The sequence below is a fragment of the Pseudorasbora parva genome, chromosome 2 (assembly GCF_024679245.1).
Source record: "Pseudorasbora parva isolate DD20220531a chromosome 2, ASM2467924v1, whole genome shotgun sequence".
Lineage (NCBI taxonomy): Eukaryota > Metazoa > Chordata > Actinopteri > Cypriniformes > Gobionidae > Pseudorasbora > Pseudorasbora parva.
The window spans coordinates 20,419,104-20,668,560 of record NC_090173.1 but is presented as its reverse complement, the minus strand read 5'-3'; the positions used below and the strand labels follow the sequence as shown (position 1 = coordinate 20,668,560).

At 37.7% G+C, this 249,457-nt stretch overlaps 8 protein-coding genes and 1 non-coding gene across 28 annotated transcripts in view; 3 read left to right on the top strand and 6 right to left on the bottom strand.

Annotated features, from left to right (window-relative positions):
• Positions 1-5,183: 5,183 nt before the first annotated feature.
• Positions 5,184-19,339, top strand: c1qtnf6a (C1q and TNF related 6a). Of its 2 annotated transcripts, none has more exons than XM_067459318.1 (3): positions 5,184-5,316; positions 10,578-10,750; positions 17,147-19,339. In XM_067459318.1, the coding sequence occupies exons 1-3, from the start codon at positions 5,237-5,239 to the stop codon at positions 17,692-17,694; spliced, it is 801 nt and encodes a 266-aa protein (XP_067315419.1). In that variant the 5' UTR covers positions 5,184-5,236; the 3' UTR covers positions 17,695-19,339. The 2 variants fall into 2 exon arrangements, with proteins under 2 accessions (XP_067315419.1, XP_067315429.1); XM_067459328.1 differs by lacking the exon at positions 5,184-5,316 and adding an exon at positions 7,474-7,526.
• Positions 19,340-26,025: 6,686 nt separating this feature from the next.
• Positions 26,026-52,582, bottom strand: mgat3a (beta-1,4-mannosyl-glycoprotein 4-beta-N-acetylglucosaminyltransferase a). Of its 3 annotated transcripts, none has more exons than XM_067459285.1 (3): positions 52,257-52,582; positions 33,914-34,142; positions 26,026-28,093 (listed from the first exon to the last, which is right to left on the bottom strand). In XM_067459285.1, exons 1-3 carry the CDS (start codon positions 52,280-52,282, stop codon positions 26,837-26,839), a joined length of 1,512 nt encoding a protein of 503 aa, XP_067315386.1. In that variant the 5' UTR covers positions 52,283-52,582; the 3' UTR covers positions 26,026-26,836. The 3 variants fall into 3 exon arrangements, with proteins under 3 accessions (XP_067315386.1, XP_067315395.1, XP_067315406.1); XM_067459294.1 differs by having other exon boundaries at positions 26,026-28,090; XM_067459305.1 differs by having other exon boundaries at positions 33,914-34,036.
• Positions 52,583-55,997: 3,415 nt separating this feature from the next.
• Positions 55,998-61,048, bottom strand: ddx5 (DEAD (Asp-Glu-Ala-Asp) box helicase 5). 7 transcript variants are annotated; one of them, XM_067459232.1, is made up of 13 exons: positions 60,883-61,048; positions 59,785-59,956; positions 59,468-59,564; positions 59,252-59,385; positions 59,115-59,180; positions 58,896-59,037; positions 58,626-58,786; positions 58,367-58,539; positions 58,171-58,281; positions 58,023-58,084; positions 57,714-57,938; positions 56,798-57,019; positions 55,998-56,659 (listed from the first exon to the last, which is right to left on the bottom strand). In XM_067459232.1, the coding sequence occupies exons 1-13, from the start codon at positions 60,921-60,923 to the stop codon at positions 56,259-56,261; spliced, it is 2,007 nt and encodes a 668-aa protein (XP_067315333.1). In that variant the 5' UTR covers positions 60,924-61,048; the 3' UTR covers positions 55,998-56,258. The 7 variants fall into 7 exon arrangements, with proteins under 7 accessions (XP_067315333.1, XP_067315323.1, XP_067315352.1 ...); XM_067459222.1 differs by having other exon boundaries at positions 59,785-59,959; positions 60,883-61,047; XM_067459251.1 differs by having other exon boundaries at positions 57,879-57,938; positions 60,883-61,047.
• A 1,933-nt stretch (positions 61,049-62,981) lies between these two features.
• On the bottom strand, positions 62,982-127,514 carry smurf2 (SMAD specific E3 ubiquitin protein ligase 2). Of its 2 annotated transcripts, none has more exons than XM_067459197.1 (20): positions 127,084-127,514; positions 96,787-96,825; positions 94,701-94,809; positions 89,046-89,185; positions 87,205-87,270; positions 85,892-85,976; positions 85,620-85,703; positions 82,547-82,749; positions 81,405-81,489; positions 80,339-80,497; positions 79,465-79,509; positions 75,199-75,397; positions 72,060-72,163; positions 71,018-71,132; positions 70,757-70,935; positions 69,061-69,198; positions 68,863-68,983; positions 67,857-68,058; positions 66,740-66,815; positions 62,982-64,572 (listed from the first exon to the last, which is right to left on the bottom strand). In XM_067459197.1, the coding sequence occupies exons 1-20, from the start codon at positions 127,133-127,135 to the stop codon at positions 64,473-64,475; spliced, it is 2,301 nt and encodes a 766-aa protein (XP_067315298.1). In that variant the 5' UTR covers positions 127,136-127,514; the 3' UTR covers positions 62,982-64,472. The 2 variants fall into 2 exon arrangements, with proteins under 2 accessions (XP_067315298.1, XP_067315308.1); XM_067459207.1 differs by having other exon boundaries at positions 89,052-89,185.
• A 162-nt stretch (positions 127,515-127,676) lies between these two features.
• kpna2 (karyopherin alpha 2 (RAG cohort 1, importin alpha 1)) lies at positions 127,677-131,461 on the bottom strand. Its single transcript, XM_067428833.1, has 11 exons — positions 131,381-131,461; positions 131,124-131,225; positions 130,885-131,025; positions 130,712-130,797; positions 130,351-130,619; positions 130,149-130,243; positions 129,132-129,395; positions 128,820-129,053; positions 128,547-128,729; positions 128,125-128,274; positions 127,677-127,929 (listed from the first exon to the last, which is right to left on the bottom strand). The coding sequence occupies exons 2-11, from the start codon at positions 131,187-131,189 to the stop codon at positions 127,840-127,842; spliced, it is 1,578 nt and encodes a 525-aa protein (XP_067284934.1). The 5' UTR covers positions 131,190-131,225; positions 131,381-131,461; the 3' UTR covers positions 127,677-127,839.
• A 1,168-nt stretch (positions 131,462-132,629) lies between these two features.
• Positions 132,630-179,739, bottom strand: bptf (bromodomain PHD finger transcription factor). Of its 10 annotated transcripts, none has more exons than XM_067459172.1 (32): positions 179,648-179,739; positions 169,863-170,688; positions 163,128-163,348; positions 160,465-160,674; positions 158,209-158,388; positions 157,525-157,710; positions 157,264-157,412; positions 156,083-156,414; positions 155,842-155,973; positions 153,878-154,007; positions 153,635-153,770; positions 153,244-153,531; positions 151,276-153,100; positions 150,590-150,714; positions 150,372-150,500; positions 150,089-150,239; positions 149,711-149,831; positions 149,206-149,446; positions 148,774-148,944; positions 147,655-147,791; positions 147,455-147,569; positions 147,049-147,224; positions 146,134-146,413; positions 144,297-144,988; positions 141,893-141,975; positions 141,477-141,702; positions 140,512-140,804; positions 138,179-138,352; positions 137,894-138,086; positions 136,499-136,583; positions 136,118-136,304; positions 132,630-133,263 (listed from the first exon to the last, which is right to left on the bottom strand). In XM_067459172.1, exons 2-32 carry the CDS (start codon positions 170,450-170,452, stop codon positions 133,227-133,229), a joined length of 7,995 nt encoding a protein of 2,664 aa, XP_067315273.1. In that variant the 5' UTR covers positions 170,453-170,688; positions 179,648-179,739; the 3' UTR covers positions 132,630-133,226. The 10 variants fall into 10 exon arrangements, with proteins under 10 accessions (XP_067315273.1, XP_067315238.1, XP_067315199.1 ...); XM_067459137.1 differs by lacking the exon at positions 179,648-179,739 and adding an exon at positions 172,346-173,219 and having other exon boundaries at positions 132,630-134,152; XM_067459098.1 differs by lacking the exon at positions 179,648-179,739 and adding an exon at positions 172,346-173,219.
• Positions 175,694-175,775, top strand: trnas-aga (transfer RNA serine (anticodon AGA)). Its single transcript has one exon. It is a non-coding gene; the product is annotated as a tRNA-Ser (tRNA).
• Positions 179,740-186,519: 6,780 nt separating the features above from the next.
• grb2b (growth factor receptor-bound protein 2b) lies at positions 186,520-237,700 on the bottom strand. The gene is made up of 6 exons (XM_067459084.1): positions 237,543-237,700; positions 236,068-236,425; positions 200,246-200,343; positions 195,324-195,446; positions 192,896-193,064; positions 186,520-188,258 (listed from the first exon to the last, which is right to left on the bottom strand). The coding sequence occupies exons 2-6, from the start codon at positions 236,143-236,145 to the stop codon at positions 188,073-188,075; spliced, it is 654 nt and encodes a 217-aa protein (XP_067315185.1). The 5' UTR covers positions 236,146-236,425; positions 237,543-237,700; the 3' UTR covers positions 186,520-188,072.
• Positions 237,701-242,818: 5,118 nt separating this feature from the next.
• The window catches only part of mchr1b (melanin-concentrating hormone receptor 1b), an 11,960-nt gene continuing 5,321 nt past the window's right edge, over positions 242,819-249,457 (top strand). The window contains 4 exon segments of the mRNA XM_067428832.1: positions 242,819-242,846; positions 242,849-242,877; positions 243,704-243,773; positions 249,360-249,457. The exon segment at positions 249,360-249,457 is cut by the window's right edge and continues 5,321 nt beyond it. Of these exon segments, the coding sequence (XP_067284933.1) occupies positions 242,828-242,846; positions 242,849-242,877; positions 243,704-243,773; positions 249,360-249,457 (216 nt within the window). The 5' untranslated portion in view covers positions 242,819-242,827.

The following is a 249,457-nucleotide window of genomic DNA, read 5'->3' as shown; positions in this document are numbered from 1 at the left end:
AATGTATGAAAATAAAATGTTTTTTGAATGTATGAAATTGCATTTTTTATTTTAACAAAGAATGCACTTATTTGATTCTTGTTTTATGTTTCTAACATTTTTATTCACTTTATTAAAAGTTAGATATCTGATAGTCGTAGCTTTTACGTACATTATTGATGAGACTGAAATAAAATCCCCCAAAATATAATGGTGTCAGTGTCATTTTTTTTTTAAAGGTGTGTGTGTGTGTGTGTGTGTGTGTGTGTGTGTGTGTGTGTGTGTGTGTGTGTGTGTGAATGAGTGGAGTTGTTGCATGTAGTATGTGGTCTGACATTTATAAGTGCCAGCCCATTTCCGTTCACTGCTTTGGAGCATGGTTTGTGTAACCAGACAAAGTCAAGTTTATCTTCCATGTGTGGCCTAAAGAATGAACTCAGTGAACCATAACAAAGTAGTCTTCTGAGATGCTTTTAACTTATGTGATTAACCTTTTTGAGTGTGTTGTGTTTGGTGATTCCTGTCATAGCGCTTGGCATTTTGGTCCTCGTAGCCTATACTGTAGGTACTCCTGAACTGTCTTTGAGGAAATTAGGTTTAAGGGTGGATCTCTCCACTAGAAGGCAGTAGTGAGCTCATGACTGTGGCGTAAGGGAGGAGACAATAGAACGTAAAAAAGAAGGACTGCTTATAGGCAGAGGTGGTAAAAGTTATACTCGAGTGAAAGTATATATACCTAAATAAAAAATTACTCCAGTAAAAGTAGAAAGTCCTCCATTCAAACATCACTTGAGTAAAAGTACAAAAGTATCAGATTTAAAACGTACTCAAGTACCAAAAGTAAAAAGTACATATTCAAATTAACTGTAAATATCAATAATTAAGCAGATACATTCTTTTGGGACTGATATGCAATGCTTTAATTGAACAAATGATAAGATTAGATACTGCAATTAAGATTTTTTTTTGATTTGCAATTAATAAGAGACAATGAAGCACCTTAACAGAGTATAGGGGTTAAACTTAAAATAGTTCCGTGTTCCATAACATTAGCTCCATCAAACAGATGAGGAGCAAGATTCAAAATGAATTCAAAAACCATAACCACAATGACATATTACTTAACAATTAGTTAATAGTCATGTGCCTCAACAAGTAAAGTCATACTATAATTTGCAAATTGTTATGATTAATGATTAATTTAACAGACAACTGAGAGTCAGAATGCATGGCTTTGGATGCATGAATTTACACTATTAGTTAATGTAATATGTTATTAGGGAATTAATGATGCCATATTTAATTAATAGCAATTCATATATTACTTAATCTATTAATCATATAGAATATTCATTAGTTGCTGATGCAGTAATCATTAATAAATGGTTTAGTTCTTCATTAGTAAAACATTAACTCATGATTATCTGTGCATTAGTTAGGCATGAATTAATGCATATCAGTACACCTGTATTGTAAAGTGTTACCGATGTTTTCATAGTAAATAGTGTGCAACAAAATAAAAATGTTTGGGAAACACTGAGCTAACGTTAGTGTGGAAAACCCGAATGGATCATCCATGACCGACCAGACCGGTTTGGACAGCAAGTGTAATAAATACTTGGAGCGGATATATTGGAGTAAAAAGTAAACTTTGCCTTTAATATTGTAGTGGAGTAAGAGTAAAAGTAGATGCAAATAAAATATACTCAAGTAAAGTACAGATCCCTGAAAAAAATACTTAAGTATCAAAGTATTTTTTACTTGATTACTTACCACCCCTGCTTATAGGCAGATGATATGAATGATATATAACAGGATAAAAACATAGCAGTTGTCCTCCCTTTTTTAGCCGTTCAAAAGTTTGGGGTCAGTAAGATTTTTGGTTTGTTTTTTAAAGAAAGAATGTAATATTTGTATTCAGCAAGAATGCATTATTAGACCTTTTTTCCCCAATGCCCCAATAAGAGTTATTGAATAGGCCAACTTACAATATTACGTTAACATTAGCAATAAATTATATAAAATCCAGTGCTTTCAAAAGCCTATTACATGTTGTCTGCGCTTTTTTATAGTTTGTTTTGTTTTTAGTTTGTTCCAAAAGATTTACATATAATTTAGTCATTTACAAAATTTGAAGATTTTGTTTTTTCACTGGGCCCACTTCTTTTTATGAATATGGTATTTTCCTAATAAAATCAATAACTGTATATGTTGTTCTTTACATTCCAAATGTGTAATTCTGAGTATAAAAAAGCACATCAAGTACACATTTCTATCATGTACTTCAGTTTTCTATTGGGCGCTGGACATGCTGATTGGTTTAGCTCACACAGCAGTTTATTTCAACCGGTATTTTTAAAAGTCTTTTGCGAGGTTCGGTCTACGTTTAGTAAATATCAGTCTAGTCGTTGTTAATTACCTCTTTAGTAAACCTATACATAATCAGCAAAAGCAGCACAGCTTGAATCTCTTCCATGCTCGTTATAAAAATCTATTTTTTTTAAAAGTCTATTTTTCACCATGTAAACGACCTGACCGATATAAGTGTGCGTCCTTACATGACGTGACAGCGCGCGCCGCGCTCAAGTTTGCTCAGGTAAACTTTTTATTTCGTAAGTTAGGAAGATAATGTTGGAATAATGACACAGCGTATATTGCTTGTTATTACTTTATCTGCGCCTGACAGAAGAATAAAAACATTTCTGAGATGATTATTACACTTTACAACAGATAAATAGCTTATATCATACTGTATTAGTCCTGGTGGCCGTTAAGAGTTGCTATGGCTACAGTTAACACATAGCTGCTGGAGAAAACAGCGTTGACATTTCTGATGCGGCAGACAAACTGCATGTGACAAAATGATTGCGATTGAAAGTCATCACATGTACACAACAGATCGGTTTAGATAACGTCTCATGTAAACAGTCCACTAAATCTTTCAATCGGAATGACAAAAAAAGTGTGCTTGTAAACGTGGGTAGTGTCAAAACTGATTACTGTATGTCATTGACTTGGAGGAGCAGTCGCGCGCAGTCCTACATCACCGGACTAATCTGCCTAATCTTCACGGAACTTTAGATCGCGGTCGAAACGCAGACAGTTGCAGGTCTGGGGGGGAGAAAAGTTCCTGTAAAAAAAGTTCCTGGTACAAATTGTTCCGGGTAATTTTGGTGGAAACGGGGCTTAAGTTAGCTTCAGCTACTACTAATCAACAATGCTTTCATCATGGAAACTCTTACATGCAAAACACAGTATATGTTATGAATCTTACACGAAATTCATCTTCATCACAGTATAACTGATGTTATTGGAAAAACACGTATCAATGCTACCCGTTTTCTTTGGCTTATAAGCTCGTTACCGAATTAAACAAATATATTTTAAACTTTACCAGTACCGGTATTCTAGCTTGATAGTGAGTACTAAAAGACATCTTATTTGTTTATATTCATACTGATAAAGTTAGTGATTCTCAGTGCCGTTTCTAGGCATAGGCAAACTAGGCAGTCGCCTAGGGCGCCAACAGCTAGGGGGCGCCAGTGAGCCCCCGCCCCAACAAGATTTTTTAGTTATTTCATATATATTGTATTATTAATATTTCGTACTTTTGCTATTTCGAGGCATTATGATTAGTTGCGATTATTGGAGTGAAGTGTGAAGTGTGGAGTGAAGTATCGCCATGGTGATAGTGGCGCTGCTATAATGAGATCATGTAGAGGGCGGCAGGGAACGTCGTCATCCGTGCTTTAGTTTCATCATCATGAAAAGGTCAAAGCCATCAGGGGCTCAGTATCATAAAAAGAAAAAAGAGAAAATATAAAAGAGAAAGCGCAATATACATGTATGTTAGCCTACTTATTGGTTACTTGTTCTCTACTAAGCTGGTCACTCTATCATAACGTTGAGCAAAACATTACACTGAATATTAGTACTGGACAGACCACACGCCATGCTCATTTATTTCAGGTGAAGAACATTATAGCATAGTTAATTTGAATTAAAAAAACATCTTTACATCAGAGATAGCTGTTTAGTGTAAATTGATCAAGTAATACTTTCATAACCATGGCCCTTAGTTATGAACTTATGCCTCAGCCCCCCGCTTAAAAATTATGTGATTAACCTTTGAAACATATGAAACTGGTGCGAGGCTTCGGCTACGGCTTCGCCCTGTCTTTTAGTCTTTGTGTCACTGTGTTCTTCAATCCGCAGCGGCGCCGAGTGACATGGTTTTCAAGCTATTGTTATCTAATTTTTTGGCCTTCAGAACATCTTAAAATACACATATGTAGATCATAGAAATCAAAATATGAATCTTGCCTAGGGTGCCAGAAAGGCTAGAAACGGCCCTGGTGATTCTGACATGATGTCAGTACATGCACACTGCTGGTCTGAGGTAAATAATGCGTCTTCCAGCTGATTGGTTGGTGAGGCGCGTTCATGTGTTTTGGGGACGTGGCTTTGGAAAGAGCCCAGAAGTGAGAAGGTGGAGTGAATGGAAATAATGAGCTGTCTTTAAAACAGTCGTGAGAGGTCTACAGACACTCAATTGTTATACTTTCTTTTTCAGAGCTTACATTGTAATTATGTATTGATATATAAAGAAAGTTTAAAAAAAGATTTTGAAAAAAGTTTTTTTAGCCAATTCTTACCTACCCTACCTTTAATTGCCCTAGTGCAACACCCTGGTTTAACTGTAAGATCATAGTAGACACAGGTAAAACCTCATCATTACCATGGGTATATGGTTTCTAAAATAAATAAATATATATAAACTATATTATAATAAAAATGTTGTAAACGTGTAGGAAATACGAAAACAGTTCATGTTTTAGCCGACATGGTCGTGGCTGTTTTCATCTATTGCTATTCAACACAGAGCCTGTTATGTTCACATATCACACGGCTGTATAAAACAAAATTCAGAGTTAAATCTGAATGAATCAAGGGACTTGTGCTGTTTATCACTTGACAAAACAGCAAAAACACAGCGCACGTTCATCAGTGGAAGCCTTTAGCAGATTTTACGGTCCAATTAAAACCTTTTTTTTAATCCAGCACCTAAGGGGGAGGTCTCTCTCATTTTGGCTTGTCTGTTCAGAAGACAAACCAATGGGCCGCTGTCCCTGCATGGTGGGCCAGTCCGTGGCAAAAAAAAAAAAAAAAAACCTTGTACCCTCCCAAGTGCGTCAGCCCTCCCAGGAAAATGCCGGATTACCAGCCCTGGATCCAATGCTTTCATAACTAGCTTGCTATGCTAGCTTTTCAGAAATGGCCTACCCTACCTTTAAACAGTAGAAGTCTATGGAAGCCAAGGAACAAAATAATAAAAAGGTATGTTAGTGTATCTCTCAGACTTCCGGTTTTGCCATGCAGTGGAAAGACGCGTGGTGTCAGCGCTCCGACTTAAATGTTACAATTATTTTTACTAACAATATTTGGGGATTGTTCGATACTTTTCTTGTTACTTTTGGTCTCAGTGACGTTACTAGTCCCTAATGAGTAAAAGTACGCGAGTTGGCTGTAAAAAATAATCCTTGAACAAGTGTATTTCTCACAATTCAGACTTTTTCCCTTCCTAGTTTATTATATCGCAGTTCAAAGATTTTTCTTCTCAAATGAACTCAATATTCTGCCTTTTTTAAATGAATGAAATTAGTGGAAATGAATGAACTGATGTGCGTGCATGCTTTCCACACTGAAGAAAGAAATATTGTATTGAAATGTCATTGGAATTGGTGGTGACAGAATTGTCATTTTAGAGTGAACAATTCCTTTAATTTCTATTATATTCACACTCCAGAGAGTACTAAACTCAAAACGAAAAGCTTCACAATGTTTTTCACAGATCCCGATGTTAACAGAGAAAAATTATGCATGCAAAGCCACAGAGGAAAATGTTGGACAATAACATTGAAAGGAAAATGCAGCAGAATATGGAGAGGAATGCAGCATGAGTTGAGTAGAGGACAAAATCAGCCTGTTGTCAATCAGAGGTCAATGACAGACCTTAATTTTCTTTCCATATGGCGAGAATGAGATGATTGCTATTGCATAAGTAACAGGAATTCAACCAGTGACCCAGACGCACTAATGCTAAACAGATGAGTATGTGTATTCTAAGGGTGTGTTACATTTAATACTTACAGAACCTCAAAAGTCCTTCTTTTATAACATTATATTTTTATGAATGATCCAAATTTCTTTTAGGAGTATGGTCAGGGAAATCTAGTAGGCTAATTCTTTATATATAGGTTATATAGAATATCACCGTAGGTATATTAGGTTATATATATATTAGGTTATTAGGTAGGATTTTGTCTAAATTGTGGGATGGTTGATAGAAATGTACTGCTCTGGAAAAAAATTAAGAGACTACTTTTTTTTGAATGAATACAGTGTAGAAAATACACTGTAAATCTGAATAAGTTGGCATCAAAAAGCGATCAGTTACATCACATTTTTAAGTTGAGAAATGTAAAAGTTGAAATAGTCAGAACTTTGTAAATGTTCATTACATTTTAATTGCTCTAAACCAAATATGTGCGTAAGCTAATCATTTCATCATACATTTAGATGAAAGTTATCAACTTAAATATTTTATAATTGCTGAAAGAGTACGGCATAACATTTAACAGAAATCTGGTTTCAAGTTCACGCTTCACAAAAAAAAACGACGAAAATCTTTTACACTATCATAGCAAAACATTAAACACTGGCAAATCTCCACCTTAACATTAGTCTTACACAGTCTTGCACTTTCCCTTTTGAGTCATGGCAAAGCATACTGCAAAATAGAAATCTCAGCCCAGTTTCAGTTAGATTTACGTTTAAATTAAGTCTAAATTAACTCAAACCAATGAAACAATACAGATTATTGTTACTTAAAATGTGTCAGTTCTGTGAACTCAAAAAAAAAGTTCTAAATACTTAATTTGACTAAACTAATTTGTTTGAGTTGGCTCTACTCAGCATTAGCAATGGAAAGATCCCACCATGATAGAAAAACTAATGTGTGTTTCCATATATAATGCACAGTCAACTAAGTTATGCTGACATTTTGCCGGAAATTTTTCTGGGAGACAATCTTGGGTCTCCAAATGCCAAAATCTTCACTTGTGTTTTGTGTGTGCTTATAAATGTTCATGTTCACAAATGTTGTGAGTCTCCACGTGGTTTACTCGGTTCTAATAGAGAACAGCGAAACTTGTGAAAGAAACAGACAAAAACAGATCTTTCTGAAAACAGTTTGTTTGGACAGAAAGATTTTCCTCCCAGTGAAGCAGTTTTGATCATGACTTTATATTAGAGAAAGGAAGAAAACGAAGAAGAATAAAGTAAATAGGAAAGTCTGTCTCAGCTGTGAGGCTCATAGAGTTGATGGAAGACAGGCAATGAGGATGAATTAGAAAGCAAGAAAGGGAGGGAGAGAGAGAGAGCGAGAGGGAGGGAGAAATGAGCTGACCGAGGATTTTTTCCTTTGCTTTTTCTTTTTCCCTTCTCAGCACACTGACCCAACTGCAGCTGCAAACGCATCAAGTAATGTAAGTTTTGCTTAAACACACACACACATGCACATACAATCACACCAGAAAAAAACTGCATTATAGTTCATTTAGGCTTTTTATAAAGGAAAATTAGTTTAGTTCACCTTTATGTATGAGCAAACTGCTGCCTCATCAAGGTGATCTGTAAGTTACAGTTCTCAGAAAGTTTTTGCAAGCTAGTTAACATCTTTCCAGCAGATGGACAGCTGCCGAGACAGAGAACATGTGCAAAGCATTCATGCTCTGCCACGGCTTAAATCCGCCTGCTGTTTTGCAGTACAGTAATGCAGGAAGACAGGCTTCATGTGCTTATTTTGTTTTAGCATGTTTTCAATAAATTATTTAATTCTGTCGCTGCGGGTTTCTAAAAACATTGAATTATTGAATTGGCAGTTGTTCAAAATGTTAAATAACGAGTTAATGTGTCATCAAATCTTCTTCCAAATGTGTTTTTGTCTCACCCTGGTTCACATTGGTAAATGTATTAGAAGTGTTTATGTTTTAGACCAGGCGGGATGGTTTTTGCAGGAAATGCGTATATACTTCACTCGCCTGTGCATGTCTTACTCTTGTCATATAACATATATAGCTCGTCAGTGGCTCCGGGTATTTTGTATTTTGACACGTGTACGGTGTGGGAGTGACATAGGTTTGTAGTCACAACAATCGAAAAAAGGTTGACTTGGAGCAGATAAATCTCAAACCTACGGTCGGATTTTTAAAAAACGTTTTTCGGAGATTGCGTTTTTATTACTCAGCAGGTGCGTAAGGTATTTTATTGAATGGATAAATTGTCATATTGTTCTCCATTAAAATGGTTATATCTGTTAGTAGTCTGCTATATGAGAAGTAGGATAATATTCAACCGCACAGTCACGCAGAGCACAACCAAAACAATGTTCTTCCGTTCATGTATGCAGCTTTGTTTTTTTCCCCCGCTAGAGGGTCAAACGTTACATAGTGTACCTTTAATGTAATATTGTATTTTTGCTAATACATATTTAATATACAATAATTTCATGTGCATTTATTTGTACAAAATAAATAATCGTGGTTGAAAACCCTTGGATTAGAATGCGATTTTTTTGGTTTGTTTATCGTGTTTTTTTTATAAATTTGAGTCGTCATATTATTCAATAAAGTGAAAGTACATCTGCCACCCGCATCTTTCAATGGAAATTTGCATTACAACAAAAAGTTATCACTAACTCTTTTAATTTGGACTTAGCAAGTTGTTGAGACGTTTCATGGTTGCATTACCAAACGGTTAAATATTCTTATGGGTCTCAACATGTCGGACTAAGCAGCCTCTTATAGTCTGATGTAATCCAGAGCCCGTCTGAAGATCATAAAAATCCTCTCGCTCAAAGTGAGGCTCAGCACAAAGAGGAGCTTGGTACTGTAATACAGATCCTCTCAGCTGTGCTGCAGCTTTCCAAATTAAATTAACTGTTTTTAATCACGATCCAAAATAAAATTGTGTTTGCATAATGTGTGTGTGCACTCTGTAAATTATGTATATGTAAATACATACACATGCATGTATATATTTAACAAAAAAAGTTATATAAAATATAATTTACATAAATACATATACAATGATTTTTTTTTACATAAATACATATACAATATTATTTTTTTACATAAATACATATACAATATGAATTATTTATTAAATATATATAAGCATGTGTGTGCATTTATATATCCATAATAATTATACACAGTACATGTACATAGAAACACAACCTTTTTATTTTGGATGCGAATAATCGTTTGACAGCCCTTTTGAATATATTCAAAGCAGAATTTTCAGCATCATTACTCCAGTCTTCACACTGTAAAATTAAAAAATTAAAAAATAAGTAACGTGGTTGCCTTAAAACTTTGAGTTCATTGAAATTAAGAGTTTTTAAGAGTTCAAGAAATTTTGAGTTAATACAATGAAAATTTTTTAGAATTGACAACCTTTATTCAAATATTATTAAAAGATTTTGTAAGCATATTGGGTAATTGTGTGTGTTTTATTTGTGATGATGCAGTGAAAATTGTGCAATTTTCATGATGTGGTTCAGATACAATAATATTTAGAGTTTCTATTTTTCTAACACCAATTTCCTTCATTTTATCAACTCAGATTTTTTATTTCAGTAAACTAAAAATTAAGGCCGTCAGGTTACTTACTTTTTTAAAGTTAAACCAACAATATTTTTTTACAGTGCATTGTCACTGTAAAAAATCCATGAAATTCTAATATGCTGATTTGCTGCTCAAGACATTTATTATTATTATTATTATTAATGTTAAAAAAGTTTGTTCCTGTTGCAGTCCCTGCATCCTCAATAGCAGCATGGATACAATATTTCTACCTTTTGGGTTCAATCATTTTCCATTTTCCATTTTGCCTTCATCTTGATTCTATGATGTTTATATAATCCATTGATTTGAGCTATGATTTAAGGTCAACTTTTTCTGACTTGCTCACTTAGACAGGAAGAGATGTTTGGCCTACATGCAAAGCATCCAGCTTTGTGGCAGTTTATCTAAAGTAGATTGCCAATCATAGACCGCATGGTGAAGGTTCATTTAAATAATTGTGCAGGAGTCTCTATCTGATTGGCTCTATAGGATTCCATGGAAATGCAACACAGCCTCATTGTTTACACTCTTCGGGGCATTCAATCTATGATTAGTGTCAGTACAGAAAGTATTTTAACATCATACATTCTCAGGAAATATGAATTTGGAAGCATTTTATCTCATGAGAATTAGCAGATGAACTTTGGCAGATACGAGCTGGATTCTGTCAGACTGAACTTTGTTAGTTTAGCTGTTAGCAGATTGGACTCAGACCAACAGAAACATTCATCTGTCCTGAAGGGGCCTACATTTATCAGGCTGCATTCCACCCAGCAAAACCCAGAAGGCCCTCTATTTCTATTTTTCAGGATTTCACTAATCCAGTCTACCTTAATGATCCCACTAATAAATACACAGTCTCACATTAGCGAAAGATTAACAGTGTAAGTATTTATTCTTTTATCTCAGGACCATGTTTGGGTTTCTCCTGCTTGCCTGTCTCTCTCTTCATCTGGCAGTCTCTGTACCTCAACCGCCCTGCCGCCGATGCTGCGATCACCTCCCACGTCTAGATGACGCTGCGACCTTAAGAGAAAGCATGCCTGAAGTCCGCACATACATCAACATGACCATTCTCAAAGGTACCCGAAAGTCTTCAAAAAGTGCTTTAGCTCACGACAAAAAGAAGTTGTGCCGCTAATAAATCCTTGCATGCGTAGCCTACTCCTAGCCTTTCAGGAGAAAACCTTAATGCTGCTTATAATAAACCATAAAATCAGCCATACAAAAAGCATTTTAACCACCAAAAGCATCTTACAGGTTATGTTTCAAAGTCAAATAACATCAGCAGGGACAACTTTGAAAATCTCACAGCACACTTTTAGAAAAAAGGTTGGGGTTCTATGTGGAACCCTAAGTCCTTGACTCAATTTTAAAGAACTCTTTAATGCTAAAAAGACACTAACTATGAAATGCCTTAAAGGGTTAGTTCACCCAAAAATGAAATTGATGTCATTAATGACTTACCCTAATGTTCCACACCTGTAAGTCCTTTGTTCATCTTCAGAACACAGTTTAAGATATTTTATATTTTAGTCCCAGAGCATGCAGTCAATGCCCACTTCACTGTCCATGTACAGAAAGCTAATAAAAACATCATCAAAGTAGTCCATATGTGACATCAGTTGGTTGATTAGAGTCTCTTGAAGCATCGAAAATACATTTTGGTCCAAAAATATCAAAAACTACGATTTTATTCAGCATTGTCTTCTCCTCCATGTGCCTCCAAAAAGAATCAAACGGTTAATGAATCAGTGAATCGATCAATGATTCGGGTCGCCAATGTCACGTGATTTCAGCAGTTTGGCGCTGACATCAATTTCATTTTTGGGTGAACTAACCCTTTAAATATTGCATAATAGTTCATATTACAATATTTTTATTGTATACAATATTTAATTTTTTTTAACAATAAAGTGTATTTACAAGCCATTTTATTCATAAAATTAAGTGAAACAAATAGGCTACTGAATTCAACCAAACCCATAAAAGTATACCATGCTAAGAAAAAGAACCCCTGAAATGTTCCATAAATTAACTGGAATAATCATTTAGGGTTATATATAGAACATTTGCAGAGTGTATAGCTGAAGTTTGACCTCAAAAATCCTTGTTGGATTTCACTTTTCACAGTTTCCCAATATTTTGCTTGTCTGTTGTCTGGCAAAAGCTTTTTGGGATATTTGATCTGAACTTTTTTGAGCTGAATGATTTGAATATGTGTTTTCTTCCCCTTCTGTGAGCCTCAGCTAACCTCTCTTGGCTCAGAAATATCTGCTCCACTGGAGGCCGTCTTGGTGGACAGGAAGTGACAAACCTGGCAGGAAAGGTGCTGATGTGGCTGAAACCGTTGTGAGAGTTGTTTTATGTGTCTGTGCACGCACATGTTGTACGTGTTTGTTGCATGTACAGAAACCTGCAGCAAAAGTGGTTTGTGCTGCCAAAATTGAGCTGGCAAAATTATATGCTGAAAAAACTGGACAAAAGCTTTAAGTTCAGTTACTGCAACAACAAAAAAAAAAATCTTTTTATCATTTTAGTTATTTTAGAAGCTGTGATTTGAGGTTCTGGGGACTTATTTTAGTGCTTGTGCCTTTCCAGCTTTCAATGTTAAAGGAATATTTTATAGTTAGGTTCAATTCATTAACATTAGCCAATGCATTAAAAGGACAGTACATCCAAAAATGAAAATTGTTTCATTTACTCACCTTAAAGTTGTTCCACCTGTATCAGTTTCTTTCTTCTGCTTAACACAAAATATATTTTGAAGAATGCTGGTAACCAGACAGTTGATGACGGTCTATTTTCTTTTCCTACAATGGAAGTCAATGGGTGCCGTCAACGTCATTACCAACATTCTACAAAATATCTTCTTTTCAACAGAAGAAATTCATACAGGTGGAAGATGAGTTCAACAACTTGAAGATGAGTAAATGATGACAGAATTATTTTTTTTTCTGTGAACTATCCCTTTAAGTATCATCCAGCTGATCATGAGAACTTAATTGGTGATTTTGTATGAATTAGGAAAAATTGTCTTGATCTACAGTCAGCTTTCAGATTACTATTGTCATGACAGAGCAAAGGTTTGAAGAGGATCTTGCTGAGCAAGTTCCTTGAACCCCTTATCCTGGAGGATACAAACATCTGAGAGGCTGTGGGGAGAGGCAGCAAAAATTGTATAAGTCTCATTTCTTGGTTTCATGTTGAAAGGGTGTTCAGTGTGAATATTTTATTCTGTTGAACAATGAGCATAATGCCATTTATATACATATACAGGTGTCATATACATATATACACCTACTGGTATACACATATATACATATATAGTATATACACATACACATATATCAGTGCATAACTTCATGACCACTGACTGGTGAAGTGAATAACATTAATTATTTCTTCATCATGACACCTATTAGTGGGTGGTATATACAAACCTGATTCCAAAAAAAGTTGGGACACTGTACAAATTGTGAATAAAAACAGATTGCAATGATGTGGAAGTTTCAAATTTCAATATTTTATTCAGAATACATTTTATTTATAGATGACATACACTGTAAAAAATATTTGTTGGTTTTTGTTGGTTTAACTTTAAAAAGTAAGTAACCTGGTTGCCTTAAAATTTTTGAGTTTATTGCAATAAAAAATTGAGTTGATACAATGAAGGAAATTTGTTTAATAAACAGAAACTCAAAATATTATTGTATCTGAACCACATAAAAAATTTGATAAATCATGAAAATAGCACTATTTGGCATGTTTCACTGCGTCATCAGAAATAAAACACACACAATTAACCAATATGCTTATAAAATCTTTTAATAATATTTTAATAAAGGTTGTCCAATCTCTAAAAATGTTCAATGTATTAACTCAAAATTTTAATTTCAATGAACTCAGAATTTTAAGGCAACCAGGTAACTTTTTTTCTAAATAATTTTTTACAGTGTATCAAATGTTTAAACTGAGAAAATGTATCCTTTTAAGGCATCAAAAAGATACATTTTATGACATCAACACTTCTTAAAGTTGGGACAAGGCCATGTTTACCACTGTGTGGCATCCCCTCTTCTTTTTATAACACTCTGCAAACGTCTGGGGACTGAGGAGACAAGTTACTCAAGTTTAAGAATAGGAATGTTGTCCCATTCTTGTCTAATACAGGCTTTAGTTGCTCAACTGTTTTTTGGTCTTCTTTGTCGCATCTTCCTCTTTATATTGCACCAAATGTTTTCTATGGGTGAAAGATCTGGACTGCAGGCTGGCCATTTCAGTACCCGGATCCTTCTTCTACGCAGCCATGATGTTGTAACTGATGTAGTATGTGGTCCGGGATTGTTATGTTGGAAAATGCAAGGTCTCCCCTGAAAGAGACGACGTCTGGATGGGAGCATATGTTGTTCTAGAACTTGGATATACCTTTCAGCATTGATGGTGCCTTCCAGATGTGTAAGCGGCCCATGCCACACACTCATGCAACCCCATACCATCAGAGATGCTGCTTCTGAACTGAGCGCTGATAACAACTTGGGTTGTCTTTGTCCTCTTTAGTCCGGATGACATGGCGTCCCAGTTTTCCAAAAAGAATTTCAAATTTTGATTCGCCTGGCCACAGAACAGTTTTCCACTTTGCCACAGTCCATTATAAATGAGCCTTGGCCCAGAGAAAACACCTGCACTTCTGGATCATGTTTAGATGGCTTCTTTTTTGACCTATAGAGTTTTATCCGGCAATGGTGAATGTTTTCTGGAATTATTCCTGAGCTCATTTCCTGAGTAATTTCCATTACAATAGCATTCCTGTATGTGATGCAGTGCCATCTAAGGGCCCGAAGATCACGGGCATCCAGTGTGGTTTTCCGGCCTTGGACCCTTACACACAGAGATTGTTCCAGATTCTCTGAATTTTTGGATTTATTATGCACTGTAGATGGTGATAACTTTAAACTCTTTACAATAGAAAAGTGTCAGAATACACAGTGCATTGCAGTTTGTTGCGTATAGGGCCGCATAGCCGCAGACCAGTCAGGGTGCCAATGCTGACCCCTGTCCACTGCTCGGTCCTATTATCCATATGGATTTTACTGTGACACGCAGAACCTACCTAAGTGTAACCCTTGAAAACACTAGTGTGAAGTTCTAAATGAACAGATCAGGTTAAATGGGCACAGTATATGACATTAGGCAAGGCAATTTTATTTGTATAGCACATTTCATACACAATGGCAATTCAAATTCTGTCTATGCCTTACATAGAAATGAATTAAAATAATGATGGAGCAGGTTTGCAATGTCTCCTGGATCTTACAAGCCGGTCCAAGATGAGCTCCTTTAGGGGACTTTACCTTTGCCCTGCAGGGCCTTCCCTTTCCTGGGTCCACTTCTTTCCTGTCTGCTACCACGAGTAGAATAAAGCAAAGCACACTGCTCTCCTTTTCCAATCTTCTCCAGTCAGACAGATCTAAAATAAAAATCAACAGAAGAATAAGAAATAGAAATATACAGTTGTAAAGAGAATTAAAAAAATAAAATGATATATAGATACAATAACCAAAGATAAGAACAAAGGTTAAATCAGTCGGACGTACAGTGGCACAGAGCTCATTGAGTAAATGCGCAGCTAAACATGTTTGTTTATGTTTAGATGTAGATGTTTTGAGTCTAGATTTAAATGTGGCAATTGTTGGAGCACATCTGATCTGTTCAGGAAGCTGGTTCCAACTGCGGCTGGAATAATAGCTAAACACTCTTTGCTTTGAGTGAACATTTGCATAATATGTTATACTGAACATCTAAGTTCATAAAAGAGGATTTGAGACAGCAATTTCACTATAACTAGTGAAAGAGGAAAAATGTATTGTGTTGTTTATCAATACTGTCAATTAAAACGATAGTTGCAAACAGTAAGCATAAATAAGAGTAAATACAATCAGACCCTTCCTAATCTTACTACCCGGGTAGTTTTAAACTCGGTTTCACTCAAGTTGTAGGCCAATTATCTGTTAGTAAACATAAAGTGTGTGATGTGTTGTATTCTCCTATCTGTATTCAGGGAATGATGAATTTGCTCCAGAAAATGACGCGTCGATAGTTAGACACCACTGCTGGCTCGCCGTACATTCGTCCAAGGTCGACTCAAGAAGTATGCATAAACAGGAACACAAAAACAACCGGAAGTTCCTTCTAAAAAAAAGTATGAAAGATCCCTCGGATTTCACTGGAAAATAACTTAACTCTTTTTTTAAACTCTATTTACACTTTTAAAGTATTTGTGCTCTGAATCAACAGTTGTTTTCTCTCATTTGTAAAATGGCTGCTTCCTTCTTTGTGTATTATTGTTACACTGACCATGCAGAAAAAAAACTCATAAGAGTCCATTAACCAACCCAATTTTTTTTTTAAAGGGTTAGGCATTGTTGCAGACCATGTTCCCCCTTTCATGGAAACGGTATTCCCTGGCGGCTGTGGCCTCTTTCAGCAGGATAATGCTCCTGCCACAAGGCAAAAAATGGGTCAGGAATGGTTTGAGGAGCACAACAACGAGTTTGAGTTTTGACTTGGCCTCCAAATACCCCAGATCTCAATCCAATCAAAAACATATGCAACGTGCAATGTTATATACTGGATATATACGGTATATGTATGTGAATTCATTACAAATCAATAACTGAAAGATTCATAAATAAATTAAGATGATAAATAACTTTTTATATGACCAAAACTCTATCTATATACATTTAATGCAATGCAATACAATGATGATTGAGAAATGGACAAATAAACGTTCATTAAAAGCCTGATGAATCATATTTGAAACTCACATTTTAATATTTTTTTTTTTTTTAAATGGATGGATGGATAATTAAGTAAATATAAGTTGCTTCCATCGTAAGTGTTCATTTTGAAATATTACTATAACTCTTTTAAAAATTCATAGACGAAAGACGTGCCAACCTGAAGAGGGGGGGGGGGGGGGTTAGTATTATACTAAAAAAATGTGAAGTTGATGTGCATGATTTTTTTAATGTATTTTTGAGCAAAATGACAAAGTGGGAGACTTCATTGTGTTTGCACAATGTACGATGTACACAATTAAATAGTAATAATAATAACCTCAGAAATGAGTGTATAAAATACGATACAGCCATTAAAGACTGTAGAAATGTGTATAATGTCCACCTGAATTATAGCCTAAGGCAGTGCTTCTCAAACCTGTCCTGCGGGACCCCTCACCACTGCACATTTTGTATGTCTCCCTCATTAGACACACCTAATTCAAGTCTTGCAGTCTCTACTAATGAGCTGATGAGTTGAACCAGGTGTGTTAGATGAGGGAAACATACAAAACATGCACTGGTGGGGGGTCCACAGGACAGGCTTGGGAACATTGGCCATACGGTTTACTTTTTAAGCTTTTAGCTCTTTTTTTGTTCTGCATCATTCTGACATTTATGAAATCTTTTTTTAAGGTGACAAGGGTGACCGTGGAGAAAGGGGCACTCCTGGGAAGCCTGGGATTGAGGGTTCCCAGGGACCCAGAGGGTCTGAAGGCCTTAAAGGAGATAAGGGACAAGCCGGAGCCCCAGGGGACGCCTGCAAGTCTCAGCATTCTGCTTTCTCAGTCGGCCGACGGAAGTCCCTTCACAGCGTTGACAACTACCAGGCCTTGATCTTTGACACAATCTTCGTCAACACCCCCGAACACTTTGACATGTTTGCTGGGAAGTACCGTTGCCACATCCCGGGAATCTACTTCTTCAATGTGAACATCCACACGTGGAACTTCAAGGAGACGTACCTGCACATTATGCAGAACGACAGCGAGAAGGCCATAGTTTACGCTCAGCCCAGCGACCGCTCCATCATGCAGAGCCAGAGCGTCATGCTGTCTCTACAGGAGGGCAACGAGGTCTGGGTCCGTCTTTACAAACGTGAGCGCGAGAACGCCATCTACAGCGACGACGTGGACATTTACATCACCTTTAACGGATACCTCATCAAACCAGAGACCGATTGAGACCGGAAACCACTGAGTGAAAGGGATGATTATGGACAAGATGTTTGAAAAAAATGTGTCAGAATGCTTGAACGGTGAAGCAACTTGAACAAAACTGAAAAGCATCCAAACATTTCATTTTAGATTTCTGCAGTCCGAACAACATCCCCAGTGCAGTGCAGAGAAATCATACTTTTCATATTTCCACAGGAATCTTTTATGAAGAAAACCGTTAACCACGTCCAAAATGAAGTTCAGCGGTTCTTAACTGGTGGATCAAGACTCAAAAATAGGCCGCAGGTCAGTTCTGATGAAACATCAATTCTAAATACAATGTAGTATCTGCATCTAAGAAACAACTTTAAAAATGGAAGAGAAAACACTTCCTATATATTTTGCTGTTAACATCGAAATCTGTGCATCCAAACTATTCAGCATCTACACAAAATACAGTAATTTGGTGTCATTTTATGTGACATGGTAGACACTTGTCTCATTAGGCTGATGCCCTCATGGGCAGGTTATGTGACGTTATCTTCAAAAACAAATACCAAAAGAAAAGAAAAAACCCAGCAAGCAATTTTTTCATTTAAAAGACTTCTAATCCTTCTAATAAATCTAAGCCGTCCAAACACAGCCCTGATGTCTAGGCAAAATTTGAGCTGTCAGTGAAAATTTAGTAGACTACTAACCCAAAAAAAAAAGGAAACTCAACACCTTTTAATGACTGTTAACTTTGCTTACATGATGGAATAGCATACAGCTCGCAATGCAAAAAACGACATGTAACCAAATTCAAGGTTACTTTGGCCAGAAGTGGGTTCCTCATAGCCGGACTAGCTATTTCAGGTCTATAGTTAACCGAGACGGTGCAATGAAGCTTTGCTGGTATGGCTACAGACTACATCAGATAGGGTTTGGTGTCAACCACATGCTTTGAATGATTGAACGTTCAAAAGCATCGAACCATAGAAGTACTCAAATTCATGGTAATATGTTAGACTTTAGGGACAATTCTGTTCACTAGTGGATAATAAACAGTTCTGATCTCCGGATTAAAATCTGAAGCCAAACCCGTTGAGGACCACTGATGTAGCCCAGACATTTGGGTTTGTGCGTCTGGGAACCGGTATGGTTTATGTTGGTTGTGAAAGGATGTTTATATGGTGTGACTGACTATTTGAACCTGCTGCTGGTCCCTTCTGACCTTTAACAGACATTAGCAGGCAACTGGAGTCGTAACAAAACAAGTTCCTCAAATTGAACCACGAGGGATGTTCCGGGTAGTTTTTAGTGGATTGCTGTGTGGTTGCTAGGGTGTAGTAGATGGTTGCCAGGTCATTGCTTACTATCCCAAGTTAAAAGAGCCCATGTCTCTCATGATAATTTGATTTCTTGATGTAAGTATAAAAATCAGAAGTAGGCCATGATGGCTTAGATTCAGGCTTTGATGAATATAAAGTTCAAAAGAACAGCATTTACTTGAATCTTTTGTGACATTATAAATGTCTTTACTGTCACTTTTGATAAATGTAATGCATCCTTGCTGAATACAATTATTATTATCTCCCTGACCCCAATCTTTTTCAAGAAAATCTTTTTCAAGAAAGTCATTTGCTAGTTTTAAATGGGCAGAGAGACCTGAGTGTGTGTGAGTGTGTGTGTGAGTGTGTGTGTGTGTGTGGCTTCTTTATTGGAAGGAGGGGGGGGGGGGGGCTTTTTGTTGATGTTAAACAGGATGTATGTGGCTTTCCTTTTTCAGTAGCAAGAATCCACTTGAGAGAGAAGACTCAGATGATAGAAATAAAGAGAGGGAGATTGAGATTAAATGCTCTGAAACCACAGGGTACAGATCTCTGACCCAAAACATGACTTAAAAGAGTCTTCAGTATAAGCTGAAAGTTGGTTTAGCCTCTTAAACTCCAGGACCTTTTCAACATGTTGGTGTCATTTTACAGGAAACCATTTGAAGTTACATAAAACACTGCTAAAAGTCATAAAAATGTAAGTATATGTTGTCTAAGCTATTATAACCCCCCAATAAATTAGGCGCTCTTTGATTGTTTTTTTGTTATAAATTCATTTTTGAAAGTGTGTAACTCAGGCCCTGTGTGCTCTAGGACCCTGCAGACAGTTTGGGCTGCTTCCACTAAATAACAGAAAATAGTGGAAAAAAGAAGTTTGTCTGTGTCATGTTGTATGCAAGATTTACTCAAATGGGTCTGAAGGCATGACCCCCCCACCCCCCACCGGCGCCACCCCCCCAAACACACACACACTTTTCACACCTTTCCCCCCCACCATATACAGTTATATAAACGCAATATCCCAGTGTCATTAAATTAATTATACATGCTGGAAGCAGCCCAAAGTATCTGCAGGGTCCTAGAGCACACAGGGCCTGAGTTATACACTTTCAAAAATGAATTTATAAAAAAATAATAATCAAAAAGTGCCTAATTTCTGGGGGGAGTTATTACAGCTTAGACAACATATACTTACATGTTTATGACTTTTAGCAGTGTTTTGTGTAACTTTAAAGGGTTTCCTGTAAAACGACACCAACATTTTGAACCTAGACCACTGTATGTGTGTATGGGAGGCTTTTCAATTTGGGTAGGCCAAATCCATGCTGAAATGACATCAGAGTAATTTAGTGTAAATACATTACTTTGTCTAAAACAAATGCCAAAGTGATGCATATCTCCTGAAAGTGGTACCACATATGACATCATAGCTCCTCCACAGACATTTAAAATTGAAAGTATATACATGAAGATGTCATTGGACCCTGTACAGGTTTAGTATCTTAATCTGGTTTCATTCTCAACTGCAGGATCCAGATCTCAGGAATGTAGTGATTCTGAGTCTGAGATAACAAGTAAAGAAATGGTGCTAAGGAAAAACTGTTACAGAAGGAATCAGGTGCTAAAAATATAAATACACATTTTTAAACACATCAGATGCTGTAAATGTCATACTTGACTGTGATGTTAAAAAGGGTTTTGTTTGTATATTAACATCTCAGTGGTGCTTTATGTTATTGTACTGTATGGATGTCTAGCATTTTTTTATTGATGATTTTAAATGACACAATAAAGGGTTGATTTCACTGGCGTCGACTTGATAAGTGATGAATTGAATTTTTTTTTCCTTACGTTGCAGAAGCTGGAAAGTTTCAGCCTTGAGACAAAAATGCAAAAGGGTCAAAAAATTAAATACTTCAATATGTAGTGTTATTCCTTTAACCCAGGGTCAGTGTCAGCCTTCGAATAGAGGAAAAAATACTGCTGTTCTCACACCCTCTAGTGGTGAATGGGAATAACACATGCTATTATGATCCCAATAAAGGAGACTAAATAATCATACTTACAAAGATGATGTCTGATTTAATTTTTCTCAAATACATATTCCATACTAACACCCCACTTTCTACACAAATCATTTTTAAAGCATCTGTACATTTTTCTTCTGAATTTGACAATATTATTAGAGAGAGAAAATTATCCACATTCCTGTGCGCTAGATATATGAAAAAATAGTCTCATTTCATTAAATACAATCTGAAATATCAGCAATTGCACAGCAATCATTAAACAATGAATGAACAATCCCTGCAGTCGAGAAAACCCCAGTGTGTTAACATTTGACTCATGAAACTGCTGTACTTTGTGTTGGACAGACAAAAGAAAAAACATAATTGTTCTACTGTACAAATTATGCTTCTACTTTCTCTACAGGAAGTACAGTAGTTCAAAATGTTGGCACTGCAAGAACATTTCTAATGTAAACAACAATTACTTGATTTTCTCTGTGTGTCACTGTCAGTCGACTACAAATCAAATGATATAATGTTTAGCCACAAATGTGAAGATGACAAAATTTCCCAATATGTGATCACGAGACATTCAAAAAAACTGTGGGTTTGAAGCGTTACTTCTCGTTCCGCACTAGTTTGCATGTCTAGCTATTGTACAGATACAAGTATCTGTAACAAAATGAAACTTGTGTAATTTCTTCCTCTTAAGAGTGGTGTTATTTAGAGATTTAACAATGAGTGTACATATCGGAGAAACTGCACTGTTTTCTTTGTATATACTGGCAAAAGTCCCTGGTAACCAGCATTTGAGCGGGTTGATTGCATCTCTGCCATGCAGGAAGGGGAAAGGACAAAGCAGCTCAGATTTGATTTCGACTCTCTGCCCCTGTGAGGGTCTCGGTTAAACAAATGCACTGTTGCCCTCTGGTCCCATAGCGAGCAACCACCCACCTAATGAGTGACTAGAGCCAGTGTCAATTCAGCATTATTTCTAAACCTCATCAACTTGCCAAGATTTTTACCTGATATTAAAGCAAAAGCGAAGCAGTATAATGGTGTATTACTACAGCCAGGCCAATTTAGTGCGACATCAGGGCTACGGCCATGATTTTTTTTAAATACAAAAGTTCAATAACAAAAAGGTTAATGTGGACTATTTTCACTGTTATTACCATCGCACATCAAGTAAAGTTTTTCATATTTTCCTTTCCTTAAACATTTATATACGTTTACTCTGAGTTAAAAATAAAGTAAATTCCAAAATATAGCTGCAAGCAGTGATGATGGGGCCCAAGCCCCAGTACCACGGCCACCCCGGTGACTTTAGGGAAACGGTGCAAGGTGAGCAATATGCATTTAAGGCAGGTTTCAAGCAAAAATATAAAAGGACTTGTGTGTGAAAGGCGCATATACGGCACATTTACTGTAGCAGCTTAAAATGAGTGGGAAGTTATCATTTGCAGCTCGAAAGTTTACCTAATCATTAAAAGGTATAGTTCACCCAAAAATTTGAATTCTGTCATTAATTACTCGCCCTCATGTCGTTCCAAACCCGTAAGACCTTCGGGTCATCTTCAGAACACAAATGAAGAAATCTATTAAATCTGAGAGCTCCCTGACTTCTCCATATACAGCAATTTAAATAACTACCTTTCTGGGCTTTTTAAGTGTTAAGACATTGTTCAAATAGTCCTTGTGACTACAGTGGTTCAACATTAATGTTATGAAGCGACGAGAATTTTTGTGTGCAAAAAAAACAAACAAAAATAAAGACTTCATTCAACAATTTCTTCTCGTCTGTGTCAGACTCCTATGCTATTGACGTAGTAAATACAGTGCACCGCTTCTGTTTCGTCAGAGCTAGGCCAGCACACCATTGGCTGATGCTGCTCACGTGAGCAACATGATGCATGCGTGTGATGCTGACACAGGAGCTGGCCAACGTAAACTGTGTAGGAGACTGACACAGACATGAAGAAATTGTTGTGGTGCTTACATGAATCGTGCAAGAGAGTGACACGGAAGAGAAGAGATTGTTGACTAAGTTGCTTTTTTTTTGCACTCATCGTTTCATAACATTAAGGTTGAACTACTGTAGTCACATGGACTATTTGAACAATGTCTTAACTACCTTAATGGGCCTTGAAACAGATTTCTTAACCATTAATGTTAAAAAGTACATCCCAAAAAACGCTGTTGCGACTGTTTCTGAGGAGTGACGCCAAATTTCACATCTCTTCACATTCAGTCGGGTCTCTTCTGACGGCTGTAATCAATCTCTCAATATGTTCCCCTCTATTAGAAAGGTGAATGCTATAATTTATTTTTTCTTTTGCAATTGGAGAAAATGGAAATACATGAATTATATCTGCTGCTTGATCACAGCTATTGAAGTTTACCCAACAATGACAAGTTTCACATCTGAGAACCCTGGAGAAATGAAAGCTAGTTTTTTTAGTTCGTTTTTTTTCTATTAATCCACAGAATGATGTTAACAGCTGTTAAAATGACACATCCTCTCAGAATATTAAGGCACAGAGGAAACATCATGGATGAGTCCAGTATTAAAGTTAACACTTAAAAAAAGAAGAAGATGCGTTTAAATTAAGCAGTGAACTTTTAATGTTTGGTCTAATGCAATAGCAGTTTAACTGGCAAAGTGAAAGTTAACTTTGTGAAAGAATTCCTTCAGCTCAAAGCATGGTGCTAACAACATTAAGGTCATGGGTTTGATTTCTCACGAAATGCTTGAACTAATTATTAAACTCACATGCATGAACTATTGAATTCACTTTATTTTGAACCTCATGCCCTTTTTAAGGACATATACAGTACTTTCTAAAGCTTCCCATATTTGTCTTTGGCTACTAATCTCAAGAGTCACATCAGTGATACTGACGGCTAATGCCTAATGTATCTGTATCCAAGTCAACAGAGCATGACAGACCCCGTGAAAGCCTTGAAACTCAAGCCATCAGCAAGTTCTTACGGACTGGTGGGCCATAGTTCAGTGCACAACATGAAGGACCATTACAGCTGCAATATCATTGTTGTTTCAAATGCAAAAATCATCTGCCTATAAACAATACTAAACAATATTTTTAGTTCTAGCAATTTTACTTAGGATAATTATTTATCCCCAATATATCTTCTTAAATATGTTTCAAGCATATATCTCTCACATTTTAAAATAAGAAACTTGTCAAATGGGTAAAAAAAAATATATATATATATATATAGTCTGTCTTTTTTTCACATTTTGTTTGTATAAATAAATATTTAAAAAATATATATTTGTTAATAATACATTTTATTATGTATTATTGTTTTTTATGAAATGGTTCTGTCATGACAATTTTTGTTTGGCATGGATATGGATATGACAGTGTTGATATATTTGGTCTTGGCAGAATACAGTCTTGTTCAAAATAATAGCAGTACAATGTGACTAACCAGAATAATCAAGGTTTTTAGTATATTTTTTATTGCTATGTGGCAAACAAGTTACCAGTAGGTTCAGTAGATTGTCAGAAAACAAACAAGACCCAGCATTCATGATATGCACGCTCTTAAGGCTGTGCAATTGGGCAATTAGTTGAAAGGGGTGTGTTCAAAAAAATAGCAGTGTCTACCTTTGACTGTACAAACTCAAAACTATTTTGTACAAACATTTTTTTTTCTGGGATTTAGCAATCCTGTGAATCACTAAACTAATATTTAGTTGTATGACCACAGTTTTTTAAAACTGCTTGACATCTGTGTGGCATGGAGTCAACCAACTTGTGGCACCTCTCAGCTGTTATTCCACGCCATGATTCTTTAACAACATTCCACAATTCATTCACATTTCTTGGTTTTGCTTCAGAAACAGCATTTTTGATATCACCCCACAAGTTCTCAATTGGATTAAGGTCTGGAGATTGGGCTGGCCACTCCATAACATTAATTTTGTTGGTTTGGAACCAAGACTTTGCCCGTTTACTAGTGTGTTTTGGGTCATTGTCTTGTTGAAACAACCATTTCAAGGGCATGTCCTCTTCAGCATAGGGCAACATGACCTCTTCAAGTATTTTAACATATGCAAACTGATCCATGATCCCTGGTATGCGATAAATAGGTCCAACACTATAGTAGGAGAAACATGCCCATATCATGATGCTTGCACCTCCATGCTTCACTGTCTTCACTGTGTACTGTGGCTTGAATTCAGAGTTTGGGGGTCGTCTCACAAACTGCCTGTGGCCCTTGGACCCAAAAAGAACAATTTTACTCTCATCAGTCCACAAAATGTTCCTCCATTTCTCTTTAGGCCAGTTGATGTGTTCTTTGGCAAATTGTAACCTCTTCTGCACATGCCTTTTTTTTAACAGAGGGACTTTGCGGGGGATTCTTGAAAATAGATTAGCTTCACACAGACGTCTTCTAACTGTCACAGTACTTACAGGTAACTCCAGACTGTCTTTGATCATCCTGGAGGTGATCATTGGCTGAGCCTTTGCCATTCTGGTTATTCTTCTATCCATTTTGATGGTTGTCTTCTATTTTCTTCCACGTCTCTCTGGTTTTGCTCTCCATTTTAAGGCATTGGAGAGCATTTTAGCTGAACAGCCTATCATTTTTTGCACCTCTTTATAGGTTTTCCCCTCTCTAATCAACTCTTTAATCAAAGTACGCTGTTCTTCTGAACAATGTCTTGAACGACCCATTTTCCTCAGCTTTCAAATGCATGTTCAACAAGTGTTGGCTTCATCCTTAAATAGGGGCCACCTGATTCACACCTGTTTCTTCACAAAATTGATGACCTCAGTGATTGAATGCCACACTGCTATTTTTTTGAACACACCCCTTTCAACTAATTCAACTAATTGCCCAATAGCACAGCCTTAAGAGCGTGCATATCATGAATGCTGGGTCTCATTTGTTTTCTGAGAATCTACTGAACCTACTGGTAACTTGTTTGCCACGTAGCAATAAAAAAATATACGAAAAACCTTGATTATTCTGGTTAGTCACATTGTACTGCTATTATTTTGAACAAGACTGTATATCTAATACACTGCTGATACTAATGAGCAAGTACAGGAATTTTGCCCATACATACACAACACACTGCTGTGAGCATGTAAGACATGATGCTGCTGTAGCGTTCATGAATTTCCCGTAGAAGATTTACACAGGTGGAGCTGGGGAGGGTTATATTGCTAAGGCAAATGTTAACCAAGTATTTGAAGTTTGAGCATGCCAGCTCCTTTGCTACGGATTCAGCAGGAACCAATCAGATGTGCCCTATAGGTAATGATGTGATTGCAAACAGTTGAGTTAAGGCTCTATTAGCCTGGGCCATCTAGAGTTTCATAACAGATCTTCTCGAACAAGTAAAAATGTAGGGAGGGACTTGAATTTGTCCATGGTGAATTGATTGATTAGTTGTGGTTTGCTATTAGTCTATCCTATGTAAGTGACAGTGTGCCCCGCCCTCGCGCCAGTACACACATCAGAGAAGAGATGCTGCAAGAGAGGAAGCTATTTTGATTAAGAGTATGAGAGCATATGAAGTAGAAAAATATTTGACTAGTGGATAAGTACAGCAGTATTCCATAGATATTCCAAAATAAAATGTGTCCATTTTGACTTCATGCTGATTTTAAAAGATATGTTTACTGTAAAAATGGAGAAAATAGTGATGACTTATCTTGAGAATCAAAGTGGACTAAGGCATTTATACCGCAGTCCTGATATAACTGTAACACTCTGTGAATCACCATTCATAATTCAGAAACCATTAGGATACATAAACCGTTATGTTAACTTTGTATATGCCCATTTGAAACAGACCTTTTTCTCTTAACGTTTCTCTTTGGCATATGGGTTCTCCAGCAAGTAGCGATATTTATTATAGTTATCTAGGAGGTATTTGGGAGCGTACATATGCTCTTTGGGGTCTGTGGGTGGGTAGTTTGGCACGGACCCATCAAACCAACCCCCTGTCCGTATTAACTCTTTAATATAATTGAAATTCCTTTTCTCCTCGTAATCGCCCCAACGTGGGAAGTCTCCATTCTGGGCTGATACGAGCTTGTAATAAATCCCTTCTGGTTTGAAACACCAAGAGCAGTGCCATCCAGCATAGTGAACGGGGCTTCCGATGGCCCACGGTACCAGAATACGTCCCGTGGAGTTCTCATATTCCCGGAATCCCGACATGGAATAATAGGACCGGCGCCGAAGAAGAATCCCATCACCCTTGTAAACCTTAAAGAGCATAGCTGCCGTGCAAGCGGATAAGATGTTAAGCGTTCCGAACTGCCTCCAGTAAAATCCATAAAGGGATTTGCGCAAGTGTATCCCGACCGGTTCTGTCCAGCCGTCGTAGAGTTTGAGGAAAAGAATTCCATCTCGAGCAGGAATTTCATCAGCATCATTGATGATGAAAACATCGTCCATTTTGAGGCCCTGAATCCTCGACATTCCATTTTTGGTCAAATATGTGCGCAGGTAATCATCCATGATCCAGCCGTCCGCATGGCCGCCATCTGGAAAGTGATCGAGGAAGATGTACAGAATCTTGTGCTTAATGTAATCAAACGTTCCGTTTAGGATCAGCTGCAGGAAATAAAGAGGTCTCGATTCACCGTACGCTGTAAAGTTGGATTCGCAAACCAAAAACACGTCCACGACATCTGCGAGCTCGTGAAATCGAGCGTGTAATAGGTCAAACTCGTGGTTGATGTTGATGGCATTGATGACTCGACGTGGAACTTTTCTGGGTGTTACTTTCGACTTGGACGGGAGATTGGAGTGATAAACAATTGTAGGTATGCCACAGTGAGGGCCGTGCCAACCCTGCCGACAGGGACACTGAACCACCTTCTTGCCTGCATTGATTATGTTGCCTTTGGAGGTGTTTTTCTGCTTGTTATGTTGCAGTAACCTGTGGTGCGAAGCAGAGTCGGCCATATCCGTTCCCTCATGGAAGCACACAGCTTCAGATTTGGTTTGAATGAAAAAGGGTGTGAAATCATCATGGAGTACAAAGGTACTTTCGTGAAGAGTCACATCTGAGGGATCTGGCAGAATCACATTTGAATCAAGTTTAGCCTGCTTGGAGGAAAAGAAGATTATTATCATAAATCGCTTAAGAAATGTATGGTCAGACTTTGTTTGTTTGTATGTATGTACAGTGAGGAAGATAAGTATTTGAACACCCTGCTATTTTGCAAGTTCTCCCACTTAGAAATCATAGAGGGGTCTGAAATTGTCATCGTAGGTGCATGTCCACTGTAAGAGACATAATCTAAATTTAAAAAAATACAGAAATCACAATGTATGATTTTTTTTAACAATTTATTTGTATGATACAGCTGCAAATAAGTATTTGAACACCTGGTAAAATCAATGTTAATATTTGGTACAGTAGCCTTTGTTTGCAATTACAGAGGTCAAACGTTCCTGTCGTTTTTCACCAGGTTTGCACACACTGCAGGAGGGATTTTGGCCCACTCCTCCACACAGATCTTCTCTAGATCAGTCAGGTTTCTGGCCTGTCGCTGACAAACACAGAGTTTGAGCTCCCTCCAGAGATTCTCTATTGGGTTTAGGTCTGGAGACTGGCTAGGCCACGCCAGAACCTTGATATGTTTCTTACAGAGCCAATCCTTGGTTATCCTGGCTGTGTGCTTCGGGTCATTGTCCTGTTGGAAGACCCAGCCTCGACCCATCTTCAATGCTGTAACTGAGGGAAGGAGGTTGTTCCCCAAAATCTCGCAATACATGGCCCAGTTTTCCTCTCCTTAATACAGTGCAGTCCCCCTTTCCCATGTACAGAATAACAACCCCCAGAGTTCTTGGGATGGTACTCATCATTCTTCTTCCTCCAAACATTTTTTGTGGAATTATGACCAAAAAGTTATATTTTGGTCTCATCTGACCACATGACTTTCTTCCATGACTCCTCCTGGATCATCCAAATGTTCATTGGCAAACTTAAGACGGGCCTGGACATGTGCTGGATTAAGCAGGGGAACCTTTCGTGCCATGCATGATTTCAAACCACGTCTTAGTGTATTACCAACAGTAACCTTGCAAACGGTGGTCCTAGCTCTTTTCAGGTCATTGACCAGCTCCTCCCGTGTAGTTCTGGGCTGATTTCTCACCTTTCTTAGGATCATTGAGAGCCCACAAGGAGCTTGCACGGAGTCCCAGTCCGAGGGAGATTGACAGTCATGTTTAGCTTCTTCCATTTTCTAATGATTACATTTTTCACCAAGCTGCTTGGTAATTTCCCCGTAGCCCTTTCCAGCCTTGTGGAGGTGTACAATTTTGTAGTTGGATTCTTACTGATTGTATGGGGTCGACATGTCTTTATGCAGCTAACGACCTCAAACTAGTGCATCTAATTTAGGATAATAAATGGAGTGGAGGTGGATATTTTAAAGGCAGACTAACAGGTCTTTGAGGGTCATAATTCAAGCTGATAGACCGGTGTTCAAATACTTATTTGCAGCTGTATCATACAAATAAATGGTTAAAAAATCCTATATTGTGATTTCTGGATTTTCTTTTTTAGATTATGTCTCTCACAGTGGACATACACCTATGATGACAATTTCAGACCCCTCCATGATTTCTAAGTGGGAGAACTTGCAAAATAGCAGGGTGTTCAAATACTTATTTTCCTCACTGTATATATCAAACACACAGTGTTGTGAAAAAGAAAGTACACCCTTTTTGAAATGAATGGTTTTACATATAATCTGGTCTTTAGCAGATTTTAAAATTAGATTAATACAGCCTCAGAGGAACATCATTATGTATTTAACAAAGACTAGGGCAAAATGGAGACGCCATATGTAACAAAATAAGTACACCCTGATTTCATTTGTATACATTTGTAGAACCACCTAGCAGCAATAACTTGGATTAGTCGTTTTCTGTATGACTTTATGAGTCTCTAACATCATTCTGGGGGAGTTTTGGCCTGCTCTTCCTTTACAACGTTGCTTCAGTTCATTGAGGTTTGTGGGCATTTGTTTATGTGCAGCTCTTTTGCAATTTCAAACAGCATTTCGGTCAGGTTGAGGTCTGAACGTCAACTGGGCCAGTGCAATACCTTGTGTAGAGTTGCTGGGGTGCTTATGATCATTGTCCTGTTGCATGATCCAATGTTGGCCAAGCTTTCGCGTAGGAAAGAAAAATGCAAAGTGAGATCTCTTTAGTATCTCAAATGTTTCTCCTAGACAAAAATGAGGTTAGTTTAATATCAAATGGAGACTTTTGCTTGAGTCTCCTGTTTCTCACGCTTGTCTCCTGAGGCAAAAACTCTAACACTCTCACATTTGTCTCCTTTAAAGTTTTAGAAGATATTTGAAAAACATCACATGCTCGGCTGTGCTCAGATTTTTCTTCTTATGGGTCCTGCACACTGTGCGATTTTTCAAAATCCTTTGCGAATGTCCCTTGTCAGACTGTAGGAACATGATCCCCGATGTCAGCCATGTCACACTGTAAGATCTCAGTTGTCATTAATGTCAGACTGCACGATAGTGAAGGCGCGCTAAAAACGGACGCGTGCAAGACAACTCACCCGGAGCTTTATATCATCAGTGAATGACGCGTTGGGTGACAGTGAGCTGCATTACATGCGGGACTGAAATGCTGGCTACAAATACATTTCTAGCTCTCATTTTGGTCATAGTTGGTCTTGAAAAAACTAGATATTTGACTGTTGTCGTAGGAGAAGTCACACTGCCGGATTCTGTGCCAAATCTTCTGACACTGCCAGAATTTCGTCTGAGGTAAAATTTGTTCGCAGCGCTCATTAATCGGCTGCCGGTGAACATGTCAAACTAACGACCAAAGATGTCAGATTTTAGCCTAGGATCTGAGGAATCTTTTAAGATTTGCTCAATTTGTCTCAGATGGCCAAATTGTGGGCAAAAATCGCACAGTGTGCATCCGGCTTTAGCTACAGTAGAGACTGGATTGCTCATATTTGTCTCCTCTAAAGATTCAGAAGAGATCTCAACAGTATCACACACTGCACTCAGACTTTTCTCCTTAGCTAAAGACTTCGCAGCTTTCTTATTGTATCAACAATTAAGAGTAACGTGAACCTTATTTACTGAGGTCTCTTCTAAAACTATTGAGGAGATAAATGTGAGGGGTTCAGAGTCTCTAGCTGAGGAGAAAAGTCTGAGCACAGTGTGTGATGCGATTGAGATCTCTCACGTGATGCGACTGAGATCTCTCGCGATTGAGATCTCTTGCGTGGGATGCGATTGAGATCTCTTGCGTGGGGTGCGATTGAGATGAATCTTTAGAGGATACAAATGTGAGGATGCTAGATCTCAGGAGACAAGTGTGAGAAACAGGAGACTCATTATGTCTCGCAAAATCATTTGAATTTGTTCATTTATTTATTTTCTCTGGGTAGTTTATATGTAATTTATCCATGCCATTTAAATCAAGCACAATACATGCACTGTTCTGTTGCACAGTGATCAAAACAACCTATGTTTTACATGCATGTGTGCCGGGTCTCCTGTTACTATTGGTGTTGCCGACCAGTGGGTGTGGCCTAGGCTCATCCGGAGAACGATGTCCACCTGGGCAGGCTCTTTGAGCAAATTATGTGCACCTGTTTCTTCCTCTATTTAAGTTGAGCCTTTGAGAGTTGACGGAGGGGGCTTGAGGGACTTTGAAAGAGCGCCAGCTTGTGCAACACCATCATGAGACTGGCCTGAGTTGGTTGCGCCCTTTTTCAGTTTTGTTATGGTTTTGTTTATCTTCTTTTTGATATTACTTTGAATTTGGTTCTGTCTGACTTTCCCATCATTTGTTCAACAGAGATTTCTAGTTATTTTGGCCTTGATTCAAAATCGTGTATATTTTATTATTTATGTAAATAAACCTTATATGCTGCAAAACCTCACCAACCTACTATGTCCTCCACTTATTTGTCGTGGCTTTGAGCCGGTCGTGACACATGCAAAATGTGTGGTGCAAGATAAACTTTGCAATGTTAAACAAAGAACAAAAAGGTTAAGCAGCAACCATGAAGCACTGGTACACACTATAGTATTGCATTTGTTATTTAGAAATGATGTATCTAGACCAAACACTGTACATTTCTCTAATCCTTGTTTGTAATAAGCACTGCATATTAATTTTTGGACATTTTAGATACATTTTAATGAGTAACCCTTGATATTCTGAAACACGTAATGCTATTTGAATGATAGTTTCAGTATTCACAATATTAGTAAAACATTTTAATGTAACATGTTTCTCCTAAAATCTAATTTAAGACATCTGGGGTTGGTTGAAGAACTTCTTAAAAGTTAGTCATACATTTTAATTGGAAAAGTAAGACTGATTGCCCTTTGGTTAACTACTACTTAGCATAGTAATTCAATATCTACTTTGGCTAAGTTTATGCAACTGGCACCAGAAGGCAAATCTGAAAGACGTATAAGAGATAATGAGCCCTTAGTATCCTGAGCTTAGGGAAAGCTTTGTCAGAGCCATATGTTTGTGGACAGCACAGCAGCACCTCAGACAGCATGAGTTCAAGTCCCACCTAAAGGTATACTTTCCTGCTCCTGTTCCCTTCTCGATTACAGCAAGACGATAGAGATCTCCCTTGTTTCTCATTTTCCACTCCTTTCTCTCAGATAATTCTCATGTCTCAGTCATATACTTTTATTTCTCCTAAGGAATTTGAAGAGAAACATTTGTTGATTCTACAGTGAGAGATAAATGAGAATCACAACTAAGTCTCATGAGCATAGAAAGAGCTGCCTCTGAGCAATAAAATATTCATATAATGGAGTCTTGAAAGAGATTGCAGCAAGACGATACAGAGATGTACGTTTCTTCCACCACATTCTGTTTCAACTCCTTTTCTCTCAAATATTTCTCATGTCTCAGTTGTGTCTACTCTTATTTCTCCACAGGAATTTTAGAAGAAACATCTGAAACTGTTGATACTGAAATGAGAGATATATGAGAATCAAAACTCAAAAGTCTCATAAGCTTAGGAAACCACTGAGCAATTATTTTGTTCTTATGGGTTAGATGGCTTCACATTTTACCCTAGAATACTTTGGTATTAATACAGTCAGATCTTGGGGTGAATTTGAAGACTGGCAACTGTCTTGAATGCTTTCCACTTGTGAATAATCTTCATCTCTGTAGAAGGATGGACTGGAAATGGCCAATTGTTTGGAACGGCCTTGTAATCCCTCCCAGATTGAGGGCAGCAACAATTGCTTCCCTAAAATCATTGTTGGTGTCTTTCCTAATTGGCAATGGCATTGTGTTTTAATACACACCTGAATGCTCCAGACCAGCAAACTGCCAAAAGTTCTGCTTTTATAGAGGTGATCACACTTGCTGATGATCAATTAATCAAGGTAATTTGATTAGCAGTGCCTAACTGAAACTTACCCTCTTAATTCCTATGGAAGCAGTACCGGTGCAGTTAGTTTGTCACCCATGACTTACCCAATTTGGCCTGGTATTTGTTAAATATATAATGACAGTGTAATATGTCATGTGGTGGTGTTCATTTGAGGTTGTATTTACCTGATTTTAATAGCAGATGATTTTATTATGTCCTGATACATAAAACCATAAAATTCAAAAGGGTGTCCTTTCATTTTTCACATGACTATATATATATATATATATATATATATATATATATATATATATATATATATATATATATATATATATATATATATATATATATATATATATATATATATATATATATATATTATATGAAGCTGAAGTCTGAAGATGAGACCATGTGACTCAACCATAAACTTATTTTATGGCTTTTTTTATGTCAAAAAAATATATAAAGCTGAAGTCTGAAGATGAGACCATGTGACTCAACCATAAACTTCTTTTTACCTTCTTCAGGTAGCTGTGTTTGTAGATGTCTGGATGGGAGTTGGAGTCAATGGCCAGAGAACTCCAGAAGATCCCACTGAACATCTTCAAAGTCTTTAGATGGGTGGAGGGAGACGAGAGCTCCTGCAGAAGTGAAATATTGTGCAGGGCTTTGGAATAATGTAGGAAGGAAATGACACAAATCCCCAGTAAGCACAACAGGAAGACCTTATGCCTCCGTATTCTTATCCTATAACAGAAAAAACACATACAATTTCAAAAATTTTGCTGAAAATCCAGTTGGTGGTAATGTAAAATTTCCCAGCGTAAGTGTATTACTGTTAGAGGTAACCCCAGCCCGATCTGCTGGAGATTTGATTTCGCCCTGCAGCTGGGCTGGAAACCTGTGCATTTTTCTATCTCGCTTCCTTCACCAATCCGCGGGGACCAATCACAAACTGACTTATCCACCTGGTGTGCTACTGGCGGCTTTAACTAGACTGGGTAAATCCAGCCTGATCTGCTGGCGATTTAATTTCGCCCTGCAGTTGTATATCACCCGGATTCTTGGTCTGATTGGTTGAAGCAAGGACTATCCACTTGTGTACAGAGTCATTTGAACTATACCCACTGATCATACTTTTTGTGCAGTAAAACATACAGAGCAGACTCCTCAGATTAATGTTCAATCTTAAAAGATTGAGCTTGGTCTGGTGATATCCAGACAATATTACTGTGAACATAACAGAGAATTAAATAGCAGCAAATTAACGCAATGACATTAAGCAATCTCATTTTGTAGTGAATCACGGGTGTCACTGGTGTGATTTTGTCTCTGAGCCCATGAAAGATGAGTAGTGTCGTGCAACATTAGCAACCATGGGAAAGACTATAGCTAAATCTGACTGCCTTACCTTCTGTGTGAATGGCCCATTACATTGTTTGAGCAAGCTGAGCAAAATGCAGGATGTAGTAAAAGATAATTATTCAAAGATATGTTAGCTGATGGATTTAGCAGTTTGATTTGCATTGGAAACTTTACAAATGTCAATACAACAGTTGTATAATATTTAACAATAAAAAAGTATATATATATATATATATATATATATATATATATATATATATATATATATATATATATATATATATATATATATATATATATATATATATTTTATACTATACCGTATTAACTTAAAGGTGCACTATGTAGTATTTTTGCAGTTAAATATCCAAAAACCACTAGGCCAGTGTTATATATTTTGTTCAGTTGAGTACTATACAATATCCCAGATGTTTCCAACTATTTGTAAATTGTGAGAAAATTGCTATTTTAACTAAGGACCGGGACGTGTCAGCATAGCGTTTGAGCGAGTCGCCTGTCAATCGCGTCATATCTGCGTAACCCTCGGTTTTATTCTGCAGAAGCACTTTACTCTTAGCAGTGTGAACATGTCACAGCAGCGCAGAGCAAATGCACAGAGTAACGTCATAACATCATTTTTTTAACACACTTAAATGTATCTAATATGATAAACAGAGCTGCTTTACCTAATCATGACCGGAAAAAGCGGAAGTGCAGGCGCCTGGCGACTGTGTCCCGTCCCGTCATAATAAAAGTCCCGGTACTCCCGAGCCGTGTGTTTGTCGCTCCAGCAGCCGTGCTCAGCTCCACATCACTACGTCCTGCTCTGCTTCACACTACAGTAACGTTAATAGCCGCATCCATGAACATGATTTCTGCCCGAGTCCTATTTTCCACCGGCTGTGAAGTGAAGACCACATGTCCCAAGATGCTGCGCTCAAACTTGGAGTCATCAAACTACATCTTTGTTTTGAATAGGCGCCCTCCAGTGGACGGAAAGACGAGTTGATACATACCTCTCTCGTCTGAGTGCGTGCTCTTAATCTCTCTGACGCACGGTGACGATCTGATAGAATTTAGCTTAGCCCACTAAGCCCACCCCATTCATTAGTAAAATGATTTCAGCCGTAAAAAAATTTCAGCCTGGACTTTTTACTGCGCAGAGTCGAAGTACTCTCAGAAGTGCTATTTGTATACTATAGTGTTATTATAGTTCTCCTTTTTAACCCGCTTAGAAAAGCGGCACGTTTTATTTTATGTCACCATACTTTATTGTTCAACTATTTGTGTACCGTATTTTCCGGACTATAAGTCACTTTTTTTCATAGTTTGGCTGGTCCTGCGACTTAGTCAGGTGCGATTTATATATCAAATTTAATTCATACAGACTGACAAGGAAAAACATATAGCCGCGAGAGGGCGCTCTATGCTGCTCCGGTAGCCTACCACTGAAAAAAATAACTGAAAACAGAAAAAAACTCTTAACTGAAATATTAACTTAAAGGCAAAACTTAGAAAGACTGAACACAAACAAAATGCCCCCATAAAGAAAATCTTATTCTGCAAATTACAAACTGGATGTAGTAAAATATGCAGCGGAGAACGATTCACACGGCTACAGCGTAGTCTCGCGCGGATGAGCCTCTCCTTGCAGAGAGTTCAAGCGTCTGTGGACTCGTTCCTTCAGCTCTGACCATCTTGCTTACTGTCCGCGATTAGCTTTCTTTGTTTTCTTCATTATAGTTAAAGTAACCTCTGCTTTTCGCCAGTCCCTTACTAGTTTCTCACTTACTTCAAACTTTCTTTCTTCTGCTCGGTTATGCACAGTGAGCGGGCGTGAGCGAGTGCACGCGCGCGGCTCCCGCTCTGCTTCTGCCCTAATGCGACTTATAGTCCAGTGCATCTTATATATGTTTTTTTCCCTCTTCATGACGCATTTTTTGACTGATGCGACTTATACTCCGGAGCGACTTATAGTCTGGAAAAAACAGTAACTGTATTTAAATAGGGGAAACGTGGAGGTGTTTGGTCGCTTCTAACTTGATCTCTGTTTGGTACCATAGTTAATGAACTGGGCTTAGAGGGCTAAGCTAAATACTATCAGATCGACGAGAGAGGTGTGTATCAACTCGTCTTAGTTAACGGAATAACAGTTGAATAGGAAAAACTGTGGAGTATCCCTTTAAGTGTACAATCTCATTGAAAAGATTTGGTGGAATTGAAGAAAGCAGTGTTAACGTGAAAACCAAAGATTATTAGTGATCTGGAAGCTTTTTCAAGCGAGGAATGGGCTGAGACTGCAGTATAGAGAAGTGACAGAAACTTCACTTAAACGTTTAAGCAATTATTGGAGGTTATAAAGAATGAAAGATTCAGGAAGAAAAGAAAAATTCCACCATTCTGAAAAACATTTCTCAAAGGGACTATCCATTATTTCATCAGCTACGTGTACAAAAGCAAACATCTGTTACGATATGCTTCAGTAGAATTTGCATTCGTGTAAATGTACCACTGACGTGGAGGTATATATTGGGATTGTACAGAGATATAAACTGCCATCAAGATAACCTAGGAACTTTCCTGAGAAACAAGATAATATCAGGTCTCATTCTGCATGTGCTACAACAAGAGTTGTTTCATAGACACTCTACACCGTAAAAGGAATGTGCTTGACTGCCTGACTCTAGATCTGGCTCCTAATGAAAATGTATAGCCCACCATGAAAAAGAAACATCAGACAATGACGACCACAGTCTGTTGAGCAGATGTCTTATATCAGGCGAGATCGGGCAAAGATTCCACTTGCAAAACTACAACAATTAAAATCCTCAATATGATTAAAACATGATTAAAAAAAGAAAAGGTAAAGTGAAACAGTGATAAATAGTGGTAATATGTGTATGTGTGTGTGTGTGTGTGTGTGTGTGTGGGGGGTGATAGAAAATACGGTTTGTACAGTATAAAAACCATTACACCTATGGAACGTCCCCATATGTCACAAAAACAAATGTGTGTGTGTGTGTGTGTGTGTGTGTCTGTGTGACAAAGTGAAATTGATTTAGTTGAGTGTGGATACGTTTGCAGTGAGGACTTGTATCACAAGTGGTGAGAGGTTTCTTTCAACAGTCTGCTGATCGTAGGCTACACAATCCCTTGGCATTGCCAGCCACACACCATTAGGGAACCACTGGGTTAACCTTTCTATTTGTCAAGAGCGCGACTTAAGAAAAACAGACAGCTTACCTCACTTTAAAGCAGTCTTCAAATCAAAATCAATCTTGTTTTATGTGTCTTGAAAACACAAAGAGAGTGATTGTACTTGGTGGATTTGTGTTTTTGCATATTTCATAGCCTGCAGCATTATTGTGCTGGATTTAACAACGTAACAAAATTACATTCACAGGAAGACCCGCATATGGGCATGGTTTGTGCTTGCCTGAGCTTGTGATGACTCTGTTTAGCCTTGATAATGTGAAAAACAAGGCCTTGTCTTTTTTTTATTGGCCATTACTCATGAAATACTTGGTGAAGCTGCAAAATGGTGCTGGTTAATGTGTCAAGACATACATTTGGGCTGAAAAATATCCCTTAGCTATTGTTACAAAGCTTTTTCTTTTTTTTTAGCAGATGAAGTAATGGCAGATTAAATGCTTGTTCTTGCTTGTTCCACCGAACACAAAAGGATATATTCATGCAGCTTTTTTAATACAGTTTATGGCTGTATATTTGGCTGTATGACTTCATATTTGCAGAAAAAGACCATCTGGTAACCAACCCTTGTTCTTGTATGTACGTGAGTATGAACAAATCAGTCAAGGTCTTGCAAAAATATTGTGAGAACCGTGGTGTTGACAACAAAGATGTAAATCCTGCCATGGCGCTTCATTTTCCCCTATTTAAATCTGAATGGTAGGTTTGAATAAGATTTTACTTCCTAAAAAACAGCACCATACAGTTTTGCAACTATAAGGGTTGTGACAAAATGACTACATTTTCATTTTTGAGTGACATTTAGAAAGGGCATCCAGCAAGATCCCTCTTATCTTTAGTACAGAATAAACTATAATGTTGACCATCATCCTCTGTTCTCACTTCCTGTCTCACAATGTGTAAGTAAGTGTATGTGTGTGTGTGTTTCTTCAGAGGGCACCCATGCCAGGGGCACAATGACTCCTTTTTTTTCTGGCAGGCTCCCCCTCTTCTAATTCTCAAATGTTAACTTTTTTCTCAGCCTGTAAAAAAGCTCTCTTTTCTTGGTTTGGGCAAGCACGCACGCACGCACACACACACACACACATACACACACACACATGGTTTCAGGGACTCTCCATTTTTTATAAACTATATCTTCTATCTGCCTACACTAACCCTACCCGTCACAGAAAACTTTCCGATTTTTTTGCGTAAGTTTAGTATGTTTTTTGTTGTATTTTTTAAGCCATTTGGTTTATGAACTTGGTTTATGACACAAGAAGCGTTCTCATAAACCATGTTTGTTGTAATACCCATGTCATTATACACATTTGTGTCCTCATAAACCACATATATTACTGCACACACACACACACACAGGTTGGGTTTTCTATGTTTTATGGGGACATCCCATAGGCGTAATGGTTTTTAAACTGTACAAAAAATGGCCCTGCATGTCACTAGACATTAAGAAATCATGTTAATTTCAAATACTTTTATCACTGACAACAGTAGTTTGGCCAGGATATTGTCATTATAAAGTTATTGTTGCAGCCCTCAACTGATGTTGATGTTGACATGTTGTGTTTTGGCCTGAAGCTCCGCCCTCCACCTATCAACCAATCACAAAGTCAGTAGTGTTTCTTCATCTGGGTTGCCAGATCTGCTCTAGTTACCACAGCTGCAGATCTACAAACGTTCCTGCTGATCCTGTAGACTATCTGGCAACCTCGAGTCAGGGGGGAGGGGGAGAGGGGATAGCGATTGCAGTATCAGGTTTGGCCACAATCTTACACACACTTCCTTTAATGTTATTTGCACTGTGTGGTTGCTGAGATATTCTGTAATAGGTTGTTGCTGTCACGTCAGAACAAAGAAAAACTGGTGCGAGGACTCAAGTGCAGTAAGGAAGGTGATTTATTTACAAAAAAAAAAAACTCAAAACAAAACCCACGAGGGGGGGAAAAAACACATAAGAATAACAAAATACAAAACTGAAACAAACCAACAGAGATCACAGGGATCCGGGAGATGTAGACGATACACAAAGAGCTTATAAAAGGGAACAAATGAGGCAGGGACCGAGGGAACACAGGTGGGGAAAATGAAACAAATAATGAGATAACAAGGGGGGAGGGATCAAACAAAGACAGAAGCACAAGGTCACACTAACAAAACCCACATGTGCATACAAGACAGGGCAGGCATGTGACAGTTGTGTAATAGGAAGTACATATGCAAATGATAATCCATTCCAAGATAGCGGTGCTTTAAAAAATCATTTATGTACAATGTGGAGGTCTCTACGGACGTGGTGTGCATTCAAAATGTTTAATGCACAGTTAGCTGTGGGTTATACCGCTTATACTATGGTCAAATTGACCAGTGTACTTGCTGCTGACCTTCGATGATTCAGTTAAACCATAAGCAAATATTTAGACTTTTTTATTTAATTGAAAAAAAATATTGTAATGCATTACTTTTCGAATTAACTTCCCCCAACACTGTGCTTTATCAATCTCTAGGCCAGAATTAAGTTGTTATTAACAAAATAACACATCAAATCTCAATAAGCCACATGATTTCATATAAATCAAGTCGTTAGCACAAATTGTAAGAGAAAAGTTACACTGTGAAGCTTCATACTTGGAACTAATGGTATGAGCAACAGTAATAGTGATGCTCACTTTTAAAGGCTCTAAATCCTCTATTGCTCTAAATAAACATAAGAACAAATAAACATAAACAAATAGACAAATCCTAGCCTAGAAATCTAGATGCTGACGCACCCTAGCGGCAGCAAATCTAAACTGCCGCGAGTGTCGTCTAGCAACTCTCAGTTCACTTCTGAGCAGCGGCGTAGCACCAAATTTTGGGCCCTGGGTACAAATCATCTTGCTGGGCCCCCGTACCAAATACCATAGTGATACCAATGGGTGGGGTATTGCATTTTTATCATAAAAAACACTTAAAACTTAATAAGCCATACTCTGATTAATGTATATGTATGTATAGAAAACTGACTTCTAAGGGCCCCCCCTGCCTTGGGCCCTGGGCACTCGGTACCCTTTATCCCCCCAGTCTGACGCCCCTGCTTCTGAGCTGTAAAAACCAAATTCTGGTCGGGCCAATCACATCGGCCCTCATTTATCAAAAGTGCGTACACCAAATTTCCAGCGTACACCTTGCGTACACCCAAACCCACGGTGACTTTGAGATTTATCAATATGGACGTTGGCGTACGGCACGCTCAAATCCTACGCCAGCTCAGGAGGTGGTGTACGCACGTTTGAGTTAGTGGGAAAATGCGCAGAAAAACAATTCCTAACACCACAAAACGCACTGACAAGATATGCTATATTATGATCCACTGTTAAAAACCACCACAACAACAATCAGTGTTTATTTTTGTGCAACATGAACGTCAATGTTTAATTTTTGTGACTTTACCAAAGCGTTTGATTTGTAGGCTTATGCTTCCTCCAGTCGCGAGCCTGTGCGCTTTATCTGACGTTTCAGGCCCGTCTGGCCCGGCAGCTGCGCACGGACTGGGACTAAAATAATTCAGACTGACAAAATAATAAAAATGACCTTCTTCTTTTAAATAATAATAAAACCAATAAAAACGACATTCTTCTTCTAAATAACAAGCGTCATTAAGAATAATAATCATAATAATAAGAATAAGAATCTTACAAATTGTCATGTAATTATTAATCTGTGAATGAATCTTACTCCACATCACATCACTATTGTACACCCCAATACATGTGCCGTGATACGAAATTAAATGCTAATTTTTTCAAAACGTGCTGTAAAATAATGCATTGTGATGGTAATTTATCATCCAAACAGCTTTAAACTGCTGGAGTGCGCTTCTCAACCTCCACACTATTAACAGTACTCGTAATTTGGGTCCATATTTTGTTTTTGTTGGTGCCTTTAATTCCACTCTTTAAACTCCCAAATAAAACAATTTCGGGTTTTTTTTCCACTTCCCTGGTGATGGTCTCGATGGGCGCGTCTCAATCATCTCAATAGTTCAGTAGTCAGAGCACTGATCAGGGAGTCAGCCCATTGACTTATGTCCTAATCAGTGCCCTGACTAGTGGACTAGTGAGATGATTGAGGCGCGCCCGATCTCCACGTCGGAGAAGTTTCGTTTCTTTGCCGTCTTCTGTTTGTCCATGGCGTAAAATGAGGGCGTGGGGGAGGCGGAAACTTGAATATATAGGGGCGTGTTATTCTAATGACGATCGTTTTCAGCCGCCACATTTATCAAGGGCAAGTATTGCGTACACCTGGATTGCAGAGGTACGCACAGCTTCATAAATCAGGCGGTGAGAGGAGTGTAAGCATAATCTTACGCCAACATATACACCAGTTTCTACGCAAGATTGATAAATGAGGGCCATCGTGTATAGAGTCGGCGGGCGGGGCCATAATGACGGCCGAGTTGCGTTTGTGTGCTTCTAGTAAACACAGAAACTGGCGAACGCCGGTCTTTCAAATCAGCTTTGACCGCGACTCTGGAAGACTTGGAGTTAAGCTTTTCTCTGAGAAAAGAACGGCACTGAAGTCATTCTTAAAAAGGGAAGATGTGTTCGGAGTTTAGCCGACCGGATACGGTGAAAGTTTAATCTATCAACAAGCTCTGTTTCACCTTCGTTGCTCTGGTTGGTGTAGCTCTATCCTATCGCGTGCAAAGGGAGTTTGAAAGACAACCGTTTATCCCGCCCCCTCGGATTGAGTCCTGTCTATGGTGAGTTTCCAGACCAAACATCTTGATGTGGGTCTGGCTTGTCAGGCTAACTAAATCCTCTATTGCTCTAAATAAACATAAGAATAAATAAACATAGAGGCCACTTGCTGTTTAAGTCTGTATAACACACCACCTTCGACTAATTAGTGCAAATTAAACATGGTTTCCAAAATACTTCAGTTTAGTATTTTAATACTTTATTCAGACTGTCTTTATGCAATCTCATGGCTCAAAGGAAAGCCATAAACTCACCCCTTCCTGTGCATGTACAGCCAACGATGATAGATAACAAAAATGAGAAAGGCGACAAACATGACACAAATAAGCTTATAGCAGGGTGCCATATCTGAGCCTCTGATTTGTTATTAGTATGAATTATATCCACTTCACTGGCATTTCAACAAAAACACAGACAAACAAAGGAGTTTCACCATTTTGGAGAAATATAGCAGAAACCAAAAAGTTCTTTAAAAAAAATGCAGTCGTGGTCAGAGCTATTTGTTCCAAGCAGGTGTTTCCTGATCACTTTCAATTCAATGTCTAAATAACCAAATGTTCTAGAAACCACATTATTCCGCTTTTGTTGTTTTGCATATTCGGGTTCAAAGGCTTTAATTTAAGTAGAGCTTCAGTTTTCAAGTGTTAAGTGTGAACACCTGATGTCTTACTCGCTTAACTTGAAACTTAAAAATAGCAAAATAGTCTGAATTCAACTGCAATAGTATGTTCTAATACGACTCAATTGCACACAAGTTTTCATACTAGTTTAAAAGATACCATGTGTGAACACAACAGGCCTGCAGAGTGAATCTGCGGGCTATGCTCTACATTGTAAGCAAAACAAGGTTACAATACATTACAAACATTACATCTAACTAAAAATTTACATTAAAAAAACTGATTGCTTATTATTTTAAAGCAGATATTAATACGAATAAATTAAAAATGATAATAAACAATAACAAAACACTGAAAAAAATGTTATGAGGTATGGAGAACACATTTATTCTCTCGTCTGAACATAGTCATATTTGGCTACAGTAATGGCAATTGTACCTTTACAGTTACTGCTCTCATAAATATCATTACTTGTTTTGCAAGCTGAATTTTAAACATATACTTTATTTTTGTTCATTTTCTTTTTTAAACACACTGACACACGGTGTGGGTGGTCGGAGTACTAGCAACATGTGAAAAGGGTCAGTGTTGAGCTGAATTTCTACTGCCTGCCAAATTATTACCCCCCTTGTTGAAGTAGCTACCTGGTTGCCTGATTATAACCCCTCCCCCAAAACTAATCCTAAACCTACCAATACTAAGGGGATCAGAATTTGGCACAACACCAGTATGCAAGAAAAAGTGAGTGTACGCTACAGATTAAAATATCGAAGTACCAGTGTCAAATTCTGACCCCTGCCAGATTGTTAGCCCCCCAAGTCCAGGTCCCTTTGCGTTATTCAGCCTGAGGGTGGCGCTCTATTATTGATTGACCGACTTTAGGAAACAAGACAAACACATAGAATGCGATCATTGAATTGCATCAATGTAGCATTTGCATCCGACTGTTGTTTGTTAAATGTTGTTGTGCAGGAATTCCAGTGAGGAAACTTGAAATTTACACTGGAAATTTGTGGGGCTGCTCCACTTAGTATCAAGTATTCAGATCGCGTGTCAAACTGCTGAAATCACGTGACATTGGCGATCCGAATCATGAATCAATCCGCTGATTCATAACCGTTTGAATCTTTATTTGAAGATTGAAAACAAACCCGGAAGAGAAGACGATGCGGAATAAAGTCGTAGTTTTTGTTATTTTGGGACCAAAATGTATTTTCAATGCTTCAAGAGATTCTAATGAACTAACTGATGTCACATATGGACTACTTTGATGATGTTTTTATTCCCTTTCTGGACATGGACAGTATAGTGGGCATACACTTTAGATACGCTCTCGGACTAAATATGAAATATCTTAAACTGTGTCTGAAGATGAACGGAGGTCTTACGGGTGTGGAACGACATTAGGGTGAGTCATTAATGACATCAATTTCATTTTTAGGTGAACTAACCCTTTAAACAGCACACGCAAGACGCAGAAAATGCTTGTGCTTTTGTTTGAAGTGCTTATAAAGCATGTTTCAGACAACTTGGATCATGTTTTTGATTCACTACAGTTCACTCTGTGTCCTCGGCTGTTTACCATATGCATTTTGTCTCTAGAAATGGGTTATTTAGTACTGTGAAGTGATGGTTTCCGAGTTTAGCGCACAGACGCAACTAATCAATAACCAAATTAGTTGTTGACTATTTTCATTATCGAAAATAATCGATTTTATCGATTAGTTGTTGCAGCACTAGAACACAAAAAGCACTATTGAGGAAGAATTATTCACTAAAGTTAGAGATATCAAATATTTAAAACAGAGTTCTGTTTGGGGCAAAGTAAATCACAAATATAAAGGCTCTCATGTTGGTGTAATTTACATGGATGGAAAGAACTTCCGATCAAAAGAAGAACAGTTAACTAGTTAACTTGAAAGAGAAAACACTGAAAATGCAAAGTATACTTGCATTTTGAGCTGCTTTCTGACCCATTTTGTAACTTTGTGTAGGAGTGTCTACATCTGATTGCTCCAACACAATATAACAATAGCACATTGCAGAGTTTCACTTTCACACACACTCTACAAACTTGCAACACCCCCTCCATAATGCAATGGTTCAAACTGTTTCTAACTTCACAAATTGAGCTTGAGTCAGAACCATGTTTTAAAGGGTTAGTTCACCCAAAAACTATTCTCGTGTCTTCAAATGATTGTCGAGCCACTGTAGTGAGATGGGCTTTGTATCGACGTCTTTAGTGCCTTTATGGGTCTTGAGAGAGGAAATGACATTGTGTCGAACGACATTACCTTGTTATAATAGTGCTTTAGAATTAATATATAATATTGTATATAATATAACTGTGACTATATAACAAATGTAGTTATTTTAATATAGTATATATAATATATAATACTTATCTGAAAACCTCTTAAGCAAACTAACCCTGGAACATGAGCTGATCTGGAGTTGCTATGGCTACTTGCATACCCTAAAAGTTACGGGGGTTTTTTGGAGCAGAAAGTTGAGGTTTGAGCTAATTACTCTTAAATAAAGCCAGATTTGTCACATAACCTGCTTTGCAGAATACCCCCGAGGCTTTTTAAATTCACAAGTTTGTGTTCTCGTGTGTAATCATACATTCTTAGGAGTAGCATGAGGCACTCCTCAAGACAACTGAAGAATTTAATGCAACGATGCTCAATCAGTCCTTTGCAAAACACTCTGGATAAAGGCAAAGTAAACTGAACAATATCACTGCCAGGGCGGTATTCCAGTTTTGCCTTCTGGCAATAATTGGTTATTCAATATTCAATATTTTGTCTTTCCAGTTCGTACGGGTACCAGGGATGGAAATTAACTTTTTGTCCACCGGCCACTGTGGCTGGTGGATTTCAAAATCTACCAGCCACTCCATGTTTTTACCAGCCACTTTCTTGTTTTTAACCGACAATGTGTAACTGCATGTGAAAAATTAATACTACAAGCTCTACAATACTTAAGCAGTTTATTTAATCTCAAGTCTCAATGAAATACTGACATTTTCTCTATCTCTCTTATACACACACACCATGAACTGATATATATATATCATTAAATGAGTAGGGCTCTTTGCTCTGTGCGCTTTTTTTTTTTACCTGGATGTGGCATTTGGAAGATTCGTGATCTTTTATGGCTTCCAGTTTTAGGTTTTTAGTCCCAACAATGAAACTATTAGTTTTGGCATCTTCTGAAGCGTGTTGACGACACACCGAGCAGAACATTGTCAGTAGGGATGCACAGAAATAAAAATTCTTGGCCGAAACCGAAACACCAAAAGAAATTATGCTAACTATTAGTACCATTGCATTTATGGCTAATGCTGTGACTGTGTAACTTTACTAAAAATCAAGGCATTGCGATTGCATAAATTAATATTAAAGTTTCAAATATTAATCAGTTACAAATTATGCAAATATTTATTTAGCACATTGCAACAATCCACAGTATAAAATACAATTCAAACTAAAATGTTTAACTTGACCTCACTCATGTGTACATTTAATAATAGCTAATGTACAGGCCTAATGGCCTGCAGAAAGGTACAGAAATTCAATAAAGTAATCAAATGTAAAATAACTGCATATTTTAACTGTTTAAATTAAAGATTAATCCTTATTAAACTTAAAAAAGCTATTCAAGAGCAGATGTCCTTTTGTTTGACGTTAAACAGACAGCAGTAAAGGCTGCTGCCCCTTTAAGACCTAATGCAGGGATATGCTCTTCTTTCTCGACTGTATAACGTTCACTTGAGGCATATTCAGACTGTCTGCTTGGATACTAATCAAGATGGTGCGCGTTCTCGCATGATGCGCAGTGACGGATCTTCTTTCAGCGCGCGCGAGTTCGTATTCGCGTCTTCTGGTACTACATCTGGGTAATGACGGCGAAAACGACTGGTCATATTCGGACATACGGCCGCACTCGCATGCATTGAACAAAGTTTACAAAGAGGGGAAACAGTATGCTATTTTTCTTTACCCGCCACGGTGGCCGGTAGGTGAAGCGAGTTTACCCGCCACAACTCAAAATCACCCGCATTTGGCTGGTGGCGGGTGCTAATTTCCATCCCTGACGGGTACTTAGTGCTTATAAAACTCAGAATACATGATGCCTATAATATCAATTATCCAATATCCAATCTCCTCCCGAAAATCTCGAAAAAAAATCTGTTAGTGCCTCAGCCAACTTCACTCAGAGAAGCCGTCAATCTCAGCTGTCAATCATGAGGTCACACCTCCTGTTTTTATAGCATCAGATAACGATCTAAAACTAAACTTATTTCAAGAAATAACACTTGAAATCATTGTGATAAAAACTGCCAAAAATGACAGAAACCAACTTTGGGGTAAAAAACTGCATGAAGTGTAATTTGATTGTTTAGTTTGTTTCATGTCCATTTAGAATCCATGGAGGGGCGGCTATACTGGGACTGGCCATCTGGGGGCGATCGAGGCACGGAGGCTTTAGTTATTTACAGGAGTTCTGCAGGATTGTGTCTGCTGCAAGCGGCAACCTCCCCAAGGGGGTAATCTAGCGCTCGGAAAGCGTTCCACCCCTAGGGGCTGCCATTGCTAACCAAGCCATCACCTGCTGTTAGCATCCCATTGACTCCCATTCATTTTTGAGTCACTTTGACAGTGAATAACTTTACATCTGAGGCGTTTAAAGACTCAATTTGTCCATTGTTTATTTCTAAAGAAACACGACAATGCATAAAAGGCTCCATTACCTTGTATCTTACACTATCGCCCCGTAGAAGCTGTTTTTCTAAAAATAGGCTAACTATTGCGTCATAACCAACGCGACTCTGTCGCACAGTTGAGAAATTACCGTATAGACCTGAGGAGACGCTCACAGGCAATCTTTTACTGTCTATGAGACAGTCGGGGGGGACGTGGAGACATAAAGTCTGATAAAGTCAAGGGGGAAGAATGGGGAGAAGCCCGTAGTGAGCCAAAAGCAACGGGAGAAAATATTTAAACAACGTGATTCAGCTTTCACTTTCCACATCTACTAGAAGACTCACAGCTGTCAGACAGGAGGCTCACGTCACATCTACGTCGTCAAGCTCAGTCTGAGCCTGCGCAGTTCGCTCAGCCATCAGGAAGTGAGTGCTCCTATACTGACATCACTTAACGCCGTAGAAGGCAATGGGATCCCTCCGTCCATTTCTTTTACTGTCTATGAACCTCCCCCAGTTTCTCTTGAACCCAATACGGAAGTGACTTAAACAGCAATTCCTCAACTGGCCACTAGGGACAAACTTCAGAAAAGAGCAGAATCCAAACATAAAGTCTGATAAAGTCAAGGGAGAAGAAAGGGGAGAAGCCGATAGTGAGACAAAAGCAACGGGAGAAAATATTTAAACAACGTGATTCAGATTTCACTTTCCACAACTACTAGAAGACCTACAGCTGTCAGACAGAAGGCTCACGTCACATCTACGTCGTCAAGCTCAGTCTGAGCCTGCGCAGTTCACTCAGCCATCAGGAAGTGAGTGCCCCTAGGTTGACTTCATTATTTCGCCATTGACGTCAATGGGATCGCTCTGTCCATTTCTTTTACTGTCTATGATATTAGCCACAGCTAGGGTTGCCACCTATGTCTGATAAAAAACCTGGACATATCGATGACCTGACCGACCGCTTTGCTCACAAGTGAAAATGTCTATTAGACATTAGACCCATAAGACAAAATTGGCCTTTGTGCAGTAAGATAGAGCATAGTCATGACTCATGAATATTTTAAACATCTCAAGCATCCTCACTTATCTTACTTAACTTATAGCTTACCTGACTGCTTAGATACTGGTACTTGTGCTTGCTTTTGCTTCCTCTTTGCTAAAGAAATAAGTAGAGGGATGACCTGATTAGATTTGCATTTACCATACCTAAGGCACATCAATAGTCACTTTTATTTAGTATGTCTCAGTCAGACATTGAAATAACAAAATCATAAATAGGCCTTAGCTTACCTAGTCTGCCATCTATACTTGGCGTTTCCCTTTGCTGCAGCTATCAGTGGTTTCTGTTCTTCAATGAATTGAATTCAGTGCATGACAATTTGAAATTCAATCTTACCTGAAGCGCAGACTTCACCATTGCAACTGACAGTCTGTTTCTTTTATCGGACCAAACCTCTTCCATATGACTGAACACTCTTTCTGCATAGGCATTACTGACTGGTATGGAAAAAACAAAAGCAACTACTTTCAACAGCACGGTGGATTCAGTTGCCTTGCTAAAAAAATAGGCCCACTTTCTGTCTGGAGTAAGGTCTGTTGGAATGTGCAAGACCTCTTTCAGAATGACTACATCACCATACAGCTTGTCTTCTTTAACATCCAGGGCCAGTTTTTCCACTAAAACTTCCAACTCTGACCACTGGAGTGACTGTCCTTCATGAAGGCTGAGACAGCCAATGTGTGCAAGAACCTGGTCATTGAAGTCAAATTTATCCTCAAGATACAGCACTGTCTTCTAAAAAGAAATCTGTCCACTAGGCTCCTGAACTGTTCCTGTTGCTGGGGTAAAAGGCTCCTCAGTATTTGTTTTGCTTTGCTGCCATAGAATTTGTCTGTGCGCCTTGTGATCAGCTGACTGCGCAATCGGTTCATAAGAGTAAACGTCAATCACAGTAGCACTGTCACTCTCGAGCACCCTAATAGATGAATCAAATTCTTGCATCACATTGTGAATAAATGCAAGGATACATTCAGCTACAGTAAAGTCTACATTTTCTGCATCACTTGCACCACACACAATCCTCCTTTCCAACAAAATACAAAATAAGACTTTAAAGCTGGCCAACACTCTAAGATCCTCTGTATCGCTGGCAGAAAAGACAGCCAGCGTGTGGGAACATGCCTCAGAATCTCCCCATATTTTTTATTAGTAAATTCAAAGAAGTCCTTAAGCAATTCCACTTTTTTAGCAGAACAACTGAATTCACTATACACCTTCAGCACAAAGGACTCCACGGCACACCCTCCAGCACTAAAGACACGATTAGCTGCTTTGACTGTGTTGCTTATGATGTGACACTTGCAATTGCCATTCACAATTTGTGGGTTAGCTTCTTGGAGTTTCTGAAAAACTGAGTTGTGCCGACCATAATTAACTGATGCGTTATCTGCACCATAGGCACTGATCTGGCTGACAGAAAGTCCATTGTTTTCAGTAATAGACACTATGTTTGAATATGGCTTCACTAGATTCGTTTGAGTCGTCGTAAAAGTCTAACAATCCATACTTCACACCCTCGGCTGCACAGAAATACTGGACTGTGTAGGGAAACAATTTTTGTGTGCCCAGAATTCGATGCATCAGAACAAACTGCAAAATAGTGCGCTTTCTGCAACTCTGCTGCTAATCTTTGCTGACTAAATGGCGCCTACACATTTTACACTAAGGCATGGGCATCGGAAGCAAATAAAAAGTGGGTGGGTCAGTAGTGGCTAACGCAAAATATGATAGGTGCAGAAATTGTTTTGCGGGGGGGCCTTGGGGTTTTCCCCCAGAAAAAAAATGATTTCAATGATATATATATATATATATATATATATATATATATATATATATATATATATATATATATATATATATATATATATATATATATATAATGCGGGAGTGGCTACGCATTAGTTTATACCAGAGTGGTCCAATGCGACTCCATAATGCCGCCTCAAAATTCAAAGCACCTTCTCTTAAGTGTTGAGCATCCCCATAGCACCTGCAGCAGAAAATCTCTGGAGCCGCCACTATGATCGGTTATGATTGGCTTGTGTGATAAATCCCGCCTCTTGTTTTCCTGCATGTTCTAGAATCAGCCCGAAGGAAGAGAATGGTGGCATTAATGGGAAGACGAAGACTAGTTCAAAAGTGAAATAACCAGAAAACATGATGACTGTGGGGGGAAATTAAATTACATCTTCCTGTCTGTGTGTGACAGGACAGGTCACTGGAGTGTGTAAAAGCTTGATGGTTACAATTTCCTTGGATGTATGAGTGCAATGTGTGATGTCAAACCTTGGAGGCTACTCTTAGCCTAAAATCCTGTTTCTTTTGTTCAGTTTTATACACAATTGTAGTCTGTTAGCTAGACAAAAAAAAAACCAAAACAACAACAACAACAAAAACAGTACAGTAACCATTGTCAATGAAGGACTGGGCTAAGACTGAAAGGTGGACATGAGGGATTTTTCAATGGTTCTCTGCCATAGTAACAAAACATCTAATCATTTTGACTTGCAGTGCTTACACAATGGCAAAGGGACAGAGCATTTCAGGGGAACTCACTGACAGCTAAATGAGAAGGAAATTTAGTTTTGACGCATGAGTGAACTAGTTTGTGAGAGGATTTACAGGTGAACCATGGTATCCACGTTATTTGGGCAAAAGCAACAAGAGTGTTGAGAACACTTTTTTACTAATTGTTACTGCCGTTATCATAGGCTAAATGGGTACACACTACCTTGATTTAATTTATACTTGGTTTTTAGGCCTAAAACATGTGCAAAAAATAATGGAAAACATGCAAAAGCCCATTTGATCAGCAGGGTCTAATCTCTTTAGACAGCACACAAAGTGACATATGCATCCCCTCCACCACCCCTTCCCCGCATTTGGCTTTTTTTAGTTCCAAATTACTATACATACAGTGGGGTAGCCTACTCTGGGTTCGGGCCGAAGTCCGAGCTCGAAGCCCTCCCCCCGGACAGCACGCCAAATACGCATTTAAATGTACTCTCTATAAATTATATGTAAGTGTGAACTCGTGAAATGATTGAGATCTAACAACATCCTCAAGCCAGCAAAAAACGGAGCTAATCTCTCCAGCACAGATTGAGTTAGCATTTAAGTGTATAATTGTAAATAATTGCAACATAATCTTACCTGACAGACAGATTTGATCTCCCCATGCTGCTGCATGTGTCAGTCAATTCGTTTGTTCTCCAAGCGTGTAGCGTTTCTCTGTGTTTGCGCTCTTCGCTGTTGACTAGTGACACTCTCCAGGAAACTAACTGAACTCGCTCAAACTCGCTCGCGCGCGCACCGCTGAAGCGCGAGGACTGTGCAGGTAAATTATTATTTAAATTATATTTCAATCCACACCCACCCTCTCATTTTTATGTCTAAGTTTCAGTGTTTCGTTGAAGTGAAAAATAACTAGGCTGTTGGTCTGGGGCGGATTCAGGTTTTGTGCCGAATTCTGTGACCGACCGAAGTAGCCTATGTTTCGAGAACTGATGTTTCAAAAACTCCCAGTCCATACAGTATTTTCAATGACACTAGAATAAACAATGGAGAGGGATGCACACGATTTTCCGTAGTTCACACGATATTACATGTAGGCCCGCGCTTAAGATCCTTCTGTCCAATGGAAAGGATCCAAGGATAGCTAAAGGATAGATAGATAGATAGATAGATAGATAGATAGATAGATAGATAGATAGACAGACAGACAGACAGACAGACAGACAGACAGACAGACAGACAGACAGATAGATAGATAGATAGATAGATAGATAGATAGATAGATAGATAGATAGATAGATAAAAATATAGATATTTTTAGTCCCTAAGTTTATTTTTCTAGCCTTATAGACTTTAAATATGAAATTATGCAATATAATAAACTATTGTGTTTTTTTTATTGACATCTTATTCTTTTACCCCCCCCCTTAAAACCACATTATAATTGAATTATATTTATATTACATTTATATTAAACACATAATTATTTTATAATCTTGGATTTTTTCTTTCTTTCTGACCATAAAAAAAATATTTGAACGAAAAGTAGCATTAAAGTGCTTTGTGTCATTAGTTATGTCACTGGATATACAAATTATGTTTATGAAATTGATTTGAAGAAGAAGAAAACTGTATGACTAATTTGTAATGACCAATTTTTTTAAATGTAGTCGTTTTTCAAACTCTCCACTAACAATGTAAGAATAATGTTTTAGAGCTAATGTTTTTAGAAGATTTATCAATAGCATATAATATTGGCACAACGTTCTAATTATGTTACAGCAATAACTTTTTTGGATAACTTAAGAAGAACTTTCAGAGCATGTTAGCCAATGTTCTGCTGAGAACGTTCCCTGTTAGGGTAGATGATAGATATACAGACGGATTGACAGATAGATATTGTTAGGGGATAACAGTTTAGGACCCAAGACCAGTGAAGAATGAAGACCAAGAGTCAGGAGTGTAAATAATTAATCAAAAATATACTGAAGAATAGTTTGCAGTTGCCATCTTCAAGACTCACAAAGAGTTTGGAGGCCACGTCCCCCCCCCCCCCCCCATCTTTTTTTTTATACATACAATTTCTCAACAGTTTATATTCTTTTCAAGGTCTATCCACATCATTACTGTAGGTTAAATGATTCTGATTGGCTGAGATAAAACAGACAGTCATAGTAAATTTCCACACATTGTCAGTTAATCAGATGCACGTCTCCATAGATCACTTGTTGATGTTTTCACCCCAGAATAAGGCACATAGTGACCTTCCAGGTCTGGAGCAGGCGCCAGCTTGTCCAGAACATACTGTCACTGTCCTAGGATGCCCGTTGTACACCTTCAGGACTGATCTGTAACACAGAATACTGCGCACATACACAGAGACACAGTTTCTCCAAAGTTTGAGTCGGTGGAGCTCCAGTTCTGACTAGACATTTTCCCAAAACATACTGATAACATGTGCTTTCTCTCAGTGAGAGGTACAGCCGATATTCACCATAATTCTTTAGTGTTTCAGAAAATATAAAATGAACCACAAATCCATATTGCATCTCTGGAAGCCAGGCTAAGTGAGTAAGCACGGTTACTACACTCCTGGCATGGGCCAGACCCTCAGTCACTTCTCAAAGACCAAATACAATAAACCATCAGTGGTCCTATTGATCAAGTAACATCATAACTGGAAATAATTATTAAAAATCATTATAATAGGCTAATATAAGAGGTATAATTATTATTATTTATAATTATAATAAATATAATTATAATAATGCTTTGATTATAAATTGAATTAGTACATTATATATATATATATATATATATATATATATATATATATATATATATATATATATATATATATATATAAAAGTGGCAGGTAATTTCAGAATTTACACCCTTTAAAAGATATAATGCAGATGCATAGAATAAACACACACAAAATGAATCTGTATTTTCACAATCACAAATAAATACCAATTCAAAACCTTATTGAATGCAAACAGATTTAGCCACTTGCACAGTCACTCATGATTACAAGTCTGTACGAATAAGCATTAAGTCAATGTGGGATGTGTGTGGTCATTTAGAGCAAATAAACGACAGCAAATAGTTCAGCACATTTTTAACTAAACTTGCCGGGTGGCTGATACAATCTCTTAATCCGGTGTACCACTTCTGCCACAGTACACTAAAAATGTTACCATTGTGCTGCTAAATATTTTTCAAGGTTAAACACCACAAGGTCTCAAAAGTGTGAGAATTTTTCCACAACATGCAAATAATGTTTAACCCTTTATTTCATTGGTTTAATCTCAGGAAGAAATTAATAGTGATCCATAAACTGTTAACTATCAAATTGTGAGAATCACATGAATCACTTCATAACTGTATACGTTTGTTGTGAAAGCTTGTCAGTTACTCGTTTTTTTCCTTTTAATTAAGTTAAAATAATCTTAAAGTTTTAGTTGTCATATGCTCAGTAAGCCTGTTTAACGTTATCACACAATATGTTATGAGTATACGTCTCTTTATTTGGACATGGTTTTATAATGTTGATTGTGACATATGTTTTATTGTCAGGAATAATAGGCCATCATAATTGGCTGTTAAAATACTACATGCTAGATTGTCTCATGTACTGTACTCTATGAAGTGCTTTCAACATAGTTAAACAAGTTTAACTCAATGTACATTTCATTCACTTCTTTCTCTCTTGGAGTTGAAGACGTTGGCCAATTTCTTTCTGTGGTTCATATCATGAACAAATGTGTTTTCAAATTCAACTGTTGCATTATTTATACAATCTTAAATCTATCCCCAGTCATCCTAGTTTGAAAATGTGGACTGTAAATGCTATACCATTCCTTGTTCATTTTACTTTAGTTATTAAATTATGCAACTTGGACCCAATAATTAATCCTAGACACACGATTTAATTGCAATAAAGGCAAGCAGGTTTCACTCCCTCCAAAACTAGGGTCTTAAAATTCTTTCCTGGGATTGCTGTTCTTACTCACTAGGTGGCGCCATGACAAAAAAAAAGGGTCCTAGTAATGCAGTCCTCAAAGTGCAGCCTCTGGTTGTGCAGATGGATACGGTTGATTATATTAGACCATTTATGTTGATGTCAAATACATGACGATAATTAAGGAAACAAGCTAAATTGCCTTTTGCAAGTCATTTTGAATAACCCAATAATTGCCAAGTTGTGGCAATCACCTTCAAGTGAATTAAAGCTAGGCCTTGAAGTCAATTCTAGCACATTTATCACATTAAATGCATCAAAATAAAAACAGGAATTTGTCTTCTGTAATATACAGGCCAAAACAACATCCATTAAAACATGAGACCATTAAGTCACAAAAGCACAAACACAAGAAAGTCGTTTAATATTTTTATTCGAGGACCATGCAATAGCCATTAATGGCCCTTGACATTTTTACAAGTGTAGATCCTTCATTACCTCTACATAGTACAAAATAACTTTAAGTTACTAAAAAAAAGAAATACAACTAACAAAAAGGGGGAGGGCAGGGGGAAAAAATATCCTGCACAGCATGTACATTTTACAACCTGCTTTGAAGAAATAAAGTTACAAGAACGGAACAATTAAAGATTAAGATTAGCTAAATGAAACTGCATTTACTGAGGGAATGCAGGAGGGGCCATGGGGAACGGCATGGACTGTTGCATCTGTTGGGGGTTAAAGGGGAACGGTGGAGGGTGGCTCATGTTGTTCTGAACGCCCCCTTGATTGGGACCAAACTGTTGGTTCTGATAGCTTGGGTTTCCATAGCCACCAGACTGATTGCCAAAGTTACCCTGTCCGTTATTGCTGTAACCCCCATTAAAGCCACTACTACTGCTGCTGCTGTTGTAGCCACTAGATCCGTTTTGAGTCTTGTTTCCAAACACCTTCTTTTGCCCATAAGAGTCACCATTACGGTTGTCCTGGCTGTAGCTGTTGAAGTCCCGCCTGCTGCTGGTGTGGCGATCCCGGCGGTCATCCCTATACCCCCCACCTCGCCCTCCCCTTGAACGACCTGGAAGAGAAATTAGGAGTTAAACTAGGCTTTGCAAACGTATCAGAAGCCAAATCAGAGCCGTACCCTTTTAGAGATTATGAAGGACAAAACTGTGCAGGTAAACCACAGTTCTTGTATCTCACCAATTGGATTTACCTCCTCTGTCTTCGGCCATTTGGATGAGCTTGGGGTTTATGGCTTGGTTGGCCTCCCGGAGGACAGAGACGAGGTCGTGAGCCTGTTTCATGTTGTTGGGCGTAAAGAAAGTGTACGCCGTGCCAGTTTTCTGACTGCGAGCCGTACGGCCAATGCGGTGAATGTAGTCCTCGGAATTGTTGGGGTAGTCATAGTTTATGACAAATTTGACGTCCTCCACATCTGTTAAGAGAAAATGGACGTGCCATGGCAGGAATAGAGGAGTGCGGGTGCACACCGCCACAGCAGCGAGAATAATAGACGTTAGCAAGGGAAACAAATGAATGATAGGTCATCGACTTACCATGCTGAGGAAAGGATGGTTAAAAATCAGGACTTTAAGGATCCAAATGACAATTAACATTGTCCTCTATTAAAAAAGTGACAAGACAAACTGCTGCATCTTGCCAAGACTCAACTTGCTCAAAAACAAGACCGATTAAGGGCTTAAATTTAAGGCTGACGCAAGCTTTCCAACCAACCGGTGCTCACTTGAAAGAAAATATGATTCTCTTTGGCAGGACTCGACATGACTGAAGCCAGCAAAAGGAGGGCACGCATCGACCAGCCGGGTAATCGCATTCAGTGCGGAGGCATGTAGATTAAAGCAACTGCTCTCGATGGCAAAACACTAAAATTTTATACAAGACACTTCCTATTACGAAAACGCCCAGTCCTTAAAGTTAAAAGTTCAACAGTTCAAGCTGTTGCACGAGAGCAGATGCGAGCAGGACGCAAGTGCGACCACCCAACGGCGCCGCACTCCTCCATGGTATGCCGCCCCTTGGATTACGCCCCAATCACGGAGCTCCGACCACCTCTGAATGCAATTTGATTGGCTGGCAGACAGGCAGAACTCCACAGAGGAGCTCCTTACCCCCTCCTGGTGAACCTGGACGCGTCATGCCAAGGTCCTGCCTCCAAGACTCCACCTTCAGGTGAGAGGGGCTCAGAAAGGCACAGCAGTTAAAAGGAAACGGCAGAACTTCATAGAAAACACAATATGAAATGTTAAAGAACATATTGAGGAGTAGTAACAAACCTAGTCCTCTGGAGGCGACATCTGTGGCAATGAGGATGGGCGCTTTTCCATATTTGAATTCTGTTGGAAACAGAAAACAAGTCAAATCAAGTAAATCGACCAACAACGAGTCAATGATCCAAGACTTTTATGGCAAACACGTACCATTGAGCACCCAATCTCTTTCCTGCTGGCTTTTGTCTCCATGGATACCCATTGCTGGCCACCTGCAACATAAAAAGCCAATGAAGATACTCCATTTGAAATCTAAACGAAGCAAATCGTAACAGCGAAGCAAAGGTGGTAATCTTACCCATCCCTACGCATCCTCCTAGTAAGATCGTCACACCTCCTTTTGGTCTCAACAAAGATAATGGTCTTGTTCTCCTTCTCACTCATGATTTCCTCCAGCAGACGTATCAGTCTGGAAAGGAACGAATGTCGTCATGCATTTCCCCTCACACATCAAAACCGAACTTTAGGTCATGCCTAATGTTCCCAGCACTTACTTGTCCTCCTTCTCGCCATCATTGCAAACGTCGACAATCTGTAGGATGTTGTGGTTGGCACTGAGCTGCAGAGCACCAACATTGATCTGTACGTACTCCTTCAGGAAGTCCTCAGCCAGCTGCCTCACCTCTTTGGGCCACGTAGCGCTCCACATTAGAGTCTGTCGGTCTGGCTACAGGAGGAAACGATTTCAAAATTAACATTTTTCAAAGTAGTAACATTTATACACGGATTAAAATCCATCAAAGCAAGGCATACTCTAATTTGGTCCAAGATTTTCCGAATCTGAGGTTCAAAACCCATGTCAAGCATCCTGTCAGCTTCGTCCAGTACAAGATAAGTGCATCTGCGCAGATTTGTTTTTCCGACTTCAAGGAAATCAATAAGCCTTCCAGGTGTCGCAATGCAGATCTCAACTCCTGGAGAAGGAAGGAAATAAATAAAATAAAAAAAGTAGAAAGATTAGATACATGTAGCACAAATGAAAAAAAAAAAAAGTTATACATGTAAAAGATTCAAGCATCATACCCCGTTCCAGGTCCCTAATTTGTGGTCCTTTGGGAGCACCTCCATAGATACAGGTGGACTTGAGACGAGAGGCTTTGCCATACTCTGCTGCCACCTGCTGGACCTGCTGTGCCAACTCACGGGTGGGAGCCAACACCAAGCACTAAAAAGAAACACCTGATTAAAATGCGGATTTTTGACCCCAACTCAGATTTACACTTGACAGATTTTTGAACTTACAATGGGGCCATCTCCGTGCTCCAGGAATGGTTGGTGGTTTATGTGAACAATAGCAGGAAGCAAGTACTGTAGAAGAAAACTTATTAGAACCTGCTAAAATGACTCATAACTAGAAAACATGACAGGACGGTTCATACCGAGAGGGTTTTTCCTGAGCCGGTCTGTGCAATGCCGACCATATCTTTGCCACTAAGTGCAACGGGCCACCCCTGAGCTTGGATAGGGGTTGGATCAGTCCAGTTCTGTTTGGTGATCACATCCATCACATAGTCTGCATAAAACAGAACAAATGGTTAGCTTAACCTCAAATTCAATTCCAAACAGTCATAACAGAACACCAAGCATTAACTTACTTGGAAAGCTTGCTTCGTGGAATTTCATGATGGGTTTGGGACAGTCTCTACCCTTCACGGTGATCTCTTTGCTTCTCCTGTAGTGCTCAACGTCTTGCTGCAATAAAAGACAAGCCACATCTTTAATATCTCAAAACAATAGATTGTATGAAAAAAAGTGACCATCCATTTTTTTTTATTATATATATATATATAAAAAAAAATGGATGGTCTATATATATATATATATATATATATATATATATATATATATATATATATATATATATATATATATATACACATACACACACACACACACACGTGGATTTACTTACAGGTGGCCTCCGAGAAACTTCATGGTGCTCCTGGTAGAAGTTCTTCTCAAACTTGGGGAGCTCATCCAGGTTCCAGTGCTTTTTCCGGAGACGGTCGCCTGGATTCCCAAACTTCTTACCCGGAGGAGGCCCATTTCTGCTTCCTCCAAAACGTGGGGGGCCACTGCTGTAGCTACTAGTAAATAAAATAAAAGGGCGTTTTAGAACATTTTTGCTCAAATTAAAATCGGTTAATGCCAGTGTATGTATGAGATTTATAACGGAATTAGCCTTGTCATGAGCCCAACTCCCAATACACTACTACTTTTAATGTGATGCACATTTCAGTGTTTTGGGTGGTGACATCATAAAATAACCACCCAAACACACGGAAATTGTGTGTTCTAGACGTACAAAGCGAAGATATAGTAGTATCATTGTATAGTGATGTCAAACAGCCTTTCGGTGGCACTTTTGATAAATACGCCATACACAAGTCATGAGGCATATCACTGGTACACCATGTTAACGTTAAAAAAAACGTGCTACATGTACTTTTGTTACTTATTACCGGATAAAAACAATAAATGACCGACAAGCAAAACACAAAATGTCTGAATAAAGGATGACAAAAGCTTTGGTTTCGATTTACACCGTGAATTCTTGTCTGCGCCACGTTTTAACGCCGCTGCCATTTTATTTCCTACCGGCAGGAGACAAAGAGGGAAAAACCGGCCGGCATTTTATAACATCACAGCCACATGGCCCGTCGAGGCCTTTTAACGATATAAATATACAAATTCAGGTTAAATGTAACGTTAACGCGGCTCTTTTCGACGTTAACGACATATTTTACAAGTTAACAACATCAAAAACGATTTTCCCACGACATTTCCATCGTGAAATCGAATAACACGACGGACCTACGCATCGCCTAATACACGAACACCTATTCGGCAATGATTCAATCTCACAACAAAACAGACGGTGAACTGATTCGATCCATCGTGAAAATAACCGATAAACAGCCAAAAAAATAACATTTTTAACGAAATTCACAACGGATTAATATTTTAAGTGACATCATATCGTCCTACGAAAACCATAAAAACATCTTACCCTCTGTCACGACCGCGGTCTCTGTCGGAATATCCAGGCATATTGTAATCTGAGATTATAAATTAAAAAATAAATACTCGGACGTTCCCTTTCCCCAGTTATGCGCAGTGACGGTGCTTGTGAACGCCGATGAGATCGTGCACTCGCCGAGCTTTATAGGAAGAGGAAGTGGCTTCCGGTAAACTGCTGACGTCTTTCTGACGTTCGCGCGTCCTCGTCCTTGCGCATGCGCGTCTGAAGAGTAGACTTCAAGCTGCATGTGTTTTAGGACCAGATTGGTTAACCCCTAGAAAAACTATGATTAAAAACTTATTTTACTATGGTAACATTTCACTGGGTTTAAAAGATTTTCTAAAATCCATAGAGCCAGTTAATTTCCAAGTTTTGCATTGCTATTATTAACTAATCAAAAAGTGCCATCATACTGCCAGGTTTTTGGACATGTACCACGAAAAGAGTTAAATGTAAATACCATGAAGTGAAAGTCTCTCTACCCACAGACATTATCTGATGTATAAATGCAAAACTGTTATCATAAAAAAAGTGGAACGAAAGATTTCTTCTAGGGTTACGACAACAAACTAAACAACTCTTAGTTTCATAGACTGAATTAGCCATAGGCATTTTATGCTACAAAAATACAATATATATATATATATATATATATATATATATATATATATATATATATATATATATATATATATATATATATATATATATATGGTTGTTTTTGAGAATAAATAAAGTGGAGGAAAGTTCACAATATACTGAATATAGTTTTACATTATACATTCATAAATGTGTTTGTGTCATATCATAGCTTTGCTGATTTAACTATTATTATAAAATGTTGAAAAGTATGTGTGTACAAGTGTGTGATTGGTAATGTAAGCTTATGTATGTTAAGAAACAAGCACTCTATTGGCACTGCACTTCATTTTAGGTTACATTAACTTGTGTAAAATGTAAAAAGTCTTTAAACAAATCAAGCCTGACACCAAGAATGTTTACACCTTCCCCCACTTTTCAAGATGGAGAAGAGTTTCTTTCTTATTTTAATAGAGACATCAGGTCCCTTTATTCCACTTAATGGCCCACTTTGGTGTCACAAAAAGACTGCGAAGCACTCTGATACTCTTTTGCCACAATACCAAACCTGATACTTTAGCATTTTTAGTCATTCGTATTGCAGTTACAAGGATGTAACCCCTTACAACACAGAATCCCTTTTAACCCAGTTACTGAAATTATCGGTCGGTAACTCTATGAAGGAATTATATTTTTTTGTTGTTGCATTATTTAAACACAGTCATACAGAACCAGGCGGCCACAGTGATCCCATCAGGAAGGCAAGTTTAATCAGATCTAATTACACACAAAAATAAAACACTCTTACAAAAAATGATAATGTGTGTTACATTTAGCAAATTGCACTGGTCAGCTATGAAAGTTAAAAGTGTTGCTAGTAAATCATGCTATAAAGGAACGACCCTCTCAATCAAAGTCAACAGGGTGTCCAGTTCAAATGGAGGCCTATTTACTTATACAGTTAAAAAAAAAAGTTGAAAGAAGAGAAAACAAAAGAGAGCTTTTTGTGTGCACCAGATTTAAATGAAATATATACTCATTCAGTCCATAAAGAGTTTGGTAAATAGATTCTTTGCCTATTATATACAGCCATTATATAGTGTGTGTGCAAAAAAAAATATTTTTTTCTTTAAATCTAATTAAATTAAAGATAAATGACAGTCAGTGACCCACATATATGAACAATATTCTATAACTATACAAAGCACCATCTCAGAATATTTAACTGATCCATCCAGAGGCTTTATTTTTTTTTTCACCTTCTTTCACACTCAAATTTATAAAAAAAAAAAAAAAAAAGTAACAAAAGATGTGTAGCTCATTTTCAGCGTATGCAAACTCTTAACAACAGTCCATGGTCATAGAGGATTGCTATAGACAGGCAGCATCTCAGAAACATTCAACAATATATATATATATATATATATATATATATATATATATATATATATATATATATATATATATATATATATATATATAAACTGCATTTGTTTATTTATGCAGTTTCTTTTAATAATCCTGAAGAAACAGGTTTTCAAGCTGTGCATTTAGGAGGCTTACAAAGAGCACATTAAACATGCTTTTGCTGTTTTCTGCTAGATTTACACCTAAAGCTGATGTATTTCTATAAAAGATAGAATTGCTTCTTGTTCTCTTTAGTACAGCGATCCTCCTTGCAGTTCGTTTGTAATGCTCACTGAAGGCCAGTGACATTTTTGCATGGTAAAAAGTTCAATAAATTGGTACTACAATGGGTTAATAATAAATCACAAAAATAACAAGTTGATACAGACACTCATCTCCCTTGATTTCCATGAGGGGTAAACATTTACTTCTTTTATGAAAAACAAAACAAAAAAACAAAAACGTAAGAATATAATGAGAAGGTATGAAATGGAAGACATTTCACATCTCATTTACATGCTCATACATATTCATCATATTTAAATCTTTTAAAGGGTTCAGTTGACATCAGAGACTAATTAGAATTCCATTACCAAAAAAGTGGACACCAGTAATGCATATTAAAATGTTTTTCTTCGCAATTTTTAGTTTTCTTTAAAAAGGAAAAGAAAAAAAAAAGATGGAATTTGTCTGACATTCGAAGCAAGCCAATGCCAACGTCACTAAAGCCTTTTTCAATGGGCACATCCTTTTTTAAAACTTCATTTTTTTTTGCTCTGGAAACATCGGCAACGGTTCCTGCGACGTTGCCAATATATTATATCTGTATTATTTTATCCTTTTAACCTTGTCCTCACACACCGTATAAAAATAAAGCTAGACTACCTACCTACCTACCTAAGAATTCATGTATTCGTTCGTTCACTTTCAACAAGCTTATAAGTCAGACTGTGGATGCCACCGGCCTCCAGGAATGGAGCACAGGTAGTCAAGATGGTGTCCGGTGTAGGGCAGCCCAGAAGAGGCCAGCGGAGCCCAGTTCCCTGATCGAGAGGAAGGTCATCTCGCGGCTTGCTAAAGTCCAAGCGGGCCGAAGATCAGCACCCTGTGCAACAAGAAAAGTTACAAGTCCCAGATGACAAATTTCGCAGTATTTCCGTTGACATTGGCGTCTTCCTCTCGTCTCGTCTTCGGTAAGGACAGTAGTGCTTCTACGCTAGCTTATGCCGGAATGCTTTTGCTCTCCGTGCCCCGCTAAAGTTCAGCCTCTCCTAAAGTCAAGTCTGTGAAAATGCTACATGAAATACTGTTAATATGTTGTCTTAATGCTAAAAATCAAAGTATGGACTTTAAAAAAAAGGAAGAGGAGGTTCCAAAATAATGAGTAAAAGAGTTACTAGCAGCTGAAAAGATCCACTGTTTTCTTCTCTTCTTTTCAAATAATGTAGAAAGATCTGTATAGCAGCATCAGGCGTGGAGTGCTGCGGTATAATCCGTCTGAGCTTCCCCGTGAGGCCCATACATCTGTCGGCTGACTGACAGGACTGTCCCGCCTGGAGAAAGGTTCCTCTGCGTGCGCCAGCCGTGGACCATCATTCCACAGCGAAGCCGCAGGTCTCCTCGATGGCCGTCAGCAGCTTGTCGTAGAGTTTATCGTAGCTCTCGTATGGAGGAATGTCAATCCGGTTGAAGCTGAAGCGGAGGTGAAAAGAAGAAAATAGTGTCAGGTGGGTTTGCGTGCAGAAAATAACTGATTTATTTACTGTTTCGTATTTGAGATCATTGTATCAGGTGAAACCACGATAAGTGTTAGTGCTTTCTTACATCGGCTTCAAAATCTATGGACAGCTAGATCAATTTCTGTTTTACAATATTTTTTTTATATTCATACACTACCATTTCAAAAGTTTGCGGTCGGTAAGAGTTTTGGAAGAAAGCCTCTTATGCTCATTCATCAAATGATTTGATCAAAAATACAGTAAAATCAGTATTATACCTGAATTTTCAGCTTTTCAGTGACACGATCCTTCAGAAATTATTGTAATATGATGATTTGCTGCTCAAGATTTTTTTTTTATTATCAATGTTGAAAACAGTTGTGCTGCTTAATATTAAGGAAACTTTGATTCATTTAGTTGATGATTCTCTGATGAATAAAAAGTAAAGAAAACAACAACATTTATTTAAAATAGAAATTGTAACATTATAGATGTCTTGTCACTTTTAAAGGGTCATGAAACCCTGTTTCAGCAGCAGTCAATTCTCATCATAGACTGTAAAAAATATGGACGTAGTGTCTGAGACTTCACCCATAGGATTCTGCAGAGCAGTTTTGAAGCGTAAAGTAGAGACGAGCTGGCCGTTGCCATCTTGGCAGTGTGTCATTGCACAACACAGGAAATGGGCAAAGAGGCGGGACATGGGCGGAGCTGAGGTTACACAATGACTAAACGACAGAGGATAAATGGCTATCCGTCTGTCACTCACTCAAAGTGGCCACGCCCTTAATTATGCAGAACTTTATAAGGCTTTATATAATGTAAACGAATGAGTTATAAAAAAAATTCACCCCCCTCACAGTTGTCATGAAGGGCAAAATTAGCCGTATAGACAAAAACCACAATTTGTTCCAGGCTGGAAACATGTTTTTTTCTGCTGTATAGTTGGGCATTTTAACATAGAGCTCAATGAGATTCTGCTCCCTTCTGGAGCCTGTCCCTAGTGGCCAGTCGAGGGATTGCAGGTTTAAGTCACTTTTGTATTGGCTTCAAGAGAAACTGGAGGAAGTTGCCGCTTGGTTCTCACCACAGTTTTGAAACATGCTATAAAAGTGGGTGTGGTTTAGCGGTGGAGTGGAGGGGTCGAGGGGAGACCGACAGCACATCAACGGCTTATGATTCAGACCAGAAGATTCAGATTTTATTATGCTCTCATTAAAAGCACCAAAACTTCCCACAGATGCACATGCAACACAATATACACATGGTTTTGTCATGGCAGCAGTCAGAGGAAAACGCCTATCAACGTGTGCTCTCATGAATAATTAAGTGCACGCTGTCATGAATAAAGCAACGGGTCTTCTCATAGGATAAAAGACACGCAGTCTCATGAATTATACATCAGCGATGAGTCAGTGCCGTCAATACACTGCAAAAAAATACATTTCTTACTTAGTATTTTTGTCTTGTTTCTAGTCTAAATATCTAAAAATTCTTACATTAAGAAACATTTACTAGACAAGTAAAACATTGTCTTGGTTTGGGAAAAAATAACTCAAGATTAAGAGAGTTTTTGCTTAAAATAAGCAAAATAATCTTCCAGTGGGGTAAGAAAAATTAAGTTGTTTTATAAGATAATTTTTCTTACCCCACTGGAAGATTATTTTGCTTATTTTAAGCAAAAACTCTCTTAATCTTGAGTTATTTTTTCCCAAACCATTTTTTGCAGTGTATAGCATGAGAAAGCGTCACAGCCTATGCCGTTAAAATGAAGACGAATTTAAACCAGGAATTTGAAAACAGAGCAAAAAGGTTTAAAATTAACTAGTTTTCTCCCACATTCAAAACTAACAGACAGTAACTTTGTCTTCCATGATGTTCAGCACACATACTTCTGATAAAATCTCAGAAAATTTGGTTCAAGGTTTCTTTATCTGTCTTCACTGAATAAAAGCATGATTTTTCTGAATGCATGGTAGTGTATAATCCTTTAAACAGTTCTATAATTTAATGTAAAGAATTTTATTAAAAAAAATTTTTTTAATACAAATTTGTATATGTCGTGTTGTTCTTTTATATATTGCCATTGTCCTTTGAAAAACCCATATTGGTTGACCACTAGTCTATAGAAATGTGCTTACCAAGTGTGTGCTTTGGGCAGGTTGTTGGGACTGGCGTCAATCTGGTGGATGGTGAAGAGCCGTGGTCCAGCAGCACCTGAACACACAGCGTTTTAGTACAAATACATATGTGTGATTTCAAGTAACTAAGACTCTTTAAACTTGACCATGTTTTCAGGATAGACTCTAGTTTAAAACTATTTGGATAATAAACATATGATTTGAAACCCTAAGCCATATCTATCTATCTATCTATCTATCTATCTATCTATCTATCTATCTATCTATCTATCTATCTATCTATCTATCTATCTATCTATCTATCTATCTATCTATCTATCTATCTATCTATCCATCCATCCATCCATCCATCCATCCATCCATCCATCCATCCATCCATCCATCCATCCATCCATCCATCCATCCATCCATCCATCCATCCATCCATCCATCAAACTGAAGTAACTCTAATTAATATATTAAACTGATGTAACTGTACACAAGTCTGCGCTTCCTTTCCATCCATCCATCCATCCATCCATCCATCCATCCATCCATCCATCCATCCATCCATCCATCCATCCATCCATCCATCCATCCATCCATCCATCCATCCATCCATCCATCCATCCATACATCCATGCATCAAATTGAAGTAACTGTAATTAATATATTAAACTGATGTAACTGTACACAAGTCTGCGCTTCCTTTCCATTCATCCATCCATCCATCCATACATCCATCCATACATACATCCATCCATCCATCCATGCATCAAATTGAAGTAACTGTAATTAATATATTAAACTGATGTAACTGTACACAAGTCTGCGCTTCCTTTCCATTCATCCATCCATCCATCCATACATCCATCCATACATACATCCATCCATCCATCCATGCATCAAATTGAAGTAACTGTAATTAATATATTAAACTGATGTAACTGTACACAAGTCTGCGCTTCCTTTCCATTCATCCATCCATCCATCCATACATCCATCCATACATACATCCATCCATCCATCCATGCATCAAATTGAAGTAACTGTAATTAATATATTAAACTGATGTAACTGTACACAAGTCTGCGCTTCCTTTCCAGATCCTAAATGAGAAACGGGTGACCTCGGGTACCTTGCAGGGCTTTGAATCCTTGCAACGGGACTCTGGAGGAGCCGGTTACAAACTGCAGCAGTCTGGCTCTCCGCTCCTCGTCGTACGACTCCACGGCCCGCCAGAACCACTTCACGATGTTACTGTCAGGCGTGCAGTGCTTAAGACGGGTGTTGGACTTCCAGTCGTTGATGTCGATCTTCCCCAGTCCACACACAATAAGCTGAAAGTAAGAGAAACACTTTAAACTCTGCTCATCGTTAAAGGGTTAGTTCACCCAAAAATTAAATTGATGTCATTAATGACTCACCCTAATGTCTTTCCACACCAGTAAGACTCATCTTCAGACACAGTTTAAGATATTTTATATTTATTCCGAGAGCTTTTCTGTTCCTTCAGTGAAAGTGTATGCACACTATACTGTCCATGTCCAGAAAGGAAATAAAAACATCATCAAAGTAGTCCATATGGGACATCAGTTAGTTCATTAGAATCTCTTGAAGCATCGAAAATACATTTTGGTCCAAAAATAACAAAAACTACGACTTTATAGCGGATTGATTCATGATTTGGATCGCCAATGTCATGTGAATTCAGCAGTTTGACACGCAATCCGAATCATGAATCAATCCGCTGATTCACAACCGTTTGAATCTTTATTTGAAGATTAAAAACAAACCAGGAAGAGAAGACAATGCTGAATAAAGTCATAGTTTTTGTTATTTTTGGACCAAAATTTATTTTCGATGCTTCAAGAGATTCTAATGAACTAACTGATGTCCCATATGGACTACTTTGATGATGTTTTTATTCCCTTTCTGGACATGGACAGTATAGTGTGCATACACTTAGATACGCTCTCGGACTAAATATAAAATATCTTAAACTGTGTTCTGAAGATGAACGGCGGTCTTACGGGTGTGGAATGACATTAGGGTGAGTCGTTAATGACATCAATTTCATTTTTGGGTGAACTAAACCCTATAAGGTTGGCAATGGTCATTTTAAAGGACCGATTTGTTCATACCTCCAACTCTTTCTCATCAAACGCCTTGAGTAGATGCTGTGGGATGACCTCATTAAACCCTTTCTGCAGGGCCAGGAACTGAGCCTCGATGCCTCTCAGGAACCGCCAGTTCACATACAGCCTGTGCAAAAACAGCTTAATGACATCTGCAGAGCGGGAAGAGGACGGTGTTGAAGGACAGCTCAAGACCATGCTCACCTCACATACTCCTTCTTGGTGTCCTGGGTGACGGGGATGCTCTTGCCGTTGGGTTTCAGCTCATGCTGAATGATCTCTCCGTATGCATTGTGTTCTACGCAAAACGTGTGGTCCAACACCCCCGTGATGTCATTATCTCTAAATACACACATAGAAGAAAAAAAGAAACAAGAAAAAATTGTTTTTATAGACAAACCTGGCGATTCAAATGATCAGGTGTATTTTAAATAAAAAATAGACACGTTTCCTTATACATTAATATTAAGGAAGTTTTATATAAAAAAAATTGTCACCTATCTTTATACCTACAAACAAATATAAACGTTGTTACTTATATTAAAAATACATGCATGTAATTACATCTGTAATTAATTTTTGTAAATAGCATTCCACAAAACCTATAACCACATCTTAAAAGCAGAAAATGTGTTTTGCATTTCAAATATGAACACAATAAGTACCTAACAATTAATTTTTTAATGTAGGTACATGGTAGTTAAAGATACCTAATATACAGTGGGATCAACTCTCCATTAAAACAACAAAAAACAATATAAGCCAAGCATATAATACAATTATAACATGTAATTATAATTTACTATTATGTTTTATTATTATTATGCATAGTAATATTTCTGTCATGAATCATTCCAGTCCATCTTCTGCTGAAAATACAGTGAGTAATAATTGTATTAAGTGCATATTTTAATGGATAGGGGTTTTATGATACATCGTTATATCACAATATATAAATGTGACGCTATATATAGTTGATTTAGACTATATCATTTGTGATATAGAGTTAGTTTTATCAAAGGGTCAGCTCAACTGTATTTATAAAGTATAATTATAATTAAATAATCGTATAAGATTTTCGTTTAACTTCCAAACACAAATTAAGTTTATTTTTTATGAAACCTGAGCGGTTTCTGTCCCTCCCTTTAAAGTCCATTGCTCTAAAACATCAAAAGATCCAAAAAATGTCATAAAGGCATCATAAAAATAATCAACTGAGTGGTCTTATCAACATCCACGTTTTCTGAAGAGACACGATGGCTTTATATGACGAAATTTAGATGCTGTAGTAAACACGGACGTCCAACAGCTTGAGAACAACACGAGAGCGAGTAAATGCAGAATTGACATTCTTGGATGAGCTAATCATTCACAGATTAGGGAACAGTCATGTTGACAGGAGTTCTTGCTATTAGAACTGTGATTGATTGCACTGATCATCTGAAGAGCGCCCTCCTCAAAGTGAAAGTGCACTCATCATTTAAATCCCCAGATCACCTTTAGTTTCAGTAGTATGATTATTCAAAGTGTTTTAGATGGTTTATTCTTACATGTGTATAATGCATTAATAGTGGGAGAGGCAGGGCATTGCATTGTGTGAGTGGCTTGTCAGATGTCAGATTAAGTTAACGAGATTGAAATTTTAGTGACATTACTACATTAAACTCATATATACTATTTAATATAATGTATAATATTGCAACGGGGAAATATTTCTGTGTCCTGATAATAATATAATTACAATAATATTTTTAATAATAATAAAAAAGTAGTAAAAAAAAAACCCTCATTATTTAGGCTTAAAATATGTTGTTATTATTATTACTTTTATTTGAACAGGGAGAGTGCACAATAAAAAACAGTAACCCTGTTTATAGCAAGGAGAGATGCATAGACGTACAGGATCCAAACGAGGCTGTTGTGGAGGTCTGGATCCACCGACTCCATGTCATCCAGAGTGATGGGTTTCCCTAGCAACTGTTTGTAGAAAGGCAGAGTGAAGCCTCCGTCTATATAGTGGCCATGGAAAACAGCCATTCCCATAATCCTCCCCACAAAGTGGAAATAGGACAAATGCTCCTAAAAAATACATAAAAGATGAGTGCTTTTTTTGTAAAGTGCTTGCATTTATTAAAGGAATATCAGCTCCAGGTCCACTTACAGGATTAACGGCAGAGTCCGGGTTGATCTGTAGCGTGTAGATGTCGTCCCGTGAATACTGGAATAGTCCGTAGTATGGATTTAACATCTCGTGCGACAGCAAGTATAACCACTCCCTATGACACAAACACACACAGGTCTAACATGGCCCACTGTAACATTGTTATACTCCAATTCTACCACTAGATGGACACACAAGTTTTAAAAGTCAGCAGAAAACTGCATTCATAACCCATTTTACTGCCATACTGTGATGCAGGAATCACTGAACAGGATACCATACAAAAATGTGTGCTAGGAGTTGATTTGATCTATCTGGAATTGATTGGATTGTGGAACGTGATAAACAGGTGGTTAATCAATGGAAAAGGAAAGTCGTTTCAGACTTACAAATGTACATCTTTCATCAAATTTATAAAGACATTTTTCCTTTGAGTAATGTTTAGGGATGAATCATTTACAATAAGACCAGGGACATGTATTAGGAATGCAACATTTTTGAGTTCATGCTCAGCTTTAAAAAGCACACTATGTAGCTTTTTTGTTGTTCAAAATTAACAATTTAGTCAATACATCATCAATCCTTCTTCCAAAATGTGTTTTTGTCATTCCCAGATTTTAAAGTAAGTAAATTATTATAAGTGGTTATATTTTTTTGCTGGGTGGTTTTCATGGGGAATTGCGTACGCAAGTCATTCATCCGTGCGTGTCTCGTCATATCTGTGTATGGTAAAATAAGGCTCCGACTACATTGACGTGTGTACGGTGTAAGAGTGGCATAGGTTAGTTCACAAGAAAGGTTGAAACGGAGCAGCTAATTCTTGAACATCTGGCGAATCACCCATTTAATAAAAATACAGAACAGTGGAGAGTCTGCAGGCATAAAAATCATGACAGCTCTTATTGATACCAGAATCAACACTGTCGTGGCTTTTTGGTGAGATGAGGAAAACGGAGGGATTTGACATGTTGTAATTTCTAACCACTAGAGGGCAATAAGTTACAGGGTGCCTGAATGTTTTTGCTCAGTGTAAAACTCATACCTAGCGACTCCACCATAGTCGAGACCTTCCTCTCCTCTGAACTTGACCATCAACCTCTTCCACAGGTCCTTCGGCCTCATCTTCATCACCTGCCGATATGATTCCTGAAGAAATAGTAGAGAGACAGAGGTGATATTTATGAAAAGTTACAGAAAGGTCACAAATCTTTCACTACTGCATTATAAGGATGCACCAGTCATAATAGAGAAACTTCACACTTATAGGCTTAGTAAAAACTTTGTTGTCAAACTTCTTTTGCTTCACACAACTGTCAAGTATAATGCCTGTTTATTTTAGTATCACTGAGATACTATTAATATATATTTGAATTATTTTATTTTTATTTTGTTATAGTTTTTGTTGTTGTGTTTTTGTAATTTTGATTAGTTATTGTTGTCTATGTCTATACAGTTTTTATTCATTTTAATTGTTGTTATTTTAGTACCAGTACATCAAAATAAACTATATGAAAACGAGAAATGATTCCTTGGCAACTAGCTGAAATAGTACAAGTTTAATACTTTTACACTATTTATTTCATTTTAGTTCATGTTTATTTTATTTCAAGTTAAAAAAGAGTTTAATTTAAGTTAGTTTTAGTTAACTGTAATAACCCTTGTATATGCACAAGAGCAGAAAACACAATACATAAAAAAGGAAACAAAGAAGAGCGCAGCATGTTGGAATGCAGCATCCAGAAATGCCTGTGCGTATCCAGCTCAACACCCTTAAACACCCCAAAACAGATGACCAGACAGGCGCACAGACCAAAAATCACTTCAAGCTGAGCGAAGGGTGGGGGTGGGGGGTATAAATGTTTTTCCAACAGAACTGAGATGAGACTCAGAAGTGTGTGCAGTACATGACACGCAGCATTTACAGAACTCGGCATGGTGTTCGCTGTGTGCTAATGAAGTTTAACATCATGTCTGACGCATAATGGTTTTTCCACGCATAAACTGATTTGTGGGTAACATCCAGCAGAGTTCAAAGGCCTTATATGCTAAAGGCTTAACCAGACCTTTGGGCTTCATAACCGTTCTCACAGGCTGGTTCATACTGACAGGTGTTACTGGTGCGACTAACACCCTCAAACAACAACAGAGATCCCATCTGCCTCCTAGCTGACGGCACGTCTCAGAGCTGACAACTGAAGCGGTGTCTCATTTCGGAAGGCTGCGTCCTCCGGAGGTCTCATTTGAAGGCTGCTTACGTCATAAGGCCATCTCATTTTAAAAAAAGTGAGTAGGACACTCCAAACGCGACCTTTGAATGCGTCCTTCTTTCACAGGATTTCAGAGTGTGCATGAGGTGTATCCTTCTTTGCATTGCCGTGAACAACCATCATATTTTTTATTTATATTATATGAAAAAACTGCACCACCACCAGATATACATGCAAGCATTGATGTGGTGTTTAAATGTAAGTAGTTTAAGCTTGTTTTTGTTTTTTAAGCTCTATAACCTCCAACAGATAGTTATGGTAAAGAGGATTACAACTGTTTAGTGCTTTTTAAACGTTTAGAACAGTACATTGCTGTCAAGACAAGAAGCATTTCATAGTAATTTTCATTCATATAACTGACGTGAGAGCGCAACGAGGCTGAATGTGCTGGCATAGCAACGTGATACTTCCTGTCTGTGTGTCCTACGAAGGACGTCTCGTTTAATACTGATTGAGGACACTCCGGAGGACTCCCTGCATCCTACACAAGATGTGTCCTCCAGAAGACACAGCCTTCGAAATTAAATGAAATGAGACACAGCTTGAGTCACCGTGAAGGTGGATTCTGCTGCTTTGTGATTGGTTGAGAGGTTGCAGAGTACGCAAAAAGCCAACATACAATACAAATACTTCAAATAAATAAATGTGAGAGTTTTATTTGTTTTGGCCACTTGACTCTTTTGGATAGACATGCAGTAGAGAGAATAAAAATGTTGGTGAAAAGAAGCAGGAACATGAAAAAGATCATAAGGTGGATTTAGTCTGGATGAAACTTTAGCCTAATGGATGATAAATTGAGTATAAAACCATTTTATACCAGTATTTTAGCCTTGTTTTACAGTAAAAATCATCTAAACACTTTACATTTCGCAAAACGACAAGATAAATCTAATGACATTTAGGGAGATTTATGCATTTTCAAATTTTTCATTTGCCAATGGGATGAAAAAGAAACACTTATTTTTCATAGATTACTCTAAGAAAAATATTTCATGTGTTTTTTCTTCGTGAGTAAATGTATTTTGTTTTAATAATACTGAGATTTTTTAAATATACAAAAATACTGATTTAAAGTTTTTTTTTACATAAACACTTTTTTATTCTGAATGAAAGTCTCTTCACATCCTGATAGCAATCAATAATAGAAGTGATCTAAATATTAAAAGTAAAAGTTGTTCATGTATCTTCTGTGGCAGTCCGAAAAGGACCAAAAATGTTCGTCCAATCAATGCATTCAGTCCGAATGCAAAGATAGGATGTCCAACCTGCCGGATGTTTCAGTGAACTGATTAATTTGCATCACCACCAAAATGTTCACAGAAGTCTACATGATATTGTTCATATATTTAAATGTTTTGGTAGTGTATTAGTAGGCAAATATTGCTATTTTTACTATGTTTTGAAAGTAAAAATTATTCACTACTTCCAAAATGAAACATTTTGAATCTATGTGACTACAATGGCTGTTGGTTTGATATGATTGTTCCTCTGGTTTTAAATGTTTTTGAAAGAAGTCTCTCATGCTCACCAAGATTGCAGTTATTTGATAAAAAAAATAGTAAAAAACAGTAAAATTGTGGATTTTCTTGTCCAGTTTTTTTCAGGATTCTTTGATGAACAGTCTTTATTGATTTAGAAATATTTTTTAACATATACATTTTGATACATTTTAATGCACTCTTTCTGAATATTAAGTATAACTTTTTCGAAAAAAGATAAAATCTTACAGACCCCACATTTGTAAATGGCAGTTTATATATATTGGATATTGTCAAAAAGCTGAAATATAACCACATTCTAATTATAAGCAGTTTAATGTTTGCAAATATATTTCCAAACAGATTATTTGCTGCCATATCTTCCTTAAATATAAAGAATCCACTCATCAGTACGAGTTTGGATTGTCATTCTCACCTCAAAGATCTCCTCACGCGAGACCTCGATGCGACAGTGTCCCGCCTGAGGCTGCTGCTGGGACAGCTCCTGTCTCAGGATCTTCAGTTTCTGCACCAGATCTCGCTTGTACTTGGGCACCGTGAGACATTCAGGGTCCTCTGGGAGATTTCCGGGAGACACGACAGACTGAGCCTGCTCCTTCAGCTGTCCGGGGCGACTGCGAAGAAAAAGCGAAGGGGGAAAAGAGAAACGGGGAGAATAAAAAGAGACGAAACATTCTGTCAGCATGCTTGAACTAACACTGATGTCTGACCCCATCTTCACCCTTGATACCAGAGCAGCGCCACCAGTGCCATCTCACAGGTATGTCACGACAGAGTCGAACAAAATGAGCTTCTAAATACAGGAAATGAGGACACAAGTTCACATCACAAGCTACAACATGGTCCTGAATATAACTGATATAATGCTCAATACACAGTCGGCTCCAAAAATATTTAAACACTTTTGTACACTTAACTACACTTAAAATGTTTCAATGTCACTGCATTAGAATACCGAATGTCAAACAATGAGGCATCGGCAAACAAATACTGCTCGAGTGTAACAGACTCACAAACGTCAGCGCTTGACAAATAAAGATGGAGTGAGAGGGCAGAGGTGTGTTCATAGATGAAGTGAAGTGTGCATACATTCATCTATAAACAACACATTCCTTTATATGAAAACACACACTCACTTCACATATCACTCCATACACACTTCACAGCCACTCTCAGACTCATTTATCCAAGTGACACCATGATCCTTACGCTCGGTCTCCGTCTGCACGTGACCCACATTCCTCAAATATTCCCTTCCTCCCATTCTTGTTCCTTGACACGCAGAAACTCACTTCTTTTTGCCTGCAGTTTTACAGCTTCATGCTGCAGTTACAGCACTATACTGATTTGAAATCGGTGTGAATCTGAATCAACGTGTAAAGCCTTGATCAGCTCTTGCTGTTACGTTGTAAAAACAGCCTGATGTTCATTATAATATACAAGCAACAATAATTCATGGGTCAATGACAAATAAGGATGTCTGAAAAGATAAAAATCTAGTTTAAAACAAGTTCTTTGAATCCTCTGGCCCTATTTTAACGATCTGAGCTCATGGTCTGAAGCGCATGCCGCAGGTGCACTTAGGGTGTGTCCGAATCCACTTTTGCTAGTTTAACAATGGAAAACGCGGTCAGCGCGCCAGGCACATGGTCCAAAAGTGTTGAATCTAGTCTTTTAATCAGTCATGGGTGTGTTTTGGGTGTAACGTGTATTAAACCAATCAGAGTGTCATCTCCCATTCCCTTTAAAAGCCAGTTGCGCTTGCACCATGCGTATTCACTATTTACATGGAAGAATTTGAGCGGAAAGACAGACGCTTGAGTGAGAACAAAAGCATGAGTGAATTTGCTATTTAAACAAACTTCATTTGGCACTGGACATGAAAATGACAACTGCGCTGGGCTGAAACTCGCAAAAAACCTTTGCATTTTGCCTGCCATTGCATTGTGCCGGGTGTATAATAGGGCCCTTCATTTTAGAATATAAAGTTATTAATGTTGATGCCATTTTCATTAAACAAATAAGGTGGTGGAGTGACTATCCAGAAAACAAGTATTAAATATTTCCATACACCTTGAATTCAAATGTTAATCATTTAGTTAAAAAAAATATTAAGCATATATTTGAAGGCAAAATTTTTAACACACACACACACACACACACACACACACACACACACACACACACACACACACACACACACACACACACACACACACACACACACACACACACACACACACACACACACACACACACACACACACACACACACACACACACACACACACACATATATATAAACAATAACTTACAAACACATGGCTTCCTGCAAGTGACACTGACTTTGATTTTGATAATATTATTATCATTAATAATATTATTATCGTTAATATTTTTTAGATTCATATTTGAAAACTTTTATCTGTCAAATTGTCTTCACTGCTTGCTTTTTTTTTTTAAAAACAAACAACAATAATAAAAGATCATACCAAATGACTTGTGCCAAATATAATTTACAAGCCTAACAGCCTGTTTTGTCATTATAATCTCAGATAATAATTTTGTCATTTAATAAAAACTTTTTAATATTAAAGGGATAGTTCACCCAAAAATGAAAATTAGCCCATGATTTACTCACCCTCAAGCCATCGTAGTTGTATATGACATTCTTCTTTCAGACAAATGCAATTGGAGTTAAATTAAAAAAATGTCCTGGCTAATCCAAGGTTTATAATGGCAGCCCAAAATCTGAAGCCCAAAAAAGTGCATCCATCCAATATAAAAGTAATCCAAACGACTCCAGGGGGTTATTAAATAGATAAACTATAAACACTAAGGAAGGGAAGAGTGACCCCTGACCTAAGGTATTATAAAGATACAAATATGGATATTTTTCTTACAAAACCGCTTCGCTTCAGAAGGCGTTTATTAACCCCCCCTCACTCACATTATAAAGCTTGGAAGAGCCAGGATATTTAAAAAAAAAAAAAAAACTATGTTTGGCTGACAGAAGAATGTCATATACACCTAAGATGGCTTGAGGGTGAGTAAATCATGGGCTAATTTTCATTTTTGAGTGAACTATCCGTTTAAGGACAACAAAAATATTAAGAAGTTAAAACATCTACATTAAATAAGAGATTTACTCATTACTATCTGTAGGAATATTTAATGTATTCTTGAATAACTGAAAAGATTCAAGCAGAAAAACAGTTTTTTGTAAATGTAATCCATTAGTGACTGTTGAAATGCTGGATGTGGATAATGAGGGTGTATCCATCAAAAGACAACAGCAGCTCATGCATGCACACACGCACAGCCATGACAATCACCCACACGCCCGAAGCTCCCATCACGCACTTGATCGTGAGATCATGAAGCCATTGAGGCTGAGAGGAAAGCTCACAGCACAGAAGATTTCTGCCAGATGACAGAGAGGTGAGAATTTCTGCGCTGATATAAGGCAGATGTTTCGACAGATATCCACATAATCTATCTGATGCCTTTTCCAAAAGCGAGACAACTGCAGTGCCAGGAACGTTTACACTGACTCGCTTTGACAGTTGGTTTGTTTGAGGGATGATGTCTTCATGTAAATGATCTGTTTGGACGGATGTCTGGCATCTCTTTATGGCAAACATAGCGCTGCAATATTAAAACAATATGTAGGTAATTATATGATAATATTGTGGTTTTAATGTTTAATTATTCAAAGCTGTGATAAACTGCACAATTTTACTATTTGTTGCTCTATTATCTGCATTACACTCAAAGTAGATTTTTGGTAAAATGGAAATAATTTAGTGTGTGTGCTGACCTAAAGCTCAAGTGCATTTTGGACATATAAATAATCATGTGAAAAACAGCATGTATTTTTGAGTCATGTATATTTTGTAATTTTCGTAGGGTTACTTCATTTAAGCTTGTAAAAAGGTCAATATCTAATAATAATAATAATAATAAAAATAAAAAAAACTTACTAAAACACGGCTTTCTGTGTGACACTGACTTTGATTTGATGGATTTTAAAAAAAATATATTAACTTAACTAAACAAAATAAAATAATATATTTTAACTATTAACTAAATACAATTTTATTCACTGCTTACATTATTTAAAAATAAACGTTAATACAAAATGATGCTGAATTATTATGAGCAATAATAATATCACAACTTTGACTTTATATCTCACTATGTGACATTATTTCTTCTTTTAAAGTTTTACTTTGTTCATTTTTATTTTGTAGTCTTTTATTTTATACCACTGGGTGATAAACAGATGTTTAAATTTTGAAGTGAGAATTTTAGGCACATTTTGAATAAATGCTGCAAAATGTTGACAATGCAATCCAAGACAGGTGGACGCTTCACGTCGCCATGAAGATACTATGCAGGTGCAAAGATTAATTAGCCAGATCCTACGTGAACTGATATTCACCGACTTGTGTGATGCCATTCATGCACTGAATATTCTTGTTACTGCAAGAACAACATGAAGTGGGAAGACGGAATGTGGGACACGTCCTTTGATCTGTCAGGACAGGAAAAGGGAAACTCGATCCCTCTCCATTAAAGCATTCCTCTGGCTCACACGACACACACAAATACACATGCACGGTCACGCGCACGCAGATGAAAAATCGATAAACTGCAGAGAATCTGATTCATTTCTCACCTGCTCTGAGCCTCAACGGCACCACGGGAGCCATTCGGACTGGGACTGTTGGAGTAAACGTGAGACACAATGGGATGAGACTTCAGCAGCACGACTAAGTCTTGGACATTTCAGGTCTATTTTATGTCTCTAGTAGCTTCTAGGTTAAAGCGTTAGTTCACCCCAAAAAATAAAATTATGTCAATTGCTCACCCTCATGTTGTTCGACACCCATAAGACCACTGTTCATCTTCAGAACACAAATGAAGATATTTTTGTTGAAATCTGATGGCTCAGAAAGGCCTTCGTTGACACCAATGTCATTTCCTCTCTCAAGACCCATAAAGGCACTAAAGCCGCGATACAAAGCCCATCTCACTACAGTGGCTCTACAATAGTTTTATGAAGACACGAGAATAGTTTCTATGTGCAAAAAAACTAAATAAATTATATAGTGATGGGCCGATTTCAAAACAAAGATTAGAACGGTTATGAATCAGTGTAACGATTCATGATTCGGATCACGTGTCAAACTACTGAAATCACGTGACGCGATCCGAATCATGAATCAATACGCTCATTCATAACGTAATATAAGCCCATCACTAAATAAGTTATTATTTATTTATTTTTGCTCACAAAAACTAGTCTCGTCACTTCGTCTTTAGTGCCTTTATGGGTCTTGAGAGTGGAAATGACGTTGGTGTCAATGAAGGCCTTTCTGAGCCATCGGATTTTAACAAAAATATCTGCATTTGTGTTCTGAAGATGAACGGTGAGACACGGGTGTTGAACGATATTAGGGCGAGAAATTAATGACAGAATTTTACTTTTTGGGTGAACTAACCCTTTAAATGGTGTCTGGTTCTTTCTGACGAGGTTGAGAACGACTCACTTTAGGACGAGGTGCAGGTTAGCCGAGAGGCGCGGGTCTGTGAATTGTGTGGTTCGGTTGTTGTGGTCCACAAAGTACACCCGTCCTGTGGCAGTGTTCCTTATCTCCCAGCCAGGAGGCAGCGGACCCAACTCCTCACAGTTCACATTACTGAGATCCCTGCAAAAATAAAAAGACAGAGAACCGTTTATCAGCTTTAGCAGTAGTTTTGTCTCTGATGAGATAAGAAATTGTTTTGATATATGTAGATAACCAGTTCACAATTGGACATTACCATATAAATGCACATAGTGCAAGATAATATCTGGAGTATTTTTTTACTACTCAAGCAGGGGGGATTCCAGAAAATGGAAACTTTATATTTTTATCACAAATATTTTTAACATTTTAACTTGTCTAGTAAACTTTTTACCATTTATTTCAGAGACTTTTTGAAATATCTGTTTTTACACATTTTTATTGTTTTACCCTTACCCCAGACTTTTTTTTTAAATACATCTTAAAGTATAAAAAAACATTATCAAATGTTCATGCTCCTTAGAAAGAGCCGCCTGCGTGAAAGACAGACAAAACAAAGGTCCAAAAGAGTGAAAGTAAAAAAGAATGAGACAAAACAAACTTCAGAGATGTTGGCCAAACATCATCACACTAACAGAGCAAAAAATATGCAGCGCTGCAAAAATGCTCAATGTCAACCCATAGCCACATTAAATTTTTTCAATCATGTTCCACTCTCTGATAAATAACATGCAGCCTCAAATAAACGACTCAAGCATCTCCAAGTTCATGTCTTCCTAGTTTCTGCCCTAACCAGTTGCAACCGTCATTGAAGCATTGAGCTTCAAGGCATTTTGAAGAATAATTTACGCTCGTGGTAATGCTCAAAAACCAAACTCTACAACATAGCTTTATATTAAAATGTCATGTTCTGCTGAATGTTACGAAGAATGGCATTCGGTTAGAGGTGTATGTTTCCAAACAAATTCAGTATAAAATATTAGTTAAAATAAGTGAAATCATTTCAGTAATATTAAACATGTCAAAGACACTAAGGTAAAGGAGGTACCTGGGCACTCTGGGGTCATGCCATGTGCTGACGCCCGTCTGTGTGTGCAGGAAGTAGACCTGGCCCTGCTGCGTTGTCCTTTGCTCTGTGAACAAACACCAGGGGGCACCATTCGTCATTTACAATTTGAAAAATGATAAGAGGGTTAAATACTGTCATTGTTTTTGCGTTCATGTGTGTATAGTAGTGATACTTTCTTTCTTTCACTTTGTTTGATTTATCGTATGCTCATCTGGTCCATGACTGTAAACTATGTACCTCTTCACACAAACAAATCAACTTTAAGGGAAAATAATGGCTGAATATAAGCAAGCAGGTTCATTTTTCATTTAGGTTAACGTAATATAGCTCGAAAAAGCACAAAGATCGCATTAACGTTCTTAAATTAAACCCAGATCATGCTGCCATTAAAAGATGACATTATGAATCTCACTATACAGACCAAAACCACTTTTTGTACCAGGCTGTAAACACATTTCTTTCTGCTGTGAAGTTGGGCATACAGATTTGACTCCCTTTTGGATGCTGTCTCTAGCGGCCAGTTGATGAATAGCAGTCACATAAAAAGTCACTTCCGTGTTGGTTTCAAGAGAGACCGTGGGAAGTTGCCACTTGGGTCTTGTCAAGTTTAATTTATATTATATTAGCTCATTTTAGCAAAATATAGAACGTTTATCAGTAACATTGCAGATTTGTTTATTTTATATATCGATGTCGATTTATCACATAGTCTCATCTCAGTCTTTAAATGATTGTGTAAGTCCTTGTTCCACACATGTACTTGACCTGTATCCATGTCTACAGAGCCACATTTAACTGCTTGAGCAGAGAAGAGCACGCAGAGCTCTATTTAACCTGTGTCTATAACCTCTGCCCTCTGAATCTCTCCACGGACTTACACACACGCACACAGACGGAGGGATTTCCAGGTCACCCGTCTGACCCTGCAGCTGGTGCTGACGGCACGTCGGAGATATTTCAGACGAGTTCCTTTTCTACAGCTCAAGAGACATTTTAATTACTCCTGCTGCTGCACAAATTTCCATCGCAAATGCATGTGTGTGTGTGTGATGTATGTTTGACCTTTGCAAGCTGGCCAGTATTAACGGAAAGAACTGAAGTGAGCGTGTGTTTGAACGAACCGTATCCCTCTGGCAGGTCGGGCGGTGTGTGTAGGTGAGTTCTGCTCATGTAGTTTCTGTGTCTTTGAGAGCGAACCCTCCGCTCCTGCACCCGTGGGTCATCCGTGGGAACGCCCGCTGCCCCGTTGGGCGTCATGATGGGCGTGTTCTCATCCACTAGGCAGCTGAGTGGCCGGCCGGGACTCGAGTACTCGGACGCAGGCCTGTGAGTGTGAAAGAAGAAATGAGGAAGTATGAGACCAAAGACTACATTAAAAAGGTACAGTTCGGCACTAACAACTTTAAATATATTTTAAGTTTAAAATATTTTATATTTAGTCTGAGAGCGTATGCAAGTGTATGCACACTATACTGTCCATGTCCAGAAAGGGAATAAAAACATCATCAAAGTAGTCCATATGGGACATCAGTTAGTTCATTAGAATCTCTTGAAGCATCGGAAATATATTTTGGTCCAAAAATAACAAAAACTACGACTTTATTCAGCATTGTCTTCTCTTCCTTGTTTGTGTTCAATCCTAAAATAAAGATTCAAACGGTTTGTGAATCAGCGGATTGATTCATGATTCGGATCACGTGCCAAACTGCTGAAATCACGTGACATTGGAGATCCAAATCATGAATCAATACGTGAATTGAAAATGCCTTGATCTAAAATGTCTTGATCCTACAAGGCTTTGAATCTAACAAAGTTAGAAAAAACAACAAAAACATTTATTAAAAAAATTAAATCATCTGGTTTTAACTGGTCTCTCAGTCTGGCTAAGCTGGTATCCAAACATCCAAAATCCCTCTAAAACCAGCCAAAATATCAGATTAAGACCAGCTAGCCATATACAGTTTTATTTATTTTTTCAGAAGGATCATTAAAGACTTTGGTGGCTCGTCTGGGTTAAAATATTCCATAGTAAAACAGTACAAACAGGCCTTCGTTTTAGAACCCCAAGCACACAATAGTGTGCCCTTTGGTATGAGATTGAAATCTCTATGGTACAAAATACACAGTTGCTTTGGATACTAAATAAAAAATGTAACGGTGTCAGCGCCATCCAGTCTCCGTAGACAGACACTGGCAGGCAGAACGGCGTACTGCGATGAGCTGAGGGACTGAAGTCACAGACCTGCAACCTCTCCAAACAAGGAAGTGAAATTTCTGTCCTTCTCCATCTGCCCAGGTCGACTGTAAGTGCTGTTATTGTAAAGTGGGAACATCTAAGTGCAACAGCAGCTCAGCCGTGAAACGGCTGGCAACACAAGCTCACCAAACGAGGACAAAGTGCTGAATCATGTAGCGCATAAACACAGCATGTACTTGGTTTCAATATTCCCTCTGTTCCACTCGGTTTTAACACTTTAGAGGTTCAAAACTGCCTTTGGAAGAAACGTCAGTGTGAAAATGATGTTTTTAGGAGCTTCCATGGCTGTGAATTGTAATGCGTGCTTCACACTAGGACTTTTCGGCCAACGTCGACACATAACCTCACTAACGTGCTTGTGGCTGAATTTCATCAAATCCCTAAAGGCATAAAGTAACGTTTTGAGGAAAGACTAGAAAAATAAAGGCTGTAAAAGTGTTTTTTTTCCAACTATGTTTACTTATAGTTCTGTTTTTGATATAAACCTTCTATTATTTAAGGTGTATTTATTGTTGTTGTTGTACATTGTCCTTGCTGACCTGAGCTGCATTTCTTAAAAGAATGGCAAGCCTATGTAGATTGTAGAGACCCACACTTTTGGGAAATGCAGACCAGACCAGTGTTTTTCTAGATCTTCGTCTTGGAATGTTGCCTGGAATGTTTCTTGGTCTTTATGGTTGAGTGTTTCCTTAAAAATTCATGAAGAGGGGATGCTCCCTGACATGGCTTTATATCTTTCAGCTGTACTCTGGATAAATTTGGGTCAGTGTCTGAGATGGCAAAGGAGACAGATGTGGCCGACGCCCATTTTCCTTTTGTGCAGCACACGCGTACACACACACACACACAAAATGACCGTCCTCCTATCCAACCAAACCTCAAACCCAATGACATGGACGCTAATTTGGGTAAACCAAAATGCCTTAAACCTACAAGACTTTAGTTCAGTCTGCAAACCATTCACATTTCTAAAAAATAAAAATAAAAAATGTTTTATATATATTAAAATAAAAATATATTTATATATATATATTAGGGCCGGGACTTTAATGCGTTAATTAAGATAAATTAATTACGGGACTTTAACGCGTTAATTAATTACACAAAAAATAAATAATTTTAACCACACTTATTTTTGCACTGCGGAATGTTTTTTCAATGCATAAGTTTCGACGGACCGATTATACTCGAACACCAACAAGCGCTCACGAGTCACGACAACAACAAACCATAGTGAACATGAACGAAGAAGCTGATGAGACCGCTTTGCTTGGCCCCGTGGATGGGAAATTTTGTTTTAAAAAACGAAAGGATGGAAGCGTCGACAAGAGCATGGTAGTGTGCAAGCTATACAACAAGGAATTTGCTTATCACCGCAGCACATCGAGCCTCAAATATCACAAATATGCTTTTGCTACACTTAATGGCAAACATTGCACTGGTCTGCTGGACTGAAATAAATAAACAATATTTTGTTGATTAAGCTTATGTATTCAGTCATTATTCAATGGTATGCTAAAAATCCATGTGAAAAATTACTTCTCTTTGTTCTCAGGTCAAATATTTATATGCAATTAAAATGCGATTAATTTTGATTAATTAATTACAAAGCCTCTAATTAATTAGATTAATTTTTTTAATCGAGTCCCAGCCCCTATATACATATACATATACAGCTACATATTTAATATACATTCAAAATAAAAACAACAAATAACTAAAAAAATGAAAAATAGTTCAATTAAAATTTAATTAAGATTAAAGAAGAAGATTAAAGACAAACAAACAAAAACAATAAATTATACTTAAAAATAAAGTAAAACTAAAAACTAAATCCATAAAATTAGACTTAAAAATAAAGTACTTAAAAACATTTTTTTTTAAATAAATCTAAATAAAAGTAAACTGGGACTACATCAAAGTAAACCTGAGCCCACCTGGTAGGTCTCTCCCATTGGGTGCTGCGTGTGATATGATTGAGATACTGGATCCGGCCAGATGCAGTTCTCCTCTCCTCCCAGCTGCAGACAGAACACAAAGAGGACATTCATACAGATGAACAAACAGACAGACAGACACATGCACATGGCTCAGGAACAAACAACGGGGTTAGATAAGAACAGTGGCTGTTCAGTATCCTCTAAAGATAAAACAATGTTTTATACACAAGCGCTCATTAGGGAGTTTTTTTGGGAGTAATTTCACATACCCATCAGGCAGGTCATTGTCGAACAGACGGCTGCAGTCGACGACTGGCCCTCCTGTGCCTATCCTGTCCCTGGACTGAAGACTGACTGTTGACACAAACACAAAAAACACGCTGTTAGATGGGTCCCATCTGTGAAAGGTTTGTGCATCATGGATTGACTGAGACCATGTCAAGGTGAGTGTAAGACGTGTAGCATGGATATTTTGACATTTTGGGGGTGATGTGGCAGAACCGGAAAGTCAGAACTGGCAACCGTGAGGTTTTAGCTTCGATCCCCACAATAGAAAATCAGTATAGTAACCTTGAACTCGCAAGTTTCTTCGCATTAAAACATAATTTAAATGTAACATGGCGTGTGAGGAGATGTATATTTAGGGTTAGGGGTTTGTTCAAAAAGTTTAGTACTAAGGTTGCCTTAGGGTAACAGAGTTCATAACTATTTGCTTATATTCATTTACATTTACATTTAATCATTTAGCAGACGCTTTTATCCAAAGCGACTTACAAAAAAGGGGAGAGTAATAGAAGCAACGAAACAGACAAGGCCAAAAACCTGTAAGAGCTGTAAGAAATCTCAAATAATTAGCACAGTACACTTTTTTTTTTTTTTTTTTTTTAATAGACATCTACAACAAAAACTCACGTACGCAAAATGCCGAACACTGGATTTTGATAGCTATGATAACAACCCATTAGGACTAAGGCTGTTGCCCCAGCTGTTGTCGTTAATGCAGACTCAGTGGCCCAATGGGTTGGTTTTGTATGGCATTCTAGTATCATATTCATGATCAACCTGCAACTGTAACTCATCAAAACACATGTGACGCAAAACTTGATGTGACATGAAGACATGCAGGAATATGAGAGTGTTGTTTATGATTCTCAGGCATGGGAAAGCATTCATCTTCTGACGAATGGCTGCTTGTAAAACCTTTGGTGTGGCCATGGGACGAGCAAACCAGGGCACAAATACATCACCAGCCCACAAAACTCTTTACTGATGAAGGAACAATGCGGCTTTTCGAGTAGATGAACAAACCCCGGAAAAAAAACAAAAAACAGCAAAATATCAGAGAAACAGATAAATCGGGCAGAATGAAGCAATTTTTCCTCCTATGCTCCCAACCAAGGTGATGTTTTTAGGGTGTTGAAGTTAAATGTGTGGGTTTAACCATCATTAATGAAAAACTTTGAAGCTCTAGCACTGTTGTGACTCATCGGATAAAGGGCAGATGTGGCAAAGAAAGAAAATGGAGGAGCTCTACAAATTCCTGACAGGTCATTCTCCCGAACGAGCAAAGTTTGTGACTCACCTACTATCTGTCCCCTCACGGTATCGCTGTCATTGGGCCCCAATTTGTTTAGGTCCAAACGCTGATCTGTAAATGAAGGAAAGAGAAAAAAATTGTGTCAGGAAATAGGTGAATTTAATGTGAGAAACCAAAGAACCTGCATGGCATTTGTGTCGTAACCTCGGACCTCCTCATTTGGTGAGCCATCTGAGACTTAAAAAAATCCTAAAACACTCCATATTTCATGCGTGAGGTCACATACATGACAGCGCTCTATATCAGTGTGTGTGTGTGTGTGTAAACAGAGGCTGCTCTATTCCTCTCAGACTGTAGATGTGCCGATAGGAGTGAGGCACTTCCAGAAACACGCTGGGGCTCTCTGTCATTGCCGGAAAGACAGAGACAGGAATAACAAGTAGCCTGCAGACATTACAGAGGCCACTATCTGTTCTCACTCACACACACACACACACACACACACACACACACACACACACACACACACACACACACACACACACACACACACACACACACACACACACACACACACACACACACACACACACACACACACACACACACACACACACACACACACACACACACACACACACACACACACACAAACACACACAAGGATGCACAGCTAGACTAAACAGGGCTGGCTGGATGGTTGTTCACCCATCCCAAAACACTCAACTCACATTTAAACCCCTTCAAATGGTCAAGCACCTGCGGAAAATTAACTTATACTGAAGATTAGGGATGCACTGATATAGAAAAAAACAAACAAAAACTATTTATAAAAATGATTAGCTGACCAGACCAGTTAAAATAATTTTGAAAAGTAAGTTAAAATGTATTCAAATTTATTTTTGTATTTAAATATTTCATAATGCAGCTGTGGTCAATATATTATGCATCCCATACATTTATTGTAACACTGGCAGATACCAATAGGGTCATTTATATCATATCATAATTTAAAAATAATAAATATTGGCCAATTCGGATACAGTAAAGATAGTCACATACACATCATGTAGTACCACAAGTATGTGGTAAATGTATACTTAAAGTAAGAGGAAGAGCAAGATGAGTAAGATGATCAAAAAGACTGAGGATGAAGATGAAGTAGATGAAAATACCAGGAAGCCCAAAAGCAAAAATAAAAAATAATAAACATAAAATATGTTTGAAATATAAACATATTTTGTGTTTGAGAATTTATATATAAATAATAATAATTTATTGGCAGAGACCCAAAAAATCATATTAAAGATCTTAATAACTAGTGATAGACTGAACGGGAGAAAGAGAGAGAAAGAAAGAATGATGGCAGAGAGACAGGGGTGCAACAGGAAATGGTGAACTGAATCACTTCCAGCTGTGGGAGCGGCTGTGGGTTTCCTGTGCTTATCCAGGACAGTGGTCATGCTGGAGGGTTTCTAGGGAAAGCCTGCTTTTAAAATCGTCTTAAACACAACTGTGGAGCTGGAACGCAGCCAGACAGACTCTGACGGGGGCCCTCGTACCCTAAACATCCTAAATGAGTTCACAAGCAAAAAAACAACAAACAAAAAAACACCATCTTGTATAGCCGACAAGAATGTGATACACAAATAACAGGACGTCATTTACCTTAAATTGACAATGGTCTCCAGCCAATGTAAGATATATAATTATGTTTAAAATTGTTGCTGTTGCACGTTTTATTTAAAGGTTGCACACTTAATACACACAGCCATTGAAGCACATACTTAAAACCTCTCTGAGCCAATTAAAACACACACACAAGTACACTTGAAATCGGCCTGAGCCATATTTTCTGAGCTAATTATATAAACAAAAACACGCACACTTACAGCCTGTGTCCTTGAGTCGGTTAATGGAGTTGGAGAGGAGTCGTACACATCCCAGGAATCCTGCTCCCTGTTTCTTATGGATCTTCTTATGGTTCCACACGCTGATGGTGATGGAGTCCGACTTCCCGATATACCTGGAGAAAGAACAAGAGATCACTTCAAATCAGACTTCAAACAAACGCTCTATTGCAATGTTTGGTTTGCAAACCAAACTCAGACCACCTTAGTCTTGACAGGTAATGGTTTAGTTTGCTTAGAGCGTACATTTGATCACATGCAGTGGCTCAGAGGAGAAGATCAGCTGCTTATTTTAGTTTTATGTAGAGTTGCAATGCTTTCAGAAAATTTCCAGGATTTTTTGAAATTTCCAGTTTTTTTTTTTTCTTTAATTTTTGGAAACTTTTAGAAAATTTCTGGAAAGGTACCAAAATGTTTCAGCCCCTTTTCAAAGAAAGAAGATGGAATGGAAAGGAAGACGATACAAAAAGATTGGAGAAGACAGTGTAGATGAAAACAATAAAGAAGAGGTAAAAAAAAAAGTGCTGAAGAGAGAGACAAAGAAGAGCAAGATAATGACAAACAGGAAGAGTTAGTACAATTGACAAAGAAGGAGAAAGAGAAGAAATGGAAGATGATAAAGAAGGGAGAAAAGACAACGAAGAAGTGGAAGATGACTAAAGAAGAGTGAGATGATGGAAAAAGAAAAATGCAAAGTTGGTGAATAGGAGAAAAATGATAGAAAATTATAAGTAAGAGGAAGATAAAGGAGTGGAAGAAGAAAGTGGTGAAGGAGAAAAGAATATGACAAAGAGGAAGTCAAAGTAGATTAGCATGACAAAGGCAGAAGAGGTAGAAGAAATTGAGGTGGAAGACAATGAAGAAGTAAAAGAGGATGCTGACAAAGAAGTGCTAGATGACAAAGAGCAAGAGGAAGTGGAAGAAAATAAAGAAAAGGTAGAAGATAAAGATGATGTCAAGGATGAGGAGAAGAAAATACCATTAAGAAGATGATGAAGAAGAGCAAGATGACAGAGAAAGACAAAGTAGATGAAAACAAAGAAGATTAAGAAGAATAAGATTATAAAAAGAAAGGAAGGTGACAAATAGGAAGTAGATGAAAACAAAGAGGAAAAAACAAAAGAACTGGGTTCTTTTTCACTCTACTGACGTCTTGGTCCACTTAAAGGAGTCTCGTTTGGTCCCCTTAAAGAAGACTCAAATGGGAAAAACATCTCAATTCTTCAAAGAATTTCATCAAGATGAACCGAGAAGAAGTTCAAGAGCTTCAAGCAATCCAGTGCAGTGCTCTTGTTCTCTAACCACTGTCTGTATTTCATCAAGTCCTACATAAAAACTCATAAAAACTAGTTTGTCTGAATGTTTTGGCATGGCGTTAGACAAAACAAATGATTCCCTCAAAGTCGGGGAACAGAAACACCTTGAGAACTGCACATCAAAAGGAGCTGGCCTGTCAAAAAACATCCAAGCAAACTCTGAATGTTCTGTAAGCCTGCCAATGGGACAGAATCCCTGGGCAAAAGATATTGTTTGGACTGAAAACCAATCGAAGTGATAGAAGAGTAAAGAGAGAAAGGGCAGAAAAAGGGGTAGAGATGAAAGAAGCAAGACGACAAAACGCCAATGACTCTGTTCTGACCAGATTGAGCCCAACCAAACCCAAATAAGCAATGTCCTTCTCTCTGATCTGGAAAAACTTTATCAATCGTCCACAGAGCCAAACACCAGATCATAAGCTCATAACATATTTATTCACAATATGTATGAGAGTCTTAAATGCCAAATTTGACTTATACCAGAAAAGAGCTTGTAGTGACACAACCGGACCAAAGAACAAAGCAAAAGTCAAGACAATAAACCCGAAACCAATGCTGTCAGCACTTCACAACATAATTATACTTTTCTTTGATTGTTGAATAAAGTCATTATCTTTGTTTGGTTTTTTGCGCACAAAAAGCATTCTCATTGCTTTCTAACATTAAGCCTGAACCACTGGGGTCACATGGACTATTTTACACACTGTAGACTATTTTAATGATGTCTTCACTACTTTTCTGAACCTTGAAAGTGGCCATTGTGTTACAGTCTATGTGAGGTCAGAGAGCTCTCAGATTTCATCAAAAACATCTTCATTTGTGTTCTGAAGATGATCGAAGGTCTTGCGGGTTTGGACAACATGAGTTTGAGTAATTAATGACAGCATTTTTATTGAACTTACGTTTTAAGGCTAACTTTTTTCAAGAGTTTCCCTCCAAGTCCATGCATTGTTCTTTTTAAGACTTCATTTTTAAGTTCTAATTTCCAGAAGTACTGCATATTTCTATTGCATAACTTTGATCAGTTTCTACAGACAGGAATCTCTAAAAAGTGGTTCTGGCCTACTAAAAATATCTAGCGCATCTTCTCTTGCATTCAACAGTTTCCTTACATCTAGGTTAATGTTTTAAACTTTTTGCTTAGGTTGCTTGGGCATCTGCTAAATGCATAAATGTAAATCTATGTTCATATTGTTTTTGTCCAGCTTGACTGACTCTGTACTTTTGGTCATTATGCACATTAGTAGTTATCTGTCTGTTCAACATGCAGCCTTTGGAGGTTTTCAGCCCAGTCAATCTAAATGATTTTGACATTTTGCTTAACCTGACATTCAACAAGAATAACAAAACTACTAAATAGCTTGATATCCTTTCAACAATGGCTAGATTTCAACAGTTTTTCCCTGCCAACAAAGGGACAACTGAACCCTTTTGATGTGCATTATGGGAGTACAAATAACAGTATTACTGACATATAACTGGAGTTCAAAGGTACTTATTAAAACCCTGGTTTTGAACAGAAATCCCAGTGTACTTTGAGTATTTAGGATGTGGGATTTAAGCAACATCTCCATGGTTTTCTCTTCCCCACCCATTATTCTGGGTTGTGGGGAGGGCTGTGGAAAAGGCGGCCTATTTTCCGCTGACAGACGTGACATGTTTGGCTAACTCGACAGCCGTCCTGGGGGGTGAGGGTAAGTCTACCATTGCCCTGGCAACCAAACAAACGGAGACGTGTGCTTTCTCGAGCTGCCGGCTGTCAGCTCGACATGAGAAGGGGACAAGTATTGGAAATCAGCTTGTTTTTTCATTAACCTTCATTGTATCTCGCTCTCTTATGCTTTCCATCCTTACATTTAGCCCTTGGTCTGTGGGAAAAGTGGCAGGCCTGTGTGTGGGGAAAATTTCTATTTTTATTCCAGCTGATACTCGCAGTTGTTAAAAAAAACCTATTTAAAAAAATGTAAATAGAGCTAGAAGCGCACGGTATAACTAATGGATATGGGATTTTTCTCCTATGCCCAAACTCCCATGGAAATCCGCTTGGTGATCTCTACAGATAGAGCTGTCGACTCCAAAGGAGGTGACCTAAATCCTCAAAGCCTGAAGGATGCTGGAAGCTTTACTGATGGGCTACATTGATTAAGAGATTGAAAGAAATCTTACACCACTGGTTCAAGAAAAACTCCTGGGGTTACAAGTGCATGTCTATGTGTTAGTTCAACCCAAAATTAGTTCATGCAATTCCATAGCCTAATGATTTTCTCTCTGTTGTTAAACACAATATTTTGAATGGAGATGACCATTAAACAAATAGGTACATTTATTGTTGAGCTTAAACAAGGACAAAAAGCACCATAAATGTGGTCCACCCAAACAATGGGTCTCATTCACTAACTGTGCGTATGCACGAACTTGTGCATGAAATCAGCGTATGAACGTTTTCACAAACAAATCATGATGGCATGGACCATCATTTACCTTTTTATCTCAAATCTGATGACGGATCTTTAATATGGTTTGTTGAAGATAACGTGTAGAACAGACAGACCGAGTTAGGTTGTGTTTCTGTGGATGGATATGCACATTCTATACACAAGATTTGTTTTCAGAAGTTTTTTGTTTGTGTGTGTACTCTTCTGTAGCGCACACAGCTCGACACAGTTATCGCAAAAATATATAGTTACTTGTCGTTGTATTATGTGTTCTTATCTTGTTTATTTTTATTTGAAAAATGTCCTAATTACCCTGAATATAACACATACTGAAGCGTACCCAAACCTTGAGTAATTTGACCTGTTGCACCTCTAGTGCGCACTGAATTAGGCGAGAATTTTCCTGAGAATGTTTCCTCCTGTGCGGATGGAAATGATCCATAATGACATGAGTAATGCAGAGCGCTATAGGTTCCCAAGTGTCACATGACTGACTGCATATTATGCAGGAACTCAAAAGAGATTGTAGAGGCGAAGATTTCAGTGCATTATGAATTAAGTTTGGTTTGTTTCTCATAGAAATCATATAGCTTCAGAAGACTTGCAATTTATTTCAGTCGTGTGCCCATCTTTTATTGTGCAATGTGCATATCTTCCTTTCTGCTGTTAAGAAGAAATATTTAGCATCCACTTATATTGACAGTAACTTTCACCCAAATATCCCCTTTTTTGTTCACAGAAGAAGAAAGAAATCATAGAAATTTGGAACAACATGATGGTAATATATATATATATATATATATATATATATATATATATATATATATATATATTAGGGGTGTAACGATACGCGAATTCGTATTGAACCGTTCGGTACGAGGCTTTCGGTTCGGTACGCGGTACGCATTATGTACCGAACGGTTCTTGGACTAATTAATTAGATTTGGAAAATAAAAAAGTGTGTGAAATATAATAATATGCGTTCAACAAGGTAGCCCAATAACCAAAACGACATAACAGCCAATGCCCCTGACACCGCCGAAGTGAAAAAAAAAAAAAACACCAAATATGTTTCAGGCTGCTCAGTCAGGTGCTCGCTTACTCAGTAGGCTACGCGCTGAATGCTCGTCGCAAAATGGCTATTGCGTTTAACAAACCAGAAATATATATATAGAAGATGGGTAAAGTATAGCTCCATCATTGTTCAATGTAAAAAAAAAAAAAAAAAATCATACTTTGTTAGTTTAATAAAAAATAATAATAAAAAAGGTAATTTATCTGCCAATTTTTTCTTTTTGCTGTATTTAAAACATACCGAACCGTACCGAACCGAACCGTGACACCAGTGTATCATATCGAACTGAACCGTGAATTTTGTGAACCGTTACACCCCTAATATATATATATATATATATATATATATATATATATATATATATATATATATATATATATATATATATATATATATATATATAAAATAGAAGACTATTCTGCTTTTTTGTTTCCTTTTCAATCCAAATGTTTTTGACGCGTTGACCCATAATCTATAAGCACACTTAAACATGATGTCAAAAACAGGCTCAGCTTATATGTGGTGACTCGCACAGAAAAATTACTGAAATTAAACCACACAAGGTGTCCGACAGCACTAAAAAGCCTCAAACAACTGGATGGATGGCCATGTGCTTCAAAATCAGGCTGCTTCAGTGTCGTCTTCCCCTGGATTCTAGTCTCTAAACATTATCGCCTCAGGCATTATATTTTAAACTTTTATACTGAGATAGTATCAAATTTAAAGGAAATGTGTGTGTGCGTGTGTGTGTGCGCGTGTGACTGAGAAACCCATTGAATGCAATCATGCCAGGAAGAGCTCTTACAGGTCATAGTGTTGGTTCCATTTGGGGTCCAGAGTGTTCCTCACTGTGTCTGTCGAGTGGCACTGCCCTGAACCATCCACCACCACCTTAGCGAAGGGGTCTGGGAGCCCTGCAAAACACAGAAACAACAACATCTAAGCTGGAATTGAAGACGGCGTTGAATACAAGTCATAATGTAGTTTGAAATGGATTTGTGAAACCTGTAAACGTTACAGCAGAATCCAAAATAATAAAGCTCTAGAAATGGAGACTGTCAAATCATAGGATGGATTGTGTTATTCCCACACAAATTTATAGACAATTTACAGAGCATTCAGAAAGTATTTAGGTCACTACATTTTTTTTTCCTTCACATTTTGTTGTTACAGCTCAAATACTTTAGAAAATTATACATTTTAAAGTCATATTTAAGCTTTTTCTTTTTTATGAAGGGTTCTGAAGACACTCATTTCACTTTATATAACATTACTTTTATAACTAATTATGCAACGATACTGCAACATTTTCAGTTTTTTAAGGAGTTAGAATTTATTTTTGATTACAATATGAGCAATTAACTTAACATAATTAATGTGGGCTTCTTATGTAACGATAAATCAGGATTACTTTTCTCGTTATTTTCAAAAAGTACTTTTCCTGCATTACAGCCAACACTGGTGGTCATTTAATATTTGCATTCATAAAAATAATTGGACTGCAATACATATACAGCATACTGATGCTGTTTAAAGTAGATTTAGATATTGGTTATTTTAAAATAAGCAGTTATCTATATTTCATAATTTAAATTATAATATTGTAACACTTATAAATTAACCGATTTTAGCTTTAAGCAGTTATATATTGGTTATCAGCCATTACAGGAAAATAATTATTTATGAGTAGATTATAAGCCAGAATTTTAATATCAATATATCCCTATTCCTAACATATACTTTATCCCACAAATATATATATATATATTCCCCTTTATTTTTTATATTCTGTTATTCTGGCTACACCTAAATCAACAGAAATCAGACATGTGTGGCTTTGCTTTATGAAAATGAATTGCAGGGTGAGAAGGAGGGGAAAGATATGTGTGAAGGTTTACAAAGAGAAGAGAGTCTCTAGTCTTCATTCAACTTCATACAGTCTGCCAAACATCCTTCCTCTGCCAACATCACATTTCTGCGCATATATTTGCCTGTAACGTTCCCTGGTACCTATCTTCCCACCCCGCACCATCGTCTCTCTCGCTCTCTCTCTCTCTCTCTCTCTCTCTCTCTCTCTCTCTCTCTCTCTCTCTCTGATATCTGATGAGAGTTAAAGATGTAGGCTTTGGTTGTTTGTGTTTGTCGGGGTAGACAGAATCGAGCCAGAGAAGTCGTGGATAATGCATGCGTCAACCAGCAGTTGCTTTGTCTCCCCGAACTGACCCACATTTCTGCTGTCTCGTGGGGGAAGAGCACTTATCTCTCTCTGCACTTTTAACAGATGAACCCATACTAAAACACCACACTTAAGACACGGTGACAGGAATAGAGCACTCTCTCTCTCTCTCTCTCTCTCTCTCTCTCTCTCTCTCTCTCTCTCTCTCACACACACACACACACACACACACACACACACATGTCTGATTCACTATCTTTGTGGGTACTCTCCATAGACGTAGTGGTTTTTATACCGTACAAACCATATTTTCTATCCCCCTACAGTGCCCCTGCCCCTAAACCTACCCATCACAGGAAACATTCTGCATTTTTACATTTTTAAAAAACATCATCCTGTATGATTTATAAGCTTTTTGAAAAGTGGGGACCGCTGGCTGGTGCCCACAATGTAGGTGATCTCGGGTTTTACTTTCCTTATGGGGACATTTGGTCCTCATAATGTAATATAAACAAGGGCGCACGCGCGCGCGCGCGCACACACACACACACACACACACACACACACACACACACACACACACACACACACACACACACACACACACACACACACACACACACACACACACACACACACACACACACACACACACACACACACTCTCTCTCTCTCTCTCTCTCTCTCTCAGTATATATGAAGGCTGGATACTTACGGAAGAAGTCTTTCTTCACAAGGTTCTTTGCGCACAGAACTGCAGAGAGAAAAAAGGAAAAAAACATAATTACCTGGATGTTTCAAAATAGATGATATTTGCAAAACATCTAAAATCACAATTGTTGAAATACAGTTTTGAGTCAGATTGCAAAAATATGTTTTCCAGTAAAACAATTAAAACAAATCTTAAAACAAGATTTATTTAAATTACTCAGTAAAACGGTTTAAAACTGTGTTTATGCAAAGTTTCCTTTTTTTATTGAGGCTAATGACAATTTGTTAGTGGGATATGCACAATAAACCCAATTCAATATATATTCTCTGAAATATATATATAGTATGATATAATATAGTATGTGATATTTGCTTAACAAATAATGTATCTATTTTAGAAAATTATGAATCTTTTTTTTGGTGCAAAAGGGAGATTTAGGTCTCACAATGGCTGACAGGACAGTGCTGCAAAGATATGTTTTTAATTTCTAAGTCCTGTATTTTTAGGATCTCAGCGTGTGTTTAAACCACCGAGAAAATGTTTAAATCCAAAGCAGGGCTCTTACAGCGCCCAGCACTCCCAGATCAAGCTCACAATGTATTAGAGATGCAAAGCAAAAAAAGCCCTCTGATCCTCACCCCACTGCTGGCCTACATTCAGCTTAACTCAGCCTTCTGACTTCAATATGGCCTGGGCTGCATTTCCCAAGAGCATCACAGGCAAAGTTGATCCTAGTGAACATTTGTGGCAATGGTCTTTACAATCAATTTGCTCACAAAGCTTTTGGGAAATGCAGCACTGAGCTTTCAGCTATCTAAGAAAATTGAGTTAAATGCTTCCCGCATGATACCACAGGCAAACGCAGGGAGATCTTTATTGTTCCTTTTTACAACTGAGAGAATGTCAAAAGGTTGAGAAATACTTATAAATAATAACAAAGCTGAAGAGCACTGAAGATCAAAATGATCAACTCGAGAAATGTACCGTTTGTGACAGAACCTTTCAAAATACTGATTAACAGACACAATCCAAAATTGTGCATTTGGAGACAATTACGGTACACTGAAGAGAGTAAGAAATGAAATCTCTATGCTTTTTTGCGTGCCATTTAAATTATTCGCTATTTCAAAATATTACATACTGTAATCAATCACTTTGAATGCTAAAAGTGAATTTAGGCACTGCAGCTCCACATAAAATTCATGTGTCTCATTTAAAGTGATTTGTCCACATTATGCATGTTCAGAAATGTACATATGCAAAGCACATAGATTAGCTAACAATGTATTACAAATCAATATAATAATTAAATTAAGGCACAGAAATAAGTGAAATAAGAATACATGTTGGATATGTATTTAGAGATACTTAATTACATTTAATGGTGCAATTCAATTATTAGTGTTTTTCTAAAGATAAATGAGTGTCAGATGTCAAGAAAATGTAATCTAAATGTAAAAATAGGAAAATGAGTATGGGCAATTAAATATCTGAACACATGCAATATAGATAGAAAAAACCCTCTAAAAATATCAGACAATAAATACAGTCTACCACTAGTAAAAAATGAAAGCAAGACAGAGATAGATAGACTGTGTGTGATATATTCAGAAAAAATAAATAATGTAAATGAGGGCAGACAGATATTTGATGGTGAGACAAAAAGCTAAAAAAGGAGGACAGACTGCAGGAGAAACCGTGAAGACATGAATGAAGGGCGACTAGAAGGCAGAAGGACCACATTCGAGGTATTCAAACTTAAACTAAAAGCAGCTCACCCCACCAGATGTACGAAAGCTGAGACGGTAAGAAAAACTGGAATGTGTGGAGGAGGTTAAAGGGCAGAGAAAATGTTCATGTGCAGGTGAGTCGCAGACTTTACTTAGCAAATCCAAACAGACTTGGAAACACCCATACGGAGGCTGCTATTGATTCTGTCTGCGGCACGACCACGGCTATTCATCAGCTCGCACACACACCACGACAATTATACAAACTACATACGGACACACACACACACACATTATTTATATATATATATATATATATATATATATATATATATATATATATATATATATATATATATATATATATATATATACACACATGTAAAAAAACACATAATGTAAGCATGTGTATTTTTCCCTCCACAACCTAGGCATGTATGTATTTTTCTCAAACATTTCAGAATATTACTGTTTTTAAATGTATTCCTGTGATGGCAGAGCTGACTTTTCAGCAGTCATTTAAGTGTTTGGGTCATTTTGACCCAGAGAAAGGATTTTATTTTCCCTGAAAATGCTAGATAACGTTATCACACTGGACTAAAACTTTACTCACCTAGGGTATACTTCTCCCAAATTTTTTACAAATTGTTACACTGGTCAAAAATGACTGGCATACAGAAAATAGCTAATAAATATCTCGTCTAGCGATATTATCAACAAATATTGGATTCAATCCTTTTGTCAGCTTCTTTTTTTCCCCCAGGAATAAGGTTTTGTGTTTATTTTTTAAACTGACTGATTGTGGATATTGGTCAAAAATGACCATCCATTAAAAAAGATTGCGGGAAATCATTTATTACTCAGGAGCATGTTAATCATGTTCATGTTCACATACAGTCTTGTTCAAAATAATAGCAGTACAATGTGACTAACCAGAATAATCAAGGTTTTCCGTATATTTTTTATTGCTACGTGGCAAACAAGTTACCAGTAGGTTCAGTAGATTCTCAGAAAACAAACAAGACCCAGCATTCATGATATGCACGCTCTTAAGGCTGTGCAATTGGGCAATTAGTTGAATTAGTTGAAAGGGGTGTGTTCAAAAAAATAGCAGTGTGGCATTCAATCACTGAGGTCATCAATTTTGTGAAGAAACAGGTGTGAATCAGGTGGCCCCTATTTAAGGATGAAGCCAACACTTGTTGAACATGCATTTGAAAGCTGAGGAAAATGGGTCGTTCAAGACATTGTTCAGAAGAACAGCGTACTTTGATTAAAAAGTTGATTAGAGAGGGGAAAACCTATAAAGAGGTGCAAAAAATGATAGGCTGTTCAGCTAAAATGATCTCCAATGCCTTAAAATGGAGAGCAAAACCAGAGAGACGTGAAAGAAAACGGAAGACAACCATCAAAATGGATAGAAGAATAACCAGAATGGCAAAGAATCAGACAATGATCACCTCCAGGATGATCAAAGACAGTCTGGAGTTACCTGTAAGTACTGGGACAGTTAGAAGACGTCTGTGTGAAGCTAATCTATTTTCAAGAATCCCCCGCAAAGTCCCTCTGTTAAAAAAAAGGCATGTGCAGAAGAGGTTACAATTTGCCAAAGAACACATCAACTGGCCTAAAGAGAAATGGAGGAACATTTTGTGGACTGATGAGAGTAAAATTGTTCTTTTTGGGTCCAAGGGCCACAGAGACGACCCCCAAACTCTGAATTCAAGCCACAGTACACAGTGCAGACAGTGAAGCATGGAGGTGCAAGCATCATGATATGGGCATGTTTCTCCTACTATGGTGTTGGGCCTATTTATCGCATACCAGGGATCATGGATCAGTTTGCATATGTTAAAATACTTGAAGAGGTCATGTTGCCCTATGCTGAAGAGGACATGCCCTTGAAATGGTTGTTTCAACAAGACAATGACCCAAAACACTCTAGTAAACGGGCAAAGTCTTGGTTCCAAACCAACTAAATTAATGTTATGGAGTGGCCAGCCCAATCTCCAGACCTTAATCCAATTGAGAACTTGTGGGGTGATATCAAAAATGCTGTTTCTGAAGCAAAACCAAGAAATGTGAATGAATTGTGGAATGTTGTTAAAGAATCATGGAGTGGAATAACAGCTGAGAGGTGCCACAAGTTGGTTGACTCCATGCCACACAGATGTCAAGCAGTTTTAAAAAACTGTGGTCATACAACTAAATATTAGTTTAGTGATTCACAGGATTGCTAAATCCCAGAAAGAAAAAAAATGTTTGTACAAAATAGTTTTGAGTTTGTACAGTCAAAGGTAGACACTGCTATTTTTTTGAACACACCCCTTTTTAACTAATTGCCCAATTGCACAGCCTTAAGAGCGTGCATATCATGAATGCTGGGTCTTGTTTGTTTTCTGACAATCTACTGAACCTACTGGTAACTTGTTTGCCACGTAGCAATAAAAAATATACTAAAAACCTTGATTATTCTGGTTAGTCACATTGTACTGCTATTATTTTGAACAAGACTGTATTTACGTGTGCTCTGCTTGCAAAGATTAAGGCCTCGGACACACACTTACACACAAGTTCACGTACACAAAACATTTAGAGTATTACAGGCTTTCTTTTCCACAGAGATGAAGTTTATCCTCAGATCAATGAGGTTCCGATATAAAAAAAAATACAAATCCTGTACCAATTAAAAGAAAACAAGCTCACAAAAAGATTGAATCCAGTATTTGGTGATTTGGTTACCTGTTAGCTGGAGAAAAAAAACATAGAAGAATAAAAATGCTCAAGCCACTGTGTCAGGAAAAGTGAAGAGACTTGTGTGAAGGGTTTGAACAGTTGGAGCAGGTGATGATCGCGACGGTCTGAATCCAAGGAAAGGCGAGAGAAAGAGGAGAGGGAGGGATCGGATAAAAAGGAAACATGCTTGCTTCGCAGTCAAGGAAGAATTTCTCTCTGCAAACATCCCTGGAAATGTTTAACGTTCCAGTGAAACCCACCTCATCATTCCACCATCTGGAATGTATCTCTCTCACACACACACACACACACACACACACACACACACACACACACACACACACACACACACACACACACACACACACACACACACACACACACACACACACACACACACACACACACACACACACACACACACACACACACACACACACACACACACACACAGCCTTCAACACCTTGTCTGCACTCAACTCCATTAATTATCGACATGAAGCAACAGTGTCTGTATTAGAGACAAATTAGAAGAACTAGTGTCAGACCATTTAGGAATAAGTAGAAACTTCGAAAGAACGCAATTTTAAAAAGTCTTATAATATTCGGAACAGACACCATTCTTAATTTTAAAAGTTGAGACTGAGGAATGAAGTATATTACTTTCACTACCTTGTCTCATCTCAATAAGGACCAATGAGGTTCATTCTCGTGTTACGCAGCACGTTTGAGTTTCCTCAAGAACCAATGAGGTTCATTCTCGTGTTACGCAGCACGTTTGAGTTTCCTCAAGAACCAATGAGGTTCATTCTCGTGTTATGCAGCACGATTGAGCTTCCTCAAGAACCAATGAGGTTCATTCTCGTGTTATGCAGCACGATTGAGCTTCCTCAAGAACCAATGAGGTTCATTCTCGTGTTACGCAGCACGTTTGAGTTTCCTCAAGAACCAATGAGGTTCATTCTCGTGTTACGCAGCACGTTTGAGTTTCCTCAAGAACCAATGAGGTTCATTCTCGTGTTATGCAGCACGATTGAGTTTCCTCAAGAACCAATGAGGTTCATTCTCATGTTACGCAGCACGATTGAGCTTCCTCAAGAACCAATGAGGTTCATTCTCGTGTTACGCTGCACATTCGCCTTATTCACCTGGCGGCCATTTTGAAAACTCTAACGCCGTTGTGGGGTACACAAACCCGGAAGTTGGACTCCAATACAGTACTAATCAATAGCAGCATTCTGTGTCACTCACTTTCTGCCTGCTGTGTGTAACAAAATCATCTAATGCATCACTGATAATATGTTTTCACTGATAATATGTAATAAGTTTTCATTTGTTAATGTTTTTTAATTTTCCTCCTAATGTAATTTCTAATGTTCTGCCCTTTTCTGGTACGTTTTTCCATACTTACAATATACAAGCAGGCCATTTGTATTCCTCCATACCAATAAATGTACATAGTTACCATTTACAAACCTAGACCAGTATGCCTATCAATGTTTTTGAATGACTTATTTCTATCTGATGTTCTGACCAGTTGTAAAGTTATGAAAGACATCATCCATGTGTCATAAAATTGTACTTTATTCTTTAGATAAATGGACATTTTATTTTACATATATGAAGATCCAGTAGCTTATACATACACATATCTCCCACATGTAAATTAACTGTATCAACTATAAAACTGATCTGCCCACATTGACACTATATGATGGATTAAAATAAGTTGATAACATCACCGTTTTCTCCAGAATGACTGCAGCCGAATCAAATTTTGTTGCAATATTGTCCTGTTTAACACCGTGAAGCTGCTTTGGAACAATCGTCATTGTAAAAGCACTGAATAAAGCTGACTTTACATGTCCCAGTCTTGCTATTCCTTGAGTCTTTCGAACTTCGTCTGTAGTAAAATGCAGAAATTACGACCAGGATCCCTTCTGATATTTTTTAAAATCCACGCTCCATGTAATCCCTTATCCTCCGGAAAACGGTGAAAGGTTTGTCCTCTGTAGGATTTTTTCCTGAGTGACGAAGTGCAGTGAAACAGAATGCTGCTACTGATTAGTACTGTATCGGAGTCCAGCTTCCGGGTTTGTGTACCCCACAACAGCGTTAGAGTTTTCAAAATGGCCGCCAGGTGAATAAGAGCTTCATCAAGAACCAATGAGGTTCATTCTCGTGTTACGCTGCACATTTGAGCTTCATCAAGAACCAATGAGGTTCATTCTCATGTTACGCAGCACGTTTGAGCTTCCTCAAGAACCATTGAGGTTCATTCTCGTGTTACGCAGCACGTTTGAGCTTCCTCAAGAACCAATGAGGTTCATTCTCGTGTTACGCAGCACGTTTGAGCTTCCTCAAGAACCAATGAGGTTCATTCTCGTGTTACGCAGCACGTTTGAGCTTCCTCAAGAACCAATGAGGTTCATTCTCGTGTTACGCAGCACGTTTGAGCTTCCGCAAGAACCAATGAGGTTCATTCTCATGTTACGCAGCACGTTTGAGCTGCAGTGAGAACTAATGAGGTTTGTTCTTGTGTGTCAAGCAGGTACAATTGAGCTTTTGTTTATGTTTGCTGATCAATGTTTATATGTGAATAAATGCCTAAATTTAATCTGTTTATGATATAAAGTGATCGTGTCACTTCAGAACATTTGGACTAAACCTTGATTAATATGGATTAGTTTTACATCTCTTTATGAACTTTCTGAAGCTTAGCTGTCAATGGAGGAACAAAAAAAATCTCATATTTCACAAAAAATTCATTTGTTTTCCGAAGATGAACTAAAGTCTTACAGGTTTAGAACAACACGAGGGTCAGTAAGTGAAGACAGAATTTTCATTCTTGGGTGAACTATCCCCAATAAGATAAACTTTGTTAACAACTTACAATAATATTTGTTAACAATTGTTCATGCATTAATGAAACATTATGAATTTCTTTGGAATAACCAGGACCAAAGACTATATATTGATATAAATATAGCGTATTAGGTAAATAAGTCAACTTTAGTTGCATTTTAAATATGGAATCCCCTCTGACTAAAGTCATTTAATAATTAAGGAGGTTCCTAGATCCGAAACAATACCAAATTCCCTGAATGAAATGCACACAAGCTAACAAAACACACCCTCAATCTCACGCACAGAACTAGTTCATAAAGCACCATTCCTCATGGTCTGCACTGACAGATCAATATTTCTGTGAGACGTATAGTGAACTGGCAGCATGTAATGTAGCCAATCTTCATTCCTACAAATCAACTGGCTGTGACTCACTTGCAAAGTGAAATTCTGACACATCTGTCCTCCAGGCAACAGCATCTGCCCGACCACAGATGTTAATTTATGAATGGAGTGAATCACAGCCACCAACACACGCTTATCAATTCATCGTGAAACATCAATGCGAAGTTCATATAAATAGACAAGACAATGCTGTACTGGCAGCTAACCACAGATAAAAACCTGGCTTAGATTCTGTCAAAGTTTATCTCTTTCCTGTCTCAAAGCAAACTAAAAAAAGGTTTACTGGTTTCTGTGACGCTCCCGAAATGTGCAACACTAGTTTAGTACGTCAGATAACATCAGCTAGTCGAAACCAAGAACACCAAACACCTAAGAGCAGTACTTTACCTACTGAGAGTAAAGAAATGACATGCAGAACTGAACGGCGTAACACAAATACTGTAAAGTTTTAACACAGTGGCTGAACTAAAGATAAAAAAAACACTATTTTCATTGTTTAATAAATGGCAGAGAAAAAAACAGTTTGGCTTTGTAATTTTGCCAAATATACATTTTTAAACTACAACTGATTTAGCATTTCAAAACTTTGACTAAAATGTATTGTTTCTAAACTATTACATTTCGTGATATTTGCAAATTTTTGCACCCCTTTTTATAATTTGAGAGCTTTGCAACACTTCCTGGCTATTGAATTTACCTTATTTTTTTCGGTCACTTGCAAGGACTTTTAAAAATAATTTTAAGAAACAGCACTCACAAAGTGTAATTTATAGCCAAAAAAATACTTTTGAACTGACCATAAGAAATATTTAAAAGATTTTACAGTACGGTTCAATTTGTTAACATCCTTAGTTCAGTTGTCCATTTGTTTACATTAAGTATCAAAAAAAATATATAGAATTGATCGACGAGTTGATGTCGATTTCCAAATATAATACATTTTTAACATTTTAAAAAACCACAAAGTATAAGTATAATCCATGGAACAACAGTAATAGAGATGCTTGCCTTACTAAGCACCATTTATAAAGCAATAAATCTAGCAACAACAAACAAATCAAACAATTAATATATACATGGAAATGTACCTTAATACCTAGTGAATGAACAGAATTATAAAAATGAGTTACAGTCCCTGGTTTCTCACAGTTCTTGGATAGATGATTAGGCCACTCAATGTAACTGACTCACTGAGTTAGTCAAAAAAGCCATTTTCAGGTCCAACTGTGTGTGTGGCTTTGTGTGTGTGTGCGCGCGTTCAGCTCCAGAGGGCAAGATAGTAGTTAATTTAGGCAGTAGAAGAAAAGACAGCAGCAGTCTGAGGGTGACAGAGAGCAGTCTGATACGGGTAAAGGGTCAGTACCAGCAGCCTTTGCTCTGCCCTTATCAAGGTGCCTGGAAGAGCCGGACAAAGCGGCTGCAGTGTACATCTGTGTCCATCACAAACACCTTCTTTGCGTCAAGAATGACTGAAAGACAAAGATAGGACTGAGATGTGATCTACAGAGCTCAATGAAGAGACAGAAAATGAGAACAAAATCCAGAAAGCACTGATAAAACGAAGGCAGGGAAACAAACACGCAGATAGACAGCAAGAAGCTGAAGCACTCAAACACTGCTCTTCTGCAAAATCTCGAAGGACTTCTGGAAAAGTAAGGACTTTCTTAAGGGCTTCGTTCCCACAGACGATGAGCTTCCAGCTCTACAGGATGCATACATTATAATTCCCACGACACGTGGCCCTTTTCTTCCATTCTGCTTTTCTTTTTCTGTGTCACGTTCGTGCATTCTTGTTCTCTGAATCACATGTGGACTCTGTAAGTGGCGAAAGGACGGCTTTTATGACGTTTCATCATCTTTAAAGTAGTCTTGAAAGGAGACAAAACTAACATGAGAGTGAAACCTAATTTAACAAAGCCCAAACGTGACAGCAAAACCAAAATGAAGGTCTAGACTCTATCCATCACGCTGCGAAAACTCTTGAAAGAGAAACTCTGAGAAGGTTAACATCTAGACATGTCCATGTCCAAATAACTTCTGATCGAGACACATTTTTAAACACAACTAAAAACCAGAACCATACTCAACTCATTTTGACTTTAAAGGGGGGGTGAAATGCTGTTTCATGCATACTGAGCATTTTACACTGTTAAAGACTTGGATTCCCATCCTAAACATAGACAAAGTTTCAAAAACTAATGTTGGATGTTTGATGGAGTATTTCTGTGTTAAAAATACTCCTTCCGGTTTCTCACAAGTTTCGGAGAGTTTTTTTCGAGTATAAGTCAGCTTGACGTTACTAGAGCGGAAGGTCCTTGTATGGGCCATACGGGCTCTTCTCCCGGTTAGGTGCGCGCGCGCGTGACTAGAGCGTGAGAGAGTAAATGCAGACCGTAAACAGTCTCTCAGGTGCAGATCCAGTCGTCCGTGAACACTTATGTCGGTTATAGTCCACGCCGCGCTCCACTTCATTCCTCCACTTTGACATTAAGCGACTTCAACGCTTCAGCACCGCATTCCGGGAAGGCAGCGCTGCATTTGAACCGATTTGAACGCAGAAATGCTTCAGTCGCATCGCAAAGTGGATCTCCACACTCCAACAAGTGTGTTTTTGACGGAGCCGTCCCAGCGATAAAGGTTCGGTCCTGCTTTGGAAGCAGCTGGTGAGTAAAACTGCTTCAAATGTCTGTACTGTTGCTTATCGTCGCGTATGTAAACATCAGTAAACGACACGATCGCCTGCTTCGTCATTCAAATGCGCTAACGGACTTCATTGCTGTTCTATGTAAGTTATAACGTTACACTAGTCTGACGTGCAAAACCGTTTTGCTTGCTACTAAGGTTGGGTCGCATACAATAGTCCATAAACCGAATCATGTCCTCATAAACTGAGAGTAAATACAGTACATACCACAGAGACGGACGTCCTGCTGTTGCTGTTTCTATTTCAGCCTCCGAATTAGATTCTGGATCATATCTATTAGCTGAGATAGCCATGAGTTTCTCCACGCTTGAGGACGTCACCGCTTTGCGCATTCGTCATTCTTTAGCTCCGCCCACACGATACGCCTCTAGGCGCTCGGTTTTTTCCGGAAAGACTCGGTACAGCCCATATTTCTTTTACAAATATAATAAAACTAAAGACTTTTTTGGAGATATGAAGGATGCAATACTACTCTATAGGTACTCAAGATTGACATGAGATTGACTGAAACTGAGTGTTTCACCCCCCCCCTTTAACCCATATACCAAGTTGTCAGCTCTCTCTCTCTCTCTCTCTCTCTCTCTCTCTCTCTCTCTCTCTCTCTGTCGGAAGTTCAAAAAAACATTGAAGTTCAGATGTTGTCACTCTTAGTGTCTGGTGCAGTGGACGTCTTGTGAATGACTAGAACATTTTCTGAGAAGAAGATCACGACTTTCTTTGGAAAAAGACAATATAGGTGATCACACGTACAGGAGGGCACATCAATATTTCAGTGGTCTTGCTGGGAGTCCTTTGTCATGCTTTCTTGTGAATGCATGTATAAAAGAGGAGAGGAGAAGTGGTTATGATTGGACCCGTCGGCTGGGAAAAAAGACAAATATTAGCTGTCAAAAACACTTTTGTACACTGTCAAAACACACCAATCATGGCAAATATGGCACAATACTCACTTATCTCTGCTAATCCCAATTCTCTTCACAAATGTCTGGGAATTCGCCATACCACAATACACAAAATCCCATCTTTTCTTTGAGAAGGGTTCCCCAAAGGTTTACAAAGCTTTGACTACTAACAAGCTCAACTGGTTTAGTGCGATGCCAGTTTGTCCTAATGTCTATTTGACAAAAAACTGCACTTCCAACAGATAAAATGGAGTGCCTGATATATGAAGGTGTCAAATAATACCTAAATCACCAACCTCAAGTCTAATTCCCATCCACACAGCTCACAAACAATACTTAAAACACTGATGGTGACAACTGCAAAGTTGTCAATCACCAATGGACTGCAAAGGAGTCTTTTCTCATAAAGGTTTGATAAATGGGAAAGGCCATAAGGAATTGTGAGAAGATTTGGGGGTTGACAAAACGAGGTGGTTAGTGGTTAAATAATGTGAAAGCTGCGTAATGGAACGCAACTGTGGAAAGGAAGTGGGGGTGTGAGAGAGAAGGCACCTTAAAATGAATGTTGTTCAGATAATTAATACTTTGGTATACGGTCTGAGATGGAACTCTATCTTTAAGTTTTATATGAGAGTTTTCCTCCAAATATCATGACCCCACCCTTTCTAGCATAAAGGCAGCTATATATTTTCATGTATAAAGAGTCATTGATATTATTATACTTAAAAAAAAAATATTACAGGAAATAAAATGTATCCACAAGGGGTGTAACAATACACTTGTGTCACGATTCGATAAGTATCTCGATACTGAACTCATGATATGATATGTATCCCGATATTTTAGGGCAAAATAAGTGTTTTTGCATTTTGTACTTTTTTATTATTATTAATTATTATTTGTGTTTTATTATCAGGACTCACAAATGATAATGATTTGCATTATTATACATTATATTCAACATTATGTATAGTTGTTGAATGATTCTATGTTTTAAGATTATTAATGTAAAAGATGTAAGATTATCATCTGTAAGATTATCATCTGAGATGCTTTGAATAATCATACTACTAAAACTAAATGTGATCTGGTTATTTAAATGTTTGCACTTTCACTAAGGAGTGTCGCTTTAAATGGTGTTTGCGCATTGACTTTGAGGAGTGTCGCTTTAAATAATGTTTGCGCTTTCACTGAGGAGCGCCGTTCCGGCAGTGCGCGCACTTCAGATGATCAATGCAATCCATCACAGCTCTAATCCCAAGAAAACTCGTCAGAATTACCGCTCTCAAACTGTAAACGTTTAGCTCATCCAAGAATTTAAATTCTGCATTTACTCCCTCTCATGTTGTTTTCGCGCGTCACGCAATCATCTGAACATCCGTGTTTACTACAGTATGTGCGTTGTGATAAATATATTCATCACATAAAGCCATTGTGTCTCTTCAGAAGACTTGAAGACTAAAAAAGATTTAGATTAGACACTCGATTAGTTATTTTTACGATGCCTTTATGACATTCGTTGCATCTTTTAAGTTTGAGAGGAATGGACTTTAAAAATGGAGGGACATAAATCCCTCAGGTTTCATAAAAAATATCTTCATTTGTGTTTGGAAGTTAAATAAAAAATTTAAAAAACGACGATGATGGTGAGTACACGATGACAGAGTTTACATTTGTGGTAGCCTATATTTGTTCATTTGTGTTTGGGTGAATTATACTTTATAAATAGGGCCTACTACAGCAAGTATCGCGAATCATATCGTTTCCATCAACAATGCAATGGATGCATTGCATATCGTCATATTTTTATATCTTTACACCCCTATTATACACCAAAGTAGAAACATAAAAACTATCAAAACAATAAAATAATTTAGATTTTTCTTGTCATTTTTATTAAACACAATGGAGCAGTAATAATGTCAAATTAATAAAGTTTTAACCTTTTCAAATTATATTTAAAAAATATATATTTTAGCATATATAGTGCTGTCAATCGGTTTAAAAAATTAGCAGTGAATAATTTCACCAAACATTAAAGTTTTTAATATATTTTTATATTGTAATAATTTCAAATTAACTCTCCAAAACAGGTAGCAAACAGGTAAGAAATATACAGAAATTCAATTGAAAATTCAATTATATACAGAAATTGAAAGTTATCAAACACTTCACAGTCTTGACTGCATAAACGATTAATTAAATACAGATTAATCCTTATTAAAATGACAAAAGTTCATTCAAGAGCAGTGAGAGGAGATATATATATATATTATAATGAACACATTTCTAATTTTCATGGGGTCCTTTGCGTAACAAAATGGTTGACTTATTACAAGCTTGCCTTACTGAAATATCTGCCTGTGAGTTCATCCACGACTTTCTGAATGTATAATCCAGTCACTCCAAACAGGCTGAGGCATCTCACTGGAATGCAGGCCTTCTTCCTCCCCGTCTCTCTCTCTCTTACCCCGCTTCCCCTCGCACTGTCTGCGGACCGGCCCAGCCTTGCCTTGCCCTGCCCGTCTGAGCCATGTTTTGTCTCCAGCTCTAGGGCCACATGCTCTTATTCACAGCATTGTTCGTCTGTAAACAAAAGGCTTCCTTTCTCTCCGCCACTCCTTCTTACTTTGCTTCTTAAAACAGCACGGGAAAGACGGCGGAGGAAAGGAGAGTAGGGCGGAGAGGTCGACTCGTTGTTAGTGGAGAGCTAGGTGTAATCTCGAATTCGCTTCCTGCTACCGCACTCTCCGGTTTCCCCCCTTTCGAGATTTTTGTGAGTAAGGAAGGATTTAGTTTTGCTTTCTCACTCACTGGATTGGTATCTCATTCATTAGGCCGCGTCTTGGCATCCTGTTTGGCTGAGCTCACATCGGCGTCAAGACGTGCACTTATCAACGGTGAACTCAAATGACCATTTGAGATACTGATGCCATAAGTGCAAAGACATTATCGGATCGGATCGTAGTTCTGGAATCAATGTTCCACCACCAGTGTCTAGGTCAATCTCTTAGTCATATGTCTGAGAAATCTCTTAGTCACAAATTGTAGGCCACATTAGACTGAAAGAAGGCTTAAGGACCATCAGTGGCTATCCCAGAATTCTTCCGTGGTTGCCACCTCAGACACTGTGCATCATTTATTTTGAGTCACAAATCAAGGGATTGGCCTGCGCTGATACTGAAAGCTTGCGTGACGGAGAACATTTACAGCCTTAGCCTGACGGAAAGTGTCTGAATCATATACTGTTACCATTTAAAACTATAGTTTACTGTCAGAGGCACAAAATAGCAGAAGCAAAAACAAAAATCTAATTTACAAGCTTTGAATAGCCAGTGACAAAATAAATTAGACATTTTATTAGTTGTAGATGTACGTTTGCAGTTTAATTGAATTGGACAAGATAAATGCCAACATAATGCTAAATCATTTTATAATGTGTTGTCTTTGTGCTACAAAAAATGCTATCAGTGTAATCCAATTAACAATCTAATAGGGATGCACCACTACATCGGTGTATGTTCACTTTTTATGTTATTGTTATCGGCCTGATAAGACAATTTGGCCTATATAATAAAGCTGATAAATAATGCATTATTTCCTTCAGCGAAGACACTTCAGATACAGTGTTTTCCATGATGGATTTAAATGGCTTAAACTATGATTGGAATCACTTCGAAACAGTTGCAGTGCAAGTCATACAGGATACAAAAAATAATGAAAACATAATTGTGTAAATGGATTATGGCTTTTTATGGTGAGACTTTTGTTTTTAGAATCAGGCTTTAAAAAAATGATATAAAAATTTGGTTGGCTGTCAGCCTTCAAATATAAAGAACTATCGGTGCATCCCTATACTAATGACTCTCGTCATTACCTATACTAATGACGGTTCGTTTTACTAAATCTGAAGTTATAACATAAAACGATGCACAACCGACACGGTCCGATTCCTGAACAAACAACTCATATGAACTGGTTCCTTTTAATGAATCACTGACAAGCTTGACAAAGCAAGACGAATCTTTAACTGAATCAATTAATTTATTGAATTGCAAGTTATCATTACTTTCTACCTTTTCCATACTTTCTACATTTTTTAGGCATGGACAAAAAGTTCTGTAAACTTTTTTTTTACAAAAAACACGAACGCACACATTTTCTTAAAGGGCTTTCCTGTTGGTAACATTTATACTTAATGTGAAACAAAACCTCCAGGAACAAGATTTCACTGAACCAAAGCAATTTGGAAGGAGTGCACAATACATTTAGAAAAAAACTGATATTTGCCTGATTGTTCACACACTCAGGTTGAAGGAAAGTTTAAGTGCTGTTACCTTACGATAAACTCGATGACTTTAATTAATGAAGGTATGTGGATGTTTCATCTAATCACATCAAGAAGGATTTCGCCAAATTGAAAGCTAAATCCACCAAGCCCACGGCAATGCCCTTTGGCTGCCAATAACAAAAACAAACAGCTAATTCTCTCAAGTGCAAAAGGTTACACGCTTTGTTCGCACATTCATGTGAAAATGAGAAATGAGACGAGAAGACATATCGTACATATCACTCTCTCTTTCCTGAGATGTATGGCTGACAAATGTGGAGGGGAAACCCAAAGATCCAGGCCATATAACCCAGACCTTTAACACTTCGACAAAAAGGAAAAAGACGTTGCGCACCGATGGAGGAAGGTCTAGGGTACTGGGCTCAGACTAAACAACACAGACCTCAGGAAGCCTGGAAGTCTGCCTAGGTGCACTTGGAGCAGTGTCAGGTAAACATTAGGATCTGCTCCCAAACGAGACCACTGCTGTGTGTGGCTCTGCGGACGGACCCCGAATTTACCTGCGAGTGGAAAGTTCACATCTGAGCTGAGAAGTTTAAGAGAGCAGAAACATTTGATGAATATCACTGTTACACAAGCTATATTATGCAAATGAATAATGGAAAACATTAGCTAAAAAACCAGCACACAGCTTACATATTCCAAAGCAACTAGATAAGTAGGATTTTCCGGCCGGGAAGGTTTAATAAAATCTAATCTACTGTATGTCAAAAGAAGACGTGTATTTTAGTCTATTGCCATTTATCAATTTAATTCCCACTAGAGACAAACCCTGGCATGCTTTTCCAACAGTAAACCATTAAGCGCCTCTATCTGATCAACAGCAGTACTTTCCCATCTGAATCACCCATAAACAGCATGTAGTTTAGTGGAGTTCATTTTCCAAACAATCCATCAGTGTCGTCTACTATAAACAGCACTGTTCTTAAAGATCCTATGAATACAATGAGAGCACAGAAGAGCAACATGCTGACCACAAACGGCCAATATTTGGCCATTTTAAACTATCAGCATTGGCTAAAAATGGCACTATGGTTTCAAGATGGCTAACATCTCATCTAACAACTGATTAAACAAAAAAAATTGATTTTGCTTTCAAAGAATGTATTTATATGTTTTATACCCCATTTGGCAAATGCTTCATTTTCTTCTTTTCAGCACATATCTGACTAAATTCACTGAGAATTATTCTTAAAAGAGAAACTTGCGTAGTTAGTTTCTTGACATTTAGCTACTGACTAATACATGGTTAAAAAAACTCACAAAACCTCTCTAGATTTATGCGTCACCCCAAAATCAAATGAAAAAGGAACCACACTGTGCTTAAGAGGTTGCAATATGAAATTAGGTCAATATTTCCTAACAAATTAATTATGTGACCTCCAACACAGATGTAGGTCTAAATACAAGATGAGAACCAGACATTCGGTTGAGGTGAGCGTGTTAAGAGATCAGGCAGAGGTCACAACTCTGCTGTAAAACACAGACAATTAGATTAAGTGTGCTTATATTAGTTGGCATGATGTAATAGCTAAAAGCATGGGTGTTAAACTCGGGCGGGATTGGACAAAATGTCACCTTAAAATAACATGTTAAACCTGTGTGCAGTCATAACACCTGCTTGTCTGGAACTAGTAAACTCCAGAATGAATCACATTATGCTGCGTTTACACCTTGTACTATTCGCACAGGATTAGTATTATCTAAGGACCTCTTTGATTTAGAAATTACTCCCTCACATCTGAGTTTTGCGTGGCGCACTCGCACGGGATAAGCAAAGCCTGTGATGTTACTCGAATTTACTGGTTTCTTCCGGATATGATGTCAAGACTTGTAAATGTTTTTTCGTTATAGATATAGCTGTATGAAATCATAAACAGGCATCGATATCGTTTTGATTATTTTATAGTAATAAACATAATTTCCTTTAGTTAGAGAACAGACGCTACAATTAAAAACTGAACTGAGCTCAGACCGGCAGCAGGAGTCAGATTTCATTTATCACGAGTGAGAAGCTGACACACGGCGGATGATTCAGTTTCAAAGCTACATGTAAAAGCGAGCTTGTCATTGTACTGTACTGTTCTGTTTTTCATTAAGAACAGTATTGGTGTTAATATTAAACATACCATTCAATCAGATTACTCCCAAATTGATACTCATTCTAAAGTGAAAGTATAATCCGTGCGGCTGCACAGGAATTCATAACGGTGCGCATTACGGAGCCTTCATTCTTCGTGAGAGATAAATATTTTTTACTTTACAAATTACAGACATGGCCGATTCACACGAGATTAAGATCACAGACATTCTCTGCAATTATTACAAATCACCAGAGGTCCCTATAGACTGTAAAAATATGGACGTAGTGTCGTAACGTCGCCTATAGGGTTCTACAGAGCAGTTTTGAAGCGTAAAGTAGAGACGAGCAGAGAGTAGAAAATACATTTTGGTCCAAAAATAACAAAAACTACGACTTTATTCAGCATTGTCTTCTCTTACATTTTCCTCCAAAAAGATTCAAACGGTTCATGAATCAGTGAATAGATCAATGATTAGGGTCGCCAATGTTACATGATTTCAGCAGTTCGGAATGCGTCAAAATGCCAAACTGCTGAAATCATGTGACATTGGCGAATGCTGAATAAAGTCTTAGTTTTTGTTATTTTTGGGCCAAAATGTATTTTCGATGCTTCAAGAGATTCTAATGAACTAACTGATGTCCCATATGGACTACTGTGATGATGTTTTTATTCCCTTTCTGGACATGGACAGTATAGTGTGCATACACTTACGCTCTCGGACTAAATATAAAATATCTTAAACTATGTTCTGAAGATGAACGGAGGTCTTACAGGTGTGGAACGACATTAGGGTTAATTAATGACAACGAACCCTTTAATTATGCAGAACTTTAAGGCTTTATATAATGTAAACAAATGAGTTATAAAAAATTCACCCCCCTCACAGTTGTCATGAAGGGCAAGATTAGCCGTATAGACCAAAACCACAATTTGTACCAGGCTGTAAACATGTTTTTTTTTGCTGCTGTAAAGTTGGGCATTTTAATATGGAGCTCAATCAGATTCTGCTCCCTTCTGGAGCCTGTCCCTAGTGGCCAGTTGTCTGTCTTTTTCATACAATTAGAACTTCAATTTATACTATAAGGCAACTTTTTTTCCTGAATTTCACTTTGGCAAGCCGTTTTAAACGTTTTCCTGAAATGGACACTGAACAAACTTCGTTTTGCCCTGATTTTGTTCAAAAAGGCATCGCACCAGTTCGTTCATTCAATTTCTCTTGAAGTTTATCAAGGCCTAAATAATCACTCAGTGGAGACCTGTAAAAAAAAAAGTATTTAAACATTTAAATAAATTGAGGCCCAGCCTGAAACACAAAGAACGACCCCTCAAAAAATATTATCAGAGTCCCTATATACAAGTTAAACATCCAAATGTTTATAATTAAAAATCACCCCGCCTGACCACAAAACCATGTGAATTTTCTTGAAAGCTGTTCCTGAGCTACAAAATTAAAGAGTGCTAATGAGGAATGTCTAGCCAAATGTTTTCATTTTCAGCCAGACATGCGGTGGAAGTCATATGCAGACTTGTCTCAGCTGGCATCGGACCACAAGCCAGTTTCTGATCCTGGATCACATTTCCCCCAGTCCAATCTGGCCAATCAAGGTAAAAACAAAACAAAACAAAAAACAAAACAAAACAAAAGGAAAAAAGACAGCATTATTGCTCTGGGACATGAAAAACACACCTAAACGCTTCTTCACACCTGGTCTGAACTATTGCACAGAGCAGCAGTCAGTGCAGTTGGGTTTCTTATTTAAAACAGCCTGCGTCTGCGTTTCTGTCACAGCTGTCCTGTTTATCTGGCCGTTACAGTTCAGATGCAGTGGCTCGTAAGCACAACCGTCTCGGCCTTTGCCTTCCAGCAGAGCAGCTGAACCAACAGGAAATCCAGTCTCAGTCTATTAATTGGTGGAACAATTTCAATCATTTGAGGGCTTTTAGTCGAGGAAGAAAAACGCTTACAAATGGTGTGCAATTATTGCACTTTCTTTTCGCCTGCTTTCGATTTGTTTTGTTTTTTTCTTCCCATCCTGCCCTTTAAACTCTCTGCTAGAATGCAATTCGGAATTTTGGCAGCCGAGACAACAGCCATATGCAGATAAACATGGTGTTTTTACCAGCCGTTCCGTCTGGAGGCCCACATGGCATTCCATTAACTATTACATCACAATTAGACAAGAACAACCGTCTGATGCCAACACATAAAAACACTTCACTCGGAATTTTCTGTGATTAAGTCAATGTCTGAACCCCAGCTATGGATGAGAAATTTTGTGCTGGACTAATACTGCATTAGCCTGACAAGCCAGACCCACATCAAGATGTTTGGTCTGGAAACTCACCATAGACAGGACTCAATCCGAGGGGCGGGTTAAACGGTTGTCTTTCAAACTCCCTCTGCACGCGATAGGATAGAGCTACAACCAACCAGAGCAACAAAGGTGAAGCAGAGTTCGTTGAAAGATTAAACTTTCGCCGTATCCGGTCGATAAAACTCCGAACACATCTTCCCTTTTTAAGAATGACTTCAGTGCCGTTCTTTTCTCAGAGAAAAGCTTAACTCCAGGTCTTCCAGAGTCGCGGTCAAAGCTGATTCGAAAGACCGCCGTTCGCCAGTTTCTGTGTTTACTAGAAGCACACAAACGCAACTCGGCCGTCGTCATTATGGCCCCACCTACCGACTCTATACACGATGTGATTGGCCCGGCAAGAGTTAGGGGAAAACAGCTTGATTTGCTGCCGCTAGGGTGCGTCTAGATTTCTAGGCTAATACTGCATTGGATTTGCATTTCTGAGAGACACAGGAATGGATATTCAATGAGAAAAAAAAGAAGTGTTGGATTTGACTGGGGCCAACAAGGACAGTTTTTTAGAGGCAGAGCAGGTTATTACATTTTGATGTAAGAATATGAAGCCAAATGTTTATATAGCCACATTTATATAGCTGGTTTCTGATAAATCAAAGCACTATACCTATGGAAGGGGAGAATCTCTCCAACCACCACCAATGTGCAGCATCCACATGGTTGTCTTTGGAATGAAATGCACAACATGACAAGCAATGCGTATTAAGAAAGAAAATGTATAACCTTTTTATACAGTCTGAGAATAACAGTAGAAGGACCATATTTACGCTAAAGCACGTCCAGACAACTGTTATTTAGATATACGATTGAAAACGGGAATAAAGAAAAACAGAAAGGAAAAGAGCGAGGCGATGCCAAACCACACGGTGAGTCACACAGCAAGATGAGATGAGACAGTGAGATGAAGGGCATTTCCCTGACAGAAAAAAATGATGGCAAAGTTAGTCACATCGACTGCATGAGAGACGTGATGGATAACTCAAGGGAAATGCATACGCATAAGTCCTTTCATACTGCATCTTCTAGATCTGTTAGAAGGCAATAGACTTCAGACTTTTCACAATCAAAAGAAAAAAGAAAAAAAAGAAATTATATTTCACATAAAGTAAGTAAATAAGGCCTATTAATTGAAAACATTTCACGAAGCAAATTTATGTTTAATGACTATTAAACATGTTCTCCTCATTACTATAATTCATCCAGACTTCAATTCCGATTATCCTCAATGGTGTACGATAATTTCAATAATATATCAATGTAATTTTTTTATGAATTGCAGTAATGACAATTATTTGTATTACTTACTTTGCTTTCAATCCTATACCAACTACTAACAAGAACAATATACCAAATATCAATACTGATAAAGCTATTAAATTAAGGCAATTTCTGAGGACAAAGGTAATTATAGCAATTTAATATTATATTTGAAAGCTACTCTTTAGAAACCTAATAGGTCAAAATGACTAATACTTAGGACCAATCCATAATTATTTTACATTAGAGTAATGAGAGTTAATTGGTAACTAATGGTAATAACTGTAATAGCTCTAAAAATGCGCTTTATTTCCTTTTTCCTTCTCTCACTTGATTTTGGGATGAAATATTGACTTAAATTGGACAGGTTTTGGGACTTTCACCCATGATGTTAGCTAAATGTCAAACTACTACATTAATGCAAATGTTGCAAGTTTAATGACAAGCGCACGTAATTGAAGCGATCGTGAGATCCCAATCCTGACCCATCACCATGGTTAGTCCTAATGCCTGGTACGGTTTTGGGTTGTCCAAAAAGATGAGCAATCGTGGCCCCCAAACGGTGGTCCCTCATAGTACAGTGAGAGAGATTCAGAAATGGATGTTGTCACGGTCTTACGACCAAAGACAGCCTGCCATCATTTTCTGACAGTGGCAGAAATTTAGCATGATCGTCTCACAGTGTGTTTGCAGCTACGACCTACGTCTACAGACTAGCCAATAAAAATGCGATATGAAATGGCGTATTGATTGAAAACTACTTTCTCAAGCAACCTTTTTTAAAATCGGTACGCCTCTTTTCCCTACCCACAACTACATCCATATTCTCCTCTTTCACTTCCTCCTTTTTTTAAGCGCACAATTGCCAAAGTGCGATTCATCCTGCTCTGTTTACCACTAGCGCAGGCTGATGACATTTTATTCTTCTATACTATCTTTGTAGATTCAATAGGTGTCATCATCGTAAAGTCTACATACATGTCATACCCAAGTTTATCAGATCCATGTCGTACAGTGTGTTTTGTAATGATCTTATAGGATTGCCAAAATCGCACTGGAGCTGGGATTGGGCAGTAAAAACAGGCTAGGCTGATGAATCTGAATCGACACAAGAAATATTTGATTAATTTTCTTTGAGTCTGCAAAGAACTGACTGCTTTAGATCCTGCTAGAGTCTTCCTTGATAATGGTATACTTGATCCTTGCACATTTATTAATAACCAAGCAATGATATCAGCTTATTAACATCAGAAACCGACATTGAACAGTAGTCTCCGCAAACATAAGACTATAGCTCGAATCGTCCTCTCCTCTCTAGCTCCTTCCAACAGAGACAGTGTGATCTTAAATATTTAATTTGGCTGCTCAAAGAGTGGAAACGCAACAAGTGGAAAGACTTGGAATTTGCCGGAGTGCTGATCCTGGAGGCACATCAAACATGGCCGCTGTCATCTGCCTCAACGGCCACTCGTGTTTGTTTAACTGTTTGTATGTTTTGTAAACCACTCAAGCTAAATAACTGAGACCTAGAGGATCATATGTTGAGCAACAACAAGAACAAGATGGGATCAGAAAGCATGAGATCTTCATCACCATGCTGTTTCAGCAGTGTTTAATTAAAGATTCAGCTCACTCAGAAGTTCAAATTCAGTCATTAAATTCTCACTCATGCTGTGCCTTTTAAAAACTTTATGACTGCAGAACACAAATGGAGATATTTACAGGAAAATGTCCAATCTGCTCTCTTTTCCATTCAAAACGACTTATTTATGAGCATGACTGTAAAGTAAAACTTTCTGTAAATGATGACATACATTTCTATTGCTATTGTATGGCTTCACGTTTTAAGGTGCATTATGGGGATTTTCCTTTTTGCATTTATGCCTAAAATACATTTTTTTTCTAGTCCACTAGTTGTGGCTTATTTAAGCCATTACTCAACTAGCTGGACGGTTATGATATTAACTTATAATTTATGATATTCATTTAATTATATTTATACTTGGACTTGGGGAGTGGCATTAGAAAATTATTTGCGTTTCAGGAGGACTGAGAAAGAACATTGTTCTATATTGCAGGGAAATACTAAAGCAAAAAAATAAGCATTTAAAATAAAAATGAAGGACTCAAGCACATACATAAAGATTGCCACAGTGCACGAGCAAAAAGTAGTGATTATGAAGTCTACGCACAAAGACTTCTGTATTTAATATCACAAATGTATCTAGATTTATGTTAATTTTGAGCGAGCATCAGTGTAAAGTGGCTAACGTTTGCCTACTACTTACATATTTGCCATGTGTGAGGTCTATAAATGACGAACATTTGGATTTCCTGCCCAACATAATTACCACATGGATCAGCAATGAGTTTTTTTTTCCAGTACTGACTAATTAAAATTTGGTTGACTAAGCGTCTTTTTGTCGACTAACGTTTAGTCAACTATAGGGAAGCAACCTACTTTTTAATTAAGCATAATGACTAAATTGTACAAAGTCATTAAAGGGCATATTACATTTTTTCTTCCAAGATGAATATATAACCTGGTATGAAAATACCATTAAAAAGGTAATGCAAGATTTAAAATGCTTTAAAAAGGACATGACAAGGAAATTTAGATAAAGTGGGCGTTTCGTTGGCTGTTTATAAAAAAAATCCTTTTTTAACATCACGTCATATTACAGCACTAGAGGGAGTCATGTGCTGGGCTCTGCATTGCCTCATTAGGTTGGTATTCAGTACGAATCTGTATATTTTCGGCATTTTTCTATTTCAATTTATCATTGTCATCATGGTAAATTATTGTGTCCAGCCTGTCAAGACATGGAGTCCATGGTTCCTTTAAAAAAAACAAAAAAAAACACTAAACCACTAGTCTCCTCTAATCGTTGATATATATCGTGGCCTGTCCCTAATTGTGTCATAATCACACATCATTAATAAAAATGATTTTTCTCAGTTTCCAAACTGTCATTGCGATCCATTGTTTTCCTATCGTTGAAATTCACTGCACTCCCTCCCGTTAATGTCACTTCCGGTTTTGGCATTTTTAGATGCGGTAGTAAAATTCTCACAAAAACGTTTTTAATAAAAGTATATTTTAAAGAAAATCTAGTTCCTACATTATTTTTCTAGACATTGATTCACTAGGGTCTCTAACCTGCAATATGCACTTTAAAAGAAGTAAGATCACTAGGAATTGGCCCTCCTTATAAGTGGGCTCATGGATCACAATTTGAACAAATCATCATCATAGCAATAGCAATCCATTAAAACCATGAACCCGTTTCACATTTCTGGGGTTCTTGGAAGCAGAAGTTGTCATTGTTGGGTACATTTTAATAGCGATGAATGGAAACTATAATATCATTTTTGCATTTCTATTTGCCCCAATAGCAAAAGAAAAATCAAGAGAAAAAATAATGAGAGATTGATTACAATCGCAAGATGAGAGAAGTGTCAAATTTGCCATGACTCCCTCAGCCGTATTATAAACACTCACACAGCATTAACTAGATTTCTTTGTAAATGCAATTTAATTTTTTTTAAAAAACAGAACACTTTGCTAGATTTACGACTAATAACTGTGCAAATGTTCTCCGACATTCTATGAAAAGGGTTCATTAGCCAAGAGAAGGTTTGCTTTTACCTCAGAGATATTCTGAGGCACAATGTCAAGCAAACACATGGTCCCTGTAATGCAGAGTTTTTGATGCCATTGCCACTGAAATGGCTTACATTGAATGGGAAAACATTCTGTATGCATGTACAGCAGCCACTGCGAAGCAGTCTTCATAATAAAACACATCAGACAGACATTGAAACGCTTTCAACCAAAGAGGACGCCTTGATTCCTAAAAAAAAGTGAGTTGCACTGTGGTACAACTAGGTTAATCTCCTATATAGTGCAGCACTGGGAACCGGTAGGAAGCTGCGAGATGACAGCAGGTCAGCCATTGTAAAAATGTTATCCTCATTCCAACCCACAATGCAGTGAAAATAGCTCATTTAAGGGTGCAACAGCAACCAGGGAGGAAAATGAGCTCTTTCTATATGAGAGCCAGACATCTCCAGAGCCCCACAGACGAATCTTCCAGTCTCACAGACTGCTGCTTCCTCCCACAACCACACTGCTGGGTCATGATGAATACTACAACATCCTGCTGCATACTTGGAGGTTGATTTCACTGCACAGTATACTTCATTGTTGAATGCGTTCCCTGAGGTCACGAACAAAAAAACCTTTATTGAGAGTGAGATAGATTGATGATGACCAATATTTTTCACCGAAATTCACATTTTTGGTTCTTCAACATAGGGTCTCATCGCCCATTTGGTGGGCTTTTAAAGAACGCCACTCAACAACACAACCGTGAGTTCAACAGGAAACAGCAGTGCTCACAGGAAACACAACTTACTTATTGTTTACATAAATTACCCCTATTTTTATGTACCAGCCATTCATTCTGATGTGAGAAATATTGAAGATTTTGTAAAGATTTTACTAAACAATGACATCGGCCAAATAAACATACAGGGGCTCATTATTATAAAAATATTCATAATGCATTTTATGTCTTTATTGTTGTAATCAACTGATTAAGCTATTTATTAAATGTCAAAAATATAACTGAAACAATAATGAAGAAATGGACTTGTGAATAAATAGTTGATAAAATATGAAAAATAAAATAGAGATTTTTTGGCTGATACTGTAAACATTCATAGCTTTTGCAAATAATTTATTTCAAAAACAATTTCTTCAAGATTTAAGTTTAATTCAATTATCATATATTTTTTATTGTTGAACTTTGTTACAACACAACACCCATTTAGAGTACGAAAATAAAAGCATAAGTGTTATGGATATTTTAATAATAAAAATAAACTTTTTAAATTTTATTTTTGACAAATGTGGATAATGCTCTGAGCAGAGATTTGGAACAAAATGTTGCTATTTATCATAAATCTATTATATACATTATAGCGATTTCTGAGAAAAACTGTTGATATTCCTCTGAGCTAGGGCTGGGCGATATGGCCAAAATTTCATATCCTGATATAGCTCATTTGATATCCCGATAAAGATATAGCAACCTTTCTGTTAATTCAGTTTATGAATAGTCTATACAAAATTGCAATGTGGAAATGCAGTTTGAAATGATATACAAAACAAATAAAGGTAGTATGGACTACATTTTTATTTTATTTAGAACCTTTTTTTAAAGCAAGACTGTTAGTAAAGTTAACACCTGCCTAGGGATGTTTACCGATGAACGTTTGACCGATGGCTGACCGTATCAACGTTAACCGATCAAAGTTGTTGGTTAAAATAAATAAAAAAGTGATCTCTAAATTAGGCTATTATAGACAGTGGACTAAACGCTACTACAGTTGGCCGTCTCATTCCAAAATCTTTTTGTGTGATTGAACATATCCCTCGCACTCAATTTTTCATAACTCGCCTGTTTGTACTTAATAAACCAAAAAAAACATTTGGCGCGAGGTCACAGCGTTTGGGTTTGCGTGCTCACAAGGTTTGCAAAAAGTAAACACTCGAGGTTAGAGCCAGAGCAGACGACAGTATGAAGCGTGCATTTCGCTTAAGATGGGCTTACATTTGGAAATATATTACATCTTCATTTCAGTGGTAACACATAAGGTGTTGATCGTCTTTCTTTATTATTGTTAGCACTACCTCGAACTAAAGCGGCGTCTCTTCGGAGCTGTCATTTTCTTAAATGAGCCGCGGCAATGATTCAAATGAGCTTCTAAGGCTGGACAAACGCCTTTATTTTCAACGCGATCACCTTGTACCCAAACCATTTCGAAACTAAGGAGCCATTTGTCCTCTGATTACAAACAAACTCCTCTGCGGCGCGTTTGCGGGACTCGTGTTTCGCGCTGTGGGGGATTTTAAAAAAGTGACGTGAGTGGAAGGGAGGCTGCAGCGCGTGTGTGTGTGTGAGTGAGAGAGCGAGAGAGAGACAGAGGGAGCGCGTTTATGTATTGCATGGGCATGCCGTGGCGTGAGGTGCATCTTGACGTAAAATTCTGCCATAAACGCCTTATCGTGGCGTAAGCGATAGAGCCTTATATAAAACGATAGACATTTTCTATCGTCCAGACGATATATTTCGTCATATCGCCCAGCCCTACTCTGAGCCTTTCTCTTTTGTAATGTCTCTCAGCCATCTCTCATTCTACAGTCCTTTTTAGTCAAATCTCCTCCCTTGTCCCTCTCTTTTCTCCCCCATCATGAGAGGAAACACCCCCTGCTGCTGATTGGCTACAAGTGTGTTGTGCTGCTCCTCTGATCTACTTTCAAAAATGTTTTTTTAGAAAATAGCTTACTGCACATTTTACCCCCTACATTTGCGAAACAGTATTGTCCTCAACTACTGTCGTAAACTTGTCATCCTACATCAGTTGATGCGTGTCTTCATTTAGTGACATGACAACCATGATAGTCCTGAACACTGCCGGAGGAGTTCACATGCAGGTGTTCTGCTTGCATCGCGTGTGAAATGTCTTCTTCCATTTTCTCAATGGAGAATCATTGGTTCAAATGTCTCAGTGGCATGTTTCAGCATGTTATATGTCATTTCATGGGTTTTATTTTTTTTCAAACGCCAAAATGATCGCGATGCTCATGTTTACAAGCCAGCGTCATTATAGTAGTCTATTGGTTACAGTTTTACAGAATCTATATGATACTTCAGTTCAATGTTTGACTGGTAGGTAATCACCATATATCGTCAATATCATAATATCAAGCTACCATAGATGAATCTACAAATTTGAAAAAAAATCGATTTGCATTATAGCTTGAGGCAAGACAAATAAACAAATATCACAGACATGTTAGGTATCCTAAAATATATGATTTTGTACGTCTTATGTATTTACATGGGGGTGTTGGTAAAAGTGACGTATATGCCGTAAAGCAGTTGAATTTTGTAGTTCTTTTTGTTCTCTGGTTACTACCCAGACCCCGAATTTTAGAAGTATGATTAAAAACGATACAGACCCCGTCAGTCTATGGCAGACGTGTCATTCAACCTATTGTAAGTCGACGTATCATCACAAGAGTCTTGAAAATATATTATGAAGGTTGAAAAGTTACCTAGTGCTGCTTAAAGACACTGATGAAAAGTTTAAATATTGACATCAATAAAAAAATATCAGCAAAACCAATCAGCAAAATCCGACTATATTAAATTATTTTTATCAGTGCAGTCTATTGACTAGAAGTGGGGGGGAATACAACAGAGCAATGTATCATGATATTTAACGTGGGGATATTGTATCAATACACAGACGCCAAATATCGACCTTTTCAGTGCCTGAATTTCAGCTTGGGATTATTTTATCGTAAACACCATGTTTATAGTGGCTTTCATTTAAACCGCGATTTCACAAACAGTACATGTATAATCAGTGCAACAGATCTCTTCCACTTACAGTGAACTATGAGAAAAGGAAGCACATTCTTGCATATTTCTGATGTAAATTTGTTAACTTGAGTGTGGGGAAAGTTATGTTATAATGTTACTGTGCGTTCGCTCTGCGGCTATTATCAAGACAGTTGCTCACCCTTCAAACATCACACACAATATATTAAAACGTCTTTTGTGTTTCCGTGGTTTTTACAAAATCAAGGGCAAGGCGTGTATGATGTCATTGATAAGCGGTCTGTATCCTGGTTAAAATTGCTTATTTCTGATTTAAAAATTAATGGAAACAATGGCAATAGGCTACACACATCAACAAAATATATAACATTGTTCTATTGGTTTTTGAATATTTTAATCCAAAAATCTTACACATTGTACCTTTAAAACTATATTTAGTAAAAACAAATGCACTGAAATTAAGTTTGCATACATTGAAAAATGTAAACACTAAAATCTGTCATTTCTAATAAAAGATATGCTATATATACTATAACAGAAAAATGTTGAACAAGAAAGTGATAAAGGAGAATTACTTAACAGACTTATAACTTTATCGTATTTAATAACTATCGTACTGCATAAAAACTTTGTCCACATATTTATTTCGGGACATTTGCAATTGAAAAAAAAAGGGCATGAAGTTACATCGCAAAATATTTTATTACGATACTAATCATATTGTAAAATGTCGTGTCGTCGTTTAAGAGATGTGATAATATCGTATGGTGGCGTCCTTCTACTGAGTTTTGTTGTTGCTGTTTTTTTTTTTGTAAAATTGATACTACTGGTTCTGTCGCAGGGTTCATTTTTCACAAAAAAGCGAGCTGTTTGTTTAATCCCTGCTAATGGGAACTGCAGTGACCACGGTCAAATAGTTGGTCAGTGCCACATGGTGCAAACATTTAAAATACAACGAGATTAAACACTTGCAGACTAGGATTAATCTGATGAAAGCAACATGATTTAATAAACGCGCATCTTGGAAACTAGCTGCATAAAAATAAACGTTAGATTATTACACAGAAATTGTCAATGAGCCATATCGTTCGTGGAACCAATCGCCAAGTAACGTATTTATTAAAAAAACATGCATGTGTTGGCGTGTGTATTCGCTTTAAAAAGCACATTAGATACTCGCAACGCACCTTGGAGAAGGTAACGTTAACTTAAACAATGAACGCATAAGAAATATAATGTTAATTGTTGCGTTCGCGCTCCATTGAGACACCATTACGACTCTATCCATCCCGCAACGCTGCAAAACGCCAATTTAGCTCTAGCAATTTAATCTAGCCAAAAAGCAAAACAATCATTAATAAACTTACAATTAAAACACACTAGAGTGCCTTTAAATGCAAGTCTACATGTGAAGAGTGAACACCACAATGACTTACAGCAATAGCCGTTAGCCAGCTAGCCAGTTTCAGATGAAACTGTACGATGTCGCAAATCCCTTACCTGTTAAACGCAACTTGACGGGCCCATTTCTTCTAACTCCTTGATTAGACATGTCCTTGTCCCTTATCCAGGATGAAGATTACTGAAAACGAGTCGAATGTGCTGTAGAGTTGGGTTTTTGGTTCCTCACAACGCCAGTTTCAGTGAACAGAAAATAATGGAGTCACGGTACTATGGCCCGGATGTGCACAGCCCTGCTGCCATGTCTACATAATACATTCGCTCGCGAGGCGGCTTTAACGTGCTGCTCGTATTTCTACTCTCCGCGAAAGTAACTCCACGACGTCCCCTAAAAAGATCCGCTTACAGAGACCCCCTGAAGTTCTCCGCATTTTCCATAAACGACCCACACTCGGGCTCTGCTGCCATTCCAAGGAGACCTTGAGGAAAAAAAAAAAAGTTGTATCGCTACAGGCGACTGAATTGAGGAAATGTGGTTTGTTAGGTGTCTGGCATCTGCTGAGCCACTAAAACCGCCCAAACAGTGACATCAGACCCACTTGTTATTCATAGAGCTCTAATCCATATGTATATCTCATATGGCTTTTGCACTAATATTTACTTTAAGACTTGGGTGAAGAGTCAAAACAAACTTGTTCTTTTCAAAAATTTTATTTACAACAAATAAAATTGAAACATTCGTATGTACAACTCAGAGCACAAGGTCCTCACAACAGACGAACATAAAAAAAGACAAGTGGTGTGCAGAAATGATCAGAACAAGTCAAACACAAAACAAACATACAGAGCCGACATTTAGAAGTTGAAAGCGCTTTGGTTTTCACTGATCTGGAAAGCATAGCCATCAGTTGTAGCTTCAGGGGCGACGCATTCATCCTCTTCCTCCTGCAACACGGAAACAAATCAAGCATTTAGGAAAAGCAGGTTCTTTAGAACAGCCAGGCAACACTTGCAAAACACAGAGTTTGAGATGCTTATTTTTTTTGCGATTAACCGAGCAGATTATTAGTACACAAAATGTATCAAACCTATGCAACGGCAAATATGTCAGTAAAGATTTGAGCTAAACAGTCAACCGACCTCTCCAGAGAAGTACTTTTCAATAAGGTTGAGGGAGGCCTTATAGACCATTTCATTTTCATGCGACTGCAGAGCTTCGATTTTGTCCAGGCCACCACATTCCTCAATCATAAGGGACAGTTTATCCACCTCACCAATCTTCTCACCAGCCTTTAAAAAAAAGAAAAAAGCGAGGGGGGGTCAATTAACAGGCAGGTTTGACAGAACATTTCAATTAAATCCCAGATGTAACAAAAGTAGCAAACAATCTTTTTCCATATTATGAACAGTTGAGTGAATCATTGTGCGTGTGTGTATAGGAAGCAGATGAGCTTGAAATGTAAGAATTTTTGCAGATTAAAACACTATACTGTCCAAAAAAAACTGCATTTTAGAAAAAAGATAGTGTGATTTATTTAATGCTGACTTTAAAGGAATCATACCAAAAAGATATTGGCGATCGCATCCAAGATGACAAGAATAGTTTTGCTGTCTTTCGTGGAGAGCAGGTTCAACAAGGGCTCTAGTATATTGGCCTGAACCAGGTAAATCACTTGCTCTACGGTACCCCCGCTGGTGTAGTTTGTCACTGCCCATACGGCCTCCTTCTGGGTCTTGTAGTCAGCCTGCATAAAGTATGAGAAAAAATATTTACAATTAAAGAGACAGCTTTATGGACAAGTCTTATATTGTGTTCTTCTACTGTGCCAACATACCCGTCTGAGAACTTCCACCAGGTACGGTACAATGCCAGCATTGATGACCTCCTGAATCTGATAGTCCCTGCCAGCCGTGATATTGGACAAAGTCCAAGAAGCCTCCTTTTGAATGTTGTTCTTGTGGTGGCGCAATAGAGCAGGGAACATGGAAAGTGCACCAGAGTTGATCACTGCCTGGGTCTGTTCATCTGTGCCAGTGACGATGTTGCCGATGGATCGCAGTGAAGGAGTCTGTGGGAAGAAGAACATTATTTTTTTTCCCCCATACAAATACACACACCATACAGGCACTACTATACACCAACTTACCACAATGGAAAGCTCCCCTGATCCCAACAGCTGCACCAGTCGAGGGACCACGCCAGCCTGCACCACCACCTCAATTCTTTCATTGGGCCCATCTGTCAGGTATGAGATGGCCCAGCAGGTGTCTGCCAGAACCTCTTTATCATCATGATGCAGAAGGCGGATAAGTGTAGGCAGTATCTGTTTCACGGCCTCTAGAGGAGGTGCAGGGTTCTTATTGCGGCACAGGTTTGACAGGGTCCATGTGACGTTCCTCAGGTAACCAGACTGTAGAAGACAGACTGTATAGTCAGGCCAAAATATTATAGTTTTGATGCCACCTACTGGTAAGTTACAATCACTACATTTTAAATAGCAGTTTAAAAGAATGGAGAGAAAAAAACCCCCATGAAAATACACTGTACTGTGATAATTTGTTACAAGATATAGATTTAATGTCATGGCTCAACTTTAATGACCATCAGCTCATGGTGATTAGTGAATGGTTAAGTATGTGTATAGAGCCATAACCTTCCATCTGTGGTTCTCAAATCATTTCACATCATCCAAACTTCATTAATACATCAAATTTGAATTTAGTATTTATGGTGCTCATTTTAAAATTGTGACCACCTATTTAAGAGTCACTTCAAAAGCCTGTTTATTTAAAATTGGAGAAATAAAAACTAGCCGTGTCCGAAATCGCATACTACATTTAAATGTGAACTAACTTTGACCATTAAAAAGAAACAAAAACTATGTTCTATATAGTAGGATTGTAATCTGGACGCACTAAATTTGCCACGTTATCATTATCGTGTGAACTCCAGCACGAGTTGTAGTATCCCTTCATAACTCATCTCTTGTGGCCTAATGGGATAGTGAAGCATCCATCGGAGGCACACTTCAGAAACTTTAGGACATACTACTCTGTTGGCATACTCACACATTATATAGTAGGGAAGTATTTGATTTTGGACAGAGCTTGTCTGCATGCATGCCTCTACATTATAAAGGCTGAATTTTTTTTTTTAAACTTACAGGAAATACAGAGAAGTCAGGAACAGCCAGCAGAGCTAATAGAGGGGCAATCGCACCATGCTTAATGACTTTATCTCGGTACGCAGAGCCATCACCTAAAAAAAACAAAAAAAAAAACACAAAAAGGGCAAATTCAACGTCATAACCCAAGTTAGTAAAATCAATGCATCTAATTGAAAGTGAAAAGATAATGGACACTTACCAGCAATGTTTCCAAGTGCCCAGACGGCCTGCTCACTAATATGAGCATGCGGTGAAGAAATGAGGCCAATGAACGCTGGGATAGCCCCTCCCTGAACCACGGCGCTGGTCTGGTCAGAGGTTCCAGATGCAATGTTAGTCAGAGCCCAGGCTGCTTCAAACTGTATGGGAGGAGAGTCCACCAGGCTCAAGAAGCTCACAAACTTGGGAATCAGACCAGCACTGATGATACGGTCAATAGGTGGATGCCTCTCTCTTGACAGCAGCTTCCTGGATTTCAATAGCACAGATCATAATATGAACAACACTTGATATAAATGCATATTTCTGCACTTGTAAATGCAGTCTTTTAGGCGTTTTACCTAGCAGCTTGAGTGGCCTGGACTTGAGTCTCTAAGTTAGTACTGTTCACACCATTTACAATCTCTTCCACGGTCCAGTGCGGAGCCTGATTTAACAGAACAATTATCTTAGGATGTGCAAGAAGTTAACTAAACATTATTTATGAAGAATTATGCGAGAGAGATCTACATACCTGGCAGTTCTGGCTTTTCTCTTGAAGGGGAGAGGTGGCCTCATCCGGTAGTATGCTCACGTTTCTCCTTTTCAAAATCTGATCATCTTTCTTTGCTTTACGAAGTTCAACATTGACTTCGATTCTTCGACGTCTCAACTCCTACATAAAAGTACATTCACGTTACATTTATAATATGAAACATGATTGTGGCGCATTTGAAAGAAAACACAGATTGTGTCGGCATGTTTATTACTTACAGTTGCATCTTTTCCTTTGTTTTTGAACTGAGTGAGTCGTGCAGTGTTCTCGTTTGCAGCAGACATTTTAATGACGTTTGATTAATCACAGTAAATCGCAACCTGAAATAAAGTAACACGTTCGTGAAAAAAACTACATACGTTTGAGCCTAATCAATTCACACTTTCGAAGCAGATTTTTTTTATTTTACTAACTAATAGTAAAACTATAAAAACTACATTGTAAATCAACAAACAACAAAAGGGAAGGAACTTACCGCTTGTGACCAAAGGACTGTGAAGGTGGAAGTATGAAACAGACCTTTAAACACGCGCTATGGAGAATCTGATTGGTCCGTTCGAGCAAAAGCACTTTCCCATTGGACCGTTTTAAAAAATCACACCGATGGCGGGGGCACGTGGTTAATGTATTAACGCGAGATCTGGCGAGAATGCCAAAAAGATTACTGGGAACTAATCTGAATGTCATTTCAAAGAAATTACCATAGATATGTATACATATCTGTGGAAATGACATTCACATTTCCATGTGTAAGAATACCAAATATATAAAGATATACATATATCTGTCTGTGACATTTGACCGAATTAATGTTCTCAGTAAATATTTATATAACGTGTATTATTTTTATTTTATACACGACTTTATTGAAAAACGGTGTAAAAATGTGTAATTTTATTATTACTTAAATATATTGTTTCTGTTAAAATGCTTATAATCATAAACAAATCGGTAGAAAGTGCTTTGGTAGAAAGGAATGTGCATGTGAGAAAGGGGCGGGGCGAAACAGCCCTAAGTTCAATTCTGATTGGTCAGTGGCGACAATGCCGGGCTTTCAGAAATTTAAAATCCATGGTGGAAGAATAGACGGAAGAGACGCCATTACACCATGTGTTACAGTATACAGAATCTTATGCTGAAAAATACACATCGAAAAAACAGTCAGAAGATATATATTGTGCCTTAATTCAAAAAAGCAATTAGTGTATCTGTAAATAAAATGATCCGTCTTTCGAGAAAATTATTTGTTTGAGAATGAGAAACAACTGGTTTATGATGACACAACTTTCAAATAGTTAAAGATCATTTTAATTGATTGATTAAAGAAATTCATTACGACTACGATTTGAAGATCACAGTTTATAAGCGAAAGATTGTTGTCTTGAAAATAAATTCCAAGTATACAAACAAAGAAAAATAAAAAGACTTTATAGAAGTATTGTAATTCTAATAATATCAGAGACAAAACATGGTTACTGGCATAAAAATATAACACAATAGTTATAAGTATATCCTTAACTATAAACAGGAGAAAATGTGTGGTTTATTTTGTGCCTTTTGACAGTTATCTAGACAAAATATAATAATTGTGTTAGATTATTTATGTATCCACAAACACATTAAAATAAAAAAAAATCCAATGTCTAAATAGCCAGATTATTTAAAGGTCTACTGAGAATGACATTAATGTTATTTCAAATGAAGAGAATCTAGAGACATCTTAATCAATGTAGAAGAGAGAATCCTGTCCCCTCCATTTATTTGTTTCATATACATCAATATTTCTTCAGTTGTAATACAAAAAAAAAAAAAAAAGTTAAAGACAAGTTATACAAACAGAAAGCCTTCTCAACTAGTACTTCAATCAGTCCTCAACGCATTCTTAAACCAACACCTTCTTATTTTAGGTAATTTGTTCAACCCCAATTGCTTAAAAACCAATTGGCCAAATGCATCCACATTCCACTATTGAAGTAGTATGCTGAATCATATGAAGGAAAAAAAACAACAAGTGCACCCATGATAGACTCTCCTGCTGTCCTGGGGAATGCGAACGTGATTCCGGAGGGTTTTAAAAACTCACAAAAACATTTTTGTAGGCATTTAATCCACAAAGAAATCCTTTAGGAGAGCATCCCAGTCAAATCTCATTGCTTTAGCAATCAAAAATGTAAACCGTCCATTCTTGATCCAAACCCACAGCTTTTTATGTCCAATATTCCGCCAAACGCTGTGGCTATGTGCGATGCTGGCTGACTGGGACAGAGTTCCATCTTGAATGAAATGTTCAAAGTTTATTTAGAACAGCATGTGGTTGTATTCTATGAGGCTGATGACTGAAGTTTGTTGTTATGAGACCTAGAGAATACAGAGAGAATGAGGTTAAGAGCCCTTTGGTGTTATTGAATAGTCACAAATAAAACGTGACAGGTGGGAAATGAAATCTGCAGCAGGGAAACACAGAACAATCGCCTTTTTACATTTGAAAGGAATGGCAGCCATGTTGGTGTAATACACCGGGAATGCCTTTCAGTGGTTTAAATTGGTGCTGGTGTCAGATTAAAATTTAGAAGAGATGAAAAACAAAACAAAAAACATACCATTTTAACTTTATTTTGGAAAGCATGGTCCTTTATTTCAACATCCTAATAAAAGGATTTTAAAACTCTTTATTTTGCTTAATACTCAAGCAACTGAAACCGTGTAGATTCTGCGCAACATTTGCACATTTATAAAGTTGCATTCTGTATGCACTGCAAAAACTAGGCATTAATCAGCAAATTCATTATTCCTCTCAATGAAAACCTGGACAGATCAGCGAATCAGCTGAAACAAGCATGTTGTTAAGCACATTACAATAAAACTGAACAGAAGTATTAAAATGTCTTTAATCAGCCAATCCATGTGATAAATATGATCATGCATCCATAAACATCATAAATAACATCATGTGACCAGCAAACGTAATGGAGGGAAAAAAAACAAAAGAAAAAAAAACAGGTTCATGTATGCACAGACAGCATTTCCCTTAATTTTTGTGTGTTCACGGTGCTTCAACATGGCTGCCGCTCTCTGATTGTCAAAGGCTTCACTGGAGTTTTGGCTTTTTTGACATGTTTTTCGATCTCCAAACAGTTTGCACCTAAATGTACACCGGTTTCCGCTGTTAATAAAACAGCAAGTTCCATGATTCTCTAATAAAGAATGACTCCGCCCCTTCAGCCACTATGACTTATGACATCACAATCTGCAAGAAAGGACAATGGTTGTATGAATGACATGCATGAAGAAGCACAAACACAAAAAGTTATGTTATCAGCATACTGTAGTTGAAATAAGGACAGGAATAAGAGGATGAGATGCCAGCCAGAGAAATCAGAGGTTAGATGATGACTACTGCTTGTGAACTAAAAATCTATTCGAAGCAGAATCCTTCATAGTGTGAAAACAATGTGAATGGACACTAGATAAACAGGCACAAAACAAAACTGGATGTATGGAAGTCAATGCAATGAAAAAGACAAAGGAAAATGAGCGCAAACTACATACTACACTACAGTGGCAAATTTAGTAAAGAAAAACAAATAGTATGGCAAGAAAACACCTAAGAACATTCTTTTACCTGCGCTAAATCCACTGTAACACACAGCCTTTTTTGGCTTCAACCGATATCCATTTTAACCGATATTCACAAACTCTTCAGTTAACAGTTCTTCACGTCATTTGATTGGTCAATGTAACATATTTAATGCATTTTTTGGATAATTACTCAAAATATGTAGCCTAATTAAAAAGATCCTAATTAAAAGACTAAGGTTCTAAACTACACAGGGAACCCTCTCATTTTGTACATTACTGATATTAGAGGTTAAAGGGATAGTTCACCCAAAAATCATAATTCTGCCATTTATTCACCCTCAAATTGTTCCAAACCAGTATGAATGTATTTATTTTGCAGAACACAAATTAAGATATGTTGAAGAATGTGGGTAACCAACAGGGCTGTCAAAATTGCTCAAAAGTGATGTTCGAATATTCCCTCTAAAAAAACATGAATATTTGAACTATTCGAACATCTGGTTGCACATTTTGTCAATGACGCATTACGTCAATAAACGGACAAATTAATACAAAGAGACATAACTACTTGTATAGGTTGTCTACTTAAATTTATACGTATTTGACAACGAATTACTTCTACAAAAACAAATAAATTAACCAATGGCCAAAACCGCAGACCTCTCTCCCTCTCTCGCTCTCAATTTAAGGTCGCGAGACTCGCGACTCTTGTCACAAATAAAGCAGGCTTCATTCAGTGATTGAAACAAATATCGTTAATATTAATTGAAGTTTTACAGTATATTGAACGCTCTGAGCGAGCTCTGCTGTGCTAAACATGGAACTTCTCCATGACATGAAACGATAAATCATCACACCAATGAAAGCAGTGCATTTATCCTTTATTCATGCAATATCTCTTCAGTCAGTAGCCTATACATGTTAGATAAAATGAGGCATGGTGTGCTAACTGTATCTTACATAGCTTGCATACAACTATCTCGCGGCTCAACAATTTTACTTCCTACTGACCAAAATCCAACGTACTTCCAGACATGTTTTTTTTTAGATTTTGGAGTTAAAATCTCTTTCTCTGCTGCGGGCTCTGCACTTTCTGCCATATTCCCTGCAAGATGCGTCAACTTTTAGCAGTGACAGTGCGACTCCTGTGACCTGTCCTTGAACCCCCATGGCGTGCTCACTCGCAAAGCAGACAGCCACGCCTCTACTACTGCAGCGTTTTTATTATTTTTTATTCGAATATTAATTTTCACCTTCGAAATTCGTTTTTTAAAAACTATTCTAATATATATTTGAATTTAGAATATTCGTTGACAGCCCTAACCCCAATGACTTCCATAATATGGGGAGAATACTATGGACGTCAATGGGGCCCATTAGCTGTTTAGTTAGACATTCTTCGAAATATTGTATTCTGTGTTCAGCAGAAGAAATAAATTCATACAGGTTTGGAACAACTTGAGGGTGAATAAATCATTTTTCACTTTAACTCTGGTAAAGTGATGTCGGTTTGCAACATGAGGGTGAGTAAATGGAATAATTTTAATTTTAAACATCCTATGCTGCTCTATTGTGTGTGTGTGTGTGTGTGTGTGTGTGTGTGTGTGTGTGTGTGTGTGGGAGCAGATGTTACCTGCTTGCTTTGAAAGCTTTGAGTTTCTGTACAAAGAAGGACTCCAGGAACTCAGCGCACTGGTAAAAAGGCGAGTCGCTGGGATTGTAGTAGCGGCAGTTGTCAAAGATTTTGGTCATGTCCGCTACGAACTCTGTGAGTTTGCTATAAAAGCGTTTCTGTATCCTCTCCTCCATTGTAGAGAGATCTGCAGATAACAGGCACACAAAGTAAGGAAACTTACTTGATAAATTATGATTCAACATCAATGCAAAAGGATGTCATATAGTATAATAATTTAAGAACGACCTCATTAAAAAGTAAACAGAATTGTACATAGAGAATATTATACAAATCAAAAAATGATTCTGGTCACAAAAAAGCAGGAACCAAAACTCATACCCATCGGTTCCTTGATGATCCCATAATAATCTGGAGCATCATTCGGATCCACTGGTTCCAGGAATGGCCACGCCATCTTATGGGACTAACACACAGGAAAAATTTATAATGATTACAAAATACGCAGAAATTCGCAGTTTCACAGTTCATATTTTTCGACCATACAATGGAAATCTATGGAAACTGCAAACACAATAGCGTTATATGACTGATGTGTAGCTTTTATTTCATCTTTCCTTTATTTTTCAAAATATTCACAAACTGGTACTCAAATACATGTAAAGCCCAATTTCGGACAGGACTAGTTTTCTAAACAACAAATGAGTAACAATTCTTGACATCGGTGATTTCACGCACCAATTCGGACGGGACTAACATCTCTGTGTTTATTACAGAGGTGGGAGTGTGTTACAGAAGGTCATGTGCTGTGCTTACGAGCATCACGTAAGACGTATACCGTATTTTCTGGACTATAAGTCACACTTTTTTTCATAGTTTGGCTGGTCCTGTGACTTATAGTCAGGTGTGACATATATATCAAATTTAATTCATACTGACTGACAAGAATAAACATTTAGCTACTTCTATGCTGCTCCTGTAGCCTACCCCTGAAAAAATTAACTGAAAAGAACTGAAATTTTAACTTAAAGACAACAACTGAGAAAGACTGAACACAAACAAAATGTTTGTGTTCAACAAAATGTTGAAAAAACCCTATTTAAGTACACTTCATGGGTATATAGCAGTGGCTATTTATAATAAACTTGCATAAGTGAGCAGAGAACTCTAGACAAGTATCTTACTCTTACCCTGATATTAAAATGGGTCATAGCGATTTAGCTTAGTTTATTGATTGTTTGTTATTTTTTTGTTGAATACCATCCAATTGAATCTAAATGAAGGGGGGCCGTTGAATTTGCCTGAAAAACAGTAACAGGAGTTTTTACAGAGGTTGTGTGAGAAAAGCACTGACTTGGCAGATTGGGACAGGATTAAAATTGCAAAGTACATCTGGCTGTGAAACATGAATTTCTCTAATGTCCCCCTGGAAACTGAGTCCAAAATAGGGCTTAAGTGAATGTGTTTCTTGGTTTAAACTCCTTTTTTAATGATCATGTTAGTTTGCGGCACAATTCAGAGAATCGTGTCTGGATAAGCTCCGGACAACGCATGAAAGCACACTTGAATTTAGCAGTTGATCACGTGACTCACTAAATGGTGTGAATAGATTTAAAGGTAAAGCCGATTACAACAACAAAAATCACTTGCTTTTGTGATGATTATCTAACCTAACCACAATTAGAGTTAAAACTGTGGGGAACAAATACATTTTGATTGTGTTCCATTTCCAGCTCTAAAATTCAAACATGAAACTGTATTTGTTTTCATACAAACCTGTAAGGAGCGCAGGATTCGCTTCAGCCCCTCATAGTCTTTATCTGTGAGTGGCGTCAGGACCGTCATGGCATCCTCCGTAGACTGGCACTGCGGGCACACGTACTCGTCGATGTGCGTGGCTTCACTCTGTAGGATGCCCACGCAGCGTCCGTGGTACCAGTTCTGACAGCGATCACAGCCGATGTAAAACCTGAAGTAGAAGCGGGCACAGTCGTATCAGAAAGCACCCTTGCACATGTACCTTTCGAAATAAATCCATTGAAATAGCAGACGCGTGATTACTGTGATTCGTCGTATGGGGTTCTGCAGATGCAGTAGAGCTCCTCTGTGCTGCCCTCCTGAGCTCGTTTACATTCTGAACAGATGTAGTCGTCCATCTTCTTGGCCTCTTTCTCGGTGATGCCCACACACTCGCCATGATACCAGTTAGAGCAGAGGTCACAACCAATGTAGAACCTGCATCAAGAACATCGCAACATTAGATTGATATCACATCCATTTGATTTCCTCATAAATATGCCTTTTATCTTTCAAAACCATAGTTATATTTGTATGGCTTCAGTAGACAATTCTAACATTATTTACATTTCTGCAAAAGCTGTCCGAGCTACGGAAACTAATTAAACAGAAGTGTATGATAAAAAAAAAAAAACACCTTAAAAAAAGGGGATATTCCTGCCTTTTAAAATCTTATTGCATGTTAAAATTTAAAATACTCAAAATAGCCTAACTAAATAAAACAAATTAATTAAAACTAAAGAATAAATAATTAAAGCTGCACTATGTAATTTTTCCGTCCACTAGAGGGCGCCTATTCAAAACAAAGGCGTAGTTTGGTGACAGCAAGTTTGAGCTCAGAATCTTCGGACATGTGGTCTTCACCTCACAGCAGGTGGGGAAGAATCGGGATAGGACTCTGGCAGGAATGTTGATGGATGCGGTTATTAACGTTACTGTAGGGTGAAGCAGATCAGGACCGAATGTTGAGGAGCTGAGCAAGTCCACTGGAGCGATTGTTATACAAACACAGGGCTCGTGAGCAGAGGGACTTTTATTATGCCACAGTCGCCGGTACTATTTCTGGTCATGAGTATGAGGTAACGCAGCTCTGTTTATAACATTAGAAACATTTAGGTGTGTTTAAAATTATGTTATGACATTACTCTGTGCATTCACTCAGCGGCTGCTGTGACACTTGTCCACACTGCTAAGAGTAAAGCGTTTCTGCAGAATAAAACCGGAAACCGAGTGTAACGCAGATATGACGTAATATACAGAAGACTCCCTCAGATGTCCCGGCTCCTTGGTTAAAATAGCAATTTTCTCACAATTTACAATTAGTTGGAAACATTTGGGATATTGTAGGTACTCAACTGAACAAAATATATAACACAGGGTATATGCAGGAATCCTGAAGTTAATTTAAATACCCTTTTAAGACTTTTTAAAGACCTTCTCAAAATATTTAAAGACCTCATCACACTTCAAGTTCTAATCGGCAACAAACCTTTAATAAACAGTTGTAGTCGAATGTAGACTTAAAATCTCTATCATAGGCCAATTTTGTATTGTTTATATTGCATATCTGTTTCGCAACGTATGGAGGGCGACATTACCTAACTGCGCATTTTGCAAAATACATGACGTCACCCGTAGACAGCGCTCGCCAGGGATGGAAATTAACTTTCTTCAAAGTCTACCACTCAATGTTTTTACCAGCCACTTTTTTATTTTTAACTGACAATGTGTAACTGCATGTGAAAATTAATACTACAAGCTCTACAATACTTGGGCAGTTTATTTAATCTCAAGGCTCAATGAAATACTGAAATTTTCACAATGATTTGTGGTCTTTTATGGCTTCCAGTTTTATGGTTTTTAGTCCCAACAATGAAACTTTTCGTTCTGGCATCTTTGAAGCGTGTTGACAACACACCGAGCAGAACATTGTCAGTAGGGATGCACAGAAATCAGAATATTCAAGCGCATGACTTGAATATTTGCGCGCTGTGAGACGAGCGCGCGCACTCGGATGAAGCACAGCGTCAGATCTTCTCACATCTTCTCATGCGAGAGATGCTGGAGAAAACGACTGGTCATATCCGCACATACGGCAGCACTCGCATGCATTGAACAAAGTTTCCAAAGAGGTGAGACTGCTCAGTAGGTGAAGCGAGTTTACCCTTGCCACAACTCAAAATCAGCCGCATTTGGCTGGTGACTGTGCTAATTTCCATCCCTGGTGCGCGCGCTCCGAGCCGATCTCAGACTGAGCGCCCCGTTGTTTTTTAATACTTATGGGGATGAAAATAAATATATTCATAAATACTTTTTGGAGTCAAACTCTTTTGACAAAGCTTGAACAAAATACTTTCAAAATGTAAGACTTTATAAAGCCGTGATAAGACTTTTTAATACTTTATAAAGGTCTTAATTTTCCCTAAATTGATATATCACCTTTTAATACTTTTCAAGACTCCGCGGATACCCTGTAACACTGGCCTAGTGGTTTTTGGATATTTTACTGCAAAAATGTTAATATTTTAAGATAACAATGTGAACTTCAAGTAATAACTGATGACCACCTAAATTAGAGGACAGTAAAGGTCTCATACTTGGACTCATCATAGGGCGTCTTGCAGATGCAGTATAACTTGATGTCCCTCTTGTTGTCCTTTGAGGTAGTGGAGATCATCTTTTTGCGTTTGTACTTGGAGGTGTCCCTCTCCTCGTCCCGTTTGCGTTTGTGTGCGGATGAGGGTGAGGTGACCGTCGGGGCGTACGCGGGAAGACTGCTGTGCACGTGTGTGCTGGCGGCCGCGGCAGCAGCAGCCGCAGCTTGTGCCGCCGCAGCCTGGGCCTTCTCCTTCTCCCGCCGCAGTTTAATGAGATCGCGCTTCAACTCCTCCTGCAACAAATTAAATACATAAATGACTCAACATACGCCATGCAGCTTCAGCTTTATTTGGCAACACTGACGCGGTGCTAATAGAGTGTGTGTGAATAAAGCGGAGATGAAAGCACACATTTTCATTGCCAGATTCACACTGCCAACTGTTGTCATAAACACCACAAAACAGTTATTCATTTCAAACGTTTGTGGTCGGTAAGATTTTTCCGAAGAAGTCTTCTGCTCACCACGGCTGCATTTATTAGGTCAAAATTACAGTAAAAACAGTAATCTTGTGAAATATTATTACAATTGAAAACAAAGATTTACTTTTTAATATACTTTATCTGATGTCAAAGCTATATTTTCAGCATCATTATTACAGTCTTCAGTTGTCACATGACCTGAACATGCTGATTTAATGCTCAAGACACATTTCTTACTATTATCGATGTTGAAAACAGTTGTGCTACTTATATTACATATTTGTGGACATGGTAAAAGATTTTCTTAATTTAAAAGTCTTTACTCTCAGTTTTGATCAATTTATTCCATCACCCTTGCTCAAGAGTATTCATTTTTTTGGAAAAATACCCATCGAAACCCCTAAGCGCATCTTGAATGAACTCAAACTCTCATATCAGTGCAAATCAGTAAGAGTGAAGTTTGCGCACTTCCCGTTCCTCTCACCTGCACTTGCAGCTGTAGTTCTTTATCAAGCAGCGCTCTTTTCTTCAGGATGTCAGCCTTGAGCTGCTCTTTGTGTTTGAAGAGTAAAGCCGACAGCTTGCTGGCGTTCTGCTTGCTGCGCTTTTGCTCCACGGACTCCTCCCGTTTCCTCTTTTTGGCCGCCTGCCTCTCGTCCTTATCGATTTTATCCAGGATGAACTTCATCACTTGGTTACAAACAATCATTCTGCCCAGACAGACAAAGAACAATAGATTTGGTTCGATAAATAAGACCTCTAAAATACAGCTTCAGTGGCTTATGGTTTATCTGTGGTGCACATGTAACATATAATGAGACTATACTAGATTGTAATTTAACTAAAGTCAGTATATTTTAAAATACTAAATGGGAAAGAATGGAGATTGGGCGCGTTTACCTCTGGTTCTCCTCTCTTTCAGCAGGAGTCAAGGTTTTCTTCTGTTTTAACTGCTCTATGGCCACATTCTGCTTCTGTGCCACCTAAGCAAGAAAAAAAAAGGAAGAAAAAAATAAGTATTTATGAGTATGATTATGACGCTATGATTTATAGAACCAAGATACGGTGTGTTTGTATTGTAAGCTCTAGAAACCGGACTGCAATATTATGTATTATTCCTAGGTACTAGGGGTGTAACGATACGCGTATTCGTATTGAACCGTTCGGTACGAGGCTTTCGGTTCGGTACGCATTATGTACCGAACAGTTCTTGGTCTAATTAATTAGATTTGGAAAATAAAAAAGTATGTAAAATATAATATTATGCGTTCAACAAGGAAGCCAATAACCAAACCGACGTAACAGGCAATGCCCCTGACTAAGAGAAAAAAACAAAAAACAAATATTTTTTAGACTGCTCAGTCAGGTGCTCGCTTACTCAGTACACGCTGAATGCTCATTGCAAAATGGCTATTGCGTTTAACAGACCAGAAATAGAAGATCCTCCAATAACCAACAGGTCTGGTGTGTTGGTGAACTTTGGATTCTCTGTAAGCTATGATGGTGTTGGCAAGAGTGATGTCGCATTTGCTACATGATGGTACAGCAGCGGGAATAATTCATGTCATGTCAATCAACTCATTTACGCCGACAACAAGACGATAAAAAGAATAAACAGCCACAAACTATCCCACAAACTATCCCCGCAGCATTTAGACAGACATTTCCAACTGATTCAAATGGCAAAAGACATTTATAGCCGCTGATATGAGACCTTACGCCCGTTTCACACAAACTCCATCTGCAGTGCGTAGCCTATGCGGTGCATATTTTTTCTGTACCCATGTTAACGGTTGCGGACTGAAAACGCAACATATATGAAAGGACAACAGGGCGTGCGGCTCCTGCTCCTGCACCGCATACGCAGTGCAAAACGCACCGCATACGCACTGCAGACGGAGTTTTAAGAATGTGCTTAAAGTAATTGAGCCCCGTTACAATGTTCCTTCACGAGCCCATTTCCAAAACTACGTTGTCCCTTGGGGATCAGTAAAGATGTCTGAAATATCACAAACAATGACACGTTTTAAAGAAATTAAATTAAACTTTCATTGCTACTAAAAAGCATAAAAACTACAATAATAAAATTAGCTTAAAATAACATTAGTTTCAATCAACTAAGGCTCATTTACACATGCATAAGCAATGAGTCTGACTTCTCTCATGGGTGATGCCTCTAACCAGTGAGAATTAATGATAGCAAATATCCAACCAACCTCTCTCTCAAAATGTGGTTGCAAATTCAATAAACTTCAGATGAAAATTATTTTGAACAGAACCATATTTAACACTCCAATCATGCATAATACCCAATCTTTCTTAAAGGGTTAGTTTACCCAAAAAATTTAATTATGTCATTAATGACTCAATCTAATGTCGTTCCACACCCGCAAGACCTCCGTTCATCTTCAGAACACAGTTTAAGATATTTTATATTTAGTCCGAGAGCTTTCTGTCTCTCCATTGAAAACGTATGAACAGTATACTGTCCCTTTCCAGAAGGACCAGAGAGGTAATAAAAGCATCATCAAAGTAGTCCATATGAGACATCAGTCAGTTCATTAGAATCTCTTGAAGCATCGAAAATACATTTTGGTCCAAAAATAACAAAAACTACGACTTTATTCAGCATGGTCTTCTCTTTCAGGTCTGTTTTCAATCCGCAAATAAAGATTCAAACAGTTGTGAATCAGCGGATTGAGTCATGATTCAGATCGGTTGTCAAACTGCTGAAATCATTATTTGAGGATTGAAAACAAACACGGAAGAGAAGACAATGCTGAATAAAGTTGTAGTTTTTGTTATTTTTGGGCCAAAATGTATTTTCGATGCTTCAAGAGATTCTAATTAACTAACTGATGTCCCATATGGACTACTTTGATGATGTTTTTATTCCCTATCTGTACATGGACAGTATGTGCATACACTTTGACAGTATGTGCATACACTTTGATTGGAGGAACAGAAAAGCTCTCGTACTAACTATAAAATATGCAAAAAGTGTTCTGAAGATGAACGGAGATCTTACGGGTGTGGAACGACATTAAGGTGAGTCATTAATGACATAAATGTACATTTTTGGGTGAACTAACCCTTTAATGTCATTTGTGACTAAAGGAGCCGTGCAAGGGATAATTTAGTTTTTGACTTTGCTGACCATCCACTTCAGACACGTGTAGCCAAGTTATTTTGTGTCCGATTCCAACAAATCATACATCATTGTGTAGTTGTTGAAAAATATTGAAAACATCAATAACTAATTTTTGAAAATGTGCTCATTGAGGTGCAATATTTGGTTCCTGACCTGCTTTTGAATCAGGTCGCTCTGGCTGACGTGCTGTTGGGCCTGCTCTCTCTTAGCCTCCTGCTGTTTCTTCTTCTGCTGCTGCTGTTCACAGAGCTGCTGGATCCGCTGAAGCTGTTCCTGTACGCTGGCCGTCTGTATGGTCACCAGATTTTGGATCTGGTGCGCTTGGACTTGCCCTCCACCCTGCTGCTGGATCTGAATGGGCAGTTGCAGTTTGATCTGCTGGGGCATCCCAGACGTGGTCCCGACCTGCTGGACCTGAGCTTGAATCTGGGCCGCTACCTGACTCTGGATGTGGGAGATGACCTGCTGCTGGAGCCCGGGGACGCTGAGGAGCTGTGGGGGGAGCTGGATCTGGGGCTGGACTTTGGTGACGGTGGTCTGGGTGACGGGGAGGGTGGTGATCTGCTGTGGAGGTGCGGTGGCCGTCACCTGTGCTATCTGAGGGGCGGGAACAGGTGTGGGCGGCGGGACCGATGTTTGAGGAGGGACTTGGGGCTGAGGTCGGAGCTGAACGGGCGGGTGGGGTTGTAGAGGTGGAGTCGGTTGGGGAACGATCGTGGGTGGGACTGGGGTGGGTGTGTGCTGGGCTGGCTGTGGTGGAGGGAGAGATGATGCGGCAGGAAGTGGGGTTGGAGGTTGAGGTTGGGGCTGGGGCTGGGGCTGGGGCTGGGGAGCAAGACGAGTAGCTAGAAAACAAGAGAGAACGTACATTGGAAATCAAAACACTCAGGGCTGCGTTTCTCAAAAGCATTGTGAGCAAAGCTGATGATTGAGACCATTGGTGCTGATAGTTATACGATCTCCTTAGGCTTATGGTGCTTTTTTTTAAAATCACTTGCACATTTTTAATGCCTCAACTCAACTGGTCTCATTTTGTGCTTGAAGGGACACACAAAAGTTTTAAAAATGACCATCTTGGCGAGCATCCTCAGTTTCCAGAGTCTACGCGCTGATATGAGCAAATATCCAATCATATGCTCCGAAGTTAGGGGGTGTTTAGCCGTGTTTTAAACCTTGCCGGTTTAACATTTAATTTCCGTTTTATATGCGCTGGGCGCACGTGCCTAGTTTAAGTAGTCTTACTGCGCTAATACTGTCAAATACACACAAGGTTAACATATATAAACACAGTCGGTTATGTCTAAAGTGAAAGTAAAATCGTGTGTGTCTGTATGACAGCAGCGCAGCCTAATGATTACGAACACTTGTCCTTAAAGGGACAGCTCCCCTCTAAAATTATGTTAATAAAACAACTAAAATCAAAGAGAAAAATCACTCACTGCTCTTGAATAAAGTATATACAGAAGCTTTCAATCAATGTGTATTGAATATTGAAGACTATGTAATTTTAATTGTATCCTATATTTATTCTTTCAATTTCATAATTAAATGCTACTGTACATCTCTGAGCTGCCACTGTAAATATGTAAATTGTAAATTTAAATTTTGTTAATGTACTTATTATGAAATTCATTTTTTAAAGTGCAGTTGTATAAAAATAGTAATACATTTGATTCATTCTGAAACATGCAGCGCAACGGACTACATATTTAAGACACACCGAGGTGTGTTTGAAAGACTTAAGAAGACAGCGAGAAAGCACAGCTGGTAATGTTGTATTGATACTGCAGAAAATGAGGAATGAAACGGTTTCAAACATTCAGAATTTGACAAAACTAGTAGGTATCTATGCAGGATCTAAATTGTTAACTTTCAGAAAACTCTTTTGGAGGTGATTAAAACCAGCTGACTTGAGAAGTTGTTGCACTGCAAGATAAGTTCCATATTGATGCTGTGTGTGAAAATAGAGAAGTGTATAATGAAGTCTCACCTGGTTGAATGGGTGCTGGAGTTGTGCTGGTGGGGGCAGCTGGTGCAGCTGTGGCTGGGACGCCAGATGGGGTTGTTGTGGTAGTGGCAGCGGGGGCAGACACTGGTGCAGGGGCCATGGGTGTGAATAAGAAACGCTGCACTTGGCCATTGGGCATGGCTGCCTGCATGAGCTGCTGACCTGGCCCTGGAATGACCGTCACCCCCTGAGGAATGACCTGCAGCTGGCCTGTGGTCTGACCTTGCCCTTGGATCACTACCGTCAACCCCTGGTTCCCTCCCTGAAGAGCAAAAGCATACGTTTATTTTCATAGCAATATCAATCAATAACCGGTGCAGCCTAAGATTTAACTTGTCTTAGAGGCAATAGTTAATAAATATCTAAATGCGACTTCAAAAGTTAAAACATTACAAATAAAATATCTACTTACTAGTCTGCTATCACAGTCTCAATGTCTTTATAATCGCGTTCTTGCAAGCTATTCTAACCCAAACTTTCAGATAAAAAAAAAAAAAAAATATATAAAAAGACAGTAAAGAGTTGTCAGAAGCTTAGTTTTGGCGATGTTCAAGTCATTAGACAGTGTTGTAGAGCGTTCAGCCTACGTTTAGCTTCTTCTGTGGATTATATTTATGCTTCAAAATGTCTAAAAGTTGTGAAAAATATATTTTACGTAGAATATCAAACATTTGTTAGATCACACAGCTTATTTTTGGTAAATAATCCAAAATCCAATGGGAAAAACCTATTGTTTTTTTTCTGATGGAACCAGGATGATGCTAACTTCCAGGCTGGCCAACAAAAATACATCACTGCAGCGCTTTATAATGTGCACAGATAATCGATTAGGTATGCATTAAAAGAAGATAATAAAGGTCCATTTGGATTGCATGCTGATTTAAAACGGGTACAAACCTGAGCCCCTTGGGTGAGCTGTGTGAGCTGGGCCAGAGTGAGTTTGACCTGACCCTGCTGCGGTCGGGGAGAAGAGGGCGTCTGTGGGGTCTGGGGTTGGTTTGGTGTGGAGAGGCGAGGAGGAGTCCCCACCACCTGAGCGCCTGAACTTGTTTGCACAGGCTGTTGCACTTGACCTATGTTATATAAATCATATTCACACTCTAAATTGTCAACAACAACAAAAACCTTGGTGTATTTAACAGAATTGGTCGTAAGTTACTGTGGACATCACATGGTCACAATGTAGCAATTTGCTGTCAAATATTTTGGTTTATTGCCTACTAAATGACCCAATCAATTCCTGTCTGTTATCTACTATCCTACAGAAACCCAATAAAACAAATAATTTGAATATGTTAAATACCTTGTTGAACCATCAGGGGTGTGCGAATGATAGTCTTCCCCAGGGTGGTGGCCTGTTGCAGGGGAGAGCGTATCACAGTCATCCCTGGTCGTAGAGCGGTTCCAGTTGCAAGGACCTGGGCATAAACAATTAAATAAAACATATTGCAGGAACACAAAATGTTGAGTTGACCAGAGTGGATAATTTAAGCGAGTTTATACCTGCTGTGTAGAGGTGGCTGTGTTGGGTCTGATGTTAATGGTGGCCGTACGGGGCTGGAATGGAGGGAAGGACTGTGCGGTGCCCGCTGTGCTTGATGGAATGATGCCCACCACCTTCTGCTGTACCTGTACCAAACCTGTCGAGACCATGAGAAGATTTAGTTTGCTCCAAGCGCACTGTATTACATAGATACAAAACTGTTCAAAAGTTTGGGGTTAGTATGGTTTTAAAATGTGTTTGGAAAAATCTCTTATGCTCACCAAGGCTACAATTAATGATCCAGTATAAACAGCAACATCGTGAAACAACTTTTCTATTTTAGATATATTAAATGTAATTTATTCCTGTGACGCCAAGCTGAATTTTCAGCATTATTACTCCAGTCTTCAGTCACATGATCCTTCAGAAATCATTCTAATATGCTGTTTTAGTTGTTTCATTTATCTTCATCAATGTTAAAAACGGCTTAATATTTTAGTGAAAACCATTTTTTTTTCAGGATTCACAGATAAATAGTAAGGTTAAAGGTAATGTTCAATTTTAAACCAAAATCTTTAGTGATATTAAACATGTTTTACTGTCACTTTTGATTAATTCATGCATCCTTATTGAATAAAAATGTAAAACATTTTCAAAAGACAAAAAAATATCTTACTGACCCCAAACCTTTGAGCAGAAATATATTGATATCAGAATGAGAAATTTTGATTTGGAATATTAAGTTTAAGTGTAAGCCAAACAAAACAACGAACAAATTAGCAAAAAAATAAGTAAATAAATCCTTTGTATTTAACAACGACAACTGACTGAACTTAAATTAAAGTCGTAAAAAGGACATTAAGCTTTTCCCATATTTTATGGGATGTTCACAATGACAGCAATTAAAATGAATGTTTCCTTCAACTCTCAATGAAACGGAGTTCAGTTCTCCACTCTCACTAACAGGCTGCATTAAGTGACGCATGCACACTGTATGCTGTTCTTCATTAGAAACGGAAGCAAAATAAATCTCATTTAAGAATACGGTGTCTATATTATGCCTCTCTGTGAATCTGCGTGCAGGCAGGCCTAACTTAAAACAAAAATCACATGCCAATGATGTTGGAGGCCTGCAGTACCTCCTTGCGTGGTTGGCACGTTCACTGTGACTATCTTGCTGTTGGCTGGAACAGGTAGTTTAGCGGTGATGACACCGCCGGCCATCGACCCCGTAGCAGCAGCGATGTGGAACGTTTGCCCAGTCGTGGGGGCGCTACTCGCCGCCACAGTGACAACCGAACTGGTAGAGACTGCAAGACACAGGTCTGATCACCACCCTAACACATATCTCAATCAGGAAATACAGCAGCGGTTGCATCCAAGTACGCCACGGACAACGAACGTCAATGTCAAGCACTAAACACACCACCACAAATAAGCTTACAAAAAAAAGAGAAGCTCATTTCCAAACAAATACACCGACGCAAAAACACACCACAGCAACATCAAAAATAAAAAGTCACCAAGCACTGTAATTAACCATGCATCCGCGTAACATTGTAAAGACTGACCTGTATTGCCTTGTTGGCCCTGCTTGACCCAGGAAGCAAAGGACTGCTGGAAGTTCTTGTTTTGTTGGAATGTCACCGGAGAGCCCAGCTTGGTGGTCATAACCACTTTAGGCGCTGAAGTTACCTGACCACTAATTGAGCCCACCACTACCTTTTGAGTAGTGGTCCCAGGGGTTGTAGGGGTACTGGTCAGGGTGGATGGGGTGCTGGTGCTGTTAGGTTTTTGCTGTTCCAACCGTTTCTGCAAAATAATCATCCAAAAATTCAACAATATAAACAAAGACACTAAGCGAAATGATAAATGAACAAGACAAAATCAGCCAAAACAAGATTATTGAAAACAGGATTATCCATATGACGAACACACCCAGCCAAACTAAGAGTTAACTGATCATTAAAAGGAAACGACCTAATCAAAAGGCCCATTGGGAAGAACACATTTCTTTCAGCATTGTGCCCCTGGTTAATAGGGGCGCCCCAGGTGGGCACATGTCTACATTCCCACCTGCTGGGCTGCCAATCTCTGCTGCTTTAGCTGAGCTTCCAATTGGGCCTTGACCTCCTCTGCTTTCTTCTGCACACTAACCTTAGTTGGGTCAGCCGCTTGTGCCTTTTCCCTCTCAACCCTGTGAAGTCAGAAGGTTTAAAAATCTTTAAAAGGACTGGGACGAACTGACCATTGGGAAATTGGTAATTGTGAACACATCCAGAGGAAATAACATCTTACATTTTTTATCATTAAAATATGAGCTAACATGAAAATGCAACCATCCTTTGCTCAAAATCATTCACACTAGAGAGCATTTGACAGAAGAGTATGCAAGGAATCAGTATGAGGCTGTGCAAATTCACAAATACAACAGGAAAAATAGGGAATTCCCACCTTTCTGTAAAGGCTCGAATCTCCCAGAGTTCCAGGTCTTCTTCAGCCACCCAGGTTTCGATCACAACAGGACCTGTCTGCTTAGCCGGTTCTGGCTTCTTTGGTCTTAGAGCACTCGAACGAAGGCCTTTCCTCTGAGGTGTGGGAGTCTCTGCTCAAAAGAATTATGGAAAGACCAAATATCAACAGCGTTTCTGGTCAAACAAGCTTTGCATTATAGAAAACTATCCATGTCTGAAAACAAAGGACTAATCAGTCCTGGACTCTTTTGAGTCACTGTTACCTTTGGGAGTCTCAGGCACCCCAAGGGGACAAATGATCTTCCTGATGCAATACTCTGAGCGAATGCCGTAAGGACCAACATCTCTCCGCTTGATGATTTCAGTGGTGGTGATATCGGTGTCAGATGTCTCTGTTAAGTTACACAAAAATGCATGAGCACTGGCTCTTTAAAGTTTTTTTATGAATGCCAAAGTGAAATTAAAGCGGTTAAGCACCAACCTGTTCGCGTTGTCCCTCCAGTGGGAGAGGGTTTCACAGACATGTCATCCCATCTGAGGCAGGCCCAAAGAAGCCGTAGCATTAGGCTCACTCCAGCCAAAGACCTCACCGTCTGGAGTCGGTATCTGTGTGAAAGAACCAGCTCATTAGCATCACAGAAATGTAAAAATAAGATCATCTCATAGGCCTATTTGTTTTTTTGGTGACTAGTACTGTTCTTAAAAATGTTCATAGGACAGCTTGCATCGTCGCTCCTCTCGACACAAAATTAACCTTGAGGAACGATTTGAACACTACATGGGACCAAAAACATAGAAGTAGAGGAAAAGGCTACAAAAAAACCTTCAGGGAAGTAGTAGATTAACTAGATCCTAGTTCACATTCACTTAACAAAAGTGAGGGGTTAATGAAGCGAAACCTGACATCAAAACTACTAAGGGGTTGCCAGGGCACTGCAATAAGGTTGCCAAATTGTTTTAATTAGATTTGAATGCATTGCTACATGCCAAGATGTTACACTCAGTGGTTGTAGGACAATGGGCTTGGGCTTTATAGTTGGGCAGAAAGTGTCCCTCCTAGAGCTGTAATAAACACCCCTGCCCAACAGTGATGACTGCTTTATCACTTAATTCAAAGGCAACATCCGACTGGAATGACCAAAATCAGGGGGAAAAAAAGGTACAGACCTCCATGTGATCCCAAACGTTGGTCGTGGAGATGGGTAGGGCCAGATGTCCAGGGCTGGCTTGGCATTATAGTTAAAGATAGGAACTTCACGGATACCACCGCGCCTTGCGAGTTTCTTCAGCTCATCATTAGGAAGCACAAAGATGCTCTTCTTACTACTCTTGGTCACAAACTTGCGGTATGATGGCAAGGCTGTCCCAGACCGCGTTTTCTTGGTGCGAGAGAACTTTAACAGTCGTACCCTGTCCCTGGTGGAATATTCGTGACTCACTGTCATAGATTTTACAGTGGCTCCACTGGGACTCAACTTGGTATCAGTCAATGTTTTTGTGACAGTGGTCAAAGACTCTTTTGTTAGAGTGGCTTCCTCAGGTGAGTCTGTAAGCTTTGTAACAGTAGTGGTAGTTGTAGTGGAGCGTGTCGAAACCGAGCTAGCTGACTCCACCTCCACAGAATCTTTTGGTACAGGTGTACTGATCCCATTATTGGAAGCAAGACTGTCCCGTGAGGTCAACACCATGCGGGACTCTGTGGACACTGTGGTTGTAGTTGTGGTGACTTGAGTAATGATGGTGGTAGTCTCACTAACACTGCTGCTGTTTTCAGTGAGGTCACTACTTAAGCTAGACTCTTCTGCTGAAGGGACAGGAGAAGGAAGAGGAGGTTTTGCCTCCTCAACTTGCATCGGCTCTACCTTTGAGCTATGACTAGGCACCTCGGCTTTTGCATTCTGCTCAGAAGCTACAGAGGAAGGTTCAGGTACACCGGAAGAAACCGAGGAGTCTATAGACTCTTCAATGTTGTTTTCCAACTTGGCCACTTTCTGAGGTGGCGGATAATCAGGGTCATGCTTGGTAACCCCTTTATCCTCATCCAAAATCACCTGAGGAATCGTGCTATTAGTCCATTCCTTAAGACACTCTTGAGTAGCGTCACCATTCATTAGCGACTTCACTGGTTCCTTTGGTGATATTGCTTTAATCTCCTCTACAACGGTATCGGTTAACTCCTTTGTGTTAACATTATCAGTCAAATTCTTACATTCTGGGTCAACAGGGCCGTCCTTCCCATTTACTTGAACAGACAAAGTTCTCTTTACATCTAGGTCATTCTCATTGTTTTCAATTATGTCCTTTCTCTCAGAGTCTTCAGGAGGACACGCAACTTCTGTAACCGTTTTATCAGGTTTAGCGTTCAAGCTGAGGCTTTGATCCAGACTTTGAGAGTTTCCATTAAGCTCTGACATTGCTACCCTGCTGGCGGTCTTGGGTTCCGGTTCTGTCAACTTCTGCTGATGTTCTTTAGGGGCCAAGTCACCCTCATTTAATCTGACATCCAGGATGTTCTTCTGTCCTGAAGTGTTTGTTTTCGCCTGTTCATCCTCCTGGTTAAACTCAAGTTTTTTGACCACATTGTCTTTTTCTTGGATTACTAGACATGCTACCCCCTCAGTCTGTCTAGCCTTTGGAGTTTCAGAGATAATTCCTTCAATCTTAACCTTTTGGTCTTGAGCAGCAATCGTTGTCTCTTTATTATCCATGATCTTTTCTGTAGAGGGTTTAGAAACGGTCCCCTGCTTGAGTTTCTCATGCCTCTGCTTCTCTTCAATGGTGAACTGTTTGACCCGCCTTTCCAAAAGGCCGTCTAGCTTTGATGGCTTGATTTTCTTGTATGCTGTGCGTAGCAAGAAGCCTTCGCTGACGTTCACAACATCATGCCAGAAGGATTGCTGGGCTTGATTAGGAGCACCATCCTTCGCCACCTCACTATCCAAAGGCTCTCCTTTCAAAGGAGAGGCATCAGATGAGGCATTTGTGATGTTAGCTACAATAATAAAAAGAGACACATTACAAGGCAAATATTTTACACATTCAAATACTAGTCAATACATGCTATATCATTTATGATGTACGGCCCTTGGTACATAAAAAAGGACTTTGAAAATGTAAGTTAAACTTTGCAAATACCTTTTTCATCATTTACAGAGATAGGAGTGCTGGTATCCATTTCTTCCACCGATCCATTTTCCTCATCACACTTCTCTTTAACAGTTTCATTCTCTTTTTCTTCATCTTGTTTTTCATCTTTTACCACATGATCATTCTCCAAAGATGGCTTTTCTTCAGAAGAATCCAGTGATGTGTCCTGGACATTATCCTTTTCAGGCAAACTTTCAGATGAAATTTCATCTGTTTTAACCAAAGTTTTTGGTGTTCCTGAAAAAGATGCCTGGTTGTCCGTTCCAGTTTTAGCTGCTGAAAAAAAAAAGTTACATCAGAAGAATTCTGCCAAATGCTTTTTTGTGTCCCAGATTGTTAAATTACATTTTGTAGTATTCTGTACTAGTAAACCACATACCCTCAAGTGCTTTCCGGTAATTAACGTTGGTGTTTCCAGGTAGCTTTTGGACGAAGCGATGGACGTGCGTCTTACTCACCCAGCTCCAGCCTCCATACCCAGTTACCCTGTACTCCTCACCTTTCTGCTTCCACACCTGCAGAAGATGTTTGAACAGTTATTGATTGCCTTCAAGTCAAATGTTGAAGCTGATGTTATTTGCTCAAATGTTCAAATAAAACGCTCAGCTACGTTCAGACATACCTGGTGTTTGATGGGGAAAGTGTACTTCACCCATGTGGCCTGCTGCATAGTTTCTTCATCTTCTAGTTTTTTCTCTCTCTTTTTCACCTTCTCCTTCTCTTCCCGCTCAACAGAGGTCATGCGATGAAGCCTGCGGAAAGATGAAGCACAACAACAACAAAAAAAAGATCACCAAAACTGGGACATAAAGGTGACTCATTGTACACTTCACTTTTGGAAAGCCTCCAGCACAGAATTTGCTGAAGTACACACATGGATGCTTTTGTGTTCAGAAGCAACAATGTGCAGAAATATATTACTGGATTAAGGTATTGCTATTCACACATGCAAAAAATTGCACTGACAATAAACTGCACAATTGTGCTGGCTTAACAAAGCCAACATACTGCTATTGTAAAAACTTGGCTGTGTTATTTTATTATATACAAAATCCCTAAGCCCTTTCTGGCTGCAAAACCGTACAAAGCTTTCAAACTACATCCACCAAATACAGCCCAGACATGACTTGGGTTTATAATGATTTTCCTTACTGATCTGACATTTTTTCCTTAGCAGAATATCAAACAAGCCCAAAATCCTATAGACTTCCACATCCATCAAACTCAGCACAATTATTTAGCCTATTCTGATTGATTCATTTTATTATTATTTTTTTAATCAAACTGCATTTCTCTGAAAATCCCATACATGTAAATTGACAATGTTGACGGTGACTACAAACTCAAATTTACAAACACTTGACCTTCAAACTACAACTTAAGCTTTTTTATATTTATATAATAATTATACATGTATACTTTAAAGGATTAGGTCCTTCTAAAATAAAAATTTCTATTAAATTTACTCACCCCCATCTTATCCTAAAGTCGAAAAAGAAAATTAGTTTTTTAACTTTTCCTCCCCATTGTGCAGAGCCTCTGAAGCCCTGAAAAGCCCTTTGAAAATGCATTGATTTGGACCTTCAACCCGTTGGTTGCCAGTTTCAAAGGGCTTTGCAGGGCTTCAGAGGTTCTGCACAATCCCAGCTGAGGAATAGGGTCTTATCGCCAAATCATCGGTCATTTAATAAAAATAAAATAAAACAAGTATATACTTTTAACCACAAATGCTTGACTTCTTCACGGTGTATAATGTAATCACGTCAGAAAGGTCATGAATCCGTGATATAGGTAGAAGTACTGACTCAGTGTTAAAACAAACAGTCAAAGACTAAATCAAAGATCCTTTACAAAAAAAAAAAAAAAAGCAAAACATGGATGTTGGCCAATTTTAAAGTTAAATTTTAAAGATTTTTTTGCCACTGGGTCTGTACTTCCACCTACCTTTCCGACGTGATGGCGTCATATGCCGTGAAAAAGCACAACACTGTTGAGCAATTTGTGGTTAAAAAGTATATATTTATATAATATTATATATAATCTATTTTAATTTTATTTTTTTATGACCAATGGTTTGGCTAGATAAGACCCTATCCCTCATCTGGAATCGTGCAGAGCCTCTGAAGCCCTTTGAATCTGCATTGATTTGGACCTTCAACCCATTGGTTGTCACTGAAGTCCATTATGTGGAGAAAAATCCTAGAATGTTTTTTTTAAAACCTTAATTTCTCTTCGACTAAAGAAAGAAATACATGAACATCTTGGATGAGAGGGGTTGAGTAAATTATCAGGAAATATTCATTTTGAAGTGAACTAATCCTTTCGACAATTTTTTTACTTTTAGAGGATTTGTATAGCATCAGATGCCTTAACTAAAGTGACGCTGAAAATTAATAGCAATGAAATTTAAGGAGTAACTAAACTGTTAGTTGTTACGATATATTTTTTATATTTTCTACCTTGTTCCAGCTTCACTGTCTGCACTCGCATAGGTCACCATATTGAATTTGTAGTATAATTCAGTATACATTTAAATTCAAACCATCAGTGGTGGCTGTTTTAATATTTGTATTCATTTAAACTGACCTTGTATGACCCAGAGAATCCTTCCACATAGGGAGCATGACCACTGGTTTGATTGCACATTCCAGAATGGCCAGAGCTAAAGCGAACTCTCTCGCCTTGCTGCACATTTGGACAGCCTTTATCCAGTTTGACCTACAGCAATGGGAAAGGTCACATGATGACAAGGTTAAATACTTCATCTAGGAAACTTTAGACCATTTAAAATAAAAACAAGTCCCACTGGTACTTGTAAGTCTTTCACCTGTGTGACGCCCAGTTGGGATGCAAGAATGGAGCAGGGACATTGTTCTCCAGCTGGATGATGGTTAATCTTAGAGTGGACACAGTCAGGGCTTTGGAGCCGTAGAGAGAGCCGTTCCACTTGAACTCACCAGCAGGTGTCATGCAGAACTTGTGGGAAAGATGTCTGCGTTTGTCATGGTCCTCACGGTGTTGGTGTTTGTTCAGGGCAAGTGTGTTAGTGCTGTACTGGTTGTGGTAGACGCGAAATTTGCCCTCCTGGCCCAGTTTGAAAAAGCCACTGCTCTTATTTGAATCTCTCTTAAAGGAGCCAAACGATGACATTGGGGGAGTCTGAAATATCATTGACATGATTTACAGATTAGAATTTTACAGAGTAATGTGTATATTTTAAAGCAACTATATAATTTTTGGTTGAAGACCTATGGTAACTTTATAGTAATATTGATTTACGCCTTAGTAAACACCTTCAGTCATATTTACCAGCGTTGTAGTAAGTATAAACATGGTAAGACAGTGATATTAAAAGACCAAATTCAGTATACACCTTACTGATTATACATACTTTGTACAGGTAAGCAGAAGAACACAGAAATGCACCAAATGTTTCTCGTTAAGTGTTTTTTTTCCATATAAATCCATTTTAAAAAAGACGTTCATATTCTAGGCTCATCGCCTCGCCTGCAGAAATGAATTTGATGTTTTAATATCACTGTTTTAGTATATTAATGCAATAAGGGTGGGTTGCACTAATAAGGTTTCTTTAGCCTGGCGTTGAATCACCCGCCCCCCTATGCTTGACCAGCCCTTTAAATATTTAATCAACGTCCTTTCAACGTAGTTAATCTGTGTTTAAAATCGAGTGGTGCAACACAACTCAATTTAAAAAATAAAACCCAAAACAACAAATCCTTGATTGGCGTTTAACTTTGCTGAATTTAATCCTTATTGGTGCAACAAGTGTTTTTCTTTTTAGTGATTGAAATACTGCAGCAGGTGCTGTATATGGAACACAAGTGCCAAAATCTTGCATCTTGTTCATAATACTTTCGTTTTTTAAAGGGAAAAATGAAAAGGCTTGTGCTGCAGTAGTATGCCCGTTTGCCCTCCAGGCCTCGGCGAGTCACGTGACTGACAACTAAGAATACAAGATATCACCATTAATAAAGACAACAGTCTCACATCTTTAAGTGCTCTGCTACCATCCTGCGAGCTGCCATCCTTGTCCTGCATGACCTTGCGTTGGCTTAGCTTGCTATCAGGGTTCCGGAGTCGTGTAATCATGCGTGAAGATCCTGTCTTTGCGCCATCTCCATTAGCTTTACCCTCACCTAAGAAAAATATACGGTTATATACCGTATATGATCCCAAACCTTTGAACAGTTGTGTGTATAATTTTAAAAATATATTTTGTGTGTGTGAGTATGTATGTGCGTAAAAAACCTGTGTCATCTTGGCTGTTGAGAGAAGACTGTGAAGATCGGTCCACCAGGTCGGGCTCTTCTGGACCTCGCAGGCATTCAGAGATGGAGAAATGACTGCTGCAGCTGTTCTCATCCACTGTCTGCGCAGGTTCAGTCTCTAGTACAGAATCCCCGTCACCATGAGTTGCAGACTCTGAGCTCTTATCTGGAGGAGAAACGGTGGCAGAAGATATATGAGATACATTAGCAATGGACATGTTGAGAGTAGAATACTCCCATAATACAATAGGTAGCATTTTATACACAAAGTTATACAGAATGTAGTACACTAGCATTTCACTCTAACCAGACACACAATAATATTCTAGTAAAGCATTAACACTGCAGTACATATCATTAGACCGTTGTGAACTGTTAAATTCAATTCAAAACGATCTGGACAGGCTCTATACTCTCAGTAAACGTGAAATACCAATGACAATGGCAAAGATCCAGTGCTGCTCTGTAGACGGCACAGTTGAGCAAAGGTTGCTGGGCAAAGAAGGTCTCTTGTGCCAAGAGGGTAGGGTTTGTTTCAGAACAAGAAAATAGAATATCTGTTTCTAGCTTAGAAACCAACTGCAACTAACTAGTTGGACTGTCATAATGTAACTGCATGTGAGTTGAACATAAAAAAATAAAAGAAAAAAAGAACTTGCTGTACCTGCCAACTCTTTCACCCCATCAGTCCCATCTCCTGCCTCCTCACCACTGGAAGACGATGTCACAGCATTCCCTGTGGGATTCTGGGAGTCAGTTTTAGTCTGAATGGTTGAGCTGGATGTCGCTAGCTCTGGAACATTGGTGCTGCCCGTCTCACCAACTGGGACAGCTGAGGCTGAAGCTGAAATATGACAAAAGAGACCATGTTCAGTGTTTTGACTCTAAAAGTTGAGAGATGGGGAAAAAAGTGTTTTTTAAGAGCAGCCAAGATTACCACATACCACAGGTATTGAATTCCCTCCCTCTCTCATTTCTGTCAAAATGGGGGAGATGTGAGGGAGGATGTTTCAGCCGGGACTTTTTACTGCGCCGAGTCAAAGTACTCTAAGAAGTGCTATTCCACCATACATTATAGTTCTCCTTTTTAATTTGCTTAGAAAAGCTTCATGTTTTATTTTATGTCATCATACTTGATCGTTCAACTATTCGTGTAACTGTGTTTAAAAACGTGGCGGTGTTTGGTCGCTTCTAACTTGATCTCTGTTTGGTACCATAGTGACTGAACTGGGCTTCGTGGGCTAAGCTAAATGCTATCAGATCGTCAGAGAGATTAAGTGCACGCATTCAGACGAGAGAGGGATGTATCAGCTCAGCTTAGTTAAGGGAATAACATGGTTTAATATGAAAAGGCTGTGAAGTATCCCTTTAAGCTCCGAGGCTTCAGGAAGCAGTGTTTTGGCCCATCATTACATGTGTCGTTATTTGTTTTGTTTTTTGCGCACAAAAACTATTCTCATCGCTTTATCAAATGATTGTAGAGCCACTGTAGTGAGATGGGCTTTGTAACGACGTCTTTAGTGCCTTTTATGGGTCTTAAGAGAGGAAATGACACTGGTGTCAATGGAGGCCTTTCTGAGGTTTTATGGGTGTCGAACGGCACGAGGGTTAGTAATTAATGACAGAATTTTAATTTTGGGGTGAACTAACCCTTTAAATTTGCAGCATACCACATCTGCCAATGCAACCTCAATCCATTTTGACGCTGAAAGCTTTAGGCTACAACCTCTTTAAGAGTTGCCATCATGGCAAGTCATAGGGTGCTTTCACATCTCTAGTTCGGTTCATTTGGTTCGAACCAAGGGCAAACAATTATACATTGTTGCAATTTTCAGCTTTTTTGGTTCCTTTTCACACCACACTGATTGCTTTGGTCCGAACCAGTTGAAACGAACCAAAACGCATGCACGTGACAACATCCACATCACTCATTGGCCATGGCGTATTTCTTAAAATTGCTTTTCGATTGGTCAGAATTTACGTGTGGGAAAATTCCAACAGAAGAGGCAAAGCCAGCAAACTATAATAACACTATGGATGGAGAGACGACTGCACCTGCTAGTTTTGTCCCTGGCCATAATCTACTACACTGTGTGTATTTACCACAGTATGCAAACAAAACATTTCTATAATTAAGCGGATGCAACATGAAAACTGCACTGCAGACGGCGAGCGCGCATCTCTCGTCACTTCAAGAGGAGGCTTGCATTAATTATTAACTCTTGACATGCTCATCTTCCCGAAAATATTGCCAACGATCTATCAGGTAATAATATCATGCACACAATGTCAGCGCAGCTAACTACGGCAGCTGGTTCAGTCCAAAAATTATCAGTACTTTTGCAGTTGGTTCTGTTCGAGGTCGGATCACGCTCTCACCACAAACAAACCGCTCCAGAGTTCGTTTGAAAGCGTACCGAGACCACCTCTTCAAGGAGGTCTCGGTACGCTTGTTTGGTCCGCTTTTGGTGCGCACCGGAGTGCGATTGCTGCTTTCAGACCTGACCAAACGAACCGCACCAAAGAGGGGAAACGAGCTCTAGTACAATTCAACCGAACTAAATGAGGCAGGTGTGAAAGCACCCATAAAAAAGCAATCCAGTGCTGGAAATTAGAAAAGTAATCAAAAGTGATCAGTTATATTACCCAAGTAATTTAATACTTATACTACTTCTTACATTTTAAATAGGGTAATCTGTAACCTGTAAAAGGAAATTCATTATAACGTTTTTTTTTTTTGGCCTGAAAAAATATATTTAAAGATTTCCTGATATTTCCAGGTGTTTGATGACAGTGGTGAAGATGATGTTGTTTGTGTGATATGATGCATATCACAGAAAAAAAGACAAAATCATAAAAAAGTACAAAATGTAATTATTACTAGACAAATCACAAGTGTGCCCGAATTACTTCTACTAACCATCTGCAGAAGTTTGCTCATTCAGCGCATTCCCATTACTGGATTCTTGTTGTGGACACGAGCCGTTCGAGTTCATCTGATCGGTCACAGCAGGTTCATCAGACCCTGATTTCGATTCCTGTCTGGCCTTCTCAGCCTCCTCCGCTGCCCGTCGCTTTACCTCCTCAAGCTCCGCCTCCTGCTTGGTCTTCAGGCGGTCCAGGATCACATCTGGAGTAAATGCAAAGAAGAATATTCAAAGCAAAGAAAAGATCACTGCCACTTAACACTAAAACACTGCATCAGCTGTCCAATGGGTTTCTCTAAACATTTCCCTTTCTTATTCCTATTAACATCAAATGAGCTCATCAACATTTCATAAGCCTATAGATGTGTCACCTTGTTAAGTTAGTTAATCACTGACATACAATGGCCTAAACGTTTTTTTTGTAAATTTTTGTATTAAAAAAAAAAAAAAAAAACTTTTAACTTACCTGTCCCAACTAAGCATTCAAAGATTAGAACAAAGAAAAAAACAAAGTTTGCATGCAGGAAGTAAAGATATGCATGAAGCATCTGCAGCTTGTGAGATACTTGCACACAAAACCTTTTCAAAAACGAATCTCGCTCAAGTGCAGGTGGAGCCGTTTTTGCACTGCTAAAAATAGCCGAGCGGAAAGACACCTTACAGTCATTTAAATTACATTCATTAAGTATTTATTCAGACAGTCACTGTATGCGCTGGAAGGATTTTTGCAACTTAATATATATTATATATAAAACCTCTCTTAATATATTATATATATATATATATATATATATATATATATATATATATATATATATATATATATATATATATAAAATATATAATTTTCTTCTGCTCATCAAGCCTGCATTTATTTGATCAAATACACCAATTTTTTTTTATATTGTGATATATTATTACAATTTTAAATATTTGGTTTTATAATAAAATTATAAAAAGTACAATTTATTATACTTTAAATTATCATTTATTTCTGTGATGGTAAAGCTGAATTACCAGGATGGTTCCTCCAGTCTTCAGTGATCATGATCCTTCAGAAATCATTCTCATATTCTGATTTATTATGAGTGTTGGAAACCGTTCTGCTGCCTATTATATTTGATGAATAAAAGGTTCAAAAGAACTGCATTTATTCAATATAAAAACATTTTCAAATAATATAAATCTCCTTTACTATCAATTTTTATTATCAATTTAACACATCCTTGCTGAATACAATTATTGATTTATTTCAAAAAAAAGAAAGAAAAAAAATGACTGACCCCAAATTACTGACCAGTAATGCATATTGTTGTTACAAAAGATTTCTATTTTTAAAAAATGTGCTGCTTTTTTTATTATTCTTTTTTTTTTTTTTACTTTTTATTCATCAAAGTATTCCAACTTAGAAAATGAATCATCATCAGAATGATTTCTGAAGGATCGTGTGACACTGAAGACTGGAGTAACCATTCTGAAAATTCAGCTTTGCATCACAGAAATAAATGATCATTTAAAATATAATGAATTGAAAACCAATTATTTTAAATTCTAATAATATATCACAATATTACATTTTTTCAGTATTTTTGATCAAAGAAATGCAGGCTTGATGAGCAGAAGAAACTTCTTTCAAAAACATTACAAATAGTAATGTGTCCAAACTTTTGGCCTGTACTCTGTGTGTGTGTGTGTGTGTGTAATATATATATATATATATATATATATATATATATATATATATATATATATATATATATATATATATATATATATATATTAAAAAAAGCATCCATTCATGCTGTTTATCTCATTTAGCACTCTACTTTAAATATGTCTGCTACTTGTTGTATGCCAGGAAAAGGCATACAACAAGTATACAAAATATATATATATATATATTTAAAAAAAAATTAATCATAATAAAATGATGTAAACATTTGCAAAAAAATGTGTAATGGTATTATCCAGTAATGCGGTGCAGTAATATTTTTTAATACTAAGATAAAATAAGTTTTAAAAAAGCAATACAAAAAAATGTTTTTTTTTTTTTTAAATAAAATAAAAAACAGACTTTAAAAGTGTTTTACTAAATGGAATTAAATTTGTTTAACATCACTAAAAAAAGTCAATTGAAATAAATGATATTTGTTGAAAAGACTTAATTAAATTATGTACAAAAGTCATGCATTATTTCCATATTCATCATTTTTGAGTGAATTTATTAAATTTGGGTATTAGTACTGGAATCGTAAGCGGTCATACTATATACATACTTAAGGAAAATATCTGGAATTTCCATACAAGAAAGATGAAGGCTTAAAGAAATTAAATGACATCAGGAAAGATCAAGCATCTGCTTAAAACCTCAACTCAGAAATGAGACGATGAGGAACAATGAGGTTCAGTGCTTATGTAAGCCGTATTAAAACAACAACTAATATTTATGGTGACTCCCAAAGGAATGGAGCATATCATAAACACGAACAGAATATCAGCTAACAAACTTGCTTTAATCCTTGCAAATACTTATTAAATGTTAAATGAAAAACGTAACACTTTGTGGTTGTGTCACTTTGCACATCCTAAAAAAACGATTTCCAAGACGGTAATAAAAATGATTAATACATGATCTTTGATTCATATATTTTCCTACCATTGGCAACGGTGAGGTATGCCTTGTTATTCCCACGGGCCTTGTTAGTGAGCTCTTCAGTACTGTCCATGTGAGCGTGGATCTCCTCTCTCATCTCCTCCAGCACGGAGCACAGGTCGTTCTCCCAGAACCCTTTATCCAGAACCTCCAATAACTCGCCCAGCTGAACTTTAGTGCTGTAGTACCAGGTCTGCTTATTTTCATCCTCGCCATCTTCCTCTCTGAAATGGATCAGGTAACAAGCATTAAACAAAGGCACTTTATGAACTTTTAACCATATTTGGTCGTGCTTTATTTGGTTACAATTTATTTTAGGTGTTAACATTAAAGTGCGATTATATATTTACGGACTGAGTAATATTAATTAACTACATGTACTTTCTATAGTGTTAGGGGTTGGCTGAGGCTTAGTTGCATGTAATTATGCATCATTTACTGTTATTACTATGGCAAGTACATGTAAAAAATGTAAAAAGGACACTGTAAAATAACATGTAACCCTTATTTTAAAGTGTCTTTGTTACAGTGTAATTTTACGTTAATGGGGTGAGCTCACCCAAAAATGAAAATTCTGTCATTAATTTCTCACTCTCATATCGTTCATCTTCGGAACACAAATTAAGATATTTTTGATGAAATCTGAGAGCTCTCTGACCCCTCCATAGAGAGCAATTTAATTAACACTTTCAAGGTCCAGAAAAGTAGTTAAGACTTTGTTTAAATAGTCCATGTGACTACAGTGGTTCAACATTAATGTTATGAAGTGACTTTTTGTGAACAAAAAAAACAAACAAAAACAACAACTCAACAATTTCTTCTTATCTGCGTCAGTATACTGTGCAGTTTAGATTCTACACACAATACAAAGGTGAGCCGGCGTCCTGATGTAGAACCCAAAAGCGCTGCACTGGGTTAAGAATGTAAACTGTAGAGTAGACTGACACACACAAGAAGAAATTGTTGAATATATTTTTTATTTTTTTTGTTTGTGTTTGCGTTGTTTCTTAACATTAAGGTTGAACCACTGTAGTCACATGGACAATTTTAACTATGTCTTAAAGGGTTAGTTCACCCAAAAATGTATGTAATTAATGACTCACCCTAATGTTGTCCCACACCCGTAAGACCTCCGTTCATCTTCAGAACACAGTTTAAGATATTTTATATTTAGTCCGAGAGCGTATGCAAGTGTATGCACACTATACTGTCCAGAAAGGGAATAAAAACATCATCAAAGTAGTCCATATGGGACATCAGTTAGTTCATTAGAATCTCTTGAAGCATCGGAAATACATTTTGGTCCAAAAATAACAAAAACTATGACTTTATTCAGCATTGCCTTCTCTTCCGCGTTTGTTTTCAATCTTCAAACAAAGATTCAAACAGTTATGAATCAGCGGATTGAATAATGATTCGGATTGCGTGTCAAACTGCTGAATTCACTTGACATTGGCGATCCGAATCATGAATCAATCTGCTGATTTACAACCGTTCGAATCTTTATTTGAGGTTTGAAAACAAACGCGGAAGAGAAGACAATGCAGAATAAAGTCGTAGTTTTTGTTATTTTTGGAACCAAATGTATTTTCGATGCTTCAAGAGATTCTAATGAACTAACTGATGTCCCATATGGACTACTTTGATGATGCTTTTATTCCCTTTCTGGACATGGACTGTATAGTGTGCATACACTTGCCTATGCTCTCGGACTAAATATAAAATATATAACTGTGTCTGAAGATGAACGGAGGTCTTACGGGTGTGGAACGACATTAGGGTTACTAATGTCATAATAGGGTCATTAATTACATAAATTTCATTTTTGGGTGAACTAACCCTTTAAAGTTGAGCCACTGTAGTCACATGGACTATTTTAACAATGTCTTAACTACCTTTCTGAGCCTTGAAAGTTTCAAGGACGTTGCTGCCTATGCATGGTTCCTGCATGAACCTGTCTGATTTCGTCAAAAAATATCTTAATTTGTTTTTCGAAGAGGAACAGAAATCTTATGGGTTAGGAACGACAAGAGGGTGAGTAATTAATGACAGAATTCTAATTTTTTAGGTGAACTAACCCTTTAAGGTGTCCTTGTTACAGTGTAATTATACGTTTAAGTATTGCGTAATATCAATTAACAACATGTAGGGCGAGTCTGGTTTTCAGCTAAAGGTACATTTAAGTTTTTGGTGTTTTGATAAAAAACTATGACTATCACTGAAATGGTGTTAACTTTCTTCAATGAAAAGTAGAAGTAGTTGAAAAGTAACAATCATTAATTTAATGATAGTTTTGAGGTACCTACAACCCACAGCTTCAAAGTAGAGACGGTAGGAATAATTGATACATGCAATTGCTCTCTCATTAATTAATTCAAATAAATGTACTCTTACTGTGCTGTAATTTTATTGATCTGCATTAGGGCTAGGCGATATTGAAGAAAAATGTGATATGCAATATCTTGTTAAATAAAGCGATATTCGATATGCGATACGATATTGCTATTAGTGTGTAAAATCTATTTAAATTATATTTAAAAACATTTTTTTTAAACTGAGAATGAAAAAAGTATCGCTACAACTTCTGAAAGTGAAGTGTTTTAGCAAAAATGTATGTCATAAATCTGACAATATAATTTTAACATCAATGTAAACAAACCAAAAAAATGTATGCCAATATTTAATTATCGAAAACTCCTTGCTTGACTTGGTAATATATAGTTAAATCAACCTAAAACTTAACATCAAGAACACCCAGGTTAACAAAGACTTCTGAACTATGGGTGGACGATTATTTTTGTTTTTTAATGTATCTTTGTTTTTAAAAAATAAGAACTAAAAACAGTAGTCTTCACATTAGTTAAATATACATTGATACATAATAAAGCTACAAAGGTTAGTCACTGCTCTTGGCTGAATTTCTCGTGTTGTTTGACAGACAGTGGCAGCTTTACTGTATTAGCCGCCTGTCACTTTAAGAGCTAATGCACAGATCCTATTGACACGCATCCGGTTTCTTTTTCCAACTGATATCGTTCACTTAAAGCATAATCGCCTGGGTTTACATGAATACTCAAGACAGCCGTTTTGACATAACGGTGTGTATATTCACAATGTTGAAGTAGCCTATTAAAATCTTTCAGATATTGCGTGCCGTTGCGATATGCATATTGCGATATATGTACATTTGCAATATTTCGATATATTGCACAGCCCTAATCTGCATCTAATTCAGATTGAGCAGAAATCTGTAAGAAATGTTATGACTACAGATAAAATAACTGATGAAAGTGAGCTGTTAGAGCTGTGAGAGCAACAGCACTGTGGATATGCAATTCCAAAGCTGCCAAAATAATACATTTGCTGCAGCTGTACACAATGTGACCCGAGTTTGAGTCCCGGTTTTCTCAATCCAACATCAAAATTTACTCACAAACTTTGGCCTCTAGTTATAACAATAATGTTCACATTACGTCAACATAGGGCTGGGCGATAAATCGATTTTATGAATTAATTCGAATTTTTAGTTTACGACGATTTTTGTGAATGAAAATCGGTTTTCTCTTTAAAATCCGCCGACGCTCCCCTCTGGGCTCCCGTAATGGCTCAGCCCTCCCCGCGCGCGTTTGCCACAGAGATACACAAAGATAGCGTCTAACAACATACAGTGTCATTCGTAACAATACCCCGCTGCAAAGTGTGTTTGAAGTCTGAACGGAACCGCGCTAGGCGCTACTCATTTAAAGCTGCGCTGACACTAACGCATCTCGTGACAGGCTCGATACACAGCGCTGGTGATCCAGTGAGAGAGCGTTTAAATTCACCACAGAATTAATACCATCGCTACTGTGATCTAGTGGAAGCGATCGGCGCAGAATTCTGTTATAAACCACAGATATCAGATCAAACAGAGCTGAGCGAAGGTCAGGGGTTTCAGTCACAAAACACCAACATTTACCACGATTGTACTGTAGTAAAACCACATGGATTTAATGTTGTTGTTGTCATTATTTATCTCAGGATTCGTACAACCTTTTGAGATTGAAATTCAAGCACTTTCCAATGGTTTTCAAGAGCTTCACACTTATTTCCAGCACTTCAAAGCTCTAAATATCCGATTGTAATGTTATTTTTAATGTGATGGTTTGTAAAACTAAAAGTTTAAAGGGGTCTTGTGAAAGAAAAAGTGGAATGTTTTTTTTAGTTTATTTTTTTAAAATGTGTAATCCATTTTGTAGCATTTTTACAGTAAAGTAAAGAGCTCTTTTAATAATCACTGAAGCTGTCAGTCAGTTCAGTGTGAGACTATTGAAGAACAATGCTAATCTATATTTAATAAGAGCATAACATTTAAATTTTCCCTATACTTTTTTTGCACATTACTGTTGTTAATAAAAGTTAATTTTATCTGCATATCAATTCATAAACCTTTGATATGTATACTGTATATTGCAAAAGATATGGTGCCCATTTATACTGTGGAATAGTTGGGGGTTATTCACACTTTACCAAGCCGCAGATATTTAATTTTACCTAAACAAAATAAAGTTAAAACTTGTTTTGAACAATTTCTTTGTCATCTGCAGATTGATTTTAAGTAGGAGGGGGGAAAAAAATCGTTTTAAATCGTAAATCGAATTTTTGGTGAAAAAATCGGGGATTTTTTTTTTGGGCCATATCGCCCAGCCCTACGTCAACAACATGTAAATGCATGAACGATAGAAGAAAGTCTTTGGAAAATATAAAGTTATGTGATTATTTTAAGGTAACACTTTACAATAAGGTTTAATTTGTTAATATTACTTAACAGGAACTGACAATGAACAACACTTCTGCATCATTTATTACTCTTAACCTCAATATTTACGAATATATTAAGATTAAATATTTGTAAACATTAGTTAATGCACTGTGAACTAACATGAACATGTTTATTAAAGTGTAAATTCACCCAAAACTGAAAATGATCCCATGATTTACTCACCCTAAAGTCATCCTAGATGTATATGACATTCTTCTTTCAGACAAATAAAATCAGGAGTTAAATTAAAAATGTCCTGGCTCTTCAAAGATTAATAACAGCAGTGAAGGGTTAGGTTGTTTTTTTGAAGTCCATAAAAGTGCATATATCCATCATATAACTGCCCCACACGGCTCTGGGGTTAATAAAAGCCTTCTGAACCGAAGTGGCTTGTTTGTGTAAGAAAGATATCCATATTTTAAACTTTATAGACTAAAATAACTAGCTTCCAGTGGTCAGCTGTGTGGAGCAGTTATGTGATGAATAGGTGCACTTTTAAGGACTTTTATGAAATTGTCCAACAGTCACTGCCATTATAAAGCTTGGAAGAGCCAGGAAACTTTTTTATATAACTCTGATTGTATTTGTCTGAAAGAAGAAATGTATTTTAAATAAATAATGTCCTGGCTCTTCCAAGATTTATTATGGAAGTAAATAGAGGATTTGATTTTGAAGCCCATAAAAGTGCATCCATTCGTCATATAACTGCTCTCCACAGCTCCAGGGGGTTAATAAAGGCTTTTTGAAGAGAAGCGTTTGTGTGAGAAAAATATCCATATTTAAATCTTAAAAAAACTAAATGAACAAGCTTCTGGCAAACGGTCATACACATCGATTTACATATTTCCTTCTGACCTGACGTTTTGACGAAACCAGCAAAGCTAAACACCGGTCAAGAATTAGAGTCTAAAATTAGAATTGTTAAAGAGAAATGTCGGAGGATTTCGATATAAGAGAAGAGGAGCTTGAGTTTTCCCCAGCCGTATTGTTTGAACCGCGAGTGGCATCAAAGCTTACCTGACACATCAAGAGTCACTTTTTGCATAGTCAAAGTTGTATAGACCATCTGCCAGAAGCTATTTATTTTAGTTTTTAAAGTTTTAAATATGGATATTTTTCTTATACAAACGCATCGCTTCACTTCAGAAGGCATTTATTAACTTCCTGGAGCCGTGTGGATTACTCTAATGATGGATGGAAGGATGCCTTTTTATGGGTTTCAAAATCAAAGATTCACTGCCATTATAAAGCTTGGAGGAGCCAGGACATTTTTTGCATTTGTCTGAAAGAAGAATGTCCTATACACTTAGAATGGCTTAAGGGTGAGTAAATAATGGGGTAATTTTCAATTTTGGGTGAACTAACATTAACAAAGATTAATAAATGCTGTAAAAAATATAGTGCCCATTGTTAGTTAATGAAGCTATGTAAGCATTAAATGGTTAGTTCATCCAAAAATGAAAATGTCATGAATCAATCCGCTGATTCATAACCGTTTGAATCTTTATTTGGGGATTGAAAACAAATAGGGAGACAATGCTGAATAAAGTCGTAGTTTTTGTTATTTTTGGACCAAAACGTATTTTCGGTGCTTCAAAAGATACTAACTAACCAACTGATGTCCCATAAGGACTACTTTGATGATGTTTTTATTCCCTTTCTGGAATGGGACAGCATACCCTACATACATTCAATGGAGGAATGGAAAGCTCTCGGACTAAATATAAAATATCTTAAACTGTGTTCTGAAGATGAACAGGGGTCTTACGGGTGTGGAACGACATTAGGGTGAGTCTTTATCGACAGAGTTTCCATTTTTGGGTGAACTAACCCTTTAACTAAGGTTAACAAATTGTATAGATCCTTTAATACACGCGTCAATAAAGAAACGGTGATAATTTAAGAATGGCTTTATAAACGGCAATATAAATACTCACACGACGATCCTCCTGTTGAGAAACCAGTATTTTCTTTGATGCCGGTCGTAACCAATGGGCTCTTGCCGGATATACGGCCGGCTCTTCTGGAACTCTGTCAGACAGTCTGTTACACCGGGCACTTTGTGCGCCACACAAATCTCACACTGCCATTCGTCCTCAGGCACCTCCTCAAGGGGAGGCTTCACACACTCCAGGTGATACACGGCCGAGCAGGTCTCGCAGCACAGGAGATCGCCGAGCCTGTGGCAAACCCGGCAATGGTCGTCGTACTGAACGACCCCCTCGGACATGAGCTCCTCACGGGCAAGGTTGGTGGTGAGGAATTGGTCCACCAGAAACTGCAAGACCTTAACTTTGCTCTCCAAAGGGCTGAACGGGTAGTCTTCGCCCTCCAGGTCAGGGAGCACGTGGTGATACTCGGGGTCGCTTTCGCAGTATGAACGCACCACTTCGGGCCAGGTCATACCGTCAATGAAGTAGAGTGTGGAGTTGATGCTGTCCTTGAGGTCCGCGGGTCCAAAAGTGGTGTTGGAAGTGTCCTCCTCCCGTAAGATTGCCTTCAGCAGACAAATGTGCGTCTCCGCCATCAGCGTGCACTGCTCCTGTCCGACCAGAGCAGCGCAGAAGTCCTCGAAACGGAACGGAGAGAGACGTAAGACGGTGCAGAAACTGCGGAGGACCTCATAAATAGCTGATGCATTAAGCAGCTGCTCGTTGGGAATGAGAAGGTCCTCGGAGGAACTGGGCAGCTCCAGAGAAGGGATCTCCTTCTGCTCCAGAATAGGAGAAGGTGGTCGCCTTGGTCTTGGCCTTTTACGACCTACTAAAACAGAGAGAATCAGAATCAGTTTTGATTGCTGGAATGCGACTGCTCTAATGAGAACAATATTAAAGACAACATGTTTTTTTTTTTCAAGAGGAAATTCCATTATGTAACATAGAAATTTGTGTTTAATTAATTTATGTTTAAAAATGAGAGAAGGTCATGTTAGATTTCATAAAAATAATGTGCATAAATATAATAATGTTGCATGACTGCACATAAAAGTATAAGATAAATTCAGGTTAATCTTGTATTTAATGTACATCTAAACTGCATTTTAAATAATAAAAAAAATGAAAGCAACAACACAGAAATCTGCATACAGTATACTTAAAATTTATACAAAATATATAATCTCTAGGGGGAACAAAAATGTAATATTCACAGTACTATTTAAAAGTTTGGGGTCAGAAATGAAGACTTTTATCCAGCAAGGTCACATAAAATTGATCAAAAGGGACAGTTAAGATATTTATGATGATACAAAAGATTTCTAACATCATAAATATCTTTCTTTTGATTGTTTTATTCATTAGCAAATCTTGAAAAACATGTATCGTGATTTCCAACAACAGTTTTCAACATTGAAATTAATAAGAAATGTTTCTTGATCAGCAAATCATCACATTAGAAGAATGATTTCTGCCGGATCTTGTGACACTGAAGACGTTGATGATGCTGAAAGGTGTAAATCACATTTTAAAATATACTCAAATAGAAAGCCACTGTTTTCAATTCATGTTTAATACATCGGCCATCACTCTAAAAAAACCTTCAAGCCTAATTATCTCTCATATGGCGGGTAAATCATCCCAACAGCACCAAAATCTTCATCAACTACATCATAAATGGCATTATGACGTCATGTGTGTGCATGACACAGTAGCGGGTCGAAATTAAACTTCCTCCCCGCGTCAGGTGCAAAGGCACTGGCGCTGGATTTCAAAACAATCGGCCGCATGCTGCCCTGTCATTAGCTGCACTTCAGCTTTAGTGCTTCAAAACACCAGTCAGACAACCATAGCCTCATGCAAATGAGGGTGGATAGTAAGTAAAACACCTGCATACAACACTCGACCGTACTTTTAAATAAGTTTATAGAATATGCAGATCGTTTTTTATTAATAAATTACCTTATCAGCGCGAAATCAATTAGCAGGAATAACGGGCTAACTAACTTTTGGTGTGCTCATATATATGAGGTTAAAAGTGATCCCGTTACAGTCTAGAACAGTTAAAAAATATAGTCATATAACAAGACAAAACATTTTAATAGTGTTTAAAACATTCTGCAGAGGGTGTCTGGATTTAATTCGCTAACAGGCTAACGTTAGCAAATACATAATTGACGAGTGAAGCTAACTTTTTTAGTTCATCGTAAAAACTGCTTCACTGGTGTACAGTGTCATTTTACAGTTTAGTGTTTAATCCCAAGGCTTTAATATCTCGATAACGCCGCGCAATTGCAATTTCATCACAATAAATAGGTATCGCGCTAAAGCTAATTGCTAAACCCGCGGCCTTTGCCAGCATAGAAAAGCACCAGGATCCATTTTGAGTGTTTTGGTCAACAAAAGAGCGCTGTTTTAAGGTTTGTTCGGCACTCATTGCGGCACACGGATCAGTCGGTGGTGAGATCGATGAAGATGCTTCGTACCTGCATTGCTGCCGTGGCTGCTCTCCGTGCAGTAACTCGCATCGTCTTCATCCAATTCGTCCAGTTCCTCCAGGTAGTCGGACTCGTCGTTGATGGCCTCCTCCTCTTCTTCTTCTTCCTCCTCTTCATCCGTCAGAGGCTCCTCGATTATTTCTTCCTCCTCTGATCTCAAACTAACCACATCTTCATCATCATCGTCGCTCTCGTGGTCGTCGTAAACCACCCCGCTCGCGGTGCTCCGCCGCCCCCTGCCTCTGGCCGTTCCCCTGCCTCTTCCTCTGCCCCTCGATACCGCGGTTCGCGCTTTTCTCCGGCCTCGTGTTGAATGATGGTGGGTCCCTCGTTTAGGGGTGACATAATCATCGTCGGAGGTAACTTTCACCTTCGCCCGCAAGCCCCGGCGGGGTCTCAGACCGCGCACCGGCCCCGTTGAAGGCTCCTGCATCAGTTGCGCTTTGGGCGGCCTGCCTCGTCTCCCCCTCATTATGGATAAAAATCTATTCTCTTCAGTTTCGCGTTTTGCCTGCACTTTACACGCACCAAACCCGGAATTTCGGGCACCACCGCAAAGTTGATCCCGTGCAGGCGAGGATGCACTAGTCCCGCGGAGCCCCGGTCTCGGTTAACGCGAGAAAGCTCAAAACGAACGCCCGGCGCCCCGCTTCAGGTCGCTCGTAGCCGCCATGTTCTTTCCTCCCTCTCCGTCCGCTGACAACAGACAGCAGGCCTGTGCTGGAGTCACGTGATCAGCGCTCCGACTCAACGCTGGCCACTTTCTCCACGATGTTTGTTGCGTTTCGCGATTGTCAACACGCTTCCAGAGCGCATGTTACTATCATTAGGCTCTTAAGCGCGTGAAAATGTGCTTCTGCGTGTAGATTTGTGTGTTTTAGTGTTGTTTTGAGCCTGAGGCAATGGCTCTTGTCAACTGTTCTCCATTTTCTTCTACGTGTTACCTTCATTCGGTTCATTGAGATGGAGGGTTGCTCTGAATAAAATAAGTTAGTATTGATATTACAGTTACAGAAAATATGTTAAACTATCGTGTTTTCTCTTCTTTCTTTCTTTCTTATTTTTTCTTGAAAAAAAAATATTTTCCTGAAGGAAAAAATAATACATGTTGCATGCACTCAACAGCTTAAATAAAATCAGGTGAATTTTGTATTTAAAGCTTGTATCTAAATCTGTATATGGTATACTTCATTTCAATAAAACGTATGTTTTAATCTTTGAAAAAAAAAAAAACGTTGACAATAATAAGTGCATTAAATCATCATATTAGAATGATTTCTGACGGATGGTGTGACAATGTTTTGGAAAAGAAAATTTTAAAATATACTCAAATAGAAAAGCCATTATTTTAAATGTATGTTTAAATCATCAGCCATCACTAAAATATATCAGGCCTTTTTATCTTATATGGTGGGTAAATCATCCTAAAAGCACCAAACCCAGTTATTTCTTTCTTGCTTGCTTTTTTTCTTTCTTTTCTTTATGTGTTATGCAAATAAAATTATGACTTAAAGAACTTTTCATTTAGCCTAAATTATTTAATAAGTAAATCCTTAAACGTAAAAAGTGACATACTAAATACGTAGTTACTTAAAAAAAAAAAGATTTTCATTTCTAGCTACTAATTACTTTTCAACAGTGTGATCAGATTACTGTAGTATTGCCTTATTTATTACTTTCTAAATTCCATATCAACCTCGAGCAGTTGAAAGATAGACATGAAATGGAAATAAATGATATAAAATTGCATCAATGATTTTTGAAACTGACCAAATTATTTAAAAAGAGAAGGCTACATCAAATGTGTTAAATACTGATGTTTAAGTAATAAAAGTAATAAAACTGATGTTTAATCCACTATGGTTATCTAGAGAATTGTTCTATAGTCGACACAGTATTTAATGCAATTACAACAGAAGCAAATATATTTAAATTACAGAACAATTAAGGATAATCCCTTTCTTTAATCCCTTATATTTCAAGGAAATCTTACCTAATTAAATTAATTAATTACTTCGTAATGCATTACATTTTTAAAAAGTTACATATTTTTCAGGTAAAAAATACTGAAGTAGTGTATGCTATATATTTAGTTTTTTAAGTAAGTGAGGATTGTCTTGTCATAATATGGCAACAGACTGGCTTCCTTCTTGGTTGCAACACTTACGTTGATATGGCGGAACTGCAACATTGTGAAAATCAACATTTCCCCTGTCTTTGAGTGATTTTATGCTCTTATCCCTTCCAGGTTAACATTTTGCCCATCCTAAAAGCCTAGGGGTGTCGTGACGTTATTACCTCATATACACTAATTTACTTTTATTCATTTTGAATGAAATACAGCAAGCTGTTTTTGTTTGTATATTGCTGTGTGCTGCATACTTGTATCAAGGCCTGGTTTCACAGACACGGCTTAGACTAAACCAGAACTAGGCCGTAGTTCAATAAGGACATTTACCCCGGTTTCACAGACAAGGCTTTAAGTCTAGTCCCAGGCTAAAATGCATGTTTGAGCTCATTTAACTGAAAGTAACTTGCACTTACATATCTTAACCTATGCCAGTGCCATTGTTTTCTCTCAAGATGCACACCAGTAATGTTTTATTCTAAGGCATGTTTATAAAAGCCTAATTAAACTAAGGCCTAATCTTGGTTTAATCTAATACCTGTCTGTGAAACAATGGCAGTGACATACAATTGCTTTCAGTTAAAACAGCACAAACAGGCATTTTAGTCTGTGACTATAGGCCTTGTCTGTGATACCGGGCACAAAAATGCAAAACCGATTAAGTCCAACAAACAGACACTCTCTACCCAATCCTAAATGCACCGGTCTAGAGCAACAAGAACTAAAGACATGATGGTCAGACATTTACAAAGGTGCCAATAATACAATGCAGATTGAGATGAGATTAAGATCATTACTGGAGTGACAGTGACCTCTGGTGGTTAGGTTGGGATTATCAGGTAAGAAATGACAATAAAATAATGATCCGTCTCAGGTAGTTGGTTTTGCCAAGACTTTGTACACAAATACAGAGGCAAACAGTTAATCAGTCCAATCAAAGCTGTAAAATATGTGATATTCGCTTTGTGTCGTTACAAACCTATCAGCTCTTCGTGTATTCGCTCTCTGCTCGCATGGTCAAAGTTGACATGAAAAGCACACTGCGCTCGAGCTTCTTTGTGTGTCGAGCGAATTTTATCTGAATACAATTATCACAAAAACAATAATTAACTCGTCTATACGTAATTTAGCGGTAGTTCACAAACATAGCGCTAATTCAAAAACGTAGCGCTAGTTCAAAAATGTAGCGTTAAATACGTATATCCCGTGTAGTCGTGGCCGAGTGGTTAAGGCGATGGACTAGAAATCCATTGGGGTCTCCCCGCGCAGGTTCGAATCCTGCCGACTACGAATTTCCTTTTCCATTTATTTTTGCGTAAACGTAGGTTTACTATGTTAACTGTGAAGCCTATATAAAAGGATTACTTTAATACAGTAATGAAACCATCCTGTCCCGGAACAATTGTTAATAAGAAAAACAAACATAAATCATTAAAACAAATAAATACTTAACTTTTTTTTAAATAATTTAAATTATGTTTGTTTTGTTTTTTTTTAGCTTTGGAGTTATAAAATCGCTAGAAAAAGTTCTCATTGCTTCGTACATTTTATATTGACAGGGTTGGCATTTGTAGCTGGTGGTTAATAAAGAAAAGTTGTCAGCAGGTGGAGCCTTTGTGTCATTTAACTGTGTTAAAAACGTGGGACTCAATCTTAAAGCGATAGTTCACCCTAAAATTTACATTTTGTCATCACTTACTCATCCTCAAGTTTTTCCAAACCTGTATGAGTTTCTTTCTTCTGCTGAACACGAAAGAAGTTATTTTGGAGAATGTTGGTAACCAGACAGGTGATGGTAGTAAATGCTTCAATAGTATTTTTTTTCCTACTATGGAAGTCAATGTTTTTTTTTTTAATGGGATTTTGGTTAAACAGCTAAAATAAGGTCTGTGGTGAACATGAGCTCAAGGCACTTTCATGCTTTATATTACAACATAATATTGTTAACCCCTAACAGTTTGGCAAATATTTAACCCCTAACAGTTTGGTTAACAATATACTTCAGTATTACCTCACTGGTGTTTTTTTTTTTTATTATTATTATTTTTTAATAAATGTTACGTGTCTATGAAAAGGCTTATGGGACCACACACTGTAAAAATTATTTAGAAAAAAAGTTACCTGGTTGCCTTAATTTTGAGTTCATTGAAATTAAAATTTTGAGTCAATACAATGAACATTTTTTGAGATTCAACAACCTTTATTAAAATATTATTAAAAGATTTTGTAAGCATATTGGGTAATTGTGTGTGTTTTATTTCTGATGACGCAGTGAAACATGCCAAATAGTGCTATTTTCATGATTTATCACATTTTTTATGTGGTTCAGATACTATTAATATACTAATAATATTTTAAGTTTCTATTTATTAAGCAAATTTCCTTCATTGTGTCAACTCAATTTTTTTATTTCAATAAAGGCAACCAGGTTACTTATTTTTTTAAGTTAAACCAACAAAAACCAACAATTTTTTTTACAGTGCAGAGGCTGTCGACGAGATTAAACGCCATCACTCTGAACAGGTAAACTCACAACCTCATTAAGCTCATAATTGTGCTCTTATAAACTAGTTTAACACAAACGTACTAGCAAAATGTTTTAAGATAAATCTAAAACATTTAGTTTTAGTTAGAACATTTAAACATTTAGTTAGAAAGTTGTTGGAAGCTTAGTGATGGACGATGATGTTGAAGTCGAGCAACACTGGTGTAGTTCGCTTATAGCCTACCTTTAGCTTTTGACTTCTGGCGACTGCATTTAGACTTCAAAATTCATAAAAGTTGTGTTCATCTGTGAGAATTATATTGATGGACAAAACATGTAAGTATCATGAACTTTTGTTGATCAAAGTGCTTGTTTTTTGCGATAATCCAAAAGCCTATGGGAAAATCCAACTGGGATGCAGTGTGATGCTAACTGCCGGATGGACTACAAAGTGACGTCATTCCTGCACCACTCTATATTTAACAGTCAACCCCCTTTTTTAAGAATAGAATAGAATAGATAAAAATCTAAACTTAAATGGTTGTAATTCAAGAATGCTTTGGAATGTAGACCTTTCAAAAAATAAAAATATGGAAAAAGTTATAGAAGTTACTGTTAATCAAATGTATTGTCAAATGTAAAATTACTATAAAATCAAAGCCATATGTTGAGCCAAGCTGTGTTCCATATTTGAAGCTGATATCACAAAAAAGGCGCTGTACCAAAAATATCCACCGGTTATTGTAATTTTTTTTGTGCATTCTCCTGTAACAAATCAACAAATACATTGATCACAAAATCACCAAATATGGAACCCCAAGACCTTTCAGATGATATGCGTTTTGTCAAGATTAGAAGAGGTTTTGATTATTAAGTTAAAATACATTTTGTAATATGAAACCTGACACCGGCCTCTAGGGGAGGAGCCCGCTAGAACGCAACATCCGATGTCAAAATGGTTTCCAAGGTTGAATTTTGACTTAAGCTTTCGGGGAGTATCTTATTTTTTTAATGATACTCTCCATATTAGGGCCAAAAGGCCAGCTCACCCAAGAATAAAAAAGATCATCATCTACTCACCCTCATGTTGTTCTAAACCTAGATTTCTTTGGATCATCGAAAAGATGTTAGAGAGAATTACAGACATGTTCATAGCATCTTTTTTTTTTTTTTTTAATTTTTTTTTTTTTTATGCAACTAAATGAAGACTTTAACGATTTTCATAACTCCAAAGATATAATCAGTTTATTATTTCGGATGGGAAGAGCTGAACGTGGAAAAGGGGAAATAGCAAGTTGAAGGAAGATAAATGTGTTTGACACGGAAAGTTAATGTTCCAGAGATCAGTGTTTGCATTCGGGAACACATTTGCATATAGGGTGCAGCTGAAGCCAACAGGATTTTCTTTGTCTCCCCCTATGACATCACTCAATTCGGAAACTGCATTTGGACACTTTGCCTTCCAAGATACAGTAGCACTGATCACCTGGAGCGACCCGAACACGTGTCCTCCGTCCACACAGAGAGATACCATCGAGAGGAAAGAGACATCTGACTGGCTTCTGTCTGCTCCTTATGTAATATCTCCACAGGTTCAGACTGAGTGTGAAATTTTAAGATCATGCAGCCAAGAAAAATTTGGCAGAAACTTTATAGCTATTCGTTTAAAAGTTTGGGGTCAGGACAATAAAAAATGAAAACAACTAATTAATGTGTGATAAATTAAATTGATCGTGACAGTAAACACATTTATAATGTTACAAAAGATTTCGATTTCAAATACTGCAAGTTTCACCAAGTCAAATGTAAGACTTTAGGATCATTATGAATTAAACGTTAAGACCTAATCACGCAATAAAAACTTAAGGAAACCCTGAATCACAAATACACACACATTATATATATATATATATATATATATATATATATATATATATATATATATATATATATATATATGTGTGTGTGTGTGTGTGTGTGTGTGTGTGTGTGTGTGTGTGTGTGTGATTCTGCAAAAAAAAAAATTGTCATTTTGAACAACAACAAAAATAGAATCACACACAATATATTTCACAATATATAGATTTTTTGTTGTTGTTGTTGATCAAAATGACTGATTTTTGCTGTGCTCATTTCCAGAAGTTTGTGAATTTTTAAAAAAAAAAAATTTCATAATTAGGATGCCACATTTAGCCTACCATATTATTATGTAAGATGCACAATAGACACACATGACAATAGAACAAACATTAACAAAAATGCATGAATCTTGTTTGGTATTACAAAAAGGTTGTGCGCTAATCGCTTGGAGTGGGAAAAATGACCAAAATCTTACAAGTAGGCCTAAACCACGTCAATAAGCAATCGCTTAATATAGCCTAACTAAAAGGTTATCAAGAACGTAAACAAGTGACAGTAGGACAAATAAATACAACATGAAGGCTATAAGTGCCGTATTTCTCCTGTTGTTGTTGTTGTTTGGTTGACATTTATGACAGACACGGCTATATTAGTTTGCTTTCACTTTAAGATCTTACAGTAATCCGCAGATCCGAATCAGTAACGTTACGTTAGCGGATGTCAGTAACGTTAGCGAAATGAGTTTGGGGTTTAACGTTACATACATCGCTTAACTCTTTGTGTGTTGTGTGTGTACTATCTATCAGGCATATCTTACCTTTATTTGGTCATTATGCGAGGTGGCAGGAGAGAAACCCTTCGCTATCAACTGTTATCTGGAGAATAAAATCCGTTGTATGTGTCTGTGGTACAATCCGAGAGAGACTCGCGCCAATAACATGAACGCTGATTGGCTGCAATATGGCGCGTTCAATGCCGCCTTCACGTGCTATCGGAAATTTGACAATTCCCTCTTCAGAAATCTTGATTACGAGCTTATCGCATTCAAATTTTGAAATGTGATGGCGTTCATGTGCAGTTTTTCACCTATAATCTCATATTTACTATAATTCTGAGCACGTGAACAAGTCCTCTTGGTATGTTGGCATTCAGGAGGCCCGAGAAGTCGTGTTTACGACATCATGTGTGCATTCCAGTCTCTTGGTCGAAATTCACGAAAATACAGCAATGTTTGTTAGCTCTGCTTATAGAAAATGAACAACAACGAGTGCGCGTCAGTTTAATGCTGCTTTCACGTGCTATCCGAAGTACTTCCCACATTCACAATAAAGGCATAATGTAGACAAGATAAGGCTGCTTAAAGCCTATAGTTTTCAGCCATACATCCTATTGTAAACGTTAGCTACCTTTACCACACTATCTAGAAGATAGTCAACATGCACTATTCTGGAATGATGGTGAACTACATGCGATTTTCGATGTGTTTAAAATACACAATATGCTTCAAATGATTATTAATTTATGTAAATATGTACTACTTTAACGACAGGACAATGAAACAACTAATTAAACACTTTTTTTCACATAATTTTTAACGGTTATGCCACGCCCTTCTCGGGAACTTGGGTAAGTTATTAAAATTATTTCCGAACTTCCCAGTGGGAAACACGACATTTGAGGGCGTTCATGTGCAATTTTTAACTCTCGGATAATTCCAGTCTCTTTGGTTTGAAAATACAATTTGGTTGGAAATTCATGAAAATACTGCAATGTTTGTTAACTCTGCTTAATGCTTATAAAAAAAGGAGCAACAAAGAATGTGCATCAGGTGAGTAATCAGGTTAATCCTTTACATTTTTAATTAATCTATGATGCCACTTTAAATGGTATCGTTACATAGGTTAAACTTAATTGTTATATTACAATGCTAGCTTAGCTACTTGTAAATGACGAAGCTTGACAGCGTCACTACAGTTGCATCCATTGATTACGTTACGCTCAATGCTTCCTTTACGTGCTATCGGAATTATTGTAAATACGAGTTTCCTAGGTAAAAATTGCATATAAACGCCCTCCCATTTCAAAATTTGAATGTGACAAGCTTGTAGTCTTCAGAAGTGGGAATTATCAAATTTCTGATAGCATGTGAAGGCGGCAATTGAATCCACCATGTTTCTCACTCATACAGATCAGGGCTTAAAGCTACGCTGCATGTGTGATATTTTCCCCCATCTAATGGTGAAAAGGTATGACCATCCAGTGAATAATAGCTTCTGTTCCTCTCAATTCTGATTTTGTTTGAACTCCTACGGGGGCCGATTTAGTCCAAGATGGCAATCCCCCTCTTCACATTCGACAAGGTGCCATCGAGTGTTAAAACGCGAAAGGCAAAGCTTGAATTTATGGGTATGTCCCTCTTTGGCTAATGTACTTTCAAGATGGAGGGACAACATGGCGACCGTGATTCGACCCCTCACCCGTATATAATTTCAATGGCATATTATAAACTAACGAGAATACTTTATTATTTGAAATAATTAAATATACATTAATGAGCACATATATTTTTGAAAGAACTGAGTGTTTTTAGCTAAGAATAAACTAAAAAAGTTACGCAGTGTATACAGTGTATACAGCTATAGCTTTAAAGAAAATCCCGAACTTCCCACTGGTATTTACGACTTAGTGGTGGCGTTCATGTGCGTTCAACTCATAAATACGATCTGACATGAATTAAACGCACCATAAGATGCACGTTGGTCTCCTTTGTAGTTGTAATACAGCAAACTTTTTATATTGAAGGTATTTAGCTGCCATTTCTGCTTGTCATGTTGGTTTTGGTGAAAAGACGGCGGGTCAGCACTCTTTAAATAAGTCATTTGACAGCTAACCATGTGAGCAACTTACAGGCCATGTCTATCAGCCCGTTTTGTTTGCAGTTTTCTCCAGGGCTCACAAAGGTTTTCTTTCGCCCTAACCATGCTTTTGTTGTGGTGGACTCATTTTATAGCTGTCCAACTATTCAGAACTTACAGCTTTCCACCCTCCTCCGTTTTCTACTCCAGAGGATAAGAGATTGAATTCTTTATGTCCAGTACGGGCACTTCAGGTGGCTACATGGAAAGGACAGCAGGTTTCAGAGAGAATGACCAGCTATTTATATCTTGAGCTACTCCTCACAAAGAGAAGCCGATGTCATGTCAGTGGCTGTCCCATTGAATTGTAAAAGCTATATCTCTAGCTTATAAATGCAGTGGTTCTCAACCTCGTGAGGGCTTAAAGGGTTAGTTCAACCAAAAATGTATGTCAATTACATGTCAAAATTTTGTCATTAATGACTCACCGTAATGGTGTTCCACATCTGTATGTCCTCCGTTCATCTTCAAAACACAGTTTAAGATATTTAGTCTGAGAGTTTTTTTGTTCCTCCAATGAAAGTGTATGCACGTCCAGAAAGGGAGTAAAAACATCATCAAAGTAGTCCATATGGGACATCAGTTAGTTCATTAGAATCTCTTGAAGCATCGAAAATACATTTTGGCCCAAAAATTATAAAAACTAAGATTTTATTCAGCATTGTCTTCTCTTCCGTGTTTGTTTTAAATCTGCAAACAAAGATTTAAACGGTTATGAATCAGCGTATTGATTCATGATTCGGGTCACGTGTCAAACTGCAGAAATCATGTGAGAATTGGTGATCCGAATTCTGAAACACTAAAGAGTCAAGATGAATATTCCCTGTACTAATGTCTGTACCTCTCACTGAGAGAAAGCACATGCTATCAGTATGTTTTGGGTTAGAACTGGAGCTTAATCAGCTCCAACCTTGGAGAGACTGTGTATCAGAATCATCCAACTTGCAGTAATGACATGGATAGACCTTGAAAACAGTGTTACGGTTTGGAGAATTGTATGTACGATAGGAGGCGCGACGAGATGGAGAGAGGAAGAGCGGCCTACAAACTCCTTGTGAGACTTGAAGCTGGCTTCTGCTGTTAAAACTGCAAACTATTCTTCAGTTCATTTTTCTTTTAGTTAATTACACTCTTGACTCTTGGTCTTCATTTTCCACTACTGGTCTTGGGTCATAAACTGTTAACCCCTAACAGTGCGGCAGCAAACACGCCGCACACATTTCTGCGGTTTTATACACTAGCTGTCTCTCATCCTTAGCTCATGCAGTGCTAGGAGCCTTTCTGTGCTTTTGTGGGTCATGTTGACCTGTTTTAAACTTCAGCACATATTTATAGCGATTAAATGTCAACTTTTAACCTGAAACTTCCTGACATCCTCCACATGTGATTTAAAATGCTTTTACTATCACCATGTTTCCCAAATGCTCAATAACAAACAGAATTAACTTTATTTTGTTAAGTTGGGCCAGTTTGACCTGGTAAGATCCATCATGGATGACCCTGAAATGTAGCTTCATTCAATTTGGCCGCAAACAAATGGCCAGTGAAGAAGGACATCCCAGAAGTTTAATCAATACACAGGTTTGGGCTTTAATTCTTAGAAGACTTCAGCTCGAGAACACCACAAATCATCCCCGATCTGATGTGTATTGTAAAAAGCAATATAGTGCAATGTTGCAACAAGCTTAGCTTAACATAAACAGCTAAGTACAATCTTATTAAAGCTCATTGTAACGTCAGTCATTTTACAGCTGCCCGTCTTACAAATCTAATAGCAGTGCAGATATCTTCCTATAATCAACCAGCTGGATAGCCAGAAGGGCTGTGACAACACCATATAAATAGCGTTAAACACAGATGCCCTGTATCTCACCCTCAGCAGGAAGTGGGGGTTTCGGCGAAGTGTGCAATTATCCAGCCACAATGAAATGACCTTTCATCATATGATGGTCAAGAGCGGCAGAAGTGCTGCAGTGAACAGGTCTCCGTAAGTTCAAGTGCTACTGACGGTGACTGTGATCAGTTCATTGTGTGCCAGAAAATGTCAGTGTCTTAACATTCTCACACTTCTTTCTGCTTTGATGCATTTAGATAAATGTGCATCTGCTAATATGCAAATCACTTGCAGCAGGGTTTTCCAGTCGTGATATATTTGCAAAATAAAGGCGTTCACCAAAGATCGCGACTGTTGGGTTAAGAACTGAGCAGACTAACAATGTTTTTAAAGCCTTAGCTACTCAATGTAACAATGATTTAGACATGCATGAAAATGATAAACTATTTCAGATATTTATTGTCTAAGCAGTCCAGATTGGTTACTGATTATGTGATTTCAAAAGTTTTGTACAGTGGCCCTTAAAAAAGTATTTAGACACTTAAATCACACTTGGTCACCTTCACTTTATAACAAAATGTCAACTCGAGAGGCATGCCTTTAAAACATTTCATACACAAATAATATAAAATGTGCACACTTTCATATGTCTAATAGCCTTTATGTCGTGTCACAATCAGTTATGAATTATGCTTCATGAATAATGTATTGACAAATTTCCCGATTCGATTATGTAGGATATTTATCGGGTACAGTACATAGCAAATTTTCTCAAGGAAAAAAAAATCTCAAATAATGCTGTAAAATATAGGCTACATGGGAATAAATTGGTAGGCTTAACCATTTCACTTATAAATTAACTATTTCTCATATAAACATTTAAATCACACTCAGTTTATAAAGTTTTTTTTGTAATAATAATGTTATAATAACTACGTATTACATTTATTTGTTCTCCAATTCTTCTTTTTTAAAAAGGCAAACCTGCATTATACATCAAAGAACAATATAAATGTTATTGAATATGTAAGGTAGATATATATTTACAAGTGTATGGTCACTGATTTTTTTCTGAGGTAAATGGGACGTTACTTGACATGTTTACAAGCTGTTTTACTGATGTCTTTCCACAGTTGAAACACTGAGGTTACATGAGACAAGTTGTGAGGTGGGGCCTCCATGGATCAGACTACTTATTCAGCACATCCCACAGATGATCGATTGGATTGAGATCTGGGGAATTTGGAGGACAAGTCAAAATCTCAAACTTCTTGTGCTCCTCAAAACCATTGCTGAACCATTTTTGTTTAATGACAGGGCGCATTATTCTGCTGAAAGAGCCACAGCCACCAGGGAATACAGTTTCCATGAATGAGTGTACATGCTCTGCAACAATGCTTAGGTAGGTGATATATGTGAAAGTTACATCCAAAAAGATTTCAGGACCCAAGGTTTCCCAGCAGAACATTGCCCAAAATCACACTACATCTGCCAGCTTGCCTTCTTCCCATAGTGCATCCTGGTGCCACGTGTTCCCTAGATAAGGGACGCACACGCACCCGGCCATCCACGTGATGTAAAAGAAAATGTGATTCAACAGACCAGGCCTTCTTCCACTGCTCTGGGGTCCAGTTCTGATGCTCATGTCACGTGCCCACTGTTGGTGCTTTCAGCAGTGGATGGGTCAGCATGGAAACCCTGAATGGTCTGCGGCTATGCAGCCCCATACGCAAACTGCGATGCTCTGTGTATTCTGACAACTTTCTATCAGAATCAGCATTAACTTCTTCCGCAATTTGCTCATCTGTTTGATCGGTCCACATGGGCCAGCCTTCGCTCTCCACGTGAATCAATGAACCTTGGCCGCCCACGACCCTGTCGCCGGTTCACCACTGTTCCTTCCTTGGAGCACTTTTGATAGATACTGACAACTGCAGACCGGGAACACCCCACAAGAGCTGCAGTTTTGAAGATGCTCTGACATCTCCAATTTCTCCAAAGGGCCATCACAATTTGGCCCTTGTCAAACTCACTCAAATCCTCACGCTTGCACATTTTTCCTGCTTCTAACACATCAACTCTCTCAAAATGTTCACTTGCTGCCTAATATGGGGTATATTAGGCAGCAAGTGAACATTTTGAGAGAGTTGATGTTGATGACCCACTAACATGTGCCGTGATATAGAGATAATTAGTGTTATTCACTTCACCTATCAGTGGTCATAATGTTATTTGATCAGTGTATAGAACAGTAAGTGTTCCTATTAATAGGTCAAGTGTTACCGTTTTTCAAGAAACGGCTGAAGACTCAGCAGCTCAGGTTGAGTTAGGCAGGTCATTCCACCAGCAGGGAACAGTCATGGTAAAGGTCAGTGAAAGTAATTTTGTAACCTCTTTGAGTAGGGCCGTTCACTTGCAGAACGCAAACTTCTGGAAGGCACATAGGTCTGAAGTAGTGAGTTTAGGTATAGCGGTGCGGATTGGTTGTTCTGTAGGCAATCAGTGCCTTGAATTTGATACGAGCGGCATGTGATGAAGTGCTGGGTTTGCTGAGTCCTTGAGTAGTACTGTCTTTGCACGGTTTAGTTGTAGGTGGTGGTTTTTCATCCAGCAAGAAAGGCTGGGATGCGAGCAGCTACCGTTTGAACATCTGGCTGCGATGAGAGAGGTAGAGTTGTGTCATCAGCGCAGCAGTGATAGGAAAAAACATGTTTCTGAATGACAGATCCTAATGATGACAAAGATGGAGAAGAGAAGTGGACCAAGCACTGAGCCATGAGGCACCCCAGTAGCTTGATGTCGCCAACGTAACACCTAAAAGGGCTAAAAACACTTTACAGCTCAAAAAAGACACAAGTTTTAACAGAACAATGTCATGAAATATCCACATTCACTCAATATAAAGTATCTAACACAACAGAGACCCTTTTTTAGAATTTTCTTTTTATTTATTCAAAAGAAACAAGGAAAAAGGCAAAAGAAAAAAAAAAAAGTTAAGAAAAGAGGCAAGACATTTAAATAGGAGCGAATGTGTGTTCAGGAGGAGGAGGGCACATGATTTCTCACTGCGGTTCTGACGAAACCCAATGCTCAGGCTAAAGCAGCAAGCCAGAGACACTGTCACACCAGAGAAAAAGGCACTAATCCAGAGAGAACAAAAAACTTCACGGAAAACCGGGGGATAATACACAAGGAGGGAAACAAAATACATAAAAAGAGCTAAAACGTACAACACTGAAAAGACAAAAGAGGCAGGAACCAAAAAACAGAATGCATCACAGTCGATGTGACAACTCATATCTTTAAAACTCTCTGGTTTCTTACTTCTTACTGGCTTAACCGGCATCCGCCAGTTTTTCGACACCAAATATCGTGATTTTAAACGTTTAATTACAAATGCGAACAGCTTTTTGACACCATGAATAGATGCGTCTCTGAAATCATGCAACTGCGGTTCAGCTCTCCACTCTGAAGTCCCTCATGATGATCTCTACAGAGTGATGTCGGCTACATTCACAACCCAATACAAATAAAAAGTGGCTGCAATAAATACATTGGCTTAAAACGGTGGCTAGCCGCGCGGTTTTTTTCACATTAGAGATCAACTCCTGCACGACCGGAAGCTCCCCGGCGATAAATCGCCATCGCCGAGGATCCACTCACCTATTGGTTCTAAAACAAAGTAAGAATGATGTCAAATGGAATACATGATGCGTTAAATACTACGGTGTTACGACTGGGATGCTCAGAAAATGAGCACGTCCCAGAGCTACTCCGTTCCATTCGCCCTCCCCAAAAAATTAACATAATTTACAATTGGAAAAAGAAAACAAAAATGTGTTGAAAGGTAAAACTGACAGACACATACAAATATATAATATATATATTCTTAAAAAAATGGATTCTCTCTATAGGTGTTTTTTTTTCCACAGCCCAGATGTACAATGCATTTGCATTTTTTACTTTTACATTTTTATATATTTTTAGAATGTTTTTTTTTTCCTTTTTAAAAACAGCTTCAGGATTTACTATTATAAAGAGATCTAAACATGCAGCCAAAACAAAAAGAGCAAAAACAAACAAACAAAGTCTAATTGTAGACTAGAAAAGAAGCCAGAAGCAGCAGGATGAATCTACAGATAGAATCATTGTTATTTTAATTTATGCGTTGTTTACTATGCTAAGATTCAGCCTTTCCTTCGCCCTAAATGCTCAGTCTGGACTGCAAGCGTTCATGAAGACATCACGATTCTCAGGAATAATAGTTTCGCCCGGGCATCACGAAAGAGGTGGAAACGTCCAGCCTCTCTGCTACGTTTTTTTCTCTCCTCGATTTCAGTCAGAATTTCCATTCTTCTGTGCCGCTTTAGATTTCACAGGATTTTAAGGGTGTTGACAGGGACATGTAGGGTAGTCTGATTGTATGTGAATGCGAGGGGCCGATAATTAGAATTTATTCACTAATCACTGTGTTTTTTTCTTTTTCTTTTCCTTTACATGTTCCGGTTCACAGGCGTGACGTAGTTGCGTGGGAACATGCCCGTCTGGCCGTGACAGGCGCCTTTCCACCAGTTGGGGTCAGAGTTGTCCAGGACCTGAATGAAGTCTCCGCGTCTGAAGCCGAGCTCTCCGTCCTCCTGAGGGTCGAAGTCGAACAGGGCCTGCACGTATGTTGGATGCTGCAGATGCACAATAGACACGTGTGTAAATAACATGATGGCATGTTTAGCATCTAACACTGACTCTATACAAAGCTTTAGTGTCAGTACAGTTTCTTTTAAAGTCTCTTCAGCTCATCAAGGCTACATTTAGTGATCAAAAAATGCATCGAAAGCAGCAATATTAAGTATTAGAATTTAAAACAATAGTTTTCTGTTTGAATAGATTTAAAAATGTAAATGATTCCTGTTATCAAAGCTGTATTTTCAGCATCATTACTCCAGTCTCCAGTGTCACATGACCCTTCAGAAATCACTCTAATATGTGACACTGGAAGACAAAATCGGTCAAAAGGGTCATTTAAAAAAAAATTGAGATTAGGATAGGACAATATTTGGCCGAGATGCAACAATTAGATAATCTGGAATCTGAGGGTGTAAAAAAAAAAAATCAAAATATTGGAAAAAAAATCGCCTTTAAAAGTTTTTCAAATTAAGTCCTTAGCAATACATTTTGCTAAGAATAATATTTTTTATATATTTATGGTAGGAAATTTACAAAAAATATCTTTATGGATCATGATCTTACATCCTAATGATTTTTGGAATATAAAGAAAAATATATAATTTTGACACATAATATTGCCACAAATATAGCCGTGCAACGTTTTGTGGTCCAGGGTCATGTACATTTACATTTACGCATTTTGGCAGACGCTTTTATCCAAAGCGACTTACATTGCATTCAAGGTACACATTTTTACATTATTGTTATTTCTTGCTTTCTCTGGGAATTGAACCCATGACCTTGGCGTTGCTAGCGCCATGCTCTACTAGTTGAGCTACAGGAAAGCCCATGTATGATGATTTGATGTTCAAGAAATATTTAGGATTATCATCAGTGTTGAAAACTGTTCATAATTGTGGAAAATGTGATAAAAAAAATTCCCAAGACATTTTTTACAACAATTATTTGAAATAGAAATCTTTTGTAACGTAATAAATGTATTTATTGTCTAATTTGACTGTTTTAAAAGCAGCATTACTAAATAAAATTAGCTTCGTAAACAAAATCTTACTGGCGGTAGTTTAAGTGATTTTAAATAACTGTATATTTTCAGAATATTTGATATTTTAACTAAGTTTTAAGTAATAAGTAATTTTTAAGGCACTTTTTATTTGTCCATTAAGTTTCCTAAAACACAAAAAAGCTAAATTGTTGAGTTAGAATGTTTGATTTATTTCCATAAATCAGTTCTGGACCAAGTCATTTTTTTCTTAACAATGACTGAACGCTTTAGCCTTGTTCACATTGTCGGTCCAAATCTGATGTTTGTGTATATTCGATTGGAATCTGTTCATATTAACAACCGTGAATTGCAAAAAAAATCCATTTTGAGCTACATTCATGTGTGGTTTGAAATTCGTTTTAAGTCTGACCACTCTAAACAGTGGTTTATGAAACTCTCCCACACACGTAAACATCAGTCGTTGTTATTGGTAGACCTCTATGGTACGAACTTTTTATAACAGATACTGGTTATTTTGCATGTTTATGAGCTCTATAACTAATATACAGAACTGATATATATTATTTCTGTTTTGGACAGTTACAACTGAAAGACATTTTTCTATACCGTAATTTCACTGCCTTCTTGCATACATTAAACATACTTCTACATAAATAAAAATAAATGGGTCTGAAAGAGTGCAACATAAAAAAATAATTAAAAAAAGCACCATCACAAAGTGTCTTTTTTTAAATGGAAGCTTTGATTAGGTTAACAAACAGATAACAAATATAGCTCACAAAAATCTTTCTAATGCATTCAAAAAAAAATTCTAATCAGCCGGAAAACAATATAGTGCTACTTTAGTGTAGCTTAATATTTCCAGTAGCATCTTTTGATTTGAAACAACAGCAGTAAGATTAACAAGAGGAAAAACTACATTTACAAAGTCAAATGCTTTCAAATAGAGAACATAAATGAATGTCAGCGGAGTTTGACGTTACACAGAACTTCTCTCACGGAGATAAGGCGATATATGGTAAATGTTAATGTAATTTAGGTCGTTTTAAACATCTTGTTAGTTACATACGATGGCCATTCTGGAGCATTCCTGAACCTTAACCCAGTGAGTTTAACAGTACTATGAATGCGATTTTACAAGACAAATGAGGAACAGAATTTAGCACTTTTATTTCCAACATGCACTCATTCAATTTATTAAAATAATGTTAAGTAAAATTAAATCATTATTTGGACATGACGGGTTACCTGACTCTGCAAGTTTAATCTACATATCAATCATGAAACTTCATTATGTTAATTCGTGAGGAACCTGGGTGTGCTCTCTGATATCAATATTTAATTTGAAAGCCACATTTCTAGCATCTGTAAAACTGCATATTCACATCTTAAAAATATATATAAAAACGGCACACTCTCAATGACAAATGCTGGATATTTTGGTTCATGTGTTCATGAGCTCAAGGCTAGATTATTGTAATGCTCTACAGGGTGGTTGCCCTGCTCGCTTAATAAACACACTCAAGCTAGTCCAAAACGCAGCAGCTCGAGTTCCTACTAGAACCAGGAAGTATGACCATATCAGCCCAGTTCGGTCAACATTGCACTGGCTTCTTACTAAACATTGTATCATTTTAAAATCTTGCTTATTACTTACAAAGCACTAAATGGTTGAGCTCCCCAGTATTTGAGCGAGCTCTTAACACATTATACTCCATCACGTCTATTGCGGTCTCAAAACTCTGGCCAGTTGATAATACCTAGAATATCTAAATCAACTGCAGGTGGTCGATCCTTTTCCTATTTAGCACCAAAACTGGCTGTTCCAGAGTCTTTCTAGCCTTTTTTGAGAAGTAGACACACTCTGTCAGTTTAAATATAGACTAAAAACACGCATCTCTTTAACCTGGCATACACATAACAGTATCACATTTCAATAATTCAAATCCGTTTAAGGATAGCTGAAACCGGGAACACTTCCCATAACACCTTACTCGTTGCATTGCATGAAGAGTGGCATCCGCACTAATGTTAGTCAGTCTCATCCTTATCCCAAGGTTACCGTAGTCAGCCAGATCCGAGTCATATTCAGATCAGATGGTGGACCTGCATCTAGACACAACCTCGCAGCCCTCAATGTCAGCAGAGACCATGTGTACTAAAACAATCCCCTGTGAAGGCCTTGTCGACATGACAGCTATCAGCACAGATCCTCAGCAAAGACCATAAGAACCAGACAGGTCTTCTGCACAGACCCTATGGCCAGCTTTGGCTTCGTATCGGCATTCATCACAAATCCAATCCTTAAGCAGAAGGAACCCGATGAATATTCGAATGCTACCGACCCCGATCTAAATTCTGATAAAGCCTGAATCATAAAATCAAACTGTGTTCATTCGTTGGCCAGAGGCTTTTTCTCCATTCTGTCACCTGATGTAGTTTTAGATCCTTGCCACTGTCACCTCTGGCTTTCTCAGCTGGGGACAATATTCTGTATGTATTAATATTCAGCAATATTATTGATCTATCTGTACTGATGCTGTTGTATGACAACTGAACCGAGCTGAGTTTTCTCCAGAGCTGCTTTATAGATGAAATTAACTTATTTCACAATTGATGTACTTAACACAGTTTGTGAATTAACGATGAAATAAGCCGAATTTGAATCAACTCAGATTAATATAGTTGTTTTAGAGCTGCTTTACAGCAGAACTGGGTTTGCAACATTGAATCATTATGTTCCCCTATATCACTGTAAAGCTGCTTTGAAAAAATCGGTATAGTATAAAGCGCTATAGAGATAAAAGTGTTTTAATTTTGCACACAATTTTCAAAAAGGCCACAAGATGGTGCCATTTATTATTAAACCCGATATATCAAAATCTGATTATGGAAATATTGGGGAAAATAGCTGGAAAATATCCATCAAACCGATTATGAGTCAATCAATAATTATAGAAAAACATGGCAAAATTCACTGCAGAATTTTTTTTGTTATGTTGCAAAGTGCCAGTAGCACAAAACAATGTAAATGCTGAATTTTGAGACGGGCAGAGACAGCAGTATGGAAGAAAGCGCACATACCAGCCTCTTATGTTTCTGCCGCTGCCTCAAAGCAACATTATCTTTGAAACCTAGAAACCTTGAAACCAATGCAATTATTTCGGAAATCTAGCAGAAATTGCCATGGGACACACACATCATATCTGAACAGATGCAATACAGTACGGACAATCGACAATTTCTATAAAATTCCAATCGGATAAACAATCAATCAGATTTGGACTGACCGTGTGAAAATAGCCATGGCTTCAATCCGTCATTAAATATTGCCAATAGCCCCCATGTGGCATTTCCCCACCAGTCCGATTTTTTTATGATTAAATAATAGTCTTCATTAAGTGTGTATAGCATGCCGTTTCCCCTAATGTTATTGCGAATGATTATTCTACTGCAGGTTACTTAGTTAGTAATTTGCTCTTCCCCCGAAACTACTTTCCTGTTCCACAGATGTCACTCATATCTCAAATATCCTGTTTTACTTGAAAAGGTGTTGCATTACAAAAGTAAAAACACTTTTACTTTTTAGACTTCAAGGAATAAAAAGGTAAAACCTGACATACAGACCTGAGGCACCTGCTCGATGTCTCGTAGAAAGATCTGTTGGTTTCGGGAAACGGAAGTGGTGCGGTGATAGTCCACCAGCTCGTTGAGAGAGTTAAACTTCACAACCCAAAGGAAGTACTTTCCAGCCCCGTCACGCAGCACTTTGAAATGCTGTACGTCATTGCCAAACCTTAAACGAGACAGAGAGAGACAGCACTTCACAACTGATACCGAAGACATAATGACAATAATGCACTCCTTTGTGTGCCATCATCCAAAATGTAGTATTACATAAGCGAACCGAGGTCAGAATGCATATTAACACGTGTATGCAAACACGCGCGAGACGAGCACGATAGATGTTGATCAAAGGGGTAATTGCCCTGATGTCTATCAAAGAGCTCAGACAAGAACAGCCGTGACTCACGCCGGATGCAGTCAATTCACATGATGACATCCAGCCTCGGCTTTACATCTACACTACGATTTTTTTGAAACCAACATACTACAATTTAAAAATGGTTTTCTACTTTAGCATTATAAAGGGCACTTATTATGCCCTTTTTTACATGATGTAATGCAAGTCTCTGGTGTCCCCAGAATATGTCTTTAAGGTTTTAGTTCATAATACAGCACGGATCATTTATTATAACCATCCCCAGAATGCCCCTTTTAGGTGGAAGCAGATACACACATTTTTCATGTGTGTATCTTTAAATGCAAATGAGCTCCCCATCCCCCTTTCCAGAAGAGGGCTGTGCCTTTACTGCTCATGCCTCGGATATTCCGGCAACAAAACAGGAGAAACGGTATGGGGACGCATCCACATTCAAACGCAAGGTGTCGAGACTTTTTAAACTTTGTTTTAAAAGTTAAAATCCTTTAACTGGACTTATGCGTTTTAAGATACAAGATGCGAAAGCACTGGTCAAACATTGTAATGTAAATTTTGTACTGTGTTCATTGGCGCAGCCAACAACAGAACATTTTTATTGTTTATCACAAAATGGGAAATGGATATGCAGTTATTAATGCACGATTAGCAGTTCTGCTAGCTAATAAGCCTTTAAAAAAAGTAACTTGTATAAACATAACGTGTAATGTCATTCCCCTTTTTACAAATAGAAGGATGTTGGAATTATTCAGGATGCCACAGATTCTATCCACAAGCGTCGTTGAAAATCCAGAAAAATATTTGAAATCCTTGTGGTAAGTTATAGTCTGCTTTTGATACAATGTAGTTTCATAATGCAGAAATGATGTGGGTGAACAGCAGCACTGAGGAGCAATGTAAAGCTGAGACTTGTGTTTCCACTAGCCGCTCTAGCGAGGAGAATGCAGACTGTGTACAGCTCATGTACACGGAGTACATTCATTTGAGTACAGTACTTAAATCTGTACTTCACTTGAGTATCATTTTTGGGGAGTACTCATGACTTTCCTCAAAGCACATTTGAGAGGCAAATATTGTACTCTTTACTCCAATACATTTCTATCCATAACCATAAGTACCCGTTACTCCTAAAAAAAAAAAAAAAAGAAATTGCTCGGAAACCCTCAATTTGTTGTTTCCCTCTCAAACGTGATTGGATTGTGCAGGCGCCACTGATTGGGACGGCCTATCAGCAATCAGCTTCAGCTTTACGCCAAACAAAGTCAACTCCATGGTCAGATTTAGATAAGAGACGAAACCATGGACGAAACAATGGATGAAGACGCAGCAGGTCCATCTGGGAATGTGCCAACCCGTGATGTTTTTAAGCATGCGGTGTGTGTTTAACACAGTCAGGGTCAAATGTGGCTGCAAAACATCCATTAAAACTCTAGCAGAGGTTTGTCAGAGCATTGCCATTGTGCTATTGCCTTTTGGGCAAGTGAGAAATGTTAAATAAAGCAACACGGTAAAAACGATGAAAATGACTTGATTTTACTTTCAATTCCTTTTACATTCTCCAAGGTGTTAACGTTAACATTTTTCATAACTCCATGTAGGACCTTTCTAGCCAGGGTCTCTGGCGTGGGAGGCGGGCACGCTAGCAAGGTCGCTAAAGACAGCAAACGCGGGATTTTGCATAAAAGGTCCCCTTTAGCTTAATTTGAAAAAAGCCTAAAAAAAGAGCATTTATAAAATATTTTGTTAAAATATTTTATAGCATTTCAAATTTTATTTGTCACTTTTAAACAATTTAATACATTCTTGATGAATAAAAAAAAAAAACACTTTACTGACCCCCAAATTATTAATGGTATCATTCAAGCCTCACTTGCATCATACAAGGGCACTTAAAAAGGATCAAATGTTATTAATATTTTTAAAACCTTAGAAAGAAATGGTTGAAGTGGCTCATTGGTCAAATATAGATGGAAACCTGAGACTCTTTAGGATTGTCGTGCTGGGAATGATGAGAGGTGGATTTGAGGGAATGTGTGTGTGTGAGTGTGTACGTACTTGACGGACAGGGAGAAGTCTCCAGGCGCACTCTCGCTCTCTCTAATGAGGAAGGCTCCGTCGTGCCTCTGTTTGTTTAGGATCTCCTCCGCTCTGGCTCGAGGAATTCTCCCGAAGAACCACCTGAGAACGTGTGAACACACAAACATAAACCTTACGATCATATCAGAACAAAAGACATGGTATTGGGAAAAAAACGAAAACAGAAGAGGTGGAACGAGGGGTGCTGAAGACAGAGATCAGATGGATTTCACTGATTTACATGGAAGTGTGGATGAACAGAAAGGAGGAGGATCATTTTCAGTGCATTAAGGCTTAGAGTAGGATGCCTGATGGAAAGCCAAAAGAGCAATCAAAACTGGCAAAAAAGATGAGTGCAGATAATAGACACGCACACACAAAAAAAAAAGTTCAGAAGAACAGCTACATAGGTTTGAAGTTCCGCAAAATGCATATGTTTAGATAGATGATCAGCACAGAATGTGAGTGTGTGAAAAAAAAAATGCAGATGTGGTGAGATTGTGAAAGACTTCTGCCTGTACTTTACTTCTAAAATAAAGCTGGTCTTTTGGCACATGCCTATTTATAAAACATCTAACTCTATATGTCCTTACTGAATGAACTCATATTTCAGTAAGACTTGCCGTGTTTGTGCATGTGTGCTGTGACGTCAGCTGAACTGGGTTAAGCAAACCTGACATTGACAAGGCCTTTATTTACTGGAGAGACCAGAAACAGCTGGCAAATCCAAAGGTCAGAGTGGAGTGGAATTATAAATAATAACCAATTTTCATCACTGTGCTTATAGACATTAGATGGAGCTGATACCATGTTTAATTTGAAGTATTATTAATACAAAAGTGAGAGCTTTACAAATGATTTACATTGATGCTTGTGTTTTAAAGAATATAGTACATTTTATAAGCTGACTCATTATAAACTTTTATAAACTGTATATAATGTGGAGATATATCTATCTATATATCTGTACATCTATATATCTGTACATCTATATATCTGTACATCTATATATCTGTACATCTATATATCTATCTGTACATCTATCTATCTATCTATCTATCTATCTATCTATCTATCTATCTATCTATCTATCTATCTATCTATCTATCTATCTATCTATCTATCTATCTATCTATCTATCTATCTATCTATCTATCTATCTATCTATCTATCTATCTATCTATCTATCTATCTAAATAAATAAAATATGAACTAAGTATATATGAATGTTATATTATATTTTACTTGAACAATATAATTAAAAGGGTACAATGCCATTATTACTGATCATTAAAAAAAATTCAGTGGATTAAAAAAAATAAAAAAAACGATATAAAAAAAAAAAAAAAAAAAAAAAAATCAAAAATCAATTATATCATCATATAAGGGCCGTTAAGTACACAGTCTTGTAGCTTTATCTTTTTGTCTACTTTTTTGCTTCAAATCAAAGTTTGTAGTGTTGTGAATCGCCTCATAGCTGATTGTCTTGGTTCATGGATTATAACTCTTTAACACGCACTATTTTAAAATCCCTATAGGAAAATTAATGGAAAAAATACTTCTGAAAACCAGTGCTGCGGGCACTAATGCACTCTATTGTTCCAACCCTCACACCTTTATTTTCATTCAAATCAAATTAAATATGTAGTGAATATCTGCGTTAATCATTGATATAGATTTTACTCTTTACTAAAAAAAAAAAAAAAAAAAAAAGTCATCTGAAATAATCCAACATTTACGCTCCCAGGCATATCTGTAATTATGTAAGGCTATGCATGAAAACATTGGCTGTCTCTGTACCTGCCGAACCGCTTTGATGTGGACAGCACAGGCCACAGACACACACACACACACACACACACACACACACACACACACACACACACACACACACAAAAGCATGTGACCAGGAAGTGGCATTAAAGCACTCTAGGGCAAATTCCACTCAAGCACCGTCTGCAGCCGCGTCTCTCTCCGCTCAAACACGAACATTTACATTCCCTTTCCTGATAAGAGACATCCGCCTCTCCTTCCATAAACCTGGTCAATCTTGTGTACCTGTCCTCGATATTAAAAAGAGAGTCGGTGGAGGGGTTTCTGGAATATCAAACAAAGCCAGAAAAAATATTGCTCGGAATAAAAAGCAAAAAACGTTCTGTGACTGACTGATGACTAGTTACCACAGATGGAAAATGATCAATATTCAATTATCTGTTATAGAGAGGAAGCTATTCATCACAAAGTCTATCCCATAAGGACACCACAGTCAAAACCAATGTTATGAATTCTCCTTTATTAGTAACATCTGTGGCTAGCAAATATTTGCAAATGAGGTAAACAATTTAGATAGTAATTATTCCAATAAAAGTACTAAAGAAGAAACAAATGAAGGCAAGCTCTTGTGGCTTTAGCCAGCAAGAAAACACTCAGGACACCCTGTAGCAAACACATAGTGTACCTTAGCAATCACTCTGGCATCATGGCGGCTAACTCCCCTCATTTCAGCGAGGGGAAGAAGGTCTTTGATTGGTGGATCATTTTCAGAGACTCATTGTGTGTCATTACAAAGGGTTTCAATTCTTTTTCCTCAAGCAAATATTAGTCAATCATTCACATTCATTAAAACGGGGAGAGAGACACTGAGAAGAATGAGGAAGACAGCAGGAGGAACAAACCTGGACCGGGTACATGTACAAAGACTGAGTTCAATTAGGCTTATTGGTATCAAAATGGCAACAATGAGTTCCCACGAAAATCATCAGGAAGTAAACCGACAAAAAAACCCAATAAATTCTGCAAAAGGCACAAGGAAGGATTGGGAAAAGTAATCAGACCTGGGAATCTGTGACCTGAGATGATTATTGAAGTAATTGCTGAAAAGTTCAGATCACAGCTCAAGCATCAGCCTCAAAATCAATGGAGTATAAAGTAAAGGATTGTTTTAAATATTAAAAGGAATTCTGCAGAGCAACAAACTACGTTAAAACAACTGCGTGGGTTAAGCTACATAAAAATTAAGCTACATAAATATTTATTTGTTTTTTTTTTGTTTGTTTTATGGCAGCGGCTATTTACAGTCAGTGAATACATTTTCTTAGCGATAGATGATTTTACACTAAGTGAAATTATGAAAATTATGGTGAAATTATTTACACCATATAAAAGTAGCGGATTTTTCCAACGAGTAAATAGTAATTACCGTATTTTCCGGACTATAAGTCGCTCCGGAGTATAAGTCGCATCAGTCAAAAAATGCGTCATGAAGAGGGAAAAAAACATATATAAGTTGCACTGGACTATAAGTCACATTAGGGCAGAAGCAGAGCGGGAGCCGCGCGCGTGCACTCGCTCACGCCCGCTCACTGTGTATAACCGAGCAGAAGAAAGAAAGTTTGAAGTGAGTGAGAAACTTGTAAGGGACTGGCGAAAAGCAGAGGTTACTTTAACTATAATGAAGAAAACAAAGAAAGCTAATCACGGACTGTAAGCAAGATGGTCAGAGCTGAAGGAACGAGTCCACAGACGCTTGAACTCTCTGCAAGGAGAGGCTCAGCCGCGCGAGACTACGCTGTAGCAGTGTGAATTGTTCTCCGCTGCATATTTTACTACATCCAGTTTGTAATTTGCAGAGTAAGATTTTCTTTATGGGGGCATTTTGTTCAGTCTTTCTAAGTTGTTGTCTATAAGTAAATATTAGGCTACAGGAGCAGCATAGAGCGCATTCTCAGGGCTATATGTTTATTCTTGTCAGTCAGTATGAATTAAATTTGATATATAAGTCACACCTGACAATAAGTCGCAGGACCAGCCAAACTATGAAAAAAAGTGCGACTTCTAGTCCGGAAAATACGGTACATGGAATTTATACTTTATTTTGACAGATACATACTATTTGTTTTACATCAACATGCTGCAATAATAGTGTAAATGATTATATTAATAAGAATTATTAAATTAAAAAAAATCTTGTTTGACCAAACAAGTCACACTATTTGCACTTGGTGTGAATAGACACTCCGTTGTTTTAGTACCATGCAAAAGTTTGTGCTCTGTATTTTTTGTTAAATAATACTTTTATTCAGCAAGGATGTATTAAATTACCAAAACAATGTTACAAAATATTTCTATTTCAATATATATCTGTACATGTAAGTATATCTATCTATCTATCTATCTATCTATCTATCTATCTATCTATCTATCTATCTATCTATCTATCTATCTATCTATCTATCTATCTATCTATCTATCTATCTATCTATCTATCTATCTATCTATCTATCTATCTATCTATCTATCTATCTATCTATATATATATATATATATATATATATATGCATGCACACATGGGTGTGTGTGTATATTTATATGTGTGTTTGTGTGTGTGTATATATATACACAACATACCGTATGTAAAAATAATTAATTTACGAATATATATGAAAATATAAGAATAATAATATCCACTTGTCAAGGCTGTTGAAACTGAAACTTCCAGATTATTATTTTTCCACTTTCAGAATTAAAAACTGATCAGAGTTTAGAAGTTCAGTTCTGGGAATCGAATTCTTTTTAACCATTTTTAATCAATCGTTCAAAATGATTCACCAGTTTGTGTGTTATTCTAAGCTATTCTAGTACATAAATATCAAGGCGTACACTCTGTGAATGTTGTAATAAATGAACACCGTCTACTGCTGCGGGCTTTCAGAGCATGCTTTCAGCACAGTTACTTTAACCTTCAATTCTAAAGAAAAATGATTATGGAAAAAGAAGAACTACTTGTGTCATGTCATTTGGTGACGCTAGTAGCACAGAAACGACACAAACATTATCTTTTAAGCTGTGAATTATCTCATGGTGGTTTGAAAGTGCATGTGGCTGAAGTATGGTATACTCACGGATGCGCCTTCATCTCAATGTAGTTTTTAGGAATGAAACCGTCTTTGCCGTTTAGTTCTGCCTTGTACCAGTTCTGATCACACTCTTCATTTAATACCTGCAAAGAAAAGAGAAAACGATTAATACTGATTAAACACGATTCACGATTATCCAGCTGTAATTGTAGCTACATTATTACATTACGCCATAGTTTGCATACAACATTATGCTGTCACGCATATAACAGGAAAAAAAGGCTGCTGAATTATCACAAGCACATGAGTCACAATGTTAAAGGGTTAGTTCACCCAAAAATGAAATTTCATTCATTAACTCCTCACCCTAATGTTGTTCCACACCCGTAAGTTCATCTTCAGAACACAGTTTAAGATATTTTATATTTAGTCCGAGAGCTTTCTGTCCTTTGAATGTAAGTGTATGCCCAGGTAATGGTAATGAAAACATCATCAGAGTAGTCCATATGTGACAGCAGTTGGTTAGTTAGACTTTTTTGAAGCATCGACAATACATTTTGGTCCAAAAAAAACAAAAAAAAACAACTTTATTCAGCATTGTCTTCTCTTCCACGTTTGTTTTCAAACCTAAAATGAATCAAACGGTCGCGAATCAGCAGATTGATTCGTGATTCATTTCGCCAATGTCATGTGATTTCAGCAGTTTGACACGCGATCCGAATCTTGAATCATGACCGTTTGAAACTTTATTTGAGGAACACTGAAGAGAAGGCAATGCTGAATAAAGTCTTTTTTTTGTGTTATTTTTGGATCAAAATGTATCGTTGACGCTTCAAAAGAGTAACTAACCAACTGATGTCACGTATGGACTACTCTGATGATGTTTTCATTACCTTCTGGACGTGGACAGGAAGTGTGCATACACTTACATTCAAAGGACAGAAAGCCCTCGGACTAAATATAAAATATCTTAAACTGTGTTCTGAAGATGAACGGAGGTCTTATGGGTGTGGAACGACATTAGGGTAAGTCATTAATGAAATAAATTTCATTTTTGGGTGAACTAACCCTTTAACACCACTAGAAGCTAGACATTGAACCAGAATTGGATATTTAAACATCTGTGTGAAAGAGTAATGCAAGTGTAGTCATGCTAACGCCCCAGTACAAACCATCTGCGCTCTGGTCATTTATCTTGTTTTAGCATCAGTATATGTAAAAAAAAAAATAAGTGTGTGGTGATGTGTTTATTTTAAATCTGATTGGATGCTAAATGTATCTATGGACTGAGGCTTTATCAGTTTAGCTTTCAGAAAACCACATATCTGGTTAAATCTATTACATAATCTCTTCAAAATTTCAAGAATTTTATTCATTATTTTTGTTAGTTGATATCTATAAATTAAGCTATTATTATTTATTAGTTTTTTTATATATGATAATAATAATAAATGTTTCTTGAGCATCAAATCATCATTAGAGTGATTTCTGAAGGACCATGTGACACAGAAGACTGGAGTAATGATGCTGAAAATACAGTTTTGACATCACAGGAATAAATTACATTTTAAAATTATATTTAAATCGAAAAAAGTTATTCTTAAAATTTCACAATATTACTATTTTTGTTGTATTTTGGATCAAATAAAGGCAGCGTTGGTGAGCAATACAGTACAGTTTCCAAACTTTTGACTGGTAGTGTATATATAAATGAGGGATGTAACAATTCTCAGTCAAAAAAAAATAATCCAGCCATGGTTTGGCAGGGGAATGCACTTGCGGTTCATCTCAAGTAAATGTTAATATATATGTATAGAGGCATTGGCAGGTTTTTCTGTTTGGCCGATAAGTGTCACATATCTAATATGGAAAGATGGCAAAAAATGTCCTGAGATTGTTACAACAGAGCTGCTTTTGAATTTGTTCATAGCATAGCATAGTGCCTGCACTCAGATTCTCTGCATTGGCCAACGTCCTTTTCAATAACTTTGAAAACGGAAGGTGGCAAACCAAACATTTGCCAGAGAACAGACTCAGAACTGTGGTTTCTAGGAAACAAGAGTGTGCAACATCCTTCCGATACAAACACTGATGGGTAGACAACCAAAGGAAGGGGAGAGAAAGAGAAAGTTTGTCGACAAGGGACAAGCTGACCAAAAATGGGTTAGGAACAATTAAAGCCTGTTAGAGCAAGCAGCCACTAAACGTCCAAACTGATGCCCATTTCCACTTGATTAGTCAACACAGAAAACCATGGTGGAAGATTCCAGGAAGTGTGGTTTTAACACATGGTTTAGCACCTTTGTGGTTCACTTTAGCCTTCATTTTACTTGTGAAAAATGTACATGAGAACTTAAAGCCATCTGCACTCCAACTACAGTCCCAAAGAAGGACAAATAATAGACCTACTCAAACCTGCGAGTAGTTTACCTTTAGAAATAAGCCCTGAATGGTGCTTTATTCATACAGTGTACGTTTTGACTGAACGTTGACAGAATTTTAAAGATGTAAATTAAGTCACTGATAACATGTTTGCCTAACGCAATCTTTGAACACACCTCAATTTACACAATAGTCAACATAAAAAAAAAAGAAGAAGAAGAAAAGCCCAGAATACTTTATACTTCTTTCCATTTTTGGAAACAACGATTGTCTTTTTTTGACTCACATACAATTTGGTGTGTCCATAACTGGAATTAAGTGGGTGCACAGTCAGAAGTGTAAGACATGTTGGGCGGTTCACAGGATGATTTCAGTGCAGAGCGAACAAACCCACAAACAGAAATACAGAGAGAATTGATTGTGCAGTCCTCTCCCTGATGCATACTTAAAATATAATAGGGCGCTAACAGCTCTCGTCAAACCCAAAAGACAACAATGAGTTTGACACCATCCACTCAGCGGCTTCAATCTGGAGTGAAAGCTACAGATGGCCATCATTAATTTATTTATTTAGAGAGAGAGAGAGAGGGAGAGAGAAAGAGAGAAAGAGGGAGAGAAAGAGATCTCGCTAACTGCCAGCATCAAGTTTGGGTCTGATCAATTACCCAACCGCACATATGCTTCATCTACACACAAAAAACGGCCACATATTAGAGCAAATCTCACAAAGCTTGCCAAAATCATACTGCAACCTATGATAATTATTTTAAATAATATTAAACGTCATATTAAAATGTTCTATACCATATTGATGATAATTAAACATAAAAAATGCAATTCTCAATAGCCTTCTCAAAGAAATAAATACATGCACAAATAAATAAACAAATATATGCATGAAAAAAAAGGCTGATACTATTGTAGACATTGCAATAATTTCATCTTCAGAACACAGTTTAAGATATTTTATAGTTAGTCCGAGAGCTTTCTGTCTCTCCATTGAAAACGTATGCACACTATACTGTCCCTTTCCAGAAGGACCAGAAAGGGAGTAAAAACATCATCAAAGTAGTCCATATGGGACATCAGTTAGTTCATTAGAATCTCTTGAAGCATCAAAAATACATTTTGATCCCAAAATAACAAAAACCACGACTTTATTCTGTGTTTGTTTTCTTGAAATCATGAATCATGAATCAATACGCTGATTCATAACTGCTCTAATCTTTGTTTTTGCGGATTGAAAACAGACCCGAAAGAGAAGACAATGCTTAATAAAGTCGTAGTTTTTGTTATTTTTGGACCAAAATGTATTTTCGATGCTTCAAGAGATTCTAATGAACTAACTGATGTCCCATATGGACTACTTTGATGATGTTTTTATTCCCTTTCAGTTCCTTCTGGAAAGGGACAGTATGTGTGCATATGTTTTCAATGGAGGAACAGAAAATCTCAGACTAAATATATCTTAAACTGTGTCTCGAAGATGAACGGAGGTCTTACGGGTGTGGATCGACATTAGGGTGAGTCATTACTGAGTGAATTTTCATTTTTGGGTGAACTAACCCTTTAAAGAGGAAGCACATGCTTAAGAAAGGCTGGGTAAAGGGCCTTATGGATGAATAGCATTATTGCAAGGCTTCATTTAACGAAATTGAAAGAACAGTGTTCACACAGGTAAAATACCTCAAGCTTAAGTTTTTGGAGCAGTAGCAACTGAAACGAGATGAGAGATTTTGAGTGAACAAGATCATCATGCCAACAAGCTTCAGGGAAGCGGCCCCATTCTCTTGTGTGAGAAGGAATGATCGTAGAGAGGAAATGAAAGTAACCCAAAAAGTGCACGACGGGAACTGTTCAAGTGCTCTTGCAAAACTGCCTTTAAGCTTCAAGCGGTTTGAAAGCATAAGCATGTGATCCCTTTTGCTTCTGATTTTCTGATCAAAAGCCTAAGATTGTGTATGTATCCATTACAAGACCTCAACTAAACCTGTGAACAGAAGACTCGGGACAGAGCAGCAACACGATCATTCATAGACGTCACATTAAAACTGATCTTTACAAATGAAAAATGCACAAACCTGAAAAATGAACTCCGTGAAATGTGCTCCAGAGACATATTCATATAATAGTTAGTATAATATGATTATTATATATACAATGGTTTATGCTGCAAATATGCAATATTGCATATCGGCGTATAAATATATCATAGCGGTGCAAAAGCAAACAATTTATCCTTCAAAACAACTTCCCAATTACACTACAAAACATAAGCATGTAAATGGCAAAATCTCAATAACTAAAAAAAGAAGAAAAAAAAAAGCTAAACACGCACAGATCAAAATGACATAGTGGCGATTATAATCAGTGGAGCTTGTTGAGCCACATCTTGATGCTTTCAGTTGATGAACATCCTGCTTCTATTTCTGATGTGCCGCACAGCCACTCCAGCTAATACATTTTTTCTTGATTGCAAGAAATGTATTTATTTAAAAATATGAAAACAAAAAGTCAGTGAATTTTAATCATTATATATTTTAATAAGATCTGGCCATCATCAAAGTCGACTTAGGTTTTTTGGTCTATCAATCACATTTATTTAGTAGCATATCTATACGAATTAAAATTATGTATAAAACTGGCCTAGAATATCCCATACAAACGCCATCGATTTCACTGAAAAAGTAAGAAAAAAAGTAGCTTCTCATTTCATTTGTTAGATCCAGAAAATCTTAAAACAAGTGGCTATGTGAGATGAAACAAGAAATAGAGGTCAAAAGACAGAGTCTCTGTTTAGATTTTTTAAATGACTGGTATCAGATTTTACAGCTTATTTTGATGGCGATGGGACTTTTATTTTGACAGCATTAAGACCGGCAGCAGCAGATGCTAGATGCGTTTGATTTCATTAGGACTTTAAACACTTGATTTCAAACTTTGCTGCACAATATCGACTTCATCTAAATCATATTTATGTCATATGTCACTTTGCACTACATGCAAAATTAGTGTTCTTTGACAAAATATGACTCAGTTGCACACTTATCAGATTAATTTACAGTGTTTACTTTTTTATTTGTGAAAAAATACTATAATTGGATTACAGAATCAGAGTTGCTAAAGCATAAATCAATTTATTTTACTATTATTTATTTCTAATTTAGAAAATATGTAAAATAAATACATTTCATTGCAGCAAATGCCAATTTAAATTAAACAAGTAACTTGTAATATATTTCAAGGTATGCAAGTACATGTATGAATCCTTTTTTTTGTAAGTCGCTTTGGATAAAAGCATCTGCTTAATGATTAAATGTAATGTAAATGAATCCTCAAAACGGTAGGTCTAATTTATATATTCAAATAACATTTCAAGTTTGTAATAAAATAATCTGACAACAATGGTATAGCATATGGTCCTTTCTTGGCACACTATTTTCAGGCTAGTCCGGCTAATGAGCATGCAAGCTTAGACAAATTTCAATTGACGCTGATGTCAGATTTATATTAGAGATTAACTGGTCAAACTCACTCACAACACTCTTTTTCAACAATAGACCTCCATTTTTTCCCCATTCAATACACACAGCTGAACCTGAAACATCTAATCGGAGAGAAAGAAAACGATTTGCTTTGTTGGCAGTTTCACCAGTGGACACAACTGCGTTCTTGTGACAGGCTGGGCGCTGTGGCCTACACAATCTCTATCCATTGTCAGCCAGCTCTGTGTCAACATCCACCAGCTTTTAATCAGACTATGGTGCAGCAGTAATGGCGCTTTGGTTCTGTGTGGCAGAGTTAATCTCATCCACAGCTGTCATGCTTCCAACTGCCGCTGCTTCCCAATCTGAGATGAGAAGACGCATCGGGACACCCACAATGCACTGCACAGACCAAAACTTCAGTCGATATAGCAGGTTGTAACCAGACCAATGGGTTAGAATACGGACTCTGATGGAGGTGGCGCATTAGCGGACATTTTGACGTCATCTGATGAGGGTCAAGGCTAAAGTACTCATAGATTGATAGAGAGACAGGAGGGGGCGGCAATGCAATCCAGAGAGGATTGTGATGCATGAAGACAGTAGATTATCTGAACGTGTGGATTAATCTGCTGTGTGGCCCATCATCTGCTGTTGATGGTGACAAAAAAACAAACAGAAATCGATTAAGGAAAAATAAAACAAACCATCACCTTAATACTACGTAAACTTCTACGATTATAAATTGACCCATTCTAAGAAAATAACTCGAATAGAGAAGAAAAAAATGTGACGGTCAAAAGTTTAGAATCATTACTATTATTAAGGAGTCTCTCAAGCCTGCATTTATTGTAGTATTATTACAAATTTAAAATAATGTTTTCCTATTTTAACATGCTTTAAAATATACATTTATTCCTGTGATCAAAACTGTAATTTTAGTATCATTAGTCCAGTCTTCAGTCACATGATACTTCAGAAATCATTCTTATATGATGATTTATTTTTCTTAGAAACAGTTGTGCTGCTTAATCATTTTTATAATGTGTGATGATTTTTTTAAGATTCTTTGATGAATTATAATTTAAAAAAAGAGCAGTATTTAATCAAAATAGTTTTTTTCTTCTAATAATATCCACTACAATTTAAAAGTTTGGGGTCAGTCATTTGTTTTTCTTTCGGTTTTTGAAATAATTATTCAGCAAGGATGTGATAAATTGATAAAAAAAAAAAGCTACATAAATATTTTGTTCATCAATGAATCCTGAAAAAAGTATCACAGCTTAAAAAAAAAAAAAAGCAGCACAGCAAATCATCATATTAATCTGATTTCTGAAGGATCATGTGACACTGAACACTGGAGTAATGCTGATGAAAATTCAGTTTTTGATCACAGGAATAAATTATATTTTAAAGTATATTAAAAAGGAAAAACATTATTTTAAATTGTATTTCTTTAATAATATTTCTTAATATTACTCCTTTTTTCTGCATTTTTGTTCAAATTAATGTTGCCTTAATTAACATAAGAGACTTCTTTCATAAACATTAAAAATAGCAATGTTTTTAAACCTTTGACATGCATACATCACACATTCATTCACATACATAAGTGGACCGGAACGATCCGGAACTGCGTCACCTCAGATAAATTAATAAATAATACCATTTTAACATTGAACATTGGTCTGGGGAGTCTACTCTGTAGTCTGTCAACGGGTAAAATTAAAATGACTGTACGCAATTGGATAGTCCTTCAACCAATCAGACCAACGACCCATCACTTCTCTATCCATTATTGTGTTTAACCCGGCAATAGCGCCCCAGGTGGATAAGCCGGTCTGCAATTGGTCCCCGTAAATTTGTAACAGGAGCAGGAAAAAACAAATCTACAGGTTTCCAGACTGAGTTACATCAAACCGCTGGCAGATCAGGCTGGGTTTGGGTTTACCCAGTCTATAATGTTGTAGCATTAGGAAAACTAATAGAGTAACACTAATTTAGTGCAAGTAGGGTTGCCAAATAAGTGTGGTAAAATAAGGGACACCCATTCATCCAAGTATTGTGACACTTGGTCCTACAGTGACACTCTTGTCCCAGAAACTATTGCTATGCCACGATACTCAATATGTTATCCCATGGTAAGTCATTTTTCCCTGTTGCACCTATACACAAATATAGAAAATAAAAAATAAACAAACGTGAGAAATATACACGAAAATTAAATAAAATTGTTTTGAAGCAACTAAGCAAATGAAAACATCAAAGCAGAAAAGAGACAGATTGAAGCGGAAATCACACAGCATGTTAGCTTATATAATATAGGCCAGTGGTTCATATTATAACCCATGTGCTGTTATCAACACGTCCATCCACGACTTCACAAAAGGTCAGGGCACGCTACACCACCATAGACATTGATATGCGATACAACAAGGCTCTCTTTCATCCCAACGTCCACTTTCACAAAGACAGCAGTGTGTGCACTAGTGTCAGTCTCTGCTTATGACTGACCAGACGACAGTTGGACGGGCAATAGACAGTCTGTCACACACACACAAAGACTCTGCATGACATTTTAACAATATAATAAAAGAGAATAATATAAAATAAATAATACAATAAAAAAAAAATATTCAAACGGTTCAAATAAAGATCCAAACGGTTGTGAATCAGCATATTGATTCATGATTCGGATCGCCAGCGTCACGTGATTTCAGCAGTTTGACATGCGATCCGAATCATGAATCAATCCGCTGATTCCTAACCGTTTGAATCTTTATTTGAGGATTGAAAAAAAAAAAACCCCGGAAGAGAAGACAATACTGAATAAAGTCGTAGTTTTTGTTATTTTTGGACCAAAATGTATTTTCGATGCTTCAAGAGATTCTAGTTAAAGGGATAGTTCACCCAAAAATGAAAATTCTGTCATCATTTACTCTCCCTCAAGTTGTTCCAAACTTACATGAATTTCTTTCTTCTGCTGAACACAAAGGAAGATATTTGGAAGAATGTTTGTATATAAGCAGATTTTGAGCCCTATTGTAGGGAAAAAAATACTATGGTAGTCAATGGGACTCAAAATCTGCTTCAACATTCTTCCAAATATCTTCCTTTGTGTTCAGCAGAACAAAGAAATTCATGTTTGGAACAACTTGAGGGAGAGTAAATGACGACAGAATTTTCATTTTTGGGTGAACTAACCCTTTATTTAACTGATGTCCCATATGGACTACTTTGATGATGTTTTTATTCCCTTTCTGGACATGGACAGTATAGTGTGCATACACTTGCATACGCTCTCAGACTAAATATAAAATATCTAAAATTGTGTTCTGAAGATGAACGGAGGTCTTACGGGTGTGAAACGACATTAGGGTGAGGAGTTAATGACATCAATTTTATTTTTGGGTGAACTAACCCTTTAAAGACAATGAACACATGCAGCATCTCGCTCCTTCACTCGACCCAGTACCTCAGGCCTGACCCCGGGACACAATCTGAACACCATAACACTTCCAACAAAAAAACAAACCACATCCACCAGAGATTCTGATCTGGGACGCCGAATGTGCTTCCTGAAGAAAAGAGGAATGAGAGAAACATCTTGGCTGTCACTCAACACCGCCATTACCCGTGAGAACAAGCCGAATCTTAATCTTTAAGGATCTCATAGATCTAGCACTTTTAGATGTTTCAAAATGCTCATGTTGCTGGAGGCAGTAAGACAATTGGACAAAACCCATTGGAAGCCCGTTTGAATGAAGCTGTGGTAATTAGAAAGTTTGACCTCATTATGGAAGCGAAGAGTCCTTATTGTGCTTATTACTCCCAAGAGTCCTTTTCATGCCGAACATTCACGGACCCAGCGCTCGATCAGACGTGATGTCACTGCGCTTAATTTTCCCTACAGATGAGGAGGGCAAGGTCACACAAACCACAAATTACAGTAATTACCAGGGTTTGATTACGGTTAAGTGGCATTGTTACATTTATGTCATTTCTGCTGACCCTGGAGAAAAACATTCACGCAGAAATGCTCAAATGGGAACTCTGAATGGAGACGAATGTTTAAAACGGCATTTCGCATTTTCATTCACAACAGGGCTCAGCAATCAGAGGCAGGCAGCTGCAGGGGTCAATCAACAGTAATCATTTTCATCCTGATTTACACCTCTCCCGCTGGGACTTCTGATTGCTGATTAAATACAGCTCACTCACACTTGTGCTCCGAGAATACATTTCATCATATTTCAGGGATTAATGAAGTCTGTTAGAATTGCGTTCATGAAAATAAACCAAACCAAACTAAAAGAGCCCCAAACGTCTCTATGGCAATGGCTCATGTCCTTCCCTTAAAGGTGATGTCTAATGCCCTTTCATGCACTCTGATTTAGTCTTAATGCACAGATCCGATCTTTTGACCATATCTGATTTTATTGGACCGCCTGTTTACATTCACTTTAGACACGACATTAATTCGTGACTTTAGACCCACCCAAAACAATTGTTTGTGATTGTTTTCCTATGTTTTTCTCCTGGTTTTAAATGTCCGTATTATTAAAATTATCGATATAATTCCTGTCGGGTGGCCATGATTATTTGCCAGCATGCACAAGATAACAGCTGTCATGGATGTTTGACCGAATGGAGAGGAAAATAACAGGAATTTTAATTTGTTATTTTATCCACAGCTTGTGAAATGAAATAAAGTAGCGCTGCAAGATTACTTTTTTTTTAATGAATTTGAAATAATTAACGGGGGGGGGGGAGGAGGAGAGAGAGAGAGAGAGAGAGAGAGAGAGAGAGAGAGAGAGAGAGAGAGACTTAACTTAAAAAAAAAAAAAAGTTGCCAGCCACCACCAGGGTTTTTGTAGCCTAGAAATCTAGATGCACCCTAGCGGCAGCAAATCTAATCTGCCCACGAGTGCTGTCTATCAACTCTACATACCCTTCTGAGCTGTATTCGCCTAACTCTTGCCGGGCCAATCACATCGTGTATAGAGTCGGTGGGCGGGGCCATAATGACGACGGCCGAGTTGCGTTTGCGTGCTTCTAGTAAACACAGAAACTGGCGAACGGCGGTCTTTCGAATCAGCTTTGACCGCGTCTCTGGAAGACTTGGAGTTAAGCTTTTCTCTGAGAAAAGAACAAAGAATGGCACTGAAGTCATTCTTAAAAAGGGAAGATGTGTTCGGAGTTTAGCCGACCGGATATGGCGAATGTTTAATCTATCAACAAGCTCTGCTTCACCTTCGTTGCTCTGGTTGGTGTAGCGCTATCCTATCGTGTGCAGAGGGAGTTTGAAAGACAACCGTTTATCCCGCCCCTCGGATTGAGCCCTGTCTATGGTGAGTTTCCAGACCAAACATCTTGATGTGGGTCTGGCTTGTCAGGCTAGGGGTTTTGACCATTTTCACCATTTTATAGCCTGTAGAATATTCTGTGTTTGGTGGAGAAAGAGTTAATAGTGAATTTTAATTACAGCGTAGTTATCACCTCATTGCTGAGAAATACAACGTAGCTTTCAGAAGTAGAGTTGTTTCAATCTTTAATAAAACCTTAAATGTACATTAATTGATCATACTGTACATTCTGATTTTCTGATGCCTAAATTTAAATGTTTTTTAGCTTTTAGAGGTTTCAGGGTATGTTTAAATGACAAAAATGAATGCACTTTTCACACACGGACGACAACATTGTCAAAACGACCCACGTTCACAAATTTTTTAGCATCAGCTTTTAACATCTGTGAATCTCTAGATTTTTTCACTCGTTTTATTGTCTGCCAAACAGAAATCTTAAGAGACATAATAATTGACTTTGTATCATGTTCATTTAAATCTGTGGACCTGTCGTCTTTGTTTCTCACAGAAGTGAGTAAGTGAACCGGACACATGGCACATGTAAGGATTGCTGATCTGAACTATCTATTTAATATATAATGTATTCCACTCAAATCAAAAGATTAAATCGAACCTGTTTAGCTCTATAGGTTGACAAAGTCTTTCTGCTCGCCCATCCGTGAATTATAAATCACGGATTGAGCCGTTACATAAACCCAGTGTCCTCGATGTCACATGAGCAGAAGTCTGTGATCACAGTTACTGATGGACAGTGTATGGCCATGTCTCTAATCCAGAGGCAGTGAGAGTGAGACAGGCATTAGCAAGGATGCTCCTAACAAGCCAAAGTGAACAAGATGTGACGGGCCGTGTTAATCCCTGCTTTAGGACTGGAGTCTGTTTTAATGAGCTCTGCGGAGCTCAGCCAACATGAGATTGTGATCTGGACACCTTGTTCAGTACCTGCTACTGTAATTATCCGAAATTGGATTCTTCAAGGGCTGCTGCTCCCTCCGTGGTTCTCCCTTTTAAATACCTTGTTTAAGTTCGTTTCCCGGTTTTTAACATCTCTCCCATGCAAATAACAGGAATTTGTATTTGCGAAACATTGAAACATGTAAGGTAGTCTGAAAAGCACAAATCCATTTTATAGATAAAAAATATAAACACATACATTGACACAAGTCAAGTTTAAAATAATTTAAAAGGATAGTCCACCCAAAAAATAACATTTGGTGTTATTTTACTCATCCTCAGAACAGCAAAGGAGATTTTCAGCATGGTCCATGATTCATATAATGCAAGTCAACGGCTACCATCGCTTTGAGAGTCAAAAAATATATTAATACATGCGGCTCCTGAGGATTCATTGAGGTTTTATGAAAGGAAACAATCGGTCTGCGTAAAAAAACATAACATTATTTATGAGCTGTAATTAAAAAAGCATCTACAAATGGTCCTGAGCACATTCTTGGCAGTCTGAAGCATGATGCATGTTCAGAGCAACACAAGTTGTATTGTTCAAAGTGGTACTGGATGCTGCAACCTATATTTTATATATATATATATATACATACACACACACACACACACACACACACACACATATATATATATATATATGCGCATATGTCATTATGCAACAGAAAGAAAGCTCACGCTTCTGACTGCCAAGAAAGTGCTCAGGACCGTTTGTAGATGCTTTGAATTACACGTCATAATTCTATAAATAATGTTTCGTTTTTTACGCAGACCGATCAGTTTTGCTTCATAAAACCTCAATGAATCATTAGGAGCCGCAGGTATTAATATGTACATTTATATATATTGTTGACTTCCATTATATGAATCACAGACCACGCTGAAAATCTCCTTTGCTGTTCTACTGGAGGAAAAAAAAATCAGCACCTATTAAATCTCGGATGGCCTTGAGGATGAGTAAATTAACTTGCAGTATATGCAAGGGTTAACATAAGTGGCTGCGCATATGCAACAAAAAAAACAAAAAAAACACTAATTTGCATACCGATGTGGTTGACAGCCGTTCATGCATAATCACTGTTTTAGATCGACTAACTGTAATTCTGTACAAGATTTCCATTTGAACTGAATGCATAATAAATCTCCCGGTTACAGAGCAAACCGCAAAGCCGTAACGGTCACTGGCACACTTCACTCGGCAGTGCGTATACTTACTTCCTGGTAACACGCCAAAATAAAAGCTTGATGATTTTAGGTCTGAAAATGTTGAAAGTTCATATAATTAAAAAACATTATAATAATAAGAAATAAAAGAGAAATACAATGCTAATATTGATGTTTAAGTGTAATAATTGTATTTTTATTTAATACTCATTTTTATTTTAAAATATAATAGAATTATCACACCTTGTTATTTTAAGATTTTATTTAAACGAACTAATAAAATGCACTGGTATTATTATTGTCATATTATATTCTTTATTACTGCTCTCCTGATGAAAAAAGACATCTAGTGGATGGCCTGGGGGTGAGAAATTAACGGCAAATGTTCATTTTTGGGTGAACTATCCCTTTGAATGACTTTAAACATGGCTTTGGTCAATTTGTCTGTTGTGTAGCTTTTTAGACTCTATCTTAGATGTTGCTGTGTTTTACAAACCCTAACCCTGAAGGCAAAAAAGACACACACCTACACTTTGGATGGACTGAGGTTGAGTAAACTAACAGCAAGTTTATATTTTGGGGTGAACTGTCCATTTAAGACCATAAGTCAAATGGACATAAAACAACACATTGCATGAAGAAAATTACCAAAAGAAAAAAAGAAAAAAAAGTAAGGTAATCTTTCATAAAAATGTCACAGGTGCAAATGTTTAGACATTTCTTCAATGCACTTTAAGTTTCAGACTGTGTAGTTTCTCCAAACAAAGAGCTGATGACGAGCTCTAATGAGCCATGTTAGAGTCACCTTTCTCGCTCACAGAGGACGTCTAGCCGCAATGACTCAGTCCCTAAAGATACTGTCAGCTGATAACACTGCTGTCGTTTTCCTCACCCTTCATCTGTGATGCCACCTGCAACTCACTTTCTCTATAACTTTTCATTTGAAACGTGGTGAGGTAACCGCGTGCACAACACACTGCATTTGAGCAAACGCTCATGTAGAATGCACGAGTGAAGCTTTTGCTAACGCAATACTCACAGACTCCTGCTGCACACAGGAGCGTTTTTATGCTTCACATGGAAAATACTTGAGAAAAATTGAGGCTGCTGTTCTCTGGAGGGCAAAAATAATCTACTTACACATTAGAGGCAAACATATGTCCACTGTGAAACTGCTAAGGACTCACACTGGTAAACACACAGTCACACTGAATGTAAAGAGTGTAATATAATAAACAAACAGACTTAGTGCTCAACCGATATGGCTTTTTCAATGGCGGATGCAGAAAGTGGGATGTATGAAATGTAAATTTAAAATAGAAAAGACAGCAAATGTACACAAAAACCTCAAACTCAAAATGACATATTTGCCAATAATATGCTTTTAGCACTGCAGTTACAGCATTAAATATTGGACAGATTAAGTATTATGTAGGGATTTTAATGAATATGAGACGGATAACGGTTTATTTATTTTTCAATCTTTTTGTTCACTTCAAAATTAACCTATGGTCTTATGTGATTTTAAACGTATGTCTTGTTTATACACTGTTCCTAAATACATTTCTTAATATAAATAAATAAAATGTATAATTTTTACTTATCCAAGTCTATTTAGAAATGCAATTATCATTTGCTGTATCACTATTCTCCTGTGTACAATCCAAAATAAATATTATTTATTAATTACATTTATGGTATGCTTAAAAATGTATGGTATGCATAAATATCTACATTAATTTGACCTAATTTAAGAGTTTAATCATTTAATTGCTCCAAAGTAATCTGATTATATGTGCAACACAATTAATAATCTAGAATGATTACAAACAGAGAGTAAGGACCAACTAATAAAAAAAAAAAAACCCTGAAGGATATCAGGAAAAAAAGAGAAAAAATTCCTGTCAAGCACGCGTACGGCGTTTGAAGCAGGACGGCACACGTTTTAACAGCGATCAGACAGTGAAGCTGCAGTAGACTCATCAGGCTGTAGCGCTGCGGATACAGGAAACTGCTGGGGGTGGAAGCTGTACCCAACAGGAAGTGAGAACAAAGTAGAGTAAAAGCCGGCTGCAAGCTCACATGCTGATGTCACCGGGGAGCCATTGCACATGCTCTGATACCGTTTCCCAGAATGCCTGGGTCAGAAAGATGACGAGGAGGTGACAACTCCTGATAGATAACCTACACTCTAAAAAAATGGTGCTATATAGCACTAAAAGTGGCTCTTTGGCTTGTAATCAAAGGGGAACCACTTTAAGTGCTGTATAGCACCAAATCTTGGTGATTCAGTGTTTCTTCAGCGGTTCTTCACCAGTTCTTTGGGATGACTGAAGAGCTATATAGCACTATTACCATAAACAGAACCTGTTAAGCTCCTGTATGGTTCTTCAGTGGTTCTTCAGGATGGTAAAGGTGCTTTATAGCACCACTGCCATACAAAGAACCTTTCAAGCCCCTTTAAAGGTTCTTTACAAGTCAAAGAACTACTGTTGGTGCTGTTTAGCACCATTATTGAGGACGAAATAAAATGTGATACACCTCGTATGGGTTCTAAATTAGGCTACAAGCCAAGAACCACTTTTAGTGCCAAATAGCACCAATTTTTTTAGAGTGATATAAAATGGAGAGAAATCAGAAATGTCTTGTCTTTCATTCAGGGTTCCCACACTATTTTGGGCCCAAATACCCAATTTTTTACACAATAAACCCCTCCTTTTTAAAGGCATTGCACTCGCATCGAACAATTTGATTTTCAAGCTATTTTTTGGGCCAAGCATAACTAGTAGAAGTAATAATGTTTACTACTAGAGAGAATATGGTAACGATTAATTGACAATTGGTTAATTTATAATAATCACTGAATCGATAAAACCTAGATGGTCAATTAAGCAAAACACACAACACGTGTGCACAAAACACGCGATGGAAAACGAAGCGAACTTGCCGTAGTTACATATTCTAAATGTATTCTCATCTTCAAGCCATGAAATGGATTAGGCAGGCTAGATGTTCAATTTGAAACATGCTAAACAGGGGCCCAAAAAAAAAAAAAACCACATCCAAGCAAGTGATTTTACTGAACAGAAGAACTACTTGTGTACACACCACAATAAGTACATAGAATAAAAAAGTAGTAAGATCCTCTAACTGAAACAAATATGCTCGTTGTATTCTGCTAGTTAAGATATTGAGGTATGATGAATAGAGACAAAAATATCTGCTTTTAGGCAGTTATCTCCTCCACACGCGGGCACAGAATGCACATGCTAGTTGAAAGTCGGCTGTAGTACTTTTGGTCTGTTCAAGTGTGGCTTTCATCAGCACCAGTTCTTTAGCGTCGGTTTGGCGTGTCTCGATGGATGCAAGATGTAAACACGGGAGTGATGTTACTGTCAAAAAAGGTGTTTATTAAAGCAGATGTGCAAAATGTGCAAATAAATATGGTTTAGAGCAGAAATAAAACAGTCTAAAAACTAGAAGTGTTATGTACTAAGACAGCACAAACTTTTTTTGTGTGTGTGCATTTGGATATAATTTGAATATTTTGAATAGATTACCTTGGGCTAAAACAGAGGGAGCATTTTTGTTTAGAGTGTTTTTGATGCAGCAATTTTGATGTTTTTTTTTTATGGAATCCAAAAGAAAGTACATGAATGTAAAAGTCTCTGTAAAAGTCAAAATAAAATATGAAAAAAGAAAACATTTGATATGGAAGTCATGTTGTAGAAAGCTCTTTGATGGATGTGCAAGCGAATCTTAATAAAGCTTCAAAAGCGCTAGACTAGTGCACAATTCACCCGAGAACATATACCAAAGTGCATGTTTAGACAGCTCAGCTGATGTGCGTCAAATGCAGATGAGTTCCTTCTTTCTACTGGCAGTGTGATTCAAAACCACAAGACGTTGCTGGAAATTTCCAGTCAATTTTCTTGGGAAAAATCTTTATGAAAACACTATGACATCTGGTTATCACAGCCACTTAATCTACCAAACAATCGAACATTCTTAATATATTAATGGAAAGGTAGTCAAGCACTAGAACAGCCTATGCAAAAAATGGGAAGTTCTAAGGGCTGAACTATTTATGATTGTTCGAGTGTAAACCAAACTAATAAGTGTTCTGCACTGATAAGACATATAAACTGTAACCAAACTCCTTTAGCAAGTGCCACAACCACTGCTACCAAATATTTTATTATTATATTGCAGAAAAGGACACTCAAGTTATACCTCAAGTTGAGCTGTCATAAGACATTTACAGAGGCAAACTGAGCAACATTTAAATGCATGTGATTCAGAACCCCATGTGGTCATGATGATCCAAATAAAAAGCCTCCGAAATGTGGTCTAACCAAACCAGTCAAGCAGACTCTGTTGCACGGAAGTCACCAGACAAAGTTTTTTAACAGACAAATGCCTGGTTTAAAATGGCAAAACAGAAGGGTCCATCAGTTCAAAAACAACAGTTGAACATCCACATGATGCTTATCGACTAACACAAGAACTGATAAAGAGTTTTTCTTAAAATGACAGTCAGCTTTAAGCTTTATTTTCAGCTTTAGGCTTATAAAAATCGATTTGGAAAGCTAAAAGTTATTCTAGGAAAAATCCAGTGGTTCCATGCAGAAAACACTAGGGCTTTACACATTACCGCTTTGATGCGATTTATGCCTGAAGGGGAAGAAAAAAAATGTTTTGAACTCCTCTACAAAAGATGTCAACAGCAAAGTTACATGAAGCGACTGATAACAGATTCCAAGCAAGATGACGCCAAGAATAAAGAGGGTCAAGTTTGTCTAAATTATACTGCAGACACACGGGCCATCGTGGCTTGGCGGAGGGTGTGCCTGGAGCTTGGTGTTGATGCGACCGTCATATATAGTGACAACTGCTAGTCACGTTACTTTTCCGGTGTTGCATGAACGCAATTGGCTAGCATCTGTGTTAGGGTATTTGCATTGGTGGTCTGATTGACTGACACCTGCATTGATGCTGTCGCATGCAACAGAACTCGATGGATGCATCGAGTTTAGCAACAGTTTAGCAACGCTTGACGTCACACATTGAAAGTAAATGAGGTCGACGCCCCGTGTGAATGCATCATCATGCTTGACTTCTTAAAAAGCATTATGTAAATTAGAATACTGTTTGTCTTTGCTATAACAAGCATTTTCAAAATACAATGGCTCCGTTGACAGTAGTTTACCAAATCAGAAGAGAATACATTTCCAATCGCTTATTAATTTGGTCAAAAATGATCTAACCACTACTTTACAGCTGCAAGAAATGTAACATTTGCTATGGTTAGGGTTGGGTACCGTTCACATTTTAACCGGTTCTGGTGAAATTAATATTATTAATTGCAGAGCGGCCATGTGCATGTTACTTTCGGTTAGATTGAATTAGTTATTTAAAAGCAGAGTTAGTGATACCGGTAGGGAAGGGCGATATGGCCAAAAAAAACATTTTTGGTTTGGGGGGAAAAAAACTTTAATAATAATTTTAATTCACATGCCCAGTGATATCCTAAAAACACAAATGATATTGTAGACTATAAACAAATACAGTGAATGTAATGTAGGCTATGCAATATGTGCAAATTAAGGTTTACAATCTAAAAACTAAATTAATCATTTTGTTTTTAAATTCACTAAACCAAAAATGAAAATAAAAACAAAAGATTATAAGCCTATATTTATATACCCAGTTATAATGGTCACATTCATAAAAATATACTTACTTATAAAATTCCACATATGGCACATTTATTGTCCAACAACAAGTATTTTAGGAACATGAATATTTAAGTAATTATTGTGTTCCTTTTCTATTGCGCTCTGTCTGCTTGGCGCACACACGCGGTGGAGCTCATTCACCGAAGCCTGAAGTTTAGCGGAGATTTACTTTTAGAAGGCTTGTCCTATCGTGACAGAAAAGGGTCATATTTGCAGGACTTTCTAACGTATTCAGATAGAGAATATAGATACCGGTATTACTGGTGTTGTCCACGTCGATTAACCGGTGGAAAGACTTCCTAACCATCACATCCCTACAGCCTATAAATCCACCCAGGACGAGCTATAGGACTGTGGAGCTTTGGGGGTGTTAATGGATTCGACCTACTCCATCTGTGTTTGATCATCGTTCTGAAGCCCATCTGTATGTAACTTAGTCGCAATTTTCTCCGCTTTTTTCTTAAAAGGTTTCTTTTTTCATTAAACTTGCATTCAAGTGTTGTGAAGAGTGCATGAAGCTAGAATAAAACAGGATCGGTTCAGATATTCATACAACAAGATATTCTGGGGGCCATGAAACTTGAACCATGAAAATGACGAGACATATGTTTACGATGATACTCCGCATTTTGACATGATTTTGTTTGAATATTCGTGCGCATTCACATCGGTGGTATATATATATATATGAATACAGTCCTTTTTTGTGTATTCAAGTACGGCAAAATCCTAGGGTCTGAGACCAATATGATGAATTTTTTTTTTTTTTTTTTTTTTTTTTTTTACAAGTTCTGGGTCAAAATGACCCGAAAGAAGAATGAATTGTTTGTGTGACCAAATAATAATATAAGATTATAATTACACAACTTGGAGATGCGGCATCTAAATGCTATATCCAATTCAATTAAATATTAACTAAAAAAATATTCCTTAGTTAATTAAATCTAAAAATAAACAGTGCACATTATGGCACTTTTTGCATATCATTAATGTAAAAAAAAAGTACATTATTCATTTTCAGTTTTTGTAAGTTCTCTTTCAAGCCCTACATTTATAATTTAGAAGTTTGTCGACAAAAACAACCCAAGCCATCTAAAACAAATGGCAAGACTGAATCTTAAAAATAAATGCCCACTGCTGCTGAAAGAGACCAGAGTAATTCTGTCCTTTTTCATTAAAGATTAAACATACATCCCTGCAATGAACAGACAGCTCTTTTCAATTACAGGACACAGACAGAAGGCCACATTAAACCTTCCGTGACTGTCTTATGCATTAACATTTCATCTGCTTACCCCTTTTCTGTCCTTAACCTCAACGTTATTTTAAACATTAAGGACTTTTTTTTTTTTGAGAACTGGGTTTGAGTTTTTACATAAGCCACATTTTCTCATTCCAAAGCCACTCAATTCCTTAATATCCTTATCTTTTGCTTCTGCTCTTCGCAATAGGCAATGAATAGTTTAAAAGCAAGCTTTTAGATTCAGAACTTCCATTAAGCCGAAGCAGGCGACTTTCCATTCCTCTTTATTACATTTTAAGACATAGTCGTAGGGGAAGTGAGGAAAATCCGACTGCATTCGAGACGAAAGTAATCGTACATGACAGTCCTCTAGGAGGTGACAGTTTCTTTCTAAGAGGTTGATCAGTAATAAGCAAACTTCAGTATTAATAGTAGCTGAAGCTGAGAACCTGTCAGTCACTTCAGCGGGACTTCTTAGAAGTTCGCACCTTTAGCGTGAAGCTTACGTTTGCAAAGTATTAGTTCACATTCTCACAAGACCAGATCAATGACGTATCCCAGCTTGCAGAGAAACCCCATCAAATAAAAAGCTGTGGTTCATTTAAAACTTTATTAATCTGACATCCAACGCTACAGTGACGGCCAAATAAAAAGTACATTAAATGTGAAAATATTCACAGTATTCATACTACTGGTTTATAGATCAAAAAAAAAAATGTTGAATGGTATCCATCATATAGTCCTATTCAATATAATGGCTCATCCTTAGTTCTTCCCTATATAAAAGATAAATCTTCCTATACAAACACATGCCAAGATCTGGATTTCTTTTCCCTTTACTCTTAACATCACAGACAATACCAACAGACCACATGCACATTGTAATCAAAGAGCTGGAATTGGTTGCACTATTGCTTCGTATTGTGCCCGTATTTACAGCTGGATGGATGCGAGTGTATATCGACCCACTGCAAGAAATACTGTTTGCTATTTTTTGTTGAATTAGATTTTTTTAATTGCACATATAAGGCGATGTCAAAATGCATTATCTAATTTACCAGAAAAGCTTAGTGGCATGAAATGCTTCCAATAAATGTAAGTGGTTTGCAAACAGCCCGTCCTGACTCAACTAAAATGTACTTCAACAGGAGCATCCCGCTCCGCTCGCATACCGTAGAAGAAGAGTCATTTAAATTAGAGTAGGCCACAAGGCCACAGCCTCCCCATCAGTTTGAAGAGCCCCTCTATTGATTACAGATAACATCAAGGTAAAACCATTGAGCTGTTGCTGTCATTGAGCAAGCTATCAGCCTAAGAGTTTACACAAACCTATCCCTATAAAGGACCTGCCACTGGCTTCAAACCCTAAGCATACATTAAAAATCAATGTCTTTTATCAACAACTACAATAACGATTGGAAATATAAAATGTGACTGGATAATTGGCAATAAAGTATAAAATGTGATAAATATACAGTGCTAAAAAACAGTGTCCACTAATGAATGACCCATGTAGACATAAAATGAGTGGGGAAAATGGAATATTTGACACTATCATTTTTTATAATTATAGAGAAATGCAATTTAAAAATAGATTATAACAAGTATCTGGATTAATAATGAATTTAATAATAACTTGCGATTAACCGTAATTTATTTTTAAAAAATTGGCTTTAAGAGGCTTTACACTGTGTAATATTTAGGAGGATCTCTTGACAGAAATGCAATACAATCCACATAACTATCTTTTCAGTGGTGTATAAAGACCTTACATAATGAACCGTTTTGTTTTTATTAATAATCTATTATTATTTTATTATTAAAAATGGTACGGTACAGTTTGGAATTAGAGTTCCATTCACAAAATCTGAATGAAAATGGCAACAATTTTGTACTGAACTGTACCACTCGGTGGACGAGCCTTAAGTGTAATTTGACTGGTCAAGTGTATCCATTTCAGAGTGGTCATGGACGGCAAAACGTCCAGTGAATTATGGGTGTTGATTGACCAAGTTTCTGTTGAAGCCAATACAGAAGTGTTTTCAACTGCAAATCCTCGACTGGCCACTAGGGACTGGCTCCAGAAGGGAGCAGAATCTCATTGAGCTCCATGTTAAAATGCCCAACTTTACAGCAGAAAAAAACATGTTTCCAGCCTGGTAAAAAAATTGTGGTTTTGGTCTATAAGGCTAATTTTGCCCTTCATGACAACTGTGAGGGGGGTGCATTTTTTTATAACTCATTTGTTTACATTATATAAAGCCTTAAAGTTCTGCATAATTAGGGGCGTGGCCACTTTGAGTGACAGGTGGATAGCCATTTATCCTCTGTCTGTTAGTCATCGTGTCACCTCAGCTCCACCCACAGCCCGCCTCTTTGACCATTTTCTGTTATCCAGGAATGACACACGATAACGCACTGCCAAGATGGCAACGGCCAGCTCGTCTCTAGCCTGACGTCGTCATGCTCAGTTCTAGTCAGAATCTGCTCCATTGGGCTGTGATTATGGGGCGTGTTTTAACCAAACCAGGAAAGACCTCAATTGAATAGACCTACAACCAATCAGAGCAACGGAGCGACGCATAATGTTAGTTGTCAAATGTCAACAGAACTGAATCTCAACTGGACGGTGTTGCCAAGTCTGCGGTTTTCCCGCGAGTTGTTTTCCATGTTCGCGGGTTGAAGTGAAACAACCTCAATTATGTGATATATAGACCTAGGAATACAAATTTTAGCAGACAAACCATTCCAAAACAACACACTTTTTTTTTTTCTGGAGAACCCCCAGAAAAGCTATTGGACTTGGTTTTGGGCTAGAAGGTGGTTTTATTGTAAAAACTTGGCTAGCTCGTCTCTACTTTACGCTTCAAAACTGCTCTTCAGAATCCTATGGGTGACGTCACCTTTACAGTCCATGGTGTTGACATTCTCCAACCTATTTGGTAGAAGGGAACACAAACAGCCTTTTTTTCTCCATTGTCTCTAGTCAGGTAAGCACTAATTTTTTTGCCTTTCTACTGCATAAGCAGTCAAGTTTTATTGAAGGCCGATTTAATACGAAAGTCATTCCAAAAGCTGTAACAAACACCTTTGAAGGGCTTTTTACTTCATTATTAAGTGCTCAAATGTTTCACTTCATATTTGTGACACCCACCAAACCTGCATGCAACACGACCTGCTCTGTACAGGAATGATGTGTTCAGGATGCTGCTGGCTCGAGGAGGTAACAGCCCCCACCTCCACATCTAGGGCACAGCAGAAAACTCCAGAACAGGTGGAAGAAACCACAAGCCTGCTGCCATTTCCCTCTGAGATGATGATGAAGAACTTTAGGCTGCCAAGAGCAGCCTGAAGCAACTAACAGTGACTAAAAATCACAATGCTAATAGAAGTTTATATTGAGGGACAGTTCACCTCTAAAAGGGACAGTTCACCTCTAAAATGATGTTGATCAAAAAAAAAAAAAGACCTTTGATACAGTAGCTTTTGATCAATGTTGTATATTGAAGACTATGAGCTGCCACTGGAAATCTTTATATATTTATTTTATATTGTACAATACGCTTGGAAATTATAAAAGGGTTTTTAAGTAAAGTTAAGCTTAAGAAAGGGTTTTCAAGTCTTTTAAGTAAAATAAAGAAAGAGTATTGCAATAAAAAAAAATTCTCCTTAACCTTTTTCTATTCCTGTCACCTAAGAATAGAATAGCCAAAAAACCGAACCGAAAAGCCGTGGTTAAAAACCGAGGTATGTATTGAACCGTGGACTTACTGTATCGCTGCATCCCTAATGCATTACTATATGTATTTTAGTATCCTTGCTGATTAAACTTTTTTCTTAAATCCTTTATGTATAATGCCTTATAAAGATATTCACAATGTTACGAAGCACTATATTTTTTCATAAATAATTGTAACCAAAGTTAAAATGCATTGTAATTTTGCAGTGTTTTAACGCATTATATTTTATAAAGATGTGTTTAATTAATAGGTCAGTGTTATGTTTTATAACTGTGGTTACAAATTGCAAGGCATATTTAATGCTGACTGTTGTAGTTTAATTTCATCAGTTGCGCAAGACATTTGTCGTTGCGTATTTGTTGCCCGAGGTATCGATTTAGTAAGCTGGTATGGCACAGAAGCCAAATTTTTTGTACCAACCCAACCACAGTCTTAACTCCCATTGGTAGCTGCTGCACCTCATTTGCATAAAGTTGCATCCTACTCAACTGGTCTCTGTTGCCAAAACTCACCAACTCTCATCAAAAAACCAGCGGCTTCTGGGTGCTTTGTCAGTGAACAGACTCTGAATTCATAGCAAAGGAGACAAGAACAGATGAACTGAGAGGGAAGCCATGAAGTCTAATGGCTGACATGCTAAATTCAGCTTGACTAGAGGCCGAGGGCAATGGATCAGAGCCTGTTAAATCATGTCTGTCTCCACCGACTCATCTCAAGGAAAAGATCAGTGTGTGTGTGTCACAGTCTGAGGAGAGGAGACGAAGTAGGAGAGAGAGAGAGAGAGAGAGAGAGAGAGAGAGAGAGAGAGAGAGAGAGAGAGAGATAGAGAGATAGAGAGATAGAGAGAGAGAGAGAGAGAGAGAGAGAGAGAGAGAGAGAGAGAGAGAGAGAGAGAGAGAGAGAGAGAGAGAGAGAGAGAGAGAGAACACTTGGAAAAACAAATACAAGCTATTTATGTCAATGCAAATTGTGTCAGTCTTTTGCGGCACAAGCAAACTGTATTTATTACCATTTTCCAGGATTATTTAATCTCATTTCCACAGCTAGAGGGAAATTTCCCCAACTGATATACCAACTACGTAAAGGGCTAATAACATTAGCGCAGTATTCATATAAAACATGAGCCAGCTTTATGAAGTCTTCAGAGGTTAAACGCAGGGGACAGATACAGTAATGATTCTACATTCGCAAGGGAGAAAACGAAACTGTGGAGGAATTAAATAAAACCTAAAAAAAAAAACATTGCTGCCAAGTTAAAGCATTGCCAGCATCTGCAACTACTCATTAGTAAACCTGCGACTGACTTTTAACACCGGACCTGTTTAAAATAAAAAAAAGTGTGAGTGTTACCAATCATCACGACAAATATTGACAATAAATGCAGAACCAATTTCAATAGTTTATATTTCTGCTTTCTGGCCAAATAGAAAATTACAGTCATTCGACAACAACAGCATTACGAATATACTAATAATATTTAATAATATTTATTATGCACATATGCAGATGTTTTCTTCAATCTAAACCGTTTCAAATGTATTGTTTGACTGTGTCTAACCATTTAAATGGTTGCTATGTAAAATGTTGAGTAATTGGTAATATTTTAAGGTGACAGTTACACATTACTACACGTACGTACTTTAGTAATAACAGTAAATTATGCGTAATTACAAGTAACTCACCTTAAACTTAACCGTAACTCTATAGTAAGCACTTGTAGTTCATTAATATTAATTTGGATGGAAACATGGAGAGGTGGGTTAAAGTAATTATTACCAAACCTGCTTCTTTCTGGAAAAAGGTCTGGAAAAATGACCTCAGGCAATGCAAATCCCATTCGAAAAGACCCGCTGTAAATATAAGTAAATATTCCGCAATTTCCTGTTTAAAAGTAGTTTTCAGTGGGGTTTTTTTCCTTTGGAGGAGCTTCTAGGAGGTGGGACAAGTCTGTGGCAAACCAATTCAGATTTTTTTTTAAACAAAAAGGTCAAAAGCACTTGTCAGAGGCGCAAAACTTATTTTAGCTTTGGGTAAGTGCCCATTACCAACAGAAATTCCTATCAGAATTTAATTAATTAATATTTTGACCGGACCTAACTGTTATATATAGGTTATATATAGATGATATGTGTTTGTGCACAATATCAGGAAGCAACCTAACGCACATGACAACAGGGTGGTGGATGGCGGAGCGTATTCCACTTCTGCTGGTTTTACTGAGATTTCTTATCCAGTGAGAACTGGCCATTAATATTACAGAAGTCCTGTGGTAAAATCACATTACTCCATCTACAGGGTAAATTATGCAAACGATATATTAAATAAACTCCATCACTGAGTAGATGTCATTTAATCCGACGCAACTAAGTAGGAAAGAGTGAAAATGGGGAAAACTTTTTTTTTTAAATCTAATTTATTATTGGTCACATATTCCATTTGATAGATTTACGATCAAGTAAACGAATCATTGATCTTTTTAAGAGAAAATGTCTTGATCTCTTTTAACGTGATGCATGCATGATGCACGGTTGTCAGGGCGTTGCTATGTGGTTGCAAAAATAGCTCAACCCCCAGTGAATAAGATATTCCCAGGGCCCTCCGTCAATGTTTAGTCTTGTCAATAAAAAATGTGTGTAAAAAAAAACAAAAACAAATAACAGTGCTTACAAACATAATAACATCACATTGACAACAACAACAACATTACACATCGAACTTTAATACATGTGCGCATTTGGCCGATAATTTATCCAAACTGATTTCAAGAAATAAATTTGATCAGTTCATGCATCCCTGGGAATCGAAGCCAAGATGTGGGGCAACACATTTTATTACCAAACCAGCAAGACAAGTTAGGCTTAACTTAGCAGCCTTCTCTCTACTGTAGTGTATCTGAATCACTCGAGAGCACCGGAATAAAAACCTTTTCATTCCTTTTGGAATAAAATGCTCCTGGTTATTCGTAGAATAAAGAGTCTGGAGCATAAGGAGTCATTTAAGAGCTGTGCTGCTATCCCAGGAAGAAGCGCACGTGGCATGTTTCAACAGCAGTGCAAACACGTTCATGTCAGCGGGACAACGACCCCTCGAGCAAATGTTCTCACAAACTCCGTCTCCATCCCTCTTCTAAGATGAGACAGACCAATAAACGGAGCAGTCTTTCTCAATCAGCCTCTATGTGAACATTTAAGCCCAATGAAAGGTCAATTCAAAGACGCTTGGCCTTTCAGCGACAGCTATCAGCCGGTCGGTGTTTGTTCTGCAATATATTAAAAAAAATAACAGCCACTGTTGTCCATTTAAGAAAATTATTCTGCAGGCCAATCAGCTATTAAAAGCCAAACAAGAAGAGGGAAGTGAAAATGAGAAGACAAAACACTGTCTTTTTTTGTCTTACAGATGAATTAGGAGTCAATTAAAGAGAAAAAAATGGTTGTTCCACTTATTTTGGTAGCAAGTGAAAACCCCACAGAAGCCCTTGTTAACTCTTAAAACTTTAAATGTCAATGTGTGAGATCATTGTCACAAAGTGCATTCTTGCAAGTCAAAGAGGATTGTACCGGTATCTTTAGTGTCTTAAAACTCAAAGCCCTGTTAAAAGCATGATAGCACTATCATAATGGGTCTGAATACATGCACTTACTCCGCTCGACTAATGGACCAAACTTCATACACAAGAGGACAGTGTTAAAATCCATTTCGGTGCATTATATCTATGCACAGTGTTCCCAACCTCTATGTGTGTCCATCACATGCTGAAACAGGCAAAAAAAAAAAAAAAAACATTTACTTTTATAATAACACAAAAATGATATTATAAAACATTACATTTAATTACAATATAATGCAAATATTATTTAAAAGGTGTATTTTTAATGATTTTGAAAGAAGCCTCTTATGCTCGGAGCCTTTATTTATTTGATTTATTTGCAACATGCAGAAAACATTTTAATTTACAATAATTTTCTATTTTAATATACTTTCGTTTATTTCTGCGGTACAAAGCTGGAAATGATACAAATATACAAATGTTGGAAACAGTTGGGCTGCTTAATTTTTTTATAACCTGTGATTTTTTTCTGGATTTTTTGGTGAATAAAAAGAAAAAAAAAGGGTGTGTGGGCAGCATTTATTTAAAATAGTAATCTTTTCTAACAATATACACCCCTGTTCAAAAGTTTATGGTCAGTTTTTTTAAATAAATTATTTCCCCTCGAGCCTTTGCTATATAAAAGTTGCTGAAAACTTCCTTGTTAGTCAAAGAAAAGCTTGTATAGAAAACGATCGATCTCAGAATATATGGACCCTTGAGGTCATCTTATGCTGAAACGGCGCCTCAACAGATGAACGCGTACGCCTGCTTCTGTAGCCCCACCCACCGACACGAGGAGCAAAACGGATCAAAAAATTGAGAATAACAAAATATTGTGCAGTGATTGGGCTTTGGTAATATTGCAACATGTAAGTGTGCACTGGGTTCATTCTAATGCCTGATCTGAAATGTGATGAGCCATGTAGTCAGATGTTCTTCGTCTGTGTGTGCCAGTAAACTAAACCAGTGACTCAACGTAAACTTTTTTTTACTAGTAAGATGATAATATTTAAATCCTATAAAGAAAGTGATCAAAGAAAGCTCCCTTTACAATCATTGGAGCAGCTCACGCTGAAGCTGTCAATCAAACAGAGTTTATCAGTGACACCAACGCGTTTATCAGTGACTTCCGTTTTATTCAGAAAATCTCTTAACTATTTCACGTTTGCACTATTAGTGAAGATGAAAGCATTCGTTAGTGTACAGTGTGCAATGACGAGATGCACTCAACACGCTCAACGTGTGTGTGAGATCGGCTACAATGTTCATGCCACAATCTTAATATAATGCAACACTTTTCACAATTAGTTAACCATGAGAACTGTAATAGTAAAAACGCTATTAAAGAGAGAGTAATACTATTTCAAATGGAAAGACGTTAGCCAATCACATCAGTGGGCGTTTACACTGTTTAAAGGGGCGTGTCTGCTGTGAGACTTCAGTGTGTTCAGAGCTGAGGGTAAAATCAGGGTAGGAGAAATGCTTTTTATTCTGACAGTTTTTGATGTAAAAAGCATTCTAACATTGTAAGTGGAGCCCATTAAACATCATAAAACAGCCCCTAGTTAAAGGGTTAGTTCACCCAAAAATGAAAATTCTGTCATCATTTAATCACCCTCAAGTTGTTTCAAACCTCTTCTGCTGAACACAGAAGAAGTTATTTAGAAGAATGTTTCTAAACAAGTAGATAGAGCATTGAGCAACCACTGACTACCACAGTAGGGGAAAAATACTATGGTAGTCAATGGTTGCTACCAACATTCTTCAAAATAACTTCTGTGTTCAGCAGAAGACAGAAACTCATACAGGTTTGGAACAACTTGAGGGTGAGTAAATGATGACAATTTATATTTTTGGTGAATGATCCCTTTAACTAGGGAAGTAACGGTACACAAAAATTATGGTTCGGTACGTACCTTGGTTTTGAATTCATGGTTTGGTATGATTTTCGGTACTGCAGTTCTACAAAATTGCTTTTTGTTTATATAAATTTAACAGTGGTTTACTGAAAAAATTGTGTCTGTCCTTAAAGAGTTAGTTCACCCAAAAATGAAAAAATTGATGTCATTAATGACTCACCCTAATGCTGTTCCACACCCGTAAGACCTCCGTTCATCTTCAGACACAGTTTAAGATATTTTATATTTAGTCCGAGAGCGTATCTAAGTGTATGCACACTATACTGTCCATGTCCAGAAAGGGAATAAAAACATCATCAAAGTAGTCCATATGGGACATCAGTTAGTTCATTAGAATCTCTTGAAGCATCGAAAATACATTTTGGTACAAAAATAACAAAAACTATGACTTTATTCAGCATTGTCTTCTCTTTCATGTTTGTTTTCAATCCTCAAATAAAGATTAGAACGGTTATTAATCAGCGGATTGATTCATGATTCAGATCGCATGTCTGCTGAAATCACGTGACATTATGGACTACTTTGATGATGTTTTTATTCCCTTTCTGGACATGGACAGTATAGTGTGCATACACTTGCCTACACTCTCGGACTAGATATAAAATATCTTAAACTGTGTTCTGAAGATGAACGGAGGTCTTCTGGGTGTGGAACGACATTAGAGTGAGGAGTTAATGACAATTTACATTTTTGGGTGAACTATCCCTTTAAATTAATTAAATTATAACTAAAAGTTTCTTAAAAGATAACGCTGTAAATATAGGGAGTCCTAAGGCTACACATTGTAATATTAAAGGTTAACGACAGAGCCCAACTATTAGCCTCAATTCAGTTATTTATTTTTAGATCTAATAATCAACACTCATAAATTTCACATTTTTCACATTTATAGATGGCTGTCAAATCATGACAGATTTATTTAAACACATATTAAATAACCCAAACATCACTGCATATATTTAGTAAAAGAGTTTGTTTCTTTAGTGAACTTACAGCTGTGGACACTAAATGTCTGCCTGAGGTAAATGTGATGCTACGGGACATTGCAAGCACCGATTGAGCGATTACACGACATATGATACATTTCAGTAAATTGTAAGAGACGTTAATTCATGTTTATTCTTTAGGAAGAGATGATCGCCTTCACTTGCGCCGTTTGAACTAAAGCACCTATACAGTCATCAGTCATATCTTATTAAAAGCATCAAAATGGCATTTATCGTTTAAATGTCTTGATAACGGACTGAATACTTCATGTTTGTGCAGGAACTCGGATTAAAGTGTGTTCTGCGCTTAAAACAAGCCGACTGTTAAGTGTTAATGATTGCATTCAGAACCGTTCGGTACACACGTGCACTGAACCGAAAGCCCTGTACCTAAACAGTTTGGTACCGATACATGTACCATTACACCCACACTATTATTAAATTGAAAAAAAAAAAGTAATAGTAAAGATTTATTTTGTTAGAAATTATTTCCATTTTGAATTAATGCTGTTCAAAGAATCCTGGGGAAAAAAGATATCACAGGTTGTAAAAATATTAAGCAGCACAAATGTTACCAACACTGATAATAACTGAGCATCAAATTTATGATTTGGATTTCTGAAGGATCATGTGTCTGAAGACTAGAGAGGAATGATGCTGAAAATACAGCTTTGATCACAGGAATAAATTACATTTTAAAGTATATTAAAATAGGTGTGTTTACATTTCACAGTAACTATTTTATATTTCTCATTTATTGCCATTAAATTGTATTATTTATTAGTATTACACCAGACACCCTGCTCTCGTGATATCAGTATCGGTCTTTTGGAAACACAAAGATGGACCACCAAAAACAAGGCATAAAACGGCATCATAAGGTGAACTACACTTAGATCATTTGGCCATTGCAGCAGAAATGAAACTAAGACAAAATGGCTTGAGCATGTTCACCACTGAAACCTCAGTCTGTGATGATTTTGGGTACAGTTATATGGGTCAGTCTAGATCTTCGGATCAAGCGATAACCTGCGGGTTTCATACACACCACCGTTTTCAGATATGTCCATGTTTTACTAGATGGCACATCTATAAGTGGCTGACCAGCTGAAAGATAAATAATCAAGAAGTTTTAAAAAAAAGAAAAGAAAAGAACTTAAAAGGGATAGTTCACCCAAAAATGAAAATGATGTCATTATTTACTTCCCCTAATGTCGTTCGACACCTGTAAGACCTTCGAGTACATTTTATGGGTCTTGAGAGAGGAAATGACATTAGTGTCAATGAAGGCCTTTCTGAGCCATCGGATTTCAACAAAAATATCCTCATTTGTGTTCAGAAGATGAACGGAGGTCTTACGGGTGTCAAACGACATGAGGGTGAGTAGTTAACGACAGAATTTTCATTTTTGGGTGAACTAACCCTTTAGGGTGGATCTAATTTGCTTAAACAAACAGAAATCACCGCACTACTGCTACATAGCAATTCCTTTAAAACCCACTCAGAAGACCTGAGCAGCTGCAAAGCATGAACTTGACAACCACCAAGAACCCCGTTGCATTGTGGTGGTGACTTTTGCATATCTCATTTGCATACGGTTTTCATGTCAAAACATAAATCTAGGATAAAATAAAATGCTGACAGCAGACATTAAAGAAGACCTCTCCCTCTTCTGGATATTTCAGCACCCTTGCTGACTTATGGTCTTTTTTTGTACACTCTGAGGAATCACTTCCTCATCAAAACACAGATGCAAAATGAAAAGAAACAAGAAAGCGCTCTCAAATGCGCACAGTGTGACCACCGACTCCACAGAACCATAAAGAAAGCACAGCACTGAACATCTACATGAGAACATGGGTGATCTCTTTTTCCTTCCATTAGACTGCAGAAAAGTAAGAGGAATTGTAGAAAGTGGGAAGATTTGGAGACAGTCGGTATTCTAGGCTCATGGTAAAGTAACTTAATGTTTGCACACAATGTTACACCAAACTGCTATGCTTGTTGGGGTAGTGTGAACCAGCCCATAAACACACACTGATAAAACTTGTCAGATAGATCCAGAACATTCTAACGCACAGGGCCGAAAACATATCTTGCAGCTTGTTGAGGAGATTGAGCAAACTTTGCTTTTAGAGATAACAATGCGTGTCATTGTGTTTGATGATCAGCAAAAATAAAGACCGTCTATTTTCACGTGTGCTGAAATACCTCACCTGACACATTTTAAAAAAACAATGTCAAATTAAACAGATAGTTCAGCCAAAAAAAATTATTTTCACTCACCGGTATGTCATTCCAAACCTGTCTGACTTTCTATTTTTTGTGGACCACAAATAAAGATACTTGAAGTCCACCTGCGGTCAATAATTTTACCTCTTAGGTTAAAACTCATCGTTGACCACCAAAATGACACATTTTAAATGTTTGTTCCCCCTGCGAATCATGCCATAAAATGGCTTGAATGTAACTCTACACTCTTGCTTCATTTAATGTACTGATTCATGAATATGCTAATTAGTCCCGCCTCCACTCACTCGCACCACTTCAGAGATCCATCGATGTAGCACAATGGTAATGCGTTTCATGTACAATGTTGGACACATAACGGTAATTAATATGATTAGCCTTTTGCTTGACTATGCAATCAAATAGCTAATAATGTGTCAAACAGTTGCGGCCTCCAAATCAGCATCCTTACAAACACATTGAACATCTTAGAACGTCAGTGGAGAAAGGCACATAGGTCATCATAACGTCGTAATATACATCATATACATAATTCACCTGCTATATTGCTAAATCTACCCGATTATTTAAATCAACAGAAAAATATACCGGGATAACCTGGCTTCTTGAGACTCCCCTGCTTCACAGCATAGTATTGATGATATGCTAAGCCCCGCCCCCAGGATGACGTGATTGGTTAAAGGGTAGTTTGTGACGCAAGAAACACCAGTGATTTCAAACAACGTTTTTGAGACTGCCTATCTTTTACTGCAGTTTTAAGGAAAAAAGACTCATGAATGGTGTTGGCTTAGAAATTTGCACATGGTTAATCTTAAAACATTAAAAACACCACATAGACCTATAAACGACATTTAAAACGTAATTTTACACCACAGGGGGATTTTTAAAAAAAAGAGAAGACGTTTTTATTGTCCTTATAATGAAAGCCATATTTTGAGTTCCACAGAAGAAAAGTCATTCAGGTTTAGAATGACGTAAGTGCCTACATAGACGTAATATTCATTTTCAGGTGAATTCCTGCTTGCGTATATAGTTCTCATACTAGTGTAAAAGGAACTAAAAATATTCTGGACATGTAATCAACATAAAACATAATTCAATGAGCAATAATTTATCTCATTACTACCGTGTTGTTCTGCATGCATTATCCAACAATATAATCTGAAGTCGAGAAAAAAAAAAAAAAGTCCATAGAGGAATAGACCAATGCCATAATCCTTCCCAATGGCATCCGTTTTCTTCCCCACCACTCCAGGACGTGGTTCATTTGGTGACTCTGCCGTCCCATCGCAAAGACAAAGACCTGATGATAGTCTTGTGTAGTAATCAGATCAACGGGACTGATGCTGTTGATGTGTTTGTGACAGGCTTATGCATGCATGATGCACGAATGATGACCCCAAATTTAACCTGAAGGATTAGAATGATTGCGTTTCAATCTCCGAGCACTTAAGTACAAGCCTTTTCCTCCACACGGCTGATATGTTGCAATACAGCTCCAAGAGGGACGGCTTGAACTCTCCTTAGGGAGAGAGAGAAAGATCGCGGCTTTACATAAGCTGGACAGCATACAGCTGTGAGGTCTGGCCGGATTAACAGATGCTGCGCTTGAGATTAACATTCAGACGCAAGAGAAAAGAGAATTGATGTGCTTGCGTAAACAGTCACTCCGAGGAGCTGCCGTTTTGATGGATGAACCCACACTGACATCACGAAACGGATATTAGAAGTGAGGAAATGATGACCTTGAGATGCACAGGAACTAGTCGCTGAAATCTATTTTTGCTATCATTTGTTTATTCGTCCCTACAGCAAACACTCTAAAATATCTACTTAGCTCGTCAGTTTCAAATGCTGACCATCAACTCATTTATGAAAAATTCCTGTTTGTTTTGTTTTTTGTCTTCCAAGTCACTTAGATACAAGCATCTGCTAAATAAGTATATATATATAAATAGACATGTGAACATATTGATGTTGCTGATATGTTGAAATATACAATATTGTAGGATAAGAGATGCACCAGTCGACCAACCACCACTCGTAATGTCAGCCGGGGAGATTTTTTATTTGTTTAATTTTAGCCGTTCTGTGTTCCGGAAGAACACCAATTCATGCAAAATGTATTGGAATAATTTCCCAAAATGTCATCTGTTTGGAATTATTATTAAGTCTGTGAACAGGACGTTAGCATTGAAAGGTGTACAAGGAAAGAAACAGTACACGGAAAAGTTCATCATGACGGAACCAATTTAAATTTGGTTTTAAACAGACTCAGATACCAAGAAGCGAGCAAGCGTTGGTCTGCTGACACACAAAATAAGAGCAGCATAAAACGGCGTGGTGAAGTTTAAACTTTTACACTAATTCAAGCAAAATTCATTGGAATAATTTCTGTGAACAGGACGTTAGGATGTCAGCAAAGGAACCGTAAAAGGAAAAGTTAATCATGAAGGAACTAGAGCGAAGACAAACAATTTACCTCAGAGATTTAAAAAAAGTCCATTTTAAATTTGGTTTTAAGCAGACGCAGATACCAAGAAGCGAGCAAGCGTTGGTCTGCTGACACACAAAATAAGAGCAGCACCAAACGGCATGGTGATGTTGAAACTTCTTTCATCAAAAATGTCAGATAAAAGTCAGTTTTATTCTGTGGCGAGCCAAGCTTTGACATGATGGCATAATGTAACTTTACAAAGATAAAGTCAGACTATTCTGTTCTTTTCTCTAAAAAAAATGAAATGCTGATGAAAAAGAAATCGCCCATGAAAAATCTCAATGTAAGATTTTTTTTACAATAGCATAATCATCTGTTCTACTTCATGTAAATGGCATATTTTCTTCCAGGCATGCGACCAGAAGATCAAACCATAAAACGAATCAATAACCAATCAATGCAGATCCAATATAACCTATAAGTGTCATTTTAGTATTTAATTAGGCACTTCTAGACATCCTGATCGAGATAAAACTATATAGCTCATATGCCCAGGAGGATTTATATTGATAAACAATGATACACATTAAATAATCATTCCTTACCTTCAATACTTCCCCACGTTTAAAACTCAGCTCATCATCTGCAGTTGCTTTAAAATCATACTTGGCAATGGCCTCCATGGTTCAGCCTGACGGACACCTATGTGGTAAGGTAGAAAGCAGTGGAAAATGTCTCCTGATGCAGTTTATATCCCTGTTGTGGACCAGAGGACCAGACAATGAGATCTCAATAGCGATGATGAGCACAGATCCAAGAAGACACAATGATGTCCACCTGCCTCTCTCTCTCTCTCTCTCTCTCTCTCTCTCTCTCTCTCTCTCTGTCTCTCTCTCTCTCTCAGCCTCAGCCCCACGTCTCTCCTCCCGTCGCGATCCTCACATAAAGATCACGGCGAGAAACCTGTAAACAAAGTACACTCTGTCAGAAAATCCGATAGGGCTCGATAGTGTTGATCTAGTGTTCTAGATTGTTCAATGGGCCGCGCCCCAAGATACAACTGGCATTAAAAACCAAACGCTCCCCATAAAGAGGAAGGAAACCCGTCTGACTGACATCTCAAGCGGCCAATTACGCGCCGTGAGCACGGCGGACCGTCCAATCAGATTAGCGCGTCGAAGAGGACTCGGCCAATCGAATCCCTAGAGGGGACGCCGACACCAAATTGGCCCCGCCCCTTCTAGTGTTCGCCCAATACATGTTCAGAGTTTCACGGCGTCGGAGAACGCAACGCTCGATAACGTCATAGCGCTATTGGACGTGCACAGAATAATATTGGCTTAAAACCTGTGAGCAAATATCAATATATTGCGCAGTTATAAGTCACCAATAAACCCAGCTGAGTATTCTAGCTGTAATGCATAAACTATATCAGATTTCTAAAAGGGAAAATTGCGTAAATGACACCGGAAATCCTTTGGATTGACTATATGGCATATATGTTATCGTAACGTTATGAATCCTATTGATATCTTGCACAGTATTGGAAATCAACAGGCAGCTATTGACAATGACGTATTATTGTTTAACTGTACGCATCTGTAAACGTTTAGCATCGTAGAACCAATGTTTACAAAATTCAAATAAAATAAGTATTAATTGTAAGCAGCTATTATTAATATTGTTTACCTTTATGCATATAGTAACTCAATATAAAACTCACTTCCACTGTCTAAAAATAATATATCCACGTTTTTGAAGTATTGCTATTTAACTATGTGACGTTTAAATAATAATAGAAGAAACATCATTAATTTCAGTAACGTTACAGTTCCGAAGGTTCTAGTTTGCAAATCCCGTAAAGTAACTTCAAAACAACACACGAGAGCGCGTTTCTCTTGTCAACTTTTTGTCAACATGCCTGGAAGCATAAAGGCGATGATTCCGTTAGCATAAATAATGGCGAATATTGATAATGTATAGTAAAGCACACAGGCCTTATGGCCTTTGCTCATGTTAACGTAAAAAAAAAAACACTGACGCTGGCAGTCAGAGAAAAACTGAAGTTTCGTATACTCACTCTTGTAAACAACTGTAAGGGCCAATACTCGCTCTCTTCGTTTTAATGAACCCACAATCCACTCCAATTAGTCTTTGATCGTTAGTGAGGTTGAGCTCTTGTACCTCGCCCGACTTGAAATGGTGAAAAATTGCTGTATTTTTCTGTTTATTTCCGTTTCCTCCTTGATTCGGCATGTGCAGCTTCCGTCTGTCCCTAGTGGACGAGTCGCGTCATTACAAAGTTTTACAGTAATGTTCAATAGACTGCAGCATAGCGCCATCTTCTGGTCAAATATCAAGAATTTTCTAATAATAAACTTAATAAACTTTCCCACATGACTTGAAACTGCATCAGCTTCACTAATTCACATTAACTTTCAGGAATAAAATAGTCAATAATCTCTACACACACACACACACACACACACACACACACACACACACACACACACACACACACACACGCACACACACACGCACGCACGCACGCACGCACGCACGCACGCACACACACACACACACACACACACACACACACACATTTTTACTTTCTAAATGAAACTCATCATGTATGATTTATAAGCATTTTGAAAAGTGGGGACATGGGTAATGTCGTCATATTTCACCCTCTCCTTGTAATACCTATGTCATAACCCATGTCATTATACACATTTATTTGTGTCCTCATATTTCACAAAAACATGCCCAAACACACACACACACACACACACACACACACACACACACACACACACACACGCACGCACACACACACACACACACACACACACACACACACACACACACACACACACACACACATGTCTGGTTTACTATCTTTGTGGGGACTCTCCATAGATGTAATGGTTTTTATATGGCACAAACTATCCCCTTACACTAACCCTACCCCTAAACCTACTCATCACACAAACCTTTATGCTTTTTTACTTTTTCAAAACAACAACAACAACAACAAAAATGCTTTACAAGCTTGTTTTCTCATGAGGACCTCAATTTAGATCCTCACAATGACACAAGTCCCCCATAAGTCTGTGTTCATTCAGGTTGAAATCCCCTCCCCACTGGGATAGAAACACACACACACACACACACACACACACGTTTGTTTTTGTGAATTCTGGGGACAATAACGTGAACAAAACACAGCAATAGACGTGATGGAGTATAATGTGTTAAGAGCTCGCTTAAAGGGTTAGTTAACCCAAAAATGAAATTGATGTCAATAATGACTCTCCCTAAAGTCGTTCCTCACCGGTAAGACCTCCGTTCATCTTCAGAACACAGTTTAAGATATTTAATATTTAGTCCGAGAGTGTTTGCAAGTGTATGCACACTATACTGTCCATGTCCAGAAAGGGAATAAAAACATCATCAAAGTAGTCCACAATGGTAGCCTGACAAGCCAGACCCACTTCAAGATGTTTGGTCTGGAAACTCACCATAGACAGGGCTCAATCCGAGGGGCGGGATAAACGGTTGTCTTTCAAACTCCCTCTGCACGCGATAGGATAGCGCTACACCAACCAGAGCAACGAAGGTGAAACAGAGCTAGTTGACAGATTAAACATTCGCCATATCCGGTTGGCAAAACTCCGAACACATCTTCCCTTTTTAAGAATGACTTCAGTGCCGTTCTTTGTTCTTTTCTCAGAGAAAAGCTTAACTCCAAGTCTTCCAGAGTCGCGGTCAAAACTGATTCGAAAGACCGCCGCCGTTCACCAGTTTCTGTGTTTACTAGAAGCACGCAAACGCAACTCGGCAGTCATCATTATGGCCCCGCCCACCGACTCTATACACAATGTGATTGGCCCGACAAGAGTTAGGCGATTACAGCTCAGAAGGGTATTGAGAGTTGCTAGACGACACTCGCGGGCAGATTAAATTTGCTGCCACTAGGGTGCGTCTAGATTTCTAGGCTACCACAATGGGACATCAGTTAGTTAATTAGAATCTCTTGAAGCATCAAAAATACATTTAGGTTAAAAAATAACAAAAACTACGACTTTATTCAGCATTGTCTTCTCTTCCGTGTTTCTCAAATAAAGATTCAAACGGCCATGAATCAGTGAACAATGATTCGGATCGGCAATGTCACGTGATTTCAGCAGTTTGGATCGCGTGTCAAACTGCCAAACTTCTGAAATCACGTGACATTGGCGTCTCTGATGTGATAATGTAGTGGACGGCTGTATGGTTATAATTTCCCCCCCTAATATTATCAATCTTAAACACTATTCGCACAGGATTAGTATTATCTAAGGACCTCTGTGATTTAGAAATGACTCCCTCACATCTGAGTTTTGCGTGGCGCACTCGCACGGGATAAGCAAAGCCTGTGATATTACTCGAATTTACTGACTTCTCCCGGATATGATGTCAAGACTTCGTTAGATATAGTTGTATGAAATCATAAACAGGCATCGATATCATTTAGATTATTTTATAATAATAAATAAACATAATTTCGTTCAGTTAGCGAACAGACCCCATGAACTGAGCTTAGACCGGCGGCAGGAATGAGATTTCATTTATCACGAGTGAGAAGCTGACAATATACGGCGGAAGATTCAGTTTCAAAGCTAAATGTAAAAGCGCGTATTTAAACAAGCTTGTCATTGTACTGTACTGTTCTGTTTTTCATTAAGAACAGTATTGGTGTTAATATTAAACATACCATTCAATCAGATTACTCCCAAATTGATACTTATTCTAAAGTGAAAGTATAATCTGTGCGGCTGCACAGGAATTCATAACGGTGCGCATAATGAATGCTGCCTCCCTTCTTCGTGAAAGATAAAGATAGAAATGCTCACATGCAAGAAAAAAAAACATGCAAAAATGATATCTGATCCGCCTAATCCTGGCCAAATCACAGAGATGTCGATTCGCACGCGACTAATGTTATCACAGGACCTCGGTGTTCAGCGAAATATGGTAGGTAATTTGCGGGGGATTTTTTACTTTACAAATTACAGACATGGCCGATTCGCACGGGATTAAGATCACAGACATTCTCTGCAATTATTACAAATCACTATATAATTCTAGTCCCGTGCGAATGGGGCTTTACACGTAAAGAAGTTCATAAAGTCATTACTTCTGTGCTGTTTACAACCACCAGAAGTTGAAGCTTTGTCACTGTATCGAATAAATACAGTATAGGTTTGTGTTGGTTTTCCACTAAGAGTCAAGAAATAAGCAGATCTAGCTGTTTTTACGGCCTTTCTGTATGCAATCATGCTCTCTTTCTATGATTTGCGAAAAACCTCCAGTTGTTTTTTTTTCCAGCTGCACTCCATTTTTTTGGCTGCTGTTTTAAGGGCCCAAGTGTATGCTTGTTGTACCACGGCTTTGGACTATTTTCTTTCATCTTCTTTAAACGCCGCAGAGCAACTGTGTCTAAAGTGCTGAAAAAGAGAGATTCAATAGTTTCTGCTGCAACAGTGAGTTCCTCTACCATACAAACCTTATTTTCTATCCCCCTAAATTGCCCCTACTCCTACACCCATCACAGGAAACTGCACATTTTTACTTTCTCAAACAAACAAACAAACAAAACAACACTTATTCTAAATATATAAGCATTTTGAAAAATAGAGACACAGCAGGTAATGTCCTCATAAGTCACCCTCTCCTTGTAATGCCGTCATACCCATGTCATCATTATACACACACACACACACACTCATGTCTGGTTCGCTATCGTTGTGGGAACTTTCGATAGACGTAATGGTTTTTATACTGTACTGTACATTCTTTCCCCTTACACAGTCCCTGCCCCAAAACCTACCCATCACAGGAAACATTCTGCATTTTTACATTCTCAAAAAAACTTTTGAAAAGTGGGTTATCTCTGGTTTTACTATTCTTATGGGGACATTCGGGACTTATGGGGACATTACAATGTAATATAAACAAGGACACTCCATAGGCGTAATGGTTTTTATACCGTAAAAACCGTATTTTCTATCACCCTACACTGCCCCTGCCCCTAAACCTACCCATCACAGGAAACATTTTGCATTTTTACTTTCTCAAAAAATCATCATTTAGTATGTTTTTAAAGCTATTTGAAATAAACCACATTTATAGTGTAATACCAGTAATACCCATTATACAAATTTGTGTCCTCATAAACCACATAAACAGGCTAACACACACACACACACACACACACACACACACACACACACACACACACACACACACACACACACACACACACACACACACACACACACACACACACACACACACACACACACACACACACACACTATTCTGCAACATTGGCTGTTAAGAATAAGATGTTAACATAACCAAAATGATGTCAGTGTGGAATATGTCTGCATATGGCATCAGGTTAAAGCATTTACAGGACGTCTGAGTTACCGGTAGGCTATTACAAATATTTTCTAAGAACATTTTTCTATTATGAAGAGTTATTATGTTAAAGTTATAAAGTTATTATGAAAATGCCATTTCTGAATGTGGTCTGTACATTTAACACCTCCAGGTTTGTGCTAATATTTTGAGAACATTTAGATCATTCCATTAACGTTAGCTATAAGAACTTGTTTATAACTTTGAGAGAACCTTTTCTAGAGCACTAAAGTTATGAGACGTCCCGAGAAACGTTATGTTAACGTTATAAACAAATTATTATCCTATATTTTAGTGCTTTTGTTAAATATCGAAATATGCTACAGCCTAAACATATGCTGGTTTACGGCTGCAATTTCTTATAAATAATTTAATTTGCATAATGTGTGCGCTTCACGCGTAGGATGATCAATCCCCTCCAGGTTTCATTAACATACATATGTCAACATTTAATCTTACATTCGCAAACACGTCTCCACTTTACTTCGTACACACTTCAAACCCAGCCTGATTAAGCCGCTCACTAATTACAAAGGCAGTTCCAGTGGAGTCATGCAAACATGCGGTTGTAATGTCATCCCATAGCCTATGGGATTAGTAGCCGTAGATAAACGTGATAGTTCGGCATTGCAACCAGGTGCCGTTTTCCCGTTTAAGTGCCCAGATGGATGGTGTTCGTCACGTCAGCAGCATCAAGCAGCAAATCAGACGCTACATCGATCTCAAGGCAGGTCTCCTTTATTCCAGCAAGGCTCATTGAATGAACGAGAGCATGAGGCACATCTTCATCGCACAATGAAACAGTAAAGTGCGCACTAGTGAACTGGAGACATGTTGGCGATGTAGGAGCATCAGAAATGGTTCGCGTAGCGCGCCTTCGAGGAGCTGTCAACTAGTGGCATGCGTTTCAGAGAAATTAAAGGCAAACCCCTGGAGAGACTCAGATAAAGGTAGGTTCATGAGAACGAGAGATGACATTCGATGGGTGATTGTTTTAGTCTAAGAAAAAGTACCAAAAAGTGTTTGTAGACAGGCACCATGTCAATTACACATTTTATAATATCTAATATGATAGCACCATATGCCAAATGGTTGTTGTTGTTGTTTTTTTTAAGTACCTTGGAGTATTAGGTTATGTAAATACTATAGCCTTGATATTGTAAGGGTCAAGCCTAAAATTATAATGTTAAAAAGAAAGGCAATTATAATTGCTCGATATGTAGCTATCTTGTTCTTTTTTCTTAGCTTTTTGTGTACTGAGTACAGAAATCTGATGGGGGGAAAAGTGTTGTTTTTTTTTTAAATCAAATTTAGTAGCTTAAATACAATTTTATTTGGTAAATGTAATAAAATTAATAATTAATTTAATTTAATTTAATTTATTGACGTCATTTACAATTTTAACTTTGACAGCACTGACGGTTTTTATAAAAATACAACACTACTGAATCTTATATACACTACATGATCCAAACTCAAACGTTTACAGTCCTGGGAAAAGCCCAGCAGTTTTTTGTTTTTTTATGAGATAAACTGCTCTGATTGGAGATTATGTTATGCAGATTTGCCTGTTAAAAAAATAAAAATAAATTTTGAACACCTCAATAAGAGTTGAATTATAAGTGTTTAAAGTGTGTCTTGAGTCAGATGACAAAGTGACAAAGACCACTAATAATTAATTTACTTAATGTCCCTTAAAAGATGTTTTGAAACAATCATATCTCCTACGGCAGCCTGTTGTTAATAACATCTGTGCATTTGTATTTTATGATCAAGTTTGTGATGGATTTCAACGTGACCCCCAATTCCAGTGATGAGTTTAATTCATCTCAACATTTAATCGCAGGTAAATACACCATAACAATGTTGTGTCGAGCAACCTAAATGTGCATCATGTGGCAAATTAACAGGGTTTATTCAGGTCAATCATGTTATTTATTTGACTACATTAGGTTAGACCATCAAAAACATTATTTTTAAAGGTAAATTATAGGTCTCTTACTTTTTGAAGTGTAATGTGTTTTTTTTGTTTGTTCTCTGCTTGTGTTTATAGCTATTAACTCACAGGCTTTATGGCACAGATAATGTTCAGTCATTATCACAAAACAAACCCAGAGATGTTTGTTGTCAGATTATGACTGGCTGACTGTAATATCCTGCTTATTATTATACGGCTACATAAATTAATACAACGGCATGAAATATTGAAATATTGTATTGAATTTAGTTTATAATTTGAAAATAAAGAGACCATAGAATGCTACAGCACACACACACACACACACACACACACACACACACACACACACACACACACACAAATAACACAGTTATGTTAAAGGGACATACATGAATCCATAGTTTAATGGTCAAAAGTAAAAAAAAAAAAAAATAGAATAAATAATTGTATACAGTGTATTTAGTATTTTCAGCATCATTACTCCAGTTTTCAGTGTCACATCCTTCAGAAATCATTCTAATATGATGATTTAATACTCAAGAAACATTTCTAATTATAATTATCAATGTTGAAAACAGTTGAGCTGCATGATATTTTTGTGGATACTATCATATGTTCTCTGTGTTTGTTCTTGGACTTTTGTGTTATTTCCTGCCTTGAGTGCCATGTTGCAGTCCTTTGTAGTTGTTCCCCCTTATTTGTCTTTCAGGTGTCCTTTGTTAACCGGTTATCTTGTCAAGCTCATTGGGATTCTTTAAAGAACAGAAAGTTCAAAATAACAGCATTTATTTGAAAGTGAAATCTTTTGTAACCTTATAAATGCCTACTGTCAATTAAAAAAAAAATCAATTTAATGCATTGTTGAATAAAATGTAATGTATAGGGTACAACAGGGCTGAAGGCACTCCTTAAGAAAGAATGTGCTTTCCTACTCCTACTGTATGATTGCAGAATGATTGCAGAGTATTGAACATTTATGGAGCAACAGATAAATTAATTATACGAGTGGTTTATTTTGTTTAAAATTCTTATAAATATATGAGGCGATAAAACCAGCATGGGGCAAAAGTATCAAATATTTTTGTATCAATTATTGATACAAATACTTTAGCTAAAATAATGTTCCCTTTCAGTCGGTCACATTCAGCATAACGTTGACATGGGAAAAGCATATAAGTTCAGTCACCTTCGAGTGTAAACTTAACGAGTCAATGCACACTGGTGTGTGAGATTTGCATCTTGCACTCCGACCCGCAAAGCGGGTATAAATACGAAAGCAGATGCAATGCACCTTTTGTCTTTCACAAGTTCAGCGGTGGCCGCGAGCAACCAGAAACCAGAGAGAAAGCAGCTCTTTTCACAGCATACAGAGAGAGAGTGGCAGTCTTTAACTAGTGCAGTATATAAAGCTGACGGTTCGGTTTGGTCTTTGTCTCGAGTGTCTGGGCATTTAGCACGCTTAGACAGCTATTGTGGAGGATTCATGTCGGATGTGATGGTCCCTGTGATGGGCCACCCAGAGATGGCTATTGCTCCCTAGCCCGTCCTGCTGGCTCATCTGCCCCATCAGACTTGGCTATGTGATTCAGCCGCCCGGCATCCCCCCCAAGTTCAGGGGCATAACAACTCGAGTTGTTAGCAGTACATCTTGTGTTGAGCTGAATCGAAGGGGCCGTTAGGAGGCAAGCACGTACTGGTCCCTATACGGACAGCACTGCAGCCACTGCGTACATCAACTCTCAAGGTGGTCTACACTCCCGTCACAGGTCACAATTCGCCTGTAATCTCCTCTTGTGGAATCAATGTTGCCGTGATCATTTCACATCACCATGCAGTTGATGGTAACTCTCCAGGAAAGCACGACCTGGTCATCAGGTTCCTGAGGGGAGCGAGAAGACTACCCTCTTGGGACTTGTCTCTGGTGCTTACGACACTGCCAGAGCGCCATTCAAATCTTTGCAGTCAGCTGAGTTAAAAATCCTGTCGTGGAAGACCCCTGACTGCATTGGCTTCCATCAAGAGGGTTGGGGACCTGAAGGCGTTTTTGGACGACGAATCGTGCCTAAAATTCAACCCGGCTAAATCTCAGGTTATCCTGAGAAACCGGGCTGGATCTGTGCCCAAGGTTTCCACCACTCCCTTCAGGGACCAGGTGGTGAGCCTGCAAGTGCTGCCCCTGGAGGAGGCAGACCCAGCCCTAGCTTTGCTCTGCCCCGTCCGTGCTTTGTGCCTGAACATGGACCGAACACGGCGCTTTAGGACCTCAGACCAGCTCTTTGGGCGACACCTAACACATTCACTAGGTTATAGTCTTTATGTTGAGCAGGTATCCTCTTGTGTGCTCACCTCAGTGTCGGCTTGCTGTGCCATTTCCCTCCTATGGACCGGATAAGTGCACTCTTTTTCTCCAGTATAGAGTTCCTCATTTGGCGCACCCTTTTGAGTTCCTCTATTACTCTTAGCCTAACACTCGAATGCATTGGTTGACCCTGACCCCATATGATGGTCCCATATTTGTATTTTTCACAGTATGGTTCCCCTGACGGTGATCCCAGGGTTTTTCCTACATTGAAATTTTTTTGGCGGCCGCCAAAGCAATTTTTTGTCCCGCCAATGCCTTATTTGATGAGTTATTGTGATTTATAAATTGATGTAGATTACTAATGCGCGTGACTCTCTGCTCGTCCCTTGTTAAAGGACAACTCCGGTGAGAAATGAACCTAGGGGTAATTAACAGATGGTTAGCGAGTAGATCGTTCTCTGGGATGCGTTTTCTTGAAAATCGAATGTAAAGAGTTTTATCTCTAAAAACAGATTAGCTTATAACACTAGTCTATGGGGCACAGGGTAGACACAGGGTGGTAAAATTAAATCGCTAGTTAATACCAATAACAAGGCTCAAAATAGCCTCACACTAACACGGGAGCATAATGAGGGGTCCCTACATGCAAACCGAAGCATTGAGAACTTTGTAATAGTACAAACAGTTTAATAAGAAGATACGTTGTAAACATAGTGCCTTACGCGTTCACGGACAGGCACCATCTCGAAAAACAGTCTCGATGAATCGATCTACGAGCGCTGTTCTAAGTGAGCTGGTCGATAGTAATTAAGTTTGTGAAATGTAATGTAACATGGACATTTTTATTTTTATTTATTTATTTATTTTCTCTGTTGTGTTCAGTGTTTTCTTCCGGAAACAACGGACCATATGAGATTCACAGTCACAGTTCATCACTTAGCAAATCTCTCGTCGCTCGATGAGTCAAGACTATTTTCCAAGATGGTGCCTGTCCGTGAACACGTAATGCACTATGTTTAAAAAGTGTCTTCTTATTAAACTGTTTGTACTCTTACAAAGTTCTCAATGCTTCGGTTTGCATGTTGGGACCCTCATTATGCTACTGTGTTAATGTGAGGCTATTTTTAGCCTTGTTAGTGGTATTAACTAGCGATTTAATTTCACTACTCTGTGCCCCATAGACTAGTGTTACAAGCTAATCTGTTTTTAAAGATAAAACTCTTTACATTCGTATTCCATGAAAACGCATCCCAGAGAACGATCTACTCTGTAACCATCTGTTAATTAACCCTAGGTTCATTTCTCACCGGAGTTGTCCTTTAACTGAATGACGGAGAACGAGCAGAGCCCCACACTCTGTCTTCAAACCCATCACCGTTCTCTCTGTTTCTCACTCGCGCATATCAATCAAAATCAACAGAAATGACAACTGGTAAAAGGTCGGAAGACTGAATCCGTGCGCCACGTGGTGGGTTCGCATTTTCCCTGAATTACTGCTAGATGCTCAAAAATCGCAGCTCTTTTGACAGACGTTTTGCACACGCAGCTGACATAAACCATTCTTTCAAATAAACGGAAAAATATCCTTATAGTGTTTTCTGTGATCAATCTTTTGCGTTGTTTTAACAGTCTGGGTTCACACATAATGGGTCCGCTTTTGTCCGATTCGCACACTAATGACTCATTTGAACCGATTCATTTTAATGAACTGCATGATCTGTCCAACACTGAACTCACAAATCAGTGTGTAATCATTTACTCACAACAACTCTGAAATGAGAATGCAAGTGCTTACCCCATTAAACAAGAGGGGTTAGTAAGAATTAGTCTTAATAATCCACGGTATTTTCCTGTTTTTATTTTGAGGATTTATATTGATAATGTGTAGTTAGTAAATTACCACAAAAAACGAGTTTTTCTGGAATAAGGTGAAAGCAGAACAATGCAAGTTAAATTGTTTATGGCAGAGAATTAGACTTAATTTGTTATTCAATTTTTAATGCTGCTTTTTAATAATTGTTGCCAAAATAATGAATCAGTAAACCATGCAAACGGTGTAAAAATAAGGATCTAAAGAAACAAACATCAAGACATACAAAATGAGATATCAAAATTAGATGAGCAAAAAAGCAAAAAAAAGCAATTTTTATTTATTTATTTATTTAACATTTATTGTGAGTTTTGGACTCACAGACCATGCGGGTAGGTACTTTTACTATTGGTGTGTGTGTGCACGTGCATGCGTGTGTATGGATGACCATGACTGGTCAGCCACCACTGAAGACCATTTCTGACCCAGGAAAAACCCTGGATCCCATGTCTTTCCCATTGCAGATGCCACTGCTGTCTCCGAGATCCTGTCGGTGACGTCGTTGTAACGTCTCCATTCCCTCCTTCAGGGAACAAGGGTTACATACGTAACCGAGACGTTTTAATAATGTTAATACTTGTTTAAAGCAATCACTTTAGCAAAATGTTCTTTTTATTTTGATGAATAAAAGAATGTTTCACTTTTGTTTAGTAAATATACTGTCATTAAAATATGTTAATATAAAAACATAAAAAAATTAAGAAATTAAAAAAGAAAGATTTTGAAAGCATTGAAGGAGAAATCCCATACTAATTTACTATACATTTAAAGTAGTAACGATAATGATATTTTATTATATGATTAATATCTTTTTTATTTTTTATAAATATGATGGTTACATTATAAATATGGTGATTATCTATAAGGTGACTGGACACCCAACTTAATATATAATACCATCTGAATCTAACCAGAAAATGGACAAGTCAGCCGGCGATTTATTATCATGTTCATTATTGTGCCTTTTGCCCCAACAGCAGGGGCGCCTTTTACCCCAAATACTTTTACATATTCTTCCATTATTGAAAAAGCTATTTCTTTAATTACCTTGAAGAAAACTTGAAAATCATTAAACATCTGACAAGCAGATGTTTAGGAAAGTGCTGAGGCAAGTTTTTACGCTATCTAGTGGTTAGAGGAAAATAAAATAAAAAGCGCCTTTTACCCCGCGGCACCTTTAGCCCTGCTGTACTTGTTTAACTTTTGAAACTAAAGGAAATAAAACAAAAACATATATTTTTTAACTGTACTTTGACTCTTAAAACTGAAACCCCTAAAATGTCTCTTTTGTTTCCTACAGACACTGACGAACAGTACCACAACGTTCTCATGCCTAGCGTTTATGGCGTCATCTGCTTCGTCGGCATTATAGGCAACTGCATTGTCATCTACACCATC

Coding starts and splice junctions, on each gene's coding strand:
- grb2b (XM_067459084.1), bottom strand. CDS start 236,145: ATGGAGGCCATTGCCAAGTATGATTTTAAAGCAACTGCAGATGATGAG. Junction 195,447..200,245: donor ATTGAGATGAAGGCGCATCC/GTGAGTATACCA, acceptor ACACGTTCTCAG/GTGGTTCTTCGGGAGAATTC. Junction 193,065..195,323: donor GACTTCTCCCTGTCCGTCAA/GTACGTACACAC, acceptor GTCTCGTTTAAG/GTTTGGCAATGACGTACAGC.
- kpna2 (XM_067428833.1), bottom strand. CDS start 131,189: ATGTCTGCTGCAAACGAGAACACTGCACGACTCACTCAGTTCAAAAAC. Junction 131,026..131,123: donor ACAAAGGAAAAGATGCAACT/GTAAGTAATAAA, acceptor ACTTTTATGTAG/GAGTTGAGACGTCGAAGAAT. Junction 130,798..130,884: donor AGAAAAGCCAGAACTGCCAG/GTATGTAGATCT, acceptor CTGTTAAATCAG/GCTCCGCACTGGACCGTGGA.
- mgat3a (XM_067459285.1), bottom strand. CDS start 52,282: ATGGGGAGATCAAATCTGTCTGTCAG. Junction 34,143..52,256: donor AGATCAAATCTGTCTGTCAG/GTAAGATTATGT, acceptor TTTCTGTTATAG/GATAAGAATACGGAGGCATA. Junction 28,094..33,913: donor AACACAGCTACCTGAAGAAG/GTAAAAAGAAGT, acceptor TTTTCCTCCAAG/CAGGCTAAACTTGATTCAAA.
- smurf2 (XM_067459197.1), bottom strand. CDS start 127,135: ATGTCTAATCAAGGAGTTAGAAGAAATGGGCCCGTCAAGTTGCGTTTA. Junction 87,271..89,045: donor CAAGGACACAGGCTGTAAGT/GTGCGTGTTTTT, acceptor CTTCATTTACAG/ATCAGCGTTTGGACCTAAAC. Junction 68,984..69,060: donor ACCAAGAAGGAGTATGTGAG/GTGAGCATGGTC, acceptor GTTTTTGCACAG/GCTGTATGTGAACTGGCGGT.
- ddx5 (XM_067459222.1), bottom strand. CDS start 60,923: ATGCCTGGATATTCCGACAGAGACCGCGGTCGTGACAGAGG. Junction 59,181..59,251: donor GCTCAGGAAAAACCCTCTCG/GTATGAACCGTC, acceptor TTTCTTCTACAG/TACTTGCTTCCTGCTATTGT. Junction 57,939..58,022: donor AAGAGATTGGGTGCTCAATG/GTACGTGTTTGC, acceptor TGTTTCCAACAG/AATTCAAATATGGAAAAGCG.
- bptf (XM_067459098.1), bottom strand. CDS start 172,829: ATGAGGGGGAGACGAGGCAGGCCGCCCAAAGCGCAACTGATGCAGGAG. Junction 149,832..150,088: donor ATTCGAGCCTTTACAGAAAG/GTGGGAATTCCC, acceptor CTGACTTCACAG/GGTTGAGAGGGAAAAGGCAC. Junction 133,264..136,117: donor AAAGCTTTCAAAGCAAGCAG/GTAACATCTGCT, acceptor TGTATTCTCTAG/GTCTCATAACAACAAACTTC.
- c1qtnf6a (XM_067459318.1), top strand. CDS start 5,237: ATGCTAGCTTTTCAGAAATGGCCTACCCTACCTTTAAACAGTAGAAGT. Junction 5,317..10,577: donor AGGAACAAAATAATAAAAAG/GTATGTTAGTGT, acceptor CTTTTATCTCAG/GACCATGTTTGGGTTTCTCC. Junction 10,751..17,146: donor CAACATGACCATTCTCAAAG/GTACCCGAAAGT, acceptor TCTTTTTTTAAG/GTGACAAGGGTGACCGTGGA.